General features: G+C 38.5%; 2 protein-coding genes and 1 non-coding gene across 4 annotated transcripts; 2 read left to right on the forward strand and 1 right to left on the reverse strand.

Moving 5' to 3' along the window:
* The first annotated feature begins 16,828 nt into the window (after positions 1-16,828).
* On the forward strand, positions 16,829-155,294 carry MTA3 (metastasis associated 1 family member 3). 2 transcript variants are annotated; one of them, XM_059829796.1, is made up of 19 exons: positions 16,829-16,857; positions 19,108-19,175; positions 21,051-21,144; positions 39,340-39,466; positions 54,187-54,250; positions 55,438-55,555; positions 72,267-72,369; positions 81,928-82,027; positions 86,969-87,157; positions 92,223-92,297; positions 97,488-97,546; positions 100,178-100,302; positions 101,608-101,759; positions 102,255-102,477; positions 111,668-111,754; positions 116,960-117,106; positions 129,021-129,052; positions 136,577-136,731; positions 155,159-155,294. In XM_059829796.1, the coding sequence occupies exons 1-19, from the start codon at positions 16,830-16,832 to the stop codon at positions 155,292-155,294; spliced, it is 2,082 nt and encodes a 693-aa protein (XP_059685779.1). In that variant the 5' UTR covers position 16,829. The 2 variants fall into 2 exon arrangements, with proteins under 2 accessions (XP_059685779.1, XP_059685787.1); XM_059829804.1 differs by lacking the exons at positions 111,668-111,754; positions 116,960-117,106; positions 129,021-129,052; positions 136,577-136,731; positions 155,159-155,294 and having other exon boundaries at positions 102,288-102,495.
* Positions 155,295-223,824: 68,530 nt separating this feature from the next.
* Positions 223,825-256,505, reverse strand: HAAO (3-hydroxyanthranilate 3,4-dioxygenase). Its single transcript, XM_009807285.2, has 10 exons — positions 256,426-256,505; positions 252,193-252,271; positions 245,109-245,192; positions 243,344-243,450; positions 240,355-240,444; positions 239,600-239,643; positions 227,801-227,946; positions 226,558-226,626; positions 225,300-225,382; positions 223,825-223,903 (listed from the first exon to the last, which is right to left on the reverse strand). The coding sequence occupies exons 1-10, from the start codon at positions 256,503-256,505 to the stop codon at positions 223,825-223,827; spliced, it is 861 nt and encodes a 286-aa protein (XP_009805587.1).
* A 6,058-nt stretch (positions 256,506-262,563) lies between these two features.
* TRNAI-UAU (transfer RNA isoleucine (anticodon UAU)) lies at positions 262,564-262,657 on the forward strand. Its single transcript has 2 exons — positions 262,564-262,601; positions 262,622-262,657. It is a non-coding gene; the product is annotated as a tRNA-Ile (tRNA).
* Positions 262,658-288,358: the final 25,701 nt, after the last annotated feature.

The raw sequence follows: 288,358 nt of genomic DNA on the forward strand, positions 1-288,358 counted from the left end.
ACAGTGATTTCCTCCTTCAGAATAACATTGTCAAACATTCCATGTAAGCAAAGCTAACCTGATGACAGCAATGTTTTCTTTTCCTCTGTAGTATGGCATGTTCAAGTTTAGTTATTTTAGTTATAATTACTGACTTTCGATTGAGGAGATTTGTTCTAGCAAGCTGCCGTCAATAGCTGTAAACAACACCTTCTCACACCAGGAGCAGCAATTTACTGGGAACAAACCCTCAGATTTTAGACAGGATTTGTAATTTTCCAGTAAATGTTCTGATTTTTGGCATTTTGAGAGCGGTCACCCCATTGTAGTTGTGAAATAGCTGGTTTATAGTACGTTTGCGGTAATTCAGATCGTTTCATGGGAATTACTCAGAATTTACAAGTGTCAGTTCAGTGGTTGTTGTGGTATATCTGTCTTATTTTCCAGGAAACTTCAGTGAGTGTAACCTTCTTTTTTTTGTTGTTCAATTTCGTGACTGAAAGCCTTAAATTTGAAAAAAGGATGGAGAGCCTGAAAAGAGGCAAAACACTTAAGACTTTGTATGACTGTAAGCAAAACACTAAGTAATATATCAAGAAAGAGACCTTTTTAAAGGCTATTGTGGGAAAAAAGTATGTTTGAAAGTTCCAGCTGTCCTGATTTGAAAGATGGTACCTTTTGAAAGGTACTGATTTGAAAGATGGTAGAAAACAAGTGAGCCAATAAACCCATTTAAATAGATCAACATAGGAATTAGTAAAGACTATTCAACTTATCTGTTAAATGGTAAAGTACGAGGTGTAAAGTGAATCTTTAGAGGACTGAGCTGGCTAATAATCTAAAATATAATAAAGACCTCTTTCAAGTAGTTGAGTTTGGGTGGTTGGAGGGTTTGGTTTGGGTTTTTATGATCTGGAGATACACACTGGGGTGTTGAATCAAAGCAAGTACTCTTTTCCTGGTGTTACAGTTGTTATCATTTGCTGCCCAGGAGGAACTTCACAATTAATAGTCATTATGTAAAAATAGCTTTCTTTGTGTCAACATTTATTTTCATGGCTTGCACTGTGCTATTGCACCCCAGGGGTATTTAATGAAGTTGAAATGTTTTCTACAGTTTCCAGATCTTTCTGGCCTCGTGCTGAGACCATTGCTCTGTGTTTTGAATGTAGCTCTATTAGAAAAGAGATTCTTTACTTCCATTTTGTATGTGGACAAACTGGTGTATTTTGACGACAGGCATTTTTCGTAACTCGGGATGAGATTCTGTTCCTACTGAGGTAGCTACTGAGTGCTGTTGACATCAGTGCAGGCAAAACTGGCTTTTGGTGGGGTGTCTTCTGTCAGGAATCTCCGTTAGTTTTATGACCACAACATGTAGGAACTCCAGCTGTGGAGCAGGTTGCCATGATGATAGACTTGTACACACAGAACAAAAAGATCTTCCTGCCCAGGGAGTATACAGTATGTAACATGTAAAATTGTGGGGAGAAAAGAACTCAATGCTTTTTGGCATTAAACATACTGTGTTTGGCCATGTTCTGTTACAGAACAGCCATATCTATCTTAATTACTTGAAGAGGCAATACATAAAGAATAGAACAAATGCTTCAACGCAGATGGACTATGGTTTGCATTTATCTTTAGTTTAGGTCTTGGGGAAAAACTGTTTCCAATAGATGTTTTTTCTTTAATCAAACTTCTCTGCAACAAAGCCCCTCTCTACTTCAATGTGATTTGTGGGCTATGTAGAAAACCTTTCAGGAGATGAGCCTGTTACCACATATAATTACCAAACAAACAGTCTAATGACAGATGCAGTTTGGATTGTCAGTGGCACCTGACATAAGAGTACAAGTTCCCTTGTCACGGAGGCACTTACAAAAATCTGAATAATTTTGAATATGAATGTTTCTAAAAGTGGATGAATGACATTTAGGAGGGAGTTGGGTATTCACATATATATACATGTGCACAGAATACAATCTGTAGTTGACATTTATAATTAGACTAACTGATTTCATGAAACATGCAAACAATTTGGGAAATTTGGCTGTGAACAATTAAGATTTGATACTGGAGACTTGATGTATTTGTAGGTCAGGCTGCAAGCTTTTCTTAATGTGAGAGACAACTGCCTTCTCTGTTGTCCTTCACCTCTATCTTGAGAAAACCCCAGCAAAACATCTTGTGCCTGATGCTGTGCTAATTACTGAAATCTATTAAATTTCAATGAGCATCGAATCAAACGAAGCCCACTTGGACAGGGATGGGTACTAGGTGGGGTAAACCAGTTTGTTACATCCGAACTCCAGGCAGGCAGATACAAAGCACGGAGAGAAGGACATTGCTTGCCCAAGGAAGGTGATTAGGAGACTTGCTAATGGGGAATTCAAAGGCACAGGAGAGCAGAACACAGGAATGTGTTTTCACACCAGTGAGATGGTTTTCTAAATGCCTACCAAGGGGAAGGGACACTGTCTGCAGAGAAGACTGAGAGAAATGCTGGGATTTGGAGAAGCCATGTGTGTGGGTGAATCCAAAGTATGCGCTCAGACGAGGAGGAAAACTGGGCCAGATAAATGCATATAAACATTATTTTGTCATGATCTTACCTTTTTTTTTTTTTGCATTAGCTAACATAAAGAGTTACTGTTGTACTTCTTTTGTAGGTGTGGGGTTTTTTTTCCTTGCATCCTCAGCAAAGGCTATGAGCTCAGTTCCCTTGCCTAAACATACATGACGTTAGTGCCACTTGAGATGCCCTCCATTTTCCCTGTTCTCCACATGCTGCTCCAGTAGTGCACAAGCCTTCTGCGTCCTGCCCACCGGCCCGCATGGATGTCCTTCCTGGATGCCATACAGGTGACGCTTCATGCCTGTGTTTAGGTAACTGAACTGAGCCATAGGCATCTGTTACGCCTCATTGAAGAACAGGACCAGAAACTTAGAAGTTGTGTTGGTTGGGACTCAGGGCTGTTGCCCTTATGATTCACCCGTGGTCTTTGGGAAGGGAATTCAGACAGCTGGGACTTCGAAATCCCACTGCTGGGAACTTCTGCAGAGCCAGTGAGGGCAGCACATGTAGCCCTGCCTGGTCATTTACAGGAGGTGATAAGCCTGGAGGTCTAATTAAGTGAGACTTAATCACAGTGAGTTAGTGTCCCGCAAGTAGTGTTTTACTGGATTTGTGGAGAAAATATTATAAAGAGAAATTTCTGGAATTATCAGTTAATTTCTTTCATTCCTTAGTGAGAAATAGCATACTTTTCCATTTTATGTATCTAAGCTCTCGGGAAGAAGAGGAGAGTTAGAAGCTGTGTCTTGCTATTGCACTGCTCTAAGCGTCACACTTCAGAGGAAATTAAGGCATTTTTGAAAACCCTTTCACTTGTTTCGTGATGAATAGGGGAAATATTTCCTTCTTAAATATTGCTCTTCTCAAATGCTGCTTTGTTAATTACCGACCACTCGATTGTACTAAACTGCAATAAATGATGCAGAATCAGGTCTTATATAATGCTTAAGCATACAAAATTCAGTCACTTTGACCCCTTACGTACAGATTTTTATTTCTGAAAAGAATTATTCATCTTTTCAGTCTAATCCTGCATGTTCTTCCGGAAGTCCCAGAAACTCTTCCTGTTGACTATACTGGTTTATAAAAATGATTGAGCTTGCTAACTTAAATAAACATTTGCATAACTATTTAAAAATTAAAGATGGTGCTCAGGTTCTTAAACTACTAAATCTGAAGTCAAATACTCATCCAGTTAAAATTAATAAACCAGTAGTGTCTTGTGTTCTGTTCACAAAGAAATCCTTTGATTCTGGGTGAAAATGAGGTCAGACCTCTCTGTAAAAATCCTCTTTTCCTGAGCCTCTCGCAGCACTGGAGAGTGCGGTGTGCTCATATCCTTCCTCAGGACATAGGCAGACCTGGTTCTGCAGTGCAACAAGGTGTTAAAACCTTTGCATTATTGGAGTTTAAGGAACAACTGGAGCATAGCTCCATCACTGTTACACGGAAGCCAACGAAGCTGTTCCAGCCCGAGTTTACCATGTAGGATGTTAAATGGCAGCTTGCCTTTTGTGGCTGTGCACAAATAAGCTAAATATCTCTTCGTACTTTCTGTAACTTATCTGCACTATATTGCAGAGGACTCTGGCTTCTAGCAAAAAGGTTATATTAAACTGGGTTGCATGTAAGCAATTGTATACAGGTCTCCCCAGGTGCCTACATAATTGCTGTCAACATCTAAGCAAATTATATTGATGTTCCCTGAGTCCACTGCTGCCCCACTGGCGCAAGTTGGTATCCGCTTCCAGGAGCGGTAACTTCTCACCCCTTGCATCAAATGATTCCTTCCTAAATCACACAAGAGACTGGATTATGTCCCGGAATTGGGAATTGAAGTGATCACACTATTATCTCCATTACACAGCTAAAAATGTCTCTAATAGCCAGAATGAGTCTGCCTTTCTCTGCCTTCATTTTATGAAGGTATAATATTCCTCATGACGGTATTTTTAAATTATGACTGCACGATGTAATCACTGATGGACTGGATCAGGTACAAATACTTGCAACAAAATCCACCAGAATGATCCAGTAGATTGATCACCTCTTAGCAAAATATCTGAGAATCTGGTTCTTGAGATTAAATAACTATGTGAGAAAATATTTCTTTTTTCACACTGTAAAAATATACATTTGTGTACAGTTTTTATGCTGTGTTGTTCTCCAGTATGTTACTATAGCTTCATTTTGTGCACTTACTGACTTCATGATTTTTTTTAACACTTTTTTTTCCCCCTATTTCAACACACTTTTGTTTCTCTGCTGGCAAGTGCAGATCCTACTTACGTGCAGACTTGCCCCCACATTTTAAGTCAAGTGTCACTAAAGTCACAGTTCCTGAGTCACTTCTTGGAAAGCTGCAATGTGTTCACTAATTGTTCTTTTCCTACTAATTACAGGAGGGGAAGGTGAACTCCCCACACTCCCTTCGGGGAGGGAGGACTGGGATTCAGAGGAGGAGTGGTTTGCCAGTGGTATTCCTCTATAATGTGTGTTAAAGCCATAATGAAATTGTAGTTGAGAAAGGATGTGTTCCTTTGCCACCACGGGGTGTGTTAGAGGGTGCTGCTGGTGGACTTTGCAGAGCTCGGAAACAGTCGCGTCATGCTGAAATGCAAACGGCAAGAGGGCCACCTGCGTTGCTGTAATGGCCACTACTTCTCTGACTCAGCTACTGATGTACCCGCAGGATGTAAAGTTAATCAACTGACGTTAGGAATTTAGACATCCCCTAATTTCCCCGCTTCCCATTGCGATACGCTGTGGAACCAAACTGCTGAGGCTGGAGTGACTGTGGCACAACTTTGCCATCAAGTTAGGACTGACTCTAGCCTGGATATAGCAGAAAACCAAAATGTCACAATCTTCGTGACAAACCAGATCTTTCCTGGAAATTATGGCTAAGAAACAAATTATTAATGCTGTCTGCAGAGTTATGCAAATTTATTCTGATAAAGATCTTTGGTAAATTTTCAGTACGACTGGGTTTTTGCATGTTCAGCTGCCCAGGCAGGTTTATAAATGTGCCTTTTAATGGCAAGGGACAGAATAAAATACATCGCTCATTTCAGATTCTAAATTCAGGTTTTCCTTTGATCCACAGAAGGTGGTTTTTTGTTGTTTTTTTTTTCTTTTTTTAACTATTGCACAAACAAGGCAGGAGACATCAGTAATCTTAAAATTGTAGTCACAAGAAATTTGAACGTGTCTTTTTAGAAAAGTTTAACGAGACACACTGCATTGTGTTGCACTTCAATGAATATGATATTGCCCGGGTTCTCAAGGGTGGGAAATTATAGTAAAAACACAGAAGCGTGTTTCAGAAGGCTCCTACCCTTAGCAGAAAGTCTCTGCCCATGAACTGCGGCATTCTGGTATGCTGCAGAGGCTGGAGGAACTTCTTCCTGTTTGGGGGTTTGGACTTTTTTTTATTATTATTTTTATTTTGTGTTGTGGTCTTATGCTGAAGACTGCAAAACATGACCTTAAGATCATGTTGCTTCCTTAATTTTCTGAAGAGTATTGTTAACGGATCACGAACACATTTTTCCCTCAGCAGGTTTAAATGTGACGCTCTTTCTTCTCTCTTTTTTAGAAATTTCATCTGTTTAAACATTTGTACTGGCAAACAGACTTCAAACTGGGAACAGACATCTCATGTTTGCAGTGCCTTGTTTGTTTGCTTTCCTCCTATAGTTACATCTTTAATTCTGAGATCTGTCTTTAATGCACCAATTTATATCACTGGTTTTCTGTGTCTGCTACCTAACACTTCTTGTAATTCATATATTAAAAATTATTTCTTCTTCAAAAGAGAAGAAGAATGGTGAAAAGAAGCATTAAAAAAAACAAAACCAAAAAAAAAAAAACCCACAACAAACACAAAACCAAAAAAGCCCCAAACCAACCAACCAACCAACCAAACAAAAACCCCTCCAACCCCCAAGTACTGATTAAAACACAGGAGCATCTTGTGTCTCTTTCTAAAAAGAGGATGGTGAGGAGTTCCCCACTCAGCCTGGAGAGTGTTCCAGAGGGCTGTGGTCACCTATTCAAAGATCGTACAGTTGCCATGGACTCGGTCCCAGCAGAAATTGGGGATGTGCCAGAGCCTGGTGCTCTCTCTTATTATTTCTAGAGTTTATTTGGAAAATATTCCTTACAGTCTCCTCGTCTCTTAAGTTCAATGTTTCAGTGACTTCACAGAATGTGAAAAATACTCCGCCACTGCAAAGTACATAATCAGTTTGTCTACTCATACAGCCGATTTTTACAGTCTCTTACATCTCTGCGATCCTTGGAGGAGCAGTCCTTGAAAGCTGAGAGGAAGACAAGCTTGTGGAGCTGTGATTCTTAACCCCATGCTTCTCAGCAGCTGTGTGGGAGGGAGCCTGCTGAGCTGTACCAGTATTCCTCCCCCCAGCACGCCAGGTCTGGCAGACCAGTTACCAATCTGAAGCGTGTGGTTTCTCATCGCACACTGGGAGCGGAGCAGGTAGATGCGCAGTCTTCCTTCATGGCGTTCGGCCTTAAAGATTAAATCTATTGCTGAACTTTGTAATCACGTAACCGAGTTCTCTCGCTTTCCCCAAGACTGCAGTTCCTGTGGATTAACTCAATGGTATCGATAGAGTTATTCTCAATTTATGGTGGTGGGAGTGAGAGTTAATTATGGCCCAGTATTTCCGAGTCTCTGTAGGTAAATAAAATAGTACATTTTCATTGCTAATGATGGTCTGTCTAGTATTCCAGTATTTGCTGTATTTAAGAATTTTAGATAATAAATTCCATTGAAAGGAATCTGCATTGTAGAAATTGTGACCATTTAGGTCAACTGGCTCAAGAGACAGATATTGTGAGTAACAGAAAAATTATTTCTCATAGACAAATTGCTTGGTACAACTGTTTGCAGGCATTAGATTCTTTGCCTGTTTTGTTGACATAAAAGCAATCCTCTTTGTCTCTTACAACAGGAGAAATAATTCTGTAGTAAAAAAGAAAATAGCTCTTGGATTCCTTAAACCTCACAGGACAAATTTCAGCCTAGCATGAACTTTTACTGCCAAGTTATAAATGTTGGAACAGAGGCTGGTAATGGAAATAGTGATGGAGAAAATTTTAGAGTTATGAACGGTGACATGATGGATTCTTTGTGCCTTGAAGTTTTGCACTCGGAGGGGATTGCAAGACTGGTGTGTCTAAATAGCAGCATTACCTTTTACTGTTCAGAACAACAGACTCCAACAAAAAGTGAATACTTCAATTTAATACACAATTCCAGAAAGAAGTGTAGTTACTTTTGTCCTCTCTGGTGGGGAAATAATTTTGATGAAAGTGTAATGGGGTTTCCCAGTGTTTGTAGGGAACAGCTCATCCCTGAACAATGAAGTTCTTGAACTGTGCACTGCATTCAGAAAAGTATTTGAATTTTTAAGAACTAATACAGCAGCAAATATTGTTTCCAGTCCTTGTGATACTTCCATCATAGAAATCTGTAGGTGAGTAAGAAAGCTGCTCAGCAGCACAGTTTGTCCCATAAAAACAGAGAGGCTTAAACTAGAAGTTGATATTTTCATTTTTACATTTTGATGTACAGGGAAAACTGTAAAAGGCCTTTAAAAATGACTGCTTACCTTTTAAGTCACAATTGCAATTAAGCAGAGTACCTCTTCACGTTTTAAAGGTAAAACTAACATAAACTGAACATATTCCATGCTTCATAGAGTGTGTTAAGCTTGCTAAAGAGCTAAGGTAACATGTCAGATCAAGTAGTGGAAACTCCGTGGCATCCAGATTCTACCCTATAGAGGGCAACACTATGCCCCTGCCCAAACACCTTTTCCTCCTGCTTCTCCCGTCACAACAGATCACTATGCTGTATTCAGTCATTTGGTATTTTCTTTTCTAAGCAGAAAAGGTTGATAGGCAAATACACAATGACTCATGTTCAGAAGAAAATACTCATCCGTTGTAGATAACCTTCCTCATCCCAAAATGTTGGGCAACTACCAAAGAGGAACCCAATCAAAACATGAAATCTTCGTAAAATATTCATTTTAAAATGTCATAGTCTGAAAGGCTTGACAGTCACTATGGCTAGAATATTTTTACTGAAATTTCCCCTCCCCTGTCACAGTGTACTATTTTCAACTATTTTCATGGAGAAGTCTGTAGGGAACTGATGTTATGAATAATTATTACAAGAACTTATACAGTACTCTCTGGCACTGCAAAGTTGGAGGGCCTTCTATCTGTATTTTACATGATGTGTCTTCCAGTTGATGTTCGTGAAAGCAGATGGCATTCAGCACATGTTAGAACTGAGGCCTAGTGATGGGTTGGGATGTCGACCACTGCTTATTCACAGACCCAGACAGTCCTCAAAGGGATACGAGTCTTCATTTGGGAAGACGACCAGAAATTCTGGAAGCAGATCTGAGAAACATGCATGAGCAGGCCTCTTCTGTCTCAGAGTATATGTGATTTAGCAGCATGAGCTGTGTTTATTTTGTCTCTGATGTCTTCTCGGCATTTTACGTACACAGATGTTTGTACTTTGACCTGGCTGCTGGTTGTTATTTTGGTGAAATCCAGGAACTAGCTTCAGTGAAAATAGTCCTGAATAACTTGCTGCCTTTTTCAGTTGGGGGGTGTGTGTGTTTTTGCTTTGTTTTTTTCCCCATTGCTGTTGATATGCATTAGTTTAAAAACTTCTACAGGTCCCTAAAGGGAATGCAGCTGTAACAGTATGAAAGGGGTTTATTCCAGTATAGCTTATTCTTCTGTTTAGAAGACTAGGAAAACAAGCATACTGTATGCATGTGAGCGCAAGACTGATTCCTTCTTTCCATGGACCACGAAATATTTTCTGAGTTGTATGGCACAGCCACTGGAGCAAGGAATCCAGGCTATTTCAAAGATTGTATTGTAAAAGAAACTTTTTTGGTCATATTCTTCCTGAAGAGCAAGAATTTGTGTTTTTCTCTAGCAATTCCCTAGTTCAGAATAGTTGGTTGGATAGCACTGAGGAAGACAGGGGAATGGAAACACTCAATTTTGGCTCTGTGTGTTTGTTAGTCTCAGCTATATGCTGTACTCTTGTCTCCCAGTGGAGCTTCATAAGGAGAAGAGGGCTGATGCACCCTGCTTTTTTGTTTATATTGAAATATAAATGATAAGAACAACTTGCTTGTAAGCACATAAAATACTCCTTGGTATTCTACACAATATTGTAGAATATTAAAACTCAGATACTTGTAGACTGTTAATCTCGGGTATCCAAATTTTACAGGTTTCCATCCCTAGCTGTAACCAAGACCCAAGCTGCAAAAGGGTCTAGCTGCAGAGGTTAAAGAATAGTGAGAGGCTCATCTGATAAATGGGGCTGAAGACTGTAGAGCCAAAAATCTTCAGTCTGCCAGGGAGAAGAGTAAAACTTGAGAGACCGAGCATGGACATGACAGACCTCTCAGATAGTAGAATTGGCATCTGCCTTCCCTACAAACAAGAGAGACTTAACTGCAATAGTGGGGAGATTTTTACTGAATATGGGTGTTTCAGAGGCAGGTAATATGTTCAGGTTTTTTTTGGTGCCTGTTTGGTACAAACAGCCAAATTTGGCACAAATTTGCCTATTCTTGTGTCTATTTTGGCACAAACAGCCACTAGTGAAGAACTTGCAGGACACATCAGTTCATATGGCATCCAAAGTGAGGCTCCTTGCTGTAGTCCTGTTTAGGAAATATGTAAAACCTTCTGTTGCCTTGCATACTGGGAGAATACTCAGGGTATTCTGAGTGCACAAGTGTTCTCCATCAGTCCATTGTGTGCTATGGGGAAGAGAGTTTTCAAACTCTTTTATTTCTTCTTGCCAGGCATAACACATAGCTGATTTAAAACAAACAAGCAAAAAAATCCAAACAACAACAAAAAACCATACCAACTTTGCAACTAGGAAGCCTCTCATTCTTACAGTATTTCTTGTGTTATCACCTGTTGCCTGGTGTGGTAACCCTACCTACGTGCAGTAATCTGGCTACCTGAAGGTACGTTACCTGCTCTTTCCACTCATCCTGAGAAAATACTTCATGCACTTCACTGACTTCAGCCAGGTATGTGACTGTCTCTGAGTAAAAGACTCGCTTAAAAGCTACTGCCAATACTTTCCAAAATAATAGTATTACTATCGCTCTGTGGAGTGCTGCTGTTCTTCCTCTCCAGTACCCAGACTGATTTTTGGAAGCAAGTCATCTAGTCAGAAGCCTGTTAACCAGGCAACAAACTGACCTCCTCTGTGATACCACCTATTGTTAGAAATAAAGGTCCCTTGAACACAAAGTTAACTTCACTGTGTGTAAGCAGGCACGATTTCCCTGATTTAAGAGAAAGGTGCATGTGTATCGTGCCACTGATAAATGTGTCCCTGAAATTCACCCAGCCATTTCAGAAGTGAAATTCCTCCTGCTGACAGAATAACAAGCAATTGTCACTGCACTAACCTGGAGACTTGCTACCTGCATAAAGAAATTGTTCTGATTTTCAAAGCTAAAAGTAAAAGTAGTTCTTGAGAATTCCAAGTCAAATGTGTAATGGAAACACAAGGCGGTGTTTAGAGGCACAGTAAGGCACTGAGGGTACATTTGATCAGGAAGTTGCGCTTTGGTGTTGCTTGCCCGTAATCATTCAATTCCCAGAAAAACTGAACTGAACAGATGCCGAGTCCTTGACTTAAATTAATTCTGCTCAGATGAATGTACTGTACTCTACTTAAATATGTGTCATTAAGCACCTTTGGCAGCTTTTTAGCAGGTGTTTAGCACGAAAAATGGATCAGTTGAGAGAAAGGGAGAGATAAAGAGTAAATCCAGTGTGGTGTGTTTTATATCTTATCTAGTATTACTGTGTTCAAGCCCAAAATGGCTTCATTTAGGAGTGCTGCAAATGTATGCAACACTCCAGCGTGCTTCCAACTGCTCTGATTCACAACCTTGCTTATGTCAAAGATAACAAAGGTATATAATTGTCTCACCTTAGCCCTACTGGAGTCAACCACAAAACTCACGTTGACTTCAGCAGAGGCGAGATGTGAACCTCAGTCCTCTCTAAAACTGGCAAACAAAACTGAATCCTAGAGCTGTAAGCTTTCTCTCCATTAGGATGTGAACTGCAAAATAAATTGGTAGCTATAACAAAAGCTCTAGATGGGCAAATTTTATTTTGGGTTTTTTTTTTTTAATCTGATTAGAAAATAAGATCTTTACTCTCTTACTGAGATTATTATCAAAAACGGTGAGCGTTATGCCTGTGGAGTAGAAGAAATGCATTTCTTGCATATCTAGTCTTTTAGTAGTAGATTAATAATAAACCCTACTTTACTATCCCTCCCTCCCTCTCTCCATCAAACCTATAGTATTATTTCCATTGCAATAGAATGGTTTTCATTAAAGCAAATTCAGTCACAGCAAGAAGACAGGTAGATACAAGTCCAGATCTGACTTATTTTGCACAAGGAAGTCCTTAATTCAATTGTATGATTTATGGGAAATGAAATTATGTATGGTGCCAAAGCAGTGCCATATGGTAGGCTATAGCATCTAACTATATAATAGTATGATACTTATTGAAAAACCATTACCAAATATCTCTCTCTCACTACCCACTCAAATAATAACTTGTTGCCAGCCATAAGTATAATTTTTCTCTGCATATTGATTTAAGTGGTACTCTTACAACTTCAAGATTTGGATTGAACATCTAAATCTGCAGACTACTGATAATTCAGCAATTAACTTTAAGCTATTGTTTAAATCATTTAATGAAAAAAGTGACATATTTAGCTAAGAGTCTCTTGAGAGATCTGACTCGGAGTCAATAAAAAAGCCAACGTTATTTCTGATGCCAAGAGAAGATGATTTTCTCTTGTGAGAGGGTTGGGATTTTTTTTTTTTCTGATTTATAAAGAAGTTGATATGGAAGCATCTATTACAGATTGCACCTAGCTTTTCCTTCAGTAGAGGCAGCTAAAATTTTCTATTGCTTATGATAATAAACATTGAATTTCATATTCCTGTAAATTAAATTTAAAAAGTCTTACAGAATGTCTATTACAAAATCGAAGTTATCTAGGGTTTTTATAAATATTATTATATTATTATATGAGTATTGAAAAATGTTTTTCTTTGGTGACTAAGTGACAGCAATATGCATTCTGTTTCTGCTACAAATTCATTAATGAGGTTTTGCAAGCTACGGTGTCTTCCCATTGGTAAAAAAAAAAAGTGCATGTACTTTTAGCTGCCTATAAGCTAGTCTGATCCATGTGCAGCTGTATTAGCTGTTACGTTTTTTCACACTAGACGAAAGTGAATTTGTACTGACTGCATATTATTTCTGAGCTGCAGGACGAGTCTGAGCTACCGAAGTCCTCTGTGGTGGCGAATTACTCTCAGTGTAAGTAGGAGTTTAGGCTGATAAGAAAAGATCATTTGTAAAGTCCTTTGTATTTTTTTAACTCTTTCATGGGTTACATGCATGCAGCCTGTTTATTCGTTGTAGCAAAGTTTTGCTGGAAAGGGAGCCACATTCCCTTGGCAGTAACTCATAAACTTGAACTGCTGAATGTTTCCTGTGCTTCCAGATTACCCATGCCAAAAAGAAACTCTAGGCTCAGCCACTTTGAGTTAGGCAGGTCCTGTAAATAAGTAAGTTCCCAAGGATGGGAAAGTCCAAATACCTTTTCCTTTTTGTTGCATCAGCATGAGGGTGAGTGTTCATGAAAGCTCTACAAGGAGCTGAGCTCCCTTTAAGATTTAAGCTACTCTCTTCTCCAGTGCTTTTGTTGATTTCAATATGGTGTTTCTACCTGTTAGATCCCAAAGTATTCCATTCTTAAATACACTTCCATCAATATATTTTACTTTAGACCTCAGAATTGTCAGTGTAATCCTTAGGCAAGTAATTTTGGGAGAAGATTTGCTTCCAGTACTGGTGTCTTTTGTGAGTAAGTTTTTTGGGGTTTTTTGGGTTTGGTTTTTTTTTGGCAGAACTCTGGCAGAACAGCCACAGTTCTGCCACTGGTTGAGCAAAACTTTTGGTCTCTGAAAAGCTATAGGGAATTAAAAAATGAAAATTCAGGAATAAAATTCTCTGATAGCGCATTCCCATTCCCTTTGTCCAACCAATTCCACAGATGAGAAAGAAGCCTTAAATTGCCTATGGAGAAAAAATGGAACTTTTTGTATTATACCTAATGAAAAATATGTATTTCATAATTGCTTTTTTAAATGCAGTCAGAAAATTGTATAGCTCCAGTCAGCTTAATGGGTATACAATATACATGATTTAGATGCGTCTGATGATGCTAAAGTGTAAAGGCCAGTAAAGATGGTGTGGCCTGGACAAGTCAATAGACACTGTATTGGTAATACCACGAAGGGTCCTCAGGCAGCCCTGCTCTCAGTGCCTCATCTCCATCTCCTTCAGTACTGCTGATATAGCTCACACTGGGGGCAGTCGGTAAGCCTGGACCAGGGAACTGGTCTATGTTTTAAAATGATCCTTTACACTCTATTCTTTTCTTCTTGGCTATTTTTTTGAGGAATTTGAGCAGGAATGATGGGCTGCTTAGGATAGCATAACAAAAAAAGTTGTGAAATTAAGTTCTCAGGTAATCTGTGTCTGTGACAGGGATAACCTATTTTGCAACTTAAATTAAAGTTGCCACAGAAATGTGGTTTCTTTCGAACAACACAAGTAATCTCAGTCTGTAGCTGAATACAGTTCACTTACCAGGTTAAGACAAAGCTCTTATCTGAATTTTTTTTTTTCTCAACAATATTGTGCTTGAAACAAGAGTTTTCCATTATACTTAATCTAGAAAAATGAAGATGTTTACATAACTTTAATTTTTCCCATTCCGTGCACTGAGATAGCACAGAAAATAAACTGTATCCAGGCTTTTGTATACATGACACCAAAGTAAAATGTACTGCCAGTCCTGCAACTTGGTACCCAACCACAGCTAGCTGTGCCGACTACCTCCCTCAGCTTGCAGCGGTGACTTTAAACTATGCAAATACAGCAGCATGACACCATACAATATCAGGTTGTGCTGTCTGTGGCTATACGAACTGTGTTAGTGTGAATAATAAGGCTCAGTGATTCAGTACTAAGGTATATAAATATCATTCCTTATTTATCTGGTCTGTGATGCATGCCTAAGTTGGGCAACTGTAAATAAAGGGATTATTTTATTTTTTTTTTTTACTATTTTCAGGCTGCCAACCTGAAAGGGCAGGCTGGGACTGTAGGCTTTCCTGGGCTGCTCTCTCATGTTTTTGAGAGGCGAATTCTGTACCTTCAGGAGCTGCCTTCTTTTTCTATAGGCCATGCCTTTAGATGATGGAAGCGAGAGTCTGTTTCTATTGAAATCCACTCCTTGCTGGTTGAGGGTACATTGTAAGCTTCAAAGTGGGGGAAATTCCTCTAATGTCGAAGTGCAGACTTAAGCTGAGGAAAAGAGCTTGGAGGCATTTTGTTTAATTGGTAATGACTGCGACAAGCCAACTATTTGAATTAGCTGTTCTCTTGCCTTGAAAGTTTAACCTGTTTCATTTTCCAAGCAGTAAACCAGTAAACCAAATTGTTTGTCCTAGCTATTTGTATTCAGGTCTCTATTCAGGTCTCTGCTAAGGTAGTGGTATTGTGCCTCTAGAAATAACCAGCTGCATAGAGCTACTACTTCCCAAGGAGTTTCTGCAGACTTTCTTTTCAGATCCCACAGATGTTCTTGTTGGGAGACAAAACAGAGGAAGAGTTCAGATTTTTCCTTTCAATGCATGAATGTGTTGCTGCTAATTAAAAAAGACTAAATCACGGTAAGTATCATATACCAGCTTCACATATTTCTTCAGGAATTTGGTACTCGGTTGCCTGTTTGACACAAAGCAGTCACTCAGGAAATTAAAACTGCCCTAAAAGTAGAAGAAATCTTAACCCAATAGTCCCAGATTCACTTAAAAGGGGAAAGGGAAGAGACCGTACGATCATTTGAAACACCAGGGAAGCTCATCCTCCTTCTGATCAACACATTTCCCTGCAACTCAGGACGAACTGGAACGTTAGCACAAAAATCCAGAAATGAAACAAAAAATCATCATCTTCCTTGCAAGAAAATGATGAAAAGCATTTCTCTCCCAAGGAAGCATTCCACAGCAGTATCAGTTTGTTTGTAAAGCGTATAGATCGTTTGCAATGGCGTGAACTTTGTACGAACACGGGGAAATGGCTTCACGTTACATCAATATTGATGTTTTCCAAGCATCCCTCTCATCAGATGATTTGTAAGCATCTCCTTCAACGCTTCCTGACTCCGAGACGAGCTGCTAGATTTATCTTCACCCTGTCGTATATGCTTTCTGCTGCCTGTTGCGAGCAAGCTGGCTTCTCCGAAGGGCGGACAGCTCGGAAAGTCACCCTGCCCGGCGTGCCCCCTTGCCGGAGGCGGGCTGGCGTCGCCGGGGCCGCCCGCTCTGCCCGGCCGCATCCCGCTCCCAGGGCGAACAAAGCAACCGCCAAGTCGGTCACCAACAGGTGCTGCGCACACACAACTGCGAGAAACTTTCCCCGGGTTACTACCAGGAGTTTCCTAGGGGCAGAGAGCCCTCGGCTGCAGGGGACAAAGCGGCGCCGGGGGAGAGGCAACCACCGAAACCAGCCCGAGGGGGCCGGAGAGGCGGTGGAAGAAAGTCACCCACCTCCTCCAGGCAGCGCGGGGCTCCCGAGTTTTGGCACAAAGCGGCGGGAGCCCGCACAACGTGGCGGGCTGCGGGGCAGGGCGCGCAGCCCTCGCTCTGAGGTAAGGCACCTCGCTCTGCCCCCGCCGGGCGCGGGCAGCCGGGCCGGGGGAGCGCCGGGCCCGCACCTCCCACGGGAACGCCCGGCCGCGGCCCCAGCCCCCACTCGGGCCGCCCCACCTGCGGCCGGGCCGCCGCCCCGCGGCGCTGGGCCCCTGCCTCCGACCCGCCCCGGGGCCGGTGCGCGGGGGGGGAGGGGGACGCGGTGGGGGCGGTAGTTTAACCCTTTCCCCGCCGGGCGGCTCCGGAAACGGCCGAGGCGGCGGCGGTCCCGTGAGGCGCGGCGCTCTGTCCTGTGCCCGGGCGGGGAGGGGTGGCGCAGGGTGGGGGCGAGCGCGGGGCGGGGGGGCCGCTCCCTCCTTGCCCGGCCCGGCAGAGGCGGCGGGAGGAGGAGGAGGAGGGCGCAGAGCGCAGACATGGCGGCCAACATGTACCGAGTGGGAGGTATGTGGGGACGGGGCAGCGCCCGCCCGGCGCCGGGGGGCCCTGCGGCCGGCAGAGGGGACGGCGCCTGGCCGGGGGGCCCCGCCGAACCGCGGGCTCTGCGCGCCGCGCCGGGGGCTGTGCGCAGTGCGCCGCGGTGGAGAGGCGCCGCGGTGGAGAGAGGCGCACCGGCCCCCGGCCCCCTTCCCCTGCCGCGGCCAGCGCCATGGCCCCCAGCAGGGCGGCCAGGCCCGGGCGGGAGGCGGCAGCCGGCCCCGGTAGAAGGGCTGCCGGGCCCTCCGCGGGGCGGAGGGGGAGGACACCGGTTCCTCCCCCGCCAGCCCTGTGCGCCGGGTGGGAGGCCGGCCCCCACCGCCGAGGAGGAGAAGGGCAGCGCCGCCCTCCTCGGGGAAGGGGGGAGCGGCGCCGCCGGCTTCCTGCCCCCGATCGTGGCGCGGGCCGGGTACGGCCTCCGCGCCTCGCCTCCTTGCCCGCCGAGCGGCGAAGGGGCCGCCCGGTGGGCCCCCGGCCCCGCCAACGGCCGAGCCAGCCCAGCGCGGCAGGCTGGCCCGCCTGCGAGGCGAGCGAGGGGCGGCTTACCGGGGCCGTGCGCCCCCGGCCCGGGGGCCTGCCTCGGCCCGGCCCAGCCCAGCCGCCGCCGCGGCCTGGCGGGCCCGGGCGGCGTGGCGCGGGTAGTCGGCGCCCGCCCCGGGGGGCGCCCGGCGGCGCTTTCCTCCGTGCCGTTCCCTTGCCCCCGCTCCCTGCCTTTAACGGCGGAGTTTCTCCGCGCCTTCCTTCAGCTCCCGGGGATAAATAATAAATCCGGCTGTGTAAGCCGGGGATTTCTGTCAGCCTTCCTGCTTACCGACGTGACCCCTGAGGAGTGCGCTGATACGTGACTGCTTGGCACTGGGCGAAGGGGGGGGCGATTAGGCGGTAACAAACACGGCAAGCGTTTCTGTTTCAACCCGTCAGCCTGTCGAAATAGACGCTGATAAGTTTCCGCTGCCGACGCCGTGGTTCAGGTGCGCGGCTCAAGCTAGGTTTTCAGTACTTGATGCTCAAAAATTGGCTTGTCTCCTCCTGCTCTCCTCAACAGCCTGAGGTGAGAGGGGAGATGTAAGGAAATGAGGGGTGAGAGTAGTTAGCTTGAATCTCTGCTTCCGTTTTGAAATACGCTGATACATCCACAAATCATCCATCTGCATACTCCTTCATTAGGGCATGTAGATTGTAATCCCTTCAACCTTTACTCATGAAAGTAATCCTTCTCTGAGCAGCGCTATTGAAATCAGGGTAGGGTTTGCTTCTTAAGTCATCAATTCTCATTTTTTTGGTTGTAATCTTAATAAGCAACTGTGAACAATATCCAGAGATCGTATTCTTCCCTTAGAGCTAAATGAGCTACCTGAGGCTCTATTGCACGGCGACGTAGTGTCAAAGCACTGCAGAAGAGTTTTATACATCATCACGGTTCCCCTACCCAATTTTTTTAAATAAAGTTTGCAAGGTGCGTGGTGTAGAAGTCAAATAACAAATGTAAAGTGTGGGTAGCATTTGATGGGTACTTTTTCATTTTATGAAAACAAGTTTTGAGAAAACTATTGAAGGAAATGCGCTGCATATCAATTCTTTATATGTTACATGGGAGCAGCTTTCAGGATATGAGTAAACTTCCATATAATCTATGAAAATATTTTTGTATTAATGATGCTGTAAGAGACTTTGTCCTGCAAGAACCTCACTAACCTCCTGACTATTCCTGCTTAGTATGGGTTGCATGTTACTGAACAGAGATGACAACAAAAGTATCATAAAATGTACATTACTCATTTGGACAACCGTACTACCATAGCACCTGATAATAAATGTGATGTAGCATATCTTACAGAAATATTTATCTCCGTAATGTAGAAACTCACTAAAGCACTCGATTCTTACATCTTCCCTAATCGATTGTGAGAAACCGCTGCTTTTATATCAAGATTTATGAAGTGTGTGGATTACTGAATTGCAATGTAAGCTCCAACACAAGGCATTTAACTTTATTTCAGCATGATTGTTGAAGCATGCGTAGTGCAGTTATAACCAGAATTCAGGAACAATCTATGTTAAATCTCAGTATAGAAGTACTTTACTGTCTTCACATTTACTAAGAAATCTCAGCTTTTTAACAGCTTATAGGTTTAGAAGAAAATTTTGGCACTAATAGTGATATGCTTTTACGTAACATTTTTTGGTGTTCCAATATCTTTCCTATTTTCATTGCAGATTATGTTTATTTTGAAAATTCTTCCAGCAATCCATATCTTATTAGGAGAATTGAAGAACTTAACAAGGTACACAAGTATCTAATATTTTTGCTTAACCTTTGACAACAGTTAGTGCAGTTTTCAAAAACTGAGAATGATTTCGATCCCATAAGATTTCTGTTGTGGTAGAATTTTCTGGTGTGGTTTTTTTTTTTTACTGTTTTGAGATCTACTGTGTATTTTGTGTATGTTTCAGTTACTGAAATCTTGTTATGTGATATCCTGTAATTCTGCCCTGTTATCTAAGGAAACACCCAGTTGATCATTCTTGGTGAATAGGAGTACTCTGCTGTAAAAATTTCCAAACCAATCCTATGAATGCTTGAGGAAATGAATGAATTTCATTCTCTATATGGTGATGACACTGTGAATCCATCTGGAATGATAGTGATCATGTAATGTGTCTGCTTTTGGATATATCTGTGAAGAGCTAGTAGGTATCAGTGAGACATTGCAGTGATCAAATAACAGAATATGTGGCTTCTATGGCTGTTTATTGCTCTGCTTATTGGCAGGTGTGAATGAAGAATGGGCTTTTGAATAGAAATAGAGACTGTATTCTCTGTCTTTATCCTGAGTGTATTTTTATAAAGAACAGAGGCTTTTCAGAGTGTCATTTTGGGGAAAGCATGATTATTTTTCTTCGTTCTCGTACTGCTAAGAATGGTGTGGGATTTTTTTTTTTAAGCGTGGCATATTTTTATTATTTTATCAAGCAGTATTAAAACTTACTGACGCATTATGTCAAAAGTTAATGATCAAAATGCCTATTGCGATGTAAATAATGATAAAGATTTTTTTTTTTCCTGTGGTTAGAAAGTAAATTAAATAAATGGTGACCTGCAAACAGTTTTCTTCTTATTAATGGAACATAACACTACTCCGTAGCAGACATCAACCACATTACCTGTTAGTGCTACCCAACACAACATCCACTGACCTTGTGCATGCCAAATAATTTTGGTCTTTATTGGAGAAGAGTATTTTTTATTTACAGTAATTGAAGTGATTCCAATCATGAATGTAACATTTTTTATCTTTAAACTGCATTGCTATAATTTAATCTTGCTTGTGGACAGTAGAGCAGAGTCATGTATTCTTTTTTTTTTTTGTAATTCTTTTTTTTTAAAGAGAGTTTCGAGGTTATAGTCCAGGTACCTTAATTGTTAATTATGTGCTTTCATGTGTTAAAGGCGTTGAGGAAACATGGAGATGTTATGCAAATATGTAATGACATTCTTTGGTTATCATGCTTTCTTTTTTTGGTAAGAAACGTAATTAAAACATGATACTTTTCAGTGCCACATCTTGAGTTTTAAGTAACTAACTCAAGGTAATGAGCTAATTTTGTATTTTTCGTAACAGGAAAGAGGGTACAGTTCTTCAAATATTAGGAGATTCTTTACATTATCAGGCTAAGGAACATGATCCCTGTAATAAGTATGAAAACAACTGTGAGCTAAATAGCTCTTTTATCTTACAAGCTGCAGTGAACTTTCAAAAAAAACATGTGATATTAAATATGATTCTGAAAAAAATGCCGAAGTACTTTAAAACACACATTTCTGTGTAAAGCTGGGTTGCAAAGAAATGTTCACAAGCTTGTAATATTACTTAAGGATTCTTATGTTAACATTAATACTGGCATTACATTTCTAAACAGCTGAATAATATATAAATTCTTACAACTAAATAATTGTAATCAATACTGTTATCTGATCTCAAATTAGTATTGGCCTGTGTCAGGAAGTTTTTACTTATTTGAGTAATTCTGTTGATTTCAGCCTCACTGATCATGTGAGAACTACTAATATAAGGAAAAATTGCAAGCAGAGGGAGTTTAATTTGTATTACTCAGCTGAGGAAGGATGCATTCTGACTTGATTTCTCTGTCTTTTGTAGACTGCCAATGGAAACGTGGAAGCAAAAGTGGTGTGTTTTTACAGGCGAAGAGATATTTCCAACAGCCTTATAATGCTTGCAGATAAGCATGCTAGTAAGTAGATTGTATAGGACATTTTTTTCTCTCTGCCACAGCCTGTTGAATTTCTGCAGCTACTTAAAATTGCATTTCTTTGGCATGAGGAATATGTATTTATATTAGGCATCAATTAATATCCAGTTACATGCTTAGTATTATCTGATACTGGCCCTGCTCCTAGTAGTTGTTTCGGGGACTTAAGCTGTATTAAAGTGATTGGAAGTCTCTATCTGAAAAAAATTAATATCTTTTCTCATCTGGAAGATAACAGCTATATTTCGTTTTTTTGATATCAAAAGTAAATCTTGAGTGTAAGTTGATTTAAGCTTAAGAGCGTTCGTGAAGATTTGATCTGACATTTTTAGTTAGACATAAACACATGTTGCTTACTGTGAATGAAATGTATTATTGGAGACTGAAGAATCACTGGAGATTGTAAAATAGCTGTTACCTGCATTTATGATAAATGTAGATATTAATCAGTAAGATGGTAGTAAGTATCATGTCATGGGATTTTCAGAAAAGCAACAAGTGGTAATAGTGAAAAAGTCCCATTTTCATAATGAAATTAACCTTTTTCGGTAGCTGCTGTTTGGTCTACAACTGAAATACCATATTTTTCCATAACTCTATAATTAAAAATACAATTCTGAAGACAAAAACAGAACCTAAAAACCTGAGATGTTTGAGAAAGTAGTTATTTGCAAAATATTGCTCTCATGTTTGTAAATCACGGAAGTGTTAAAAATGTCAACATCCGGTAAATTTCTTGCCATACGCTGTTAAATAACATTTTGATTATAAATGATAACTGAGTTTTCAAAATTAGTATGTAAGTAAGTGACGTAGGGGTTATAAGTTTCTGTTCTGTAATTTATCAGGATGGATCTCTTCAAGGACATTACCTAATGCCACATTTTGTGTGCAGATCTATGATGGAGTAATTAAGCGCTTAAAAAAAAACTTCACAATTTGTTTAACGTCAAATTCTGATAATCTTACTTGTACAGGTATCTTTAGTGAAGAGAAGCAGCCAGCTTTTGTTTTATTCTTTAATTGGTCATAGAGAAGTGGAGGTGATTCGAGTACGCAGGGTGAAGCTCTAGCTTGTTTTTTTAAAGAAGAAGATACATCTTGCTTATGTTTTAAGGGGATGATTTGTTTACATGTTTTTCTACTATGGTTAGGTACACTTTAGAATTATTGGTGACCTATTTTATGGTAGTCTGCCCCCATAATCATTATAGTCTTTTGAGTTCTTCCATACGAAATGTATAGAAACATAGAACTTTTAGTGAGCTTCACTAAGCTATCCAGCACATTTTTTTTTTTGTTTCTTTTTCTAATGGAGGAGGGCAGGGAAGGATGAAAAGGATAACAGTTTTACTGGAAATACAATTTTTTTCAATTAATTTTTGAAACATGAATCTTTGTAAAATTTTTTTGGTTGGCTTATTTTTTAGAAAAGGGTGTGTTAGTTCTGTGGGCATCATTTGATCTGAAAAAGTAAATAAGATTTTTCTGTTTCCTTTGTGAGTTTTAGATTGCCATTTTGTCAGCACTTTGATGTAAAGGACTTGTTGACGGTCTGTTGCTCTTCCACTATAGCATACTAGGGGTTTGTTGGTGTCAGTAGAAGTACCCTGGAATCTTCCATCACGTTTTCTCTGTTGAGATTCTCTTGCTGTTTTCTAGTGAGAAAATAGAAATGTAATTTCTAGCTGATTCAAGAAGCATCTTTAGAATGCCTCTGTCTCATAGCTTGTAACTCTTCTAACCCATCGTTCTTACGAATTAGGTTTCTCTGTGGACGTTTTCTCTGTACATAATGTTTTCTTTCTGTCCAATTTGTGGAATCTGTACAGCTGAGTTATCATAAGAGGTATATATTACAGTTACAGGGGATAGCATATAGTGAAGGATTACTCGCCTGGATATTTGTACAGCTCATACAGCAGATGTAGTTAAATGTCAAATCAATTTAAATATTTTGATTCTGGAATACCACAGTGTTCTGTTTCAAAATATGTATGTAAACAAAATGTTTGTATATTTATGAATTGAATGTTTTGGGAATGTTTTATATAGCTAAACATGTTGATGCTTCAACACTTCTACCTGGTTTGTTATAAAATAAATACTAAAAGATACGAGTTTCTTATTGAATGGAAATTCTAGTTCAGTCACTGGTTACTCCAATGTATGCGTCTAGAGAAGTCTTTTAAGTATAAGATCTGCTTGATCTTTTCTGATGACATTTTATATTGCTAGCAATTTATATTTTTTTTCTTGTAGAGAAAACTGTCCTGAGTAATGCACTTTTGAAGATTTTGGCAGGTGGGGATTGGGTTTTTTTGGGTGACACTTCAATTTCTGAAGGTTGCGTTTTGTGATGTAGGTATGGTCCCATTTAATAAGAGAAGAAAATAACTTGGTAAGAAAGTACTTTGGAACTTCAAAACCAAATTTTCCATAACTCAAAAAAGTTTCGAATCAATTTTAAAAAATGTTTGGGAAAAATGGAATGATGTGGATCTGTGACACTATCACTGGTAAAGAGTCAATATACTGGGTTTTAAGGGGTTTTTTTTGTGTTTATTTTTTAAGATGTCTTCAAAAAGGTTTCAGGATATAAGAAGAAATTAAGAGAGAAAAATCAAGTTTTCCTTAGGCCATTCTAAAATACTGAGGAACAGAGAAGTTCCCTTGATTTCAAAGCATCTGACACTAATCTGTGAGGAAATTGCATTTCCTTCATTTTTTCTCTGGTGTTTCTGGTGGAAGTTAATTAATGAGCATTTTTATTTGTCTATCAGCATCATGTATGATGTCAGTCTAGATCTGGGAATAGTTCTATTAGCTAACTGGAGCCACTGAAATCCATGGGTTTTGAATGTTTTATGGGCCTTGTAGACATTACTTTTTTCCCCCTTTGATTTCTGTTACTGTAAAACAGTGTATGATAAGGCCAACTTGAAAGCCAAAATACTGGCCAAGATCAGCTTCTTGATCCTATGCAGCCTCCTAAATTGAGTAGGGGAGTTCTGTTGGAGTGTAACAACTACCAGCTCTTAGGCTGTAGCCATTACCATAGGGTCACTGTGAGAGGGTCATTCTTTTCTTTGTGCAGCAGAGTAAGGCTTACTTCATGGGGAAAAGAAGGAAAAGAGATGAATGTAAGACAGCAGGCAGTACAAGAGCTACTGCAACGGATGACTGATGTACATAAGCAGATGAACTTGGAGAGCTAGGACAAAAAAACAGCTCGTTAAAATGGGTGAAGTAAACATGAAGGGGTGGCATAGAGATAGATGTTTTCTAACCAAATGGTGTGATTGGAAGAGAAACTGCCAACTGTAGCTGGATCTATAAAATTTAGATGAACCTTTGTCTAAAGTGAAGTTGATGTAAATATTTTAGGGCAAGGTTTTAATAGCTGGGGAGGGGGGACTATACTAGCTCTGTACCAGCACTGGGTTTGGGTTACGGTGAAGGGCTCAACTTCTGTATTTCCTTATTTTGTAATAGATTTATGCAGTATTACTTTCTTGAAGCTGAGTAGGGTGGCCTTAGTGCATGATGCCTTTTTTTTTTTTTTTTTTTTACATTTCTTTACATTTTTAATTCTTTATCTGGTCATAAGCTATCACGTAATATCTGAAATTACTCTCTGAAATTACTCTCTTACTGCAACTCCTCAAACAGCTTTTGCCTGGTCATCACCTGGGGAGGATATAAAATAAAAAGTCCTGTTGTCAGAGGCCTTTGTCTTCTGATTTATTAAGAGAGCTTGCTTTGATTTAGATGTGCTGAGCTCCTGACTAAATGCCCAGAATTTTTCCGGGCCTATGATAGACCCCATGAACTATGTATTTTTTCTCATCTCAAAATTGATGCTCTTGGGAATGAGACAGGAGTCAATTTAAAAAAAATCTGAGGCATACTGGTTTCAGTGACCAAGAGATCAAAGGTAAAACTGAGATTTTTCTAGATTACAGAAACTGTAGTCCAAATCTCCTTTTTTCAATCTCAGTTGCTCTTTGTAGAGTTCACTTACTGGCTTTACTTGTCATAGTTGCACTTTTTTTAGGACTTTTCTTAGTCTTAGGCTCTTGAACAGTCATGTTTCATGTCACATTGCTTTGCAAAATGGTGTTTTCTGCTACAGAATTTTTGTACACGATAGATTTCTAGGAAGAAAGGAAGAGTCCTGCTAGTGATCTAGTGGTTCCCGTTGAACAGTTGGAGTCTGTGCTCAGTTCTGACCTTGGTATGACACTAATGTATTGTGATCAGAAACAAATCAAGTGTTCTCTCTGTACTTCAGTTTCTTTACCTGTAAAGTAATGCTTTTATTAGAAGTTCTTATTAAGGTTGGTGAAAAATATTTAATATACAAATACATTTTTATAGCTCCCATTAAAAGATCTCAAAGCGCCTTATAAATAATTGGCCTAAAAACTAAGAGGTTATTTTGTGTATTAATACCAAGAATGTTCTAACAGTCCTGGAAATGGTTTGATCTTACACAGCAGTTTTGCTGTTGTTGAGCTCTCTTACTTTTATGTAAAGATGCTTTGTATTTGTGAAAAAAATAACAATTATTTTGCATATTTTCAATCTATGTTAGTATCATAATAATTGCCAAACATTCCGAATGCATCCAAGAGAATGGAGCTGTTAATATTCCGTCTGATTTTTGGGAAGCTTTTTGTCAGTAGAGCAGCAGGCTAGCAGGTAGCATAGAAGATGGCAAGAACATGAGCCTAATTTGAGAAATATTGTTTAATATATTTAATAGTAATGCAGATTGCTCATTAATACTCCTAAAGATACACAAATCTGAAATGTGAATTCCTTTCATATGTCATCATTGTTTTTTTAATACACGGTTGCTGTTGCGTAGTGGTATTCTTAATACTCAATTCCAAGAAAAACACATGAGAGTTTTTCCTGCCCTCTTCAACAATTGAAGAAATATAACTTAGAAAGTTTCATTTTTCAGTATTTTTCTCAAGTGTACATAGAACTAAAACAGGAATAGGGCAATTCAGATATTCGATCTATAAGAAAAAGATTATGTGTGTGTGGAGACCATGGGGGTTCAGTAAAGAGCTCCGGAGTAAAATGCCTAAAACCCTTTGTGTTGTTCAGTGGTCTTTTCTGTTAGTCACATATTTGACTCAGTATAATTCAGAACACTTATAATCTAGTATTACTGGGTTATTTTTGTCCAATCAGATGATAACAAACAAAACTTGGTGGATTTTTTTTGTAGTTCTTTTTCATCATAGTAGTTCTTGTACATGAAACTGAAAAGCTGTTATTCAGAAAGGATATAATGTTTATTTAATCATAGTCCCTTTTCTAAAAAATCACTTTATGATGACAGACTTCTCCTGTTACTTAATTCAAATCATATAATGTCTTAACATAAAAAGTATCTTTTGACTGGAAACCTTAAATTGGCTTTTTTTTGGTCCCATTAGTTCCCTTGAATACCTGTTGTCTCCACAGCTTATGTTTAGTTAGAAGCACCTTTGGTCAGATGCATGTGAGAGACAAATGCTAACTCTTCCATTGCATATGATCCATTTTATCCACCTTAATAATTTTAAGTGTTGAAATAATTCATACTTTTTTAATCTCGGTGAATGCTTACATTGTTACATCCTCCATATGACTTCCAGGGAATACATGAAGACAGTTTATTTGCTGTACTGGTAATGGTAGTAGAGATTGGCATCTATCCTACAGGAAAGAATGCTCAAGAGGCGGAGAGAGTTCTTAGTTACTCTTTCAAGGGAGTTGAAGTTTAGAGAGCTGCCTGTTTAGCGGGTGGTCCCTTGAATGAAAAGAAGATCATTGCATTGGTCTTGTTACGAATAAAACAGAAACAAAACCTTTTGGGTCTTATTTATGGTCACGTGAGTCTTAAAAAAAAAAAAGAAAACTTTAGAGCTCAAGTGATTTGTCTCTCTAACAGTATTGTGTAAGTGGCTCTTCCATGGCATTTAGTGGCTTTCAGAAGGTTTTCTGTTAGGTTATGGTTTGTGTATTAATTGCACTAGGTGAGAAGGCCTCTTTCTTGCTTGCTGTTAAGAAAACAGCTCTGTTGATACTATCTTGTGATGAAGGATACCATTTTTCTGGATGTTAGATAGGAGGGAAAGGAGCTAAGAAGTGTAAGAGCAGAGTTGGGAATCAAAGACAGGAGAATCTCTTGGAACATTAATAAGGAAGACAAAGGCTTGGCTGCTAGATATGCCTGAGGAGTGGGTGAGCAGGCTTGTGTAACTGGTTCAGTGAGATTCTTAATCTCAAGGCTTCTGTAAATACAAACTAGTGTTTGTTTGCAGCTTAGTGTTGTGTGTGTGTTCGTCCATCCCCCCGTGAGTACCGAAGAATTAAAACAAAATTATTTTTGACCTCACGTATCTACCCTCTTTTCTTTGAAACAAGTCTTTCAGAAGTCTCTGTCTGTGAGCAAGCCATCAGAAGACTCTTGGGTTAGCTTTGAAGATGAGGTGGTGAACAGAGACAAAAACAAATACAGTAAGCCAGGGAAGTTTAGGAGAGTGAGTTCCAATGGCTCTTTTGCTCGAGATGGGATTTTTACATGTTATACTTATTTACAGTCAACTAATAGAGACATCTAAACTAAGCAGTAGCAAATCCAAGTACGTTATGTTGCTTCTGGGTATCCTGAAGTCTGTGATGTGGGTGAGACACACCCTAGGAGGACCATTTAAGGAAGATACAGATAACATTCTTTAATCACTGGCAGAGTAGCTTTTATGCTAAGGTATTTTTATATTAGGGTAACTATCACTTTCACTGAAAATGACCTTGAAGAATAGGGTTTTTTGTGAGGAAGACATGACCTTTTTCGTCTCCTGAAACAAAGGAACATGAAGTTTTCCTTAATTTACCAAAGAGAATGCCTTCACTTATAATTTATTTGGAGGGGTGAAAAAATTCAGAACTTGCTGAAATAGAGCAAGCCTTGTCCAAAACTACACCCTTGTCGCCAAGAAGAAACTTTTCTCAAGGCTCTCAATTATCCTTTTCAAGGGCGCTTTGGGTAGTCTCATAAATTACGTGTTTTGTTCATTTGATTTTTGTGCAAGAACTGCATACTTGTGAATTCAACGCCCCGCCCCCCCCCCCCCCCCCCCCGCAACGGTAAAAGCAATAAAGAAACAGTAATGAGGAGCTTTCTGCTTCTGACAATATCTGAGTCTTCTTTTTGTGAATGACATTTTAGAATTAGTAGTTAACTGTAGTGTATATTGTCTCATTAACAAGTTTACTGTCAGCTTTAAGTATCTTGTGGAATTATTAACTGCTGTGGCCGTTCAGACTCTTCCTTTGGTGCAGAATGTGTTGTTAGATTGTGAATGTTAACGATCTTCTCTTAATGGAGTGAATGGATTTCCAACTAAGTTAATAATTTTAGGAGTTCTTAGCTCTGGTGGAAAACTTGCATAAATACATTTTTTGCACCTGAGTATATGTGATCTGCGTTTGGGTATGTAGGATTTTGCACATATAAAAATATTGTCCACTTTATGCAGTTAGTTTGTATACTGCATCTGATTTTTTTTTTAATTAAAAAAAAATCTTACTTTCTGAACACATAATTTTAAATTCTTGAAAACATTGCTGTCAATCTCTGTGAATGTAAAAACAAACTAAAACTAAAAACTAGATTAACTCCATGAGTTTGCTCTGGAGAGTGGAAAGCTGCAAAATACCAGTTCATATTTGTGCTTAAAACTGTTTAATAGATATCTGAAATTCAGCTTTTGTTTTTGTTACTTAATTACTGAAATTATTTATTTAGTATGTTTCCTCAGTAGGGAGGGACTCAGTGGGGTACAAAAGAAGGTGGCATTTTCTGAGCTCTACTCATAAAATAAATTCTTTTCATTTGAGTTGTTGGAAGGAGACAACATTCACAGAAAACTGCCAAGGCATTGTGCATTCTCTGTTTCCCTGTGTGCCTTAGGATTCATTTTCCCGTGGTCAAGTTTAAATATGTGCATCAGTATTACCATACTTCTTGTTCTGGCTTTCTTTTGATTTGTGGAAAACATGTAACTGTCATTTCTCAGCTGCTGACTTATTCTTACCTCCTTAATGTTTGTTAGTTGTGCAGGCCAATGTTCCTACACTGTTTTCTTGATGACCTCCAAGATACTAGTAACATTTAAATTAATATTATTGATAATTTTTTGTCTCATGAAGATAAATAGGATGTTCACACCTCCTAGATTTCCGTAATCTCAGGTGGTTCTGCTTTTTTTTTTTTTCCCTGGCTCGTAGCTTTAAGTGACTCTTCCCACTTTCTCCCCAGTGCACCCACACTGTACCAAAGCACCTGAGGCATAAATTTTAGTCTAAAAAAACTTTGCTAGGTTATCTCTATCTGTAAAGCTCCAATTAGAGATGTATTTTACATCTTCAAAGAGTTCTCTGATAGTCTAATTGAATCAGTAGTTTATATCATTTACAAATCTGAATGATGTAAGCTCATTGTTAATATAGAAAGACTTTTTTCCCATCATGCAGTGGCAGTTAAATGTATGAATCAGGGACCAGGCCTGATGGTTTAAAGGCTTACCAGCAGTAATTCTTCAATGTCTGTATCATGCAGTGGAGTGAAATCTGCAATAGTTTTCCTCGTGCATGCCTGTAATTTCACATGTGATGATGGAGATGGAGCTTGCTACCTTGGGCAAAGCACTGTGTGAGACTGAATGTAGTGCCTTCTACCTGAGCTGATTCATGCAGTGCTGAGTATATATGGCATGAGGTATTATGGAAATCATAGAAGTAGCAGATAAGATTAATATGTAAAGTACTTGTGTGGTTTGTCTGTAAGCTCTCTTTCTGTTAAATGTAGCCTGCACTAATAACAGGATATGGGCTCAAAGTTACCGTCTATGTTGAGTTTGACATGCCCCGAACTACATGGAGTATTAGAGTGGGTGGCTGGAACGGCTGTGCTACTTGGAGATGTGATTTGTCTGTTTGATCAATACTTTGTTTTCCCCCTCAGCTACTGTTTGTAACCCTATCTGCAGTGTGAACCTGGTTTTGATTCTGATTCTGATGTGCTACACAAGTGCTTCTGCAAGTATCCTTGCAGAGAGATGTTTTGTACTAATGTAGAATACATCACTCCCATGAGCAGAAGAAGTCTGAGTGGTAAAAAGTGCATTTTTTTTCAGTAAAAGCCTGTTCTACATTATCAAATTCCTAAAAGACTTTGGGGAGCAGTTGATTTTGACTGTCACCCACTGTGTGAATCCAGAACTTGTTTGCAGATTTGTCATAGTACATAAGATGTCTTCTCTGCAGATTGCATAGTTGCTGGGCTATGCATAGAGCACTATGTGTGCATGCATCCAGAGGTTATGTAAATACGTGTGCGTTTTCTACTTGTACAACAGGTTAAGCATCTATCAAAACCGGCACAACTAAATTAGCAATTTTCCCATTTTTGATATGCTGGGTGATAGACAAATTTTCATTTATCTGTTCGTGTTTCTGTGAAGGATTGTGACAGTGATCTGCAACGCTGAAGAGAGTCATGTTTCAGTTTCCTGTATTAGAAGTGCAGCCTTGTTTTGGCTTAAACCAGTGCAGAAATTGTTAGTGTTGGCAGGGCCTGTGACCTGTAACCTAGTCCTACAGGGTGCTGTGGCCCTTTGCTATGTGACAGTTCCTTTAGGCCAGATCCTTTGACTGATGCTGCTGTCAGGAGTGAAATCCTGATGCTGCTATTCTCAGTAAGGCCTCAAGGGGCCAAGGACTCAGTTGCTAAGTATCATACAAGAAAGGCTTAGATATATGTACAGCTTTTACATTTGCATTTGCCTTCAAAGAGTGACTGGCTGTATATGCTTTTCCCATTTTATTCTCATGCTGTTTTGTTTGGTTTTTTTCCCCACCAGCATCAGAATTAGTAAATTAAAAGGTTTTAAAAGTTTAAAGTGATACGTATATTCATATCTCTTCATGCTTTTCTTAGTTCATTTGTATAGTTCCCATTAATCTTAAGATCTCTGTACATGCATCAAGGAAATAATATACCCTGGAAGATAAATCTCTAGCATAGCTGAAGATGGAAAAAAAAAAAAAGGATCTTTTAAGTCTTACACAGACCATCAGAGTGATTGAACTCCTCTTCCTGCTTGTCTCGTCAGGTCTATAAACAGAAAAGCTTTCTTACCATGCTGGCATTGAGCAGACATTATCTTGGGTAACGTTCTTCTCATTTTAAAATCCTGCACGTAGAGCTTTAATGTGTCTTGATTAAGTTTACTCAAGAACAGGATATACAAATCCTTTTCTTTCTTTTTTTCGCTACTTCTTCTTTCCTTCCTGCAAAAAATCAAAGAAAATTCAGCCCTTCTGGAAGGAGATACTGTAGAAGATAAATAATCTGTGTTTTATAAGCAGAATCATATGCCATTCTGAGTAGGGGTAGGAAAGTGCTTGTACAATCTGTGCCTTTTTGTCTCTGCCAACAAATTCTGAAAAGCTGTTTACCTGCTATTGAGGATGTGAATTGCATGTCAGAAAAGCAGTTCAGATTTCTGAAGCTCTGTGGTTATCATTGTCACACAGTGAAAGAAAATGCCAATGTAGATCTTAAATGTGGACTCTGGGTTCTTACAGAAAACTTAAGATATTTTTGGTGTTCTTAGTTCTCTATGTGATAGTGGTTTTTTTTTTTTTTTAGGTATTTACACTGCATTTTGTTAAGGAGAGGCAACTATACAACTTGCTAACTAACTAGATCAGGCACACCTGTTGCCTATTCTAAAGAAAAGACCATCTTGTTTTAACAAGATACTATGAGCAGGAGGTCTGTATGGAAATGGTGAAAATCCAAGTGATGGGGAAAGTTGTTAATAGCATCAGTCTCATGAAAATGGAAGATACAGATCTTCCTTTTCTCAATAATCAGGTGTAATAGTTATTCATGGAGGTTACATGGCATTGTTGCAGATAGCCTTTGTATTTCTTGGGCCAGATGATAGATTTAAAAAATTATTTCTTGGGCAGTGTCAGATTCCCCATGTGCACTTTTGCTCTGTGGGTGGTCTGCCAGCCTGGATTTGAGGGCTGAACTAAAACTTACCACTTTCTTTCCCATCACAGCTCTAAATGGATTTACACTTCAGAAAAAATACTAACTGGCTTCTGATTCAGCTGATGAGCTGGATACCAGTAATTGGACATTGAAAATACTCATCATGTTGCAAATAGCTGTGTCTGTGGCACAATTTTGAGTCTGTTGCTTGCTGCTAGTAAGGAGCTCCTTAAAGAAACACTGTGCAGAACTGTTGCTTCACACATCCTGCGACAGGTTGCTACAGTTCATACAGGTGTACACATGACCAAACACGTTTTGAGCCCTGTAGCAGGATATTTTCTTATTTGGAAGAGTTTGTATTTGAATAGGTGAGACAGAAACCAGGTAAGGGAAAGTGGGGGAGAATCTAGTTTAGATTTATGATGCAGAATTACCAGCTTCTTCACCATTGCCTGCATGTCATTGTTCTCAGGCTTCTACGGGACCCTTCTGTTCTGTAGTATTGTCATAAACTAGTTTGCAGTGCTGAATAATAGGGTTAAAAAACTATTGTGTTTACTCTTGCATTTACTCATATTGCATTTCATTTATTAGGATATATTAATGTAGCACATTGTGATTCATACTACTTATGAAGGTAATCCTTCCCTGCCTTCCACCCACGAGCTCCTTGCTCTCAAAAATCTCCAAAACCAGTTATCCAAAAAACCCATCCATCAAGTTTTGGAAGGTGGAGTTTTCTGGTAATTAAAAATGTAATAGTTTTCAGTAAATATTTTTGCTACAGGCCTATGATATACATGAGCGAGTTACCCAGTTGCTTATAACTGACTGTCGTCCTGGGAATTGTTATTATTCTAACAGATTACTTGGAAGTACTCAAAGAAACCTTTTGCATTATTTTAGAAATAATTTTTATTACTGGGGAGTAAGTGTGGCATATTAGTTCTTAATGGTTGTACAGTGTAATTATTTCTTTGTTTTGTGACCTTTAGCAAAACAATGATGAGGTGGTGTGGGAGGATCACCTGGATAATTGTGTAAGAAAACCAGATAACTCCTTAGAGGCCACGTGTATATCTGTGCTATCCAATAGGAATTAAAAGTACACCTGTTTCCTGTAAACACAACCGATCAGTCTTTTTTTTCTACCTGCAGAATTGCTCAGATTCACACTTCAGACAGTAATATGCTGTCTAAATGACTCGTAATCCATGCAGATTGTGCTTTAGATTTCTAATCCTATCTGACAGTAGCAGCAAATATCAAATTGATGTTATATATTCTAACAGCCATTTGAACATTGTACTAACAGACATGGTGTAAGTAAAGCTAATTGATTCAGCTTTGGTAAACACTTTCTCAGTCAAATTGACAGTATAACCATGCATAGTCTAGCTCACAAAGTTGATTAAACTGCTTTAATACAGCACTAGGGGTTTAAATATCACAACTAAGTTAGTACAACACAACATGTGGCAAGAAGCCTCACACAGGTGAGCAGATTGGCCAGCTGCTCACCTAGGAGAGCTCTTCATGCACAGTCTGAATAGAGTTGTTTAGATGGTTAGACCTAATGTTTATCTTTTCTACTCAATTTGGCAGTAAATAGATTACTCCCTCTCCCCCAAAATCTGTATTTGTAATTCTCACTGCTGTAGCATCTAACTGCCAAATGCGCACTTGATGTTTTTGCCACAACCAGCTAAGCTTAAAAGAGACTTCACACAGCCATCTTTCCTTTGATGTGTGTGGTAAACTTGCTGCTGTTCAGTGTTCTCAGCTTTTTATCAGTAGGTTTTAAGATATGTTGGTGATACCTATGATGTATATAGTTTTTGGGCTGAGCACAGAAGAAAAAGGTATACAGGAAAGGAAAACAGTTTAGAAACTGGTCTCAAAGTAAGGCTTAGTGGCATTCTTTGAACTGAAATTTACACTGATCCAATATAATTTTAAAGGTATTTTGACAAACTTAGTGAAACTGCTGTAACTCCACAAATTGTGGTAGTGAGTTAAATCTCTCCATCTAAGCTTGCATAAGCCGGATGCAGCTAAGCTGAGATACGGTTACAAAATTGGAAGCAATTACGTTTAAGAGGTAGGAAGTTAATACATCTCAGTTTTTGGTTACACTGCTGATTTAATTCAGTGTCAGTCCGTGCTGCTGTTGAAAGGAGTGATCTTGGTTTTTCCCATCATGTCTTCCCAGTTTAAGTGTCTTATTCCTGCTTTTTTTTTTTTGTGCCAGCACTAGCATCTTTGGTAGGCCCACTAGGCCAAGGAATTGGAATTGATCTGGATTAAGGGACAACTAGGTGAATAAAAATCTAATTGTGTGGTCTGAGTCAGAGGGTGGTGGTTAAGGGTTCATACTGTGTGTGGAGTCTCGCAGGGATCTATATGGGGACGTGTCTTTATCAGTGACTGGAGCAGGCAGTGTGGTGCATGCTCGTCATCTTCACAGGTGACACCACACTGGGGGGATGACCAGGTGATACGTTTGAGGGAAGGGCTGGTAGTCAGGGATTCCTAGAAAGCAGGAGGAAGGGTTTGTTGAGAACCTGAAGATACTCAGCAGGGACAAATGCTAAGTCTTGCACTGGGAGGGACGAGCCCCTGGCAGGATACAGGCTGAGGACAGAGGGGCCCAGGGAGCAGCTCTGCGGGAATGGCCCTGGTGATGCTGGCAGACAGCAACTGCCTGGCAATGAAGTTGGCCAACAGCATCCTGGACTGTATCACCAGGCACATAGCCAGTAGATTGAGGCAAGTGATTATCCCCCCTGATTATTCAGCACTTGTTGCATCACATCTAGGTACTGCGTCCAGTTTTAGGCCTCTGATACAGGGAAGTTGCTGATAAATTGGAGCAAGTTCAGCAGAGGCTGCCGTGATGGGCACTTGCCCTGCTGGGAGAGGCTGTGGGAATTGCGCCTGTTCAGCTTGGGGAAGAAGTGGACTCCCAGGGCTTACTAGGAGGTTATAGAGAAGATGGAGTTGGACTCTTCACAGTGACTAAATTGAAATGGGAGTGATTCAGATTAGATACAAGGAAAAGCTTTTTCACTGTGATGGGGTTGCTGGAGACGTTATGTGGTCTCTGTCCTTGGAGGTTTTCAAGATGCAACTGAATAAAATGCTGAGTAACCTGATCTGACCTCCCAGCTGAGCCTACTTTGAGGAGAAGTTTGTACTAGAGACCTCCTGAGGCCCCTTCCAGCCTGAGTTACTGTTTTTTCCATGGTTCTGTGATCCAGCCACCCTCTAGCTGAAAATAACGCTGTCAGCAGTTTGGTGGCAATAGAGGGAGAACTTTGTTCTTCCTTTTAAAACTGAAGATTTACTCCTCCTACCTGAAGATAGCCTTCAGTGTGTAAACTAATCTCTCTTACTTTCTGTTGCAGTAGACGAGGGGAGCACATGGTGGGTTATTTTGACTTAGTTAAGGAAGAGTAATATGTTAGAGGAATTTAACTTGTTTGCTAGTTGATGGTTAACTGTGGAGTGGTTTGAGTCACATTTAAATCTTTAAGTGCCTTTCAGGATTTAATTTTTTTTTTTTTCTTAGTTATTTTTAAACCGTTTTCTATTAAATGGGTGTATTGTGTTTCTAGAGACTTGCCCTCAGTTTATTTTGATTTTAGTTGTAAAAACAAGCAGTTCTTCCTAGTGGCAAGCTTGAGTCATCACATTACTTGACTCTAAACAAAGACACTGTATACAAAGTTTAGGTGGCATGGACAGTTGTCTCTTCTCACGCTCATTAACATCACCATTTTCTAACAGTGAATCCCACAAATTAAATGGAAGAGGAAAAAAAAAAAGGTTCATTTATGTTTTTAAAAGCGGTGGTGCATATGTAAAACGAATGCAGATTATGATTTCTTCCCAGTATCCATTGCTTGAATGAGTCAGTTAAGTCTTACTTACATCAGAGGGAAAAAGGAAAGGGTAAGTCTGCTGCACTGCCACTGAAAGTATCACCAGATCACTTTGGTTTTCAGGATCAAAGTATGTATTTACAATTGCTGATTAGAAAGCCCATGTATAATAAATAGACCTAAAGCTTTAAAAGCTCACTGGAGGTGCCTGCTTTTGCTCTCCGGGATTTTTCCTTTAAATAATGAATTATTTCCTGTAAACCAGGAAAAGTACTACAAAACAGCATTATCTTAAACTTCACCCAAGACCTAAATGGGATTGTGTCATTTTCAAAAACTTAATGTGGTCATCTTTGTAGCCATACCTGAGACTTTCAAAATATTTTTAAGATGAACAATTTTAAATTGTATCTAGTCTTCTCTCTAGTCTTGGAACAGTGAGGCCTGTGTATGTCATCACTATATTGCTCCATTAAAATATTTGCTCACTCTGAGCCATTGCTTTATTTCTCTTCCTGAGTGGTGAAAATGTGCTTAGCTTAGTGCTGCTTTATGATTTCCTGTAGTTACCTTCCATTCTTTATGCTGTCCAGTGTTTCTTTCCCTGGTACAGGTTTGTATTACTGCTGGGGCGAACTATTACTTGTTTCACTGAATGGTAATCCTACTGTTAGCGTTGTTTTTATATTGTAACGCTGAAGAAGAAAACTGTAAAATTACCCTGGTGCTAAATTATATTGTCTTAAGAGTGGATCTGTTCTGTGCCTGGCCATAGTTTGCTCTGCTTACTGAACTTGTCAGATCACCATGAGTAAAACATAAGTTTTATTTCTAAAAATACAACAGAAAAAGTTGACATTGTTTTATGTTTAGGTTTGGAGTGTTTTAAGAGACTTATGTAAGAGGCATTTAATTTCAGTTTCAGGCTCTTGGATCAATACTTGGATTATGTAAGATTAGTACAATAAATATATAATTGAAGGTTTGGGATTTTAAAAATTATTTTTTAATTTAAATTTTTACTCTGAGGGATCTATTAAGATACTTGAACATAGGTGTCTAAAGCCATTTTAAACTCTCTCGAATATTATCTGTGGCTCCCTGCAGCCACTTTAAAATGGCACATATTCTCCTGTGCTGTATCTGCAGTCAGATGTTTTGGATACGTCAACCTAAAATGGTCCCAGACACCTGTGTTTGGATGCCTAAATTGCCTTCTAACGGACTGCTTTTTGTCAGCTGTTTTCAGATGATTATAACACATGATTACCTTGCTTTGGTATTTTTTGGGAAGGGGAGAGGAGATAAATAGCCAGCTGAGAACTTTGGACCTGTAGAATACTACAAGCAGTACATTTATTTTAAAGAAACCCCAAAACAATAAAGCAACCACTGGCATGTCTTGGGTATGTTAAGAAGAAATGTTAATAATTGAACTTTGAAACACAAATGTAGCTTGTAATGGTCACTTACTGTACTAAACAGTAGTAGCTATTAATTGCTTGAAACGTCAACCTTTTAACATTAATTTCTGTTTTATCTTTAATTACTTGCTTAATTAAAAAAATGCTTTGCCCTTTGCACAGATTTTTTTTAAGCTCTATTTATTGTTAGTATTATAGATGCCAGAATAATTCTGAACTGATTTGTGGTCTGGCTTGAACCTGTACATGTGTCAGGTGAGGCTGTGGGGTGTCAGATGAGACTGGGGGGGTGTCTTGTTTTCATTTTTGTTTTTCTTATTCTATCGCCCTACAAAACATGCCAAAACAAGGAAGGTGACTGGGGGTCTATGCAAGATAGACTTAAAGTGTATGGAATTGGGTTTGAAGAATTCGGTTATATCAGAGTGTAATGTTTTATCACTTTTGTGGAAAGAACTATTAGAAGTGGAATGACCGACACACAGGCATGATTAAAGAAAAATAAAATAATGAAGTGTTGCATTTGGAGACAACTGAGGTTGCCATGAGGATACAGGCAGGCTTCATTTTGAGATAGTGTCTGTAGGTTGTTTGTAAAAATGGTTGTTGTTGGAAGAGCAGATGAGGTGATCTGTTGTAGGTAGTTACGTGAAATACTACCTAATGCTGAGCTTTCATTGTTTAATTTCTGATACATGTTTTATAAAGTACATTTGGGTTGTGCAGCTGATGGATAATTTAGCAGGTAGAAAATTGCTAAATCTTAGAGAAGTTATTAACGTGTCTGTATTTTTGCATACAATATTCACAGCCACTTTTTGTCCTTGCTGGGAAGCTAGAGGAAGTATAAACTCAAGTTCCGCATGTCCCAAGAATCCACTAGGAAGGCAGATTTCGGCCATGAAGATCCCAGGGTAGCCATTTTGGAGAGCCTGTCGTCTTATGACATGTTAGCAACCACTGTGAACATTGCCCTTTAACACTCTGTATGTGACACTTTTTAGAGTCTGCTTTTATTTCTTCCTTTATGTTCCCAGCCTACAGTTGGTTTAAATCTTTAAAAGGGAATGATTTCCTTGGTTTTATCATATACGAGGTAATACTAGAAAATTTCAGATTAGAGTAACTATGAAAGATAGATTTCAACTGAAAACATCCTTCAAAAAGAACTATATAATTTATGATTTGTTGTTGTAGATGCTGTCTTCTAGATTAAATAGTGCTGTCTTGCTTAAAATAGAAATAATTCTAAATCTTATTTAAATATGAAAATAAACTGTATTTGTTGTCAGTATATAGTAAGTTTAACATAATGGAAGGCAGTAGGCTTTTTCAGTTTTCTTAGACTGCAATTGTGTTTTAGTAAACTTCTGTTCATAGAAAGTATGCTTTTCCCCAGGACTTCTGTAAAAGTTCTAGTAATACCAATATCAGCAACAGAAAATCTAAAGCAGAGCTGGTCAGCAAGCAAGAGGCACTCCCAGAGAAAAAGCAGATGAAAGAAGGTGAAAAAAAGAATGAGTAATGTCAGGATTATACTTACAGCTATGTGAAAGACACAGACATGTAGTACAGTAGGAGAGGAGCATAATTTTTTAAAGAGTATAAGTAGAAGTTACTGAATTCAAACTTAATATCCTGTCAAGTTACATAAACTGTAGTCTTGTTAAACTCATCTTTTCTTTCAAATACTAAGGGAGGTTGCTAAGGGGTGAGGGGGATGTCAAGTGAAATGGCTGCAGTGGTGTTATGCAATAGAGTTAGTTTCAACCTACGCTCTGCTTCTCTGCAGAAGAAGTTGAAGAAGAGTCTGAAACTACAATTGAAGTTGACTTGACTGATAAACAGAAACATCAGTTGAAGCACAGAGAGCTCTTCCTTTCTCGCCAGTATGAGTCCCTTCCGGCAACGCATATCAGGTAAGAACAAGTAAATATCATTTATCTGTCTATTCTGTTGAGGTGGATTGCCTGCCAGTAGCCCACCTGCTTGAACACTTCAGACTTGATCTTGCAAAAGGATGTGATTGATCACAGCTGAGTTGTGCCAGATTGTCCCATGAACTGCTTTAGAACTGCCTCTGTTTTTTCCGTTTGTTACTTCATGTCTGAGCCTTGGAAGGGGCAAGAGTCTCAGAGCTCTGGCTTGACAATTAGAGCATAAGTTGATAATCTGGTATAAAATCAGTCTGTTGTCTGTTGCTATTTTGGAAGAGTTGTTTTATTAATTATTCTGCTCACCAGAGGAACTTTGACCGTTTTGTCTGCCCAGGGAAACCACAGATGGGTTTGGAAAGGAGACAGTGACTCAGTGGTCAGATCTGCGGTTTAGGGCTGCGCGCACCTAAAAATAAAACTACCCCGACTTAATTCAGTAAATGTGAAGAAGTAGTCATGATTGAGTTTGGCTAAATGTTGCAAAAGCATTTCAAGTATTCTTTTAAATTGCCCTAATGCTAATGTAGGAAGAGGCTTGCTAAAGCTCAAAAAGGGTTTGTTGATGACTTTCTGTAAATGATGTAAACGCTCATGTCATCTCCTATTTAGCAGTCAAGCAAATTCTTTTTGGGTGGGTGGGGGGGAATGATGTACCCAGAAATGGAAAAGAAAGAGCACAATGACAGCGGGGAGTGTAGTAAGTGTAAAACAAGGGCTCCTATGTTGTATTCCAAAGGAATTTTCATTTTCTCATTACATTTAGGTCCCCTCAACTGTCTCAGACCATAAATGATTAGAATCACAGAGTCACTAAGGTTGCAAAAGACCTGTAAGATCATCAAGTCCAACCATCAACTAACACCACCATGCCCATTAAACCATGTCCCACAATGCCTCATCCACACGTTCCTTGAACACCTCCAGGGAGGGTGACTCCACCACTTCCCTGGGCAGTTTATTCCAGTGTCTCACCACTCTCTCAGTAAAGAAATTTTTCCTAATACCCAGTCTAAACTTCCCCTGGCACAGCTTGAGGCCATTTCCTCTTTCCAGCTACCAAAAACCCAAGTGTATATGCTCCAATAGGAGAAACACTTTGCATGTGCATATTTTTTCTCTCATTGGCAATTGCATGGCTTACCTTTCTCACTGCCAACATAAAAACTGGAAGTTGGAAATTTTTTTATTAATTTCCTGTGCTTGATTCAGGTAGTTGTTCTCTGACTTTGAGAAAGTCATTTAACTGTCAAATATCTGCTTCTCCAACTATAGCATAGAGATGATAATTCTGTGCAGTTTCTTTTACTTACTTTGGCATTTAGATACTGAAATAAGGTATTCTCTTCATAGAGAGAAGATTACATAGAAGAAGTATTTTAAATGGCTTCTCACCACACAACTCAGGGAGCAAATACAATAGAGGTTCTCCAGTACACACTTCACAAAGAAGCCAGAAAAACACGTGAATTCATAGTACATGCAGCACTGCACAGCAGGCAAATGCAGACTGATGACTTGCATCTACTTTTCAGAACAGATGAATGCTGTAGGGCTGTGCTGTCACGTGTTACTAAGACCTTTACCAGATGATTTCTGGAACAAGCTTTATGTAGTCTAATGATGTTTTAACAATCTTAAGTCTATTTTAAAAAGAAACAAGAAGGAAAATATACTGCAAAATATTCCTTATTTAGCTTTTTAACTTATTAATGTTCAGATTCTGTGATTCTCAGTAGTTTTCATAACTTTTATTAATTAGCTTATCCTGTAAAAGAGGATAGAAATGTTGTGAAGGTGGTACTCCTCCAACTTTCTCCCATCAGTACTCCAGAATATCCAAAGATGGAGATCCCACAGTCTCTCTAGGTGTCTGTTTCAGTGTTTGACCACCGTCATGGTGAATTTTTTTTTCCCATTATCTAACTGGGATTTCCCTTGTTGAAACTTTCTGTCCATTGCCTCTTGTCCTGTCACTGTGCTTCTCTGAAAGGAGTCTGGCTCCGTGTTATTCATGTATCTTTTCATTAAGTAATTGAAAACAGCAGTTGGATTTCTCCCTTCAGTTGTCATACATTAAGAGTGAACAAATCCAGTTTAGTATCATCTGCAGACTTGCTGAAAATGTAATCAGTGAACTTGTTCAGATTATTAATAAAGGTGTTAAACTGTTGGCCTCAGTATCAGCACTTGGGGAGTGCCCCCAGTAACCAGCTACCAGCTGGACTTTATACCACTCACTACAACCTTTTCAGTCTGGTGGTCCAGCTAGTTGTTTTCCAACCTTATTGTCTAGTTACGTAGTCCATATGTTACTGATCTGGTTAAAGGACACTATGGGACACACTGCAGGCCTTGCTAAAGTCAGGGTAGATGACATTCACTGCTGTCATTGGTCTACCAAGCCAGTCACATCCATATAGAAACCTAGCAGATACTCATGCCATAAAAGTCTGAGTAGCTCCATTCTGTGAGCCTTTGCTCTTACCACCTGCAATTTTAGCCCCTAGATAGGAACAATTTGATTTACAGGAGAAAATAAATGGTACAATGGAAGTTCTTTCAAGAGTAAGAATATGAAAGGTCAGTCCCTTTGGAAGGAAGAGGAGAAAGCTAAAAGTGATTTTAAGAGAATGGAGGAGGCTGAACCATCTATAGTTGCTTTTGGCAACAGAGTTATACTGCCAGCCAGACTTAATGAACGCTCTTCTTCATTAATGGTCACACAGTAAATGCACCCAGAATTCATGCAGATGGCTCCTGTAAGCAATGTCAGTCCCACAGAAGGGCTAGTTGAGCTGAAGTGCTGTATACTTTAACTTGGATTTTCGGAGAATTGGGTGTTACGAAATACAGCATTTTGGAAAGGCATGAGAAGGCACAAGGGGGGAAAAAAAGTTGAAAGTTGTCATAAAGGTGGAAAGTTGCCAGTGTGGTAAAATTCACCATAAAACTTAGCATGTGGTGAAATGGGTCCCTTGTATAAAAATCTGCAAATGGTTATCTTACTGTAGAGGTGCACTGGGCTATTTGACTTGGGCTTTAAATTTATTTTTCATTCTTAAGGTCTGAAGAGTTAATAGGTGATAAACACGTTCAGATTCCTGTAAAAGATTGCATTAACTTGTAAGATCATTTGTAATTGCTTTTAAATTTAATACTTCATATGAGTTGTGTAGAAGAATTTATTTATCCATCAGGGTTCATCTTGCCATTTCATTATCTTTGCTTAGTTCTTGTTTGCTAATAACTGTGTTTCAGTCTTGGGGTTGTGTATTTTTGTGTTTTGTTTAATTTTTTTTTCAAGTGTTTGGAAAACATATATAAGCCAAGGATTCTCAGATCTCGTAGTAAAATCAGGTGTGACTCTTTTGGGCTGCTCTATACTGCAATAACATGCCCTCTCCTCCGCCCCTTTAAAATGCTATCATGGTGGTGATTTAGTTGGTTGATACAGTTTTGTGGGTTTCTGTTAGGGTTAAAGAATAAAGTACTACTTTGGCAAAATTCTTTCTTATTTACAGCAGCATAACAAATATTTATCTTGAGTGAATAAAAATGAAATTTGCTAAATTACTTCTGTTCAACAATCTTTCTGGTAAATTAGAGTTTGAATACAAGTTTTTAAGAGTCCTTCCCTCGGACCAAAGAAGAGCGGTGTGGGATTGTCATGACCTCTTTATTTGCTCTTTTACCTGATTCAGGCCACACAATTTTGTGCAGTGACTGTTGACGTGATCGCAACTGTTTGTGCTTGAATTAAATTGCATATTTCAGTGACACATCCATGCTTGATCAAAAGATTTTCAAGTGATGGGTAATTTACCGTATTCTTTGTAGTTTTATCAGTTGCTAATTATGTGTGTTTGTACCACTCTACTTTTTTTAGAAGTGCAGGGATTCTGGTCCCATAGTATTTTTCTTATAATTTTTTTTTTTTTTCTCCTGGAGGCTGTGTTGTCACTGAATACTTTTTGCTTTTCTTGGATACAATGTCAAGATGCTGAAATTCTTGCTGAGTTTGATTTCTGGACTCAACATGGCTGTGTATGATACCTGTGCCTTATGTGCATGTTTGTCATTATGGAGATTATTCAAATAACTGTAATAAATCTACACCCTAATCTTTAATGAGGAGTATTTAATATGTCACTGGATGAACTAAGTGTTTCTTATATTTCTGAGAGGATTATATTTGTTGCTTGGCATAAGCAGCAAATTCAAGCTTTCTATGTAACTATGGCCTTAATTCAGAAAAACTTTCTGAACTCTTGGTTCTGAAACCTTCAGCTCTTTCTAACATACAAATCCTCCTTACACATACCCTTTATTTTAAAGGAAAAAAACCTCACAGTCCCAAAACTATCTTAAGATGCTCTTGGCTTGGTTTATTACTTCTGTTCCCACACAGAAAGGACTTTATGAGCCTTTTGAAGATTGTGATTGCATAAGATCATTTTATTAAAAGCTGATTAATATGATTGGGGAGAAGGTGAGTATTTTTGCAGAATGTCTGTGTTTGTGTGACATTAAAGGGCTTCCAAATAGTCTGATCATGAGAAGAATTCTTTAATTTTATCAAGAAATTTGGAGCCTCTGCATATTTTTACATGTAAGCATACAAAAAATTGTACTTAAACTTCTAAAGTATCAAGCTATAAGAATCTTGGTTTTCCTCTGTTCTGAAATTGTTCCCTGTATTAGTTTAATACATTTTTACTCTCTTTTTTTTCCTGTATCTTTTGATATCATTCTTATCAGTAATGGAGTCCAGAACACGGTGTCTTGTTTTTCAGAGTTTGGTGGTTTTTGGTTTTGTTTGCTTATTTGGGTTTTTTTTTTGTTTTGTTAAATTATCCCCTAGCTCCTGCATAGACTAAAGTAACTTTGGTTGGTACCACTTTGTACACGTACCACAAAAAGTAGCATAAGTAGGTGCAGTTTATAAAAACATGTAGTGTTTACAGACTGCCTATAAGAGTGTGGTGGTTTTTAGATGCATAATAAATGACTCAGTTCTGTCATACAGCTTGCTTTATGCTGTGCTTTCTTCTTCATGATCTCATCATGAGTCATTAATACTGCTACTTCAGACAACTAAGGTGTATAGAAATACTTCTTTCTGAATGTGGGATTCCTTAATTTAAAACACACCAAATGGTCTGAAGCTGAAGACAGATAGGGCAGGTCATTTTATAGAAGAAATGTTGTGACTTCTTAAGGGAAGGCACCTTAGGATTTAGTGGTATTACTTCAGGATTTCTAGTTTTGGCATTTTGGGCAAACTAGAAGATTCTGGCATACAAGGGGGGGGGTATGTGTATGCATTTATATACCTCATGTGTTTGTGTGTATATATATATATGAGATAAAAATTAGCTGAAATTTGTAAAGGCTTACTTTGAGCCTTATAAGCCTGATTTAGTTTCTGGCATAAATCAGCCTGGATAAGCAGTGAATCTACTTTGCGTAGGCATGTACTTACCTGATGATTTGGATTGTTAAGAAAGGAATTCTTCCTTTCTGGATTGAGTTTATTTAGAGCAAAGGGACTTTCATAGCATGTCTGGGTTTTGTTGGGTTTTTTTTTCTTTTTTTCTTTTCCAATAGAATTTGGAGAATTCTTACACGTATTAAGATGAAGATTCAATCTAGGCCAGAATCTTGTTTGCAGATGTGGTCAATAGCCAGTACTAGTAACAGTATAAGAAAAAGTGTATTTATTGGTGCAAGGTTGTCACTTAAATACCTGAAAATCAGTACATATTTCCCTGTAATGATGTAATTACAAAGTAGGTGTCTTTCATATAGTGCAAAACTTGCAAGTTCAGTTGCATGGAGTGATGTGCATTGCTTCTGAGCTGGGCAACTTTGTAATGGCACACTGAAAAATCATTCCTAACCAGCCTCCTGTGTTTTTGTTCAATACATGTGCGTTGCTGCTGCTGTGCTAAAAGGTAACAATTTTTTTACTTTTTAGCATGAATTAATCCCTAGAGGAAAAATATCAATGACTTGAGTTTCCTACAGTAGTTTATAGAAAGTATATACACGGTTATGCTTAGTTTGAGATATCAAAACATGTAGTTTTACTGTGCCCAGGCCAAGAAAACATTTACCTCTCTCCGTGACATGCAGTGCATTGTTCTTTCTGCTCAGTGTTTTCTTGCAGACCCTTCTCAGCTACAGAACACAAGATTTAGTCAATAATGCAGGCTGGAACAGTATTAGTGTAAATGGTTGGACTTGATGATCTTACAGGTCTTTTCCAACCTTAGTGATTCTGTGAAATCCAGTTCTAAGTGATAATGTGTTAAAGCTTGTTTCAAATGTGTGTACACTCATAGATCCATACATTTACCTCTTAACATCTTCTACAATTATTAAGGTAAGATCTTTTGGTAGAGTTGTTGAATGCTTTGGCCCGTCAGCTAACAACGTAGTAGTTTAAACGTATAAACAGTGTAAATTGTTACTGAATGCAAAGTCTCCTTTAATTTTGTCTTTTGTAAATTTGTTTCACATTGGGAATGCTTTGTCCTGTTTAGATTGTGACTACACCACAGTGGTGAGAACTATATAAAAGTTGGAACCTTAAGAATATGCAAAAAAATTTGAACATTAATCTACAAATCACTTTTAAATCCATGTCAGTTGTGCATAATTGCTTCAAGAGGTTGCCTTTAAATCTTACTAATTTGGAGTGCTCAAAATCAGCATTCCAGCTCTAATTAAGATCAAAAGTCTGATTTTTTGTTTTGTTTTGTTTTTTTTTTGTTTGTTTTGTTTTTGACTAAAAGCCACGTGCAGCATAAAAAGCCTGGGCCATCCATATGATCTATGCATATGCTTAGATGCCAGGCATTTATTGGTTCATTTAGATGTACATAAATCAATTTGCTGTGCATTCTGATTTTAATTTTATTTGATCAAGAGTGTGTTAATCAGGTAATACCAAGTTTATTGATCTATCTTTTGGCTGAAGATACACAATCTCGTACTGTTTGAGAGATGGGTATCATTTTGTTGGAGAGACAGATCCCAGTAGTATTCATCTATCAAATGGTTTTTGTTTGTTGTTTTTTCTTCTTGTGTTTGAGAAGGCTCTGTAAATGAGCAGAGCCAAACGCGAGCCAATTAAATGTGAATCAATACAATGCAGATCTCTCTGCTGTCAATTCTAGATACTGATTGAATATTTTAAAAGTCAAACTCTAGTTAGGGGTCTGCTGCAGATTTAAATCACTGAGGTGATGCTTTAATTTTCTTGTTTTTAGTGTTGTGTAATAGCTTGCTCTCCAGTTGTAGATATCTTAGCAATGTGGAGAACTTAAAATTTGCTATAAAGACTTCGGTACGTGTCTGTCACCATCATTCTGGGCCCCTTAAACTGTGCTTAAAAGTCAAATACACAAGTACTCTTAGTATTGGCTTCCTATAACTGGGGAATCATTTTCATGTAATTAGCAGAAACTCTTTGGACTCCACAGTTCCTAGTCTTTGGTTTGTTGATTGTCATTGCAATTTAGACTGCTTGTAAGGGACCAAGACTTGCCTCAAAGTGGTTGTTTGATTGGGACTCTTCAAAACACTTTCCCGTTTAAGACAGTTCAGGAATAACCTTTCTTATTTAAGGTAGCTCACTCCTCCTCTACTCAGTATCTGTACCTTTTTCTCCCCTTTGTATTGGATTTGTGTGGCCAGGTTTTGGTAGCAGAGGGGCTACAGGGGTGGCTTCTGTGAGAAGCTGCTAGAAGCTTCCCCTGTGTCCGATTAAAGCCAATGCCAGCCGGCTCCAAGACGGACCTGCCGCTGGCCAAGGCCGAGCCAGTCGGTGACGGTGGGAGTGCCTCTGTGATAACAGATTTAAGAAGGGGGGGGGGGGGGGGGGACGACGACTGCGCAACTGCAGCCAGAGAGAGGAGTGAGAACATGTGAGAGGAACAACTCTGCAGACACCAAGGTCAGTGAAGAAGGAGGGGGAGCAGGTGCTCCAGGCACCGGAGCAGATTCCCCTGCAGCCCGTGGTGAAGACCATGGTGAGGCAGGCTGTGCCCCTGCAGCCCATGGAGGTTAACCGTGGAGCAGATATTCACCTGCAGCCTGTGGAGGACCCCACACTGGAGCAGGTGGGTGCCCGAAGGAGGCTGTGACCCTGTGGGAAGCCTGTGCTGGAGGAAGCTCTGGCAGGACCTGTGGAGAGAGGAGCCCATGCTGGAACAGGTTTGCTGACAGGACTTGTGACCCCGCGGGGGACCCACGCTGGAGCAGTCTGTTCCTTAAGGACTGCACCCCGTGAAAGGGACCCACGCTGGAGCAGTTCCTGAAGAACGGCAGTCTGTGGGAAGGACTCAATGCTGGAGAAGTTTGTGGAGGACTATCTCCTGTGGGAGGGACCCCATGCTGGAGCAGGGGAAGAGTGGGAGGAGTCCTCCCCATGAGGAGGAAGGAGCAACAGACACAATGTGTGATGAACTGACCGCAACCCCCATTCCCTCTCCCCCTGTGCTGCTCAGGGGGAGAAGGTAGAGAAAATCAGGACTGAAGTTGAGCCCAGGAAGAAAGGAGGGGTGGAGGGAAGGTGTTTTTAGGATTTGGTTTTATTTCTCATTATCCTACTCTGATTTGATTGGTAATAAATTAAATTAAATTTTCCCCCAAGTTGAGTCTGTTTAGTCCATGATGGTAGTTTGTGAATGATCTCTCCCATGACGGCCCATGAGCCTTTTGTTACATTTTTCTCTCCCCTGTCCAGCTGAGGAAGGGGAGTGATAGGGCGGCTTTGATGGGCACCTGGCATCCAGCCGGGGTCAACCCACCACACCCTTCTTTTCCTTTATGCCAAATATGAGAAAGGTTACTCCTGAGTTCTACTCCTGCACAAAACCTTTCTACCCCTCTTTATTATGCACCTTCTTTTTAGTTTAATCTCTGGTTGTCATTGAAGTAACAGCATATGTTAAAATCAAATCAGATTTTCCTCACAAGCATAATATTTCGTAATATTCTCACCTGTTATTTTATTCTCAGACTGTCTAGCTAGTGACTCACATGTCTGTGTTCCAAACCTCTGAGACCAACATTTCTTGATGATCATCAGCAAAAGACAATTGGTATAGCTGTACAGAATTACCCAACATCATTATGTCATATCCAGGCTGGCAATTAATAATTGTTAACAACAGAATTTCAAAGTTTGTGGGGTCATGCCTGCATATATTGTTTTCTTTCTTCAACTTGTATCTGAATGACCAATGCATATCAAGTTTCATTGACTTGATGGGAACCCGGAGCAATGAGTTCTGAGAGTTCTTACACTGCATCAGCCTCACCCAGACTGCATCTGCGTTAGGATAGGAAACTTGCATGGCATGATACCATGCCCATGAGGTTGCCTTTTCCACTCCTGTGGTTTGTCCTGGTTAACAGGGACCAAGTGTTTTGTTTCTTTTCTAATTTCTTTCTGTAATTTTTGTCTGCATACCTCCTGTCCCAAGAAATCCTTATTAAACTAAGATTTGTATCTTGTGGGCTGTCTACTCATCTGGTGAAAACATGAAGAAATAGCCTGCAAGAACAGTAGAACAGGAACTGCAGAGTTTTCCACTGGTTTAAAAGTAGGGGCTCTGCCAAAACAAACAAGGACTTTAATAGATCAAAAAAGCTGCTGTTGATTGCAATTAATTTTGGTAGTTTTACAACAAGACGGCGTTTGCATCGGTTTGTTAAATTTTGGTAAATATTTGTAACTATATTTTTGATTGCTTTAAGTAAAAACTTTTAAAGGACAATTACCCAGACAGTGCAAACAAGAAGTCTGATTTCTGCCCCCCCCCCCCCCCCCCAACTCTGCATTAAGTGTATCTGCTGGAGAATTTGGTGTTTTGCTCCAGGTTGTTTAACCAGGCTATATTGAAATCTTTTCATAACATTGTCTTGTAGAAACAGCCTTGGCACAGCTTTTTTGTACAGCTTAAATTCTTGAGCTGGTTATCATCATCTCATGCCTTCATTGGAACAGGTTAGTAAGGGAAGTCTTGTACTTCTTTGTTCTAAATATTGATCATTGTCATGTTCTTGTTTGAATTATGTTCCCACATGTTTTTCATTCCTCCGTTGCGTCTCACTCAAACGTGGAGCGCTTTTGTCTTCAGTTTTCAAGGCCTATTAGGTCCTACATCTGCTTATTCTCTTTGAAATCTCTCCTTCAGGACTCACACACTGACATCTCGTATAGAATGTTAATTTTCATTAGCTCCTTATTGAATTGTCCCAAGACAGTCTTATCTCTGAGTGTCTCTCAAAGCTGCCATTTATTTTCTAGTTCTTTCTTTTTATTCTCCTTTTCTTTGTTCCACAGTAAAAAAAAACCCAGCAAACCAACAACAAAAACCTGAAACAACCGGAAAAATAGCTCCCCAAAATAGCTTTCTTTGAAATCTCTCCTTCAGGACTCACGTACTAACTGACATCTCATAGAGTGTTAATTTTCTTTAGCTCCTTGTTGAATTGTCCCAAGACAGTCCTATCTCTGAGCGTCTCACAAAGCTGCCATTTGTTTTCTAGTTCTTTCTTTTTATTCTCCTTTTCTTTGCTCCACAGTAAAAACAAAACAGAAAACCTCAAAAAAAAACCACAATGAAAACACAAAACAACCAGAAAAATAGCTCCCCAAAACAGGGAGGGGAAAAAAAAAAATCCTTAAGTTTGTGGCACTGAGACTTCTACCTACTGTGATAACTAGTATGTCTTGCCATTTCCTTGTAATCCTCATTAGTGTCTCTGCTTTGCTGTTTTAGTTGTAGATGGGGTTAGCATTTTGGTTTGTGACTATATGGTCCTGGCTTTCTGCTAGGGCTGTTAAAGAAATCCTTTTCTACAAACTCATTAAGGCATTTTTTCCGAAGTAGTGATTTAGAGCATTTTGTGGAAAGTGTTGGAGTCTCATTTCTATACTGTAACAGAAGGGCTTCACTGACATACAGAAGTAGGTTGTAGGCGTGGAGAAATAGGTTGTTAAGCATCCCTTAGCTGATGGGTGTAAACGATCAGGAATTGTCAACCCACTGGTGGAGTCACCTGAAAGATAAAAAAGAATTTACAAGCAGACAAGAGCTTCTAACAAATGAAAGCTAAGGAAGGTGTAACATCTGAAACCAGCTTTCACATGGTTAATGCTTTAAAGAGAGAAAAAAGTTACGAGTTGTAGCTGTAGTTCCTGGGACGGGGGAGGCCATTGAATCCTGAGTGGTTTGTATGATGGAGGCTGGTAATACCATGAGCATGTATAGGCAAGCTTTGTTGTCTCCTTTTACTGCAAGACCTCTAAATTACTTTTTATTGCTGACTGATTTTATACTATAACAAGTTTTGTCAGCTCAATAGAACTTTTTATTTGTGACCAGTTTAAATGCAAAGTACATATAAGAGCAGAAAGGATTCTGAAGGGACAATTTCATCTCACCAGAATTAAATTGTAACTGAGGACAAAAAAGGTAAATTTTTTGTTTGCAGTTATTTGTACACTGCTGAGGTATCTGAAACTTTCCCTCAACATTCATATAAATTTTGCCTCATTCTGTGGGAAGTAAAAATAATTTTTCAGAATATTTTTAATTTGGGAAAAAGGTCAAAACCAGATACATAATCTTAACATTAATGAGCCCTTCTGATGCTATTTACTAGTAATTCACCCTGTTGATACCAGTTAAGAATGCTGCTTGGTGGAGGCATATAGCTTAAATCAGAGAATCAGAGTCGGGTAAGAGGATGAAGGTTTCGTATGTGAATAAATATTAGACAACTCTTCAATTTTTTGTATTTTAATTTCACGAAAGCTGGGTAATTCTCTGTAATTTTTACCTTAGTTTGGTTAGTTTTTCTGATACATTTCAGGCAGGAGACTCCACCAATAGAACAATGAAACTACGGCATTATACTCTACCAGTCTAAATAATATTCAAAATTTTCAGAAATCCTAGTATCTTTTCAAAGAGAGTATCATTTTATTCTGGTGTGTAACTGATCTTACAATCTGGGAAATGCAGTGTATATCCTCTTTGACTTTACTTGTCTCTGTAGGTAGCTAGGTCCCCCTTTTTTTCCTCTGCCTATGTTAGAATAGTCAGATTTTATCCTGTTATATTCATTCTTTATTTGATACAGCTCCATCTGTCCCAGTTATCTGAAATTGTTTAAAAACATTAATGAACAAAGTTTCAGAACACTGTGAGGGGGAAAATATTACATGTAAATCTGGAGAAGCTCTGGGTTTTTAGATGCATGCCTTAGAGAAAGAACTCCATGGTTTGTCGTAATGTGGTTTAAACCACATTAACTTTCTCTCCATGGCATTTTGATTATTAGTATTGGAAAAAAGGGTGAAGAGTGCAATGGTGGTTGGAGACTATATAGGTACATATCACTGCAAATCTGTATTCACTTAAGTTATTTCCTAGGCATCCATGGTTGAGGGATGCCAGAGACAATATAATGAGCTAGATGCTTGGTTCAACCCAGTAGACCATTTACAGTAGGCTGAGAGGATTTTCCTCTGATGGAGAAAAAGAGGACCTATGTAAATGATAGGCTTTTATGTGTTTGGTAGAGATTCTAAATATTTCAGTATTTCAGGTTTCTAGACTATAGAAACTGGTAACTGTAATACAGATAATTTTTTCTGATTTTTGGCTATATGTAATTTACCTGTTTTCAGATGCCTTTTTTCATTTTAGCATGGTATCTACTACTGTATGTCTAGTATTGTCTTTTTTGACACTCTAGTCCATGCATGTGAGATATCATATATGCATCTAAAATGTTATCTTTGTGTGTGACTCCAGCCATTAGATGGTTAAAATGCTGTACAAAGAAATGTAACATCAAATAGACATTCACTCACTTAAAAGATGTGCTGGGGGGATTAATCTTGTCTCTTAATGAAGTAGAATTAAAATTTTTGAATTACCAGCAATAAGGTATAAGGCCAGTCAATAAAATACTCTTTCAGTAGCAATGACAGTGAAGGAATGCCTTTGCAATAATTGGAGTTAAATAAGGGTAGGCTGTAGTGGAGAGAGAGCATACTAGAGGTATATGGAACAGAAGCAAACTGGAAAGGTGAAGCCCTGTTTAGCCTTTAACACGAAAAAAACCCAAGCTTCATTCAAATAAAGTTGGCAAACCGACTTAATGATACAAAATATAATTAATTTTTAGAAGTGAATGTTCTGCAATTATCAAGGCCAAAAGCTTCAAAAAACATTCAAAGACATTGTCGGGTATAGAGAAGGTTTCCTAGTTCTCTACTCCAGGAGTCTCTTCCTCTGCTGTTTTGTATTGTGCTCAGATTTTTCTAACTTATCTTCCCACCATTTCTTTTTGTTGGTGTGGTTCTCCTGACAAATACAGAGATTAAGGGAAATTCAGGAGGTTTTATACTGCAGGCTTAATGAGTGGTGTAACCCTATTTCCTATGATGTGCAATGGTAATGAATAAGACCTTAGCTGGGTATGTTCATTTAATGATCAGCTGTTAACAATTGGCATCTAACGCTTATAGCTGAGCTCAACAGTCAACATTTACTAAAATAAACAACGCTTTTTACAATAAATTCTTTGGTGTTATCCTAAAATCAAGGAGGTCTCTGCAAACAATTATCTTTCCTGTGTTTTTGTGCTGGTCTGTTCCATGGGAGAATTGGGAGAAGGGTTTTCTGAGCAGAGGTCCTACAGTCATATGTATAAAGCCACTGGAACCTCCTGGTAAATACTGACTAAACTGATAGAAATTGAGTAAAACTTAGGTGCATGAAATACAAGGTGATGTATTTAAGAGATAATAAATAGATACTATTTTAAAATGGTAGTTCAGTTAAAAGTGATAGCATAAAAATGCCAGTTGCTAGCAAGGTGATTCAGCACACTTAATGTTTCTCATCCACATCTATGTGTGGTTTTTTAAAATACTATTTGTTAAACATAATTCTGCAGATTATTTGCAGAGAAGTCAGAGGCAGAGGAATTTGAGGCCAAGGGAATGTTGGGGGAGAAGAGAATGAGAGAGCAGGATGGGGGTAGTGGGGTCAAACTCACATTGCGTTATCTACATGTGTTATACATGGGCAGATTTGTACCACTACTGAGTAACCGGAAGCTTTCTACTGGCAACCTGCACAAAAATGTGGTAGTTAGCATTTTGATGTGGCCATAGAAGAAATTAATAGAATTCCATGATTGATTATTAGAAATAATACCATTCAAAAAAGAAAAGTACTTTCATAGGCCATTGGTAAAACTTTATATTGTTTCTAGTTTAGTTTACGTGTTTTCAAATTAGGCATTGAACTTCCTGAAGATGAGTCACTCAGCGGTGATGTTTCATTCATCCAGGCCGTTATATTATTTGTATGTGTATTTATTGTTTGCCATAGTACCTCTTGCTCCTTTATTGCTTCTCTGTTTCTGAAACTGTTTCCCAGTTCTGCAAAATTCTTACGTATTTGAGTGCTTGGGTCAGTACAGCTATTCATTTTGTTGTGTTGATATTAATTTTGGTATCTTAAAAGTATGGTAAAGTGCATTTTACTATATTTGTAATGTAAAAGTTTAAAGTATGTCTAGATAATTTTCTTGCAAATAACTCTTTGATTTAATAAAATTCGGAACTTCTTACAAAGTAACAGTTCTCCCTTATGTTTGTGTAGGGGAAAATGCAGTGTTGCACTTCTGAATGAGACAGAATCTGTGCTGTCGTATCTGGAGAAAGAGGTAATATGTGACTTCTATTCGGGTAAATATTGGGATGGGTTTGTGGTTTTTTGCAGCTGTATTTTTAATAAATGGGCAAATAATACTTTGAAAATCGTTTCTTGAATGGTAAGTTAGAAAAATTATGCTGTTGAAAACACTGATTTTAAAAGTGTTATTGGATAAAAAGTTAATTGACACTCTTAAATAATGGTTTTATTAGGAATATGGTTGTATGTAGAAAATAATTAATTTGAATTAATTCATATGGTGTCTTAGAAAAGAAAAATACACAGACTTTTTTCTGTAGCGAGTACTTAAGGGGGAATTCACATGGCTTTTTTTTTCCTTATTTTTTCCTTTTTAAATTTTTTTTTCCTAGAGGTGTTTTAGAAAGAAGAATTTTCCATAGTCAATGGACAGAGAGAGCAAGAGAGGCTCCTTGAGAGGGCAACTTAGCATAGCAGTTTAAAGGCTCTGAATTACTGTCTGGAAGTGTCTCCTCACCTTTCATTTCCTGTGGAAGGAACTTAGGGTGCTTAGCCTTACCAGAGGGGAAGAAAATTCCCCAAGAATTTGAAAGATAATTGTATTGCAAAATACTTTTCAAAATAAACATATTTTTCTTTGGAGCATCTTAATATAACATCAGGCAGACAGTGGTTTTTAGCTGAAATTAGCATGTCTTTATTTTTTAATTTCTACACAAAAAACACTGATAATCGATAAAATGTTTCTGAAAACAGGACTTGCCCTATACTTCAGGTGACTGTACCAGATATGCCAATACTATTTTTGTGCAAGCTCTTTTCAGACACTGACAGTGTTTTTTACTTTTTGAGACTAATTTATAATGCAAAGTCAGTATGGTAGAGATACTTAGTAGAGGAAGCATGTTAAATTCAGAAAGCAGTTAATATTAATTCCTTTCAAATCCATTGATATATTTTTGTGTGTGAATCTTTTCATTATTGCTCTGTTCTGAAAATACTCGTAGCAATAAGAGAAGTTTTAATTAGCCATTTAAAAGTACTTATGAGACATCTGCATTATTTAAAATAAGGATTAATGTACCAAACCTGTGCTCTGTAAAAGTGTGCGGGGGGGGAGGGGCTTACTTTAATAATTTCCAAATGGAAGGTGATACAGATTTACAAACCTAATTTTAAAAAATTATTATGCTTTTGCCAATGTGTCTTCTTTTTTAGGATACTTTTTTTTATTCATTGGTGTATGATCCATCACTGAAAACCCTTTTAGCAGACAAGGGGGAAATCAGAGTGGGGCCTAGATATCAAGCAGATGTGCCAGACATGCTTGCAGAAGGTAAATACATGATCTTTGATTAGTCAAGAAAAAATAATCCTCATCTTGCGTTACTACTTACGCTGACTTTCTGAACTAAATTAATCAGCATAGAGGCAGAGAAAGTAAAATAGTAGGTCTTAGAAAATTGACAAATACCAGTAGATATTATGAAGAAAGAAAGAAAGGATACTTGAATAGCTGTTGAAAAGACATTGTCTGTTTCAAGTTTGTGCGTGACACAATTTAGGCATTCATTGTTTGTTTATTTAATTGTATGGTCCAGTTAGTTCTTTGATATAGGCCTCATGGAAGGAAAATGTCAAGGACCAACCCATTTTGTAGAATAATAACACAGTAACAAAATAAGTAAAAAATGTATTATTTCTCTCTCTTTTAAAACAGGCTCTGCATAGATACTGTGTCTTTGTGTCCATCTTATTTTAAAATATTCGCTTCCCTCAAAGAATCTTGTCTGTTTTGTAGCAGGACTGAAACAAAATTTCAAGTCTTGGCTTGAACCACTGTATTTTTTTTTAATTTAATTTTATTTATTTATAATCTAGCACAACTACCTGTGCCTTAGTCTTTTGCTACATAGGAAAGTTATTCTTTTAAACAAAATTTCAAGTACAATATTTCTTTAGTGTTTGGATGTTATTTAACAGGCATGAGCTGCTGTGTCTTGTTATGTTTGCAATTATATTTACTTAGTAAATTTTAAAATGAGCTGGTTTTGTCAGTGAAATATGCACTCTACGTTGAGTACTAACAAAAGAAGTTGTTTCCTGAGAAGTATCTAGACATAGATATTATTTTCAAGACTCTTGGAATTTATTCCTTAATAAGAAAGGATTATGTGACAGGAATATCACTTGCACTAAGTCAAAGGAGTTCTGAATATCCCAAATATGTATATTTGTAACCTTAAATGATGTGTTTTCCATTCATCATGGGCTTTTTTTTCTGCTATACTTTTTATTTCGTACAAAACAAGTATTATTTCTACAAAGCTTACTAAATAAACTGTATAAAACAATAATTATTTGATTTATGGCAACTGGCAGATTATTTTACAATGGATGCTGTTTAGTAGCTCACATCCATTATTATTTTGACTTTTCTTTTAATAACCAGAAACAAACTATAGGAAGTCTTTTCCAGATTTGTTTATACGGCATACAGACGTGTTTCAGAACAAGTTTATGACTAGAATATGATATGCTGCTATGCTTGCTGTAAAATGTGCCTGTCATAGGAAAACAGATAGTTATGTAGACATTCATATGCTCAGGAGGAAAGCTTCCCAGAGGACTAAGAGAAAATGACTGTCTCAATGTGTGTATCAAGTAGCCAGGAAGTATTGATGTGCTTCCAAGGTAGCTGGTTGAATTGTTGGGTTTTCAGGATGAGCTGGGATTGTGTGGCAGGCAGGAAGTCGTTTTCTACTGAATTCTGCTACTTAAATTACTAAAGACAGAGCCTGATTACAGAATAGTGAATACTACATATAAAGTAAATGTTTTTCCCATGGAAGTTATACTTACTTTTTTTTTTTCCCTAAAATTAAATTCTGCATTTATTAAAAGTTGAGTTACTAAGTTTTTCTAGAGCTTAACTTTCTGAGTTAAATCCTTGATTCAGTTAAATCAGTAGAAAATCTTTCTCTTATGTCACGAAGACAGAATTTCACTGTGTTACTGTCTTGTTTTTCTCACTCCCCATTAATACCTAAAATGCGGTAAGTGGTGCAGTCGCCTTGCTGTCCTTAGCAATCAATAATAGTCCATCAGTTACTAAGGTTCAGAAACACCAAGTTGCCCACAAACCAAAGATCTGGTGGGATGCAGAACTACTTTGGCAGTTTAGTTGGATTAATCTGCACTTATTTCCAGTGGCTAGTGGAAAAAAAGAGTTTGGTTTTAGGAGGATAAAAATATCTGAATTACTGTAGTTTTGACGGATTGTTATCTAAATGTTTCCGTAGCCACCTGACCTCCAAGGAAAAGAAAAAGATCATTCAGCTGTTTACTGTGTCTTCATGTAAGCTGGCAGCCTGAAAGTTAATCCATTCACTGTCAAGCCTTTTCATTAATGAAAACAAATCTAAACAATATTTAAAGTTAATAGAATAAAATAGATATGTTTGGAAAATAAGGGATTCTGTGAAGATTTCTGAATCTTGAAATAAGTTTTTCAGCCTGTAATTTTAAAAGTGGCTAATGAGCTGTATGTGCAAATTATTATGCCATAATGTATGACTCTTTAAAACTAAAAGCCTAGAGCAATCACCTTAAATTAAAAGAATTTAGACAACTTTGAGTCAGTCAGGGATCACTTGAGAAAAATTAGGGTTTATGTCATCTAATGATAGTATTATATAATAAACCAGAAAGCATTGCTAGCTTTATTCACGCATAAAATTTGTCATGCCAGTTTTAACGTAAAGGAAGTATACCTTTTTGAAGGTTGTTGGTAGGTGTATTTTATGTTTACAAAAAATCCCCAAAGCCATTTAAAAAAAAAAAAAAAAAAATTAGAAAAATCAGAGTCACACACCGTCAGTTACTGAATTTTAAAAGTTACTGGCATATAAATCCAATTCAAATGACTGAAAACATGCTGGTTCAGATTAGCTTTCAGACAACCAGTCACAAAGTGGCTGAAAAATGGAAAAGTTCTTTGAACTGTGAAAGCCCTTCCACATCTTCTATAAACATTAAATTATTTTGATGTAAACACACTGATGTATTCTAATAGGTTAAAAATTCAAATTGCTTGCATTTTCTCTATGCTGTGATAATTTATGTTCTGTCTGAATGGACTCCTGTCTTTTTTTCCCACTTTAGGATACAGTGAATCATAAATCCTTTCCACAGTTACAGTAAACAAATAAAAGCAAAGATTAAATCTGGTTGAAAATGCCTAAGCCTTGTTTATCTAAGCTGCTTTTGTTTGTAGTGGTTTACCTAAATGACTTAAATTGCACATTTAGTGAAGACTATAACTTTGGAGAAAGACCAGGCCAGATTTCTTTCAGCAGTCTCTTAAGCCTTTTGATATGAGCATCTTTGAAAGTAAAACTATGATCAAAGTTGTCAGATTCGAATGATATTATAGTTGTGTGAAACCCTTCGTTCTCCCCCCGGTGCCAAGTGCTCCAGTCTTCCTAGACTCTAGTTTGAAGATTTTGAGAATCTTTTTATTTGCTCTTATTACACTGGAGAGCAGGAGACTATATTCTATAGCATTGACTTAATTTCTGGCTAGTATGATAATAACGAAGGTCGTTTCTCTGCTTTTAACAACACATTCTCCAGTGGCTTATTCTGTGAATATAGCAGTTGTTTATTTTCAAATTTGTTTCCAGTGTGGGGTAACATTCTGCTCCTCTGTACAAAGCAAGAATAAAAAGGTTTATCTTGGAAAACCAAAGCATGCATTTGGACAAAGAGTATCTTGTTTCAAGCATACCTACTCTACAGTCCAGGAGCAAGGTACCTGGTTGTCTGCATGTGATGGCCAGAAACTGCTGTCTGGGCATCCACCTACTGTATTTGATCAGCAATGTATAAAATATGTGACTAGTAAGTTAAAAAAACAAAACAAAAAGCCCCAAACAACAAAAAAAACTTACACAGTTTTGCTTTGGGCAAGTCATTATTATGAAAATAACCAAATTATTTGGTTAAAAGGGTTTTATAAATTGTTATGAATATGACCAAATTGCTATCACCTTTAAAAGATTTTATTTAGTCCTGTTTTGTGTACAGGGAAATATGAGGAAGGTCAGGGAAATTGCTCCAAGTCACATCATTTTCAATACTTGGTAGACTTATGGAAGATTGATCCTTCCCTATCTCACAACTTGATCTGTTTAAAACCAAATGTTTTTAAATTCTAGCTTTCCAACCAGTATTTCTCAGCAGTGGAACAACTGATGCAGTGGCAAGTTGTGTTACATGGTTGGCTAGAAAGCAGAGAATGAGAGGGAAAATTACCAGCATAGCATTAGGGGTATAGTTCACAAAGTAGGATAATGCTTAAGAATGGGAGTAACTGGGAAAAATTTTTTTTTTGCTCTACAGGATTTCTTTTAATGCATTAAAAAAAATTGTTTCTCTCATATGCCTGCACTAGTCTTTCTGCCTCATGCATACTGTCACACATCTAATTGTAGTTGTCACACAGTAAAATGCACTACAACTTATCTAAACAAATACAGTCAAAGTGTTATTACAGAGAGGGAAGCCAAGTGTTTAAAATTACCTCACTGGCCAAATCAGTAATTTCTTACTCATATATTTCATAAATGTATGAAATTTATTGGGGGAGGAAGGGGCTGAGGGGAGCAGCTCTGGGGGAAAGGCCCTGGGGTGCCGGCAGACAACAAGGGGATGTAAGCCAGCAGCATGCCCTGGGTAGCACAGGAGGCCAACAGCATTCTGGGCTGTGTCACTGGGCACATAGCCAGCAGATCAAGGAAAGTGATCATCCCCCTTTACTGAACACTCATTAAATCACATCTAGATACTGCATCTAGGATTGAAGTAAGTTCAGTGGAGGCCGTCACACTTCTTGGGGCTAGAGCACTTGCCCTGCAAGGGCAGACGGAGGTAATTCAGCTTGTTCAACCTGGAGAAGAGATGGCTTCAAGGGGGGGACCAACAGCAGGCCCCCAGTGACTGGGGGGAGGTTGTTGAGAAGACAGACAGGTTCTTGACAGTGGTGCATAGTGGGAGGATGAGATAAAAGAGACATAACTTGAAATGAGATGTTCAGAATGGTCATAAGCAGAAATTTTTTTCCTGTGAGGATGGTCAGGTGGTGGAGCAAGTACCCAGGGAGGTTGTGTCATCTCTCTCCTTAGAGGTTTTCAAGACCCAAGTGTCTACAGCTCTGGTCTGACTTCACAGCTGAGCCTACTTTGAGGAGGAGGTTGGGCTAGAGACCTCCTGAGATCTCTTCCAGCTTGAACTGATTCTACTATGGTGCTCCAGCTTAACACCCTACTGATGAGATTCAGCCCACAGTCTTCTGCCTTTTATCCTGGGGAAGTGCTTCTTTATCTGTAGAGAATGAGTTGGGACTGGAAGTTTGCCTCTTACTAAACAGGCATATGAGTGGGCAGTTGTTTAATCAAAACAGCTATGTTTCAAAGATGATCATAGGCCACATCTTTTTCTGTGCTTACCTACAGTGATTTTTCATTAAGAGAAGCTGCAAGAGAAACCTTAAACTGCTAATTAGTGACCTTCTTTCCAGTGGTGATGCTAAGTAGTAGATAACTTCTTTGTATGTGTTCAGTCATTGCCATTAGCATGCTTAGTTTCAGCTGACTTTTCCATAAAGGCTTGAGACAATATGTTGAGCTTTTAGCAAATCTCAGTCTAAAAATAAAAGGAACACTCAAAGATAAGGAAGTACAAGCACTAGTGTTAAGCCAACAGCATTAATACCTACCAAAAAGTCTTCAGTATAATTAGTTTATAATACTGCAATATTAAAAAAAAAATTAACAGGCATAGTATGATTCAGTTAACAGAGCAACTACTAACTTCAAAAATTTTGTTTCTCTCTTGTAAAAACATGGGGTAATTTCTGAGATTTAGCACAAACCCGCCAGCTAGAAAGTAGATTGTAGAGGGAGTTAACCTCTGAAATTTCTCTACCTGTCTTAAGTTGTTTGCGTGGTTGAAGGGTGTCTTTAGGCACACAAAGATTCCACACCTATGTTATCCTGGGCAGCATCACAGTGGCAACTGTTTGCAACTATCAGCGTGCACATGCTTATCTGAACAGTGGAAAGTGCCTGATAAGAATGTTTTACTGCTCATTAATTGCCTGTGTATAGCAGCAGCTTCTGTCAGCTCATCCAGCTCTGCTCATAGTGCCTGTTGTAAGGATGCTGAGTGCTGAGCAAGTCATGTGGAGCTAGATACCGCTAGGCAAAACAAAAGCATGTCGGAGTGGGAAATGTGATGATGGATGCATGAAGGGTTAGGGTTGATTGGCAGTTGGTCGGAAATGAGATTTTATCTCTATGCAGAAGTATATGGAAGGAGACAAGCGTCAAGAGGTTGACAGGTGTGGTGGGGAATGATTAGGTTTAGAGGTTTATCAAGAGAACTGGCTGCTAGTACTAAGTACTGCTATTCCTAATTGAGTACTGCCACCAGCAGTGGCAAACAATTTGCAAATCCCTGTTTTAATTAGCCTGGAGGGCTGATCTTTATTAGAGTCACTGTTATGGGGATGTCTGCTACTGCTGCATGGAGTTTTTCTCATGCTAATAGTCCCCTCCCTGCTGCAGTCCTGTTCCTAGCCCAGTGCTGCTTATCCGTTGTATCTAGATTTAAAAGGAGACCACTTTGTTCTGGGGAATTCTTTATCAAGCAGGAATCTGACACAGTTAGGTACTCTCCGGCCATTTAAAGCAGTACAAAGAGCTTGCAGTTGGCAGGGAAGAGGACTACCCTCTTACTAAGACACAGAGAGGAAGAGGAATTAGAGTCTCTGAAATGGAGGAAGAAGTAGCCTGTAGGAAAGACATTGTCTTCCTTTTTTTTTTCTTTTTAATAAATAAAATTATAAACTATATTCAAAGTATCTGTATAGAAACCCAGAGTCCCTTTTGCACATCTGAAAATACCGAGAGAGCGCCTAGAAATAGCACTTGCTGTGCAGTTGCTGCCATTTCTTGAAGGCAAGGCGTTTTAGAATTAACGGAGTTCAAGTAGCTGAGTGCTTAATAGGAAGAAGGGGAGCGGTTGGGGAAATTTAAGCTGTAAATTTTGGGTGACATTCAGAGAACTTGTATCCAAGACTTCTAAAACTTCTTCTCTGTTTTGAAAAAGAACAGAATAATTCCTTTAGAGGTATTTGCGAATGTCTTCTCTGTTTTTTTGCTTGTTACTGCAACTCAGTTGTAAGAGCATGTTGTTTTTAATAGACCTGACATATCAGATAGAAACTATTAAAGTCAGAGTTCAAGCCTTTTAATGTTTGGGAATATTGGAATTCCAGGGTTTTAAGTTTAAAAGATGTTACAACTAAAGAGACAAATAAGAAACTCATCTACAAACTGTTTGAATTTTTAACATTATGAAAGTGCAGAACGCTTAGACTCAGTGTGTTGTATTTTCTGGTTCTTTAAATGCTTCCCACATACACTAAAATTTTGTTTTCATTTAGTAAATGAAAAGTATGTTTTAGAATAGTGGAACCCAGCTGTAATCTCATGAGGAGGGATCTGTTCTGTTACTTCATAGTACATAATACTCCCATTTATTGGAAGAAACACTGCTGAAATTGAAAATCACTCATACTAGCCAGAGACCTGCAGGAGTTGTTTGAATGGTGCAACTGATCTCTTGTCAAAAGTCTGTGTGCTGGATTATCTCTATTAGTGTTGATGTAGTTGCAATGATTTCATTCTGTTGTGAGAAGATAAAATTTATCAGGCAATATGAAATATTTGTAGAATACTCTGTATTCTAATATTTAAGTATTAAAAATTGGAGAGCCATGCAGTTGTTAGACTTTGAAGACAGATGAAGTGTGGCTGTGAGAAATGTTTGACAGGATAAACAAATGTTGTGTCTTAATGTCCTATGAGTTTTCAGAAAATATGGTCTGTAATATGTGCTAAGTGGTCAGTCTCATGACAGTTGCTGGCTGTGAGAACTGGACACATTAATACAATAGGCAGTTCTTAGAAAATAAAATTCAGAAAATACTGCTTCTTTTTTCCTGAGTTTAGTATTTCACAAATAGTGTATGTCTAGCCTTTCATTTTTAACTAGCTTTAAGAAATCTTGAGGGCTGGTGATTCTGAGGCCATGTGATACTGAAGTAGTTAATGTTTCCTTTGTGAGTGAACCAAATTGCAAGTACAAGAATAAATGAGTGGATTTGGTTTAAACCCAGTTGCTTAGGTACAGTTATCAAAGAAAGAATTGCTTTTCCTGTGCACACAGAAGGTGACAACAGCAGCAGCTTTAGGCTTTTCGATGAGCGGTATGTTGGCATGCAAGGAAAAGATTTTTGTGAAAAAAGCTGTCAAATATAAAGTACTTTTTTGGATGGGGTGGAGGAACTCGTTTGTGTAGTAGCTTGCACACCTCTTGTTCTACAAAGAGCAATCTGGGTGTCCATAGTCTGTTGTCTAAAACCAAATTTCTTGTCAATTCAAGATTACCTTACTGGGATCTAGACAGCAGAAAGCAAAGCTTGAATTCTGGTACCAGAACTACATTCAGGAGCAAGTATAAAAGGAAACGTTTATGCCTAACTTGCATTTGCTTCAAGAAGATGCCCAGGAACCTTGCAGAAATCTATTCCACCAAGCACAGTGTGAAATGTATTGAAGCTTCAAAGCTGTCGGAAAATGTAGAAAGTTAGCAGCAAAATAAATGATCATTTCAAAATAACAGTCAGAATACGCCAGAAGCAGAGAGATCTTTGGGGGCAATTGGTTTTTGATGGCTTTCTATTTTAATGAAGTTTTCAGAAGGAATGCATGGAACAAAAGATAAAACAAGCAGATTCAGGAGTTCCTACTTGTGGAAATTGGAATAGAATACGAGACAGAAAAGGTGTGATTGTGCTAACCCAGTAAGACTTCACTTTATGGTCAAAGTAGAAGAATGTTGCCTAGACTTGAGTCACCTCAGCTGAAGATGGATATCTAAAATAGATCAGAGGATGTTTAAGGTTAGATGAGGTGAATCTCAACAAGGGTAATACACCGAATAAAAACTCCTATTTGTGTGTACTCAAATATATTTTGTTCTCAAATGGAGTTTTGTTGGTTGCACTTTTGACTTTGAGTTAACATGAAAAGTTTTTCTATAATACCTTCTAAAAGAAGGAGCTGTTTCTTGAGGGTTAGCAGATTTAAATATGGTAGTCACTTGTCCGATTTGCAGAGTTTTTTTTCTTGTTATTAAGCTCAGTAGAGTAAATTTTTCATAATTAACTGTCAAATGCATCATCATCACAAATAGTAAAATACTCTTTACAATATTGTTCATGTCACATTTTTATAGAATTATAATATCCTTTACATCAGTCTTGCCAATCTCTTGACTAAGGAGCTGAGTTAATGATGTATGTGCTGGGCAATTAAATGCATGTTTATAGACTTTTATCAGTTTTACTGTAAACTAAACAAACAAAGCACATGTAAATGGCCTCTTTGTGCCTGTTTTCAATAAAGACTTCATTTACTTCTGCCTAACGTGACAGATGCAAGGGAAATCTAGTTTAGGGTTACAGCCACATATACTACAGAAGCTCAGTTAGGTATTTGGAAGCTTTGCATTATAAACCATAGTTGTTTATGAAGTCTTTTCAGTAATGTTATTTAAAAATATTTGTTGCCTTTCAGTACGACTTGTTGAGGTATTAAGTGCATGTATAATTTTGATTAAACAAGTAGTTACATGGATTAAGTAGGTTTTCTTCTTTGTATGCTTATGATCTAGTATTCTCGTATAATGTGGTAATGGAAATTCTGAGCTTCAATTCTCAGATCATTCACAACTTCTATGTTAACAGTCAAATGATAAATTAGAAGAGTTGGAAATTGTGCTGTTTAGCAACTACATCATATAAAAACTGTTCAACAGTTGAGGTGTTATTTGGGTTATTCTGCTTGGGGAATGTTGACGTGGTCTTTTTTTTTCTCCTGTCCCTGCCCCAAATTGTAAAGGCAGGTCTACCTTTCTCAAGTTTGCTTCATACTTGAAGAGAAGTCAGTTGGAGTTTTAGTCTTCATAACAAGAGACCCATGACTTCCTGCTGTCTTTTGCTTCTTGAGGAGACTTAGGCATGGTCTGTGCTGCTTTGTTGGTGTAGAAGGTTGTGCATGATTGCTGTTGGAAAGATTTCTTTATCAGTAATAGCTGTAGAGCCTTGCCTGAGATTGTTCAAATACTAAATGAGTTCTGTCAGGTAGTCAGCCTTATGAAGGATACAGTTATTTATTGTTTGCTGTGTATGTGCTTATTATCCCAAGTAATGTATCGCAGTGAGCGCTCAAATCGTCTTTCAAGCAGCAACATCTTAGGGTTTAATTGACTTTGCTGGTTTTTTCTACCTCAGTAACTTTGCCTAAATGGACTTATTGTAAGTTCACATTTTTGTTTCCTTTGCTGTTTTACTGTAAATCTGATTTTCTTTTAAGTTTATTTTGTAGAAGATGAAAAGCAAGTATCAGATGCAGATGAAATGTGGTTTTTACACTTGAATAAGTCAAAATATATTTCATCCTAAAGAAAAAGTTCTTCTCTAAATTATGTTTTGTTTAAATTTATGCAAATAAATAGCACTATTTATCTTTAGAATACTATAGTCAAAGGGATTTTGCATATTCATAACATTAATTTATGTTTAAAAAAATTGCAGGAGTAGAGATTTCATTTTAATTTAGTGGGGTTTTTTTTAAGAATACAATGTCTGTGCATGGTAGTATCCCTTTTTCCGAAACTAGTATTTTCAATATTGTTAATATTCATCTGTAGTATGGTACTGTTCTTTTTTTATACACAGAATCATTTTCACTATGCTCTCCTGAAAACTGTATTACCTCATGTGTTGTTATTTCAGGAATTCAGAAAAACCATTGCAATGTTTCTGTATTCAGATTGGAAGAGGTGCTAGGCCACTGCACAGTGTCTACCAACCAAAAAATAATGTAAAATGGGGGTGAGGGGTATGGAATCTTGGTGCAAGTCACATTGTACAGGTTTATTCACAGGTACCAAAGGAGTAGAAGAAGCCAATTCCAAAATAAAGGTGAATTTCAGGTATCTTTTCATTCGTTGAATGCTTGCGCTTGTCTTTGAACTGAAGGTGACCTTGTAGTTTTACATAATATATTAATTTAGGTCATTGCCTTTAGAATTGCCATAAAAAGCTAAAATGGAAGGACTTTTTATTATTTCATTTCTGTAACAGTGGGGATTCTACTTCAATGTGATTTAATATAGGGACTACAGAGTGAGGAGCGGTATGATTTTAGGACATTATGCCTCCATGTTCTCTGATCTGTGGAAGTTTCTTTTTGCATATTGTTCTGCAGGGTTTTGGGAAAGAGGCAACCTTACTTGTTCCTTTCTTCCAGCACTGGACATTCCCATAAGCCAGCATTCTTGATGCAGCATTATGGAAAAGTTTGTCATTACTGCATGGTAACAGTTTAGTTTATTCTGAGCCCAACTGTAATTCTTTCTGTTTATTTCTAGGAATTTAGAACATGATGCTCTTTTGAGCGCTTTGTGAGGTCTTGTCTTTTCATCATCGGTGGTTGATTTATGAGCACTGCAAGGCCGAGCACTGAGAGAGCTCTAAGGTCGTTGGAGTTGGAGGCAGTTTAATTCGAAAGGGATTTTTCAAGTGAAAAATGGCTGAATTTTTTTTATAGGCTGGAGCTCTACAGGACAGGAGGCAATTGGACTATGCATGTTTTATTGGCTTAGAAAATGCTCAGTAGTTTAAGTTGCTGTAGACAAATAATGGGCTTGTATCGCCTGATACCTTTCATTTGTAGTCTCTATACATGTAGTCTTCATATAGTCTGTTTTTCATTTCTAGTCTTCATACATGCGTTATGTTTATAAATTAAGTTTTACCATAAGATTTGTGTGAATATACAACTCATTATCTGAATGACTAATTGAAATCTTGGATGTACATCTGCTAGGCAAGCTAAGAGGAGGGAATTGTTCTGCAATTGAAAGGTAAACAGATAATTTTCCTTTTGCCTACACTTTTAAAATGATTTAAGCTTCCTCATGTTACTTTAATCAGAGAAGTTATTTGCACATAATTCAGTTTTATTTTTTGCAGAGTTGAGTGGTGAACTTTTTTTCTGGATGATTTTTGATTATCAGTGCTGGTGAGAATCACAAATCATAAAAAGAGAATTGAATAAAAAATGAGTAAAAAGAATTCTATGTCTGCAGAACTTTTATAGTGAGAAGGGTTGTATTCTGTTAAGACCGACAGTCAGCTAGCTGTTTACTGTGAATTCAATTTACACAAAGCTGAACTCATTAAGTGTCAGTAGATAAAGTTTGTACATCCACTTGAAAGATGTCTTTCCTCCTATACCTCATGTAAAACTTATTTTCCCAGTGGCAATTACTTCGACGTCTTGTAACCGGCTTTCTCAGTTAAGCTGTACATGCCCCCCCATCAGTTGTTTCTCAAAAGCTGTGTGATGTTTTGTGATAATTAACCTCTGTGTATGAATGTGTAATTCATTTTATGCAGAATGAATATGCTGAGTGTTTTAGAGGGGAACTAATGAACTTTTCATTGAAGGAGAAAGCTCAGATTTTACTTCAGACAGACAGGCTTAATGTCTGGAATTTTGTTCATAGCTAGACAGTAGAAGAAAATCCAGTGTGATGCTATTTTTCTCATCTGTGAGTTAGAGAAAAAGTTTGCAGACAAGCAGTCTAAATAGCAGCATGAGAAGGTGGTTCATGAATTGAAACCTCATTTTCAGTGATTAGTTGCCTGTTTTTACAGTGTTATATAGCGCATGAAGCTATGTTCAAAAAGACATTTAGGATTACCTGCAGTTAGTATACTGACAAAGAGTTCTGGCAAAAATCTGGTAAATGCTATATCTGCTAAATCTGATCCCATATTCCAGTAACAGAAATTTCATTGTGTTGCATGCTGAACTGGACTAAGGGAGGATAAGAACTGACAAGTGTCTCTCTTTGGCATCCTTGCAATTAGCTAAGAGATAAAACTGAAGCACCAAGATGAAGACACTGAATTTACTTAGATATGTGCCAAGCTTTAAGAATATAAACATCTACAACAGCCTTCATGTTTATGTGCTTAGGTATCCAGTGAGTCTGGGTAATGAATGCATGAGTCAAAACTCCTGGCTGATTTCAGGAGACCGTATGAAGCCCTGAATGAATTTCCATAGTAGGAGTAACTCTGCGGTACAAACTATTGGTCTGGTGTCCAGCTGCTGTCCATGGCTATGTCTGCCTTCTTACTATGACCTAAAAATCACAACTGTCCCATGTAATTAAGGATCCGGCACCTGGTACCTCTGTTTTGCATATCATGGAAGGCAGATTCACTCAGAAGGCTGAGCACTGCAGGTGTTTAGTTTATATGTTTGGATTGACGTGACTGCTAAATTACTTTTTGAAAAGGAAACTTAAAAAGGTATTTTGAAAAATAGTGCAAATTGTGCAAAATACAAAAATAAGACGTTGTACCTGACAGGTGGCGTCTCTAAAAACTGTCTTCTTGACTATTTTTCAGTAAGATACCCCATGTCATTAAAAGTGGAATTGGCATTGTTTCCCTGAAAACCATTTTTAAAAACTCCAACTTTTATAGATTTCCTATTTCAGTTTCTTAAAAGGATACAATATTGCAGCATTGTTATATATCTGTAAAATTAAAAGAATTGCACTCTAAGAAAATGTTCATAGTTCATATTGCAAGCTATTTGCTTTTAGTTGGATATGTTATAGGAAGAACATAGAATCATGCTGAATCTAATGTACTAATTACCTTGGGGGTATTCATCTGCAGGAAGTGAAGTCTAAAAGACTGACTTAGATCTTGTAGTTCATCTTATTTGCATTCAGTTAAAAGTTGCATTTGGTTTACTTTTGTTTTGTAAAATTTTTCTTGCAGTTGTTGGGGAGGAGCATATAATGCTTTCCTTTGTTTAAAATGACTATGTGAAATGCAGAACTTAATTTTTATAATTTTTTTTTAAAGAAAAGAAGATTTTGTGAGAGAGAGAACCATGAGAATTAAAGCATTGAATGATTGATGAGGAGAAAACCAGGCATATTTCTGGCCATCTACTAAAGTTTTCCAGTAAAATTAATCTTCAGAATTAGATTGGCTATAATAAAATTATAAGCAGTGCTCAAAATAAATTGGATACACTGGTATGTCATACCAGCCATTCAAAAAAATAGCCTACCACTTCTCAGAAGCCATGATTGGCATATTGGTGGTGGTGAAGGAAGGTAACACTTGTAAAACAGAACCTGAGAACCTTCTCAAATGCGACACTGAAAATGTTAAAAGTTAAACTCTCCCATTCTGTTTGTGTCCTGGAGTTTGCAGTATAAGGAGTGAATACTATGGCAACTTTGATACCTGTTCAGTTGGAGTGTCTTACAGTTCTGTGTCAAATTCAACAATATAAATGTAGAGTTGTTAACAGAGAAATTGTTTCGCAGTTTTAAAGGGATCAGCCATGTTAAAAATCCTATAGAATAAGGTACAGGCATGATTAACTAAGGACAGACAGCTCAAGGAAAATGGAGATTATTTTTTTTTTATAATTACTATTTTGAAAGAAGAACTGTTTATCTTATGTGATCTTCCTATACCGATTCTTTCAGCACATTCAAAGGAAGTAAACAAAATTTTTATTCCTGAAATCAACTTTTCAAAAATTGCTACAGCACTGCTTGACTGCTTCCATGAAGTCTGTTTAGGCTACTTTTCTTCCTGTTTAAGTGATAATATCCTGTAATTTAAGTGGAAAATAGGGAGTGAAGCATTTTTTTTTAAGTGCAGTTTGGCAGAGACCACATATCTTCTGGAAACCTCTCTGTCTAGCATTGTTGCAGTATTATTTAATATTGCAAATATTACATTATATGTGTTTGGATTTTTTTGGTATAGATATTCCATTGCTTGTATCCTATTTATGTCTACTGCCATTACAAAGTACTGTTTGGCAATAATTCAGATTTTCCTTTGTCAACAGTTAGAACAACACTTCGTAGTAGCAATTGTTTAATTACCTCTAATCGAAGTAAGATGTGTAGTATTGCCATGTTTTTCATCTTTTTGCAAACTTGATTCAGGAGAGTGACATGTTTTGTTTGAATACTTGTGCTGTGCTTGTATGATGTTTTCTCTTTGTGAGACGTATACCCTGCCTGAGTATTGGTTTTTGACATACTTCTACAATTATGATCTCCAGGATTTGATGTCCTGAAACAGTTAACTAACATTAAAGATATGTAAAAACTATATATTAACAGATTGAAATGAAGTGCTCAGAGATTATTTATAAAATGTAGAACATCACCCACAATGTGTCTGTTACAGATGGAAAAAATGAATGTATTGACAAGTGTATGGTCCATTGAATAAGTTTATAGACCTAAAATCCTACCCAGGATTGCCAGAAATTAACAGTTTGTCTCCAGTACTGGATGTGAATTAGCTTAAACAGAAGCATAAGTCCCATTAGGCAGACGATTCTTTATGGCCTGCGTATCAGAAGAAAGTAATTTACTTTATTTTTTTGAGAATGTGACTGTGAAATTTGTTCCTGAAACATTAGCCAGACAGCATGGTACAGTTCTAACTTGTGTATTTGGTAGGGATAAATATATACCACATTTTCATTTCCTTCCAGAATGAATGTGCTAGAGAAACTCGCCATATATGATAAGATTTCAGAAAAGCCAGTGCTTGGTTTGCAGTCTGCTTCCAGACTGTTAAGTGTACAGGTTATTTCATGTCTTGATGATACTATGTGTGTTTAGACTGGCTGTTTTCATTAAGTCATAAGAAATAACGCAGACTAAAGTGATCTTCTGTGTGCTCGGAGAGGTGCCTACACAGCCTAGATTTTGAAAGGAAGTGGAACGGCTGTATTTAAGAACAGGTTTTATTCTTGTAGTAGCTCATAAAAGTACTGGCATCTGACTTAACATTGGAGTTTTTCACATGTTCACTGAAGGAAGAACATATTTGTAGTCTAAAATACCAAGGAAAGACAATGATTCTAACTTTGCTCTTGTCATCTGTGGTGGCCCCAAATGTGTTGGCCACATCCCGTAGGTAGATCTTCTCATACTAGTAGAATACATGTTGCCTGCCTAATCAGCCTCTGTAATATTTCTCATTTTGCAGTTGAAGTTATTGGTGTAGTATTCAAGAGAAGATTTAGGCTTCCATATGAACGTGAATCATTGTAGGGTCTTCACTGTTCTTCCAAGCAGTGCAAATGCCATACACTCTTAATAATGACTACAGGGCAAATGAAATTTCAGAAATCGCCACCGTTGTTTCGACCACGTACATGTACACAAATTGCTCTGTTCAGGCAAATGGAGTTGGGAAGTCATGTTGTAGTATATAGTAACTTTCTTGTGCTGTAGCCTTATATATTATTTTATAAGAGGATATAACTAATCAACATACACAGCAATTTTTTGTTAACAATACAGATAATGTAGTGGCTGAGACCAAGAGGTAAAAAAATAATTAAATGTAGTAGACAGCATTTTTTCATAATTATTTTTGTTTTGGGGGCATAGCATACAAATTGGATAGAATTTAATTGCTAAAGCTGGTTAAGTGTAAAATTAATTTTAATACGGCTTCAATGAAACAGTAACTTTGATATAGTTGAGAAGCAATTTAAAGAAACCACTGTTTACTTAGGTTACGGTTTCAAGTTTATAATCACATTTTATTGAAGTTCTCCTCCTAAGAATGCCTCCTTAAATTGAAATGCTGATGTTCAGGGAAGATGTTTATTTTACTGATGCTGCATTATGGAATTTAAATGGATAACTGCTGATTGTTAAGTACTGTGTGTGTGTTTAAAAATGTACAATGTCTCTTTTAAACATAGTACAAGAAATACACAGAGAAAAACGTTGTGAGTAATAAGTGTTTTGTCCCATCTACCTTTTGACAGGAGAATTAGATGACAGAGAACAGGCAAAGCTGGAAGTAAAAGTGTGGGATCCAGATAGCCCCCTTACTGACCGTCAGATTGACCAGTTTTTAGTTGTAGCACGGTAAGATTAAAATCCTCTAATAAAAAAACCTCCTTTTCCTTTTCCTACTGACTATTCATTCCCCTATATCGTGTTACTCAACTTGTTTGCTGTTTTGTGAGCCCGTCTCTTTCCCACAGTTAGCTAAAAGAGAAAATCAGACCATAATCTTCTGCATATTTATTGAAGCTACCAATACAGAAGAGAGAAAAAGAGAGTGAGTTCTGGAATAATGCTATGCTGCCTGTATTTCAGGTTATAGTAGAATTTGATACTTCATATGTAGACATTGGTCTCTTTTCCCCTCAGAGTAAATGAAACAGGATTTCAGTGCTAATATTGCAGACTTGTACTATAGTACTAGGAATTTTGTAGTGTAATACGAAGTTAAGAGTAAAAATAAAAAAAATGTTAAATGAAATGGATGCAGAACTTGCCCAGTTTGCATATAAGCTGAATAATATGCAGTGCAATTATTGTGGATGAATGTTTAAACAAAAGTTTTGAAGTGATTAATTTCATTAGTGAAAAAAATCTGGCCAGTTCAATTTTATATATTAACATACAATTATGCAGATTTATGAGAGGAACATCAAAGCACTTGGAATTCATGAATACCTTTAAAAATAATTCCTCTGCTTTAAAAAAAAAAACCTTTCAAAACTCTATAGACTTTCTACTGAAGAACAACTCTACACTCACAAGATACAGCATGTTTCACCTGTCCTGTAATTCATACTTACAAATATAATACAAAAGTACTTTTCTAACGATGGCAGAGAACTGTTAATCACAGCAAATGTTAGGGATTTTATTGTGAGTCACTCCATCTCCTGTAATCTGGTTGCAGAGCATAGTCTCAAATCTTCTTAGGCAAATAATCCTTTTACGTTGTTTCCAGTTTCTGTTCTTTATTCTTTCTCCCTTTTGAACAAATCATTTCAGGAAGGAAATAGAAGTTGCTTTGTATTTTCCAGCTTGTGTGTGGTGAAATGGGTTGCCGATTTATTGTTTTACGGTTCAGATGCTGATCCACCTGGGTTTCTTCTTTCTCCTCCACTTTCTAGTGCTGTATGCTAGTAAGAATACAGCATGTAGTAATGTAGTAAGAATTGGCTTCCCCTGTTGAATTTCCAAGCAAGCCACTGGGGTATAGGTGTGAACATGCATCTGTTCAGAAGATCACAGTGCCTGGTAGATGCTCCATAGAACAGAACCCAGAAAACAGAACTACTTCTATCACCAGCAGTATGATACCTGGATATGTATGGGCAGACCGTTATGGGGTGCCTTAAGAGTACCATCTGTTTGAAGATTATGTGTTTTTGAGGAGTTCGTTCATTGCTTTCACATCCCTTCACTCTTCATTTTGCAGCCACTCTGGGGAGCTGAAGTAGTATACTGTGAAGCTGAAAATATTCCCAGAGGAGTGTACCAGTAAGCAGTCTGCTGGGAAGTGACAGAGAATAAATGACAGAGAATAAATGAAATTTTTAGAGAAGAACATTCCTCTCTCTTCATCCCCTTATTTAAGACATCCTGTGCAATGCTGTACCCTGACCAAGACTGCATTTTTTTTAAAGTTGATAAATTTCTGTAAAAAAGGTTTCTATGGTGGTGGGAATGGGTCTTGGTCATAGCTGACTAATTGTAGCTATTCAAGATCTTGTGGTAGGCAAGATGACCATCTGTAACCAGATGATTACTCAGGTACCACTTCATTGATGTTCTTCCACAAAACTCCATTCATCTTTGTAAGCTGCTTTTGAACTGACAGAAACTATTTCCAAGCTCCTATATATTTGTATTCACAGGTTGCAAGATCACATTTCTGTTGCATTAAGTGCTTCTGAGACAGATTTTCACCAATTTCTGGAGAAACAGTTCTCCTATGATGATTGTGGCAGCTTTAAATTCAGTAGGTTGTGTGCTTGCATGTTGTAAAGGCTCTCCTTATACTGGACCATTAAACGATGCTTGAGTAACAGTAGAGTGGGTATTATGATCTGGTAAACTGAGCTTACAGACTCAGAAGATAGCTCTGCTGTGGCCTAACTGCACTTCACTGGGCATTGGCTGTACCTGCTGGGTTTCCAGTGATAATGGTATTTCTCTGATTCCTGGAGGTTATGTTTAGTTTTGCAAATTTGAGATTCTGACAGTAAGAACTTTTTCCCAAATGCATTCCTATATGGGATTTTAGTTAAGTGTTTGCATGCTATTTGTATTTGAAATTTTAAAAGAATTTTCATGTGGTCCTTTTTACATACTGCATCTGAGGCATTGAGATTTCTCATTTTTTTTCGGTTGGCTCTGGTTGAAGGAAGAGTTGCTTTTGTCCTTACAGGCTTCAGCTTTTCCAATCACACAGCACACTTTGTTGGTTCTTTAGGAGGTGTTTAAGTACTCTCTTTTTCTGTTTGTGTTGCCCATTTGCAAGAACGTTTATATTTGGCCTCGGGCATGTAGCTTTCCCAGTCATACAAGGTTTCTTTACTGTCTCAGGAAGGAGAGGCCTTTTTTCTAGGTTTATATGCTTGGTCAGTCTGGGCCTGTCACTAAGCTCTAGTATGTAATAATCTGCTGGATATAAAGGTAGAAAAATACGCCTATCCTGTCCAGAAATCAGAGGTAGCAGTGCCAGAAGAATCAATGGAGATTTTGAAAAATGCATAAGGGTACTTGAGTGGAAAGTTCCTTAACCTTGAGCTCCCTAACTAGTCTTGCTTGACTGTGGATTTACAAATCTTGAAAGTACTTTATTGCTACTACTGAAGCGTAATTTGGGCAAGGGCCTCTTCCTTGAACTAGCAAAAGCATCTGTTAGGAGAAGCTTGAAGCATCAGACTAACGTATTCTGGTTTTGAGTTGGTTTTTGGGTAACACACTGTCATTTATACTCTGTCATTGAGAATTCCGACACCGTTTTCTACTCCACTCAAGTAAGATACAGCTTTGTCAACCAATTTTTGTTCTGTCATATATACTGGCAACAGTTATTCTATGTCTACTAGCTTCAAAGAATAGGACTCTGAGAAGCTGCAACAGCAGTTTAGATCTGTCCACGTTGACAAATAGTACAATGTGGTAGAAGTAGATTGATAGAATTTAAATGTTTGGTGCTGAGGGCTTAGCATCCACACTATGCACATTTTGAGCAGTTTTATTTTTAGGCTAACTTTAATCTGGTCCAGTGGACTAAATATCTATGAGTATGTGGAACTACTGTTTAACTTAACAGAAATCCAGTTTGTATACGACAAGATACCTTTTGATGTTGGTTAAAGTGCAGTAGATAAAGATGCTGGGGACAGTTGCTTTGAAACTCAATTCCTAATTTGAACTAAAACGCTAACATAGATACGCCCTGTTTTCTCCAGTCATCTGTCTTTATTATTCCTAATATACAAGGAATACTTCATTTTGTTGTGAGATCTCATGTTCTCTTTCTAATTCTGTTCAAAGTTGCATAGTATTAGGAAATAGAAACTTTCCTATGCTGTGTATACCATAATAGTCCTGTCTTTTTTTAAATTTGTCAAGGAGTCAAAAATGGTCTTGACCAGACTCAAATGTGTTAGGAGTTGTGGGCTCAAGTCTGGACAGATGCTGAGAGCCAGAGACCTGACCCATTTTTTTTCGTTTTCTTTCTATCTACTAATTTGGTTTATAATTCATTACATGATAAATTTTTGGTACATTATAGTTCTGTTTATGTACTTTATGATGCAGTGAAACAGTTAACAACTTAATTCTTTTATTCTGCTTCATCTAACTAGATTATAAACATAGTCGTCTGGAAGGAATATATCTCTAAATCAAGCTGTTTTCCAGGCATTTGTGGTCCCAGCTTATTTCCATCTAAAACAGAGTTTTGAAGACTAATTAAAATAGCCTTAAAGCATTGCATCTCTACCTTAAAGTTTTGTTCTTTGATTACTTTGAAATTTAAATGGCATTGCATACCTCTGGCTAACATAATATATTTCTCTTTGTTTGAATGCCTGCTTATTTTTTGATGTAAAATCATAGGAGAATGGAAAATGACATGTTAGTAATTTTGAATTAGAGCTTGATCCTTCCTGTGTTGTTTCCACTTTTCTATTTTCTCTGAGAGAGATTATATTAATTTTCTGTTGGTTACTATTGATTTAGTTACAAGTGCTCATGGTATATGGAGGTTTATTTGTTACGTGAATTTTTCTTACGGTGAGGAAGGGAACACAATGCAGCTTCAACTAGTGATGTGTCTTTTATCATATTGAGGAAAAGAATACACTTGTCAACTGAGAGCAACAAGTAAAAACATTTAAAAGTGTGCTCAAATAGTAATACTCTGTTCTTGCAAGATAATTAAGTGTAGTCAGTGGCAGTAGACAAGAGTCCCAAAGCTCATCAATGAAAATAAATACATAAAATTCACTGGTTTGAAAGCTTCAGTATTAGTGTGCTTCTGGATTCTCTTTAGGTGGTGAGAAGTAAGAGGAATTGGAGTTCATTAAAGAAGTAATGAAATTTAATGGCAGAATTGTAACATAAAATTATGCGGTAAAGATGGTGAAAAATCTTGATGCCAATGCTGCGCTCGCAAAACTAGATGTTTGCTAGCAAGGTGAATTACAGCATCTAATGGTAGGCAGATGGTTTGGTAATAAAAAGGGAAAATATGTTCACATCAAGTTTACTAAGAGTATGAAAAATACTGTTTCTGCCTGTCTGTCATGCTTGGCTAATACACATTTATTCCTTTGTGCATTTTCTTTTACTATATTTCTTCTTGACCAAATTACTTTGAAACCAACTAATTCAGACTTGGAGCTGAATTTCTTTTTGCATCTTTTTTAATGAATTTTTATCTATTGCATTATAAAGAAAAAACTTCTGCAGCGGCATTTTCACGGACCTGCTTTTTGGGGGCTGTAAATCTCCTTCTCTGTGACTGTGAAATTGCAGGATGGAGTACAGATGATCGCTTAAATCATATCCCATGAATTAAACCACTTGAATGTATCAGATTCTGTTTCAGTTGAATAATAAAGATTTCACATATGTTCCATTTCTATTCATTTAGTAATGAAACTGAAGGTTAGTTGTGGTGTGTAGGGGACATTATATGTAATGCCACCCCCTACCCTAACTTGGAGAGTCTTTCAGAGAAAGAACAGTGGCAGGTGACTTTTCATGTTTATCGTGACATCTTTTGTTGCACTCTAAATATCTGAAGTGATAATAATGAAGAATAGCACTGTACAGACAGTTGCTTAGAAATGCAAGGAAAATGTGTCTTCTGGAACAGCATCATTTTACTATGAATATGTTCTTCGTGTCAGATTTTGCATTGCTCAGTAGTAAAAATCTCAGGGGTATTTTTCAACTTTAATTAATATTGTGCTGGTGACATATATCTCCACTGAAGAAGTATTTTTTTCTCCTTTCCAAGATTTTAAGCGTCACATTACTGTCTTAAGGAGCAATGGGATAATAAATGGCTGTTTGTAAAATGCTGTTGTTGATAGCAGTCTAAGGGGTCATCTTATAAGACTGTTTCCAACTCACAGGGAAGGGGAAGGAACATTGATGTAATAATAAGGAAAACAGAAAGCCTCCTAATATGTAGGAAGCCTCCAAAGATCCACTTAATTATTTTCCTCAAAAACATTAACTCTGAGGTGAGGCATATGTCTCATTCATTATTTTGCAAATATGTGAGGGAAATTGTGAATTTGCAGATTCATGTATGCACAGAAGTGGTTCACTTTAAACAGATTTGTCCGGGGTATGTCCACTACTCATCTTGTATCACTGAAACAGAGGAACAATGTATAAAAGTGAATAGTTCTGAAATAAACATCCTTGGATTAAAAAGGATCTCTGTCTCAGCTGGATTTTTGAGACTACAAGGTAGAAGAAAATAGTTACTGTCCTGGATCCAGAACTTTCTGGATCTGATTTGATGCCAGACTGCTGTTGGTACCGGGGAGACTAGTGACTATTTATATTCTGATGTATAATCACAGTGGTTCCAGATTTTCTTTGGTAAATAACATCCCTTTTCAGAACTAGGTACTGATGAGCAATTGAATCTTTAGAAATGTGTTATGACAGTCTCTTGTGTTTGCTGCTTCATAATTTTGTTGGCTACCACTAATACTAATCTTATGCAAAAATTTGAACAATTACTTCCTTTAATGTCTTAGACTTCAGTAATAAGAAATTTGGAGCAATGTATTTTCTGTGTTCAATACCTAATCTGAAGTTTTGCCTGAATATAGGGCATGCAAGCACAACAAAATGATGATGAGCTACTGCATCCCCAGACAGTTTACTGTTAGGTTTTTTTGGACATAGTTATTGTTGAGTTTTGCTGAATTTGTGGATTTATTCCATAGTCCTGGATCCTGACAGCGGATTACCTTGATTTGTTTTATGTTTGTGTGGTTGTCAGCTGCCATCTCCGTTATAAGTCCTTGAGAGGACGTTCTTGGTTCTGGTCTTTGAGATAATTAAAACAAGGAAAAACTAATTAAGGCAACAATGGATCATTTGCTCTAGCCCTTAAAGCTCTTATACCTTCTTGCTGATACAGCCTGCGCAGATTCATCTCTCTGCTGATACCACCAATTGTTTATCATTCTTGTCCATCTCTCTGCCACCTGTGTAATTCACTGTCTGTATGCCTTTTGGCTTTAGCTTGTTTTGGGAATCATGGGGAGTGTTGGTTTCCATTTGAAGTCTCAGTACTTTGATTACTCATTGAATAACTAATTTGTGACTAGCTTGCTGAGCACGTTTTTTTGGTTATGTGAGTTTATTATTGTTACTATTGAATTAAATACAGTTTCAATTAAATATTTACAGTTATTACTTGGGATTCAACCAACTTAATGGGACATTTACATGAAAGAGTCTGTTTAAAAGAAAAAGTTAGTAGTTGGGATCTGACTGTTCAGCCTGCATTTACTTACTACTGAGTTTCATTTTGGTAGCACGTAAGTGAAGACAATAGTATGTCTTCTGGAAATGGGCATTGGTTAGTTATTTTTTTCTTATAACATTTTCAAAGTAATTCTTTGGTGGTATTATTAGAAAAAAAATCATGTAAGGAAAAATGACAAAGGAAGTGTTTGACATTTTTATCAATGTGTTCCTCATATCTGTATTTTAAATGCAAAAACATATATATTGAGGTATTTTAATGATTTCTAAAATCAATTTTGGATTTGGATTGCATGGCTAGATTCTACAGAGCACTGTATATCACAGTTAAGTTTTGAAACTGGTTAGTATTTAACTGGAATTCCTACTCTTATTTGGGTCATCTGAAAAATTCACTGCTTTTCAAAAGTTTCCAGGGAAAGGTGAACTGGAAGTTATGTTGATTTCAACATATGATTCCAACATAACTTTCCACAGACACGCCCGCCCCTGCCCCCCCCTCAAAAAGGCACACTGCCTGTGTTTTATGGTCGTTCTTACTTGTTTTGCACTCATGAACTCCATGCTCCCACGCAGCATTCCTCTGATGGTTGCGATCCTCTCCTACTCAGTACAGCACTGGAAGCAATGTCAACTACCACATCAATTCTTACCACTTTATCACTTATTTGAAATAAACCTAGCTTTATATTGTGTCTTAATTTTTACTTTACATACTGGGCAACATAATTCACATATGCGTGGGCTCAGTCAGCCTAAAAAGTTTGATGTGCTAGAGAGTGACTTGTGAGGACATACTCTTTGTAATTTTCATAGCATACTCTGACTTTATTCTAGAAATATGGTCAAAAGAAAATAGTGTTAATTATGCAAAAGGAAGATAAGAAGCTAGTAGGTAGCAGCAGAAGGGAAATACAGTCATGCCACATGCTGCTTTACTGGTTTGAACAGTAGCGACAGAAGGATCACAGGAAAGACTGTTTAGCTACAACCCTTATCAATGCCAACATGTTTAAAGGGGTTGACTGACTATCAGGAAATGTGTTCACAATAGAGCCTTATTCTTGGGACTGTTTTGTGGACAAATACTGTTTTATGTACTGCCAAACTTTTAAAAAAAGAAAATAGAATATTTGTGTGTTCTTGTCACATTTGCCATCTCTGCAAAGAGGAGGGAGTAAAGGTTGTGAATCAACGTTTGAATGTAACTTATTCATTCCACAGCCTTTAAAATTGTAAGCAGTTAATATCTGGAGTGTGTGAATCACTGCTGCTGAATTTTAACTGTCTTACCAGGTTTTGGCAGCAAATACTGAAACATGCATTCAATATTAAATGTTTTGAGATTCAAGATAAAATTGCAATAACAGATGTTATTAGCAGTTTCTCCAGGGTCAATAATATACCTTAGTAAGTTAAACTCTTAATGCACATTATGTTATTTTATTGTTGAATATCAGGTTTATAGTACACAGTAATGTGACACTTCCAGTGTGTTGATCTGTCAGTGACACTCCCCATTGGTACAATTCTGCACTTACAACTTGTGTGGACTGTAATTGCTGAATGAAGTTCCAGTTCTTAGTCCAGCTTTAATACAGCTTAGACTGTATTAAAAATGCTAGGTGAGTAATTGGGCCTTTGAATTTAGAAGGACTTATCATAACTGCAACACACAATTTTTTTCTAATATCATTGTGACACAACGCACCTCAAGAATCATTATGCAACTCAGGGTACTGGAGCAACTTCTGCTCTATTAATTAATAATCTTTCTCATGTGTTGCCGCATCTTTGCTCATTTCCTGTATGATGTGCTGAGCCCAGTCAAATTCATTTACGCATCTTTCCCTTCAGTGTGCATGATATATAGTGTGCTTCAAAGAACAGTTTGCAGTTTAGAACAGTCACTATCACACTAATTCTCCATCTCTATTCCTTACCTTTTGTTGCTCTGGTAAGTATAATAAACGCCATGTACAATTCATCAACAAAAGTGGAAAAAAAGGTAAAGGTTCGGAGAAAAACGTGTCCATTTCAGTAATGCTGGAATGCTTTTATTAAGTAGGCCGAGAGATCCATTTATTTCATTATTACTTAAAACCTGTGACAAAAATACCATTTTGGAGGTACCTTAGACTAAGCTAATACGCTTTCTCTGCCTCACTAATGGAAGTAGTAGACATGCATTACTGAAGTGAATGTTACTAATTTCCTCATGGGAACATGGTGAACCCCCTTTTTTAATTGGATTGTAATTTGTTAAACAGTGTTGTGGCTTTTTAATTTCAAAAATAATAGTTACAGTTGTAAAACCCAAACTGAGTAGGATTTTTTACTTCATAATTAATAAATTGGTACATTAAAAAGTTCGTACATTAGAATTCTCTTGAGTATCTTTTGTTTCCATGCTGTTATTCTTATATGTTGGGTTTTACTTTTGGGGGAGAAGGTCAGAATTTTTTACTGCAGTGTTTGGTGATTTGTCTTCATCAAATTGTTAGCAAAGATCTGAAATCTTAAGAGTAACAGTATGTGACTTCTGTTTTTAAAAGGACACTTTTATAGATATGAGATAGTCTGATAATAAAAAAGAGGTTGTATCTTTCTGTGCATTTACTGTCTACTGTTTCTCTGTTGTAGTGCGGTTGGCACATTTGCTCGAGCGTTGGATTGCAGTAGTTCTGTCAGGCAACCTAGTTTACACATGAGTGCAGCTGCGGCTTCCCGAGACATCACACTGGTAGGTGGCTTCTTAAAAACTCTACAACTTGTTTTATATCTGTGAATTCAACAGTATCTATTAGTACAGAGTCCCTGTCCTCCTGGTACCTGTTTTCCTTTAGATACTTGCATGCAAGGTGTGCAAGTTTACGGTAGATAATCCTGTGTGTTTTCTGTAAGCATATTGGTGCTGCCCTTGTAATCATACTGTAAATAACTTGACTTTAGCTGAAATGTATTCAAATACAATATCTTCATAGGTGATAATTTGCACAACAGAGTGGGTAATACATATTGTATAGGGATTCATTCAGTATAATTGATCAGTAGTGTGATTTAAAGTATGTGGTGATAAAGCTGATTGAAAATTGTTTAGATAATGTTTTGTACTTACTAGATATGTGTGTCAGTAAATTTCATAAAGTATAAGCAATCTGACTTTGTAAGCAACTTTTTGAAGAACATTTTACTTAGGATATCCTTAGGATGTGAAGTATTCACTGTAATGTAAGCACCTGAATCTTTTTGAGAAAGTTAAAAATAAATCAATTACAGACCAAAGTTTTGTCTCTGTATATTCATATTAGCTGAGATGATAAGATACACTACCGTAATAAAAGTGTGCCAGGAACACTATGTGAGAACAAAAAAACTTACTGTTCGTAGAATCAAGTTTGACTTAGATTTCCAAAGACATCAGCAGGAGTTGTTTATTGTTTTAAGTATTTGTGTACAGAATCACGAAGGTGATAGTTAAAGCTAAAGTAGATCTGCTGTTTGTCAGATACTTGAGTTTTTGAACTATAGGACACTCAATGAAACTAACAGATCAGTTTAGTTACGGTACTGCCTTATAAGGTGGCTAGGGAGCCCCTGGAATTCAGTTACACAAAATTTTGTGGGGACAGACAATATCAGCAGGTTAAAAAAAGGGGTTAGAAAAATTATAGACCATGGTTCCATAAATGGGTACTGAGGAGAATAGGGAGAGGTGTACCATCTAGCATTCCTAATTCCCCAGGTTTGTAGATGTTGGTGAATGAAATGGGAATTGACCTCAGGCTGTGGTTAGGCTTAACTGACTATTTTCTCAAAGTAACATCCCTTGGTGCTCCTGTCAGAGACAGAATGCTTGGCTATATGGATGATTTGTCTGATTCAGTAGGGCAGTTCTTACATTCCAGATAAAATATATTCATTAGTATGATGAGAAAAATATTTAATTTCTTACATTTTGCAGAGTATCAAAGGCTATTAAACAGGATATAGTCTGGGCTACGTAGTGTAGTAAAGGCAGTGGCAAAATGTGATGTTTTCAGTAATAGTCAAAATGAGTTTTCTGTTTCACATGTGCTGATATGACCTTACCAACATAATTCTGTTCACATTATGTGCTTCATTTTTTCATCAAAATAGTTCTTTGGTTTAACATTTTTCATTTTATGAAGACTTCATTGGATTAAGAATTTCTACTAAATCACACACATTTTGCACATCCTTCTTACTGTATTCAGTGATTAATAGAATAGATTCATCCCTATAGCAGTTTCTTCTTGTTTGAAAGTACATGTGAAGTGTTTGAGTGCCGTATAAATGTTTCTCCATTGCAAATAATCCATTAAGTTCCATTACACTTAATGAAAGGCGTATCTTACAATGAGGCACCAGAGGAACCACCCCAGGTTTAATTATTGTGTCTGTCTGTTCTCATTTTCCTACCCCCTCAGCTTTTTAAAACCTTTCTCTTTTGCTCTTTGGCAATATACTTCCTTTTAAGTTAAGAGAAGACGTATTTGTCATTGTAGTAGTTACTCTTTCAGACATTGCCATGTTAATTGGGAGCATATTTTGAGCAGTAGTTAAAGTTAGTACAGACATTTGTAGAACTTGTGGTGTATCTCATTTATGCTTTGGAAGGGATGTAGGTGCATAACACTAAGAAAATCATATTATCTGTATTCTTAATGCGAGGCAGATAATCCTTGCACCTGAAGTGCTATTAATGGGATTTCTGTACACCACACCTGTTGATTTCCAGTATTCCAAATTAGTTGTTTCAATTAGAGGTGACTGTAAACAGACTGATACTAAAAAAAAAATAAAAATACAATAAATGCAGAGGTTATAAACATGAGTAAATTCACAGCGGATGTACACATTAGGGAGGTCTTGCAGCTTAACAGCAAGTGAGAGGCTACTTTCAGGCTTCCTTATTTTGAAAATGTGGGGAAGGTAATATGACAAGGCAGGAAACTACCAGTGCTTTTAGAAAACCCTACTGGAAAACATAAAACAATGTGTGTTTACTTTTTTAGATGATAGTAAATGTTATTTTCTTACAGTGATAAAGGCTTGTGAGACAACCAACCAACTGAAACTTGCGTTTCTGGACTTCTCAGAGGCAGTATTTTGTTTTAAAATGAAAATTGATCTCTGAGAAGAGAAAGAAACTGGGAAGACTTTCTGTTTCACATTCCTAAACATTGCATAGTGTATACACTGATAATGAGAACCATTAAAGCAAAGCAGGTTGATGGAATTGCTTGCTCCTTGTGGTGGGCTTGTTCAGAAGAGCCCGTGCTACTTTACTGTAAGGACGTAAATCTGGTTTCGGATGTCTCCTCAAAATGAAAAATGTGAACAGGTTTTTCCTTTGCATTTTGAATGGCGTCTTTTTAATGATTTTTTTTTTTTTTTGACTTCCATAAATGTGGCTCCTAAGATGAACATGCTTAAAAATAGAATCCATACTCTGTTTCCAGTTTGAGTGCTTTGTTGGAGGCAGTTCAGTCTAGTTGGTTTAACTGGCTATTGCAGCTGGTTTGGGAGCTGTGTGTTACAGCTTGTTTGCAGCATGCCCTGTCATTTCCTTTCTTCCCAGCTCCATGCAGCCCTTCCGTAGCTTTTGGTGGCTAGTTTCTTCTTCTGCCTGCTTAAATTTGAAGTTCCCTCTATCTGTGTGGCTAATACCTTTCCTCTGGTGGGACGCCTTGTCTGTGCTGGACAGTATGCTCTGAGCAGGAGTTCTTAGGGGAGAGTGGTTCTTCCTCTGTCCTTCAAGCTCCTATTTGGAAGAGACAACGCCTGGTCTTCCCAGCCTCCTGCTCCTTAGCTGTCAGGTACCCACTAGTTGTTTCTTGTAGTCCTCTCTTCCTTGGGTAACAGAGATAGAAAGGAGATACTCCAGGACTTTTTGTCTTGGGCTCTAGTAATGTTTCCAGGCTGTTCTTGCTTTTGCTAGCACAGTTTACTCACTGCAGTGGGGGAATTTGATTGCAGGTGAGGGCTGACAAATCTGCAGAACGCAAAGAGTTGTTATCGTGGGAACTTGTCAGTGGTCTTCTGTTGCAGAACGGCTCAGTGAAGACAGTACTTATCCACAGAGTTCATTATGAATCTTTTCTTTAGTAAAATCAAAAAGAGCTTTATGGAATCAGATGTTTATTATAAATGGAAAAGTGAACATAAGGCAAGAGCAAGATCCTGATTTATTCACTTTTATTGCCATTTTAAAGAAGGTTGGGATCAGTGAATAGATCTGGATTTAGCAGCTGCTTGGAAAATGCCTGGTATGTACTGCTTTTCCACAGGGGATGCAATTTAAACAAAGATTTAAACCTTCGTAACACATATACTGTAAGAGTTTGATCTTCAGACCTGGTTTACTCATTGCCTGAATGATAAGCAATAAACCAGTGGTTTCATATTTAGTCTCTAATCTGAAGATTATGGATTTTAGACATTATGTTACATATTTCCATATTAGAATACGTCATTTTAACAATGGCTTTTTCTCAAGGCTGTTGAATTCGACTTGAATCGTAAGTAAAAATGACATGTAGGATAATAGTGATACTACCTCTTGCAGACGAAACAGTTTAAGAATCTTGTGCTTGATAGCTTTCAAGGAGGTATACTGAAAGCTGGAGAAAGAGGAGATGACAAAAGATAAGAATTTATTATTGGCAGTACATTTGTATGCAGAAGCTCAACTGGAATTGCTCTGTAAGTGTACTGAGACATAATGCAAGAGAGTTCCTTCCTTGAAAGGTTTCGGGTGCCCCGTCTCATAAGATGAGTTTAGGGCTGTGTGAGAGATTGCATACTACAGGTACAGCTCATCGCTGTGGTGGGATAAATAGGTGAGGGACTGATGTTACACAGTCACGCACATTATTGCGCTTTATACCTCTAATACCTCCTTCAGCACAACACTTGAAGATTGTGGTGATGGGGTCCTTTGGGACGCTGAGTCAGAAAGGCTTCTTTTACGTTGCTCGTTTTCCCTGTGGGTGAATTTGTGATGTAGTTGCTTGCTTTTCGTATTCCCCACCACTTGTTAGTGATGTGAGAATTCAGTGTTACATCTAAAGTGAAATGCTGTAACTTGTTCGTTTTGTATTTTGCCCTTTTATAAAAGAAAGTGAAGCAACTGAAGAAACCTCATTTACCCGTCTCTGACAGCAGAGTTTAGTAAGGAACAAAAATCTCGCTTGTTTTTCCGTATGGTGGCAATGAAAACAAATTACTTCCTTCCCCACCAGTAAGAATATTGAGCACATAGATGTCTCAACAGCTATTTAGCTACTATTTAGAACTTCTGTTAATTGAAAATGGCCCCTCAGTCAATATATGCCACTGTCTCTATTGGGTTACTTGGAACCAATTTCTACCAACTAAAGATTCTCTAGAAATGTTTGCTGGCAATTTGCAGGAACTAATAAACTAATGCCGTTTTTAGTAAACATTTTATCAAGGCATTTCCTTTCCCAAATTAAGTGATAAACAATTTATTTTCCTTATGTTCCACAGCAGAAAACCTATGATATCAAGATAGACTCTAAATTTAGCATTAGTTGAGGCTTCTTGCACAGTTTATATAAAATAATAGATTGAATTTGCGTTAACTGAAATGGACTGTCTATTTAAACACGTTTTATTCTCTCCTTCTCCTTGCTAGTTTCATGCAATGGATACACTGCATAAACACAACTATGATTTGAGCAGTGCCATCAGTGTTCTAGTGCCACTTGGAGGGCCTGTCTTGTGTAGAGATGAAATGGAAGAGTGGTCAGCATCAGAAGCTAGTTTATTTGAAGAGGCATTGGAAAAGTATGGCAAGGACTTCAATGACATTCGACAAGACTTTGTAAGTATGAAATTAGTACACTTTCCTGTTACTGTGTTTTCCATGGGTGAGCATAACTGCTTTCTGTAGGTTTGGAAGATTAGCTAGAGGAGAAATCTGTATGGTTGGTATATGTAATTAACATACGTATACTTTTTATCTGGATGAAAGTCAATATTCTTGTTCAGTGCCATTCTTTGGAAAGATGTTGACAGAAGATGATCTGTCTAATGGTTTAATACCAGGTGGGATGTCTCATATGCTGATGTGTTTTGATAAGGATTTTTACAAGGATTTTACAAGCATCTGAAAAAGTTCCAGCAGCTTTTTAGAACTTTTCCACAATTTCCAGTGAAATTCATTAGCAGCTTTAGCAGCTACATGGCTGACTCCCCTGAGTGTTTTTGGAAAGCTGGGGTTTCCTTCTGTGGTTAGCAGAGAGAAATTTATATTCAGATAGTTTTAAAGTGCGCTGCAGGGAGTTATTTTGACATATTAGGTATTTTGGCACTTCTGAAAAGTAAAGGGAATATTTCCCAGTATGTTCTAACTATACTGTTTTTGATACTGAAGTATCAGACTATAGGACAGCAAAGCTTTAATTTGCTGAATTCTAATGCAGAATCATGAAATGAAATCGATTCTGACATTGCTGGGATTGCTAGGAATTTGTTTGCAAATTTTTTTGCTTGTTTCTTGGAGAGCCTCTTTCTTTCAAGGAAGAAGATTTCCTTTGTTGTACTAAGTTCAAGTTGGGCTTTGTGAAAAAGTTAGGATTTGAGCCAAAGGAATTCCGGTATTTAAGACTGAAGTCTATTTGAAACATTTTCACAACAATCTCATTCTGCTTGACTCTGAGAGCTCAGATTTTTTTCTTTGCAGATGTTACTAATAATCTTTGTGAGGGGAAAATGGTACTGTATGGTAAGTGTAGAAGTCCTTCCAAGACAGAGTGTGGGACAGTGGGAGGAGGCTTGACACTTGTGCAAAACTGTCTTTTCTTCACTTTCACAATTCTGAAATGAAACAGATAATTGAATGAAGGTGGGAAGGGAAGGCTATTGTTTTTCTGAAGAACTGACATTTTAACAGGTGTATTATATCTGCATGCTTAATTTTGAGATTTCTAAGGGAGATGATGTTCACTGCATTCATCACATAAGGTTGAAAATTGCATCATGAATGAAATTGTTCTGTTAAGTTCAAGAAAATGAGTGGAAAATAGTATTTTACAGAGGTTTAGAACTGAAATATTAATGTGAACTACAATTCCTTATTATTTCTTCTACTGATAAATGGTCCTCAGTTGCAATTGTACAATAGTTCAGTAGCTATGTCTTCTAACTAAATGTTTCCTAATACATAGTATTCAGCTTTTCAAAATGCCTAAAGCATGTATTACAGATTTTATTGGCTGTTTACAAGTTGAGTCTTAACACAATTTGTGACCAAGTATATCTAAGCCTTGTCTCTGGTATTTATGTAATATTTTTATTTTCTGTATAATTTCTGTGTTATGTTACATATAATTTTGTTGATAGATTAAAGTGATACAGTGTTGCAGGAATCACTTATGCGTTTGTAATGTTCAAATGCTAGATACTTGGGTGAGTCTACTCACTAAATCTTCCTTCCCAAAACGCAGATATTTTCCCTTGCCCTCCTCCCAAAGTGAGAGAGATAGGGTTGTGTAGCCTACTGAGAGCACATTAAGGATGGGTCAGAGTGCAGCAGAAACAGACATGGGGCACTAATTAATTACAGTCTCACTTAGTTAGGACAGGGATGTTGTCTATCCTTAGTCAGTTATTTTTACCTTTGGAAAAGTGGCATGTCTCTTTTAAAACATCATTAGAAGAACATCTATTTCACATACCAATTTATATGGTATTGGTAACTTAGTGCACACAGTCTTGATCTAATTCTATGTAATTTGGAAGCTTTCATTTACATTAATCATTGTGTAATCTTGGGTTACCTTAATTTCTCTAGAGTAAATTCAATGTTTTCTCACTTGCTATGTAGCATTCTAAAGGTATAGGGATTTAAAAACAAACATTTGGTTTTAAGTAATCATCTAAAGTAGTCCTTCAAGATTTAGATCATGGATATATGAAGAGTTTCTGCAAGGAGAGGTAGGTGCGGATTTGTAGCACTTAAGCAGTGGCTATGCTTGAGAATACATTCACTGTTATCATCACTCTCTTCAGTGGCTGATCAGTGAAAAGTAAGCACTCTTATATGTGGTGCAAAAGCATGGACAAAGAAGCTAATGCACTGGTAGTGTACACACTGACTTGTCTGAGTGTCCTGCTTGAGTTGTCATATGCCAGAGGAGTTGCCTTTTCTGAATTGTCCTGAATTTGCAAGGCATGGCAGCTGCAATTGCAGCCCTTACATGATAGTTCTCTAAAGGGCAGGCTCATTTATTTTTCCAGCCATTAGTAAGAACTGGCACTATTTGACATTCAATGTGCAGCTCAAGCATTAAGCTGTAAACATTAAATATTAGTAAGCAAGACAATTATTTTAAATTAGATGGTGTAAAGGAGTTTACCTTTTTTTAATAGTACCTCATTTGTTACCAAATTACCAGTCTAGCCTTTGAATGATCATTTTCATCAGCTGTGGACTCGTCAACTGTTACAGGAGCTCATTTGTTGAGGTTCTGCTCTCTTTAAGAACCTATGTGAATACTAATCAACCTAAACTTTTTCAGTTAATTGAATTTACTTGATTTAGTTGAATTACTTCATGTCCCAGGGTAGTAGAATAGGAGAAACTGAATATTTTATGTTCTCCAAATATAACTTTTCCTGATGGTGAGAGACAGCTGTTATGCTTGTTAATTCTTAGTTTTTCATTATCACCAGTTCTCACAAATTTATAACTGTTACATCTCAAATATGGCAGGAAAGGCCTTGGGAATCAGACTTGAACCTTTATAGAAAACAGTACCAGCTGTTTTCCAGCTTCAGAAAATTGTGGAAACATGCCTTAAAGTTAACATGTTCATTTTAAGATACTTTATAATCTTAAGTTTCTCCTGCTGATCTGAGTGGTCCATTTTTACCCTGATGAAACTAAAGAAACTGAAAATTCCCTCTCCCTGTTTTTGTACTGCTGACACCTCTTTGCTAATTTTCTCCTACAAAAAAGTCACTCAGATGGTCATTCTTACTTCTTTCAATTAGCGTTTAATAGAACTTGGTAATGAGAGTACATGATTCTATGGCTGTTTATAGCTTCTCCGGCAGTTCAGAGCAACCTCTGGAAAATTCACATGCCTCTACAGTGTTTTGTCATTTAAGTGCATGGGTAAACAGAATACAGGATATTCATACTCAGTCTGTCAAACAGGTTTTCTGAGTTGTGAATCAAAGTGTAAAAGGATTATGGTTATCCAGTCCAAGCACCTTAATCAGCGTTCTGTAATTGTAGATGCCTACTGAGTGAATGAACATACCGGTGTCAAAATCATAGTTAAAAGAGCTGAAAGTATTTTCTAGAGAAGTGGCAAACATAATCTGTGCATGAATGTGTTAATAAGCATTTAGAAAGGAAAATAAATACGGAGAAGCTAAAATGTTCTAGTTAACAATAGCAGGTAGCTGAGATTGACAGTGTTTCGTCTGGATGTCAAGAAGGATCTGGACCTAGAGAAGCAGCTCGTATGTCAACTCACACCAAACACATGTTCCCGTCACTGGTCTTTTCTTGCACAGATTTCTTTTAAGGCATAATTTACCTGAGAAAGTAAAAAGATTTTAGTAAATTGAATTGTGTTGCTATTTATTGCAACATCAGCTTATGCATTTGTTACACTGTTACATGTTAAATGCAAATAGACAAAATTTCTATTGTTTGAAACAGGAATTTATATAATGCTTCAAAAAGATTTCACAGCTGAGTCTGGACCTGAATCCAAGCTCCTGAAAGGCAAGAGGTGGAGCCAGACTCAGTTCTTCTAAGTATCTACAAGCAAGCAGCTTGAAAAACTGGCTGTGAGCTCCTGCATGCTGGGAGAGGCAGCTTGGTATAGTGTTCCTCTGTTGCTTTTAGGAACGTAATTAGAGGTTCAGGAATCTATTCTTTTGGCTTAGGACTTGGAGAAAACCCCGAAATGGAATGAGTAAGGTTGGAAAGATAGTGTTTACACTTGTGTATTTTCTGGGTCTTCCTAAAAATCATACTTACTTCTGGAGAGCAGAGAATATTAGCGTTAATGCATGCCTCTAGAAAAAAACATGCACAAAATAGTAGCATGTTTCCAGGTTATGAAGAAAAATTGCATGAATTCTGTAAGAGAAGTAGTAATCTAAATGATAGAAAGAATTTATGGAGTTAAATAGATGATTCGGTAGTAATTAAAAATGTCTGCTTTATGCTTAACTTTCTCCCCTAAACTTAGGCTAATACATTTTTACTTTACCAGTTAACATGTGCACCCAAAACAATAATAACCATCATCATCGTCAATTGCCCTGAGTTTGCACAGAAATTTATGTGAAGTATTGTCAGTATCACTCTTGTTGCTCAAGGTGGTATTGTCCCTAGCATCCTTTTGTTTCTTTTTTAATGGTCAAGAGTATGCAGAGGTTTATGCAAACCAGTGGTATTGTATGAGCAGCTGAGTTGTTATGGGCCTTGAAAAAATTGTGAACTAAGTACAGTAACCATTGTATTTTTTAGGAGTAAAACTATCATGAGACTCAAACTCAGTCTTGTCAAGATGATTTATTTTAGTTCTCCATCTGATAAACTTTATAATAGAGATATTACCTTCTGTTTCCTCGTGGAAATCTGGATTCTGTTTTGATCATTTTGTTTAACCGTATGGCTTAAACAGATTAAATTATATTTGCATTTGGATGTGTAATATTGTTGTAATTCTGCATCTTTGTTAACTATAAAGAAAACTTGTGTCTTATTAATAGTAATATGTATTTATTCACATATGGATTTTAATGTAGGTATTTAATGCATTCACATTTTAGTATTTGTGTATCAACTATACTTGAGTTTAATAAGATGCAAACATTGCAATTTCTTCAAACTACTTTAATTTTTAACAAATGTTTTTCAGCTCCCTTGGAAGTCGCTGACTAGCATCATTGAGTATTATTACATGTGGAAAACTACTGACAGATATGTGCAGCAGGTAATTTAATAGCTATTTCAGCATGAACCAGTCTGCCACGTTCTTAAAAAATGTGAACTTGTTAAAGCATAAAAATCTGTTTGTGTTCTTCAAAAGAAATATGGTGGGAGGCCTATGGTAATATTTTAGGCTATAGACCAGTGGTTTTGTGCTGTTCACAGGGTGCATTGTGAAATCCTCTGATGGCTACTGTACATCACATAGCTGTGAAGAGCTTTTTAAGCCATTTGTATTGTATGCTGGTTTGTAGCAATGTGATTTCTGGTTCTTACTGCAGTGTAGGATAAGAAGGAAAGGGGCTGCAGAGCAAATGCTTTAGGCTGTGAAGCTGTGCATGGGACTGAAGGAAGAGGAAAGATACATCGTGTTAACATAGCTGCTAATGTTATGTATCTTTTATTGATACTCCATGACAGAACATTACTTCAGCATTACTAGGATTTAAAAACAAAATTGAGAACATTCTGCACACAGTGGATGTGTTCATCCTTCTGATTGAATGTGCAGTAGTTTGGGTTGCTCTGGAGCAGAAACATGGTAAGATTGTATTGGGTACACTGGGATATTTTAAGCAGGTTTAGATGAAGATTCAATGTTACAGTGTTTTATATATTGCACACTTTATATATTTACTCCTTGACTTAGATGTATAAAATACTTTAAAATACTCCATTTTCATTTAAGATATAACATTTAAGTTCGTAGCTCCTTACTTGCTGCATAATTAGTAGCAAAGTTATGTACAGCATGTTGAAAATAAATTTTATGCTATAATGATTACAGCTATAGTGTTAGATGGATCTTTGGAATTGTTCCACATTTTTTTGCAGTGTGTCAGAAGGGTGATTGCTTTAGGTTGTCCTGGTTTATTTGAACGTGTTTCTACATCATCTTGTTAGGGTATGGAAAATAAGGGAAAAGTCTTTTACCACATAGTAGAGTCTTGGACTATCACTAGGACCTTTCTGTTCTATGAATAATACAAATAGAAAATAATATGCTGTGTATTAAAGCATGTTTTTCTGGGTTTGTTTCCATGTATTTCACTTTCAACACTTTTTTTGCACTATTAATCTTTATCCTAGAAAGGCATTGCTAGCAGAGATTTGCTGTGCTGTTAGTCAGCTCTTAAGGATTGGGCAACGGATGATCTTGAAGAATCGGATAAAAAGATTTTATTGATACTGAAAGCCATGGAATAAGGATAAATAGAAGTGCAAACTGACTTTTGTCAACATTCTTAGATTGCTCAGAGACTGATCTTGTTTCCTGTGAAATTTTTCTGAAATACTTGCTCTGGAGTGGTTGGCAAAAGACTGAGACTCCCTTTCTAAATTCTCTAGGGCCTCATTGTGATTCTGTTGCTACAATGATCAAGGTGTGTGATGGTGTTTTGAGTTTGTGTATCCTTTCGCAGGATTAGGTTTTTAGCATCACATACAAGAAAAAGACATAGTCTTTATGGTTATCTACAATTTCAATACTCATAAGTGCCTGTGTTTTACTTGTAACTAAATAAACTTAGAACATCCTAACTCAGAACATGGCAAAAAACCACGGGATTTAATGCCTTAGACATGTTCTTTCAAGGTCATGCATGATCATCAATAACAAAACCAGTGTAGGCCAAATACCTCATTTCTATCCTGGTTAACATTTCCATAATCCTTCCTCATGAGAGATCAGAACTTCTTCCTGCTCTTGTTTTGTTCTGGAATGGTGAAAATAATACAGTTCAGTAAAAACGATATCTGTAGGGATTTTTCCCCACCAGAACAAGCTGTGATCATTGAATGCATTTCAGGGAGAAAATATGTTCAGTAAGAAAGTGGCAATTTCAGAGTTATTCTTCTCTAAATGTCATGCTTGAGGGGTAAGGCACCTTGAGGGAATGGGAAGACAAAAAGGTAGATGTACCTACTTGAATCTTATGCATAAAATACAGCCTCTGAAATCTAGATCAGTGTGATCTAATATGAAAATTTGCTCTTTAATTATCTTTATTCCTTTGTGTAAATTGGCTGCATCGTGTCAGGCATAAGAAAGGTTTCCTTGTCATAATTGCTACTAAATGTTATTCTTGCCTGGTAGCTAAAGGTGGTGATTTAATGGCAGTGGAGACACTGCTGCCACCTTTCCTTCAGAGCATGTTCCCTTCACGTCAAGGTGAAGGGAAATCGATATGTTAAAGTTCTCCATCTGTGCTGAACCTGTCTAGCAAAATTAATTCAGGCCTTGGGTAATCATTCTTGGTGATATGGCACTTTTCATGACCACTAAATTATATAGTGTTTGAGGAAGGCCAGGTGGCTCATTCACTGAATGAAATATGTTCTCATTATTTGTGGTGTTCTTAAAAATCTGATTCAATGCAAAAAGACTTTTACTGAGACTTTGCAACAGAAAAAGGGAGAACATATGTTAGGATAACTAAATTGCTCTACTACAACAATATATTACATTTCCCTCTAACTTACTTATTTCCACTGTTGAAAATAGTTCTAACGTAGGGAAATGGTCATTTCTTGGGATATTTGTCAGTCAATGTTCATAACAGAAGTTCCTAAAAAGATACAACATTCAGTTTTGAGAGTAGTTGATTAAAAGTAGTAGAGCCTAGGTGAAAAGCTGGGTTAGTGTAGCTTGACGTCCCATACAATGCAGTCTGTAAGACTTCTTTGAAATAGTTACTGTTTAAGATCAGATGTAAATTTTATTTTTTTTTTTTTAGGAAAAGCATCAGCTCTCTTTGTTACATTTCTCCAGTGATTTATTACCCTTATTGTTACAAACTGGTGCTTTGTCTAATGTTTTCAATTTCAACTTCCAGCCTTTACAGTTTACCAGTTTTCATCCTCTAAATTTCAACAAGTAGAGGTTTCATCTCAGAAATTGCAACTATTTGTTGATAGTTTTGTTTCTGCATCCTTTCTCCTCTCTCGGTACTGGAAAGTTGATAGGTCAGTGTAAACTCAAGCTGTGACATTTTCTGTTGCTTTTAGAGAGCAATGTTAACCATAGTTTCACTGCATAAAAATAGGGCTTATACTGAAATGGCATTCTGTAAGTATTTTATAGAAGGCAGTATATCATTCACTTTAGTAAACAAAGGAGGAAAGCAATTGCTAAAATTGCATTCCTTACAACCCCCATGCCAGTATTAAAAGTATGCTAAAATTTAATTAATGTGTATAGTCACTTCTACAAATGCCTGTACATTTTGACAGTGCTTCAAGGCTACTTTCCTCATTTCTTTCCCGTTACTGTGGTTTTCTCTTTTGCTCTGATGATCTTGCTAGGTACACAGTGAGATTTATTCATTCTTTTTGTAGAATGGGACCAGTTTGTTATTAACCTCTGTGGAATGCATGATCTGCAGTCTTGCATGCTTTTTCAGTTTGAAAAGAAATTTTGTATTGTTGGGTATAATATGAAAAGGAAAAAGAGACAGTTGTGGAAAGCCCGTGGCCTGAAGCTGTTAAGTGGAAGGAGTTCACCGTGGAGAGCTCTTCTGCTGGGGCTGTGAAATGTTCTCAGATTAAAAACTAACAGTTTATGAGACTTGGAGCACGCTGCTGCTGTTCTTTCTCCTTGCTCTTATAAAAACTGACGTAAGGAGGCAGAGCATACTGTGTTTGCATTTCTGCTATGGGCCTGTTGAAGGTAGGTGCAGTGTTGCCAAGCCTGGTGCTGGGAAAAGACTGCAACTGCACCAGATGTATCAATGGAAGTCACTTCTGTAGCACCAAGCACAGCTAGGCATCTATGAACAGAAAAAAAACTTTAAAAAAAAAAAAATGTCCTATCTTGGAAATAAATGGAAAAGGGCTGTCATATTGCATAGGAATTAATTCGTAGTGGCATGGACTGCTTAGGAGTCTATTTGTCACAGATCGCTCCTCAAAGACGCAGTTTTTGTAAATGAGAGTTACGGTGATGGACGACACAGAGACAACTTTCTGAAATGGAAAAGAGCAGTGGTTTACACAAGGAGGCTTACTCAGGCTACTCGACCAGTAAAGCTGATTAACCCTGTAACTTACCTCACAACTCAGCCAAGAGACTCTCCGAGAAGAGTCTTTTGACGATACTTTTCTCAAGGTGGGAAATAACATCCTGGATTGTGAATCTTGCAAAGACTGGATATCAGAAAATAGGAGTATAGCAGAGAAGAGAATTGGCTGTTGTAGGAGAAATGGAGGACTGAGTTTTAAACACCTGATAAAGAAAGGGGGAATCTTGAGAGGTAGGGAGGTAGTGTTGATTGATTATTGCTGAATATCAGTGTACCCCCTTTTTTTTTCCTCCTCTGTAATAAAATTGACCTTGTTTCAACTCCTTTTCACCTTTCCTCCTCCCCCCCAAGTGAACAGAAGTAATGTCTTGAGTACAGGAAGAGCAGGGAAATAATCTCTTTTCCTTCATCTTTTACATACAGAGAAATGTTTCAGATAACCAGATAACTCTGTGTTTCTTGTGCCATTGCTGAAAAAATTGTCCTAGTTACTTGTATAATATATGGCAATAACTAAAACTTCTCAACATTTTAGAAGTTAGTAATACTATGTTGAGTGCAACATGTTTTGAGTTTGTTGCAAGTATGAAGAAAGTAATAATTTAGTAAATTCACAGGCTATCTTGATAGTGGTGCAGATGTCCTGCTGCTGCTTTGTTCCTGAGCTAGAGTTTTAATGGCACATAACGGCAATAGATGTTTAGTTATTTCTGTTAGTGGACTTCACTGTTCTACTTCCTTATACTGCTTATAAAATACTAGCCTCAGGCTTGACAGAGTACACAAGAAGTATTGAGTTACATGACAGATGAGGAACTCATCGAGTGCAATTTCACTCATTTATTTTCTGCTTATTCTGCAGTGAGGGTTAGCCACAATGTAGTACATGTTTATGTAGATACAATCTACGTACATTGTAATTGTTGTTTTGACAGTTTTGTTGTCATACGCGAGGCCTGTGAGTTTTACTGGGGAAGGCAGTATACTATAATTTCAAACTAATAATAAAAATACAGAACTCATTTTTCATGGCTTTCATCTTGTAGATTTCTACACTTCTTTTTGGAGGCTTCTGTGGAATCACAAAATAGAAATAATTTAAAGATGGATTGTGTGCAGTTTTATGAAATCTCGTACTTGAATATAATATTTTAATGTGTTAATTTTTCAACTAGAAACGTCTGAAAGCGGCTGAAGCAGAAAGTAAATTGAAACAAGTATACATCCCCACCTAGTGAGTATAATAATAAAGTATTTTTTTTAATAACGTACAGGTAAAATTGAAACAGTAACATGCATGATATTTTCTTAGTCATTTTTTTTTAGTAGTAACTTTCTTAGTATTTGTTATATACAAACAGAATATACAGAGATATAATCAGAAAATGCCACAAACTCTTGTTGTAAGTGAAACCTTTGTACTTAACTGAGCCTGTTGTCTTTGACCTGCAAACTGCCTGTTCTGGAACGGTGGGAAATTTTACAAAAGGTCATCAAGTGCTACATGGACTGCTCAAATGCAAAAAAGGCCTTATCATTAAAAAGTAGTTTTTCCAGAATAATTTTTTTCGAATCCCTGTAGCAAAACACTTCATATTTGTGTAAATGCAGTGTTTCAAAATAGAAGCAGTTGTTAATGTAGTTACATAAAATCAAATCAGATACTTCCCCATTACAGTTTTATCTTGTTGATACTGTCTGTTCTTCAGCTAGAGACAAGAGATGTTCTGGCTGTAAATTAAAGGTAGCACATAGCCCACAATCTTCTTTCTTTCAACAAGTCTTATTAATGAAATCTGTTTTCTTCTGAGGTGTTTTTAATCTGTTTTTTTAGATTTAAACCTGATGTTATATCTGCTTTTGTTAACATGTAGTTTACAGAAACAAGATACAATCTGTCTCTTTCATATTCATAATTTCCTCAAGATTATCAGAAGAGAAAGGATTACAGATGACATTCTTTTAAGCTTTCTGTGTGTATATTCAGTTTACATATATGTGAATTTCCCATTGTTATGAATGTTTGTGTAACAGAAGACTAGAATACCAAATGAAATACTTTGAAAACCCACTGTTGTCTTTTTGATGACTTGTATCAATTGCATACAATAGAGCTTCATTTCCATACTTCATACAGACTTTTCTCTCTTAAACAGATTTAATAATACAAACAGCAGACTGTTAAATTTAGTCTTCTAATCTCATCTTTGAAGAAATGTGAGTTTTGAAGCTCAAGTCTCTAATAAAATGACACCTTCTAAAAAAAGCTGAAAACTCTAGTATGAGTGTTCCCTAACCCTCTCAGGGAAGTGGCTGCTTTAGGAAAACTGTAAGATGCTCAGTCTTTACATAATGCTTTTTCAATTTAATTTCCTTGGTCCATGTGGACAATTCAGGACTTTTGCCAATATGTTCACAGTAGGCACTAGTTGTACTGGATGATAAAACCTGTTTTGAAATGTAGGGTTTTTTCCTTTTTTATCTGTCTATATCTTATCTTTTTTATCTGTCTTTTGCCTCTGTGTCAAGACAGAATCCATAATCAACAGTGAGAGGGTAGGACTTCTCAAGTCTTTGGTAACTGTGCAGTCTGGGGCACTCGTGGGCAAATGGATCGCTAACACTGTTTCAAGACTGATTTATTATATTTGAAATCTGAGTAGAATTGATTCTGAGAACTGAATACCTTTTTGAACTTGATCATAAGATATTTCCTGTAAAAGCAAGGTTCTGCCCTCAATAACCAGAGAGTCCCTTTCAATTCATGACTTCTCTGGAAGGTAACTAAGCAACAGATTGTGATGTGGGAGACTTGTTCATCTCTCAGTCCCTGCTTTTGTACCTTGAGCCCAAGGTACTTCTCTTGAAGGTACTTGGTAAAGAGTGTCTGGAAATTGTAAGGGAATCTCTCACTGGATAGTGAAAAAGGAGAAGACAGGAGACAGACTTGCTGGCAGTTGGAGTAGAGACTTGATACAGTGAAGGTTTCTTCAGTCAGTCATTTTAACTAATCTTGGATATATTTTATGCTACCTAAAGTAATGAATAATCATCTTAGGAATCAATGTATACAGCCTTGCATTGTATTGTGAGTATAGTTCGTCAAAGCAGTAACTAACATGCACAAAATTGGAGCTTTGAAAATACAGCACTTAACCTAGTGAGGAGTGTATTAAAGTGAGGAGTATATTAATTCTCTCTGAATTAACTGACCTTAAAGTCAGTGAAGTATTAGTAGGTAAAATAATCATCTTAATAATATAATAATATAACAAAACAAATAATCCGAGAACATTTCTTCAGCCTTCTCAGAGTGTGAAAGGAGTTTAGGACCCAACCCAGACACAACAGCCTGATGTATGGGTGAGCTTTGCCAGGGTTATAGGACATGCGCATTTACTGCAGTTGTTGGGGAAGTATGTAGTTCTGCTTGAGATACGAGGCAGCAGGCCCTCTTCTAGGGTGGACAACACTACTCTTACTTGTTGTACTTCACCCAAAGCCCAGCCTCACCTTGTAAAGCTTCATCTGTTGACTGGAGTCCCTTTCTTAATTTCTGTGCTGTGTCAGGCTTATGTTAATGCATGAACCTGAGACTTGGTCTTCTACTAGCTTGCCAAGTAGCTTAGACCATGTGAGGGCATTTTACAAAGATCTGTAAATTTGAGTATCAAAGCAGCTGTTTACATAGCAAGTCTCTTACAGTGCTGAAAATACTAGAGGAGTATAAAAATTAGTCTTGTTGTTTAGAGCAGTTTTTACAGATGTTGTCACCACACATCAGAGTTCCAGAATTATATTGGGTTTTTTCATGTTGACTAACTGGTTTGTAAAATTTTTTTTTTTTTTTTAATTTCATTTTAAGCAATAAACCAAATCCCAATCAAATATCCAGCAACAATGGGAAACCTGCTGCAGTCAATGGAGCAATGGGAGCCTCTTACCAGGCACAGGCCTCACTAATAGGTCGGGCTTGTGAAAGTTGCTATAGTAAGTAAATTTTTTTAAATAAATAATAATAATTTTCATAAAAATAATAATATTTTTAACCTTAATATGCACCTTTAAAAAACCAAATATATGTACTTTTGTTTGCGTGCTATAAATAGAGGATAATTTTCAATGAATTGTGTGGCAGAAATAACTTAAGTTAGAGCTGGCTTCAACATGTTGATCAAATGTCAATATTCGAATCTCCTTTATGAATTTTTTTTTAACAACTCGGAAAGTACAGAAAGATAGTGTAGTGTAATATGATGGCACTGATATGTTTTTTCCTTTACCTTAAGAATACTAGATTCAAATTTATTTTTGGTTCTCCTGTAAGGTTGCTGGGTGTTTTGAGTTGTTTGGGGTTTCCCTCCCCCTTCTATTGTTGTGGTTCGGGGGGAGGTGTTGGTTTTTCCCTAGTATTTTGTGTGGTTCTGGTGGTCCCTGGTGGACTTCTTGAAATAGCAGCTTTTGACATAGGTTATATGAGAGAAGATGTAATAAAATCCAAAACTGGAAAGAACAGAAAAGGCCTACCATATAAGAGTTCCTTACTTATCATTGCTATGACTCCCTGTGTCTTAAACACCAATTAAATTAAAATCATATTCTGTATATAGAAAGTTCCCGTTATATATTTCATTGTTTTTCAAGTAATTTTTTAAAGAACAGTTTTCTTGTGAAAGATTACGAAAAGAAAAGAAAAAAGGTTAACTTAGTGTTTCCTGCTAAGTCTCCACATGCACAAGATAAAGGTACACGTGCATCTCCAAGGTCAGTGGGAGAAGTGCTTGTTCTTTTCTTATATTGATCTTGACTTATAAGTACTCACTTTGCATGACTTGGGGAAAAAAACCATATCTTTAGTATTAGTAATTCTAGTAAGTAGCAAGCAACTTAATAAACCTGTCTTCAAGGTAAGATTAGAAATAGTGGAGGGTTTTATAGGGTTTTGCTTGTTGTTTGTTTTTTTCTGTTGGGGGGGGGATTTTTTTTTTGTTTTGGTTGGTTGGGTTTTGGGGTTTTTTTTTGTAGTCCCCTGGAAGAAAATCTCTCCTTGGGAATACAAAGTCCCTCATTTGAAATTGATTAGGGAAGTATTTTGAAATTTCCATTTGGAGTTGACTTTAGGGGTGCTTTTTTAAAAAATAAACTAAAAATCCAAGTTCTTATTTTCCCCATGTGAAATGTATTAAATATTTTTCTGTATGATGCTCTTAAGGAATGCCATCTATTACAGCATTTGGATTTATTATATTGAATGTAGCATGCACCAGATTACATGTGCTGTTTTTTCCTCCTTAGCTCCTCAGTCTCACCAGTGGTATTCTTGGGGTCCTCCTAATATGCAATGTAGATTGTGTGCATCTTGCTGGATTTATTGGAAGAAATACGGTGGCCTGAAAATGCCCACACAGACAGATGAAGATAAACTGTCTTCCAGCCAACCTACAGAGGTAGGATTGTGTAGATAAAGTTTCCTAAAATGAAGTGTGATGCTTTCACAAGACTGCTGTAATTTGAGTATTTAATGAATGTATTTTTATGTATGTGTTCAACTTTAGTGTTACAAAACTTACTAATCCTTTTCCTGTCTTAAGTTGAACTGAGCAGTGTGCAGGTCATGCCATGTCTTTATATGGCCAAGTCTTAGATAAACGAACATCCACTTCATGCATTTTTGGTGGACAAATGTCATCTTGTCGGTCAAATAGTGTGTTAGCTATAATATGACTATACTGTATCTCATACAGAATGGCATTATATATCCGCTCACAATAGAGCTGTCTACTGTGTTATGCAGCTTCTTGCATAAGCCCCAGTTTTTTTGTGTAGTGCTTATATATATTATTTGATTAACCATGTGATTTTATTCAAATGGTGAATTTTTTTTAATGCTGTAATTCAGATGTACATGTTACGATTTTTTTTGTTTTGTTTTATGTTTGTAGGAATCCCATGTTAGAACTCATATGTCCCGGCAGGCCACACAGGGAACTCCAGTTCGTAACACTGGAAGTCCAAAGTCAGCAGTGAAAACTCGTCAAGCTTTCTTTCTTCACACAACGTGTTGGACAAAACTGGCTCGTCAGGTCTGCAAAAATACCCTCCGGCTGCGGCAGGCAGCAAGACGTCCCTTTGTCCCTATTAACTGTGCTGCCATTAAGGCAGAATGTAAGACGTTTTTTTAATTCTTAGTTCTGTGTGCTGTGCCTCCCACCCATTTTTGTCTTTTAATTTTATTTTCTTTTTCAATAAACATTTCTTGTCTATACGCTTTTGCTTTTCTTTTTTTCATTTGTCCAGCATATCACCAACACATTGGATAAAGTCTGGCTGCCTTGAACAGATTTCAGTCTGGGGGAACATTTCAGTGAATTAAAAGGGGAGAGCTATTACCTCATTCACTTAGGAAAAAATGGTCATTAAAAAAAAATCAGGAGCAGGGAGGCAAAATCAATGCCGTGACAAAAAATATGCTTCCTACTAGGCAGTGTGAAAGAAGTTCGCTTTTATATTGTTCATGTATTCTTTTGCTGAACAGAAAGTATAGATCTGTACATGTTTTACTTTTTCTCAGTGGCGTTGGTCAAGGAATAAGGAGCTGAGGATTTGTAAGACTTTAAATCTGGCGTATAATACAGACCTCTATTACTGTGGTGATCAGATGGTGCTCGTTGCATCATTTTTTTGGTCTGTTCCAGTTTAGTTTTCAATAAAATTCTACATTATGCTTGTTCTTTTTATAGCCAAAATATAAAGAACGGATAAATTCACTAGTAGTACGACAAAGGGATCTGGACAGGCTGGTTTCATGGGCCGAGGCCAATTGTATGAGGTTCAACAAGGCCAAGTGACAGGTCACGCACTTGGGTCACAACAACCCCATGCAACGCTACAGGCTTGGGGACGAGTGGCTGGTAAGCTCCCCTGCAGAAAAAGACCTGTTGGTCGACAGCCGGCTGAATATGAGCTGGCAGCGTGCCCAGGTGGCCAAGAAGGCCAACGGCATCCTGGCCTGTATCAGAAACAGTGTGGCCAGCAGGAGCAGGGAGGTGATCGTGCCCCTGTACTCGGTGCTGGTGAGGCTGCACCTCGAATCCTGTGTTCAGTTTTGGGCCCCTCACTACAAGAAAGACATTGAGGTGCTGGAGCGTGTCCAGAGAAGGGCGACGAAGCTGGTGAGGGGTCTGGAACACAAGTCTGATGAGGAGCGGCTGAGGGAACTGGGGTTGTTCAGTCTGGAGAAGAGGAGGCTGAGGGGAGACCTCATCGCTCTCTACAATTACCTGAGAGGGGGTTGCAGAGAGGTGGGTGTTGGTCTCTTCTCCCAAGTGACTAGTGACAGGACTAGAGGAAATGGCCTCAAGTTGCGCCAGGGGAGGTTCAGGCTGGATATTAGGAAAAATTTCTTTGCACTGGAACGGGCTGCCCAGGGAGGTGGTGGAGTCACCCTCCCTGGAGGTGTTCAAGGAACATGTGGACGAGGCATTGTGGGACATGGTTTAGTGGGCATGGTGGTGTTGGATTGATGGTTGGACTTGATGATCTTACAGGTCTTTTCCAACCTTAGTGATTCTGTGATTCCGAGTTGTTGTAGAGAGCAACAGTAAGACACTGCGCATACGTGTCTGTAAGTTCTACTGCAAAGTCATTGAATAGTTCAGCAGGTTTTAGATCTGCGCTGAGCCTGTTGTTTTCTTGCTCACGCTGTTTGGTTATGTTTCCTAGTCTTCCATAGAGGCAGTTCTCAAGGCAGATGGTTGGTATTCCAAGATGAGCCATGCTGGCTCATCGTACTGTCAATTGTATTAGAATTGAAGAAACCTTTTTACAGTATTAGATGTTGGGTTTATAACCATGTTTACTAGATTAATGTTAAATGTTTTCCCAGCATATTTAACTGGGATGCTGATGATGTCAGTGTTAATTGTAAGAAATTTACTCCATAGAGGCTTAAAATCTGGTTTTGAGTAATTATTTTCCCCTTATGTACTTCAGTACCAGCCATTCTTCACATGCAAAGTCTGCACCTACTTCTGCAGTCATCCAGAACTTGGTGAATATTTCTGTTCATTGTCCTTGTCTTATTTGGCCATTTTCTTTCTTCTTTTAAAGCTAAGCAAGTCGGGAGCAACTTTCAGATTTAAGGAAAACGTATGTCCACTGTGTGGATAAAATGGATTGTACTTTCATGGAAGAAGTGTGTCTAAGGCTGGACTAGGATTGTATTTTTAATCCTTAATACGAAATAACAGTTATTTTCCGAGAGGAAAGCATGTACTTTTTAATTTATGTAATTGGCACTGATTTGTGCTGAATCATGGAGAAAAATTAATTGTAGAAGTTCACTTGAATCCTTTTATCCATATCCGTATTTCTTTTCACTCACTGCAGTAAGTCAGTTCGAAAGAAGATGAAGCTTTTGTTTAAGGAAGAAAAAAAAAAAAGAAAAAATGTTTCATCCAGCTGTCAATCATCATACTAGAACAAGTGTTATATACACAGTTCATCTTTAAAACAAAGGAATGAAAAGCTGAGCTTTTCAGCAGGAAATAGTCATTCCTGTATCAAACTGGCAGTGCCATGAGTGCTTCCTCTTTGTTCCTTTGAATGAAAAAATGCCATATCAGATTAACATCAAGAGCAGAAAGATTTTTTTTTTTCCTATAGTGTCTGTCTTTCATTATTCTTTTTACTTAAAGCAAATTTTGGACCTTGCAATTTTGTTTTTTTAAATGCTGATGCTTCCCTAACATAGATGGGGGAAAAAAAAAAGTCACAGTTGTCAGTGCTTTTTGAACACGACATTCAAATTATTTTATAATAATGGAAACCAGTTTATACCTCATTTAATTAATTTAACTCATGTTTCTCTGTATGTACACACACATATATACATACACATGCACATACTCTGTTTCTGGCAGCATCTCTCTGTGTGGAATAGTACAATGCTCTTACCTGCATTGTCATTGTCATATTCTTACTCTAGTAAAGCCTAGTAAGTAAGTAAATAAAAAAATTGTTTTCTACTTTTGTTCCTGTACTTATATCTGGTGACCTGTGTTCGGTGCACTCTGTAGATTTTGATGTTGTAACTAAATAGGCTCTCTCTTCCTGAATGACTTGAATCCTTTTCTAAGGATAGCTTGATGGAAGTAATTTTTTTTTTTTTTAATTTTTAAATGAGATATTTCATTAACAGTAATGATTTCATATGTTGAATACCACTGAGTAATTACAATATTGAATGCACGTCCATGTTGGCGTTACAAAAGTTACAGTCATGCTTAGATAATAACCTGGCCAGGGTAACAGGTCAGCCATGGTGTGATACGGCACGAGATGGTTACGACGTCCAAGAACTGATTTGGAATTTGTTTTCCATGTTGGTGTGCCGAGACTTGAATCTAATGACTGTTCAGATGCTTTGTCAGACTCACCTGATTCTGTGTGTGTGCTAAATCAGTGCTTGAAAATGTTAACTGCGATTCACAACTATATTGCAGTAGGCACCATACCAACACTCAGAAACCATAATGTCTACAGACAGAAGTATGGTAGGGCACTTACACCAGCAGCGTACCAGGTTTTATGCCTTCTTAGTCACATGCAATTTGTTGAATTTGTTGTAAATGAAACTAACTCCCAGTTCTGAGAAAGAAAGTCTGAAAAAGCCAGTCAGAGCTTGCTTATAAAATAAATTGATTTTTGCAGTCCACCTGAACTCATCTGCAGATACTTCCTTTGTCTTCAAGGGGCATGGAAGCCTCTGAGGATGCTAATCTCAGGCCCAACCATCTTTTACGTGAAACCGGTTTTCAGACAGTGCATTTTTTTTTTTATTACTTTAATTCCACCCACATCATCTCCTTTGGCCCATAACTTCCACTGACAGAAAACAAGGTCCTATTCTATGTTTATCATTCCTTTAATTAGTGCAGAGAATTAGATTTTTCTCATTAGTGAACCATATAGCATGACCCTTGCTCAGATGCCAGCAGGAGGTAGTGGAGACGATGCATTTACATCCCAGTTCAACCTAGGGATGGTCACCAGAAGGTTGAGAAGGCATGGCATCTCCTGCTAGGAGCACAACCCATCATGGAAATCTCAAACTGTGTTCTGCCTGAAGAGAATAGACTTGCTGTAGTTGTTGACAATAAACTTGTCTGATGGATTTTCAGCAATAATGAGAACTGGCAAACTGTTGCATTAAGAGGAAATGTCCATACTCTAAATCAGGAAAAATACCTTCTTTTTAGTTTGAATATATTAGATAGGGTTTTTAGAAAGTTAAGCAAAACTATCCTGTCTGTGGAAGGTCTCTTAATTAGAGGAAACCAAACTGGGCATTCATCTCCAGACAGTCACTGACAAGATTGGATCTGTCTCCAGCTTACAAGCATGTTGATAATACGCATGGCAGTGAGCCATGCACCTGTGAACCTAATTACTTCAGCACAGGAAGATTTTGATGGATTTTTTTTTTCCCTGCTCAGATATAGTTTTATCAATATAACTATATGCATTAATTACAGGAATTTAAATTTGGGTAACTACACTCTGTCTATCTAGACATGATTGTCAAAATGGTTTCAGTGGATGGTAATGTATTATCTATGTAACATATAATTATCTGGAAATGGGTATACTGTTCATGATCAAAACTTAACATATCTTTAAATCTGCGGATTCAATAACAATTTTGGTACACAGTACTCACTTGTTACGATCTGGTTTGATAAAGACAAGCGAAAACTAAGTAGAATATGGAAAATGTTATTGATTTGTCTTTGTAAGCATACAGCCTATGTTTTACTGACATAAAACTACCCATTTGTCTGAAGTGAGTAACATTTATGGATATTGGTTCACAAACAATGTGTTTACATCCTTGATTTTAATAGCTACGGAAGATCTTTGTTACCTTTGAATGCAATTTGTGCCAGATTTTAGTAGCCAGTAAAATAATTAAAAGAACATACTATTTTTTTCCCAAGAGTTTCCAAGAAGAATACAATTCTTCTTAGAGCACAGTACATTCATTAGATAATCTGAATCTTAATAGAGGTATGATGGAATGTCAAAGAGAAATGGCTCCCCAATGAGACTCTCTCTAAGCTTAAGAGACCTACAAATCTAGTTTAGAAAAAGCAAATCATTAAAAACCCCTTTGAAATCTAAAAGAATAAGCCTCATTCGCTATCATCTTCTCCACAGCATTCCTGATTTCGTTGACCTCTGTAATACCCACAATAGTGATCACTTTTACAGGTTAAGAACTTGGTCTGTTTAAAACCTCATAAAGAATCCATTTCACGCTGTGGTTCGTAATGTTGTTCCCTGGAGTTTTTCTAATTGTACTGTATCCTCTTTAGGGTTATGGTGCCCTAAATTGCATGCACTTCAAGATAGACGTTTCCCATCAGTTTGGAGAGAGTCACATGTTTTCTATTTTCCTATCATCATAATTTCTAATATTCTGACTTCAATTTCTTTTTAAGTGACCACTCTTCAGGATTGTCTAGATATTTTTAGAACACTGTTGACTCTGACTCCATGAATTCTCTTCTGCATGGTGGCGGTGTAGGTCCCATCATTACATCTGTATGTTAGTCATTTTATCCCCTAAGAATTAATTTACATTTATTGCTTGATGCTGCTGATACCCTTTGCAATCAGTTTTAGCTTTGATTATGCTCAGTAATTTCTTACCAGGAAACTTTAACTCTCTGATGGCCTCTTTTCCTGATCTTTTATATGTTGGAACAGCACAGATCCTTCAGGGATTACATAGACAATTAATTGTAATCAGGTGCTAATCCCTGAAAAAAACTTCACTTTTACCCGGTAACAGCTGGACAGCTACAGCCTTTGGTGACCCAGTTTGTTAAAAGCTAAGTGAAATGCCAGGTTGGATGCCAGATCAGCTGCATGTGTACATGTCACGATTCCTTCAGAGGATCCTGGCAGACCTGTGACACTTGCAATCACTCGTTTACAGGACGTGTGGGTAGGGGGGCACCTCTGGAGGTCTCTAATCCCACCGCTGCACAAAGTTCAAGGGATCAGGGCCTTCTGTCCAGATGACATTTGTGCATCTGCAAGGATGGAGACTCCACGGCTTCTCTAGGCACCTGTTCCAGTGTTTGATCAACCCCACAGGAAATAATCTTTTCCTTACATCTAACAAGAATTTCCCATCTCCCAGCTTGTGTCTGTTGCCACAGACAGCAAGAGTATGTTGTCCTATCCCTTCATACCTCTGGCTTGGTCTTCTCTGTGCTCTGCCACTAGGTAGTTACAAGTGGCAATCGGGTCTCTCCTTGGCCTTTTCATCTCAAGGCTGAGCAGACCCAGTTCCCTCAGACTCCCCGTGTACATCCTATACTCAGACCCCAAACCAGACTCTCCAATAGCTGGACTTCCTCCAGTATGTTCCTATTTCATTTATAGTGGGGAACCCAGGACTCGACACAACATCTGGACGTGGTTTCTCGAGGGCTGAGGGGAAGGGTTACCTCCCTCGCCCTGCGGGCTGCCCTTGGACCAGTAAGGCCCAGTATGCGGTCGTCCTTGTTGCAAGGACACACCACCGAACAATGTGAACACATTAAATGTGTTTTCCCTTTACAAGGTCTTTGTTGGCTCCCTTGATGTTTCTGTATTTAACTGTGTGTCTCTATTAATAGTTCAACCCTTTTGCCGGTCTGCAGACCTGCTTACTGAAGAATGTTATCACATTTGCTATGGTTTTGAACCAAGACCAGTTTAAGCATTAGTTAACACCGGTGGTGTACGTGCTCAGTAGTTTCTGTTTGGATGAATCCCACCTGGTCCTGGTAACTTGTTTTTATTCATTAACCAGTTTGTTTTGAAATGTTTCCTATGGACACTTTGATGTGACACAGTTGTCACACTTTTCTCATAAAAGGGTTTTGGAAGTGAGCTTGTTTAAGTTCTTCTGCAGTGAAAATTGCTGCAAAGAATTCATTCAGCTTTTCTGCTATGCCTTTATCTTTCTTCTACTTTTTCCTCACACTCTGATCATGTTCTATTGCTACAGGCACTAGCACACTTTCTGCTTTTGATATGTTTAAAAATATATACTATCAAACGTAATACTCCAATTCTTTTTTTTTTTTAATACATTTTTATTTCTCATAGCTTCCACTATTTCACTGATCTTACTAATATTTTTAGTGTTCCTGTGGAAGCCCGTATTTGATTTTAGGACCTTTTTTTAATTTTGTTTTTGACAACTTCCTACCTAAATTTTATTCTGTGGTGTTACACTTGAGAGTGATGCACAGTCTAACTGTGTTTTTCTGTATGTAGTGCATAAAGATTATGAACTTTATTACACTTTTTATGGGAGTACCATATTGTGGATTAAAGTTTGCTGCTGTTAAACATAGTTAACTGTTTCAATAGATAGATGTGCTTTGGAATACTCCTTCAAGCATGGAAATTGTGCTCTCTTTGCAGTCTGTATTCTCAGTCAGCATATTAATATCTCACCATGATTCAATGACTTTTTTTACAGTGAAGATATGTAGATGGAAAATTTTCTTGCTAATTACTTCTTAGGTGATGCTTCGCTGTTCCCAAAGTAACTGTAAAATACTTACTGTGTAGTCTGTGCTTATTTTACGAAGGGACACAGTGCAGACACATCATTCTGCTCTGTCATTTAAAATATTTCAAGTGTTGTGGAATATTAAAAATACTCCAGGCACCAGGTTCAGTGCAATTTTTTTCACCAAGAACAGCGTATTTTGTTACTAAGATAAAATAATAAAGTACTTTGTGTACTCAGCATTAGGGCTGTGGAACCTTCGGGCTGTCCAGATACCAGCTAGTGTTTCCAGAATTTCAAGTAGATTCCTTAATATATTGAAATAAGTTGTGCATTGTCTGCTGCATTGAAAACATCTATGAACATACTGAAATACTTATTTCAGTCATTGCTGTGCTTTCGTGACCTACATGGTTTTTGCACAGCGCTAGATAGAATATATAAAGAGATTGTAAGTTGTGTACATATCCATATATGTACACATAAATTGTGTATATAGTGTCTTATCCTCTTCGTGTGACTATGTGCTCCATCTCGTGTGCTGGAATGAAGCTAATAGGAACATTGTGGTAAAACACAGGGTGGAGACAAAGTGGAATTACCATTATTATAATCTATTTATAATATTTAGGTCCTGTAAAGGTTGTTAGAAAATGCATATCTGCATGTGCATATGTGAAACCTATGCAAAGAAAGGTGTACATGTAGGTGTGTATACGTGGGCAGTAATTCCATGCAAGAGAATTCTAGATGTATACAATCAACATATGAATGCAGTTTTGTACAAAACAGAATACCTGTGTTCTAGGGATACTGGAAGCCCTGTATGGGGATTACTTATGCGCTTTTGGAAGACAGATAACCCAGTCATTCTGATTAATTAAAAAAAAAAAAAGATAGTATAGTTCCGGTAACCTTGAAACTATTTACTGAAGCCTAGTGCCTTGTGAATTTTTGCCTTAGGTTGATCGACTCCACTGTCTAAGCGTGAACCTCTTCATAGTAACACTTCTCTGTTTGGGGCATTTAGACAGATTCTCTGCTTGTGTATTCACAGTGCCTTTAAAGGTGTGAGTTCATAGTTGTAGCATCAAATTTAAGTTACTGAACTGGTTATTTTCATTTACTTTGCATGAAGTTACGATCTTTGAGACCTTTGAGCTCTGTCGTACTTGGTTACAACTGACCACTTTGTTAAAAAGTTTATAGTAAAGGGGTTTTTTTGCTTGTTTTTCTTTTTAAGCTTCATCTTGCCATGATAGCCCCCATGTTCTGTTTTACTTATTAAGAATTATGTGAATCACCGTACCATGTGAGTAAGACATGACATAAATCAGTAGTCCCAACTTTAAATCCTTCTTACCTCTGTTTTACCCGATTTAGAGCCAGACAAGCTTGTAGAAAACAATGAAGAATTCAATGTAAATTATTTTTAATCGCCAGAGCTGCTTTTATTTTAGTACTCATGTTTTCATCTGTGTTTCATTTCCTAGCTGACCGTCTCCAAAAAGACTTTGTAAGCAAAAAATGCAATCATATTTGTGTTAGAACTTACATTAACTTTAAAAAAAAAAAACATAACATCACTTGTATGAATGAGGACATGGCCTGCCTTTAGATATCCATCATTATTATTGTTCATGAAAAAAAGAAGAACACGTGCTAAAAGGAAAAAAGAAATTTGTGGTAAAAATGCAAGTCAGAAACTGGTTGATGTGTCCTTATTATATTTGTAATGGTAAAATATTTAAACTGAGTTTTATTCTTTAAAATTCTCAGATGCAGATCGACATTGTGAACTTGCTGGAAATCCTCTGAAGATAAAAAGCACCAGAAAACCACTGTCGTGTATCATTGGGTATTTAGGTGCGTATCTGCCTCCAGAGAGTAATGAACCAAATGAACATTCAGTGCATACTGATATGTAAAAATCCTGTACGCATAGAATGAGAGGTTTATGCTTTTAGTAACAAGAAAACTATTAAGTTAATAAATTAATAAAAATGCTGGTCTGCTATCAGTTGCAGAACTGCATGATTGAACTTGCAGGATGTAGGCAGAAGGCCTTCTGATACTGGTTTAAAATGGCAGAGTGAAACCTGATGTAATTTAGAATGTGAAAAATAGTCTGGTAGTGTAAATAAAAAAGCACTCAAAGGGGAGATACTCAGTATGCTTAGTGCTGCCCTACTGTGCCCCTTGAATCCACTTGTAATACTCTTCTGTGCTTAAAAGGAGGAGACCTCAGACACACTAAGACACTGATCTTTTAATTTGATGACATAATTTTAAAAAATGCCATGAAATCTGTACTGAGATCACAGCCAAGAGGACGATGAACTCGCACGTAAGATAATGGGGAGAGGAGAAACTGTAGTAATTGTGATTCCTTATTAAATAAATTAAAATCGTCCTCTTTGCAAGGAACCACGACTGACTATTACATATTTACACAGTCATGTAAGAGTTGAGATAGGACAGAGGCTTTCTGTTAATCCTCAAATGAGTATAGAAATCAATCCATTGATCAGAGAAGCAGTGAATAATTCTGCAGTGTATTAATCGTATTCTACAGAAGTGAAGCTGAGGGTAGAGCTCAGGCTCAACAGGAGTTTTTTTGTACTAGAACAAAGTAAACAACAACAGTATCTTGACTTACTGAAATGGAAATCAGCTATTGATGTAGTTATAACTGTTCTTCTGGAACATCAATTTTAACAAAATCCAAACTTCAGAAAACTGGATAATGAAGAATTAATGCCCACTTTCAGTGAATTTTGATTCCTTCTGTCCTGGAGTTTAAGAAAAAAAGCCAGTGATAATTTCCTACAGGCATCCCAGCTGTGTGCGTTACATATGTTGTCATTAGAATGGATGAAGAAAAGACTGCTTTGATTGACTCGGTGGAGCTGTGGTTTTAAGGGGGGACAATCAGACAGGAGATGGTTCATCTGGCTGACCCGTTTGTGCTGTCAAAAGAAGAAATGGCAGCGTGTGTAATCTTAGAAGATATTGCGTGTTTTTAGTGCCATGTTATTTAGTCAGTGAGGGGTCGTCTCGATACCTCTGGGAGCGTAAGTCTGTAGGTTTAATGGGAGTGAATGGATGAACAGTGTTGGACAGCATTATGTGTACTTCACTTAGGTGAAGGTTTTGTGGAAGATTAACAGTGCTAAAGTATACCAGGTATCTGTAGAGTCCGCTGAGCACTTGACTATGGGGGAAGTGAAGGTATCTCTCTACAGTTGAAGGCAAATAATATGTGTTACAGTGATACGAAGTGTACCCAGTGTAGTTAAATACATGCATCTGAATTCGCTGTATAAAGTTGGCTAGAAAATGGCTTTTTGTTTGCCATTTAGCTTGGTGAGGGTTTTTTTTAGTTTAGTTTGTTCGTGATTTTTTTTTGTTTGTTTATTTGGGATTTTTGCATGTTCCAGTGAATAAGTAATGCTTGCATTATTTTTCTCATAAAATCTAGTATTAAGTATCATGTCATACCTGGCATGCTATCATGTCATGCTAGCATAGCTAGCATAGCACAGGAGGCATTTGTTTTCTTTTTAAATCTCCTTCCATGACATTCCCACAGACATTTATTGGCATATAGTTAACTGTGTGTCTCAGGGCACTACTTTTTTCAGCCCTACTGTAAGGCAGAGAGGATGTCAGTGCCCTGCGCATCCTGGGTCATCGCTTCCCTTTATCCCTGTTCTCCTTGGCTGCCAATTCCACAGGTGAGGTAGGTTAAGCATTAAAAGTAGGCCCTGTCCTCTAGAGAGCTGGGGCTAATCCCCTGTAATCTCTTCACTCTCCACTGTGCTTACTGAAAAAACCCCTAAGGTGAACCCCTGGCTAATTAAATGTCCTATATTACCTCCTAGTTGTGAGGAAACCAGGCTAATGTTTCCAGCTGGGATGCATGTTGAGGAGATGAGTTGAGAGGGAGGTGCAGCCGCTTAAGCACCTCTGGAATCCAGGATGCTTATTTAAGAGACTCAGTAGGAGACTTCAACTTTGCTTTGTTTGCTATTTTTTATTTTTTTACCCTAGTGACATTAGTGGAAATGGGAGACGCTTTTAGAGTTGTTACTGCTGTTTACTTGTTTGAGGCTGCAACCTGGTCTTACAAAAAGGGGTTCCTAATACATCATTCAACTATTGTTTCTTACTCCTGTTTTATTTTTATTTCAGAAATGATCGTACAATCTAAATCTGGCCAACTGCTGTGGTCATCTGTTGTGTGGCTAAAGGGATAATTTGGATTATCTGGAAGTTATAGTTAGCTCTCTAACTTTTAGAGTTAGCAGAAGGTGCCGGTGGCTAGGAGATTTTCAGTGAAGTATTAGGCAATAGAACAAGGGTAATAGCAGCAGGAATTAAAAGTTCCCTAATTACTATTGTTCCATAATATAGTACTATGATGGGATAATATAATTCAGGCAAAAACCCTGAAATGCCTCATTACTGTTTTCAGGTGTGATGAAGCAGCTACTTAGAAAGTGCTGATCTAAGGCATGCAAATATTTGAAGCAAGTCTATAGGTAGAGGATGAGAGTGTATGGTGTAAAAACCCCGCAGGAAGGACTCAGTCCATTGAGAAGTGGTCCTGGCTGTTAAAGTAAGTTCCTCTCTAGAACTTAAAAGGAGAGCTTGGTCTTGCTACCTTCCTCCACTGCAGAAGGAGAAAGGACAGCCTTTGTGGTAAACTAATGGAGGATTAGTGGCCTCCAGACTGAAGAGAAAATTCGAAGGCAGGAAATGCTTCCTTCTTCAACTCTTCACTCATCCTGAAAATATAAAATTACATCTCCTATACGCTGTAGACAGCAGGAGTTTACGAGTTCTGGTATGTTGATCCAGCTGCTGGGATTATTGTGGATACTGCTAGAGCTCTTTGGCAAATAAGATAATATTTTAGTGGTATTAGACCTGAAAATTAATCATTTCCTTCATGAAATTGGCAAAGACTGCCAAATGAGCATTTTGGAATCCAAATTCCAATCATCTTCAGCAAACAACAGCACAAACCTTTCTATTTCAGTTTAAAGTTTTGCTTTAGCGATCAGTAGTGTTCATGACATTAAGCATGCCTCTGTTCCCGTTTTAGTAGAAAAGCAAAACAGACATTTGTTCTTTACAGCATGAAAAGTGGGACACGCCATGCATGAAACCTGCTGGGAGCTTGGTGTTCCTAAACTCTTCTGCGTGAAAAGCAGATGAGTGCTGCAGCGAATGGCAGTAAAAAGCTCTCATCTAAGTGGTGAGAACATCGGCAACATCAAACTAGCTGTGACATGCACACGTGAATCTACAGGACTGCCCTGAAGCACTTTACCTGTACCCTAGCTCTGTGCTATTCTAACACCTGACCGGTGCGTTACCCTACACTACTCTTTCTAATCTGACCCTCTTGAAGCATCTTGGATGAGGGTGTTCATGCTTTAAGAGTATGGTTGCAAGCTCTGACCAAACCAGTGGTTAACAATTAAGCAAAGTCTTTTCAAAGGTGAAAAGTGTTGGCTTTGTCTCCTCCTGGCATGCTCTTCCCAGTACAGCCTGGCCAAGTCACTGTGGCTGTCCTTCTTTCCACCTGTTTGGGTACTGATGAAACTGTTTGGCTGTCCCGCTTTTCTATTTTGGCCTTTTAAAGGTTATCGCGACTGTTATCGCGGCACCCCCAGCTTCTCCTGCAGCCACGGCCGGTTCCTCGTTGGGGTGGGTGGGTTTGGTACCTGCAGGCTGCATGTGAAGGCTTGCCGTGGGAGCGAGGGTGTGAGGCAGGGCAGGCGAGCGCTTGGATATTGGACTTCCTTGGCATTTCTGAAAGAGGAAAAATCTGCTATCGCAGTGGACTTTGACTTTGGGCAATGGTTTCTGTTTCTCCTGTGTGATAGCCGTGAATAGCAGAGGCTGGAGGGCCTCCTCCGTGGATACCTGGCCTCATTTTAGAGTTTGCATATTCCCAGCTTCTACGCTTTGTTTTATAAACAAAAAAGCAGAAAGAGGCACTCTTCAGGAGGTGCAAACCTGGGCTGCAAATGAGAAAGTACTTCATTTTTGTCTTCTGATCTTACTCCCCTTTGGACAGCTGACTCTCCGGATCCGTCTCCCAGCCCCTCTGCCCTCATGTTCTCAGCCCAGAGGTCCCTTCTGCTCCACGGGGAGATCAGGTGGCATTTTGAACCCAAACGTGTGATGGGAATAAGTTAATTGGTTCAGCAAGTTCCTGGTGAAGGACAGGCAGACTCTGCTGAGGCTTCCTTTTGCCAGCTTTATCTGGTGGATAACTGAGAAATTCCCATACAACTGTATCAACTTTTGGCAAACACACCAGCTGCCACCCTGAAGCGTGCTGGCCAGATGTGTTCCACTGCCTCTTACTCACCTTTCTTCCTCCTCCAAAACCCTACTCCGTGAGCCATATTAGATACTCGGGGTTATTTGAAACTCCCCGATAATGATTCTGTATGGGACTCTGGCAGTACCTGGGGAACCCAGTGCAGTCTTAATGATTTTTGTGTTCCTGCTGCAGTTTTGGGGTAGTTTTAGCTTCAGAGCCCTGCTGTGGCTGGCTCCCTGACTCTTGCACCTGGTGACTTGTGTTTGGGAAGATCCCTTAAAGCTTGTTATTGTGACAGAAAATGTTGACTAGCTTGAGGTACTGAGGTGATGTCATTATAGTAAAATGCTTTTATTTGCTTGCTAAAAAATCTGTAGTTGTGTAGCTCCAATACAAACCTCCAAAGGGTAGGAAAATGTAAAATAGGCCTGTTTCAGATCGGTTTGTATTAGCTCTTCAATCTCTGAAATCCTTACATCTGCACCATAGTATTGAACCTGGGCAATCTAAAGTGAAGTAGATTTTTTTTCTTACTTGGAGGAACTGTAGGTATGAAGACCTTGCATATGAATTGTTATTCAAGGTCCTGTAAACCTACTTATGCTGAAGGAACCTACTTTCCTTTCACTGGAAATGTTAATGTAAATTTAGTATGTTAAATAGACTATTTTTATTTATTTATTTTTTAAAACCAAGTATGTACAATCTCTCTCTTTTGTCTCAAACAGAGATTCATCCTGCGGTGAAACCCAGTGTAATCAGGTCAACACCAAGCCTTCAAAGTCCAAGTGCAAAACGACTGCTTGCACCTTCCAGTCACTCTTCACTAAGTATTCTGGGAAAAAGAAACTACAGCCATCATAATGGTCTTGATGGTATGTGAAGAGATATAAAAGGAATATTCTTTCGGTCTCTGAATTGCAAAACTTCCTGTGGACCTGAGATGACATTAAATAAGGGGGTACAGACTGACAGAAATGTAAGATACGGATAGCGTATTTGTAGCATTGATTCTTAATGCAATGAATGGTGGTGCTTATTCATTGAATATGGATATATTAATGCAATCGCTTGAAAAAACTGCTTTTACCATGTTTCTTACTAGTCTTGATATAAAAGAACAAGAAAGAATAAAACAAATTTGGTGAAGGCCGAGATGCAACAAATGCTTTATTTTGGCTTATTGCATTGCGTTTTTATTTGAAGAAGTATTTTGCAGAGATATGCAAGACCTTGTGAATTACTCTGTGTGAAATTATTTGATACATAACTAAATTGCTAAATAGCGCACCTGCTAGTATACAGCCAATCTCTTTGCTAGGATGTGAATTCTAAACATGGCTTAGTCTGGCTTCTCAACACTGTGACTGGTAATGGAGGGAAAATACCTTTTGGCATCTTGCATCCCAAGACTGGTGTCACAGAGTCAGTTAAAACAAGAAGTAGTCCTGGCAATAAGGACTGGTGGAAGGTAGGAGCTCCTTAGAAAGCGAATGTCCCTGCATTTATATCACCTGCAGAGGAGGAAGGAAAAGGGGTGTCACAGAGGTACAGGAGGGGCTTTTCTTTCCGCTGTGCAGCAGCAGAGGTGATGTTTAAGCCTGGTGTATCCAGCCCCTTCATTACAGTATGGTGCAAATGGAGAGCAGATACGAAGCTCTGAAAAAAAAATTATGGAAATAGGTGGGTAAGGCTGACTTTTCTCAAATACTCTTTTTATTCTGAACAGTGACTGTATATTACTGATTTTTTTTATTTTAATTATTACAAAAAAGATAGATTTCCAACTGAACTGTGAACAGTTTTACCTCATCTCCAAATAGAGTAGAATCCAGCAGGATATTGTTTGCACTGAAAAGAAATGCATGCGTTCCTGAACTCTCTTTTTGTGAGCTGTAACTTCTGTAAGCCATTAGCTTATTTGTTCTGTAGTTGAATAAGAGATTAGAAATGAGGTTGTTGAAATTAGAAATCTGAAAGAAGTTAGGCTCTGAAACAGACTGTTCAGGACATGATCCGCACAAAAGAGGTGACTGTTTTCAAGCTTCGCAGAATAGGTCGAGGTAGAAATGAGAAGGACTCTCCTTCTAGACAAGCTAATAGAAATAGTATTCCAAATACAGGAAGAAAAACTTGATCCATTATCCATCATCTTCCCATACTGATCGTGGTTTTCTGTCATTGCCAATGCTATTTGTATCTTGCAGTGAAAGTATCTACTGTACATTTAATAATACCTAGATAGAAATCACTACATACTTTGACAAAAAGTGGATATTTAGTATAGACAGAAGAGAGGATAGCCTGGACCTCTGCGCAGCGTGCAAACAGCCATTACACAGTAGGCAAATAACATGCGTGCAGCACAAGCTATTCGGGGGACCAAGATGACAACCATGTGACTTTTACTTGGATAAAAAGATGATGCCATTACTTGGCATAGCCATAAATGCTGAATTTCCACTGCGACTTTTGAGTGTGAAGTTCTGCAAGGATGGTCTGGTAGTTACTGCATGGGAACGTGAACGAAGGCCGCTTCCCTGCCCCTCCAATGCTGGCCATTAGACTGGACTCTCTGCATGAGTTTTGAGTGATGAATGACTTTCACCTGGAAATAAAGATGATGTTACATTTCTACTGCAGAGAAGGCTGTAGCAATAAGTTCAAGGTAAATATGATGATGATGATGTCCCTGTAAGGAGGCATACTTGGAAGTCTTTAAAATCTTTCTTCTGCTTAGTACAGATGTTCTCTTCAAAATAAAGAGTTTATAAAACCCGTCATTAGCCACACTGATTAGTTTGTATCAAACAGTCAGCTAACTGTGTTAAGGCAATTTGCACAAAATAACATCTAATTCTAAAAATTAATATTGAGAACTGTAACTCATTGCTTTAGGAGATAATTATTTCTGCTTATCTGTTTTCTGTGAAAACAACGTACTGGAAAGCATATATCCTAAATAACTGAAATCTGTTTTAGTATTTTAAAATAGCTATTATAGTATTTAAAAATGGCTATTTCAGTTCTTATCCTAGCCCCTCTCTTTAATTAAAAGCCTGCAAAGTGTAAAGAAAATGCAAAGAAAAAGCAACAAACCAGTAGTGATGATACTCAGCAGCACAGGTCCTCTGTTCCTTTTGACATAAAAATGATTACCTTTTATATTTACCATTTAACCCCTTCTCTGGTTATTGGTGAATATAAAATAAATTTTTTGGGCTGTAATTTATCTAGCTTCTTTTCAGTACACAGCAAAAACTCAGTGACCAGATCAACTTGGGAAATGGTGGTTTCTGTGTAACTGCACTGACCACAGTGTACTGTTTGTGCAATGAAAGGTTTTGCCAACCTCCAGAGTTTTTGTGTTACTATAAATGTACCAAAAAGCTTCTTTGGTTCCAAAATACTATTGCTTGTTGCAGGGTTTATTGCATTGTATCAATTAACAGTATCCAGAAAGCTAACTGTGGAGATGATGATCTGCTCTGTCTTTCAATGCATGCTTTGATGAAATAAACAAACAGAAAGGAGCACAGAGGGCTTATATTAAGTCTTATCTCTTACTGTTTTCATAATCTTAATGTTATTGACATAAAGACATATTGACAATATGTTATATGTTATTGTCAATATGTTATGGACAATATGGACATATTGTTATATGTTTTGTCTGCATGTTCAGGTTTGCTTTTTTCCAACAGTATTAGAAATCTGTTGTAAAGAAGCCATATAAATATGTTTACATAAGATATACAATAATTTACAGCATTCAAGTAAAAGTGTCTTAGGCTTGTGGAAATATATATTTAGATTGGCATATTTAAAGTCAGTCTTACTGCCTAGGTGAGTTGAGTGCCATATTTTGACAGAATTTGTTATTAACAAAATAATAATTATTGACTCGGAAATAAAGCAATGTAATATGGAAATGTCACTTCTTTATGCCTGTATGGGGGAATGGGGGAAGATTATGAGAAACATCATTAATATTTGGTTTAATGCTTTTAAGAGTAATAAACAACAATGTGATTAGTATTTCGTAGGGAGGTCTTATGTTGGCTTGAGTCTTGATTTTGGCCAATACAACACAAGTTTCCCTTTCATTTTCCCACAGATGAACCTCCAGCAAGAGTCTGGTGCAAATGATAGGGGTGAGGGAGTCTGTAATTTCTGACTACTATTGCTCGATCTTTATTGAGAATGATGAGGGAGCTCATTTATCTCTTCATAAATGGTGGGGTTTGTGCCCTGATATCTTACTATTAACTGATCTGAGTGTCAGTCACTGTTAGCTGAGAGATGTAGTTGTAGTTGTGTGCATGAACCCATGTGTAAGGCATAGACATAGATAAAATTGCACTGCTTAAGCATTGTGTATTGTAACTAGATAGATAGAAGATCTTGTAGTTGTTTGTGTCCTTTATTGTAGGAGGAAGACTTTTTCTGGATGGTCTTAGAAAAGTGCTTTGCCTTTTCATTTTCAAACAACAGCAAATCTCCCATTCTGTAGGATGGAATGAAAAAAGCCAGAAAGGTTTTTAATTTTTGAAGTTTTTTTCCATTCTGGAGAAAAATCACAGTACTTTGGGGAGTTTTTGTGTAAGGTGCATGCTGGTGCTTTAAACTCTTCTTAGATGCATATTTTCCATTCCTGCTGCAAAGAAAGTCAGCACAAGATATTTCAGTGGTTCTCTGCAGTGAAGACGGTCTCTTTTTTGAAAGAGGAGACTCTGTCTTCAGAAAAATCACGACGTTGCAGAATATTACATGTATCCAGTTTTATGACTGGAGTTGATGATGGGAAGATTTAGGTGTGACTGTAAATGACTTTGTAGATGTTTTGAATCTGATCTTTAAATTACAGTGTCTGAAGTCATTCCAAGCAATTACTTTCACCCACAAGCTGCTTAACTGTGAGCAACAGTACATCCAAGTAGTCAAGTTTCACGTCAGGCTATTGTTTTGGCAGGGTGAGTAATGATAATTTTCCATATAATATTTGGGAAGATCAAATAAAGGTATTTTACGTGACTATAATCTCTGTCAACTGGCAGGCATTTCTTTACTTTTGCATGCATCAGAACCAGAATATCCACAGGATGCCCAAGATATTAACGTCACTAATGAGGTACAGAAATCGGTCTGTTCCTGCTGATACCATTTTCATGACTTGTGGGCAGAAATAAGAGACCCGGTGGTTCATAGCTGAAGCGACTTTAATCAACAGCCCCAATCCTCCTTCTCTCTAGCCTTCCCAGATCTTTAATGCTGTCTTTCAGGCTGAGATGTCCTGACGCCTTCAAGAGGATTCTTTCAACAGTCAGATTTCTGTTCCTGAATATACTGAAGTACGCAGCTATATCTAAGAATGAGACAGCAGTTTTTGGGTCCATTTTCCTAGGAACCTGCACATCTCTGGCACAGCAAGATGAGAAAGTGACATGAGCAATTGGCCAAGGGAGAAAGACCTCAAAACAACATACCTTCTCTCTTAGATGCTATTTTGGGCAATCCTTCTCTCTCTGCTTATGACTAATAGTATTGGCTATTGAGGAGATAAGCAAGGAAGAAAGGCTTGTATTTCACTCCTATTTTTCTGTGGGGAATTTGAGACTCTCCTTTGACAAACACATGAAAATATAAGCAGTCTAACTGACAAGCAGGGAAGGCTGGAGCCTTTCGTGCCCCAAATTTTCTTGAAACAGAGAAAATGATTCTAATATGTGCTTCGTCATAATTAACTTAAAGTAACCCTATGTGAAAGTACATTAGAGGGAAGGAGTTTTCACTGTAGGATGAAATTTCTCAGCAGAGGGAGTTGTTTTTTCTCAAAGGTGCCTGATTGTTGTTATCACAATACTTTTTTTTGGTAGAGATGGAGATGTTCTACTGTGGTGGCAGGCTAGCAGCATGAAATGCATACCAAAAAACATCTGGCACTCCATTACTTTAAAAAATAAACCTTTAAATTTTGTTTTACATTATTAATAAACTATAAACCTACCTAAATTGTTATAAACCTCATTTTATATACCAATGACTTCCAACTGAAAGAGAAGAAATTAGGTGTGATAAACAAGCTACTATGTGAATCTACTTTGGCCATTTCTTCCATGCTGAAACACAAATTATGATTAATGTTGAATTGTGTATAGCCACTCTTCCCAAAAGTGAGAAACAAAGGTTATATATTGTTCCACAGTCAGTTTTTCCTCTGAAATGTACTTTGGGCATGTTCATTCTGGCTTGGGTCCTTGGTATAGCCAGCAGATGTTTTGAAATATTTGGCTACAAATCTCTTACTGAAATGTGTGCACTGATATGGATGGAAATGTGAGCATGGAAAGTAGATCTCTCTGGAAAAATTGATGTTGTGTTACTGTCATTTACTGGAGAAGCAGAGGACTACGAAAAGGGTGTTTATGACTCTTGGCTATTTCCCAACCTATATTACTCAAAGCTTATATTTATGTCATGATATGAAATGCTTTATGGTAAGAGCCTCGTCGTGTCTTTCTATACAAAGTCATTAAAGCCATCTCAGACCCTTGAGAGATTAACCTAACAACCTTTTTACCTTTGGTTTTTGCACTTGCAGAAGAGTAGCCAATTTCTGTCTATTTTAAGTGTCCAATTGGAAGTAATAATTTTAAATATTTAGTAGAAAAATAAGGTGCTCTAAAGCTTGCATTTCTGTGGTCAGTATATTCACTTGTTTTTGCAGGGGTACAAATGATGATACTGGAGATGACGAACTAATGACAACTTCCAGAGCCCAGATTATGTACCTGGAAAATTATGCAGTCCTTAATTACCCAGGGTGTTATTGCTGACATTGTCAATCATTTGAAGAAATAAGCTACTACATGTCATGTTTGCACATCTTAAGCCATTTTTTTTTCTGTTTAAATTTTTGAATTATAAAATAATGTTTTTCCTTCAGTTCATTTATAATGAGGTGAGGATTCCCCCATCCCCACTTTGGTCTTCATTCCTCCAGCCCCAGTGGTGCAAATGACATTGTGACTTAACATGAAAAATAATCAGCAAGGAGGAAAATATTTAAATCTGTGTCATTTTTGTCCAAAAAATAGAAGAGAAATATCTTTTCTTCCAGAATTTCTCAAAGTTGAGAAATTTATTTATTATCTTGCAACGATACATGTGCGGTCATCATTTGCCTACATTGAATTCACGTTACAATTATCCCCCAAGTATTTGAGGGTCTTTGATTACAAATAAAAGAACAGTCTTCCATTTTGTGTCTGAAGACTGCTCCAACTGCAGAGTATTTTTTCAGTGGGTAAAGGTAAGCAGTGTGACTTTTCTATGATGGATTTGGTTACACGAAGACTTGCGAGTAGCAAACCCATTTCTGCAAACCCATGTTTCCTTGAATTTCCTCTGAGAAGGAACTGTTCCTAAGCTCTAGCATAGCAATGACTGTGTTGTTTTTTTTTTAAACGTAGGCAGTGATTGCTTTTGTTTTGCAAAAGTCAAAATACAACATCCATTCAGCTGTAGTTCTCAGGCCTATTGTATCTTCTGTAATGTGAATTATTTCCAAGGGTGGAAGTACACTAGAAATTGAATAGGGGATTTTTACTTTTTTTTTTTTTCTTTTATTTCCTTTCTTTCAAAAACGCATCTTTGGACTTAGAAGGCTGCTTTGCCTACGTTTGGTTCAGAAAACCCACAAAACTAGAATCACAATCATGCTTTGATGCACCACTTCGAGTGTGCCAGACATAATTTACATTTTGTTGTATTAAGGAAATGAATACTTACGAAAAGATTATGGCATTGTACCTCTGTACTCACCAGTGTAACGTGCTTCTGATAACCCTAATAACAGCAGGGGTTAGAAAGAGCAAGCTATGTGGGATTGCAGATGGAAGAAAGAGCACTTCATGGTGAACTGCCCCATTTTTGCTGCTGAATCAGTGTTTCTTTTTTTATATACAGGTAATGCGTAGGCATGAAATTGCAGTAACACTGGCTTTTCTAATTGGCAGAATAAATCAGCTCTTAAAACAGAAAACAATAGGAACAACACTATAATTAAGTTAGCATTTATAACACAGTGCAGATAACCAGAACGTAGTTCCTGGAATCACTACTTTCCCCTAGTATTATTTTAAATAATTAAAGTTGCAGAAAGAGAATCGTGTCTGTTGGATAACAGGATTAGCAGCATATTGCCTCATGAGTTACATGTTCTGGATTCGAGATCTGGAGTTCATACTTAAAGTGCTTCTATGTATGATTACTGTCAAGTGCATTGATTATTTTTTTGTAAGCTGTGATTGCAGAGCAATAGTTCTTAGCAATTTTAGTACATAATGCAATAGGGAAGGCACCTTCAGAAAGTGCTTAGGCGCTGTAACTGGAAAGATACTGCGCCTGGGGAAAATGCTTTGTGGTAATTTTGTACTTTTTTGTGGTTTTTGCTTTTCTCATCTGTATATTGTTTCTCCAGTGGTTCAAATTTCTGTCTTGGGAGACTAAGGGTCTTCCTCAAATTAGGTCAAACTCATTCTTAGTATGATTATAAGAGACATATATATATTACTATTTTTTTAATAATACTTTTGAAGTAACACTTAATGTTGCTTGTTCCATTGCTACAAACTGGTAGAAAAAAACCAATTACATTTGGTTACTTAAAATATTCACAACCCAAGTGGGGAAGAAATAATGAAACAGTCTTCCTTTCTCAGATTGTATCATAAGGTGGTCCCTCCTGGGTGAAAAGGTTCTTTGTAGTCTTATGCACCATGATAACCTGAGAGTGTTACTGGGATTAAACACCTCTGCTATTGCCTGTCTGCCTTTATTTTCCAGACATCTAAATGAAATTATCTTGAAGCATATTTATTCTGGAAGGTTTAGAAGAGGGCACCTTTCACCCACTAATACTGCTGATGACCCCATTAATATAAAAGAGAAAGATGAATATCAGATAACTAGTTTCCAATCAGCAGGCTGACTAAAGAATAGCATGTATAAACATAACACATGAAGAGCTGGAAAAGGACTGGAGTGTTATTAAGGATGTGGTTTCTGTCCTGGCTTGAAGAACTGTTAAGGGGAAAAAAAAAAAAAATGTTGCTGGGGAATAGCATGTAAACTTGAAATAATTTTGTAGCTGGGACCATCCCTTAGCAGTGGACTTTTTCTGATTTAGCCTCAAATGGTTTTACAGTGGGAAATTTTATAGTCTCTTAGTGCCCATAAACGGGGAGAAACACTTGATTGGTCAGTATGGTTGGTAAAGCAACTTCTAACGTGACAAAATTTCTTTTTACAACTTAACTAATTTCTTTTTGAGTTCAAAGAAATATGTTGGAGAAAGCGCATACGAGCATCTTTGGCAGTTTCTGCCATTGGTGCATCAGTTTCTCCACGATAATAAACTTCTAAACATCTTGTCAGTACTGAAGTTGCATTTACTGTAAATTACTTGCATCACATCACCAAAACCCTTTATTAGTGATGTTGTCTGACCATTTCTGTTGAAAGTGGAGTATTCCACTTCACTAGCATTTCATCAGCCATAAGGGGAGGATCATTCTGCATCCTGGAGTTTCCCTTCTACTGAAGAAGTGCAAGTACAGATTTGCCTTGCACAAAATCATTTCCTATAAGAAATTAATTTATAAACTAAGTGTCCACTGGTGCCAGTTTCACTGAAATTTGAGCCTGATTATTTAAATTCTCTTAAGGCATTCTAAAACTCGGCCAATAAAACTGAAAATCCTCAGTTTTGTCTTCTGTTCTGTTGAACACCAAGACATTTGTGGTTTTTAAATAAGCTCTGTTGCCCTCAAGCTGCATTGGAGGTTGCATGGGTGTGCAGACCTTTTGTAAAACATGCCTTTTTGAATGCTGCGTGACTGCCTTTTTAATTGGAAGCAAGGGCTTTCTTCCTTAGTTGCCCTAATTTAAAAGCAAAGTTTTTCACAGAATTGGCTGGTGTGTGTTCATGCATAAACGTTGGTCAGAATCCTGCCAAATCAGGGTGTAAGTATTTTCTGGAACAAATCAGTGTCTCCTCAGTTCTAAAATCTGAATATTTGGGTATCAGAGTATGGAAGAGTATAAATTGTGTAACAACGGCACCTTAATGAGTAGTCTTTGCTAGTTCCTAGAATCTTTTGACTGGGTCTACTTATTAAACATTTCTTTCCCTAGCTTTGTATATATGGATATACTCAGGTCTTTCTAAAAGATGTTTGGCAACTTAGATGGTATTTCAGTATCTACTGCAACAAAAATTAAGAAAAAGATATGCAAAAAATGAGGAATGTTTTTATTGTATGGCATAACACAGGGATATTACTCTACAAATATAACAGATCTTTCTTCACTTCTTGGCTCGGTTTTATTAATAGGTTATCAATATGGTAATATCCTGGAGTTAACAGCTGTTGGCATTGCATTGAGTGTCTGTAAAGTATTCTTCAAAAATACGCTGTTTAACAGCCTCCAGGTACATTGTCTGTTCCTCAGTTCCCTTTAGGGAGATATTCTCTCTTTCACTCAGTTGTCTGTGGAACTGAGAGGGTGACTGAGTATTTTGGGACAGTCATGGCTAAGCATAGCTTTTGTAGGTTTGACATGTAAAGCTCTGCCAAAAGCATAGCACCTCTGAGTAAGAGTGAAGATTTTATTACTGTAGTATCTGAGTATAAAAAGTGTGGATTTTTGTTTGTTTGCTTTGATCTTTTTGGGGGTGACTGGAAGTGCCATGTAAAGTATCTTCTCTATATTTCAAGAGAGAAGCAGCCCCATCCTTTTTGTTTAACCTGATAATTCCGCTTAAGTTGAGGATTCCTCAGGAAATGCAGTTGTGCTCTTGGAGATAGGTTGGTTTTGGTTTTTCTGGGTAGTTGGGCTTATAAATGGAATGAGTCCTTGTCTCAAGAGTTATTCAGGTGGTTATATCTCCATGAATGTAATCTCTGCATTTTCTCAGGTACGTTCAGGTCCTGAAATGTTACTTCACTGGGAGGCCAAAAAATAAACAAACTTGTAATAACAAAAATAACTTCACTCTGAAGATAAAAATTGAACAGATTATAGAGTTCTTCACGCTAATGGGATCTTCTCTTACTTTATAACAGTGCCAAATATATTCAGGTATCAGGAAACAGTAGGCTGTCACAGTATTTAATTTTTATACTACTAGTTTAAAACTTGCCTGGAGGACTGGTGACGTAAATGTATTTTTATATATAATTTTTGTGTGAAAAAAGAGAGGAAAAGGGGGATGGGAGAGGAGCTCACAACTAAAATGGTAGGTTTTCACATTATAGAACTTTTATCAATGAGAAGTTATTGATAGCTGTATTGATTTTTTTTTTTTTAATTGGATTTGATTACGAGTGAAGACTTGTACAAATGTAATTGTAAACTAGATACAGGAATTACTGCTGAATATCAGATTGAAGTTTCTAAATAGTTTGAGATGTTTAAAATGGCTTGTCTTTGTTTCTATCAGTGATTGAACTATACCTTCAGACTGGTTAAGATGACTTCTCAAAATGAAAGAGAAACACCAGTTTGAGAGTGTAATTACCATTTTTTCAGAAAGAGATGTGCAGCTGTTCTTTCTCCTGTCCTTCTAATCTCTTTAATGCTATTTTTAACAATAACAAAACCTCTGGAGAATTCTTTGTGTAAGTGATGCCGGTTGGGACCCCCATAAGAATCGCAATTTGGAACTGGGCAAGAGTAACTAACCCATTGTAATTATTGTATATTTATCTCACTTGCAGAGTTGAGACTCTGCTGATTCAATTCATGCAGAATTGTGTACATTTTACCCAGAACTGCATGTAGTGTTGCTAAATGTCTCTTCCTTAAGAACTCTGTGTACTATAGCCACTATGATGTCTTACCCAAATTTTTGAGCAAGTCTATGAGATTGCTAGTAGCATCATCTTGCATCTTATTAGGTCAGCAGCGAATTTTCTTGCAGTTTTTTTAACTGGTTAGGAGGATGTTTAGTTACTGAAGTTATACTGCTTCGAAAAAGAACACGGCTGTAATGTGACAACTGTAGCGTTTTAAAGACAAAGAAGGTGAGCTTTCTGTCCTTGAGGGGAGGGGGGAAAAGCAAACATAATTTAATTTAAACAGCAGGGTGAAGTCTATGTTAGCTATTGGCCTAGTCGTGATTCCTCAGCAATTTTATGTAAATATAACCATGAGTTCAGTTGACTGACTCCTGATTTATCATATAGGAGAAAATAATTAAGATTTCTGGATGTTACACTTCTCAATATACTTTGTCAATTTCAAACTGAGAATCCATCTCAAAATTCTCAGAAAAAGGATTGTCTAGTTTTATAAAGCTTTTTTAAATGGGAATAGTAATGGAATTACGCTGATACTATTTGTATTTTTTTCTGCAGAGCTAATCCTCCATGTTAAATGATGCCATATGTTAAAAGCAAAATGAAAAAACCCCACTTCTTGAAACATGAATTATGAATTAGTTCCATTTTTATATTTTCTTGTGGAAGAGGATAATTAAGCAAAGAGAATGAGTGGAGTTAACAGCATACTATAGTGTATGTATACTATACTATAGTATATTTTCAGGACCAGTGATGATTCTCATGTTTGTTTCACAAGAAATCTTTCCAATCTCTGCATTTCTGATATGTTTGTTGTTGTAGCTGAACAGTAGCATCGTAGCCTTTAGGGTGAGCATCAGAAAATAGGGCTTGTATGGAAAAAGACAATACTCTAATACACTGTGGTTCTTTTGTTTTCCAGAATCATCCAGCCATACAACAAGAACAATAGTGGTAAGTATAGAGGAGATTATAGGTATTGATCTATCTATAGATATGTTTTTTCCTTTGAAAACAAAGTGGATATAGTAGTATCCTAAGCCGTTGGCATGGTTTTGTATAAAGTCCAGTATCACTGTAGAGATAAAATGAGTCTGTCTGCCACTGTCTTTCATGGGAAATCTTGGAAAAAATGTGAGGTTGAATAGCTTAAGAAGTAGCAGTGCTGTCAGTTTGAATAGGTGAAAAATCCAGTTACAATTCTGTGTGTTATGTGTTTAAGTGATTTTTGATTATGTCAAATTAATGTTGATAAATCTCTTGCATTCTATGTGTATCACATTTGCCAGACCACATTTAAAGTTCAAAACGTACGCTGAGTAATTTCTTGCATCACATTCCTGTGAGGCTGGTTTTTGACTTTACCTTGAGTTTGATAGTTTGGGTTGCAGAAACAGAGGAATGTTTAAACAGACAGATACATCTTAAAAAATGAGATTAAAAAGTTTTATGCATAAAAATGTTACGGATTTAGTGTCTATCTTGAGTTTTTATAGGGTGAGAAATTTTATCAGTGTCTTTCTGTTTCAAGCTCCTAATGAAAGTCAGATAAGGACTGAACAAAAATTCACATAAAGAAAACCTTTATCTGACTGGGAATGATTCATGCCTATCCTGTAGATATTTGGGGGGAGGGCTATTCACTTTCTGAAAAAGACCAATTTTTGAGGCAAGTTTTGAAATTTTAGAATAAAACCCAACAAAACATGATGTCAGCTTGTTTGTTTTCATTCCTACTGTTTTCAGGGTGTCCCTTCAAGTTTATTACCTCTTCGGTATGTACAGCATTTGTAGGACATGTAAATTCCCACACTGATACTTGATTCAACAGGGGACAAAGGGTAAATATAGTTCATTGCCTTTGTCGTCAATAGTAATTAATAATCCAGTGCAAATGGATAACAAATAGGTAAGAACTACAGATCACTAAATTTCAAACCAGTAGAGATATGTCTGGGAAAAGTGATGTTTCTGTTTTCTAGTGAATGTGATGGAATCCTTGTTTGTCATGAAATTGGTTTGATAGAGCCATTTCAAAATAAGATGCTTAGGTATTCAGGTGTATTCCTCTGCTATAAAAATTTGGAAGGGATTGAAAAATTTTTCAATATTTTTCCAATTCTGCATTTGTGTCAGGAAAAGAGCTAGAGGTTAATGCTGAAGCTGGTGAAAACTTCACACTTGATTTCCCTTTTTTTTTTTTCCCCTGTTAATTTTATTCTGAAGAGAACGCATTTTGTCAGTCTCTCTGTTCCATTAATGTATCAAAACAGCTCTAAAAACTGACCCAAAGAAATGGGGGGTTTGCCCATTTTTGACCAAAACATGGCCAAGCTTTAAAGAGAGAAGAGAAAGGTTTTTAAATAACTTGAGCTTTTGTGTTGTGAACCTCTCCAGACCTCTCTGCTGACAAGTCAGACCGCTCAGACTAATGTTCTGCAGTCAGTGTGTAGTAATTGTCCATTGCACTTAAATAAATAAAAGTACAATTAAAAATAAGTATTCTGTTTAGTGTGAAAAGGTTATAAGAGTATATCCACTCTTCTCTGCAATTAAAGCATAACTGAATCGGTAATGGAAAATTTTACTCTCCAATGAGTAGGTAGAATACGTCAGTAAAACCAGAAAATATACTATTCCTTGCGTTAGAAACAGTATGAGATTATTCAGTACAGACATAGTAAAGCAATACTGCTGAGATCCAATTTTGAATGACTACTGCAGTAAATAATTACTCTGAAATAAAGTCTGCTTTTTCTCACTGATTATGGCTAATACTGTAACAGAGAAAAAATAAAAGCATGATCTTTAGTCAATCAGAATGAGAGGTATAGCAGCAAATCTGTATACTGTATCAGATGCTTTGATGTAAAACGGCTTTTGTCTTACCAAGGTGAAGTATTTGAACTCTTTTTAAGTTGCATTTATAGGTGGTAGAATAACATAAGTAAGTCATTAAATCTGATCTTGTCTCTGAAGATTCAGATTTGTGTTAAAATCAAAGCCAATGAGGAACAGAGTGTACTTTGCTAAGGAAAAAGAAGTACAGTTTTTCTGAGAACATTATAAGAATTCTTCTTCTGTATTTAAATACAACAATGTCTTCCTATTTTTTGTTTCAGATTCTTGTTTGTAAAAATACAAAACTAGAAAACTTTTAATGGTCTGGAGAGGGGGGATGGGGATCTTCTATGTTTTAACTATAAAACAAGTTTCCTCTTGTTCTGTGGATAGACACCTAGGTTAGTCTTTCATCACTGATTTACTGATTTCTATAAATAAATATTTACTTTAAAATGCTGCTTTTAAAGACATGGTTTATTCAGCTTTTGTGTAACTTCCATGAAATACAGAGGCTATAAACATTGTAGTATTTTAGCCCAGATGCTTTGGAAAGTCAACTGTTGTCTTTTTTTTTTTTCTTTTTTTTTTCTTTCCCCATTGCACAGAAAAGTCATTGACTTGGATTTTCAGCATTATATCTATTCTAGGTGTTTTGTGAAAGATTTGATAGCAAACCAGGAGGTTCAAAAGTAATACTTGTGTTGACTCTTTGGTTAATTTCTTGTATATGATCTGTTGTTTGAAAATCTTTCTTTTTAATAGCCTTCGGGTTTTTTTACATGAAATTCTATACCCAAAATGAATGTGTGCCTGCACGCTAGTATTGATGTTTGTGACTCCATGCTGTGTGGAGACTGTGTTTTGTAATTTTTGTAATTAAATCTCAAATATCCCTGAATAAGTGTGGATGAGGTGCTTAGGGACGTGGTTTAGTGGTGGAGTTGGCAGTGTTAGGTTTACGGTTGGACTCGATGATCTTAAAGGTCTTTCCCAACCTAAATGGTTCTATGATTCTATAAGTCAACTAAACCAGCCCCTAACCTTGATGCTTATTAGAGGTATAATGCTAATGCCTTTGCAAATAAGAATACTTCAGGTGCCGCAAAACAGAATCAATACCTGTTTCAAACTTAACGTAATTGTACACTTGTTTTACACTGTATCCTGTACAATTAGGTCAAATATATTGAACCAATTAATATAGATTATTACCAATCATCTGAGCTTGCCTGATTTCTTCTAGTGAATTTTTTTTCCTCCATGTAGTGAGCTTCTTTTGCTCTGTTTGATTTGATTTGATTTTTTGTTTAAAGAGGCAACAAGAATTTTTAAAATGCTGATTTAAGGCAGTGGGAATTTTTTCATTTTGGAAAGGATGGGGGAAAATTTAAGAGATCATAAATTCAAGTCCACTTAGGAATTTATGATAATCCAGTTAAACATTCTTTTAGTCACAGCATAAACATTCACCGTTAGTTTTTACACTTACAATGCCTGTTGGTGTTATGTATTTCTTTCAAAGCTGGATGTCTTTTCAGAATCTTCAGTGGCTCTCAATGGATAAATGCTCAGCCATTTATATCCCAGTACAAGTTGAGAAACTTACAGATAGGAACCTCAACTGTGATTTGGGATGTGAGTCCCATTTCTGAATTTGTACAGGATTCCTCTCTGACTTTCCAACATGCATCTTAATATCCTTGTGCTTGAAATTCCTCTGGGAGCCAGTGAGGATAGGAAGTTTACCCTTCATAATAGAGATGCTGTCTTAAGTTACCATTTTAATACAAAGTGTTCAGAGTATCCTTGTAGGTGTTTTCGGAATAGTAGCCAAACTTTGTTGGACTGGTAGCTGCCCCTACAGCACACATCACATGTATAGTGATGCTATACAGATAATACCTCTTTTTCTTGGACATAGCAAAGCCTTATGCCTAGTGCACCTTGCATTGAAAGACCTGGATTTACAGTTAAGCAACTGATTGAATTAGTAACTGATTGAATGAGTACTGCTGCTTCCAGAAGATTTAGCAGAGAGAAACACATTCTTATGTAGTTTCTTCATGAAAGGGACTATTGCATTCATTGACCATTGGAGGTGTCTGGCTTGCTCACTGGGAAATGAACATTTGTGTATGCAAGTGGGAAATCCATGCCCTTGCCAGGTGAGTTTTGATTAGCAGCACCTGCAAGCAGCTCTCAAAAATCAAGCCTGTGAGAGGAGTACCCGAGAATGGTGCCCACAGAGAAATGTTTTAGTAGGGGACAGGTGAAGCTGTGAAGACATTATAACAAATGGTCTTCCCATAAACTCCTCCTTGTTGAAGACCTTGAAAAGATTGCCTTTGGTCTCAGAAGTCTCTGAGGATGTGTTCAGTCTGCAGCATGGAGACCTCCTGTTCGGGAGGTGAAACTCTTCCGAGATAACTCTGTGCTGACTTAAATATTTGGTTCTTTATTGGACGTAACATTGCCTGAACCAGAGCTCCCTTAGCCTTGCGAGGTTTTTCTTTCAAGTGCACTCCAAGATAGGTTTTCTCATGATGTCTTTTGGGCATGGAACAATTTATTCTAGAGGTAGAAGAGATCTCAATGAACGTACCCAGATTGAGATGAGGAAGAACCTGGGAGAAAGGAGTCACTCAGCACGGAGGAGGATTTGTCCAACATGCAGTTAGCAAACTCTGGGTAAAGCTCCTGCTGCTCAGGTACTGCTCTATGATCTGCCACTGGTACGTGGACTCTTAACACCGGTGGTTTTGTTGCAAAATGACAGCGCAGCTTATTAGTGATGTACACAGTCAAAATCAAAATGCCAGCTGCTAATTGCACACGGCAGTGTTACGATTAAATTACTGGAGCTTTCTGCATGCAGGGTTTTTTGATTGAGTAATGCTTCTCTGGTGGTACAGGTAATACTGCTGAGGCTTTCATAACCTTCCTAGTGTAACTGTATGTTAGAGGGGTGAAATTTAAAAAAAAAAAAAAAAAATTTAACAAGTACTTTTATGAAAGTTTGTTTTGCTCTTGGTGTTGATATTAGTATGGCAGTGGCATTGAATGCTCATTTTTATACACAGTGGTAAATACGTTTTTTGAGAGGAACTAATTAATTGATTTTCTACTCCTAAATTGTTTGAGAACTTCAATTGTTTTGATTAACTAGAAATTAAAGATAATGTGGTCCCTAACACAGACTGGAGAAAAATGATCTTATTTTCTCTTGTCCTTAAGTAAAATATAATTAATTTCTTCAAATAGCTTGAAAGGACTAGGGGAGAAATGAAATAAAAGAGAAAATTCTAACCAATACGATGCAACAGAAGTGAGATTATGTTGTAACCCTTGTGCTATTTTCTGTAATGTTATGTCTTGCCTGGAATAAGAGTTAGGGTCTAATAAAAGTAAACAAAGCAGAAGTTCAGAACTAGTAACGACATCTGTCTCTACCAGGATAAAAGTATTATGAAAAAACACATACTTTTTCCTTGAAGCTTAACTGTTCTTCAGAGTTTATGCCATAGGAAAGGCACTTTTTGTACCTTGTATGTTTCCTGAACATTTTTTGCCTGTCCATGTTGTTTTGAGTAAAGGAAATATTCAGTGGTGTATTAGAAAGGAGCCTGTGAAAAGTTATAAACCCTTATATATTTGATAACTTAAACCCATTTCTGACTGGGGAAGCACAGCAAAAAATTGCCCTTTGAGCCCTTGAATGTTCCTCTGTAATGTGTGGCAATGCCCACTGCCAGATAATTAGTTTGGATGTACTGTGAAATTTGATGTATGGCAGCGTTTTTCATGCATGAACTCACTTTTTGAGCACTGCCCACTGTGTACAGTAAGACATCATCAGTTAAGTACTTTCATGAATTTCTAATTTAATCCAAACTATGTATTTTATCCTGAATTTATTCTAAAATAACAGCTGAATTATTTCTCGTAGCATGTCCTTTACTTCTTCCTCCCCAGCAAACCCAAGACAAAAATATGTGAAAACCAAACTGCAGTCTAGACACTGAATAAAAAAATGGAAAAGCTTAGGCAAATATTTAGAGGGACTACAAAGATAGCTTTACAGCCCTGACTATGTGCAACAGTAACTAAATTCACCATAAGCCTTATTTCTTTCTAAGACAAAGGAAAATAGTTTAGCTCTAAGAAAGAGTTATCTGTGACTCACTCAAATTTGATTTCTTGTTTGGTTTTGTTACATCAGATCTAAGGAGTCATAGAGGATGTTATTCAGTTGTTTGCACTAAAATAATGAATGCTGGAATTCTTTGTCGAATGCATAAAATTTGTTCTACTAGAGGGAGCAAATGGTATGGATCAAGGGGTGTTAAAAGTTGTGGCATAATGTGAATATAATACATTGAATACGAATGTAAGAATTGTGCAGAAGAAATGAGGCCCTTGTTTATTATTTTTGGCTGTTGTATTTTTATGACATGATTTAAGAGATCAGTTTTGTGTTCTGTTCTGCTACTCTTTGTGGATGTTACCAGCCCCTTCCCTACTCAGTGTCTGTGGAATTGGCCCCCTAATTAGAGGTTACTCCCATGAATGTGCAGAATTGTGCGCATTTTAGGAATATTACAAAAATGCTATCAGTAATGAGGAATACTTGTATTATTTCACCAAGAAATGGTACTTCTTCCTATGAAAGCATGATGCTGAATCCATGTGAGATTAAGCAAAACTTTAATCTTTGTATAATGTCTTCTAACATGTCTGTTTTAATCAAATAGTGTTATTATTTAGTCCTGCTGATAATCGATCATGTGGCAAACAAGACTGTTATTTCCAAAATCAATGTATTTGTCATGGGATATTCTTCCAAAATGTTACCTATCGACCATATAGAAAATACTATTCTTACTCTCTCTTTTTCATGTATAAGACCACAGCTTCTCTCATTTGATCTGAGTACTTGCTCTCTTGTCGCACAATTATTCCAGGTAAAGGTTTAGTGGAAGAGGAATGCATCATTTTATGTTTAATGTTATCTCTATTAAAATGAAGGCAGACATGTTGCAGTCAGCTTTAATATATAGTGATTGGTGAGTGAACCTAAGAACCGTGGCACCAGCAAGGTGATACAAACCTTTGTTATCCTGCTTCCAGTTAAGTTAGCAGTAGGTTAGCAGCACTTGTCCTATACAGTGATGTTTATTTAAAAAGACAGACAGACAGAGTAAGGGCCTATGAAGTGAGAAGTACGAATTTTTTAAAAATTAGATTAATGCCATACTAGGAGAAAAAAACCAAGTCTCATATCTCATTGGTTGAGATATGAGATATTTTTCTCAGAAAACGTTAATTCTCTCCTAAAGTCAACAGGTTTCTGTTGTGGAGCTGCTTAGTTCATGGCATTGATTCATGCCTCAATTTCTCTTTGTATAAAATGACCTTAGCAATAGTTAATTCAGTTTTTAAAGAGCTTTCAGAGCTGTGTATAAAACATGTCAATGTGCCCAGGGTGTTATCTGACCCCCCCAGGTACTTGTTGAAGAAGACTAGCTGGTTTTTGAGAACGGTGATGTGTGTAGGCTGCCCTTTAGAGGAGAATTAGTTAACAGAATTATGCTTATTCTCAGGCAAATCTCTTTCCCATTTTTGTTATGATTTCAGCATGCTGCTCCCCATGTTCATATGACTAATGGTAAGGCCTTGCAAGCCAGTGCAAGTGCCATTAAGACAAGCACCATTCCAGTGATCAAGAGACAGAGGCAAAATTGGCTTGATGCTTCAGATGATGGTTTCTTTACAGCTACAGAAGAGACCAGGTAAGTGAAATGAAATCTAAGCAGGGAATGAGGCCGCACTGCATACGTGTTATTGATCCGCTATTTGAATAAGTTTTTGTCATTATTATTTGAGGTTGTGTTACAGTGAAGAGCAATGTCACATCAAAACATACACCCAATTTTGCATCTTTTGCATACTAGTATTATCAGTATTTCACTAATAAGACTTACTCAGTCAGGCTAGTTCTCTGTGGCAAAGATTAGAACTTTTTGATTGTTATTAATTGTAGTTCATATACAATGAAGTTTAAAGCACCTCTGATCATTCAGGAAAATGTAAATGCATCCACAATGTAGGTTATACTCTAAAATTTTCAGAACTTGAAAAACATATAGCACACAATAGAGGAATATACACCAGATAGCATCTTTTCCAGGCTAGAAATTGATTTCCCTTAAAAGCAACTGAGATGATAATCTTTTTCAGTCTTCCATTTACAGATTAATTGGTAAAATTTAATGAGCTTTTGCTTTTCCCAATAGAGCTTGATATCACAGAAGAGGCACTAGTTTTCTAGAGGTTCCTCTGTTCTTTCTTTCTCCTTCTAAGATCTGTCCATCCCCTGATTTAATTCAGACTAAGACAAGAAGTTACAGTCTATTTTTGTAAGCTGTGGTTGCTGGGTCTGATATTTAAAAACCTTTAAAATCTTGCTTAAGCAAGGGGATTATTACAGCAAGTAACATCAGACTGCTCGTCACTTCTGTGATTATTTCACAAGCCTAGAAAAGCTGGTAATTGAACAAAAATGTGAACAATAAAATGAGGGAAGAGAAAGAACATATGTAAATATAGAGCTAACCAAAGAAAAATTGCATAATTAGTCCCGTTTATGGTAGATTCAGCTAGGGAAGTCAAAATACTAGTACGTGACAATTTGGTGGTTATTTCAAGATCAATTAAATATTGCACTTCGTTTTTCTTTTGTGTGAGGAATGCAACAATTCAGAGAGAGTGATAGGAGGATGATGAGCTCTTAGGCTTCTGATACCTCGCCCAGATTGATAGCATTCACCATTTTGAGAATTGTTTGATGCAAAGAGCTTAGTAGTATCAGACTAATTCCTAGTGATTATACCCTCAAAGTGAGACTGGTAACCTAAAATGCTATTTTAGAAGTGTTAGAATTTTCAAATTTTTTTTCAATTTTTACGAGAAGTGCCTGTCAAAGGATGAGATGAGTCCTACACTGACAGTGCTTGTCTCTTTCCACTGACCTCAGAGGTAGCCCAGGCAACTGGCCCACACTAGGTGTTTAAATTCTAGGTGATCGAACTATGGTGAGATGAATCCCGCCTTTGCAAAACACTCATCCGTGATAGCCCTGCCTGTTCCCATTCTAGGAAATCCCCCTCCCCACTCCCATGGCTGCGGACACCATACCCAGGCCAGGCAGCAAGGCAGAACTTGCACTGTCTCCCCCTCCGCATCCACGGTGGTGGTAAGAAAGGGGCTTAGTTCTCAGGACTCTGCGTCTGCTGCTCTTCTCCAAATCATTAGAAGTTTAATGAGTAACGTTTGAAATCTCCTGGTATGGGGAACATAGCGCAGTTAGACTTCATTGATACTCCCTCAAACAAGGAAGAGCCTGAAAATGCCGTGCTGCGTCACTCTGGCCGGTGCTGAAGAAGCACAGCAGGGAATGCTCGAGGACTGGCATGGGTTGAGCACCCCCCAATACAGCCATTCCCAGTCTGACCAGAGCTAACGCTGTAGGTTCCGTGCCAGTACATATGCATGCACCTTCCTTCTGTGCTAGCAACACACAAGGAGTAATAGTGCCTCACTCACATTAATCTTCGAAACTATAACTAATAAGAGACAGCAACTTTTTATCCTTTGAAACTCCATTTCACATGAGAACTGTTCTTTCTCTCTCACAGGGCTTTCCTTCCCCCCCCCCCCCCCCTTTTTTTTTTCCTGTCCCATCCCATACCCATTGATTCCTTCCCTACCTCAGGTGTGCTTTCTGCTTTCTAACTTTTTCCTTTGATCCTTTGATTCCCTCCACCTTTACTCCAAGATTATATAGAAGAGACCGTGTAGCTTGTTCTCCTCGGCTCTCACTTGCCTCCAGCCTTTACAGCTCGAAGTGGAAAGCACTGATTCTGCTGCTAGGAATGCACTGATGCCCAAGATGACAATTAAATGCTCTGCTCTTTGGGGGAAGAAGGGAGAGGAGGGAATGGACACTAGTCCCTGACAGCCAGCCTGTCCTGTGATAGGAGTTCACATAGCTGAGCATGGCTGTGACACAGTTGAATGCAATATAATTGCAATGGGAAGAGGTAGCTAGGGAGGAGACGTTTGTGAAAAAGCAGCGAACAATTTACCCAGTCCTACCATAAAATGAAAAAAAAAAAAAAAAAAAATTAGTTGCCAGTTTGCAGCCATTAGGTATTTAAATGTGTTCTGAACACACAGGTCAGAAATAATCATCCCATTTGAGTCAAGGTAACAACTCATTCTTTAGGGCATTTTTTTCATGCTGCATCAGGATCTGGTCTGTTTTATCATGTGTATTTGTTCATTAAAAATACATGTAAGACAGACACGTAGAATCGTAGAATCATAGAATAGTTTGGGTTGGAAGAGACTTCCAAAGATCATCTAGCTTATTGCAGGGGGATTGGACTAGATCAACTAGATCAGGTTGCTCAGGGCCCCGTCCAGCCTGACCTTGAATGTTTCCAAGGATGGGGTATCTACCACCTCTCTAGGCAACCTGTTCCAGTGTTTCACCACCCTCATCATAAAAAATCTCTTCCTTATATCTAGTTGAAATCTACCCTCTTTTAGTTTAAAACCACTACCCCTTGTCCTATCGTAACAGGCCCTACTAAAAAGTTTGTCCCCATCTTTCTTATATAGACCCCCTTTAAGTACTGAAAGGCCACCATAAGGTCTCCCCGGAGACTTCTCTTCTCCGGGCTGAACAACCCCAACTCTCTCAGCCTTTCTTCATAGGAGAGGTGTTCCATCCCTCTGATCATTTTTGTGGCCCTTCACTGGACCTGCTCCAACAGGCCCATGTCTTTTCTATGCTGAGGGCTCCAGAGCTGGATGCAGTACTCCAGGTGGGATCTCACCAGAGCAGAGCAGAAGGGCAGAATCACCTCCCTTGACCTGCTGGCCACGCTGCTTTTGATGCAGCCCAGGATACGGTTGGCTTTCTGGGCTGCAAGCGCTCATTGCCAGCTCGTGTCCAGCTTTTCATCCACCAGTACCCTCAAGTCCTTCTCCTCAGGGCTGCTCTCCATCTCTTCATCCCCCAGCCTGTATTGATACCGGGGGTTGCCCTGACACATGCTAATTACAGCAAAAGGAAAGATACTTTTCAGTATAATTACAGCCTGTAAAAGGGAAAGTATTTTTCACTATAATGTTTTGTTTGCAACAGTCCATAACAATTTTCATTTCTCCGTCCTGAAACATTTTTGTTTGTGCAGTGAATTAAGGTTTAAGATGCATATTTCTATAAAACATCAAGTAGGGAGTCTAGAAGGTAAGTTCTCTCAGACTTTTAGCTAAAAAAAATTATACTACAATAGTTCTTTGAGGAAAAAAAATGTAATGTTGCTGCTAAACTAAATAAGGTGCCAGTGTATTTCGTGCTAACCAAGCCAAAGATGCGAAACATGAGCATTCTAAATTTTATTAATAGGTAAGATGAATATATGTATTTATGCCTATAGCTCCATTTTAGAAGATATTTTAAAAGAAATTATCATCCTTCCCCTCTGAATTTAAGCACCAATCGTATTTCTGTAAATATTGTGTATCTAGTTGCTTACAGATTCAAGATATTTGTAGTGATGAATGAGTACAGAGTTTAAGATTCAGAGCAGTGAAAATATTGTATATCATCTAAGCTTTTCCAAGATAACCCTTGGAGTTACCCTAGAGTTTTAGGGTAGTGCCCTTCACTCTTCACTCAGGCCACAGTGCCTGCAGGTATGCTGTAAAATTTAGTGTGAGCATAGGTATCATTGAAACAAAAAGACTGGAGTTTACATCTAAAGTTCAACATATTTTAGGTGCTGATCTGCTCTTCAGAGTAGAATAGGAAGGTACTTTATATCAGTTGTAATGTGCATCTTCATACATTTCAGCTTTTTTTTTTTTAAGCTGTAGCTATTGGAAAGCAGTTTCCTCCCCTCTTGTGTATCAGTATCTGCACATATGGGGGGAAATGCCAGCATAATTCCATTTGTATTCCCCTCTCTCCAAGCCCAGAGGCCTCTGCAAAGCTGGGCTGCACATTAGCATGGTGCTGAGCCCCAGTCGTTACAGCCCCTGGCCAGTCTGGGGAAGGGACAGAGTGAGTTTGAATCTGCCTACATATTAGTGCCATCCATGAATCACCCATATGAATTTCTTGATTGATCTATAGCTATATAAAGAGATCGCCTTCCTGAATACCTATCAGCATGCTCAGTGAATTTTGCCAATAAATATAGAGGTCCTCAGTTTTGCTATTTCATCTATGGTGACATGCTGCACTTTCCATTCAAAAACCTTCCTGATACCTGTGTGAGTCCAGCTCACTTGGGATTTCCATACTTGTGTTCAGTCACAGGCTCAAAGCAGGAATTTAATCTAGGCAGAAAACTAGGTGACAGTTCAAGAACGTTTACCTTCACATTACATCATAATTTTATGTTGACCTTTGCTGGATTTAACATTTTTGTATTTTCCTTTATTCTTACCCTTTTTGAATGAAAAAGGAATTCTCATTGCCTGCTGTGAAATAACTTGCCCAAGATTTTATTCTAAAGTGCAAATCTGTTTACACAATTTGTTGAAAAATCACTCTTTAAAGAGCCTTACATTTATCACTACTCACCAAGGGAGACTCCTTATTTCTTTTTAATATACTTAGATATTAGCAGCTAGGATTCTCCTAGCACTAGCTGCATGCTTTAGGATCAACCAAAAGTCTCATAACTATAAAAGAATTTTATTCAGAACATTCTACTAAATCACCTTCGCTATAAGGAAGCTTTTTTGGTTTTATTCTCCTTTTGTTGACTAGCTGTAATGTGGATTCTTTTGTAGGCCCTGTTAGAGGTTAATGCAGAAAATGACTATATTGTGTGAAATTAAATTCTTTATACTGAATCACCATTCTGGGAGTTAAATAACGATTGAAAAAATGGAAAAATTCACATTATGGTCTCCAGAAATTTAATAAAAATATAATATATCAGCTTAATATCTGTTGAGTTATATAAGACATAATCATAATCTCTGAATAAAATTAATAATATAGCTGTTGGATGTCAAGGGAAATGTATCCGTTGATTAAAACTTTTCTTACCAATTCTAGGTATGCAGTGTGCATACAGTTCCTATACACATGCTCTGTCCATAACAGAGCGCACATGCATGCTAATGATCATACTTGTATAGGGACAGCTAAAACACTGTGTGGCAAATGAAATCTTTTTTTCAGCGTTTGCATTGTAAGAAATGTGTGGAAATGTTTGGCTGAATGGGTTATAGCAGCAGATTCCATATGCTTTCCCTTCATGGGCCAAAAAGCATATTCGCATATAGAACTGCAGTTGAATGACTCGATGCTTGTTTCCTTTCAGTGCTGAAGCAGTTAGAAACCTTCTCACGGTAAGTGCAACTCCATTGGGAATGAGTTAACTTCAACTGCTAAAATTAGAACATGATCTTTAGCTGTTACCAGCAGACATTGCTTCCTTTTTGCTGATAAAATGATTTGAGAGGCATCCCTGTGGCAGCATTATATAGGCAATTTTCATACTCTTCACTTCATCTTCTGTCTCCAAAAAGAAAAGCATCCCTTGATTTGTGGAGGTACTACGTAAGGATATCACAATTGCTGTGATAATTACCTGATACGACTCATTTTTATTTATGCATGTCTCATAGCACACACAAAAAGCTTAAAAACCAAAGTTGCATGTTGATAAAGAAGAGAATGTGAGGCTGACAACCAGCTTCAGCAAAATGTTGAGTCTTGCCTTGCCATCAGTGGTCTGGTTCTCTTGCAGAAGTGGGGAGAGTCATGCTAGTGCTTACAGCCGTTCATGCTCCTGCATATACCGCTAGCACTCTCTGCAATGTAGCTTTATCAGTATAAACCCTAACCTGTACCTTTAAAAGCAAACTGAAAACTCAGGTGAACCAAACCCTTCTAAGTGTTACCAATATTAAGAGTTGTGAATGACCTGCCCTTGATGCTTCTCCCTCCCACATATGTTTTAATCGATGCTTAGACAAGGTCAGGCACAGTGTTTGTGTTACCACTTGTAGCACATTGCTGGGAGAAAAGGGAGGAGTGGAGGCGTAAGTCTCCAGTGCCCGGGGTCCATATTACAGTGCATGGGTGCAGGTCTAGATCAAAGTCAGCGTTCCAGTGCTAACTGCTCTACTTCTTCTTCCTCTTCACATGTGCAAACCGTATCACAGAAATGTTCACAGGTTCTTTTTTCAGTTGTGCAAAAAAACTTCTGCACCCAAAAAAGTATTTTTAATATACACTCAGGGATGACCTCTGCTTTTCATAAAGGGGAGGCAATTTGATTTTAATTGGGATCCTGGTTTTGAACTTCACCATACTTGGATCCAGAGCACAGTGCATTTTCATTTCTTACCTGCATGGCACTGTGGCCATAAGACCCTGACCCTGTAACCGACTGCATGAAGACACCTGGCTGCACCCTTGGAGCATCAGCTGCAAGCCTGAGAATGTGATGCACCAGCTACTACCCTCTAACCAAAAAATCAGCCTCTAGGGATGTAATTTTCTGGTTCCTTTACTTCTGCTGTATTATATAGTTGGCATACATCTTGAAAAGCAAGGATTACAGAATATATCCCTTAGAATTATATCTAATCCTCCTTGATAGGATTGCAAATATCTTACTGATTGGCTGCAGCTGAGTACAGGTGAGCTGACAACCATTTCCAGTCACTGTGGCAATACTGCACATTGGGAATCTGGGGAGGAACTGTCCTTGCTACAATTCAGGAGCAGTCCTACTTGGCTGGCTACTGCTCAGAGTTGTTATATACGAGTGAAAAATCCATAGTCTATTAGTTTCTATGAGCTATTATTTTCACCTTATTTAGTGTGGATTATTCATGAATGCCACGCACTGTTCACACCTTATAAATCGTACTTCTCTGAGCTCTAGCTGATGTGCTGTGATACAGAATCACAACCAGTGGTATAGAAACTAGATCATAATCTCTTGCCATTTGTTTCTCATTGAGCAGTTTTCATGGACCTACAGATACTTTCTTTCACTATTTATCTACATGAGTTTTTCCTCTGGCTCATTTTATGATACCTAAAGTCATGGTAACACTACTATGGTAATGCAAAAGTTTGTTTTTAAAAGCAGGATCATTCCATGAAGCTAAAATCAACTCATTTGAAGAATGTGTTTTTTTTTTTTTTTAACTTATAAATGGAGTAACAGATACATACATAGAAAACATGTACGTAACAAACCCCAAAGTTCAGTGTAAGTTGTGCCATTAGTTAGAGTGGGTAGGTTTGAAGAGCATATGATATTAAGAGTTTTGCTTTGTCAGTCTTCAGAACAAATGAAATAAAACCATTCCAGTTTGGAGCTATGTATTAATCTTCTCACAGTTTCAAGTTGAAGTTTCAGTGACATTGTAGTAAGCTACTCGCCCTGTTTAAAGCTACATGGGAAGGGGAAGATATTGCAGTGGTTGGAGTGCTTACCTAGGACTTGGGAGAATGTGATTCGGTTCCCTGCTGCCTCACAGACTTCCCTTGAGACCTCCAGCAGGTCTTTTAAGTCCGTATCTCCAAGCATTTACATGCCTAACTCCTCATATCAAAATTAACAAGGTGCCTAAATACTTTCTTTGTTGAAGATTTGGAGGCAATTGTCGATGTACCCGCTTTTCTTTGTGTGAAGAATCAGATGAAGAGTACTTTATTCTTTCACAGGGCTGTTGTACACGGAGCAGGTCAGAAGTCTTACAGGGGATCTTCTTTCAGAGAAAACATTTTACTTTTATTGGTAGTAAAATCTCATGGAAATGCCACCCACAGAAGTCCAGAATCTGCTGACTGAAATGGGGTGATTTGTTAGTTTCAGAGGTGTCTCCACTGATTAGCAGGTGAAAATTAATTAGTGCACAGCTTGGGTGATGACCACAGGGAGACTGAGGCTAAGAACAGATGGTTGTAAATGACCTAGTTACTGCTGCCTGAAAAGTCACACCGTTGGATCTTGTAAAATGATCTTGTCTGATCCTACCTGGTTGTGAGCAGAAATTCAAATATGCTGCCTCTCTGCGGTGGCTTAGATACCAAAGTATATTTTGCAATTGTGTCTTAGGTAGGAGCTTGACTGTGGTTAATTCACATGACTCGGCTAAAGAGCAGTGACACATTTAGAGGTGTTACTCAACCACTTGCAATCTTCTCCGCTCCCCTTGACAAAAGTAATTTCACATTCAGAGAGTAGTTGCAGAAGTAGCCAGAGCATTTCATATTTGGGAAGGGAAATATAATTTCTGAAATGAGATTTTTTGCAAAATTTGGTTGTCTTGGGAAACTTGGGGAAAAAAACCCAAACAAATGAAACACGGGGATGATAATAAATGCATTAAGGATTGTCTTAAACACAGATTTTGGTGGAGAAGCTCCTGTATAAATACTTAACTTTTCCATAAACCTCATTCACTTTGTTAGACCTTCCAGACCCAATTCAGCAAAGCTTTTAAATGCATGCCTGACTCCAACTGACTGGTCGGTCAGCTAGGGTACATCTAGTGAGTAATACACCTTATATGCCAGATGTTAAATTGGGATGTCATGCAATTGTTTTAACCTGTTTTCTTGCAGCTCTTGACAAATTTTGAATTTCCTGCAGTATGGTTGGCCATTTCAAAAGTCTTTCCTTCAGAAGCTGTCTTTTGTGTTTGTGCAGAGGATTTGATGTAGCTGAACCCAAGCCTCTTTACAGGATGTTTTAACTGAAGGTCTTAGGGCTTAGCTTTTTGTTAGCTTGCTGCTCAGCTTTTTCCTAAATCCACATTCCCAGTGGGAATGTGTTGTCTTGTAATATTTGGTTGCCTTCTACTGTGGGAGTTAAAACCAATTTGGTTTTGAACAAGAAGAAATTTTTCTATAAAGAAGCATCTTTATATAGGAAGCCAATTTCTCTTTTGAAGTCTTGGGAAACATGTAAAATAACAATAAAAATGCTAACTTATCAGACCAGCATAGTCTTCTGCATAAAGACAAGATTAATTATACAATTGTTACCTATAGCATGGCTAGAGTAACACTAGTTTAGGACTAAAATTAGTCTACTCTCACCATTCCTATGCCTAAACCACGGAGGTTTATCACGTTAAATCTTAGGTATTGATGATTGTAATTCTCAAACACTGCACAATATCAGTCTTAAGAGATCTTTTTCCCTTTTTAAAATTTCTGTGCCATGTGAGCAATAGTAATTAGTAGAAACTGGACACAGGGTTAAGAATTATTTCTTCTGAAGGCAGAGAAATACACAGCAATTATGTGCATGTAGATATAGAAAGTAGGTAAGTTATGTGGTGAACACACTGTTGCTAAAGTTAAATAGCAAAGATGATGATAAAACTGTACTCTGGTGAATTTGTTCAAAAATATAATGTCAGTGATCCTTACAGTCTTAAAATTCACACAGACTGCCCACTAACTTTCATTTATAAGTTGTCCTGTATTGGATTCTTAATTTAAATTACAGATAGAGGACTTAATTCTGAGCTAGTCTATATTTCAGTGTATGTATTTAATAATTTATTTTTATTATTTTCCTCTGATAGTTTTTTTTTTTAATTCATTAAGATCTTTTAAATGCGTGACCCTCTGGCATTAATGTAAGTAAGGCTGTGGAAAAACAAATGTTAGTTGGTCTCTTTTTGTGAAAAAGCTTGGCTAAGTAACTACATAGGCATTTTAAATGTAAAAAACTGAAGAGAACATAATGACTGTGAAAGCCAATCACAGAGATAACTATCAGTTCTTGTCAAACATCTAAGGAGATGTGGCTGATTGTTTTCCTTACTTGTGCTACAGATAGAGGCTAAAATATTTACTTGACAAAATAAAACAGAAGTGGTGTTCTAGTGGAAGAAGCACAGATCCGCACTTTAAAATTCCTACGTTGCCTTTGTTGCTTGATGTGAGACACCAGACAAGTCATTTAACCTCTGAGTAGTTCCACGTTTTTGTCTGTAAACTTGAATAATACTGATGTATACCTAGTCTTAAGGATGCTGTGCAGTTTTTAATTAAGCAATCCAGCAAGCACTATGAGATACTGACAGGAAAAGTGCTGGCCATAAAAGTGGAGAGCAGGATGAGTGGCAGAAATGAACTTGGTAACACGAATATGAAAAAAAAGGTGAAAATCCAGTCTTTGAAATGAAGCCGACCTTAGAAATTAGCATCAAATCATTCTGTGGCAAAGCTTTCCTCTGTTGATGCCACAGTACAGATTTCTAATCCATAGTCTGCACTGGAGGTTTTGTGTGAAGAGTAAGTGCAGATTATGCAAGAGATTGATGGTGTGGAGCAGAGCCCCAGGGGACGGTTTTGGGAGGGAACTTTTGCTCTCCAACTGCTTCTGGTAAGAATGATTAATTTTGATTTTCAGCCCTTGCTTAATTGCAAGTAGCCAGAATGCCAAGAAGCTTATCCTGATATACTCTGTTGATACATATATTATTCCAGGAAAAGTATATGCATAATTGATAAGGAGAAAAATATTGTCAATTTTTTGAGCCTCGGGTAATATTATAAGCTGTAATACTGTAAAAACAGTGTCCAGGCCAAAAATCTCAGATGAAATCTACCCTGAAGTAATCAAACAAGATAAGGAAAGAAAGAAAGAAAGAAAGAAAAATACTAATAAAAAGCCATACAAAATGTTTTGTGTTGAAACAGTTCTCCTAATAAATAAAATACTACAGTAGTTAAGATGAGGTGTTTGAAGTGTGTCAAAGTTGGAAACAGCAACAAAAGTAAATGATCTTTTTTTTTTTTCCCCCTATGGAGCATATAATGGAAAGTTTTCTGTTATCTTGGACTTAGATAAGCATATTTAGTTAACACAATATTTTTGAAAATTTTCAACACGGTATTTAATGTTGCTGAGGAAATGGCACTTAATGTTTGTGGCCCAAGGCGAGAAACAGAAGTTGTATATTCTGAACATTTTTGTCATCTTAAAGTCTGGAATAACACTGGAATTGTGAATTAATATGCAAGATGTTTGAGGAGTAGTTGAAAGCAATATTGCATTCCACTCTTAGCCAGCTCTGATGCATCTTCTCTCCAATTTCTTGCCTGTCTCATGAAAAAATATATGCTGCCATGTGGGTAATATTTTCATCTAACAGCGGGTGATGTTTAATCAATATACAGAGTGGCCATCCTTCTGCAGACTAACTAGATGGTAATGAAAATTCCTGTTGGTAGAGTATAAAGTTATGTAGTGTAGGAATTCACCCACACCCTGCTCATATAGTTAGGAATAATGAAGGAGTTGCTTTGAGATCTTCTGGCGTTTGTGCCTGTGAGCTGTAGAAGGCTTTTTCTGGCTCCTTGGATTCCCAGGGTGCCTACGTATTGACAAATTTGCCGTGATCTTGTGTGTGCATTCATGGGGAGGAGAGATTAAGCAACTCTTTCTTTAATACAGCAGGCTTCATGCCTTAAAATGTTTGAAGTCGATGGTAACTACAGAGAGGCTAATGAATTTCAGATAAGGTGCAGAGCAGCTGTCCCATCGCTCAGGTTACAAGTCTGTTGAAGCCTGAGCCATTGTTTTATTTTAAGAAGTATGAATAATTTACTTCTTACCCATTCTGTCGAGCTACCTTTGCTAGGTCTAATCCCCTCTATGAAGCTGGACACTGTAGTGAAACGCCATGAATCCAAAGACAGGCCTTTCTCCCTTCTTCGAGGGAAAAACGTGCCTGAGGAACATGGCTCTGAGCATGCCTCCACCATAGTCACTGCTGTGTGGTGTGTAAAGTGAGATAATGTCACTGCTGAGTTAATAAAGCTCCACTCAAGATTCAGGGCAAGTCCTGAGCTACTTAATCCATGTTGAGCTCTGTGGCATCCATCACTCCTACCAACTAGATCAAGGGGTTTTTTTTTCAACTGGCTACCACAGAGCAGTCTGGGAGGGCCCCCGTGCTGCTGGCTTCGGCGAGAAGTCAGTGTTGCACCGAAACAGATGTGTAATCGTTTTTGTCCTAGCCATCTGCAGTAGGTAACTTTAGTCTCTTGGTGGTAAGTACCAAGCTCACAGATGAACTGGGAGGATAATTTCATTGCTGATGGTTAAGATTTAGATTTAGTCATCATGTGATGACTGCTGTATGACAGCATCTACTTACAATGTTTCTTAGGGATTAAAAGTTTTTCTCAGTTCCAGCATTCAACTGAAAAATTAATAGTAATGCTGAGAATAAGACTTTGCATTTCTTTAATCCCTTCTCTCCTAGCATCCTAAGCCACTTGACAATATTAATCAAATATGCCATTTTCAGGGGAAATGAAAGCATGGAAAAATCTGTCAAACGAGGTGATTTTTCCAAAAGCCATGCCAGTTTTTTGCAGTGAAACTGGATATAAATCATTTCAATAATGGGTAAGGTTCCTGTTGTTCTAGGCACTCTAAAAATGTGCACAATGAGACAGTTTCTGCTCTGAGGAGATTTTGATCTGAGTAGATTTTAAATCAGCAGCAGGTAGAAAGAGACATAGAGGTGGCTTATGCCATGCAACAGGTCAGGCATGACACAGTCCTAGAAGTCTGTGCTTTGAACACTTGACCTGGATTTTTCCGCCCAGTAAAGAAAACGCTCAAAAAACATTTATTGCTTTATATATATATACACACACATAATAGCTATAAGCTGTTGCTCTGAAACACAAAACATCAGTGAAGCTCTCAAGGTGGTGTGATAGTTGAAAATACTGTATTAAGCTGCTTAGAAAGATCTGACACCATCATTTGTAACTGGTGTGTCTGTAAATTATTGTTCATAGAGAACAATTCTACTCTGTAAATATTGATACCAGATTGGAAGATAAGCACCAGCAAAGGAAAACATTTCCTCGCTAGGAGGAAAAAAATAAGACTAGCTCTTAAAACATTTAAATGATGTTGGCATGTCTACAGCAGCACCTCTTTAATCTTATAAAGGTTGTACCACTCTATCTGCCATCTGTATGAGTTTTATAATGCAACTAAGTGGCTCATGGCAACTGCTTTCCAGTAGCCCAATGCTTATTAAAACACTTTTGTTTTATAAATGAACATTTCACAATGTTATTTTTAAAAGGCATATCGGTGTCAACACACTTCTGCCTTCCAGATATATTTCTCCTAGTTTCTGTCATTTTGAGGTTAGATTAAAATGGCAATGGAATATGGGTAAGCTTAACCTCAAAGTGCTAAAGGTTAAAAAAAATAGGATGTCTAAACCAGCAAGCCAAATAGACAGTTAAATAAAATACTTCTCCTTTCCACACAGGTAAAAATGTAGGAAGCGCTGTGAGTCTTTCAGTCTCTCTATAACCTGTCAGGTTTCTAAGGATCTGTGACTACAGCTTCATCCCAGTTAAATTCTCTTTGAGCAGACTCAGCATTTTGCACACATTTTGGCCTTTCACTTTGTCTAAACGCCTGTTGAAATTAATAGAAAGCCTATCAGCCTCCTAAGATAGTGCCCCCTCTTGTAATTTAATCCACTGAATAGTTACAGTGTACCTCTGGATACAAGAAGCCCTCAGGGAAATGAGTGATAATTAGGTCTAATAACCCCCAAGGAATGACGGTTATTTTTTTAATAGTTGTTTTTGCTAATGGCCTTGAGCTTGCACTGAAAATTTACATTGCATAAAATTTACATTGCCCTGAAGCAGCAGCAATTTCAGAAAAACCTTTGTCTAGAAGACTTCTTTAGTTTAGTATTTCTCTCTGAATATCTCGATGGTTAGGCTGATTGCAAGTTTCACATAAAACTTGTGCCAGAATGCAAAATCCTGCCTTGCTGTAGTTAATGTCTAAAACTCCACCTTCTTCCAGGCTTGGCAGTGTTTCGTGCACCTGGCGCATTTAAGTTGCTGTTTACAATTGGCAAGTCATACCAGAATACTTCACCACAATCTAGAGATTAGGTGGAATTTCAGCTGTGATTGTCCAGGGGATCAGTTCTCTTATGCCTGCTGCCGACCTGTGCATATTCCTTGTGCTACCAGCAACAACTGGGTAGCAGTACATTTCCACAGCACTAGGTCTTTGTATACAAGGATGTTGCTCAAATGGCATCAGTCTAAGAAAGACTCGGGCAAAAATATCAAATTAATTTAGGTAGAGCATGAAACATAATACTATGCCCTTCAGCTTAAAACTCTGTAGCCAGGTTTGTATTAGGTCCTTAATATATTTTTAGTGGAAACAGGGCATCAAAAGCACTTCTGGACCTTGGTATTCAAGAAGAATTAGGACATCTCAAAAGTGTGTGTGTGTGTGTGTTGGGGGTGATTTCCCTTCATAGGAAAATGTTTGTTTCCTTCCATTTGCTTTCAGAAGAAGGTTTGTCATCTGCTAAAATTTCAGCAGGCCTTTACATGCGATTAATTTCTCTCACAGTAAAAACTTCTGCCATAACTTGAATTTATTTAGTATTACTTCTTAAGTACTGTTAGTGTAGCTGAATAGACCAAAGTCACTCTAGTCATCACAACTCTGAGTCTAATGCAGAGGAGGCAAGACTGATGCACAGCAGTTTATATATAGAAGCAGTAACAGACACATATGTCCGATATCAACAGAGCTAAAGCAAGTAATGCCTTTAACTCCTATTAGAAAAGGCTTGCAAAACACATTCTTGACTAACATCAACTGAAGGTCACCTTTCTTTATTTTATTCAATTTTTAAATTGCTGCTGTCTTAATGCATGGCATAATTAGAGCAGAGAGATTTGACTCAGCTTTTACAAATGAGAAATTTGTATCGCATTCCTGAGAAATCTGCACATAACAGATTATATAGGATTGTGCTTAACTTCACCAGATGGTTACTTACATGGAATTCACTTAGATCATGAGAAAGGGTTGGTTCATTGAAATTGTTTGCCTGATTAAATTTAAGCATGGCATAAATGCCTTATACAGCCTAACTACTATTTCTACCCAGTAGGTTCCAGTCTGCGTATGAAACTTGCAAAGAGAAGATATGTCTTAATAGTGTGTGGTACTTACGTACATTTCCGTATTTCCCTGAATAGGTGCCAGGGGTCTTACGTACCTTTATCTGTAGTTACTAATTAAAGTATCATGCAGACATAAAGAATTTGTTTTATTCCTACATTAGCAGCAGTGCATCACATTTGACATAAAAATGAGCACAGTGGGCTTCATATACCAATCACATATTAAAAGTTTGATTCATTCTCATACCTTTGATCTCAGGAGGACTAGAAATACAATGCAAAGGCTTTAAAGTACTTTTTAATTCGCATTTCAAATGAAGTCTGTAACATATCATACTTCAACCACTACTGCAAAAGTCAAAGGAAAAAGCAGGGGAAAATGGCAATTACTCTTTCATAACAAGTGTTATCAATGCTACAGATGTTAAAGCCATTTACTTGCCATCACCGAATAAAAGCTTTATGTAATTAAAACATATGTCTAGTATTAACTGAAAAAGGGACAGGAAATTGAACATTAAAGGTGACTCTGCCCTTAATTCACTGTATTGTTGGGGGAGGGAGGAGAGTGTGTTGAAGTGCTCAGAGGGAAAGGGCAACTGACAACCTTATCTTTGAATTTCCCGTCTTTCATCAGCTACTATTACAACCTGCTGTTTAAGTCTTAAAGAAAACTCTGCAGCATTATAAAACCTGATCAGTGCCTCTCAAAAAGCTTGGCTGTATTTAGATGCTAAATTCTTCAGCGTAAAGAATCAGTTCCCTCCACCCTCTATATTTTTTGCAGTAAAAAGAACAGTTTTGGCTTTTAGTGAAATGATTGTTTAAATATTACATTTAATGAAGTCAGTGGAAATTTCCATTCTTCCAATTTTGTTTCTGAAAGGCTATATCCCAGAAAGCTAATTTCTGGAAGCATTTTCACAATCCTGTTTAAATAGAAGTACTGGATTTTCTTTTTAGAGTGCATACTAGATTAGTTCTTCTGACAGCCGATATAGAGCTACTTCAATTTATACTAAGTGAAGAGTTGACTCATTTTGTGGTTTGCTTGATGTAATGCTGATGACTCCTCCTATTTTATTCTTTTTTTCATGCTAGTTTTGAACCAGTATTTAATGAGAATAACTACATCTTTTGACTTTACTGTCCTTACACAATAATCACAAATTGTAATCACAAATACTTTACTGTCCTCCTATGTAGTGTCAGCTGCAAATTGCTTTCGTTAGTAGGAACTTCTTTGCAGTTTATGGAGTTTCCATATTAAAAATTCAGAAGGGCAAACTATTATCTAACATTTTTGTAAACCATGGGCTTCTCAAATGATTAATGACCACATTCGTTCTGTACCTAAATACAAAGTTTTGCAAACAAATATATCAAAAGTGATCCAGTTCTGTAAGCTTTTGGTGGAACGATCCCCATTAATAATCAGTCTGGGTAACAGCTATTGTCTATTCACGTGAATTTACAAAGCCTAGCTGTCATACTATTTTAGAAATATGTGTTTCTACCAGTCTCAGATTACATTTTTACGATTTTACCATTCTGGAAGGTATCTTGTCAATCAGTTGAGTATCTTTTTAGGCCTGATTTAAAATGACCATGTAAAGTAAGTACTCAAACCATAAGTTTGTGTCTCTGTGGGATTGTGTGAAAAACCTGAACTTAACTTTCTGGTGGTTCCTTTCCTTTTCTGCTGTTGTGCTTATTACTGAATGATGCTAAATCCTAATTTGGTATTCCAGGCCATGAGATGTTGATGACAGCCTGTTTTCAGGCAGCTAAAATGAATACTTCTCTCCACCTTTTAAATATATTAACCAAAATAGATGTGTTTTTCAGGCTCCCTTTAACCTCTAAGAGCACAGCATAGTCTCCTGATTTTTGGCTTTTTGTTTTGTCTTCAATTATGTTCTCTTCTGTGGCCTAGTTATTCAACTGGAAGCTTTCATTCCTGGGGAATACTCAACCAGTAACTAAATACGTGTTTGAAATTTAATATGCAAAGTATTATTTTGGTATTCAATAGAATTTATTTTAAACTGATCCTATATTTTCAATGTCGCGTGCCACCATTTTTCAGTTTCAGAGTTAACAGCCAATTAAGATGAAAGGGACAAATCACTTCTTGAGTTACCATCTCAAAGCCTTGATACAGGTAGACACATCATCAACCTGTAGTTTGTAGTCAGGTCACATTTTCAGCTTGGAACGTTTGAATTAGAAAGTCAGGTCTCATTTAGTGTTAGAGGCGCCAGTTTGGTTTAATTCATTTCCATAAGCTCAAAATCTCTGTAATTTATAAAACTACCTAAACGAAAGCTGGGATTCTCTACTTGAGTGAATTCAGAATATAGGTAATTTTCCAGTAACATCTAATATTCAGGAGTGTGCTAATGAAGATGGTTCTTGACATACTCTATGTGTGTAATAATTTCTGTGTTTTCTGATACTTTACCCTGGATACACTCAGCATTGTGGTTATTGATTTATAATAGTAGAGAGACAGAGCAGTTGGAAGATTACAAAGTTTTTTGTTTCAGAATTAACTATCCTTGGATGTATAAGATTACAATACAAACAACATGGCTGCCTGTAGTTAATATGTTTGATTTATCACCTAAAAGTCTAAAATTAAAGTGAATTTACTGCACCTGAAAAGCACTAGTACAAAAAGCCCAGAGATTCGTTTCATGCGTTATCTGCAGAATCGATACAGCACGAATAACAACAATTGCTCCCAGTCCATCACTTTTAAAGAGGTAACACATTCACTTGAGTGCTAATGAGGTTCGGTCTTCTGTGGTCTTTCATTTCTGTATTGATATCACATGTGAGGAGTCACCATTTGAGCGTTGTGGCCCAAGATTTCATATAATTAAATGTTATTGTCCAAATATTGTCTAACACCAACTCTTCACTGAGCAATTATCAGTTACTACTTGGAGACAACTGTGAATCATCAGTTGATGGACAGGGCTCACTCTTGTTGACTGCAAGTCTCTTTTCCATGAACTAGCACTCCTGCTCTGGTAAGAGTATTTGTTATGTTTGGTACTGGCTCTTGAACAGTCTTCTGTTAAAGACTGAGATTTATCTCTTCTGTTGTCTCTCTCTTCTTTCCCTCCTTTCCTCCTTCCTCCTTACAGAAAAATCCGTAAGAAGTTCACCAGATCACAGCTGAAAAGAGCTTCCAGAACACCTTGTTCTCCGATCATTGCAAAGACGAAGTCTCTCATGAACAATAGGCAGGCACAAACAGAGCCAGGAACCATCATGCACTGAAGATATAACAGCATCAGCACCATAATCATGTCAGAATCATGTTCAATTGTGAATGCAGATGCAACAGGACCTTCCACATCTTCGAGACAGATTGTGACTGGTTTCTGTGTTCTGGGCAGGATCCAACAGCAGCCCTTGTTTTCCCTCATCTCTTCAAGGGCTACTTCTGGTTCATTGTGCAGGCCTATCCTGGATTGCCCTGCTATTCCCTCCATTCCCAGTCATCAGCGTTGGCTGGTCAGGGAGGGAATGTTTCCACTGACCACACTGAAGGAGTATGGATGCAGAGTCCACCCGCCACATTTGTCTATGCCTTATAGTGGCTTGATACATAAATATGCAGCTTTCAAAACCATTGCAGTGTCTTTAAAGCAGGATTTAGCCTTGAGGGGCTTGCATTTTCAAAAACAGCTGCAAACTTTGTTCGTATTTTTCAGTATTGGCTTGAGTCACTTTGGATTTGATTTTCTGAACGGCTGAGCATCCAGACCCTGAAATGAGGATAATGGGTTGTTTAGCAGTTCTGAAACTTAGACCTAATTAGGAAGTGCCCATAATTAGTGGCCAATTTTCAAAATGCTGGCAATACTAGCTTTGGTTAAAATCCTGGAAAGCTTTATGTGTGGCAGTGAACATCCAGCTGGACTAGTTGCATGTGTAGGAACTGGTCCCATTGTCTATATATTTGCAAGCATCCACCTATTTCTTTGGGTATTTTTTGCATTTCTTGAAGCCTATTCTGAATAGTGAAAACCAGCAGAATGCCATTCCCAGGAAAACATGAAGAAATAGAGTATTTCCTACTAGAAATGTCTCTCCACAAAATAATTTCTACATTTTGATATGTCTGGATAAAAAGATGTCTTGCAGAATGCTGTGAAATTCATAATTTTAAGGCCTACAGGTGGATACTTACCATGGAGAGATGATGTGCCTTTTGAAACTACTTGTAGGAAACTGTCAGTCCCCCTGAAAGTGGGAATGGCAACAGAGGCAGGTCTTTTTTCTACTCAGGTACTTACAGGTGAACAGTCTCTGCCCTACTTCAAAATCAGGAGGCAACCAGCGTGTAGCACTGCTGTGTAAACCTAGTTGGATATGTTGATTATCTGAGGCAAGTTGTGTTCTTCAATAGGGTTGGTCTCCGTATGGCTTTTTAAGAGGTGGTCAGACATCTGAACACATCATGGTAAGCTGAGGTGAGCTTCAAGACTTTTTTCTCTATCTCTTTACTAGGTGGCTCTAACAGTATAGTATAGATGTGAGGCTTTCATCCAGTTCTGAATGTGCACTTAGCTCTGTGATTAGAAAGACAAAGATGTAAGTGGTGTCTTATACTTCTGGGTGATCCCCCCAAAATTATCCACCCTGCCATACGATTTACGGTTTCAGCCTGAAAGAACATCTGTGATCTCAGCCTATAACTAGTCATACTATCTGTGTAGGATTTTGAGCTCTTGAGACAGTGACCCAGATGCTTCTTCAAAAAAGAAGGCACCTTGACCTCCTGAAGGGACTTGCTGGAGTCATGGATCCAGGTCTTGTCCACTGTCCTTCACCAGCAAGAAAAGGATGAATATGAAGGAGAGATTATGACATGAAGTGCTTCTAGTGCCCTGAGCACCCTAGTGAATATCACTGATTTGGACTCAATTGGAGAAGACCTGGGACTCAGCTGCTTACAGTTCTTTCGAGTAGCCACTGAAGTGTGCAGCCCTAGGAGTCTCTTCCAGCCACAGAATATGCTTTTTCCTCACAACAGGAGGGCTTTTCATCAGCTAACTGAGCAGAGACAACCTATTCTTATTAGTAAGAATTGCCTTTACTAACTACGACATATGGAAACACCTTCTGTATAACAGCTTCCTCACCCATTAAAATAAAGGAAACATGATTATTCAGCAATCTGTTTGACTGAAAGTATGAAAAACATGAACAGAAAGAGCTTTGTCTCCCTCAGGCATCAGTGAAATCACACACAGCAGACTCATTTTCAAAGTGTTAGCTGTAAGGTGGTGGATTTTTTACCCTGCCTTATTAAGCTTGTGCTCAAGTTATTTCTTTTAGTCAGTGTGCTACAGTGTCTAACCGGTGTTTTGTAAAATCTCTGTGTGTTTCTGGTTTTGACAAAAGTATTAGTATCTGTAGTAGTCTGATGTGAAGTCGTATTTTCTTCTTTCCCTCTGAGGAGAGAGAGTTTGGTAACACGACTCCCTGTTACACAGCCAGCTGCCTGACACCGTTATCTTTTGCATCAAATAGCCAAGGTAAGGAAGAATCCTTCTTTGCAGCTTCAAGCTGATGTGCTTCATCTGGATACACTGGAAATAATGCTGTGCCCCTTCCTGGCAGAGTCATTTCACAGGTTGCAATAGCTGATCCTTGCGGCGGGTAAGGCACGGAGGAGACTGATTGCTGGAATAACTTCTGGTCTGTCCTTTAAACTGTTTTGCATGCAGCTGCACAGAGACTTTCCCTCCCCTAAAATGTGCACAGCACACAGAGAAACTGCACGCCATGTATTGCACCTTTGTCTTTACCTGCTCTCTCTCCATCTTACTTTTTCTGCAAGATGTTCTCCAGAGATGGATACAGGATTTGCCTGTGAATTCCAACCAAAAGCGTTGATGGAAGATTAGCTGAAGACATGTTCCTGCTGCGTGTGGCCATTATGATTTAAATTTTTGTAGAAATTGTGACATTCCTTACCACAATGTCATGCAATTCCATGCTTTCTGTTGAGTTAAAGATTTTTCCACTGGCTGTGAGCAAAGATGACACATTCCTGTGTAAACTATAACAGTATATTAACAGCAAATCAGAGCTCAGTACTGTTTTTATCAAGCTTCCCAAGATAGTTATTTTAAAACTAGCTAACATATATCAATCATCAACAATGACATTGAGTATAAACATAAACCTCAGAAGCAAGGACATGAAGTTTGGTACTTGCCATGGATGTGAGCAAGAGAATCTAGGCAGCATCAGCACTGCATTTGCAATATGATTTATTTTCCTATCAGCTAAGTAAGAAGTCTATCTGAAAATCTGCCTCTCCTCATACAATATGGGGCTAGAAAACCATGCAAAATGCACGATCTTTTTGTGTCCAGAGGTCTCATATAAAAAGTAGGAAGATTGTTTAAAATGTCTGTGTTGCTGATTTCAACTATATAGCTATTCTGCTCTCTTGAAATATTTTTTATGTTGCTTTCAGATTATTTTTAAAGGCCACTATTTAGCAATGGAAGTTTTGGTTCTGTAGGATGGAAAAATGAGGTTTTGAAAGACTTGAGACTGCTTGAAATGTGTTGGTGATATGAAAACAACATCTTTTAAATGAGTGTTTTGATTAAGGGCAAATATAGCCTTCATTTCTGCAGTCCAAACCTTGCAGCATGTTATGAAAAACTGGGTATTAAAACTAAAATGAAGAACAGTAGAAATGTTGGAATGGAATCTACACTTACAGAATGTGCACTTTTTATTAATCTAAAGTAAGATATATTTTTTTTAATAAATATAATTTCAACACAGGTACTTTCCTAATTATGAAGGCTTAAATAAAATGGAATGGCTGCATAGTAGTTTCTGATATAGTCACAGCATGACATGCTACAGCCTTGCACAGATTACAATTATAGTCCTTCAGAAATATTATATTGCAAAGAACAATATAGTGGACACGGTGTCTTTATATATGTGTACTGCTATGGTAATGGAAGTGTTGGAATCCTCTGGAAATTTCAGCAAAATAATATTCATTTTTCATTTTCTCTTGAAGGTCCTTTATATAAACCTGTGTCTTCATAAGCCAGAGTGGGTGTCAAGAGATCTGAGTTTATATAACTGCACAGTGGAATTTTTTGGAGTAAGTCAGGACTTTTTTATTCAAATGTTGCATGTTGAGGGAGGAAACCTAATTTTGGAATACATGGGTTTTGGCTAAGAGTTTTGAGGTTGTACTATATAGTGATCAACAAATTTGCAGATTATGCTCCTGTTGCTTATAAAGATTTAACAGTTGGTATTGAAATACAGTATTGATTAAATAAAACATAGAAGCATTAAAGAGCTGTCTTTTTTAAATTCTGTTGTTTAGACTAAAAGTGAATTTCTCAAGGGAATGGTAAAACTGGGAAGCTCAATGTTGAGTGTTTGAGGATGTGAAGCACCTTAGAATGAAACATAGTACTATTTGATTTGCATTAAAGTGTCTTTGTGTACAAACTTGGTGACTCTTGACCCTTTTTGCAGGAAACCAAATTTCTGCATTGACTCTGTCATCCTATTTTACAGTAGGCTACTGAATAATCAAGAGACTGAAAATTGATGAGCTGTTTAAACTGCACTAGAGTTAAAGACAGAAGTAGTTGAAATGGGGCATGAGGAAAGCAGACTCAAAAGTCAGGCAGAGTGAGACATGAGGTATTGGTCATTGCATTGGAACACTAGAAAATGTCTTAGGATTGAACTGAAATCTAGGCAAAAGGACTTATTATCCACAAAAAATACTGGAAGTTACAGTGCATTGCAGTTTCCAGTGCATTGGCCCATCTAAACTTTGCAGGTCGGCATTAGTGTCAGAAACTTTGCATGTTGTTAATTTGGCAGCATCTAGAACTGGTGGCTTGCATGTGGATGTGGGACATAATCTGAATCCTTTTCCTTACTAACATCTGAAGTAATTTCCCCAAATAAATTGGATGGGTTTTGCAGAGAAGGAGAATCATACAAAGGGCTTCTGAACAGAAGTAATGGCTGCTACCTCACAGGTTTGTTCAAGGCAACTCTTTCCATCTCCTAATTTCCCCGTCTGTCTTGGGGAAGGCAGGATTTTCGTGGATCCATGCTGCTTGGCCCACACGCTAACTTTTGTTTCAAGCGCGTGCATTAGAATTGATTATCTTTTTCTTTTTTTACCCCCTCTCCTAAATAGTCCTGTCCAGATTCCAAGTAGTAAAACTCAAGTTCTTCTGTGGTGTTTGGATTTATTTGGCAAGATGAGTTACATTTACTAGTCCTTCTGGGTGAGTTGCATTGGTATCAAGGAGGGGATAATCTCTGGAAGCAGTCCTTTGCTGGGAGAACTGAGCATCTCTTTAACTGGGCTTACAAGGAATCTCAGTCAAAAAGGAGGAGGTCCAAGATACCCATCACTTCCAAAGTACGACTGTAAAGCCTTTCTCTTGTCTAGTTGAAATATGTACTTGAGGGACCACTTTAGTCTCTTTAATTCTTTAGTTCACTGTAAAGGTATTGATCACACATAAAAAGCCTCGGCAATGAAAGGACATATACTTAAAGTGTTTTTCTTTCCCTTACACAGAAAAAAAGAAAAAGATTAAAAAAAAAAAAAGGCTGTGCTGTCTGCTTCAAAGCAGAAATGATTGGAGAGGGCATTTTACTAGGAGCTGAGTTCTGTTTTGGTCCTTGGTATATGCAGAACTTTCATAAAACACTGTAAATGCAGAATACATTTTCTGTGAGACTGGTTTGACACCATGACGTTTTTCCATGAAGTCAGAGGCACTATGGCTGTTTTATACAGTAGGAAACTAGCAGATGAGTGACTGTTACCATCTCAACTTAATGTAAAAGCCCTACGTGGGCTTTAGGACACTGTTATATTACAGCCACTTGTTACCACTGTGGCAAGACCAAAGGTTCTTCAAATATACATTATTTGTGTATACATTAAATGGGTGTTCCTTATGAGCTAAGCAGAGGAATCTTTATGGAAATTAAAACTCTTTAGTTCTCATTGAAATGATGATAAAACCTAGATGGAGGCCAAAGCACTGTCTGTGGCCAATAATTTTTGAGATACACACTAAAATCAAAGTCCACTTTATGCAGCTGGGATGTTCCTTAAACACTAGAATTGGCACTGATATTATGTGATGACGACATTTGTTTTTAAGTGGCTTAATAGAGTCTTGTAATGAACAAAATCTCCTGCAGGAAATAAATCTTGGTGTGTACTGCTTTGGATAATAGAATGGGAGGAAAAGGATTAGAGCCAGATTTTGGTGCTGATTCTTTTCCTACCAAGTTAGCAATTCATGGCTGCAGAATTTCCTCCCAAAAGCTAAGCCTTAGGGAGCCTGAAGGAGTATGATGGCTCCCTAATTTGTTTGTAGGGTTTTTTTTCCCCTACTTGCTAGCTATGTTACTGCTCTGGAGATTTGCCTCTCAGTAATCTGAATCAATAATTTCATTAATGTGGAGGAAGCAGTTCATATTACCTTTGCGCTAAAAGTGGCTCTTTCTCTAGTTTCTTCTGCTCAGGCACATAAAAGAACATTCTGTATAATAATAGCAAAAAAGGAACTTCACAAGGATTTCTGTGAAGCTAAGAAGTCAGTAAAGAGTGTACAACCTTAAACTAGAATGACATAGCAGAACAGGACACTGAACATGATTTTCTTTTGTTACATGGGTACAACTGTCCATGACTGAAGGATCATTCTTTCAAGCAGTCCTTTCTGTTCCAGTTCTCTGGACATTGTACTTGCTTTTCCTGTATTCATCAAACTCCTCCATTTGTGCCATTTGCTCTGCCCAGTAGTCACATGTTGGAAAAAGGAAGTACTTATACTTTTAACTTTTCAATACTATAAGTTATTGGGGGAGATGCAATGGAAATGTAGAGACTATAATATTGATGAATGGTTCCATATTTGTTTTCTTTCCTTCATTTAGATGGGCATTTGAAATCTATATAATTTATTTCTCAAAGTCTTAATTTTTCTGCAATGAATAAAAAACTAGAAACAAAGTAGACTATTTCCCAAAAAAGGTTTCCAGAGTTGGGAGCACTGCTCTGTGCAGGGAAATGAATTGATTTGGTGGGAGTACAATCTAGATTTCCATTAGGATTTTAATCTCTTTTTAGACAGTTAATCTAAGAAGAGTTACACTGAATGCCTTTGATCCTTAGGATGTGCATTTAATCCATAAAGTAGTTGTGTTGCATGGTCTGCTTGCAGGAGCCTGACTCTACCCTAGCTGTTTGCTAATCCTGCCCTCTTGTTTGTTTTCCCTGTTAGTAACAGTAAGTGTAGTATTGATTGGCCTTTGCAAACGGACTAGACTCCATCTTGCAGTTTGTACATGTACCGTTAAGGCATGGTTAAATATTTTTTATGGTCTCTGCTTGCTCTCCTGCTTCTTGTACAAGTTCAGAAGAAAGGAGAGCTCGATGCTGCTCCCCTTCCCAGTGTGTGTGGGTTTCGCTTAGTTGCTGTTGAATGCCTGGGAGAAGGAAAGGTTGGTTCACTGTTGACTGTCCCTTTGTGCAGATTGTGTACTGGGCACTACATACCACTCTGATACTTCTTATTCTAAAATTGTAAGCATGGGGGCAGCCTATGGCTGGTGCTACTGTCACCTCTAGCACAATAATGTCTTGTTCTGTGGCTAAAGCAGGCTCCATGGCACTGCTGCAGTCTGGAGAATAATAAATAGTTCAGAGCGGCTGAGCCCTCTGGAGATGCTCCCATTCTGCTGTTGCATAACTGGAATATGCTGCCAGCCCTCTCACTTAATGATTTATTTAGATTGTAATGGCATATTTGGATCTACTCCCCTTCTAAGTTGCTTAATCAATGCTCAGGCACCCTAATCCTGCTATGTTATGTTTACTTTGCTTCCTTGAACTCTATCATCTCTATGAATTTTAACTCACTTTTCAGAATTGTGTCAAGGAAGATTATAATTAAGATGCTGTAAGCATCTAGAAGTTTTTGCTCCCTCACCCCTGCTTCATTTTCCAGTTTAAGGCCATTTTTATTCCATTACTCTCTCCTTTTCACCTTCCTTTCCCTTGGTCTTTTCTTTACTGATAAAGATTCATCTAATACACTCAGATCTTACTTGAAATATGACATAGTCTTCAAATTCACAAATTTATACCAATCAGGGTGAGGGCAGCATTTGACGTGGGCTTTTAGCTCAGTAAGCCTAGACAGCATTTTGTCCAAATCGTCAGAATTCAAGTCCAGATTAATATTTTAAACCTGCCCAGTTTATCAGGTATTTGGAGTCAGTGGTTTTGCACTGTCCCTTGCAAAGACCGGGGCTTGCTGCAGACTTGCAATCTCAACGTTTGGCTTTTTTACCCTTCCTTAGGGCTTAGAGGAGTTCTGCTCTAGGGTTTGGCTCAATTGTACCTATTGTACATGCCTTGCCAGCCTATAATTAGACCTGCTACTTGAATGCTGAATAGCTTTCTTCTGTTTACTGCTTGTGTGGATTAAATTTGAAAGATTTCAGTAGAAGAAGATAAATGAAGTGACTGCCTAGCTCTAGATTTTCTCCATCTTCCCTTGATGCACTAACGAGAATCAATTGCAGTTGCTTATTATTTTTAAATAGCAGTTAATTTGAGAAAATCTGATTCACTAGCTCTTTTCATTTTGCTGATCTGATTTCAGCCTTCTGCCCATCTGGCCAACCTACGTATACTGTTCTAAAACCAGTGTGTAGACTCACTGGTGAACATCACCAAAGTCAAAGACACTCAGCCTGACAACCCAGCAAAGTGCTGTCTGCAACAGTGTACTCCGACCCTCTCTTTTCTTATGGCTAAAATCCTTAGTGAGAGAGGGGGCTTTACTCTGCAATTAATTCTCTCTTGTGCCTGGTAGAGAATCAAACTAACTATCCAAAAACCTCCCATTTAGCCATCAGTTCTCTGGATGTTCCAATCTGGTGACAGTATATAAGACTGTGGAGTTGCATAGACAGAGAAATTATTTCCTGAGCAGATCAGTTTATGCTGTCTGGGGAGAATCCCTGCCTGAAAGAATCCCATACTCACCATAAGACCTGTAGAATTAATCTCTGTAAAGTTGCACGACACTTCTAGAAACAGCCTTCTGGTCAAACTCCTGCATCTGTGCAAATCCTCTTGAAGCCAACAAAGAATCCCGAAGTAGGATTGTAGGCTAAGCTGTAAGCTCTTTAGGTTAGGGCTAATATCCTCCTGTAATTATTAAAAAATGTTTTTTAGATTTATAGCTTTGTGGCAATGTCTGTGATATTAAAAAAAAGAGAGAGCTGGTAGTAGATACAGGGTCTTAGTGATGGATGCAGAGGAGGATGTCACTAGTTTCTACAGAAGAGGTGTGCTGTTATCTGATGTGAGGAAGAAAAAGATGTATTCTTCTCTGAATCAAGGGGTGAGTGAGTGTTACTAGCTCTCAGTGGTCTCCTCACAATTAAATCCATGGTGATATCTGTTCACAGCTTTTTAAATGCTTTTCACGTCATAGCAAAGAAAGATAGGATAATACACTGAAAGGTACAGGATGGTTGTATGTGATGAAACACTGCTTTTTTTCATTATACACACACAGGGAAGTTGAAATGTTATTTATAGAGGATAAAGGTGAACTTTGCTCATGATTTTATGAACTTCTTTATTGCACAGTTCTCTTTGTGCAAACAGCACTTGACACTCTCTTGCCTTTTGTTATTTCCAGCAGATTGGAGTCATTTGTTTTTCAGTACTGAACTGTGAAAAAGCAGCAGGTGTTGGCTAAAAAGAATCAAAATCACTTTCAGGTTTTGTGCAGATATTTAGGGGGAATTGTGAAGTACTGTAAAATTCAATTAGATTTGCTTCCTACCGCCCTTTCTCTGGACCACTGATTTGCAACTCTAGCAGAATTTGTCATAATTTTTCCAAAACTGGAGCTGGTAGCTGGACTGGGCTAAGGCTGTGGAGTTGGTGTTCACTTTGCAAACAGCCATGCTGACTGAAGATGTCATCCTGGAACAGCTACTTGCTGCTAATCATCTGCTGGGGGTTTCTGCCCTCTGTCAGCAGAGGGAATAGCATGGACTCTGCTGTTTTCTGCTTCAAAGTTAGCCTGAAAGCTAGGCTTCACTACATGGTATTTTCTGAAATGAAAGAAAGAGGATTCATGTGAATCCGCTAACAAGGAGGGAGGGTAGTAGGGAGGAACCTCTGGTGGCCATGGAAGACAAATAGCTCAGGTCAGTAGCATCTTCAGCTGCACATTTAGATCTGGAAGAGGACATCTGTCTGCGGCCCAAGTTAGCCTCTGGGTTTACCTAAGGAAATATTAACCTTGCAGAAATAAATACCTTTCCATGAGGAGTTATTAAAGTATTGAAAAAGTACAAAAGATCTCAAATTAATCAATGCAATGTCATCAGCCAGATTCAAGCATCTATGTATTTTTGACTAATTCAATGTCTGCATGTATCTCTGTCTGTGACCAATCCAGCATTGCTGTCATTGTCTGCTCCTCGCCAATTTTGTGTTCTCATGTGTGTCTGATTGTGACCACTTGTGTTCAATCACTGCCAATTCAGGAGGGTCTATCAGTCTTCAGCCAGGACTGGACACCTATTAAACAGTATCAGACTCTGAATTGCTTAGTTCTTTTTCTCTGTCCTGCTTGACAAGAGCCTGATTTGCTCAAAACTCAGACTGCAGCTAAGACAAAGGTCAGTGACATACTTGGTACAGTTTATCTGTTTGAAATGTCAAATAACATGATAACTTTTCCATAAACTAATAGGTTAATCTAATATGATCACTGAGAAAGAAATAATTCTATTTTCCAATGTTTCCACAAGCCAGTACTGTCATGAACACAGATATCCAATTTATGATGGCTGGTGAAATATATTTCCGTGTTGTTTGTAGCTGTGTACTTACATTCACGTAATTCATTCAGCTCTCAATAATCTAGGATGTTCTAAGTGACTGCAAAAAATTCATAAATGTGCAACTTAAAATCAGTAGTGATTATAAACAAAGCCAGTAAAACACAATTTTAGTAAAATGCGTGATGATCAGCAGTCAGGAAGATACTCGGATAAATTAGGCAGTTTTTCCTGATTTCTTGTTATAAGTACTGCAAAGGAAGAACATGTATTTTGCTAATCTCATGAAAAGTTCATCGAAGTTGCTACTCATTTTTTAACTTGAGCACCATCTAGTGTGTGTGATAAAAATAATTTAAAAAATAACTAGAAGGCCAGTTCATTATAGCACTTAGCAGTGGAAGTGCTGGCATATTTTTAATGTCAAAAGGAAACAAGCACATCAGAGCTTAAGTCTTACTAACTTTCAGTAAAACAAGCTTCAAGTGACATACATTCTTATAAGCCCCCTCCCCCTTTTAATTTGTGCCTCACTTAAACACTTGCTTGCACTGAAAATAAATGCAAGAAATGAAATGCACAAAACCTAAATGTATCTATTTATGAGCAGGTTAAAAATACAAAAATCAAGAGTCAACAGCTGGTTTTTTACCAAATGCAAATATATATTTGTATATTCATGCAAATATAAATGCGGAACCCTGCACATTGCTGGAAATTGATACTGTCTGCTCCACCAAACCCCTAGCTTTCAGCTAAATGTATCTTGGCAGATGTTCTCTAGATCTTGCCCAGACTTGGAATACAGGCAGAGATGAATTTCTTTCCTGTGTGCCTGGATCAGAGTGGAGTGCATTTATGAGAAGTTCAGTGTGCTGTTACTTTTCCTATTAGCATTGCTTCGTGCAGCATGTGCTCCATGGCATGCTATTGGAGAGGCCCATCCATTATTACCATTGCTAATGAACTTCATACTGCTGTTTGCAATACATTTTGTTTGCACCTGTTTTGCAAAGTCCCTCTGGCAGTAACTTCTGTCCTCTTTCTAGTCACCTCGCATTCCTCAGTATAAAAAGATTTAGAGCTGCTGCTGGGGAGTGTTACTCGTTTTAATGCATCCATCACCAGTCATGGTTCTGCCTCTTGCTACAAGAGTTCCTGTGATGAGGGAAAGATCTCCTGCTCCTTCTGGCTTCTGAGCAGTTTTAAAATCAGAGGAGATCAAAACCTACCATTTAATTTTTTTAAAAAAGCTTATGATTTGTTCATTAAATAAATGATTCTTCTGGGAAGTGGAAGGCAAAGGAAGGGGACATTACCAAGATTTTTTTTTAAACTTTGGGCTTGAGAGCCTATTGATTTTTTGCTGCCATTATTTTATGAAACAGAGGCTGCCTATGCAGACAAGACAGTATTATTTGAAGCCCTGAAATGAAAGCCAGAGCTGGTAAAACTACACCCAGAGAATCAATTTTTTATAGGACTAAGGAAAGAAAAAAGCTTATTTGGGGCATTTCTCTTTCTCAGTTCAAGCAAGGTAGGAAGGTTCTGGGAATGGACATCACTGGTCTCAACAGGCCCATGTGCGCTGGCAAACCTAAGAGCTCCTTGCTCTGATACTGTGTTTCTGTGTGATCTAGCTCTAATCTGAAATAATTCAGATCAATAACTGCAATTTGTAATGCTTAGTAGCTGTATTTGGATAAAGCTTTTGGACCTGACCTATCATTTGCTGACTCACTACCCAGACATCTAGTCTACAGTGCAGCACAAACTGCAAACTTTTCACCAAAACCACCCATCAAATGAATTTTCAGAATATGTTGTCTAGATAATAAGTGATAAAAACTACATTACGGTGAGTGACCCCATCGCCCAGTGGGGTTTGAAAACTATTCATCACTTCGCATGTGTGAGGGTTGTATGCCGTATGATCTAGGGGACAGATTTAGTAAACGGTTGTTTCAGGGGGATCCTCTGGTGGGAATTACCTTCTCCATCCAAAACACTTTTCTCTTTGGGCTACACTAAGTAAAGACTATGCAGTGTGAGGTCACCTCTTTAGGCAGAAGTTATCCCTTTCTAGCCATTTGATACAGTCTAGGAGTGAGATACCAAATGGAAAATATACTGTGCTAGAAAGAAAGGGATGGCTCAGTGTAAATTCAGGTGAGATGGCAGAAAAATTGAGAATGCCAAACATTCATGAAAATAATTTTAAAAAATTGTTAAAGTTAGATCCCCTACTCTTATTAGTGTTGTGTTTACTGTCGGGTAGTTTTATGACATTTATTTCAGCTCAGATTGTAATATCAATACTGTTGAATGATTCATAATAGACTAATTCTGGGGTTTTTTTGGAAAGGAAAATCTTGCTGCAAACCAGCTGTTGTGTCTGATCTGAACTTTCAGGGGTAAATTGATTACAAAAGCATACACAAATGTGTACTTTGTCAGAGGCTTGAAAGCAGACAGGAACTGCTGATTTTCACTTAAGTGGGAATATGTTGAAAAGAGCAACAATGAAGTGATTTATAAGGACTGTAAAATTACCAGTCTTCAACCTTACTCCCCCCACCACACACACATATCAAAAGACTTGCAGTCTCCTACATCACTCAGGTATGATTTCCATTCCAATCTTACGAAAGTTCAGGCAGAGTTGTTGCTTTCTGATATGCAGCATAGACAATGCCACCAACCCAAGGGTTAAGCATGTTGCTTCTAGTGCTGCTGGAATTATTTTGCTTACCTGAAGCACAGAGCAAAGAGAATTTGGTGGTGCAGTCTCTTCGAAATCTCTGCTTCAGTGGTTCTCCATTTCTTTGTGTAATTTCTAAAAAGTTCAGCATTTAATTCCTAGGTGTTTTAATACTCCTTGCACAGTCAACTATTAAAGTTATCTGCATGGAAAATAACCACTTCCCATTAGTGCTTTACTGGCAATACAGGATTTCAGTATCTCACAGAGGTTTTGGCTTTATCATTTGGAATATCATTTGAGAGCTTTGCCATCCTGCCTTTTCTTCCTGGCATAAGAAAAGTTGTAATTTTTCATGGGATTGTTAAATGGAATTTCTATTTTGCAAGCAGAGACATGTATTCTTTTCTTTCAAGGGCATGGTTTTAAAAGCACTTTGATTTGGCCTAACTCCTTTCTTCTTCAACAGTAGTTTTGTAATACTTGAGGACTGTTAAATCTACTGCAAACATTCATTGTTCCTCACCCCCTGCAAGACTTTCTTTAAAAGACAAAATCTAATGGATGGGTGAAGCAGCTTCGGCCCCCATATCACATGTGATGAGGAGGGGACATCTGACATCCCAGCATGAATTGAGGTCTGAAGCCAGGCAGAGTCAACACCACAGAGCTCACAGTCTACGTAGCCACTTTCAGTGCTGGGGCAAGGGTCTGTGCTTGAGTGCTTGTGACAGTGCCATACAAAATGTTAAAATGGGAACAATTAAATTCTTAAAGGCAGTGAATGAAGAGGACAGCTGCCTGTGTGACGCCAGTGAATAGGAAGTCGGAACACCAGCACTCCAAGCTTCCTACCAAAACAACTGAAATGGCTTTGAGAGGGGTATCCTGAGAGGCACAGTATACTTCTGTCAAAATTTTGTCATTTTTGTGTCATTTCATTCTGTGGAAAAAGTGGCAGCCAGTCCTAGTCCCTGACCTAGTCATCTGTCTATGTGCTGCTGGTTATACCACCTGTGAAGGTAAGGAATAGGCTGAGCTCATTGAATTCCTGTCTTACTAGATGTTCGTTATTTGTTGATATCTCATGAAAGAAGAGAGAATGCCTGACTGAATAAATGGGTTATCTGCATTTCTAGTTTTCAGATATATGTATATTTTTGAAGTCCAGGGACATCAAATCTTCAGCTGTTTTGTTTTTTTTTTATCATAAATGAATACTTCTTTGTGCCAGAGTCTGAAGGCCATATGCCTGCATGTTCCCATTTCCTCACATATAATTAACTCCTGAGAGGAGCTCCCAAGAATACTTAAAATCTTGTTGATCTTATAAAAATGAAACAGCCAGCCTTAGGAGAACTGGTTAGTTTAACAGGCAGGGTTTATATAATGACTCTAAACAGGGAAATGAAGACCAAATGACCACTTCTCAGCTACCAGAGAAAGATATGTAAGGACAGCCCAAACAGACGTCTGCTTTTGTCTGCTTGTATTTGGAGTCTGAATGGTCATTGAATGCATGTGTAAGAGTCTCCCCCAAACTGTCCCAGACTAACACAGCTTATATGAAGGGTGTAGGCCTTGATCAAGGCAAAACTCCCAGTGATTACAGTGGGGATCAGGGACCTGTGCTTCCTTGTATCCATAAGGAACTTGTCAGTGACAAGGTAGACTAACAGGACTCACTCTGTGATATCACCTGGGAATGGAGCTTTTGTAGCACCCACAGTAATGTATCCATAGTCAAGGTATTCTACTAAGAATACTTCCCCTTAAAAGACTCCTGTTTACAAACCAAAAAACTGGTTAAGAAAAGGCAGGAATACATTACAACCATGTTTCAATAGACAATGCCCCAGTCCAATTTTAAATGATCCAAGCCCTAGATCCTTTGTCAGAGACTAGGTAGAATCAATCTGGATTTTGCTGCTTAAAATAACTTCTGTCTCTCTAGTTTTATCAGCACAGAGCTCTGACTCCATTTTATACCATCAGACTTGTCTATCATGTCAGATGCACAGCTGACTCTTAGCAGCTGTAAATCAATGCAGCTTTTTTATTTCAATGTTAATATGTTTTCTATTCACCAGCTGAAGATCAGACCAAGAATTTGCTGACTTTCTTTCTGACCTGGGTTGTATTCTGTATTTCCAGTTAGATACTTAAAGCAACTGTAGTTTTTCTTCTGATTTTAACTTTTGCTCTGGGATTATTTGCTAGATTAAAGCTGTACTTTAATGCATTACTCCTATTCTAGCAAGTTACCTTGAAGCAGCTTACTGAATCAGAAAGCAGAGTAGTATTTTTTTAATGATAAAAAGAAAATGTGGAATCTCCATCATAAAATGTCCTGTCTTCAGAATTATTGCCCATAAGTAATTGTACATTTCTGGGCTGTCCTTTACTCCAAACTTTATTTTGATTTTTTTCATCCAGTATTTCCAGACTGTAGCAGACAGTGATACAAGACTGGTGCATGAGGCTGTGTAACTTTGCCTTTGGTTTCTATTCACAGGTGTAGCTAAAAATCTGGAACATGTCCTAATATTTCCATAAAAGCAAACAATTACAATGTATTAACTTCAAGCTCTCCGGTTACCACTTCCTGTAGAGAAAATCTGCAGCCAGGTGTCTTTTCTCTGGGATCTTATGTTCCTACTAAAGTTTTTTAAAAATCTAAAGATTATGATTCAAATACATTTTTTTTCTTGTATTTGAATCATACTCAAATTTGTATTTTCTGGTATTTTGTATTACAAAAGCAGTATCTCCATAAGTGTCTGCATATGCAGCTACCATTATAAGTGTGTTACTAAGGGTGAATGTTCTCTTTGTTCTCTTACTTTTTAGCAGTTGTGCATATAGAAGAGACAGCTCTTCTGAAGAAGCTTACCTCATTTTTCACCTCATCCAGAAATTAGAGTGTCTCAAATGGCTTTCTTCTGTTCAGAAGTTTCAGAGGGAGGCATGCCAGCTAGAATGGGCTTTGTCTTCCCCTCCCAAGTGCTTCCTCAAGATACGCTCTTGCCACTAAGAAATGGCAAGTGCCACTTAAAATAATTAGCGTAGCTGCAGGTAGCAATCTCTGCTCCCTTCAAAACTGGATTACAGGTACTCCTACACCCAGTTAGGAATGTTCTGGTAGAGGGTAAGAAATGTTTTTGAGAAAGAGAGGTCCCTTTCATCGTGAATAGTTGTAATGCTGTGCAAACATGGTCAAGAAGGGAACATTAGGGCATCAGGACAAGAGGAAATGGCCTCAAGTTGCGCAAGGGGAGGTTCAGGCTGGATATTAGGAAAAATTTCTTTACTGAGAGAGTGGTGAAACACTGGAATAAGCTGCCCCGGGAAGTGGTGGAGTCACCATCCCTGGAGGTCTTCAAGGAACCTGTGGACGAGGCATTGTGGGACATGGTTTAATGGGCATGGTGGTGTTAGTTGATGGTTGGACTTGATGATCTTACAGGTCTTTTCCAACCTTAGTGATTCTGTGATTTGGATGTCTCTGTATCCCTTTTATTGTTTTGTCTTTAGGACAAATTCCTTCCCAAAAGCATAACAGGAAAGTCTCACTTGCTAGCAGTAAACTGTAAACTTCTGAAGGAGGCAGGTGGCCACTGGCAGTATCTGAGTCACAATGCAATGCTCACTGTGCAATGTGATGTGCAGTGTCACGGGTTGACTCCATGCTCATGGAAGAGGAAATAAGAGAACTCTGTTTTCAGTGACCAGGAAGGGGACTGAACCTCCAGCTCCTTGAAAGTAATTCTTTTTAGCAATCAATTTCAATTTAAAATGAAATAAGTTGATTTACTGTTGTGAAAATCATGCTTCCTGAAATTATGTATCTCCTTGGATGAGCAGAAAGAAACCGGGCATTTGCAATGCCAGTCATCTTGAAGAATGCACAAGCATGTTGGTTAAAAATGTCATCATCACAGCATAGACTGCATGGCAGAAACATACTCAAGGACTAAAAAATAGCTGGATATGACAGCCCATTGTAACGTGATCTCATGACAAGTTGTGGACAATTTGCAATGGATGGAATAGAACCTCATTCTCAATAGGCTCTTGCTAAGTTTCAAAATCAGAATTTTGGTGAAGTTCAAATATGAATGATATTTTCATCTCCATGAAACCAGCAACCTTCCTGGATAAGGTGGGGAATAAATGGCAATGACTGGTTACATCTGGCATGAAAATATAGCTTTGGGCAGTATGTCTGTATTTGTAGGAATGGGGTGACTGCTGCTTATAAAGGCTTCTCTTTAGATCTAAGTGTGCTTATTAACGACTTAATTTTTATCTCTTTCCAACAGCATGAGAGGTAATAGGAATGCCTGTTGCAGTTGATTCTGTTTTACCCCTTTTTGATGCTTGGATATGGCACAGGAGAGTGGTGAGGGAATTAATGAACTCTTAGAGCTGGGAAGTGCTTCCAGGTCCATTGTTAACATGGATTGGCTGTGGCTGGAGTTTCTAGCCAGAGAGCAGATGGGGTGCTCTGGTCTAATTCCAAGGGACGGCTTGGGTGAACTGCTCCTTTCCCTAGAGGGGACGGTTCAGGATTCTCTCTATTAGGGAAGAGAGGGCAATATCTCTACTGTACTGAAGACAGAACTGAACTGACATAAAGCTGTAGTATCCCAATCAGTAAAATAGCTACGGTTTGTATTAACACTTTATAGTAGTATTTTATATTAGCATTTATCACAGGGTCACAGAAGGGTTGAGGTTGGAAGGGACCTCTGGAGGTCATCTCTGCTCAAGCAGGGCCACCTAGAGCCAGTTGCCCAGGACCATGGCCAGACATTTTTTTAATATCTCCAAGGAGGGAGACTCCACAACCTCTCTGGGCAACCTGTGCCAGTGCTCCGTCACCCTTACAGTAAAAAAGTGTTTCCTAATGTTCATAGGGAACATCCTGTGTTTCAGTTTGTGCCCATTGCCTCTTGTCCTGTAACTGGGCACCACTGAAAAGAGCCTGGCTCCATCTTCTTTACACCCTCTCTTCAAGTATATATACATTGATAAGATCTACCCTGAGCCTTCTCTTCTCTAGGCTAAACAGTCCCAGTGCAGCTGTTTATTCTGCCTCACCCTTTAGGAACCTTATTAGCTTTTAGACAGTTTCTAGATGCTCAGTTAGTAGCTGTGATCAAGAAGAATGAAAAGTCTTTTTCCAGGTCTTGGCTTTGCTGTAATTGCAGCATTTGCTCTAAAGGTGTAATGTCATCATGATAATGATGGCATTCCATTTTTGGGTTCTGATTTCTGCAACACGCTCCTCTTTGCTTTGCAGGGCACTATGTAAAAAAACCGTATCATGATTACATCAAATACTAAATTTTGGCCATTGGCTTCCTTGCTGTGGGATGTGCCACAGTACTTTGCTCTTCTGTAACCTGCACTGGCTGCCCATGCTAGCTGACTGATGTTTGTATCTGTGGACACAGTACACACAGTCCCTTGATGAGTTCTAGAAGAGGTCCATAGTTGATGGTTGTTGATACGGCAAATTTGAATTGACAGGGCAGGTAGGGTATGAGGCAAGCTCTTGTGACATTTCTTAGCAAATGGAAAGCAGTCGCCTGAAATGACTTTTGTGTGTAATGACAAAAATGATTAGAGATTTTACCAAGACAAAGAGAGACTGAGAACAGATCATGCTGTTTCCCCTGCTCTATTAGGAACAGTGTAATGGAGACATGCTGTGGAGAGGCAAACTTGATGTGGTAATCACCAAAGATTGATTATAGAATATCATATTTTAGTACTTCAGTATGTGGGAAAGTTAAATACATTTCTCTTTTTTTACAGAGGTCTTCTTATTTTTCAGGACCAGTAGGGTTGGAGTTGGAGTAGTGATGTGTTTTGTGTGTTTAACCTGTGTTGCTTGTTAGGTCAGAATAATCAGTTCCTAACAGCTGGGGTCCCTATGCTTCCTTGGACCTTCACAGGACTAGAAAAGAGAGGAGCCGCACTCCTACCAATGCCAGTATATGTTCTAGAGAGCAACTCTTCTGCCTCAGCTGTCAGAGGGAAGTCCTGTCAGGAAATTTCATACTGCCCGTTCATGGCGAATGGAGCAGCTGCTCATCCCATAGCCCATCTGCTGGTGACACATCTGTGCAGTCCCAGAGAGCTGCCTCTGGGAAAGAGCTGCTGTGCCTTCCAGCTAAAGCTGACTTTGGCAGCCGCTCATGAATTCTGACTGTGCCTTTACACCAGAATATTCTGAATTCCAGTGGAGTTGTGCTGGTATCGTGTAACGGAGAACAGCATCGGCTTCCCGATTGCTTTCAAATGTGTTTTTAAATGAAGATATTGGGTTGTGTATATTGCAGACTATTTCATGCAGGTATAACAATCCTGATGTGTAAGTACCATTACATACAATGAATTAGAGTGGAAGACTTTCATGAACTTCTTTCAGTATTTTCCAAATACTAACTTTTAGGTCACATGGATCCCAAACTAATTAAGAAATTGTGTAGTAAAAGCCATTGGACAAATTGATATCTAGTTTTTTCAGTGTATTCTTACTCTACTGTTGTTTAAAACTTAAGAATATAAATGAAATAAAATTACAGAACAGTAATTAATCCATTATACAATACACTAAATGAAATGTCTAAAGGGACATTTTTCAATGACATCTCAGTACCAAAAATCCCATTAGGGTAAATACGCAAAGTTGGATAACTTTACTCAAGACTGCATGCTACGTTTGTCACTGCCATTGAGTTTGCTGCAAGTCATTTGGATTGCTATTTTTTAATTAAATTTGGAGTTTGTTTCATTTTTTAGAAAATACTACAACAAAAGTCCAAGAAGAAAGCACTAAAGATGCACATAGTGTTTCATTTTTTAGAAAATACTACAACAAAAGTCCAAGAAGAAAGCACTAAAGATGCACATAGGCTGTTTACAACCCACATTGGGGAAAAAAAAAATCTTTCCTTGTCATCGTCTGAGATAGTACAGAAAGGAATTAATTAATAGGTACTCTGGAAATCACGTTCAGCAAGAGACTGTCCTTTGTTCATAAATGTGCAAGGGAAACAGTGTAACTACAAGGGTGCGACACACAGTGATTGCCAAGCTGCTTGGCATCTCCTTCTGCACTTCGTACACTTTGCATGGAAAAATTGGAGAGAAGGAGTAGGGATCAGGCTAAGTGCTCCTATAGGTATTCAGCCACTTTCCTAGCTATGTGAAGCCAACCCCATTTATTTCTTGATTTCAGAAGACTTCTGTATCACAAATATGTAAGAATGGGCTTCCAAAACCAAACCAAACTCTAGAGAAAAAAAAAAAAAAAGTAATTTAATTTAGGGGTTGTCTGAAACTTAGCAAAATGGTAAATATCTTGTTTTGGAATTCAAAGAAAAAAATGCTTTTATTATGAGTAACTTGCACCCAGCATTAAGATTCTGTTGGTAGTATTAAATTCATAAGAAGAACAAATCCACACATTAGGTTGCAGAATTTTTATTAAGTAATGATTACTCTGCGTGAATATCTTTGTATTAGTGTAATGAACTCCTTATTTCCTTTATTATTGGCTACATTAAAATGGTTAAGCATTTTTAAGAAACAGTTTAAATCTCTGAAAATCAATACTCAAGAAATACTTTGGAGGTAAATATCTGAAGCCAAACTGATAATGCTTATTATTGGTAAGTACTAACAAATGTTTCTGTTTCAACCACAGGGAACAGTCTTCTACCAGAAAGGTAAAAGCATGAATAACTGCTTTTAGTCTAAGGCAAAGACTATTTCTTTTCTGTGCTGGAGATCTTCTCTCCCAAAACACACGTTAGTATTGTGTCCAAATCAATTATTTCACATAATGACAGTAAAGGTGTGGTAATGGTTCTGTCACAGTAGGAGTATTTCCCCCTTTGAAAATTAATGTCTTGTCTTTGCAGTGTTTGTTGACAATGTGAGAGAGACCGTTTATTATGGAATAACACGGGATTATCTCTTCACTAAATTACAGGAGCCTTATTTAAAGACAGCTTTTGTTTAGCAGAGTTTGTTTGGCAAGCAAGGAATGGCTTGTCCTAGCAAAGTGCTGAGTTGCACATGCAGGCTACGCTCCCAACTTTTTTTTTTGCAAGCTTCTATATACCTGTCTCCTATCTTATTGCAAGAAAACAAGAATTTTAAAGGCATGGACTAGGAAAAATAAAGCTTTTCTTTTAATATTCATTGCAGCTGCAAACAAAAATTCAAATCCTCAAGCAGTTCCTTATATTTTTGTTTGAGGCGCCTTCCAACCTGAATTATGCCATGATAACTTTTAATTTTATTTTTAAAGTATTTAAAGTCACTTTTAATTAAAAGTAGAATAAAGTATCAAGTGCCCCCTTCCACTCAAAGCTTACTTTATTTTGAGAAATAGTTATAGCTGCCTTATTGCTGAAATGCTGGTGATTTTCAAAAGTATATGCTGTATTTGCAGGCTCCTATGCAGATAGACTCCCATATCCTGAAATAACCAGACAATAGTTACACTTACAGGTACGTAATCTAAAGGTATTGATCATGGAAAAATTGAAAGTACTCTGTTGCTGTAAGAAATACAGGCTCGGTGAGAGCTGCGTGTAGCTGGACTCTTCATCTGATGAGGCATCTAGGAGCACTCAGAGCTGATTGCGTGGATGCAGGCTGCCGCGCCACGTGGCACGCATTGTGGGGCACGTCTGCACATCGAAATGGAAAGGGAAGGCAACAGGAAACGTGACCTCTCACCACGCTGTCAGCCCATGGCTTCCAGCTGGGAACAGCTCTGAGGTCAGGGAGCCCTGAAATGGCCGCCTCAGAATGGCCACCCTGAAATGGCTGCCCTCCAGGCGAGCTGCTGTGGAGGCCAGTGGCTGGGCGTGCCTCAGGTGGGTCACTCGGGACAGCTGGTCTGGGCCTTGTCGGCCACTGTTTATAGTACTGTGCTCAGGGAGAAGCACGCGGATCAGCACTGTGGTAAAATATCCAGAGCTGGTGACAGACATTTTCTGGGTGTGCCACAGGTATACATGATTTATAATGGGGTTTTCAGTAACACTGGTAGCCCTTCCTGCACTGGCCCCCTGCTTTAGGAGAAAGCTTTTAAAAATCTGATGCACTTTCAGTCACTTCAAGAGTTTTGGCCCGGCTGTTCCTGCAGCAAGGTATTTCTCGTAGGCCCCATGGGCTGCTAATGGAAGCAGGCAGCACTTTATGCCTGCCGTGTGTCCTGGCCCGTAACGAATCACTCTCCAAAGTCCATTACAAACTAGTCAAGAAGGGGCTGTTGCTTCAGCAAAATGTCCTGTAATGCAGACGATTTCATTCCTCTGTCTGGAATGGAAAAAGTGGCCTTTCCAGTGCGTAACACCACGAGAGCTGGGCTTTTTACCACATTACAGACCCACCCTGTAGCATATTAAATAGCTGGCTTCTTTTGCATGAAGAACAGCTAATCAAACTCCCATAAGAAAAAAATTGTCAGAATGGACTTACACGTCTAAAAAGCCCTCCAGGCTCAGTAAAAATCGTTACTTTTCTTCAAAAAGCATTCAGCTCTCTGAAACACAGAGGAAATGCGTGAGGCATATTCTCAAGCCTCTCCACTCTCTCCATTCACTTCAAAAAGTTTGTTAAATTTTTCATATAATCCCTGAACTCTGGGAACTTGGGAATCAAAAATTTACTCACTATAGTAATCAAGATATGAGAATTGACAGTCTGCTGATGGTTTTCTTCCTGCATTTTGTGGTTTTGTACTTTTGGATCAACTATGGAAAATATAGTTAAGAGAAAAGAGGTGGATAAGGAAGGTAAAAGAAACACTGAAAAGCCTTCTTTCTAGTTACCTTTTTTTTTTTTCACTAAGCCTCTGCAAAATGCATAATAATGGAATGTGCTATTTTCTGCGGCCGACTTATGACAAAGCTTTGAATTGATAATTTGGTAATCCATTATAAGAACCATTTTAGAACTAGTAAAAACAATGTCGTTCAAACACATTTCAAATGCAGTAAACATTCAGAAGAAACAATAATAATCATGGTAGATGGCAAGCAGAGACATAACTGGCTTTAAATGCAAAACTGTAGTTTAGGCAGCCATTTTGTTTGCTCAGAGGTTGTCTGTCAGAGGTTCTTGCAACACAGATGCATGCAATTAATCTCACAGAAATCAATGAAATTGTATGTGGGAGTGTGAGAGAAAAAGATCCTTTTTAAGTGGGTAACTATTCTGTTTAATAAAGTACCCTGCTTATGTTTATCTTGCATCTTCATTTCAAAGGCTTCTAAATAATATTTACTTAAATGGTTGGTCTGTGTCACTCACTCTGCACGCACAATGTGAGAAGCAGCTGTGGTATAGCTTCTTTCTCTGCCACTGTACTGCTGGGGCAATATACTGCCAGGGCAATATACTGCCGTGAAATCCAGTCTTGCCAACAGAAATAGAAATACTGTAGCACCCCAAATGCAAAGTTAATAGGTAAGTCATTTCCCTCACCAATGTAGCTATTTGTATTTACATCCATTTGCTCTAAATAATCGGGCTAATTGTATTTTTTTTTATAGCCAATATTGCTATTTTATAGAAAAAGTGGGTTTTGACAAAACAAATATTTTCACAAGTATCTGACTTGGGTCTATTATTTTCCTTCAAAAATACAAGTGGTTGAATATGCCAATATTTGGCTGATAATAAGACATTTCATTCAAAAATTCTGCTACAGTGCATCATGGGAATCATTGTTGTCTTTTCTTAGATTATAAGACTGGGCTCTCAAGCTCCATTAAACTGTTCGTGATATGCTCTGACCACAGACTTCCATGATATACCTGGCTTCTCTTATGATGCAAAAGATTATGTTGCATCATTGAAAATGTAGTGCAACCTAGAAGATAAATCTGTGAGGGAGATTAGTAGTATGAAATATTAGAACTATGGTTCCTCTGGATCTCCCAGCTGGCAGTGTTTCTGAAGTGAAATACTTCGTTTTCTTCTGAAATAATTTTTGCTGTTAGGTTTCCTTTTGCGGGGGTCGGTATGGTGGTGATGAACAGAAATAGTTCCTTATAAAAATGCTGATAGCGGTTTTTCATTGTTTTTCATTTTTGTTAGCATTTTTCTGGGAAAAGTCTTTTTTTTTCTACCAGCTCATTTAGTCAGGTACTTAGTATTCATGATTAATAGTGAAGCTGCGTGACATGTTATATTATGAATGTACATTGCTGGTTTAGTTCTTTGATTCAACAAACGAAAATTTAAAAGTGCCTTACACTTGAAACAAAAAATTTAATCTCCTTATGTATCTCAGCCATGGACCCAGAATTCATTTCTGTGAATATTCCTACAAACAAAATGTCAAACATATGGATGTTTTAAAAAGGAAACAAAAAAGGGTGGTAAAAACATTAAAACACATTTCTAATTAGAAGCCAATTGAATGCCTTTGGTGATGTTAATGCTACTCACACAGTTGCACTGGCAACACTTGGCAAATATGTATTTTTAAAATGGTGACTAGTCTGTGGTTGTTGCAGGGAACTGACTTGGAAGTTGTATTTAATGTTGGTAAAAAGGATACAACTCTGTCTAAATTGGAGTTGTGAACATGAACTCCAGGTTCAGATGCACAGACTGGACTTTTGCCTTGGTGGTTTCTTCCATGTGGGAAGGAAACCTGGTAATGACAGATGGAAAGGAGCTGTGGTTCAGGCCATCAAGCTGAATGTTCCATGAAAATACTTGGGTTTTGCTGAGTAAGATGTAAATTAGATAACATGGCAACTGCATAGCGGTAATAAGCATAGATGGTGAATAGCTAGTAAAATGATACGGCAAGTATTTCTCAGAGAATCTGTGGTCTGATTTATAGTCCTAGAAATAATTTTTTTAATGTCTAAAAAAAGCAACAAATTACTAATTAATAGAAAATCTGAACATGGATCATTTGCAAGAAGGGAAGTGCTTCAATGAATGTAATGTCTTGCTGATATTTGATGAGGAAGGCCAGCACAGTCAGATGAAAGGTAGTCTACTGAACTGAAATCTATAAGTACTGGTTTCTTATCTCAGCAGGTTTCCCAGCTCTGAATTGGTAGTCTCTTTAGGTCATGCTGTTTTTATCCTGGCTAGTCTTTGGGGAAAGGGCTTTTTATTACTCTCTGGTATCATGTGAGCTGTAGATAATAACAAATGTGTGAACTGTACACTCTGTGTAGCTCATCTGGCTCTACCCACAGAAAGGAAATTTCACAATGGCACCTGGAAGGAGAAAGCTGGAAATATGTACCGGTGGAAAAGAAAAAACCCCCAAACCTAAAGCCAAGCAATAAAGACTGTCTGTAGAATAGAAATAGCATGATTTACTAGCACATGCAACAGCCATCATTTCCAGATTAAAGAGGAAAATTTATTTGTTGGGTGTCAGGATGATCAATGGATTGTTTTTACATTACATCAACACAGCTTTTTTTCAATATGTTGCAGCATTGAATCAACATGTTACAGTTCCTGAATGCAACCCTACAGAGAAAAAGTGTTGTTAGGCCAGTAGGAAGAACCAATATTTTTCTTATCTATGACACCTTCAATTATTACAATGAATAGGTGCCCTGGAAACATATTCTGCAAAAGCTGGCTTCTACCCTGTACTTTGAGAGAGATGTTGAAAAGCTCTCCTGATGCCTCTTCCAGCTGAGGATTTGTCTGTCTTCTTGGTACTTGCAAATTGCCTCAGGGTTGCCTTAGGGTTTTCTTATTGAAAGGATGTAAGTGGTAAGATCAACAGCAAACAGCTCGCGTTGAAGGGAGATCATGTCAGAGGATCGTAGAAAAACAGTTTGGAAAGGACCTTATAGATCGGAAAGGACCACTGGAGGGCATCTGGTCCAATCCCCACTCAAAGCAGGGCTAAATTAGAAAAGCTTTCTCAGGGCATTGTCCGGTCAGGTTGACGTAGGAACTTGCTTTTGGAACAGGTGGATTGTCTACTGTTTGATTGTTCGCACAGGCACTCTGAGTAGAGTCTGCATGTCTAAGGTGTATCTAGATGAAGAAGTAAGCTCTGTCCAGAGCATGTTGCAGAAACATCTTTGTTCAGATTTTTTGGTTTGCTTCTCTGAATGATTCCTCCATGAGGAGGTGGGACTGTCAGAGGAAAGATGAAGAGGAGTAAGGGGCCAGGTTGGTTGTCGCTGTACCTTCATGACCATGCTTTGATCCACAGTTGAGTATAATGAGTAATAGCTGACAAGAAAATGCAAACAAGAACTGAGTGTATTGAGCCTTGGCACGGGCCATAGATCAACGTGTTATACAAGCGCATTATTGGAAACTGCTGGAAAGATCGACAGTGATATCACTGGCTACTGATTTGATTGGCAGCCTGTGACAAATCCTGGCCTATAAAACCCTCCAATAATTGAGATCAAGGGAAACATTGCTAGAAGAAGGAGGACCCAAAGCGAAACTGTTACTTGTTGGTGCTGAGCTGCTGAACAGAGCCTGACACTGGTTCTGGTTGCAGTGGGTGTTGTGTTTCCTTCAGGCAAGACTAAGCCAACCTGCTCGAGTGGTAACTGGGGTTGGTTTTGGTTTGTGTGTGTGTGTGAGTGTAAAGCTTTTCCAGCCAAAGCTTATCCCTCGCTTGGTCCACTTAATAAGTTGAGCTTAGCAGTGTCACATTGCCTGGTGTTCCTTTTCCCTGTGACACTGGTATATATCTGAACATCAGGGTGACAAGGAGTCCAGATGTCGCTGGCTCACATGCAGTCAGGCTCAGGAGCTGGAAAGTGCTATTTGGCCCTAAATCCAGCATCTCAGATGCTGAGACTGTTTCTCTATGGAGGCTTGCTTTGCTGCAACTAGTGGTTCTGTTCTCCATCCTTACTCTGTGGATCAGGAGCTCCCAGTGCAGCTTTTTGGCTGCTGTAAAACATGGCTAGGCTGGCGCAGGGTGATCACAAATGAGCAGATGTGGATTAGCTGAAAACTACTTTTGTGTGCAACACAAGCACACATCTGCACCCCCTGGTCATAGAAGCAGACTGCCTGCAAAGATGTAGTTTTAACAGCAGTTGAACTTGCATCCCAGAAATCTTTCTTCCTGTCTCAGTTAAGTAAAAAGCTTATAATTAATTCAAAACTCTGAGGATTGTGTTGCAGATAAAAGTCTTTATTCTTGCTGGCTTTTGAGTCTTGTATTCATAGCATTAGGTCAAAAAAAGGCAAAGTATGTGTAAGACACTTCCAAAAGAGATTGCTAGCTAGACAGAAATATTTTCCATTATTGTTTTAGATTAATAAATGTTGCAAAAAAACGGGTACGCAAATTTCCTCATTTCTTGACCAGGACCAATGAATGTAGCTGGTTCATCCCTTTGCAGGCAAAAATGCAGAAAGTGTAGGCATGTCCTTAAGTATAACTGAAGCACCTGTCACTGAGTGTTGTGACAGTCTGATTCAGAATGTATGGTAGTAAACTGTAGGCACAGGAAAACTACTTTGTGCCAAATAGGTTGAGTGAGTTTTAATTTTGCACAGTTATGCCCAACTACAGAGAAGAACCATTCTTGGCACACTAAGAATAATAAAGCATTCAGTGAGGAAAACATATTTGGATAGGTGTTTGCCGGAGAACTCTCATAGTGTACAAGAGTTGCGATAAACCCTATCAGTGGTTACCAAGTTTTTGGAACAATGCCCACTGCATCTTACTCTGTCCCAGCCGACAGCCAAAAATACAGGGATGGCATACTGGAGGAGTTCTTAACAGTTTAAAATATTTCTTGAAATTTGTATCAGAAGATTCCATACCATCAGTTGCACTTTGGTTAACTTCATGCTGCTGCATAGCGTACAAGATAACAGCAAATGAAAACAGTGCTTGGTTCTCTCTGCTCAGTGTCTGGCTACCAAAAATATCATGAGATGAGATTAAATATTACGGCGCTATTGCTTTAGTCCAAAAGGAAGGGGCTAATTCTCCACACAAATGAAGGGCTTAAGGAACTCAGCTGTGGCTCTGAACATGTGCAGGGTATGAAATTAAACATAAAAACCCAATGTGCTTTAATCAGGATTTTTAAACAGCTTCTCCCTTTAAAGCATTGGGCCTGACTCTAATCTCATGATATCAGCATAAGGTAGATTCCATTTAGTTGGAAGAAGATCAGATCAGCCTTTTGTAACAATATGGCATAGCCTTTCCTTCTGGAATTTTTAAATGAAAATTGAAGCTGGATGGTAATTCTGAATATATCCACAATAAGCCTCTCTGATAAGAATTGCTGGTGATCTGCTACCACTGTCCATCTAGCAGCCTCTCAAGGAACTAATTTTAGAAGAATGCCTTAAGGCAGCAATGCTCATTTTAAAAAAAAAAAAAAGGCAAGAAAAATAGCAGAGTTAAAATTTTTTTTCCATGACCGTTTGAAGAACACCTAGAAGTTTGAAATTCTTCTTACCATCCCTAGCCATTAAGTTCACTTATTTAGATCTGGAATAAGCAGGTGAAGTTAACCATATTTCTCCTACTGCTGGTGTTTTTTGTGGTAAAGCTTTCAGCCACACAACTATTGCCTGCTCTACGAGAGCTTAGAAATTTTAAATTAACTTTGATTTTTGGCCAGCTTCATAACTGGTATTAATTTGACATTGCTCCACTGACTTTGCAATGTTGACTATCACTAAAGGAGGATATGACACGTGATTTCTACTGTTTATGAAGGCAAGAAGTGTTCAGACATATAAAAAATTTAAACACTGTGATCTTTAAATGAAGCATATGAGAATTCTGATTTAATACCAGGTTAATACCAGGTTAATCAATGCTAACAGAACTGAACTGCTGCTTTAGGAAAATACTGTGAAACCATAGCTGGATCATCTAGTGATACCAATAAAAATATACTCCCGCATTATTTTCTGCATGATTCAAAGAAGATAACTCATAACATGATATATGCCTCCTAAGAGAACCTGGTCTTGCTATTTTAGCTGTTTTCTAGAGATTAGGTAATAATGTAAACAATGGATTTGGACCTGACTTCTCTCAATCTGCTATTCATTACGTTGTTTGTGCATTGTTCATTCTGCACTGGATACAAAGACAAGGAAATTTGGATTAAGAAATTTGGCTTGATTCTAGATTGTGGTAATCAAGTCATGGAAAATTGATTTTATTTTATTTTCTGGTAACCAAGGCAGAATTTTCACTATGGGAAGCCAGTTTCTGATCTTATTATTTGAGTGTCAGTCTGCAGTGATCCCATGACTTCAAATCCCTGCTGCTCTTTTTTCTGCCAGTGCTCCATCTGTTCACCTCTGCTCTCACTGTATTATTCCGTCTTCTGCTTCATACCTCAGTGCCTCTTTTGATACATGTCCTGTGCTTGGACCAGCCTTCCATTTTGTATGTCAAGCATGTAAACCACGTTATTAAAAGTGCTTCTCAAAACCTGTTTCTTATACCTTGATTTTCATCTCATACTTCTATTTCATACATGAAATTCTGACTTCATTGAAGATAATTGCAAAACTCCCATTGGCTTCCTGAGAGACAGGTGCAATTTTCTGCATCTGGATTTGTCAAAGAAAGATTGAAAAGTATTTTGGGCAGAGACAATTGGATAGATTTCCTGTTCCTATGGTGGTACACTGGCCAGATTTTAAATTTTTTAGAGTGCTTAAGTCCTCTAAAAAGATTTTTCCACTCCTGTTAAATGAAAGCGGAGTCCCTCTGAGATTGGGACTTCAGAGGTAATAATATTTACAGTCTTATTCACCCTACCTACTATCAGCAATTTAGCTAAGGTCTCTGTATCAAGAATTGAGTCATGCTAGATTTCCTCTGTAATCAGTGGGTGGAGAGAAGCAGTCTAAGGAGACAGGTCTACTTCTCTATAACATGTATCACCCTTTGGATGTGCTGCTGCCTCTCTCTGGTGACTACAGTGGTGTTTGTACTGCTTAGACTCCAAGTCTGAGCAACTCAGATTTCATCTGAAACCTTAATGTCCCAGAAAATCAAAGAAAGCATTAGCTGAATACATACAAAATTAAGTGAAGCCAATTCAAAACTGCGAGGCCACTTGACTTGCCCAAAGTTTTACCTGCTGGAAAAAGACTATAAATGCTAACCAAGGATTCCTTCATGCTCCTCTTTCTTGAAATGCTGGACCATGATGCTTTATTGTATCCAAATCACACATATATCCATGATGCCGTATTGTATCCAAAAGCCAAAAGCACCCTTTTAATTTAGTAAATAAAAATCAGGAGTAACAGAGGGATGGAAGCACAATTCTGAAGTAGTTCTACTGTCATAACATCAATGCTTTAAGAGACTGCAGTCTTTGTTCTACATTTCTTACTGAACTCTCATTTTCATTTGTTACAGGAGTCTCTCTAAATAGGTGTAGCTTTTTTTTCTTTTTTTGCATCTGTTTATGAACCCTGGACTTTAAAAGCAATACATACCTGTTCAGGCATATTGTTTAGGTATGTAAAGGCAATTGAAGCATGGAATAAGGTGACTACAATACCAACAGGTTTTGTAATGCATTCCACAGTGCCCATCAGAACAAACAGAAGAGCAGGAAAGAAGCAGGCGGTGTATATATAACAATGAACAAAGAACAATGCCTATTAGCACTTTATAGCTCTTTGGACTGTGTTCCTTTCAGCCAACTGCTTCAGTTTGAAAATAATGCAGAAAATACTGAAGAAAATACCTAAAAAGCAGAAAAGAAATCAAGAACAGATTGCAGTTTTATGTCATACAACTGCTGCTTGTATCTTATTGGTCAGGTATATACTTTTAACAAGATTTGTCATAATGAAAAGCTTTCATGGCAACGACATAGAGGTTCAGCAGCACAGCAGTAATCCAGACCGTACCTGTTATTTTTATAGCACAAAGTATTGATATTTTATTAACTGGTGGTGCAGATGAACCACTTTAAATAACTAATCTAATGTGATGACAGCGAGAAATACTCCCTGTCCTGTTCAGTGTCAACATGAATAGAGAAGTTCCTTGGAAAACCAATATTCTCTTTTCAGGTAGTACTGCGTATGAAATGACAGACTAATCATCAGTAAGAAATCAGCAACAATTATGCTGAATAGATATATGGTGCTTCGTCTCCAGCTATTCCTATAAAAGCTCAAAAGATGCTCAAAACAATTCCACTGTCAAGCACAGGGTCAAAAATTATCAAAACCATATAACGTCCACTTGTCATTTTAATCATTGCTGCAGTTCTGGAGCTTTTCCTGGCTTCATCATCATCGTTGTTGTTGTTGTTTCTCAAAGCCTACTACCCACAGTCAGTTGGTAAATTTAGCTGTTTTCTAGCCAAGAGTCTGTGAAGTGAGCTGCAGAGGAAGTACAGTGAAGTTTCAAGATGTGGTATATTTATAAGCAAATTATGAATCATCGTGAGTATGATGGACTCTTTCAAACTGTTGAGAGAGGTGACTAGTGAAATATTTGCTCAGACAAAGCATTGCCATAGCATGCAAAACCTGGCTGTACTGGGTTTAGGTCTCCAGCAAAACCACGTGTGGACTAAAACCATTAATTTTGTTTTTGCTTTCGTTCAGTCTCATTCAGTGATAACTGGTCCAACACCAACAAGTGGCTTCCTTTGTTGGGGATACTAAATCTGTAGGTCAGTGTCCATTACTCAACAAGTACAGCATAATCATCAGGGTCACATTTGTCAAAGCGTTTAGGCATCTGACTTCCTTTTGAAGGACATTAATGTCCGTTAGTCTTTGTATGCGTTTGTTCAGCACTTTCTTTCTACAAGTGCTTTCAACAGCTGTATCACAAGGAAGGAACTCTGTAGCTAAGAAGCCAGGTAAGAGAGAAAGACTCCTTGCGCTCCTTCCTCGGATGTACTAGACTGTTGCCTGAAACAAAATGTTTAATGCTGTAACATCTTTTTACATTTTAAATTATCACTAATTAAACCTTTTTTTTTTTTCCTTTTGTCCATTAAAATACTGGATTCCCAGGGAATCTTTCTAAGCCATTCACTTTTTTCACGGTAGCAGACACTGTTTGCCTGGATATGGTCTTATCTCCAAACGTTTCAATTTAAGCATGAACTGGGGCATGGACTTAAGGTTTATAGGAAGTGTAGACATAGCGGAAGCTATCTAGTAGAAATGAGTTTTACAGGCATGTCTGTACCTTATAAAATAATGTGTTCTTATGCATTAATTTCAGGTATGTTGTTTTCTGGAATATCCCATTGGGCTTGAGTTGTCAGAGGAAATAAAAGGATTATTTATTTTCAAAGCATTTATCACAGTACTTATTCATTTCATCAGTGATGTGAACAATTATGGTTTTTATGATTATATCACAGCTGTCAGAAAACCAGAAGAAATTCTTAAATAGAAACAAATCATTTTAAAATAGAAAAAGAATCTGACATTGATTTTTGTCATAAAATGTGAATTAAGACCTCTGTTTTGAAGAAGAGAATAAGAAAATGATGATTTCACCTTTACAAAACATTTCTACAGTCCTCTAGGATGTTCGGAACCCCCAAAATCTGTTAGTTTGGTAGCTTAACAGCTGTGAAAAGGTGGGGACAGAGGTTCTTAGGCTTCTTCATCACAGTGAGTACCCCACGCTTTACCTTCCCTGGTGCCCATTCTGGGAGTCCAGAGGGCCTGTATTAGCAAAGACCCATGAAGCTGCGCATGAGATGAGCAAGCAACATTCAGGCTATTGACCAGATGTAAACAGCATTACACCCACATCACTTGGCTCTTGACCTCCAGACCACCCTTCATGTGGGAAAGCATCATTTAGAAGACAACAATTTGCCTGCCCTGTCTTCCTAGAGCTACATTTTTATTTGTGCTCTGGTCCATTTCATTTTGCATCTTTTACTAGTCAACTAATTAAGGATCGTGACACGGTTTTGTGAGGATCCTTCATTGGAACTTTTATAAATTACAGTCTTTTTCCAGTGTCTTGCCTATGATGCTTTGAAGGTGGGAATTTGCTCTCTGCTATCTTTGTTATGCAGTATTATGTGTGCAGGGTCCATGCTGTGCCCCTAAGGTAGTTGGAGCTCAGTGCTTCTGTACGGATTTAATTCTTGAGACATTTTTGAGATTCAGCAAAAGGAAATTGCTCAGTAAATTTGAGCTAACAGTAGTGTATTTGACATAACAGCAACAGAAAGATTAGATTGAATGGTTTCTTAGCATACCCCATGCCTAAAATGTACAGCAGCATTTGTCTTTCATGGCACATTTCAGAACTGTTACAGAAGTTGTTTGCTAATAGAAAAGTTTGCATCACCCTGCAAAGGTTTATTTCACCTGCAGCGGTTCTGACTTTATTTGACCTGTTGTTGTCTCATTATATTTTAGATATAAAGGGCTATGGTAATTCTTGCTGCAGCTTCCACACATGCAAGAAAGTTCCACTCACACAAGATTTCTCAAACATGTGAAAAAAATTTTTTTTTCCATTTACTCACAGCTATCTTTGGATAACATCAGGCCAAATGAAGCATGTTTACAATTCAGCTGAAAATTGCAATTGGCAAACCAAGATCCTGGATGTAAAAATGCAACAATAACTTCAGAACTAGGCTCAGCATATATTTATATTTACTGCTCAACCATTCAAAATTAATCTTGGGAAAAGTTTAGATGCAAAATGCCATTCTTACCGGTTTTGGTCACTCTGTTTTTTGAGTTAAAGGAGCTAGTGAATAGGGGCAGAAGCCATAGTGAGAAGTAAAAATAATACTAATGTCTTGCACTTTTATGGCATGGCTGATTTTCTGCCATGTTTTCTGCTGAATACTTTATTTTGGGCAACACAGAAACTGAGCAATGCTGTTCCCAGTTGTGCGAGCTTTATGATTTGATACACTCTTTTAATGACAAGATTGCTTTTTTCCCCTTCAACCTTACCAACATAAGCCTGTGTAAACTTAACTCCAAACCACATTGAGGACTGTGAATACAAAGAACATTGTCTCTGTTTTGTTTTATTTTTGCATTTTATTTGCTTCTCCACCTTGAATTAGTGTGTTTAGATGATGAATGGGAAAGAGAAAGGCATCTTTTTTTTAGACAACTATGCTTTGCAACCAACAGCTAATATTTATGTTTTTGAAAAAAAAAATTATGGATAGCTTGAAATCTTCACAGATTTTACTTCTAGAAACCTCTTGCAGTGTTCTGATCACCTTCTACTGCTGGACCATGCAATATGACAGATGTCTGACAGGTCCACTTGGTTAGCTGGGTTGTGTCTGGTACATTCCTCCTCTGTGCTAATGCCCAGAGCAAAGTTGGGTTAGGTTTCAATTCAATTGTTTGCATGTGTTTTGTGAAGAGAGGGAAAAGAGTTTATGTTTTCCTTGGAGCTTTATGGAGTGACGGTTTTTTTCATACCGAGTTCTTTAGTCTTGTGACATAGTTTCCTCTTTAACGTTTATGCCTCCCCTGTCCTATTTCAGAGCTCTATCTGAAAGAGACCACAAAAGAAGAGGTCATTGCAGGAAGCTCTGTCTCAGCTGAATATCTCTAGAGAAAGAGAGAAAATCAGGAATGTGAATGAATGTAGAGAGGCAATGCCTGCCTCTCCTGTTTAGGGCCTGCCAGAAGAGGTTGGGCCCTTGCTGCAGTCTGAGACATCTGTACCTACCAGCTGCCAAAATGCACTCAATACTTGTGGCAGCTAGATATTGTGAGTGCATAGGACACACGACTGTGTTCAACTGCACTTCAACCACAATTGTCAAAGAGTGAAAGGTGGCTTTTTGTTCATATGTGTGGTTTTGGACTGTGGGTTTGGAGCCCGTGCTCTCCAAATGTAGCACGTGCACGTCCTGTCTCACTTTGCTACACATGGAGCCCTTCCTGCCCAAGCAGACGCTCTGAGTACCTTGTTGTTTTTATTAGGCTTTTGCTTGAGAAAGGAAACAGGATTATTGGACTGTGGCTTGGCTGTACATAACCACTATTTAGTTTTTGTTCCATTATTACAACTGTTTACATTAATTGAATTTTTAATAAAAGCCCAAGCAATTCACACAGCAAGTGTTCTCTGAGGCTAGTCACAGTCTGAGGTCATCATGGTTTTCACAGGCAATTTTGCATCTTTCTTGTTTGTTCCCTGCTGTTTTGTTTTGCTTTGTTTTCTATAGGTGCCCAAGAGAGAAATAATTGTGTGTTTTCTTCCTAATTTACTTTGTGTTGGGATTGTACACCCTTCTGATCATTCCAGTACTTTCTCAGTGAGTCTCTCCTCAGATCATTGTGGTGAAAGTAGTATAATATGCTTTTCTAACTGCTGGCTTGCTGATTGCTTGTTGTAGTCTATTTTCTGTTTTCTGCTATTCAATCCACCCATAATTCTATTGATTTTTCTAGCTCCCCTTTCTAAATTAGACTTTGGCTAATGCAGACTTCTCAAACCTCTTTTCTTCTGCCCTGTGAGACTCTGAGCACTAATCAGTGTAAGAGACTTGACAGGTTCTTATTTCTTTTAAGTGCGCCTTCCTACCAGAGCATCACACAAAAGCCGTTAGACAAAATGTCATTATTACCTTTTTTCCCCTTTTTTGGGCAGCAAGAAACAAAAGTGAGGCATGAGCAGGCATCTGGAATTTCCAGAATGCAAAGTGGTCCATCCCTAGGGCACAAGCCAGTGTTTGGCTCTGTGGGTTTGCACCCTACCGAGCCCTGTGCACATCTCAGGGCTGCACAGAAACTCCCAGAAGAGTTCTGGAAGCGCACCTTGATTTTTCCAAGGCCTTCAGCTGGTCTGGATCTGTCTGTGAGCTTACTGGCCCTGTATATTACAGCAAACTATAGGGTGCCCCTGAATTTGCTTTCCCATTATTTATTAGATAGTTAGTTTTTAGTTGCCCCTGCCTCAGTTTCAGAAAGCTCAGTGTTACTACTTCAGTTTCCCTGAATATTTATATATTTAGCTGTGCTATGTTGTATCTCTAGACACCCGCAGACTCCAAATCATGTGCTTCAGCATTTACGCTGCCAAATACTGATAGATGGTAGGCAGGAAGACATTAAAGCACAATCTTCTAACTCCTTCTGATACTGCAGTATATAACCATTTACTGAAAATCGTTATCTTCCTGTAATAGTATCTTCACATATCAGTGAGACCCGAAGATGGCTCTCTCAAAGATGACTGTGACTTTTAGGACCAAGATCTTCATGCAGATGCATTTACTTCAATTTATTTTTAAAAAAGAATGTTAAATAGCCACTGATGAGACTTCATAAGTAAGTACCATATACTGAAGGTTTGTCCTGCACACAGTTTTTCTTCTGGCACAGAAGTTTTTTCTGGGTATGACTTTTTTTAATCTTCTCTTCCAACTCAGTTATTCCTGGTGAAGCATTATTTGAATAGAATTGCACTTGTATAATTTAATTTGCTTCTTATATTGTTATTAGCCTACAATAGTGCTGTGATTGCATCAATACTAACGGATGTGAATAAAGCAATTTTTCTATGCATAGGCAAGCCCTAAAATATATATTTCCCCTAACATTTAATATCATTGAATGTCCTGCTAGTGTTTGGAGAAAATTAAAGGAAGCTAGATTAACCACTTTATCTTAAAAATATTCCTCCTGTCTTTCCTTGTGTGCCATGAAAAAAGCCACCTGATGTTAATAAAATCCTTCTATCTCAGCTTTCAAAATTACTATTTTTTCACTTTAGGTCCTGAATATGTGAAAAACTTTTAGCCCTCCAAAACCAAATTCCTGTTAATTCCACTGGAGCTGAGCTTCTTCAGTACTATAAAATAAAAAAGAATATTATAGGGGTGGAAGTGAGTGAAATAATCTGAATTTTACAAATATACTCCAAACTCCCTATTTTCTGAATAAATAATATTTTTTTTTAGTTATGTCTTTATTTAGTGGGCTGTATGCAGATGGAAGAGCTCATTAAAAATACATTTTCTGCATATCAAGGTTATGCCTGAACTACCTTTTGCACATTCAGGGAGAATTTAAAAGCTGAGATTGCCTGAATTCTGTAATACTTTGACAACAGCAGTTTTTTAACAGAACTGATCATGGACTTCATTTATTCTTTTTTAAAGAATAATTGAGACCTTTGGCTCTTGACTCTTTTTGAACAAGTTTATTTGCATTCCTATCTCTTCTCCCAGGATTTGTGCCTTACAGAGCTCTTGCTTAATAGATACGTGACGCCCATCTACAAGAAGGGTTGGAAGGAGGATCCGGGGAACTACAGGCCTGTCAGCCTGACCTCGGTGCCGGGGAGTGCTATGGAGAGGCTCATCTTGAGGGCGCTCACGGGACACATGCAGGATAACCAAGGGATCAGGCCCAGCCAGCACGGGTTCATGAAAGGCAGGTCCTGCTTGACCAACCTGATCTCCTTCTATGACCAGGTGACCCGCCTAGTGGATGAGGGGAAGGCTGTTGATGTTGTCTACCTGGACTTCAGCAAAGCCTTTGAACTGTTCCCGACAGTATTCTCCTGGAGAAGCTGGCGGCCCGTGGTTTAGACAGGTACAGTCTTCGCTGGGTAAAAAACTGGCTGGACGGCCGAGCCCAGTGAGTTGTGGTGAATGGAGTCAAATCCAGCTGGCGGCCGGTCACAAGCGGAGTCCCCCAGGGCTCAGTTTTGGGACCGGTCTTGTTTAATGTCTTTATTGATGATCTGGATGAGGGGATAGAGTGCACCCTCAGCAAGTTTGCAGATGACACCAAGTTGGGAGGGAGTGTTGATCTGCTTGAGGGTAGGAAGGCTTTACAGAGGGATCTGGACAGGCTGGATCGATGGGCCGAGTCCAACCGGATGAATTTCAATAAGGCCAAGTGCCGGGTTCTACACTTTGGCCACAACAACCCCAGGCAACGCTACAGGCTTGGGGACGAGTGGCTGGAAAGCTGCCCCGCAGAAAAGGACCTGGGGGTGTTGATTGACAGCCGGCTGAATATGAGCCAGCAGTGTGCCCAGGTGGCCAAGAAGGCCAACGGCATCCTGGCTTGTATCAGAAATGGTGTGGCCAGCAGGAGTAGGGAGGTGATCGTGCCTCTGTACTCGGCTCTGGTGAGGCCGCACCTCGAATACTGTGTTCAGTTTTGGGCCCCTCACTACAAGGAAGACATGGAGGTGCTGGAGCGTGTCCAGAGAAGGGCGACGAAGCTGGTGAGGGGTCTGGAACACAAGTCTTATGAGGAGCGGCTGAGGGAGCTGGGGTTGTTTAGCCTGGAGAAGAGGAGGCTGAGGGGAGACCTTATCGCTCTCTACAACTACCTGAAAGGAGGTTGCAGAGAGGTGGGTGTTGGTCTCTTCTCCCAAGTGACTAGTGACAGGACTAGAGGAAATGGCCTCAAGTTGCGCCAGGGGAGGTTCAGGCTAGATATTAGGAAAAAGTTCTTTACTGAGAGAGTAGTGAAACATTGGAATAGGCTGCCCAGGGAGGTGGTAGAGTCACCCTCCCTGGAGGTATTCAAGGAGCATGTGGATGTGGCATTGTGGGATGTGGCTTGATGGGCATGGTGCTGTGTGGTGTTGGGTGGGTTGGTTTTTGGTGTGTTGTGGTTTGTTTTTTGTGTTGTTGTGTGGTTTTTTGGGTTTGTTGTTTTTTTTTTTTTTTTTTTAAGGTTGGACTTGATGATCTTACAGGTCTTTTCCAACCTTAGTGATTCTGTGATTCTGTGATTCTGTGATACCTGTGGTGGGTTGACCCTGGCTAGATGCCAGGTGCCCACCAAAGCCACTCTATCAATCCCCTTCCTCAGCTGGACAGGGGAGAGAAAATACAACAAAAGGCTCATGGGCCGAGATAAGGACAGGGAGATCACTTGCCATTACCATCACAGGCAAAATAGACTTGACTTGGGGAAATTAGTTTAATTTATTACCGGACAAAGTCAGAGTAGGATAATGAGAAATAAAACCAAATCTTAAAAACACCTTCCCCCACCCCTTCCTTCTTCCTGGGCTCAACTTCGCTCCCAATTTTTTGCTCTACCTCCTCCCCCCAAGTGGCAGAGGGGGACAGGGAATGGGGGTTGCGGTCAGTTCATCACACGCTGTTTCTGCCGCTCCTTCCTCCTCACGCTCTTGCCCTGCTCCAGCGTGGGGTCCTTCCCATGAGAGATAGTCCTCCACAAGCTTCTCCAATGTGGGTCCTTCCCACGGGCTACAGTTCTTCAGGAACTGCTCCAACGTGGGTGCAGTCCTTCAGGAACAGACTGCTCCAGCATGGGTCCCCCGCGGGGTCACAAGTCCTGTCAGCAAACCTGCTCCAGCATGGGCTCCTCTCTCCACAGGTCCTGCTAGGAGTTTGCTCCAGTGTGGGCTTCCCATGGGGTCACAGCCTCCTTCGGGCATCCACCTGCTCCAGTGTGGGGTCCTCCATGATCTGCAGGTGAATATCTGCTCCACAGTTAACCTCCATGGGCTGCAGGGGCACAGCCTGCCTCACCACAGTCTTCACCACGGGCTGCAGGGGAATCTCTGCTCCGGTGCCTGGAGCACCTGCTCCCCCTCCTTCACTGACCTTGGTGTCTGCAGAGTTGTTCCTCTCACATATTCTTACTCCTCTCTTCTCTGGCTGCTGTTGCCCACTTGCTTTTCCCCCTTTCTTAAATCTGTTATCACAGAGGCGATACCACCATCGCTGATTGGCTTGGCCTTGGCCAGCGGCAGGTCCGTCTTGGAGCCGGCTGGCATTGGCTTTGTTGTACATAGGGGAAGCTTCTAGCAGCTTCTCACAGAAGCCACCCCTGGAGCACCCCCCACCCCACCCCCCCCCGCTACCAAAACCTTGCCAGACAAACCCAATACCATACGCAATATTGTCTTGACAGTGTAAGTGTGAGAGTGGTACCCTTTGGCAGCTGACAAGACTGGGTAATGTTTAGCTGGTCACAAGATGTCTGTACTGAAGACAGGAGAGGAAGCAGGCTCTTCTGATCTCTCCAAACATCATATTCTTGCTCATAAGAACCTTCTTTCCAAGGGACACTGGCATCTGTGATATGGTTTAGCATGTATGGATGTTCAATACAATACTAGACAGTTGAATATTAGTATTACATACAACCATCCTGATAGCAAATCTGTGCAGAGTTCTGAAATAAAAGAAATCTATTCTAATATACCACAGAGTAAGCAACTAGGTAAGTCTGGTGGAAGGTCCTCATAGTTTCATGCAGATTCTTCCAAATGTTTCCTTATGATGATTTATAATGATATGGGGCCTGTATTTTCTTTGCTTTTAATGTGTGATTGATAGCAGTACAGTTTCAGCTGCTGCTCGTGGCAGCATATAGATCTGTAGGTCTTACAACCCTAGCTGCAGCTTTGTTTTCCATTTCTGTTGAATCAACCACTTTAAGGGGCCCGTGGTTCAGAAAAACAGCGCGCAGCCAAAAAAGACCTATAGCGTAGGCTGGTCTTTTTTTGTTTAATTACTTTGTTTTTTCTTTTTCAAATTTGGCTTTCAGTCATGTGCCTAATCTGTGTCCTCATGTTGCACCTTGTGAGCTGATAATTCACCCCTGTACCCTTTCCCCTCCCACACACCTTTGCACTCCAGTTCCTCCATTGCTCCACCTGACAATATTCCCTGTAATAAAAATTTATAACTGTCTAACACAAATGAGACCTGGACTTCAGTAAAGCCTTTGACACTGCCTCCCATAGTATTCTCCTGGAGAAACTGGCGGCTCATGGCATAGACAGGTGCGCTCTTCGCTGGGTAAAAAAATGGCTGGACGGCCGAGCCCAGAGAGTCGTGGTGAATGGAGTCAAATCCAGCTGGTGGCCGGTCACAAGGAAAGTCCCAAAGGGCTCAGTTTTGGGGCCAGTCTTGTTTAATATCTTTATCGATGATCTGGATGAGGGAATTGAGTGCTCCCTCAGCAGGTTTGCAGATGACACCAAGTTGGGCGGGAGTGTTGATCTGCTCGAGGGTAGGAAGGCTTTACAGAGGGATCTGGACAGGCTGGATCGATGGGTCGAGGCCAACTGTATGAGGTTCAACAAGGCCAAGTGCCGGGTCCCGCACTTGGGTCACAGCAACCCCAGGCAACGCTACAGGCTTGGGGACGAGTGGCTGGAAAGCTGCCCAGTGGAAAAGGACCTGGGGGTGTTGATTGACAGCCGGCTGAATATGAGCCAGCAGTGTGCCCAGGTGGCCAAGAAGGCCAACGGCATCCTGGCTTGTATCAGAAACGGTGTGGCCAGCAGGAGTAGGGAGGTGATCATGCCCCTGTACTCGGCGCTGGTGAGGCTGCACCTCGAATACTGTGTTCAGTTTTGGGCCTCTTACTACAAGAAGGACGTTGAGGTGCTGGAGCATGTCCAGAGAAGGGCGATGAAGCTGGTGAGGGGTCTGGAGCACAAGTCTCATGAGGAGCGGCTGAGGGAACTGGGGTTGTTCAGTCTGGAGAAGAGGAGGCTGAGGGGAGACCTTATCACTCTCTACAACTACCTGAAAGGGGGTTGCAGAGAGGTGGGTGTTGGTCTCTTCTCCCAAGTGACAAGTGATAGGACAAAGAGGAAATGGCCTCAAGTTGCACCAGGGGAGGTTCAGGCTGGATATTAGGAAAAATTTCTTTCCTGAGAGAGTGGTGAAGCATTGGAACAGGCTGCCCAGGGAGGTGGTGGAGTCACCCTCCCTGGAGGTGTTCAAGGAACGTGTGGACGTGGCATTGTGGGACATGGTTTAGTGGGCATGGTGGTGTTGGGTTGATGGTTGGACTTGATGATCTTACAGGTCTTTTCCAACCTTAGTGATTCTGTGATTCTGAGAACGGAAAAATAGATTTCAGTGGAGATGGGCTATTGTATGTGTAATGGTGTCATGAACTTTCAGCCTCTGATGTTGATTTTTGTGCCATATGGATAAGCAGCATAGCAACATAACTGCTACTCCTAATTATATATTATAAATGTCAAGCTTGTTCAAAATTCAAGGATTACACACTGCCAGAAGAAACTCTCTCTTCTTTAGAATGAAGCTTTTTGGCAACAGGGTCTGAAGGAAGAAGCACTTACTGTCTTGTGATTTCATCAGCCTATTTCTTAAACAGTAGGGAGATGGACAGAAAAAGGCATTTTACAATGCCTCTGCCAAGGGACAAGATAATCTCTTGGTTTCAGCTCTGAAAAACTTCCAAGATACAAAAAAATTTCAAGTATACACAAATCTTCATATTAAGATCAGAAAAGTTAACAAATATTGACTAGATGTTTAAGCATTAACAATGTTATAAAGTACATTCATGGAAAAGTCACAGATGGGTATAACCAGCTGACTTTTTGGTTGCAGCAATGTAAAAAACTACTTAGAAATTATTAGCTGAGCATTTAGCAAATTATTATAAATTATTGCTGAGAAGATCTAATAGGTATTATTTTTATAATTTTACTATAATTCCTACTGGAAGTAATAAGAAATACTATGCAATGCCTATAGGAAAAGGCTATCAATATTCAAGGATCTTATAAGCTTAAAAGCACACAAAACTGTGTTAGAAAGGAAATAGTCTTATCTCTATGGCACAGCACAGAACTGAAAGTGAGGTTTATGCCAATGTTATAAGGAAAATTTTTTGCAAAGCTGATCACGTTAAGTGAGGTTTTGGAGAACTTCAGAACTGCTTTTTGTAGAATTGATCATACATGAAAAGCCAGGTAGGTGTTTGCTTTGATTCATATTGATTCTGAACAGCTTTTAAGTTACTCAAAAGCAACTTAATAGCTTCCAAACTGACTGTTTCATAAATAGTGAGAAATCATCTGGATGTGTTAAAAGAAACCTGTTTTTTTTTTAATGAAACTGCAGTTCAAAGCCGTATAAGATATTTTTAAAGGCTATTTCATACAGTAATGCATAATAAAATTACCTGCAAAAACATCTTACAGAAAAAAGTGACTTAAATTACATTTTTTCTTTATATAGAAATGGTTAAGGAAATTCCTACAGGACCTTTTTATTTGTTACCTAATATGGCTTGATTTAAAGCCAGAAAAGCGTATAAGTCAAATTTCTGATTTGACCAAATGGCAGAGAACACATATATGATATATTTAGAATTGGCAAAGGCTCATCTTGGTGAAGAGTGCTGTAAATTACTTTTGATTAAAAAAATCAGCAGAGGAAGTGAAAAATCATTACTACCAGAACAAGAACAATAAAACGTTAATACTCTGTGTAAAGATTGATGGGTAGTTGAGAAGTTGATTTGTAAAAGTCACCAGTACCACAGGGCATGAGTTTATTAAGAGTATGAAAGAGGTAGAGTAAAAAATGAGCTCATACGTTAATCAACAGAAATGGAAAATAAACAGCTCAGTATTTGTAGGCTTCTTTCAATGGAATTTTAGTTTGAGGGTAGTTGCCTACACAAAAACTCACGAAGACTTTGACCACTTGAAAACCAATCTCCCCCAATCCTAATTTGTCTAAGAAGCTAAAGACAGATAATGATGGGTGGAGAGGCAGATGGGGATGGTTGACACTTCATGTTCTTTCTGATAATTAAAATATATAAGGAAATGCATGGAAAATCTGTGCTTTTTCTTCTTCCCCTTCTCTTCCTATGTGAGTTGGCATTTTCATATCCTTATGTGTATTATATGTAGTACCTTACACAAATAAATAAATCACTGACTCCAGAGTGGGATGAGCTATGAATCATGCAAACACAGAGAGGAGAATTAGGGCCCTAGATTTGGAAGCTGTTGGTGGCTGGGATCATGCCTACGTATCTTTTTCTGCACAGGCACCCTATAAATTGTGCTGCCTTACTGGGGGTCCTGACCACTCCTGTGTTATGCAAACTGATGATAGCTTTCTCTGCTCAGAAAAGAAGTAAAAAGCCCAACAACTTCAGTGAAAATGATTGGCTAAAAGTTAGCCATCAGTTGACCAGAACTTCATGGTCTCAGAAACAGCCATCATATGTTTGACAGTAATTGTATTTGGCGTCCTAGCTGAAAATTCAGAGCAGAAAGTCCGAGGATCTCACAGGCATAAAATATCTTCTATTTTGAGAGATGAGTCACACAGATAAGAAAGTACCGAGATGCTGGTGACTACATGTATTTCTGTGTACTGTTTCCACTGTTGATCTAGAATAGGAAAGTTTCTTGATAAAAGTCCATGAACAAAATTACACTCTTGGAAGCTGCCAAAGTAACAGTCTTCATACCACTGGCAGAGGTAACATGTGTTTCTTATTCTATCTAGCCAGTATGCCTATATTTAACTCTGATCTAAAAGCACTGAAATACAGTGTAAGGAAGATATTTTATCCTCTTGCTCATTCATGGTTTACTGCAAGATGCTGAGCTTTTCTGGAAGCTGGTGGGAGCCTTAACTCCCACTAGTTTTGCTGAAAATTTGGTGTAAATATTTCACAAGAATGCCTGCCATTTTGTGGAGACAAACTTTGAGTCCTTCACCTCTCCTCTGAGGTTTTATGAAACACTTACAGCAAGATGATCAAATACATTGATATAACTATCAAACAGAGGCTTCCAGGTATCTAATTGTTTAGTTAACTTCCTTGACAGTAAGCTTATTTCTGTGCCTTTGTGTTTGTGTGATTGGATTTCAGCTAGAAGTAGGGCTAAATCTAAAAAAGACTTTCACTGCCTGATAGGGGAAAAAAAAAAAATCACTTAGCCTTGGAAAAGCCTCAAATGCAGAAGCCAGTTCCCTCTTTGGCCTGAGAACAAGTAGAAATGATCACTCTTTTCTAAGAATGCATGACATGACTGTCTCTGCCTGTCATATATGCAGTAATTATATATGACTACTTCAGTTCATACTTCAATACCATTTACAGTTCTTATTAGTTGAGTTTTATGTGTTTATATTGAGAGGTATTCATTATTGTAATTTCTCTCCTAAGAGTCTTTATATTCAGTCTACATCAAGCTTTTACAGCTTGTGGATTATATGCTTCTCTTTCTAAAAAGCTAAGTATTTTAAAAATCTAAATGTTTGGTAAATGTCTCAACTCGAAGAGTAATGTAATAATCAAGTTCATTACACAGTAAACCAAATAAAATGAGATGGGGAGAAGAGGTACAGTGTTTTCCTAGATTAGGGGTGCTCTTATGGGCTCTAGACAGTGGAAATATAAGGAACAAATTAGTGGTAGCAAGCAACAAATTAGTGGTGTTAGCTGTCCAGAAATTAGCTATCTCTGTGTGTAGTAAATGAAACTTTGGTATCATGGAGAAAACAACTACCACATGAGTGTAAGGTTTTCAAACCCTTTACACAGCAGAGAAAATGTATAAGGAGTTAATCTGGGTAAATACAGTGTTCTTGTGTAATAAAAATATTAATAAGCAACACTTTTTTCTTGCTTATAACAGTAGTTGTAAGATAGAGATAGTTGCATTGCTGTTGTAAACATGATGGTCTGAAGATGCAGGATATATGAAGCTTATAGGGAAGGTGAAATCTCTTCTTGGACCTGTACACCAGGTGGACAGGCAAGAAAACTACACAAGGACACAGACTGTTCTGGTTATACACTGGTATATTGCCAGATTAAATAAAACAATGTGAATTGCATATGGGATTAGTAATTTCTTCTTCACAGCCTGGTTTACCAGCTTTACAGTTGCAACACAATGGGGACCCGTAACTTGCTTGATGGTTCCTCATTCCTCAGCTCCCACCATGCTTGGGTCCAGCCACAATTTTTACTGGGATTTTGCTTCCAATTTACAGTATTAATAACATTCAACTGACAGATTTCAAATGTTCTTCTCATGGAAGGAGCTAAGTCAAACTGGGTTTTGTCTACTTCTAACTTTTTTCCTAAGAAGTTGCACAGCTGTAATGCCTCACTCTTGCTTTGCTGCAGTGTCACTTGTGCCTTTGTATTCCATCTATAGCAATCAGAAATCTGGCTAAATTTTTATGTTTATTTTATTGATGTAGGAGGAGTAGGTAAGAAAGAAGAAGAGAGAATGTGTTACGTTGTCTGTTCTTTTAAACAAATGGTGTTACCTTGGTGTTACCAACAGCTGTAAGTTGCTGTTTCCTTACCGGACCATTGAATATCATTGCAAAAAGAGATTACAAAGTGTGTATCTATGCTGTCATATAACACAGCTTCCTGACTTGGTTCCTGGTTCCCTGATTATACACGCTTGTGGATATGTTAGTTCACTCCCAAGCTCTTTTCTGGAGGCAGCTAATTAGTTCCCTTGGGCTCTGCCTACATTTGTAAGTCAGCACACAAGAGTGGAACAGCAGATCAAAACGGGTGGTGCTGAGGATTCTCAGCTCTCTTATATTTGTGTACTGCCAGCGTTGTGAAGGATGTCATGGGCTGCTGCCCTCCTGTGGTCAACTAGCTGGGATTCCTGCTGACATGAAAGTTTGCCTATCTCTCATCTTGCATGGGGTTATGTTATGGTGTGCTCTGTCTCTGATGTGCCATTAGAAGCAATAGCATGCCAGCACAGCCTCCACTGTTGCCCCAATAAAATGATGTTCTAGGGTCACAGGCATATGACATGGGCCCCAGGCAAGAGGTGTGCCTGGCATACCTGGTAGTTTATGAACGTGACTAGTCAGATATAGAGGGAGAGAAATGTGGACAGAAGGAACTGAGAGAAGGACCCTACATTTAGTCTGAGGACACTACCTTGAGTGTGAGACTTTGAAGAGTAAGCAGAGTTATTCCGTGTTGCTCTAATAAAAGATAGGCTCTCTTCCTATAAACTTCACTTCTCATCAAAAGGAAGGACATCTTTTATGGGATACTATAAAACTGTATTGTAGGTAAGTCTGAAGATTTATTTTTGAAGTCCTATTCTCAAGGTCCCTGGGTTTTTCTGAAATCTGGCTGTTTAAGCAGTCAGTCTTTTGCAAGTTTGCCAGTCTTATCTGTGGTGTACTCTTATCTTCTCTCAGCTGGTTTTTCTCACTGAGGAGGGAACTCTCTGCCCACGCAGGAAGTACAGAGTGTCTTTACAGGACAGTATAGGAAATCCACTGCAGCATGTTGTATGGCAAGTTAGAGTCCATTGGTAGTAATTCTTGCTGAAGGAACAGCTACTGTGTGCTTGAAATCCAGAACAGTAACTTCCAACACCTACAAAATACACCCCACACGCTGAGACAATTTATAGTCTATGATTCTGTAGGGGGGAGGAGTGTGCTGGTAAAATTATTAATATTTAAGTTTGACAGATCTGGCTAAGAAGCAACTCTTACTTAAAGAACGTTCCTTTCAACTAAAAGCTAACAGTCTGTGATTGTTCCCAACTCACTGATTCTGAGCTAAGCTAATACTGGATGTACCACTCCTATAGGCTCCACCAAGAGACATCTCTCCATATTGTCATGTTATTTACTGTCTGATTCCTTAGAAACGTGGCAGTTAGCAAGTGACTTAAGGAGTTCATCCCTCCCAGGGATGGATACCTGGCTTTGTTAACATTTAAATGATTGTTTTTCCTCACTTCTTTCATTTTTTTCTGAAACAGTATATAGGTTGGGTCTCTGCAAACACTTTGCAGAGAAACGGGGAGCAGAGAGAGAGATGCTGTCCCAGCATTCATAGTTAATAAAGCTTCTGTCTGACCTGTCCTAAATTGTACCTGCGTTATTACGCACTTGGAGTCCCCAGATTCTCCAACAGGAGTTAACTGTCACCTTCTAGGATGGCAAAATTTGAGTCAAGTAAGTTGACTAAGATACACAGTAGGGATTATACAAACACACACATTTATGCAAGCACACTCTAATGAGTGCTGCAAACATACAGTGCTTTCAGGAAGAAGCATTTTCAGAAATGATGTGGCCAGATATCCAGAACATTAATTTATTTTCAGGCATCAGCAGGAAGAAAAAGGCTGGAATGATCTCAGGAAAGGAACTCGTAGAGCAGACAGGGATTCTTTCAGGAGCATGCTATTTTTCAAGGAGCCACTTGGACACTACAGAAGTCCTGGCATACCCGCTATTCCCTAGACATTAGCAATAATGAATGTCTTGCTATGAAAGCCAAAGAAAGTGAAGTCAGGTAGGACAATAGTACAAAATGTGAAGCCATGTGTCTGTATGACTAATGGAATGAGCCCCTTTCAGAAAACAAACGGTGTTAAGGAGACCTTTCCAGAGCTTGTGGAACATGCCTGGTTTAGCATTACACAGAAGTGCAGAAAGGCTAAGGATTCATGTAGCTGTTGATGTTACCTGGGAAATATCAATAGAAAGTGCTGGGTAATTGAACAGGAGATCTGATCCATGCACTTTTTCATGAATAGAACTAAAAGCCAAAGGATCCACTAAGTCCAGCCTTGTCAAATTCTTTGTAGAGGAATGGGAGGGAAAAAAATTAGTGGTAAACTATGTGATAAAATTTTCTGTATAAAGTATGAATCACTCAGTTTCCAGTTAACAGATTCAATTACACAGAGTAAAAAAAAAAACCTTGTCTGGTCATCCATGAGGAAGCAGATGAGTAATTTTGCAAATGGTCCATGTCTCAAATGATATTCATAAATTAATTGTACTCTGAAGCCAGAGACCCTGCCCCACAAACCTGCCATGACTGTTCAACAACAGCTTACCCTAGAAACTGTTCCCACTTACAAATACGGGAAAGTTCTTGATCTGTTTTAATCTGATCTTTTTTCAATGATACCAAGACACTTTCCCCAAAGACCTCCATGGGAATGAAGTACCTAACTTTTTTTGGCCCTTTCAAAAACTGTTTTGTTTTGTTATGATGATAGAGACCACCACCAAGATGAAATCAGTGAGTTGTGTCCAATGACAATATTGATAGACCTTGTATCTGAAGATCTCCTTCAGCATGTAGCGCAAATACTCTGGGGGCAAAGCATACCCACCTCAGTCTCCTCCAGGCTGAACTGCAAGTTCTCTTGCATTACCATTCCTTGCTGAACACAAAACACGTTATCAAACCAAAGTCCTTCATCACTCAAATCCTAAGCCACAGGTGAAATGCTGGATTTATTAGCATGTTTCTCTGGCACATGGTGTTGAACAACTGTTTCTATGGCTTTAAGGAGACTCTTTAGTCTTAGACTATTTTAAAATAGCAGATATATCTGGCTGCATTTTGGTATCATGTTGTCATCTCAGTTTCTGAAACTTCTGTAGAACACTGTAGAGGAAATGTGTTCTCTATGATGCTGTTAATTTGGGTACATGCTGAATATGGCTTCCAAAATAGCACTGTCGCTTACCTGCTAGGATGCCACTAGGGTATCCCATGCTAGTGTCTAGGGCTTGGAAACTTACATCTCTCTTAAATATTTAGCTGCACTTTTCAAGTTACTGGAAAGGGAACATCTATTCATAGTTATGGCAGTATGATATTCTTCCAAATTTACCAGTAATAATTGCTCTCTTCAGCATTACGCTTCTCAGCTCTGCAGGAACCAGTAGAAAAGCCTCTTCTGAGAGCCACTGTTATGGAGATATAATTATTTTCAGTGGGGGTTTTTGTCCCTCCTCCTTCATCACTGTTACCTTTTTTTATTCCCTTCTTCACACATTATCTTCAGTCTGTGCTTGTTATTTTTCTTCTGTTCAACCTTGATTATTATGAACTATTCCCACTGAAAATGTTTCTGGTTACCTTTCACAAGCATGAACACAGGACTGTTGGCTATACTTCAGTGTCTTCAGTAATCCCATGAAAGGCAAGACCTGTCTCACACTGACCTCAGTGATCTCTTCTACTCTTCTGCTTGAGACTGAAGAGTGTTTGTGTGACTTGAAGAAGCAGGTCTGTTGAGAGAAGGTGGATTTATTGTATTTAATTGGGGGGGGGGGGAGGGTGGCAGGAAGATTTTTGCCTTTAACCTAATCTTAGAGTTGTTTTCAATTTCTTGCCTGGGTACGAATTTCGTATTTTCTTCCTTAGAGACTGCAGCCTTTTCCTGCCTGAAAAGAAAAGCTAATTTGTGAGACAGCAGTAAAATTAGAAAGCGTAACTCATTAGTGACAGCAAAAATGCTTTAAGATCTGGACAGTAGTGCTGGATATCTGTTGTTTCTGTGATGGTTCATCACGACAGTACCGGAATTTTGGTCCAGCTTTGAAGGATGCATAGTCACTATTATGCTGTCTTTTATCAATAGAGACTGTGGTAACAAAAATACTCCATGGTTATGAATTTTTTTTGAATGAGAGAGGAAAAAAATGTCCCTCTAGAAATCCTGTGGAAGGCCTATGTCATTTTGATGTCTTAAGCTTTGGTTTGGAAACTTCTGGCTCTCTACACAGTAATTACTTCCATTGAGGTAGTGCACACATTCTGCTACTCACCCTAATTACTGATAAGGAAAAAGCAAGAGCGCTCAACAATGAAACATGTTCCATGCATTTGTCTTTCTTTTACTAAGCCAAGTTCTGCAAAGCTGGCAGCAGTTACAAAGAGTGCCTTCTGTAATCATCCCCCCTCACTGCAATTTGAAAATTCCTTCTCCTCTTTCCATCAAAAATAACAAGGTAGTGGCTCATGTCTTGTCAAAATGGGCTTTATATGCTACGTGTACTGAGTGGCAGGCAGGTAGTTAGGCAAGAGACCATGCAGATGAGTAAAAAAAGGGAAAATTTCCTCATTCTTTCAGCTTTGCTATTCAGTAGGAAGATTGTGGGAGCAGATGCTGTTACAAATACGAGGAAAGGGAAGGAGAAACAGCTTGACTGGATTACGGTCTTGGACCTTAGACACCCAGTTTGTCATTTAAATTCTGATACCCAGGATTGCCAGATCTTCTTCAGTCATATAACATTTGGCAGCAAGAGAGGGAGGGACAAATTCCAGCATATTTCCTGCTTCCTAGATGTCTCTAGCTCTTGAGATTGTGCTGTAAAGTTTGTAAATGAGATGGGTTAAACCTTAAAGTAGATGGGTAAAAATGGAAATCTTAAATACTTTTCTACTTTTACAAAATATTATTTTAAAATCAGTTTTGTGATGAGGATTTTTAGTATCTGAAAGTAGCAATATTGACTCTGAAATTTTTGCAGAAGGTAGCTGTTTCCATCTGAGATAATAGACATTGTACCAGATACAACAAAACCTTTGTAAATGTGTCCTTTGTTTAGGAAATGTATTCTGATACAACTTCCTGCTATTGAAATCAGTACTAATCCCCCTAACTCTACCTGGTATTACTTTAGATTTACTTTAATAAAAAGTTGGGCCAAATAGTGAGGCCAAAATTAGATAATTTATGTCTTGCTGTATGTCAAATCAACATGCCTAAAAAATATTTAAAAATCTAAGCACTCTTAATATTTGCAGAGCACTGGTCAAATGTGAAGAGTCTTGTCTGGAGTTTACAAGGTTTTAGAATTCCTTTAAAAAGAAGGCTAAACTGCCCTTTGGGGAAAGAAACAGTAATTTATGTCCGCTTGACCTGCAGTGCCAGAAGTAGAAAACTTTTACTGAGATTTTATTATAATTCAGCATTAACACTGGCTGTCCTTTGGCCACTTTGAGGTCATTTTCATTTAAGATTCTTGACTTTTGCTTGGTAACGTTGGGTAGAAACAGCTCTCTTCTTGTCTGTTATTACTCCCTTGGTATCTGTATCAGGACATTAATAGGTCAAGTCTTTCTAATTTGAAGTGTCCATTTGAAGAATGACAGAAAGGATAAGCACCTGATACAGAGACATTGCTTTACTAATCTCAGCCTTTCAGATTTTATCAGCCGTACTTAAAATCAACATTCATGTGGAGAATTTGCCTGTTTAATGAATTTTTTTTCCCCAAAACTGATATAGACAAGTTTTTATAATTTAAAAATAAAATGTTGGGTTTAAAAAAACCACAAAATATTGTGGGAATCTTTGGAAGCTGATTTGCTTTGAGAAGTCTAACACATAAACTTTATATGAAGACTCATGAACAAGTATCTCTTCATCTTAGTGGAGAAAGTATTCAGATGTTGCATATTAATCAAAAAACCTAGACTGACTTCTCTGCAGGGTGGTTGTTTGCGGGGAGGCAGGCCTCAAGTTGCGCCAGGGGAGGTTCAGGCTAGATATTAGGAAAAAGTTCTTTACTGAGAGAGTAGTGAAACATTGGAATAGGCTGCCCAGGGAGGTGGTAGAGTCACCCTCCCTGGAGATATTCAAGGAGCGTGTGGATGTGGCATTGTGGGATGTAGCTTGATGGACATGGTGCTGTGTGGTGTTGGGTGGGTTGTGGCTTGTTGTTGTTGTGTGGTGGGTTTTTGTTTTTGGTGGGTTTTTTTTTGTGGTGGGTTTTTTTTTTTTTTGTGGTTTTTTTTTTTTTCCCCCCAGGTTGGACTTGATGATCTTACAGGTCTTTTCCAACCGTAGTGATTCTGTGATTCTGTGATTCTGTAACTATGTATTGCCTACCTCCCTCCTGTGATGTGGTACTCACAACTGGAAGCAAGACTTTACCTGCAGCCTTGTGAGTCTCCCATAGACTGGAAGGAATTCCTTCAGGATTTTGTTTGTGCATCTCAGTACAGGTACAGTCTGTTCTTTCCTTTCTAAAGCCTTGCTGATGATCCATTTTCATCTTGTGATCCACAGTATCCTCCAAATGTTTCCTAGTAGAACATTTACATAGGAAGTTGTTGCCCATGTTTTTATGCAGTTGATTTGTTTGTGCTTACGTGTGTTCATTGTTCAGTTTCCCCCACTGAATTTCACTTGGTTATTTTTAGAACTTTCTACAAATGTATCAAGAAAGTTTTGAATTCTAAGCCTGACCTCTAGGATACTGGAATTCTACCTGGTTTGGGATTGTATGTGTTTTAAATTCATATGCTTTCTATTGCATCATCCAGATTACTGTCATTTATACAGCTTTGAATGGAAGACCATTTTGCCAGTCAATGGCTAACAATTCTCTGCAGCATTTTATTCAATTAGTTTTAAGTATAGTTTGAAGTTCAACTGAGAGTATTTTCACCTAGACAATACTTTCTTGATTTGCTTCACTCCTGTGTGAACCAGTGTCTAGGCCTTAGTGGGGTCAAAATATGATAGTTACTATTTCTCCTTTATTTGCGTTGTTTCTAGAAGGAAATTAGACTGGCTTGACCCAATGTTAGTTGTTAACGCATTCAAGCAGTTGTAGACTTATACACTCTACGTATTTTTTGTAGAAAAATTACTGGTTTGGTACACTGTTCTGTGCTGGGTAATGAGAAGACTAGTAAGATATGAAAAAATTCTTTAAGAAAAACAGAGATTTCCATATACCATACATAGCATCAGTGAGACCCAAAGATCAAACAGGGTGGACTGTTCCTGGTCAAAATAGAGGGAAGTCAAAGATATTTATTAAAAATATAAACCAGATGGATCATTTGCTTCTATTGAAATATTCTCTAGAATAGTTAATGAGATCTAACAAGAACTGGAAAGAAGATACTTTCAGGAAGCTCAGTGGCAGTTTTTCAAAATCTGGAAGTTGCAAATTTAAATTGTGGTGAAACAATCCCGTATTTATTTAAGAGGATTCAGTAGCCAAGATTGGACTATAGAAGTGTTTTGATATAGTGTGATGTGAGAAGGGGAGAGTTCTAGATGCATATGTTCTGATTCTTATGCTTATATTGTTTATTAATTCTAGGAAAAAATAATATAAAGTACAACTGAAGAAATGCACAGAAAAAAAGTGGGACAGTAAGGGCAAGACAATAAGGTAAAATGATGTGATAATGCAACTGCAGTACTTTACCGTAGAAAAACTTAAATATCAACAGGTTTTCAAAAAGCCTTTATAGTATAGCCATTTCTGTCAGATCTCAAACTGAATTCCAGCAGAAATGAACTGCTTAAAGAAATCAAAGCTTTTATTAAAAGGAGGGGGAAGTACTCTAGCCCTTGTCATTGTTGAGGAAAATGAAATGTAACCTTACTTCAGAGTAAGGCCTGAGAACTCAGGATAATAAAATGAAACTCTAAGAAACTGGCATAAAAATCAAGATGATGCTTGACCTACTAGTCTTTGAGTGTATAGGGAGTTATAATACTGAAATGTACTGCTAAACCTAAACATACCGTGTTAGGTTAGCAGTGCAAAGAAAGACCAGACCACAGAGAGCCATATAGCAAACAGATGATATGTACAGAATGATTAAGGAGAAGGTAGTGTGGTATTGATCACTAAAAAGGTTGTCCAATAAATCTAACTCCATCTCTCTTAAAGTAAAGGCATAAATATTAAGGGGAATAAAAATCTAGTGTATAAGGGTAACAGACCAAGAAGCAATAAGCAGCATGAGCTGATGATGGAGGAAAAATCATGTCAGATAAACTTGATTAATATTTTGGAGATTGAATTACATATGGCTGCAATGGAACAGATGTAATTTGTATGGCTGTCAGATCCTGTTCCTATTTATACAGATGAAAATCCCGACTGAGTCTGTTGACATCCATTGAGTTTTTGCTGATTGAACTCAGAGAACAGGGAACACATCCCTAGCAGTCACTGAAACATCATTTTCATTGGAAATATTCATTCAAACGTGGCTATGTATATTAGCATAATCAGGTAAATTTATACGTCATAGAAGGAAGATAAATGTATCGATCTGTGGTTCTGGGGGAAGTAGGAAATAAGCTGTGGATAATAATAATGCAAGCTTGTTCTGACTTGAAAACAAGATGGTCTAAATGAGAAGTTCCTAAAAGATAGTGTGTTTTCTGAGAGGACATGGTGCACTTGAGGAGCTTGTGCCACATGTTTTATGGTCTGGGACGCGGTATGAGGGTGTGCCAGGAGTGATGGAGAATGCAAACCATGGTGGGGTAATGCCAGAGGATTGCAAAGGCTGGAGGGAGACAAACCTGTAACCTCATTCATCCTGCAGGGAGTGGTCCTTAGGAGTGCTCTTCCTTCAAAGTACTCCCTAATTTTGAAGGGCACTAGCTGGCACACCCCAGAACAGAGCTGTGGGATGAGATGGAACACTTCCAGCACTTTCCTGTTCAGCAGCAGAGATGCATCCTGAATCACAGGGTAATCCAAGACAATTTACTGAATGAACTTGTGCTGTGCTCACCCTTCCAAAATGTGAGTAGTTTCCTTTTTGCAATGGGAATTAAGATCCCCTAGACAATGTCTAAACTGCTGATAAAATGTGTACCAAGATTATGAAGGATATTAAGGTGTGAGGTAGTGACAGGACAGTAATATTGCAGAAACTGATCTGATTAAAGTAGAAATATGGGGTAAAAAAAGAAAATTACTGTACATAAAAGCTTTTTTTTAATGCTAAGAAATATTAGGAATATTTTGAAACTGGTTTGGATAATGCTGGATTTAAAATTCCCTGTAGCAGATTCCAGTGCAATGTGTGAGAGAGTCATCAGTGTATAAACACAGGTCTTGAAGTAACATTTGGCTCACTGACTCCCATGTTACTGCTGCCAGCCATGGCATACAGTTCTCTCTATAAAATGGAAACTCAAGTGCTGATAAGCTTCAAAGTTATGAAGTTAGTACAAAGGGATAGAATAATTGGAATTTAATAGTGTCAACAGCATAGGGATATTTTCAAGTATACTCAATGTGCAGTGTGCCAAATACTGAAGAAAAGACAGTAGGACAGGAGAGCACATAGTTGTTATATAGCTGGAAGGAATTATTTGATTGCTATATTACTGCTCACCCTGAGAATATTGCTAATTTGATGTTTACACATCAAGAGGTAATATCTTGGTACAAAAGCAATTAAAGTAGCAGGAATCTTTTTCTTAGTCATCTCTGTTTTACTCTAGATGTCTTTTTCTCAGTCCGGCGCCTGAATTTTCACAACATAGAGTGATTAGAGAAGCAAAGTTTTAACATAATAACTCTTTAACTCAGAGGACTATGCAGTCTTTGTTTCTCACTGCTGGATACTTAGGATAAGTACTGAGCATACAGACCTTCGGAAATGCCAGCTCTAAGAAGAAACAAACATATGCTGTAGGTGAAGGAAATGAAGGGCTAATGAGGCATTTGTCAGATGCCTTTCTCTGCTTGTGTGTAGCTCCCTTTCTCTAGCTTGCTATTTAGCCTACATGCCTCAGGGAAACAGATTGTCTCAATCTAAGTTTTTACAGTCCCTTGCTGAGCATGGAAGCCTTACATCATAGAGTATTTTCTTTATTGATCACTCAAATATAGCGGGATTTGCCTTCTGTGCAGCTTTTCCTTCCTGGTCTCCAGCAATAGCACAAGCCTAAGCAGAGAGAGGGTTAGCTTTCTTCCAGAGGACAGCATATCCAAAAAAATAAAAAAACAAACCTCCTCTGAGCATGCAGGAATAGCCACACAGGACCACACTTTGTCTTATCCACATGCTTTGTAGCTGTATGGGGTAGTGAATGCAGTAAAAAACTGATGCATAGCATGTTCAGAAACTCAGTATTTTCATCCCTGGTGAAGAAAAGCACTTAATGAGCTCAGTGGGAACAAATAAAGACAAGGAGGATATGACATTCTCCAGTGCCCTGGTTGACAGGCAGTGACATTAGCTGTGGGGGGCAGCAAGAATAAATATGCCCTTCCCACTTAGCTCTGGCAGAGTTGTTTCTGTGTCCAGTCCCTGCTTTCAGGACACTAGCTGATGACCAGGTATAGGAATTTGTGCATTAACTCTGCCTTTGTTCTTCTCTAGCTCAGCTCATCCTTTCCTTTGTCCCATCTGAAGGGCACCCATAGCAAAGGCTCTGCTGCCTATCACTGCAATCCCGGGACAAGTCCCTTTAAACCTTGCTGTCTTCCTTTTTCCCAAGAGAGTAGAAGTTAAAGTATTTTTCAGTGCTAAAAATAGGCAGAGTAGAATTGTTCAAGGAGTTCATGTGCAGTCTGAATGTATGTGGCTTCCTCCAGCTGATGTGGCTGCTGACAGTCTGACTCATTGCTCTTCTTTGATACGTTTCTCCATCACTATTATATCTTTCATGAATGAGTCCTTAAGTGTCCTTTAAAATGAACAATACCGTTTTGTCATTGTTTGACCAGTCAGAGGATAAGAAGATGAGATGGTATATCACAGAGAACATTTATTTCCAGGCACTTTTACTGTAAAAAACTGTCTCTGTGAGCATAGCTCTGAATAATAACCCTTCTAGGAAAAAAAGGACATCTGTTCAGGCCTTCCGTGAAGTGACAGTAATATCAACTTAATGGAGAAAACTTCCAACAGGAGACTATTAACCTTTCCTGAATAAATTAATGTTATGCAGTTTTAATGTAGGTCTGAAATAGATGTGAGAATTAAAGAGAATATAAAAACTAGGTATTCTGTGGAGCTTTACTTGAGTTGATATAAAATTCTCTCTTTCAGATGATTGCATAAAAGTAAACTGTATTTTTTCAAGCTGGCTTTAATGATCTATATCAACTGCACTACACTGCAGAAAGAGAGCTTTTAAAGTATGACTTTAGCTGTTGTGTAAAGGTATCAGCCATTGGCTCTGTGAGGTTAACACATTCAGCTGGATCAAGCAATAACCATGAAGACCAGGGCCGAGAAAAGTTAGTTGGAGACAAGTGGTTTTAGGACTTGTTCGCTATCAGCCCCATCCCATTATAAATTAACCTTGGATTGCATCTATGCTGGGTGGTTGTGATTGCTAAAGAGTCTGCAGGTTGCGATTGGGAGTGTGCTTAATTCCTGCCCCTAACTCATGCCTAGTAAAATCAAGACCACACCTGGAGGAAGGGAAACAGTTATAAAGGATCTGGCTGCTCCAGTTTTGTGGTTGCTAAGGCAGGTATCAGATTGTTTTTTCCTCTTCTTCACTCTGGAGCAATGCTTATTGGTTTAGGTTCCCCTTTTTACTGCTACATCATGCTAGAACTTAAATTTATTGTAGCAACTTCAATATCTGGTGAGTACTTATTTTTTAAATATTTTAATAACTGTTGAGCACTTGTTATCTCTTTAGAATCTCTTTGCAGGTGGATTTCAATAGGCTTGGAAATTTTCCACAAAATCTGGTTTTGTGCCTCTTTGAGTTGACCCTGGTATAATCTTCTTCATGTAGACTTCCTATAGGCTACCTGATGTATGCTAGGTAATTTCAGGAACTCATTATTTCAGCTTACGTGTATATGTAAATGCATCATTGTTTCTTGTAAAAAAATTTGACAGAAAACATCAGGGTTTTTTAACTTAGTGAATGATTATGAAGTTGGTTCCCACAGAGGAAAAGGAAAGTTAGTTTGCTTGGCCCTGAAAAAAAGATCTCTGTTTAGGTGGTTTACGTGGTATTATTATTGTAGCTAATCATGTCCCTGGGCTCTCAATTTAAAAAATGAATACTTATGTCACTTTAAGAAGTTGCTATGGAAATCCTCACAGCGTGAACCTCTTCAGTGAAGAACTTATGGCAGATAACTTAAATTATGTCTATTACTTCCCTAAACACATCAGACACTAGAGTGAAACAGGTTTTGCGTGCCTTTAAAACACATGCACAAGAACTACTACTTGTTTGTTCTAGCATACGTTCCTAACCTTACTTCTTCAAATCAGATAAATGAATGTCAGATTCTAATAGTGTGCATTTATTTGAGAAAGCAATACAATGAATTGAAGAAATCTCTCTTAGCTCCTAGTCCCCTAAAATATTTTCAGATTAACCTCTTTCTTTTTTTAAAAGACTTCTGTATGCTGAGCTTTTAGGAATAGAAATATGGGACACATTACTGGTATATGAATGCTTTCCATTGCTCTGCTGTAGAGTCCACTCTAAGCAGGTATAATCCTTGCTAAGGCAGGGTCAAATCTGAAAAATATGAATGATCTTTCAGTTTCAATTTGTAACTCTTTTTTGTTTAGCTAGTTAACAAGTTAATTTTAGAGATTGCTTTGGACTACACTTAATTTTTAGTTGAATTTCAAAATAATGAGAAAGAAATTAGTTAACTAATTACTGCTTTTTTTGAGATGTTCTGATTGCTCTCTAGTGCTGCCTTCTCCATGTATCTAGATATTAACATCAACATCTGGAAGCTGTTCCTTTTCAACAGAATGCAGCCAACAATGTCTGTTTTTCTAGGATTTCTGTAAAGACTAACTCAGCTGTAATAAGGGTGCACAGTACACTATTAGGGTGATGTTATAACCTGCAGATTAGAAATGTCATATTGGAGTGTACCTCGTGTTAAGCAGCCTTCATGTGCTGATGCAGTTCCATCATTGTGTAGGCTTTAGCTATAATGCCTATGTAGACAGAGCACCAAATTGTCCTCTGTTGCAGTGCTGTGAGATCGGGGCACTTCCATTAGCTACATATTTACACAAACACAGCTGAAAATAGCATTTGTCCCAATGTAGACTCATGAGGAAATTAATAAAATGGGTTCAATGTAAAATGTTAAGAAATAATTGTGGAAAATAACAGTTTAATGACAAAATACACAGGCTGTATAAAATAATCAGTAACACAGGTTTTCAAAACATTTTGTACTGTTTCTATGCATCTTGTTTTTAAGCAAGACAAATATTAGTACCTTTCACAAAGAGTATTTTTATTAGTCCTGCAGGGCAAGGAACTTGAAGATGACTGTTCATGTGATCATACAAACCATATCTATCTCTGTCTAGCTCCCACTGCACTGATGTTGATGTCATGGAAACAGCATCTGTGACTAACTTGGTGCCAGCTGCAGCAAAGGCCAGTCTCAGATACAAGTGGAGATGGCACTAATGGTGGGTTAAAGCACACAGATGAGCAAGAATAGAAAAGAAGTTTGCTTTGTCACTTAACGGCTCTCCCCATAGTAGATAAAACGAGTACTTCATTCTCCTGAGCTTTCAGTCTGTTTCTTCATTCACTATACTCCCTTTTAAAATTGAGTCTGTTTAGCTTCCCCTGCCAGACACTCTGGCACAGTTCCTCAGGCACTTAAATATCATTGCGGATTTGGGCTTCCGAGCCTACAGCTTATTTCCCTCTGAGGGGGAGGAAGCTTTGCAAGTAGAGTTAATTTTGCTATAGAGGAAATAAATGCCACAAAACCTTCCTATTAGATTAAAACTGATAATAAAAAAATCAACCTTTGACCCTCTGTGAGGAATGTCTGTGAGCTGCACAGCCCCACTGCCTGGGATGCTGAGAAAAGGCTGGGTTAGGTGGAGCGTTTAGTGTAGTTGGCTTCCAATGAAGCCCAGGATAGTTCTTCCCTCTTGTACGATCTGCTTTTTCTGTCCTCCAGCAGTATGTATGGAGTGGATCCAACCCACAGAGAGCACAGATGTAGCTGCTCCATAAAAGCTTCTGAAACATCCTGTGTCTGACATAAATAAAAATGACCTTTAGTATCAATCTCTATCTCTCTGACTGCCAATAACGGGCTAGTCATGTTACAAAACGCCAAGCACACATGGTATGTTTGGCACAAATTTCACCAGTATGGGCAAGATAGAACTAATTACTGCATAAAAATACTCAGAAGGCATGTATAGGTGTGTTTGTGTATATGTGTGTGTATATGTATAACATAAATAAACTCTATGCAACTATGCAATGGTATTTTGGAGGATGTAGAACACAGCAAAGCAACATTTGCATTATTGTAGTGTAGCAGCCTGATTCTGTTAACATACTGGCATAAATCAGGGCAGCTGCATCTAAAATGGCAAAGATGTAAGTAGTGGCAAATTGTTTTAGTGAAGAATTGGGTATAAATTGCCTAGCTTACATCCAAAAGATGGAAGAAATAGCTTTAGACAACTGAATATTGTTATCCATATTAGAAATAGAAGCCAGAGTTGGTTAATTTTCATTTTAAACTTTAAGTCTGATGGGATAAGAAAATCTGATTCCTGATTTCAGTGCTGGCATACAGTTTCTGATCTTGGTTTAAAAGTAAAGCTAATCTAGTACTTCTTGGTGCATAAAGAAATGAAATTAATTCTTGTCATTCTGTGAAGCTTTTACTCAGTTTTGTTCAGTGCTTACCATTCTCCTCCTGAAGAGAATAACAAGATATTGTCTGATGAGGGGACCTGTGCATTGAATGTTTATTTGCCACTCAGTAATAAAGCGTATAGCGTTTGAGCTATGTGGGTTGTTAGTCACAAATATCAGGAAGCAATCAGTAACTCCTAGCATTTTTCTCAGGTCGTCATAAACAAAGCTGATCTATTTGTGGTTTGACAATCTGCTGATGATTTTTTCCCAAATCAAAATGTGTTGTTCACCTTCGTTTTGTAATGTATGCCAAGACGCTATAGACAGCTCAGATACCAAATGTGTTCAGGCAAGTAACTGCCACTGAATCAGGCAAGTAACTGCAACGGAAACAATGGCTTTGTCATGATATGTGCTTTCTGTCAGTACTTGCTTTTATTTTATAGAGTAATGTTTTCTGCAACTCCACTTGGGGAGCAGGAATTATCTTATAGCTCAGTAGCAACAGCGTGGTGCTTCCTGCATGGCTCAGTTGATCTTGCCACAATACTGTGGAGCTGTACCAAGAGGGGGTGGAAATGCCCCTAACAGCAGAGCCTGTGACTGGGATGTTCCTGCAGGACAGCAAAGATCTGATTTTGACTTCCTTCTCCTGTGCAGAGATGGGAGCTATTCCTGGGGCTTCTGCTTCTTGGGAGACTGCTCTTTTCCTGGGACCATTGGGTAAAATGAGGTTATAGAACTCTGTCTGTGATTTGCAAGAAGAGAATGAGCTTTGCTCGGCTCTTGGAAGAAGTAAAGTACAGGGCCCTGTGACTCTTCAGTGGAGGTGGCTCTCTGCGGCACCCTGAGAGCAGAGCATGGCAGGGTGGCATTTAAATGACCCTCCAGGCAGTTCCTTGTGGTTCAGCCGTGGACAGCTGTGTGTTGTGTGTGCAGTTCTCTGCTCAGCACAGCGGTTATTGTGGCCCCTATTTGGAGGTACCCAAATCTGCCTTCTGCATGGAGTCCAGACGCTGCCCTGGGGTTTTCAGAGGAAGGGAGAGATATCAAAAAGATATGTAAGATACAATGACTGTATTTCAGGATCAAGCCCCAGTAGTGTTTGGAAATTTTATGCTGAAGCTTTTAAGCTTCAGTTCTACACATTGGTACATGTTTAGTTGCTTTACTCAATTGGATTGTCAAATTTATTTTCAAACCATAAAGCATACAGTTTGAGCTTATGGGCAACTTAGCAGACTTAAACTCTTCTATATGCTATGAGTGAAGTACAAGCTCCATCACCTACATGCTTTAGTATTGCCTTCTAAGCAAGCTAGTTTCCTTTAAGGGGCAAAACATCTTTAAATAATATTTTTTGCTATAGCTGTATAGCAGTGCCGAAGTCCGATTTTTCTCTGACATAATAAAGATGTACCCAGATTCCTCACTGAAGCTCCAAATGTGCTTAAGCTTAGTTTACTTTGTCATAGCCATGACATCTTTCTCAGTGGCTTATAAGATTACATATGTAGTGTTTTTAGAACCCAAATAATTTTGCCCCAACTTCAGCATAATTTATCTCCTAAACCAGGGACATAATTTTCTATTTAGCTGTGTAAATGGCCATGTACGTGCACCTATTTAGCAACTCTAAAAATACAAAGCAGTGTTCAAATCTTCCAGCATGTGGTTCTGATGCAACTTAATGAATTACTGGGCCAAAGATCTTGGAGATGTATTTAACTTAGAGCTACAGCAATTTAGAAAGAATTGCTCTACGATTTGCAGACCCCAAACCAGAGAGATGTCTGCGAAAGGGGATCAGATGTGTGCATTGGGATTGATTTGCCTAATGACTTCGCCATTTCAGGGCTTGTTTCTGGAAAGGTGCTGAAGACAAACTGTCTGACTTCATGTGTATATATATTACCCTAGCTTTCAACCTTCAGTCGGAATTCCGGTAACATAAAAGTGAGAGTTTTCATGCACTTCCACACCTTATCAACAATCACTGAAAATATTGCTGACTAGATCCACCATAAGATCTTTCTGTACCAGATAATGCTAGGACCTGTAGGTCTGGTATTTACTCTGAGCTGCAGGACAGATATTAACTTTGCCTTCTTCATTATCACTTTAAAATCAACAGTTTTACTTTGGGTCCAACCAGCTATTATTCCGCATACTTCAATGTTGGAAGAGTAGCTCAACAAGTATAGAATGTGTAGTTATGAGGGCAGGGTATGGGGACAGCGCTGAACATGATTGGAGCAGATATTCACCTGCAGCTCATGGAGGACCCCATGCTAGAGCAGGTGGATGCCCGAAGGAGGCTGTGACCCTGTGGGAAGCCCACACTGGAGCAAACTCCTGGCAGGACCTGTGGAGAGAGGAGCCCATGCTGGAGCAGGTTTGCTGGCAGGACTTGTGACCCCGCGGGGGACCCATGCTGGAGCAGTCTGTTCCTGAAGGACTGCACCCATGCTGGAGCAGTTCCTGAAGAACTGTAGCCCATGGGAAGGACCCACATTGGAGAAGCTTGTGGAGGACTATCTCCCATGGGAAGGACCCCACGCTGGAGCAGGGCAAGAGCGTGAGGAGGAAGGAGCGGCAGAAACAGCATGTGATGAACTGACCGCAACCCCCATTCCCTGTCCCCCTCTGCCACTTGGGGGGAGGAGGTAGAGCAAAAAATTGGGAGCGAAGTTGAGCCCAGGAAGAAGGAAGGGGTGGGGGAAGGTGTTTTTAAGATTTGGTTTTAATTCTCATTATCCTACTCTGATTTGATTTAAACTAATTTCCCCAAGTCAAGTCTATTTTGCCTGTGATGGTAATGGCAAGTGATCTCCCTGTCCTTATCTCGGCCCATGAGCCTTTTGTTGTATTTTCTCTCCCCTGTCCAGCTGAGGAAGGGGATTGATAGAGTGGCTTTGGTGGGCACCTGGCATCTAGCCAGGGTCAACCCACCACAGCAGAATGAGTGCCATATATGAGTGTGTGGAACACACGAATGCAGAATGTGTATTCAATCAGAAACAGACCAGGAGGTGATGACCTTCATCAGCCGGAAGCATTCATTCAAGTGCACTTTGGATTATTAACTGAAAATAAAATAAATAAAAAGAAACCCAGAAGCCCTGAAATGTCTGCATTATGAACACAAGCTGGTTTTGTAGGAAATTATTAAATAGCTTAAGTAATTTTTCTTCTTTACTTATATGCAATGATGGTGGGAGGGTTGCTTTCTGTGCATCTCTTCTATAAAATAGATGTGGCTGGAGAGCTGAAATGAGTACAATGAATGTTGTTAACAGAATGAAAGCATTTATTAGCCTCATGCAATGAGATAAGATGAGTTTACAGGTGTGAGTAAGTGCTGTGTGAGTTTGAGGAAAGAGTTTACTACAACATACCTGATTTTACCAGTTTACTGGTCTACCTAGTCTAGTTTTCTGCCTCTGGTAGGGTTTGTTACTTCAAAGGAACAAGCAAGATCTGAAAGTAAAGCAAACATGGAGGCAAAAGAGTTCCTCTCTTGACTTTTACAAGCTGACAATTTATGTATTGTAAGATGAAATGCAGTTAGCATTACATCATTATCATTACAACATCTTAACTGTTCTGTGTTATTCAAAAAAATAATAATTGGACAATATGGAGCTCTGCTGTTGATGTGTGATATGTTTACTACATGATCTGTGAGGGTCATTGTTTTCCTCTTGTAGTTCTCAGAACCACAAACATACATGTTTTGCATAAAGTTGCTTTTTATAGGTATTATTTCAATACTATAGAAACAGCTGGTGAAGACATAAGCTTTATTTACTGTACCTTATTTCTTTAAGTAGTATGATTACTTCAAGCAATCCTAGTTGTTTTGAACTGGTGCTGATGTATAATGTAACCTTCCTAATCAACATACTTTTGTTATTGTCTCATATTTCAACACTTAATAAGGAGGAATATAGTGAGACACTATCAGTTTATTTCCATAATTCATGTAAGTCAGCATAGCTCAAAATAAGAACGCAAGTGCCCTATCAGGTCAGACTTGTCTTGCCTAGTGGCAATAGGAGACACTAATTACTTTAAATATTTTTGATCTATATTGCTAATTTACATTAACTGAAAGACTGACTGTTAGATGTAAGTTACTTGCTCAACTTGAAGTACTATAATAATGCTTATATCACTCATTATACTATTTAAATGCTATAATAATAGAAATCAAAATATATCAATAGCTTAAAAAGGAGGTTTTTATCTTTCTCTTCACAAAACTTAACAGTTTTCTCATTGGGATTTAACATTTTAAAGGCACTGCACAACCACAGCCTCTCTTGATACTTTACTCAACAACTGGTGGGATTGGGCCACATCACTTTTTCCCATTTGAAGTGAAGGGGAAAGCTCCTGCTGACTTAAGGGATAAGTGAGAGTCAGGCTTGGAATAACTCTTTGTGGATGCTTGTAGGTCATTCAGGCTTGGAATAACTCTCTGTGGATGCCTGTAGGTAGACCCAAACTCTTTTGTGTGTGTTTCTAAGCTTTCAAGTCAGCTCCAACTTGTGATTCCAGACAATCCTGCATGTGTTTAAGGTAATAATTCATTTATGAAACATGGTGCAGGTATGGCTTCTGGTCTGTGTAGGCTTTATTGTAATACTTTTTAGAATATATATTTGTACAAAAGCTTTGCTTTTGAGTCTTGGAGAAACAGTGAGCTACAGATGGACTGCCTATGCAAGAAACTATTAATGAATTTAGCACAATCTTGCCAAAATGTAGTAAGTTTATTAAGTATGAGGTGACATTATCTGTACAATTCAGATGCAAAACAGGTGCCCAAATCAACGTACCATTGTTGGGACAGTTCACAATATATATAATACAGAGGAAGAATAAAGCACCTGAAAAAGATTCACTGACTGATCAGGAGCCCCCTGGAACTATTTGAAAACTTGGAAAAAGAGAAGTTGCAGGTTTCTAAATCACAGTGGTTAAGCACCTTGGAAAGGAGTAAATGATGAGTTCTCTGTGCTCTCACTTGTGCTCTGGCTACCAAATAATTATTGAATTGGGGGGGCAGAAAGGGAGAAGGAGAAACAAAACAACTGAATTAATTCTCGAAAGAGACACTAGAACACAGAATTCCCTTCTCCCAGCCTTTTTAAAAATCTTCTCATGTTGTTTTGATCCTGATTCTTAGGTGTACTTATGGGACTGGACACCTCTTACCTGGTTTTTGAATGACAGCAGCTCCTCAAAAGAAGTTAACTGATGACCTGCTTAGTCCTGGTTTCTGAGCACAGACAGTGGCAGAACTGTGGGTGATGGAGCTCTGGCTTAATGCTCCTGGTCTGGTTCTTGCTCTGCTTTGAGGCACCTACCATGGGACTCGGGTAGAATTCAGGTGTTCAAGCACAAGTTGTCATAAAAGGTCTTCATAACAAATATAGTTTGAGTGGAGCCTTAATTTTAAATCCTGTGAGGTATTTAATCCAGAGGCACCTTAATTTTTATTCTGAAGTTTCCACAGTACTCAGTGCCTCTGGATGGCTGAAGAGCTGTTGATAGTTCTGGATATTGTTCTACATGTTGCTGTGTTTTATTCACTTATCATTCAGTATTAAATACAGAAATATTTCTGTGGTTACCCTCTAACTGGTGGGCTAAAAATATAACACTTTTGGTACCCTAGATCTATCAACCATAGGTGTTCATTCAAGGAGTAGGCAATTCTGCAGACACACAGATACACCAATACCAATGGTAATCAGATAAATTACTCTCTTGTTCAAAGGGAATGTTATAGCTCCTTTTCATGTGTGATAGCTCACACCCATAATAGCCTTAAGGACTAGGTTCAATTTCTCAAATTAGGTGCCCTGTTATTAGGAGGATGTAGCAAAATTCTGCTGTATGCTTTACTAGAAAAGCTAGTGAACTTATATTTAAGTTATAGATTAAAGCCAACCCATCTGAGTCTTTCTCATCAGAAGAATGAACACTTGAATAAAACATATATGGCATCTCAGTTTAATGAGCTCTGTAGGTGATAGATATATTAAAGAAATATTTTCTGAACTTAATTAGAATTACAAAAAATGGTAACTTTTTGCTTTCTCAGACATGTAATTGATAATACCTGCAGACACTTAAGCAACCTGTTTTATGATGTTAATAATGTGAAGGACAATTAAAAAAAAAAGTCCAAAACAAACAAAACACCTTCTGGAAAGTTCCTGGAATAAAAGCAGGAAAAGATAATTTGACACTTGTTATTTCTGCAAGAAATCTCATTGTTCAAAAAGAAGCAGAACTTAGTAGAAACTGATTATAAGAATTTTTCTGCTCCGTTGTCCCCCAACACACTTCTTAGGCTACTTTGAGTTGAAATTTCTGCTGCACAGGAACACCCATGACCCAGATGGTCCTGTGTTAGTCCTATTGCAGTGCTATGTTCTTGATGGTGTAGTGTATAGACAACATCCAGCATGGTATGTGTGGCATGTTACTAATAACTGTGACTGATACTGCATTGCTGGATTTGGTAAACTGGTAATAAGTTAACTGAAGCAAGTACAGTGGTGATCTAAGTAACGCTTGTTGTTGTTGCAGGTACTGCTTCCCCCTTTACTAAAGCACCTTCCTCTCTTTCACAAAGTGTTGAGATCCTCAAGTAGTGCAGCAGATAGTTTGTTTTGTTTTTTAAAGAGCCTTTTAGCCAAAGATCTCAGAAGATCTATGAGCTACTGCCAATTAAAGATCCCCTACTGTGGGCTGGGTAACTAACGTTATACCCAATTTATTACAAATGACAAAACTGAGACAAAGAAATGAAGACCGTTACCTAAGTAGGCATAACAGTATCTGTCCTATCTCCTTTTCTACATCTTGTGGCAGAAACTTGCATTTGAAAAGACTTTAACTTAGTCTAGATAGTACCATGTATATTATTATATAAGTAATCCTCTACTTGGCTCTATTTTCATTTCCTTTCAGATAAGAACTATTGTTCTGTTTTTTAAAAAAAAATACTGATTGTAGATTTTGCTGAAACTTTAACTACGTGGAGAAAAAAGTTTTAACTGGGAACAGCACTTGACTCCACTTAATTCAGTGTAATAATTGTATTAGACTATTTAAATTTCCAGGCATTCTAACTAAAAGATCATTAAGATAAGGCAAGTAGGTTAAAACTTAATTATCATCAAAGTCAACTGGCACAGGATCTAGGTATAAGGCTGCTTGCGTTTTGGATCCTGAGCAATGCAGAGAGCAACACATTCTTCTGTTCTCTTCCAGTAGTACCTGGAAAAATAGAAAGATGATCCGATGTGTATGGGGGGGGAACCACACACTCAAACCAACAACTAAAACATTGATGCTACTGAAAATCAGGGGAAGACACACAGGTCCTCTTCTGATTACACTTGTTCTCTTTCCATATCTTGTGATATTTCATGGAATTACTCTTCACCATCACTAATGCAAGCCAAACATCACGACATGGTGGGGAAGAAGGTATATCTACTTATGGATGAACCAAGGGGGAAGGCATCTATTCTGATCTCAGTGACATGAGGATTGGAACAGAATCACCTCAGTACAGGTATTATTTTAATGAAATAAGTATCTATGAATTCTATAGTATTTTTGTTGTGATCATCACTTTTGTATTAGCTGTTTCTGTACCAGTTGCAGAGATGGCCAGAGATCAATCAGTGTGCAACAGTGATACACACAATAAAAGGTGTCTGCTGTACAGATCTGATAAACATCTTAATCCAGTATGAATTGTGCTGGCAGATCTCTGCACGTGCATCATGCCATGAATTTGAAAACACATGCTCATTGATTGGACTGCAGGACTGGGAATTAATTTAAGACAAGTGATTTCACAGAAGTGGTGGAAGTAATAGTGAAGGGAGGAGGTCACTATGTATTGGAATCACAGGTGCAGAGAACAGTTCTGTGCATAGCTGGATGGTTTCAGCTCTTTCAGCAAATGTTTTCAGTGCTGTACAAAAGGTACAAATATCAGCCCTACCACTTACTAGATTTTTCCTGTAGGAAAGAAAGCCATTTTTATCATCTGCCTATACTCTGCTGCATTGCATTACCAGTGAGTATACATCATCCTTCATCTTCACAGTGGGCACTTCAGCAGCTTATGGCACTCTTCACAAGAGTTGGCAAGTACTTTCCCTTTCCATTCTCTCTGGAAACTATTTTCACTGTTTTTTCCTTTACATATATCATGTGTGTCACGATTATGAAACAGCCATATGCATCCTACTCCAGGAAGAAAGCTGTGTTCTTAGACTGAACCCCAAATCTTGCTGCATTGATGTTGATTAAGCCTGGTCTGAAGCTTAGAGGATCTGTTGTGATTGCCGATTGGTGTATTCATGCCATCTACCTTTATGCATGGTCTTTTGCATGCTGCTTTTTCTTTCTGGTAGTGCTTATCTTTTTTATTTTCCCCACCTTTAATTGTGAGAGGTGAACTAGAATGAATGTCTGGCTTTGTTTCCTCCTGAAGACACTTCTGCCCTGAGGAATGGAGGCTATTGCAAATCCTTCATTCACAGACTCTGTGTTTCTGCACCAGCTGATGCTCAGCCTGGTGTGGACCAAATACACAGATTTTATCTTGTCAAAAGCTGGGAAATCATGCATTGAACCACTGTTCATCTCTACTTACATAGACTGGGCACACACAAGCAGGCTGTCACCAGCAGATAGAGTCAGGGTTTTACCATCCATAGTAACAGTAGATGTGCCCTCCTGAATGGAAAGAACAGATAAACAGCTTTTAATTTTCCATGTCCTGTCACTAGCAAAAAGAAAATGCTGCAGGTAAGTATGGAAATCTTTCCCACTGAAAGAGCACTTCAAGCCTGCTGTTTCATGAGGCCTAGCAAATATGCAGCTGATCTTCCTTGTCTGACACTATTAGCATCAATAAAAACTTGCTTCATTGCTCCCCATTGTAAAGCAGCAACCTGTTGCCTGACTCTTGGGGGTACGCTGCTACCAAGCTAACCTAGCAGCCTGCAAGTTGGTACAGCTTTGGAAATTGCAAAGATAACCTCCTGGAGTACTTCAAGCTCCTCTTATACTTTTCTGATTCCTAGTATCTTTTTAAGCCTTGAAAAGCAGTTCACAAGTCAGCAGGGAGCTGACAGAAATTGCTAATAGGAGTCCATCCACACTGGAATGGACTCGTCATTATCTTGTCAAGCAGAGGAGCCAGGTTCTTGCCAGCAACAAGGGCTTGATTGCATAGGCTGTTGTAAGCTGCAGCATAAACAAATGTCTTTCAAGATTATTATGTCTTTAATTAGTATTTGATAGTCCCTGTGATTTGCAACAGAACAGGAACTGATAGAAATATTTGCCTCCCAAGCTAGGTGACTTGTGTAAATGAAAACTAGCTTTTCTGTTTTTTTTTTTTTCCCTTGGGCTGCAAGTGTTTCCTGGAAGCCAGTTGAATGAAGGGCATCTGGATCACCTACCACTGTGTTTTAGCATAAACATGTTCTCAGTTAGATTTTTTTATTAGCTTAGTCTACATGATTCCAGTTTGACTTCAGTATGAGGACAAATGCTTCAAGGCAGAAGTAATAGGTGATGCTTTTTTATCACTCAGAGGCATTCTGATGTATTTACAGGCTATACCCTAGGTAGGGTGTATTAAAATCCCCACCAAGACTTGATGAAGGATGCCAGTATGTCTGTCCTCAACAGACAAGATAAGACTATTTTAGCGTGGCGGTAGTTTACAGTTATTTTTTATCATAGTTTAAAGCTGAAGGGTGGTGACTGTTCATGATCTTTTCTATGAGAAGGAAGGTAGTAATTTAATTTCTGTTGCTGGTGCTAGAAGGCTTTACTACTGTTCAGTCTGCTCTGAACTGAAACATGAACTCATCGGTTAACAAGTGTGAATTGTCACATACCAGCTGCCATATCCAGATATCTGAATACTTTTTAGTCTTCTCAGTTGTTCCTGGACCGTAAGCTATAACCTTAAAAAAAAAAAAAAGGGAAGAAAAGTAATGGATTCATTCCAGTGACCGAAGTGTACATACTCATCTTCCTACAGCATTTAAAACATTCTATTTTTACAGAAAAATGTTCATAGAAGATGACGTTATTTTTACAGACATTAAAATTCACATTATGTTGGTATTCTCATATTGATTCCTACTGATAAAAAGGGAACTGATCACACCTGCCATTCCTTATGCTCCTCTGCATCCTCACTTATCTATTCCTTCTGCCTCCTCCCACTCTCAGCTTTGCATCTATATCCTTCCTGCTTCTGTTCTTGGAACAGGCACTTCCTCCTCATGAACTCTGGGCCCTGTCAAAAGCCTGTTGAAGTAGAAAAGATTCTTCTACTAACATCTAAAAAGCTGTAGACCAGACCTTATTTTTCTCATTATCTGCCCTTTCTATGTTCTTCCTGACAGTCCCACACTCTCTGTCACTTTGCTGTCAAATGTATTGGATTCTTCAGAGTGTGACTCCAAGTAACCCAGGGAAAGAGTATGTTTTGTAAGCTATTGTGCATACAGCACAGATATCAAATGGTGACAGCTTCATATACACCCAAACTAGACTGTGTTTGACTAAACTGAGAAGTGCAATGCTTTAGCACAGCCCAGGCTCTCTGGTGCCGCCCAGTTTTCCTTGTTTCCACTTTATGTAGATTGAAGGGGAGGAAAAAAAGTGTATTTACACATCCAGATTAGACTTGGCACCAAGAATGCTGTTCAAACATATAGGGAAGCTGAACAGGCTTGTGAATAGTATTTGCATCATGCTGGTGTTTCTGATTTGGGAAATATGGGGGGGGGGGGGGGGGGGGGGGTGTGTGTGTGGTGTGGAGAGGGGTGGAGAGAGGGAGCTGTTTTAATCCCAAAGGAAATTAATGGAAATAAGGTTCAGGTTGATTCCATCACTGGAAGCATTTGAGCTAGGAAGACCCTGCCCTAAGCTCGTCAAATTAATGGACAAAGACAGGCACTTCCGAAGGGCAGGGCAGGCTAAGACTGAGTTGTTCTGTAGGGGTGTGTAACTTTCTCTGCTGACTATATATTGTTTCCAGGCCTGGATTCACTTAGTCTGAACAGTAGGCACCTATTATCTGTACCTTTAAAAATATCCCTCTCTTTCAGAGAAATTAGACCTCCCTACCTCTGTTTCAAAGTTATCTCCAAACATACTCAAGGATTTCTTCTCTTTTATTTCGCCACGATGATCATTTAACCAGCCTTGGAAGGAAAATGGCTCCATAACAGAAGTGGAATTTAGTGGGAAAGGTGTTTCTTTCAGGAGTTCATCTGTAAGCAAGGCAGAGGGCTATCAGTGACACTTGCTTCCCTTGATCTTTGCAAACATTTTACTGGTTACAGCTTGAAGGGTTCAATTTACACAAACTATCTAGTCAAAAGTCAATTGTAAAAGCAAACAGTGCTATTATGGTCATTATCAGGACTTCTTACTTCATGTTGTAAGATGCATGTATTATTTGTGTATCTTTATGGAGCTGCTTCTTGGAAGCTGTTTACAGAACTGCTGTGTGTCTACGCTTGTTAAAAATGCGTTCAAACAGTAAGCAATAGACTACCTAGTTCTTGCTGGTTCCCTTTCAGACCAGCTTTTGCACTGGTAAAATCTAATGTATCATCCCTGAGCCTTTGCTGAGTCACCCCTTACATATGCCTATATAAGTGGAATTAGGCCCATAGAACTAGCTTACTCTACATCTTTCACGTAGTTAGTACTGGCTTTTATGTTTCTTCTCCTTTATGCGTTTTTAAATACACTGACCACAGTGGAGCAAACCAGTTGTCACAACCCTAAATTTAATAAAATGCCTTTTTTGCGGTGTTCCTGGAGTTGTAGCTGGATTTAATTTCCAGTAATTCTCCTTCATAACTGATTTGATTTAAAATAGCTGGAGAACTGAATGCAGTTTCAGTGTAGCTGGTGAAATTCAAGATTTGTGCTGTGTATTGCTGGTATATGAAATTAGCTTTAGTTATGTACCAGCTCACAGTGAAATGCAGAGACAGTGCAATTGCCTTGATCCTAAGTAGTTTGTTCTGAGATGCCATGGGGGAACACCCGTAGAGTAATTTCAAGTAATAATGCCAACTAGAGGCAGGAAAAACTCACTAGATGGCTGTCTCCCAAATGCATTGAGGTAATAAACTTGCAGCCAAATCTTAGTCTTGGTACTAGTAATAGAGTAGGTCTTTTTAGAGTATTCATTATGCAATGTTCTTGGTTCTTTACTAAAGGTGTATTTCACTGCTCTGCAGTGTTTTGTATGTATCATTTCAGTTTTTCATGGAAGGCCATTTTGTATGCAGTCTTTGAATAATATGTGAGAAGGTCAGTGCATCCAAGGGATAGCAGTGTACTAAATAAGCTACTGCTGTTTAATGGATCATAATAAGCATCGAGTATCTACATCCATCTCCAGACAATCTGGATGGGATGCTAACCCTTTTATTGTAGAAACAGGTTTTGCCATTCAAATTTCTTCTCTGTTATATTAAATTAAATGGAAGAAGTCAATGTGTTTCTGCAAATTATTTTTCTCAACAATGTCTCCTTCAGGAAATACTGAAAGCAATCTGAAGAAATCTGCAGCAAATACTGAAAGCAATCTGAAGAAATCTGCAGCAAAAGAAGGAATTTTCTGTTTGAAAGCTTTTTGCCTTCAAGCTTTTTGAAAAAAAAGCATCCTACTTTTACATTATTTAACTCAAATACTTAACATACTTTTATTGAAAAGCAAACTCCTCCAGAGAAATTAAGAAGCACCAGAAGGAAAATCTTTACAGTAGATCTATTCTAATGTGGGCCTGGAAACATCAACAAGATCTAGTCTGAATATTCTGTATTTTATTGTTTGATAACACTAAAAATAGTGTTAAGGTCATTGGTGATATATTTTCACACTGCAATATCTCTGATTTTTTTTTTTTTCCCCCCCTTAATTTTTGCAGGTTCATGAAACTTGCTTTGGAGGTAATTAGGAATACTTAATACCTTAATTTATGAATATGCTCAACTATACCTGTATTGGAAAGTTGTTTTTTGGCTAGGGCAAGATACAAAAGAAAGATCTAAAATATTATGACATATATATTCTCACACAGCAGAGGAGAGGAAAGACAATTTACCAGAAGGTACTCCATGCAATTAGTATTCCAATAGATTTTTTAAATATTTTTATTCATTAATAGTAGCAATCTTTACCTTCTAAAGTAATATGAAGATGATAGGTTTTTTCCTGTTATCAGAATAAAAAAGGTCACTCTTGTATTTAGAAAAGCCTTTTGGAATACAAGAAATTTACCCATTGGTAGGGCTTTCTACTAAAATGCATGTCCTAGTTGAAATAGTTTTAAAAAAACAACAAACAAACAACAAAACAAACAAACACCATCCCACCACTCTCCCCCAAAAAAAGGGTATATAGCACCCGGTAGGGTAAGAGACACATACCGAGAAGTCATGGGTATCCTGCTCAGCTCAAGGGGATACATCTCCACAGGTTAAAAATTCCAGCATCAAGCTAACAAGTAAGTTCGGACTTCATATGCTGGAGAATGGATAGCAAAAAGCTGAGTCTCTAGGGCGGCCACTGTGATGTTTTAAGCAAGCAGATGCTCCCCATGAGTTGCAAGGAATTCAGGGTACAAAAAAGCCAAAGTACTTGTTTGTGTTCTGACCAAGAAGCAACACAACTCTGACAATGAAAAGTAACTATAAACTTCTAAGTTTGTAGCTTAACTTCTGTCACCTATTCCCTGTAAATATAGTTTTGCTAGTTTTCCTCTTTCTAGTGATCTCTTACTCTAGCTGTCCTGATCAACAGGGACAACATGCACAGGACAACAGTAAACAGTGACCTATGCATTCTTAGGGCCAATGTAAAGTGTAATACATCCTACACTTACTACGGAGCACTGTCCATTCTTGCTTGTGATATACAGGCACTTTCTAACAGTTTCATTTACTTTCAAGTAAAGGTGAACCTTTTTTATTTAGACTTTAAGTTCTTCAGGACAAGAGCTGTCTTTTGACACTTGTCTTGTCAGTGGACCCTGGTGTGTGATGGGGTTTTAGCTTATTACTAATTTTGATGTTAATGACGCTTGCCCAAGTGATAGCGTAATGGCCTTTGAAAACTGAGTCTGCATGAAATGAACCTTTAGTGTGATCCAGTACGATGATTTGATTACCTGTTACTGCAGAACAAATAAGAGAGCACTGTGATGACGAAGTACATGATATATGTCTGACATTATTAACAGGCTGCTTGACTGAGTCCTCATTTAACCCTGATACTTATCCCTTGTATGATGCTGAAAGCTAGAGGTGCCCTACAACTTGAGCTAATGAGCTACAATGAGGAGGATCCAATATTTTGTGAACCCACACATATCAGAGTTGAAGCCTGGTGCTTCCAAAGGAACTGAGTGTTTCTTATCAGGCTAATGGTTTATATTTAGATATTGTTGCATATATTTCTGCTTAGACTGTACATTAGCTTTCAACCATGTCTCAGGAAGTGTGAGTTGGTGTGTTTCTGGAGTTCTTATGTTCTAGTAATACTATGAGACAAGGAGACAACCTGTTTAATGATGGTGAAGGTAAAAATATGCCAGCAAAATGGAAGATGATGTCAATTCTAAGCTAGTCAGCTAAGTCTTGTGTATGTATCTCCAGGTAATACATCAATAAATGGAACATCAAATCTATAATTTTCTTACATGTTAAGGAGATCCATTTAAATAGTTCAATAGTAAAGTCCATTTTTATAGATCATTACTATTAAATCTTCATATCACAGCAATGTGTGTATCACAGCTATGGGTCTTATAGCTCTTTTCAGCTTTACATTAGAATGTGATGATATCATGTTAAGCTGAAAAATACATCATGTTTACCGAATGAGTTTGTAAATATTTAAAAAAGGAAATTACAGATTTTAGAGGAAATTGATTTCAGTTGAACAATAGAGACCGTACTGAGATTGAGAATATGAAGCTGCGCAAAAATGGAGAGAACAGCTTGCAAGAAAACAGCCAGTGAATGTACAGGTAGTTACAGCCTCAACAGAGACCATCTAAGGAAGAGTTTGAACTTGCTGGGAGTACTGTACTTCTTATCACAATAAAGAGGAGAGGTAAAAGAGGGCTGCCGCTGGCCTACCAGGTATATGTGGGTTTATTTGCTTACCCCAAACTTGTATGTTACATGGAAGTTCCCCTTTCCCTACACCAGTGACATGCCTAAGCTTTCTTGTCAAGAAATCAGATCATCTCATTCTCCCTGAGTGTTTCTTGAGCCCTACTGTCCCCAAGCTCTTCCCATAGCTCTCTTGTAAATCTTGTTTCTTCAATTTGTTGCAAAGGAAAAGAGCAATAAAGCACATGAAATACAATCTATCGAAATAGTGTCAACTATCAAACTGATTACATGTTCACTTTATGAAAAACTCTATTTTTTAGTGACATGCTATTCTTCACTTCTAGGCAGCACATTCTAGATGGAACAATCTTCAAATCTTTAAATCACCTTATATGTTCTTAGTAATTATGAAAGAACCTCCATCCTAAGTCACTGTGCTGCCTCAGAAACAGTCTGTCCCTGCATGCTGTGGCCTCATCTCCACACAAGGATGTGAGAAAGTCCCTTACCAATGGTGTGTCTCTCTGTAAAAGCAAAAGACATCCTTATCCAAAATGGAGCAGTTAGATCCTCTTTGTTTTGTTATCCTTTAACTGAACGTAAACTGGTCCAGACTAGGGATAAGGAGCTCATAAGTTATTTTAGAATTATGTATTCATTCATTTCTGACAACTTTCTAATCATCCTTTCCATCTCTTAAATACTATATGATAATGAATAGTTCTGATGTGACTGTTTTGCAGCATTTCATGTTTAATTGCCAATGCCAGCAATCGTATATAGCCTGTGATGTTTTTCCCATATGTGCCTACCTAGTTCCTATGAAAGGTCTGCTTTATTCTCAATGTTAACAGAAATGTCAATGAGACTAGTAGGAGTTTAATACTTCTGCAAATAAAACCTGTGGACTGAGGGATGTAATTTCAGGCATCTGAGTTTGAAAAAAACAAGTAGTTAGCTCATTCCATATAAAAATCCAGAGTGAAAGCACTAACAGTGACCGATTACTTTGGGGTAGTTGGTTCATGTCACTGTTGTTGACTATAGATGCAGAAACATTTAGCTGAAAATTCAGCACTCACTTGGTGTAATCATACATTTCCCTGTCTAACTGTATTTGGTTTTGTAGCATGCCCTGAGAATTGGCATGACTGCTAATTTATGACTTGTCCCTGTAATTATTTCTAGGCCCATTTTAATTTGTGTTGTTAAATCTGTGCTGGAAACTAAGCAACAATTCTTTTTTTTCCTAATTGAAACAAAGAAGTTTGAGGAAAGGTTTGAAAAATATTTTTGTAATAAAGAAATATAACCTCTTCAAAAGGAGGTATCACCAGCCAGAAGGAAGGGAATAAATTAAAACAACAAAATTGCAAGATCTAGGCCATAATTCTATTTAAAAACTCTTCATGATATAGCTAGGTCATTGTAATTAAGAATGATAAATTGTATTGAGAAATACTGACCACTGTTCCAATCCTAAAATCAGGAATCTTAACTTTTGTTTCTGAATCTGCCTTTTCTATGACTGTGGGCATTTCATTAATTGTCTTTATGCGTAACTTCTGCTTCCATAGAAGAGGAATGGGATATTTCATTATAACAAGTGCTGAGACCTCACTACATTTGTGAGACAAAGATTTGTACGGCTTATGTGAGCTATTACTACTAAATAGCTTTAGAAACACTAGTGAAAATGTCAGACTGACTCCATTAGTGAGTTTTCTGTTTCAGATGTTGCTGTCTGGGGAGCATTTAAGAGCGTAAGAAAGAAAGAAGCTACCTTATTAGAGAAGACATACCTGCTGTGAAACTGCTCTGAGCTTTACAGCTCTTAAAATTATTAGATTTTTTTTTTCACTAAAGTCTGAAAAGAAACGAAAACAACTTTATAGGGCATTTCTTCCAATTTCCCTGATAGGTTTATTATATACATTATGTACTAAAGTTCAGTAGTGACTTGGTTCCCATGGTGAAGCATTAGGAGAGCTCCTGGAGATTACAGTTTGTTCTGCCTCTCTTTGAGGAGACTCAGCTGAGAATATTGTGGGAGAGCAGACTTCTTCCAGGAGACTTTTCTTGTTTTTTGTTTGGTGACTGTTGTCATCAGCAGTTCTGGGCTCTGGGAACCTAATGAACTACTTGGAGCATTCCTGGCTCCAGAGAATGTGCAGCTGTCAGTCCTGGGTTTTGGATGATATGTTGTAGTTTGGGATTAAAAAGTTTAGTAGAAGTTTTCATATGGCAAATTATTGCAGCCATACTCCAGACTCTGTAATTCTACTTTATTTGTGTATTAAATGTTGCTGACTTAGATCGGTTTGTCTGACCTCTTCATCTCCAGTACTGGCTATATACTCACTGGGGACTGGTGTGGTGTGGAAAGTTGTTAAATATGAAGGGAGGGGAGATGGATGAAGCCAGTGAGAGGTTGCATGGTTATACAGGATTGGAGGTGTATATTAGATTATTCCCTTCTTCCACCTATGTACCCTTTGCAGTTCAGGTGAGCTTCAGGAGAGATATGAACATGACTTAGAAGTTACTTAAAGGATTTAGGTATGATGGGATAAAGATGAACAGTGTATTTATGTGGTCATCTTTGCCAGAATAGAGACAATGAGGATGATATGAAAAAGGAGTAGATTCAAGTTGTTGATAAAAGTTATAGAGACAGTGTCTCAGAGAATTGTACAACTATGGTGGGTCTAGACGGTTTAAAATGATTGACTCTCTGTATCGGTTTGAATACTGTCCTGTCCTGGAGACCTCCTGGTGGCTGTTCGCAAAATAAATTCCCTAGAGGAACCCTCGTTAATATCTAAATGCTCATATGCTGTTTATTTTAATACAAGAACTCAAAGCAGAAAGAAGTAACATGTTATAGAAGAGAAGGACCAATCTGTCTAGATATGCTGGAAGTCCTTAAAAGATGAGAGAAAAAAGTATCAAACATTCAGTTGTCTAAACAGCTTCATAGCAAATAAAACTTATTTCCAAAATCATCATTAAAAAACCCACAGTGACAGTACCCTCAGAATTGTTTTAATGTACCTACAACAGAAAGGCACAAATACTTATACAGTTATTTTAAGTTCAAAAGAATGGCCCTATGGCTCCAGTGTAAATGAAGACAGAATTTCTTCCTCCCCTTGTTTTTATTTTTCTAAGGTAGTTTTAATTGAATTAATATTGCCCACTAGCCAGTTATCTTTGTTCTTTACATTTTTCTTATTTTCAGTTATTAACACTCTTCTCTTTTGATCTGCTTGTTTTTATACACCAGTGAAACAAGACTGAACAGCAAATACTGTCTACAGAGGTTGCCCTGGATTAGCTACAGAGGATGACAGTACAGGAGCTGATTTTTATAGCTCTGAGCTCACCCTTATAACTTGTTTAATAGCACTACTGAAACCAGAAAACATTTGTTTATAGACCATGCCCTAGGCTGTATGGTATTCCTACTCCAACTGTCTGAAGAAAATGCTGAATTTTTCATACTCATTCAAGTCCTTAGGTTTTGTCTGCTCTGAATCACAAGCATAGAACTGTGCTGTATTCTAACAATACTAACCAGATTTTAAGTCCAGACTGTAAATTACCCTAGATACACCTAGAATCAATGAAAGTTTTGCTAGTGAAGTCACTACAGGAGTGGTTTTTTATTATGTATCTGTATGTCCACTGACAATAAAGCTTTTATGGGAATTAAAACTTCACTGATAATTAGAAGTAGATTAAAAAATTTGGATAAACAAAAACCTGACATTCTACCTATGCCATTAATCTTAAAGATCATTTTTAAACAAGCCTAACTTGGGAAAAGTCTTTTATTGCACTTTTTCCTATCAAATCTCTCATAAAAGAAGCTTGGATTATTTCAGTGAGTATGGCAGGATAAACTTTTGAACTTCTGGATACTTTTGTGAACAATATTCAGCCATCACTGTTTATTAGAACTGGGGTTTGTCTGTCTGCACTGTCTCTTGTCCTCTTGACTATAAAATTGGGATGAAATAGAACCCTTGAGAGACTCTTGCTTCCAGTCTGATTCAGCTGAAAGTTGCAAGAATTGTTTTGATAACTGTGATTCCTCATGTCAAAAATTGTGTAAAGTAAACCAAACCAACCTATTTTGAGTGTTCCATGTTTAGACTATATCCTGAATATATTCACCCTTATTGATAAAAGGAGGGGAGAGTTTTCTCAGGCTTTATCTCTACATGTGGTAACAAAAGAGGTTAGTAATTCAGTATAAAACAGTTCCAGGGAAGATGCCTCAAGTAAGGATTGCATGCAGCATGTTTCTGATTGTATTTCACCTGATGGTACTTGAGTCCCTCTTATAAAAATGTATCCTTTTAATAGCTACTGCTGTCTTTTCATATATTCTGAGTACCCTGCTTTCAGAGGGACTTGCCCTACTGTTGGCTGAGCCAGAAACCATAAATAAATCAAGAACAATTCTGGACTTAGGGTTTTTTTGTGTGTGGTGGGTTTTTTAAAGCAATTGGAGCTTGATTGATTCCATTTATAGCTTTCCTCTATGAGTGAGCTGCAATCAAGGGTTTCTTTCAAGATGTTTTTCTTCAATTTTATTCCATTTCTCTCTAAAAAGGGAAGGCACCAGTTCAGGCTTATGCAGAGATGAACCTGAGAGCGCTTCAGCTGGCACTTTTAAACTAAGAGGATTCTGGATTTTCAGAAGAGAAACTGAAAGAAGAGGCTGAAACCCAGTCCTCTGCATAGGCCAGCTCAAATCTTGTTAAAATGTCTTCAGTGAAATGTCATGAGAACCTGGTGGTAGCTTGTTATATGTGACAAGTGTCATGCTGGTTGTTGAATTTTTTAAGGGGGAAAAAAAAAAAAAAGAGCTGCTGAGGGAATAAATCCAGAGCATTATTTCTCTATCAGTTGGGTATGGCTCCAGAAGGAACATATTACCAGCTTACTCATCTCAGTCAAACTTTGTTTGATTCTTTTTTTTTTTTTTAACACAAGTCTTGCTGACAGTTACAGGAACTGCTAGCTAAAACTTCTGTAGCTAAACATCTGGGGTATTTTCCTCATGTATAAGACATCACTGAGACTTTGAACTTCTTATTGTCCATGAGAACTGAAAATTGGAAAAATGGAGCTGTTCCCCAGGCTGAAAGCCTGCCATTGTACCTTGTTGACTGCTTTTTGCTTATAGCAAGAGTTAAGCCAAGAGCATGTCAAGTATTTGTTGTCTTGACTTAGTGGCTAATCCAGGAGGAGAATACATTCAGGGGGAAAAATATGTATTGAGCTCTGAGCAAAATAACCACGTTTACTTGATATTTTTTTTGTCTTGAAAAAAACCTTTTTTCAGCTTTAATGGAAGTCTCTCATGCCTTTTGGCCTTTTTACAGCTTTTGAATAAATTACAAGGAAAGAGCTTCTGTACTAGATTTATCAATAACAATTTCTCAGTGTTCTGTGTTTAAAAGAAAAAAGTATCATAGCTTCTGATTGATTGTCAGGTTTGTTCTTTAGCTCTAATCTTCTGCAAAAATATTAACAATATAAATATTTAATGTTCTTTTTTTCTGCACTGATATAACTAATTTGCTCTTAGCTCAGACTGGTGAGGGATGCTTATTGGAAATCACTGTATTGAACAAGGATAGTATGTGTGAGATGGTATTGTTTTTATTACAGCAGCATCTAGAGGCTTCATCTGAAATTATATTTCCTCTGCTCAACACTGTATGAACACACAGTGAGAGACAGTACCTGCACTACCTAGCCCCCCTCTCCCCCCACCCCCGCAAAAAAACCCCAAAAGCAACAAAAAACAAACCAACAACACCCAAATATGTCACACAAGTGACATTCTCAAATTCAAATAAACACATTTTGATGGTGCATATAAAGAAAAGTAAGATCTTGGAGATGACAACATTTTGTTTGTAAGAAACACAGAGCCTTTTTCTGAGAAGTACATTTCCTAGTCAGTCAAAGAGCCAATTCCAAAAGCTGATTCAGCTGCCAAGTCTTTCAGGCAGTGTTTCTGACTGGCTTACCATTTCCTAATTGCAAGGGCTTGTAAGGTTGCTATCCCATACATAGGACTCTTCTATGAACTCTTCATTTTGGGGACAATGATTTAGTCAACTATTTTCAAGAAAAGTGATGTTCATGACAAAAAAAAATCTTTCCCTGCTTTTAGGATGTGAGTAACAACTTTGTTCCATTATGGATTGAGACAGCAGGCACTGACATTTTTATGGTGATTATCAAGCTGAGAAATGGGATAGATGTAGAAATAATGTTTCGCTAGAACTTTTGTCTCTAATAGAGTAATTCATAAAAATCAATATGGAGATTAAGGACAACTGGTTCCAAAAACTTCTTAGAAAGGGGAACTAAAATTTATCTTTAACTTGTGGCAAGAAATATGGAATTTAAGTTATGGGTGTGACTGAAAGATGACATTAAAGTTTGTCATGTAGTTGTAAGAGTAGCATAGCTGGGATGTTATGGGTGTGCACATGCAGTGCACCTGAGCCATAAATTTTCTGCTTTGTGCAGCACGTCCCCCAGTCATTCACCTGCACAGATGAGACAATAGACTGCTTTGAAACAATAAACCTAGTTGAGCAATGGGATTGACTGAACGGGTGGCCTTCACAACAGCATTTGGCTAACTGGTGCAGGAACTCCAGGTGGGAGTCTCAGGCTGTCCTGGAGGTCCCACAGGCAGCTACTGCTGTGCTTATGCTGATTTGTACTTTTTTGTGTGTCAATTAAGAACCTGGCAATGTCATGGAGACTCTCCAGGTACTTCCTGCAGCAAAACTGACCAGGTTGCACCTAACGAAAACACTTGCAAATGGTCCATAGAAACTGTTCCTGCAGGTGCAGAAATGATCACATAATGTAGTCTTTTCTACATAGTTAAGACAGGTGGGTGGTATTTTGTGCATAGTTTATGTTAACCAATAGCAATGGATGAGGTACATGCTGTATGTTCATGTAGAGCTGTGGGTCAACAGGATTGTGAGATTTTAGCAAAATGTGTTTCCCACTGAAGGTGCCATTGCAAGTATCCTTGCAATAGAGACTTCAGTTGCCATACAGAAAGCATCCATCACGTTTGAGAGATCTGATTCCTAAAGATACTAATAAATTAGTTTTCTTTAACAGTTACTCTCTCTGTGTCCTATGTCTCTGTCCAACAGACTCAAGAGTGGAGTTCAGAGTGAAGTATCTGCTCCAGTGTGGACACTGCAAACACTATCCACAAACAGAGGCAAAATAAAAAATAGGGCAAGAAAGCATGGAAATAAAATGTTTAATGGATCAGACCCTACGTGAACTAAAAGTACCTGTCTTTCTCTAGGTGTTCTTATTTCCCAAGGATAGATCACAGTGTATAGTTATAGGTAAAGGAGTACAAGTAGGTATAGAGTGCGTAGACTGAACTCATAAAAATCTCATTCTGAACAGTCAGAAATTAAATTTTGTTATATAAGACTTGAATGGCATGCAAGGGTAGAGATATTGAGATTTCACACTGTACAGTTACCTGATAGGTCGTTATGATGGCATCACATGAACACCCAAGATGCTGTTGGCAATCATGTATATGGATTTTATTTGTGGTTGGGAAATAATTCCTTTCATTACTCCAAAGTAACTTTAATTTACATAATCAGAAAGAAAAACAGAAACTTAGTCATTTTATGTGGAGAGAATCATTGCTGTTCAATCAGGTACAATAATTGTTGTAATTCTGAAATTAATTTGCATTACCTGGATTTGGTTTTCCAGTTTGATATTGTCTTGAATTGAAAAACCTGGAATAATAAACATTTAAACACCAGTAAAAAGTCACGTTCATGTTCTGTAGGTTAACGAAGACTAGGCAGTAATAGTAGCCATTAAGCTTTGTGCTGAGAATGGATATGCCAGATCCTCAGCTACTATCACATGTATTCAGCAGGGCTATAATTATTTTATTGACAGAGGGTTTGTCTGAAAGTCCTCCAAAATTCATGTCACTAAACAATTTTCTTGTTCACCTTTAGCAACCGTTTAACAAATTGATTAGTTAATTGATGACATTTACACATTTCTTAGAAAGCAGCTCTCTACCAAATTTGCCAGTCCTGATTTTTCATGAATAATATCGATTAAAAGTACTTAGATTAAAGCAAGAGTGAAAGAAGCCCTAAGGCAATTTAGTGTTTTACCTAGTTAACCTAGCATTAATTCAGTGTTAATTTTTAATTCAATTCTTTTTGCACGTAACAGCAGTGTCCTTTTACTTGTTCAAAAAGTGTGTTCCAGATAGGTGTGGGGAACACTTGTTTTTGATAATTTTTTAAATCTGATTTAATGAGTTTTTGGGGTATACAAGTTATGATTAAAAATTTGTAAAACACCAATTACCAAGTCTATGTAAAATGCAGCATAAATAGAAAATTAACTATGTAAATCACAGACTGATGAAGATCTATTAGGTCGTTTTAACCATTCTTTTAAAATTTACACAGAAAAAAGCTTACTCTTGAATTATTGGTATAAGTTGAGTGCCGAGATCTTCACAGTGAAACCATTTTTCAAAGAGGACATTAGTTGATTCTCCAACATAGTATCTGACAAAGTAAAAACATTAGTCAATCCTTTTATTACCTAACAGATCAGGCAGTTTCAGTCTTTTCAAGAAAACAGCTACTTGATGTTGTGTAAGAGTGTGTTATTCTCAAGCCTGGTGTACTTTATTCTAAAGAATGATTTTTTTTTTTTTTAGGAAAGCTTTCTGTTTCCCTGGTTAGCTGACTTGGTGGGTGGGGTGCTCAAACTTCTATGGAGGGCCTTGCAGGTCTGCTGATCAACCACAGAGAAGTCACCAAATTCTTTTAGCAAACTTTCCATATTTATTCCTGGAAATGATTGGAGCCATAGTCCCTTGGGACCAATAACTCTCACTTTGGATGTAGTTACTGCAAAAATAACTGGCCCCAAATACCATTTCCAGTAACTGCTTCCATGCAGCTATGAGATAAATGCTCATATTTAAGAGAGTCATCTTGCTTATTGCCCATGCATGGACTGATAAGAAAACAAGGTGGCTTATGGACTTGTTTGCAAAAAATAAATGGTTGTCAGCTGTGTAAATTTGGGAAGTGTTGTTTAGCTCACCCCTCTGAAAAGGAACTTAGTGCTTTACTTGCATTACTTTATGTGTTAACAAATAAATTAATTGTGCTGAGATCAACAGGTCAAGGCTGCTGTAATCTATGGAATGGCAAATAAAGAATGTACCTACAGATTTAAAAAAGACTGCATGGGCTGGCAAGGGAGTGATGCTCCAGTACAGTCACTCATATTGCGACTGATTGTAAATAGGTCCTATGTGTCCTTTGGGTTAAAGTCACTGGAATGTGTGTTTGAAGAGGGAAACAAGGCTTATATAATCATACTGTACATATTTGTGTATTCATGTCTGTCTTATGTATCTATATACATATTGCCCAGAAACTTACTAAGAGCTCCCTGGCTCCTCAACTTTTGCAAAAACAAGACCGTAATGTTATTAATGCCTCTAACATGCAAAAAGCTGTGCTACAAGCACAATTTTTGAACACAGATAATCTACAGAGAAGAGAGATGTTAAAATGTCTCAGGTGGGAAAAGGCTTTGCAGCTGGGAAGGACTTTGCACCTTACTGGGTGTTAAAGAATCCAACCACACAACTAATATAAAACTTAGTTGTTTCTGTACTTGTTTGTCATAGGATTAAGATTAGCTAGTGCATTTTTCTTATAGTACAAAGCATATAATCATTACTTAGGCTGACACACTGGGGCAGACTACTTAATCTTCACTTGTACAATAATCAGCATGCTGGGGGCTCTGATTTATGACTGTGGCTTGTAGGCATGATAAATAATGGAACAGTAACGTAATATTAGACATTGAGTCAGCATACTTGAAAGTTTTATTATGACTTCCTCTTTGTACAGTCTTTGCTGCAGGTGGCTGGGAGTGCGAAAAGTTTGAGAAGATTAGAGGTTCTGGTTGTAAATCCCCATGTCTCCCAGGAGCACACAGAGAGACAATGTAGGTTCAAAAGTATGACATGATTGTTCATTTCCAAAACTTCAGGTGTCTTTGTTCATAATGTCAGTGTGAAAACAAGGACACTAAAAACCCCTAAGTGATTTATTTTCAGGCACTTGATTAGATATTTTCAATTAAGAGTGTGCTTTGTTAATCTAATTATTTTTTCCACCTGCAAACCATATGGTAGCTTTTAATTTAATTTCTCCACAAGAGCATGACTATATTGGAGTGCAGATCTCTAGATCTACCTGGGATCCCTAAAAAGGCATTCGGCATCTCTCTAACTCATACCATTCACAGACTTCATGTACAAGGTAGAGATTTTATCTAAAGTTACCTAAAGATATTTATGTTCCTTTATTACAAATAAACATTTGTATCTGAATCACTGGCCAATTGTTTCTAGCTCAAAATATCTTTTTAATAATGTTAGTGCTCACGATCCACAGACCTGCAATGAAAGGAAAAAAAGGGACAAGTGCATAGATGAATGATGTTTTAAATGAACTGGATTTGTCTTTAGATTGGAATCCAATCAGGTGGGTTTTTTGAATGGTCCCTTTCTTAGTTTCTTACTTCTTTAGCCTTTTTTGTTTGAATGAAAAACTGTATCTTTCTAGCTCCACATATTAGCAGTCTTCCTGCTGTGACACCACCCATGCAACAATCAAAACTGTAGGCAAAAAGACAGAAACAGTACATTACAGATATTAGGACAGTTTTAAATCTTTATAAATTACATGAATAGCTATAAACTCTCTTTGTTCAGTTGTATCTGGTTAATATCAAAACAGCTTTTCTAACTCGGCCAATGTTACTGCTGTGTCTTGCTGCCTTATACTTATGAATTCTGTATGACCACAGGACAAGGCTTAGTCCTGCTCCCACTAGAATACAAAGTAAAGCTTTCATTTCTTTGAAGATGTTGTTCTCACAAGGCAATAAAAGCTAGGCAGAGGTGTGTACAATGTAGAGGGGCTAGTGTTAAGAAAATGGACTTTTGTCTCCAGCTTCCCACACACTTGCCAAAAAAGCTCTTCTTCATCTTTTTGCTTTCAGTGCTTACAAAGGAATTAATGTTCTGCTTGCCACAATTGATAAAAAAAATCTTTTTTGATTTGTGTTGTTACAGAGCTGAGAATTTTTTAAAACTTAACGTGATAGTAGTAGGCAACACATAAGTAGATAGCTGTAACCACAACATGCATTTAAGACATTTCAACATGTTCCTTGTTTAACTAAATCAAATGCTAAATGAGATCTCTGTTTATGTGTCTATAGATAAATAGATGTGTGGATAAAATTAGTACAAAATTGCCAGGGTGAATCTGATAAATTATCAGGAAAGTAAAATACAGTATTAAGTTGACATGAGAAATCAGTTTATATTACGAATCCTAAGAGATTAGCCAACAGTTTATACTTCACCTGAGACCATCAATTTCTGTCTTTAATCTTTCCCTCTCAATCACAAGACCCACAGTGTCTGCGTATCTCTGAGGAGAATGAGGTATCCTAGCAGGTAGGAGGAACATCTGTTCAAAAAAATGGGAAAGCATCAGTGTCAGGAAGTCTTTCTTCTTTGTGTTGTCCTTTCCCTGACCCCCAACCTGCAAAATCCTCTGTTCCTTGCCCCACTTTTCCCCTACTCTTTTTTGATCCTGTGTTGCTCATTTGCAGCTGCAGCTGCTTTGGTACCAACAGCCCAGCAGATACTGTTTCTTGCTTTCTCAGTGAATGATGACAATTGACTCTGCAATCAGCACTGCCTTTATGGCAGTCAGGTGCTCTTCTCCCGGTTTTGATCATCATTGCTAGACACAATTGAAATGAAAATCTGACCAGTTACTCATCAGGAATTTATAAATTTACTGCAATTTCTGAGTAGCAGAAATGGAAATAAAAAGCAAGTTTGTCAGCTCAAGAAAATGTCTAAACTGATCAACCACATGTATCCCTCCAACACAGTGAGCACCTGTGATTGCATGATGAGGTTATTCTCTCCAGAAATAATTAACAAATATAAGGGGCTGCTTACTCATGCAAGTGACAAAGTGAATAGGCCACACTTGTTTGGGAGGAGTCTATTACAGAAGTTTGAGAATAAAGCTTTTTCTAGAAGCTATCCGACTATGTAGGAAGGTGGTAAGCCTGTACTGTTCTTCAGCGCTACAGATCTCTTAGCGAAGGTTGGGCAAGCCACACCAATTTCTCTGTCTGCAAAGCAGAGCTAATGATAGTGCCTCACCAGGACTAGTGTCAGTCTTTCCACTAAGTATATTGTGTGCTCCTTTTCATTAATGCTTCTGGTACATGCCAAGATTTCAGCTGGATGTACTTCTCCAGTGTAAAGTGTATTACCAGAATCTTACCGTCTATAGGTTTGAAAACATAGATCTGTTTCTTCATTGAAAATGTCGTAATACTTTTAATGACATCAAGCTATTGGGTCTAATATGTGTCTTCCATTTTAAAGGCTGGCCCCGCTAGATCTAATAATCCTTTCAAAGACTGAGTGCAGTTCAAGCTTGTGACAATAATAATGAGTGGCAGTTGTAGCACATCTAATAACTTGTAGTAATACCAAGTAAAATATCTAGTCACGCTCTCATTAAGAGCACTGCAATCTATGCTTTAGCAAGCCCGCTACTATAAGGAAAAACACTGAGTGCAGCTGGATACATTTTATCCATAAATTGCTCTTTTAAAACTGTTCTCATATTGTGATGGTTGCAAAGGCTAGCTGTGAGGACTAAAGAAGGCTGAAAATAGCTGAATCTCTTAACTTCCTAAGTTCTAGGCAGTTCACTTAATGGTCTGTTTTGGTGGGTAGGCAGTATGTACTTGACAATGTGTAAATAAGACTGATCCACTTGAATTCACATGGCAGACTCCATGCCATGCAGGGGAATAAGAAGTCCTCTCAGTGTATTCCTGGCTATCTGAATGGGTATCCCAAATGCCCAGAGATATTTTTATCTGTTATTGAAATCATGAAATATTAAACACAGTATATTGTAGTTTGCTGTTAATTACATGGAATTTGCTATTCTGCATTCAAGATATTTTTTTCCTTTTTTTATCCTGATGCCATCTTTTGCACAGCAGGGATAAACTGATTTTTAAATACTTCATAAAACATTTGTTTAACATACCTATGCACAACAATAACAGAAAAACAACCCTGTTTTACCTCCCCTTCTCGGATCACAATGTCTTTTTGTTTCCCGCTTTCAATTATCTTCAAACACATATCTCCTTTAACCTGGTAAAAAAGCTGAAGGAATAGGAAAATAACATTAAGGCAACTACTCCAAAACATTCTGTACTTCATATTCTGTATATAAAGGATACATGTACAAATACATGCAATGTGTAATTGCAAATATTTACAGATTTTTCCTAACAATAAATAACAGACTTCCAACCTTTGTTGCTTTTGAAAATGTTACTAAATATGTATTACTTTCATTACCTAACACACATTTGACGAGCCATCTAAGAGGTCTGTAACTACTTAGAGAGCTATTCTGTGAACCCAATGGAATTCCATTGCACTCTTTACTCCCGGGAATTACTCTTTGTAGGGCTGGGATGTTATGGTTAAGACATCCGTTAATTACACTGTATATAAAGCTTCATTTCAGATGTAGCAAGGTCTTCACTATTACATTCAGTCAAATTAAATATCACTTTTCCAAATAAGATCCAAATACGCAGGCACAGTTTTGTGTGTGTGTGTTTTCATTTTTTTTAATGGAGATTTCTCATATGGGAATAATTGCCCATTTGGAAGCTGTTCTGCTTTATTTCTGTGGATATCCTCAAAGCCCAGCAACAGCTGCTCCTCTTCCTACCATGTATGTAAAAGGATTATATTCAAAGCATGTATAAGGACAGAACCACTGAACCCATAATTCCATCTTCAGTGACCTTTCCACAGCTCTGTTTTCAGAGAAGCTTTGGGGGGGGCTCTGAGGTGCTCAGAGCTAGCCTCATGTTTCATGGCAGAACTGTGCTATGATCTGTAAGCAGGTCTCTCTTTTGACCTGGAATAATGGGCACGTTTTTTCCTAGCTTTATATAATAGAGGACAACAGTACTTCAAAAAGTCAACTTCAACTTTCTGCCACTCTCTGCCAAGCTTCTATATGCTTTTGAGGTTCTGTTTGCCGTATCTAGAAACCAAACAGATTAATTCATAGAATTGCTAGTGTAGCTGGAATTGTCTGAAACCTGATTAAAAGTTAGAACTATAATGAATATAATTGTATTTATAGTAATTCACTGCAATTTTAGCAAAATGGAAAATAAACAGAGGAAAGAAGAAACCACCAAAGTATATTAAAACCCTGAACTAAACCTTTTCTGACATTAGAAAACTTAATCAATTTTTTGAATCAGGATTACTTCCAAAACAGTTCTGAAATATTAATACATGCCCCTGAGAATTCAAGAACGTAAGAAAGAACAAATGTGCTGCCAAGGGACTGAAACAGTAGAGAGAACTGAAGATGAACTGGAAAAGAGCTCATGCTGAGAGCTCTTAACATGAGTGAAAAGTTCACCTTGTGCCAGAGACATCACCATGGATAAATTATAACTCTTGCCTAGATGGCCACAGTGCCAGGCTACTTATACTGCTTGCACTCCATTTCCCCATGCTCTTTTCCTGTCATTTTCTTTGGTGTTACTGAATGACCGTATAAAATGCTATAGTAGCCCTCATTACAGAGCACATCAGGCAAGGGTAACTGCTCATTGTACAACATAAAGTGACTTGAGTGGGGAAGTGATCTCTCCTTTTTTTCAAAAAAGACCCATCTAAGACCTTAAGATCCTGATGGATTATCACACAGGCCATTGGTAATATGGCACTGGTAATGCTGAAATTGAAATATCCTTTTTGAAACATTGAGCTTTGGAGTGTTATCATACCTATAACTACTGAGGGAGCTATTACTGAACACATGTACAGGACATGTAGAAGAGGGAAAGGACAACAGAGGCAGAGGCTTATTCTGCTTGTGACCATGAATCACGTGGCTAAGCAACCTTCTGGTAATGAGAGACTGGGGAGGGGAAAGGGGACATGCAGTTTGATAGATGAGCATCACAGTCATGAGGAAAGATTCTGAACACTAAATTTGAATTAAAAGAATTGTTTTGCTGTGGGAAAGGTGAAATGAAGTAGGCTGCACACTGTCAATAAAAGTGTTTTTCTGACTGAATTTAAATAGTACCTTTCACTATAAATTATGGCCTATTTTTCAAAACTCTTTTTTGAAAAATGTCTGGGTGCTTCAGTCATCCATAAATCATCTGATGTAACTGTGATTAATACAAGTGGCAGTAATTATTGATTCTACTGCTGTGCTTATATTATACCCTGAACTTTTATCCAGAAAACTGTCAACTGTTTTCTCACTGAGTTACGGGCCATGCCCATTTCACAGGACAGTTTGGCAATACAGTATTGTACAGTCTTTTTGCTGGAATGTTGTTTTTCCTAAATGCTGAGTGAGCTTTGCATTCTGGGCAAATCTGATCTCTTCCTAAGTGTCTCCTGGAAAAATCAAGGCCTGAGTAAGGAAGTACTGGGGTGTGTATGGGTGTGCACACACGCATATATATATGTATGTATATATGCAAATACGTATGCATATCTAAATAGAGAGTAAGTCAGTAAAGTTCATGCCACCTGAAAATACAAGCTTTCCTAGTTGGTCTGTTTTTGCTGGGATAATCTGGTATCCATTCTCCACAGCAGTACTGAAAACTGAGGAAATGTGTAACATTTTCACTCTATTAGCAACTTATTAATTACAAGGCCTCTTGTTACATGTAAAATAGATACATATTCTTGAAAAAAAGCCTAGATTTGTATCTTGCTACTGCATAATGGGTCAAAATTGGACATGAATTTGTCTTTCTGAGTGAAGAATGTGGCTCAAGGAAGAAACAAAGGTTGTTCACAATTCTTTTTATCCCTTGTATTACTAAATGTGCTTATTTGGGGCTTTTTATTTTATTGTTTTTATACCTCCTTCTTTTCTTCTTTTCATTTTTCCAGATTTTTGCCTTTCATTTAGCTTTCCTGCTTACTATGTGATATCTTCTCATTACAGTTACACTAAAAACACCTCCTCTTATTAATTCTCACCTTACCTCTAGAAGTTGAGCTACCTAGAGGTCATTCTTTACCCTAAGCATAACTCCTTTTTCATAACATTGTTCAATATGATCATTAAAAACTGCAGGTATACCTTTGACAACTAAACTGAAAGCCCCTTAAGATTGAGAGTTTATTTTTTTACTCATTTAATTTTCCTTAAATTCTCTTTATTGTAGGAGAATTACAACCTCCTTCCTTAGTCGGTTTTACCTTTTTTGATCGTGCTTCAAACCTGATAGTATTGTCTTAAGCTGCAGTGAAAGGCAGCATGACCAGTGCTGAATCATTGTCAAGTCTATAAAGAGGTATTTTGCTCAATTATGCAGACTCATAAAATAAATGATGCAGGCATTTCTGGAGAATGCAGTGAATAAAATCCAAAATTGGTTTTACTATAGCTAAGCTTTGTTATGATCATGGTTTTTATTTATCATTAACTCCTCCAAAACATATAGTCCCCTTTATTTTTCACTTAGCTATTTCTTGAAAGTTATATGGTGAATTTATAAGATAAGACTAGAGGTTCTTCCTCCCCACCACCTCAGGCATTGCAATGCCAAAACTCACAAATGCTACTGTATGATGGAAAGTTCAAGAGACAAAGGTACGTCCAGGACTGTTCCCTGGTACCTGGAATGCACCTGCTACCCTGTAGCCATGAGGGATTAGGCATCATGTCAGGGCCACCACAGAAGCTTTCAGTGGTCTCATCAAGTTGACTACACAAGAATTGTAGTCACTAGTCCATGTAATCCAAAGCTCTCTTGACAACTGAGGTACATTGGAATTCCTATGAAAACTCACAAAACTAGCTATATAGCACAAACACTTTCTTTGTTGCGCGTGTTAAGGAAGTTTTGTCTATATAGCTATATAGGTGCATTGTCACAGCCTGATTTGGCTCCTTGGAAAACCTGTCCAATGGAAAACAATGTCTCAGGTATGAGGCAGTACTTCTGTGCGGAAGGATGGCAAATAAGTAGTGTGCAGAAAATTAAGAAGGAAGTGAAGCAGTACAGAGAAAACTGAGAAGGAAGAAAATGTTGAGTTACTTATTTAGGAAACACCTCCTTGCTGAGAAGAGGAAAAAAGTTGTGTGAGACTAGCTGCCGTTCTAGTCTAAACAAATGTTCAGGAGACAATCCTAAAACGCTTTGAAGAGAGTCCAAATCAAGCCTCCAGTTTTTCTCATAATTAGCCAGTCAGAACTGATCTTCCCGATACACCTGCACACTAACAGCGCCAGCAGAGAACAGCTCTGCAGCAGGAGGATGCTCCTAAATCCTCATCTCTGCATGTGAACCCCTTGCTGCTGTGAACCACAGGCTGACAAGTGCAAGTTGTGCCACAGGACACACTATAAGCTGTGTGATAACAGGCATAAAATAATGAGTGAACAGATATAAACAATCCTAAATTTAACTTTCTTTCTAAAACAACACTTCTTTGCTATCAGAATAATACTAGTAGCATAGCATCAGCTAAATTTGCATAAAGGATTTGTGGATTTCTGCGTTCATGATTTGGCCTGTTAACAGTTTGCCTATATAGTTTGTCTTTTAAATTATCACTCAGAACTATAAATGACCTTTTACCTGCCAAAATAATAAGCTGAACATGGTTTAGAATGTTTTTTAATCCCAAATCTAATTTAGGAATATGCCCTTTTACTAGGATATTCTCTGCTTCACAATTCGTCTCTAATGAAAAACAGGGATTTAAAGGCTTAATTAGATCACACAAAGGTACAAGTGTGTTTGATAAAAAGCTATGGTAAAATGCAACATATGACTATACTGTACCTCCATAAAAGCGGACAAAATTGGCCCATACATTAAACTGATATGCAACTGATAATGCTTCTTATGTGTATATTGCCAATTTTCCTATCTGATTGGAACTTTGTTTCCGTTTTTAGTTGCTGAGTAATTGTGGCAAATTTGCTATTTAAATGAGGATGTATTGATACCTAAAAAATCTTGTATCCAGTTGAATTAGCAATAATTTACTATATTGTTGCATACTGATATAGATTATGCCTTCATAGATATGGCTAACTTTTTACACTGTTGGAGAGTCATATAATGGGTTTAGGCTTATTAAAGTTAGGCCAAATTCTTTTCAAACACAGGAACATCTTGCAAAATAATAAATAAAAGGTAAATCATATTAATCTAACTTTCATTTTAAGGGAAGGGGAGGAGAAGATAAATTTAAAACAAATTAAACAGCGCAGGAATTGGTTGAGGACCAGGGATAATCCAGTATGAACTGGGAGATGCAGGGAGAGACAAGATCATAAAGAAAAGGAAAAAAAACCCCAAAACTTAATATTGTCGTGCAGGCTATTGTACCAGTTAAATTTCAGCTTGGTTTTGCGTGTTCCTCTCTTAGTGTATAGCTCTAATGTATTCCCCAGAGCAAGAAAATAAATTAATTGTATAAAACCAAAAAAGTTAAGTTACAGAAAAAAACATTTGGAATTGTTAACTTCCATATGTACCTTCACATACCTTCATTATATGCTTTGCCAAACCTTGATGCTGTTGACCTTAATAACATAATTCACTCACTCTTTTTACATCTAATATGCCATAACAGCAGTGTACAGACTAGATATTCTTCTCAGTGCTTTCTGAGCAGTCATACTACAGATGTGATTGCTCCTTTCCCAGGGACATAATCATGTTGACGAAACCACATTTTGTTTTCCCCAGCTAAGTATCTCTGGAATTTCCTTGTAAATATATGATGAATGTTAAATTCTTCTGGTTAGCAACAATCACTTCACATGCGCTGCCCTGAGACCTGGCTTGCCTCCTTCCCAGCCCAAGCAACCTGCCGGCATGGTCCTGGGTGTTGCCAGAGCTCCCCCTGTGCAGCTGATGACAAGGGACATAATTGAGCATGTTGGGTAAGCTGGTACATGACCGGAGATGCCTGTGCCCACAGCTGCGGGTGGGCTATGAGACCATGGTGGCAATCCAAAGCAGGCAGGAGTCAGACTCTGATAAGGTAGCAACCGCTCTTTCAGAGCGGTATGGTTATAATGACTACAAACACCTGCACAGCATAATTGTAACAGAAAATTAATGAAGGCTGGTTTTGTGAGAAATGATTCGGTGATACGTAAACACAAATTTTTGTTTCTTTTAAAAAGGATTTATTGAACTTGACTCACTTCTGCCTTGAACTATGTATATACTCAGGCTTGGGTTTCCAAAGGTACTTAAAATTAGGTGGCCAAATTTTATTGGAATTACTTAAAATAAATTACTCTGCGGGAAACAAGGCAAATTGCCTCCCATCCTGAAATTGTTACTGCCAGACCTCTAGTGTCCCCTTTCCCTTAGGGTTCCTTCAGAGTCACTTGTGATACCTCTGACTCAGAGAAGTCCTCAGGCCAAGCAGACAATTCCATGAAAAAGGCAGTAAACAAAGTAGATGTAAATTGTAACAATTCTGATAGGTTTCTACTCTTTCTTCCCATATTCTGCATTTGGCACAATGGCTACTCACAACTCAAAGCAGTGGGATGGCTTTCTTTTGATACAGAAGATGTGCAGCGAAGCGGACTGATTTGAAAAATATTTAGAGACTCTATTCTTTAACCTTCCAAACGTGAATGAAAGCTGAAAATGCTGATATTTTCCACAAAGTCCAAAAAAAAATAATTTCAAGCCAATCAAAATATTTAGGTTTTTTTAATTTTAAAAATCTTTTGAATTATAGACTGATTGTATATTTGAATTATAGATTGATCTTCTGCAACAAAATAGCACTTTAAAAATATTGTTACCTTTCCAAAGGTTTGTTCCAAAATGTTGAAATGACATGTTTTGTGTCAGAACACTTTCTCTAGTTTCCTGTTAGAAATGAATTACAGCAAAATAGATCTGATCTCATGTGTTTGTTTTAAAGGAAATGCACAGATGGTGTACTTCTCTGGTGAATGATTCTGTTTAAGTCTTTGAATAGACCTAATAAATACAACATCACTGAGCCTGGCATTGCTAATCTGTAGCTGTAGCTTCAAAAGAAGCTGCATTTTAATCATTATAGATCAATTAAAAGCGCAAAATATAAACAGCCTATAGGTTACCTCTTCTCCTTCTTCAATATGATAATCCTTCCTTTCATTTGGCCCTCCAACAAACATCACATTTAATTGACAGCGATGCCTAGAAAGGAAAGTGACATTTTAAAGCTACCTCCACTTGTGATGTTCTTTATTTCACATAAGTTTTTTTTTTAATTTTTTGAAGACAGTGAGTCAATGAAACAATGCTGAGTGAGAAGCAATATCCGGAATAAGAACTCAAGAGACCTTGGATGCATCTGTCTGCTTTGCCACTGTCCTGCCCGGTGACCTGAGGCCAGCTACCTTCCTCCTGGTGTTTCAGTGCCTCCAGCTATGAAAAGGGGACAGCAATAGTTAGCAACTGTGGAAAGAGCTTTGAACTGTAAAGATAAAGAATGCTACATAAGAGACAGGAAAATGTCTTTTCAACCCGAGCTGATTAGATCAGTATTCTGTAAAGGTAAGACACTTTTAAAGGTTAATAAAGGTAAAAACATTCCCATTGGTAGAATTACCAGAGATAGTGACGGTAGGAATTATCAGCTAATTTCTCTTCTATTTATACTGGTTTTGCTAAGGCGGAACAACATTACAATGGTTTCATTGTGGTTGTGGTTGATTCAGAAAAGGAGATTCAGGCCCTTTATCTTAACTCTGCCCCTTTTAAGAGCCCCAGTGAGCACCTCTCTAAGCTGTCACAAAGAATAGATATCATCACTACTATCTATCGGCCTACTTACACTAATAAAGAGGTAAGGTAGCATGTTTTCATTTGCTAAAAAAAACCTGTAAAACAGGCCTGTTAGCTGTGATTCAAAATTTGTCCTTAAGCTCTTTTTGATATGTGAACTGGGGAGTGTTGACCTCTACTTTTCAGTGAGGAGATTCTGGGCAATACTTAGGCTAACAGGAGATCCTAGTAACACAGAACCAGCAGAGCCACACTCCCCTGCAACACAGGGAAGAATGACGTGCTTCTGTGTCAGCACCTTGTAAGCCTTAATTGAGAGAAGCTATTCTGAACTGCTGAATATATACATTTCATCTGCTACTGTTATCATGTTTACTTTGAAAAGTATTTAAATTTTAACGAACAACACAGTAGAGATTAACAAAGCAGAAATAACAACTAACAGTGACAAAACTCCTTGGTCAAATGAACGTCTAAAGAATTAAATTAGATTACAATTCTTAAATTGACTGTTTTCACCATAGGAAGCTGTACACATTACAGCACTTGGCTTCATGCCCATATCCTAAAATAAGGAACCAAAATCAGAACTGCTTGTACCTTGCTGATTTAATATTAATTTTCAAGAATGCACTATAATACTTCTGCATTAATGAACCCTTCTACTAAAGAAGGGCAGGAAGACCAAAACAGTAACAACATGGCTAATAATTAATGAAATAAATTAAAATCAACCCTGGAGAATAAAATAAGAGAAAGACAATCTATGGGTATCTTGTAGCCTACTTTTAAGATAGAGAAACCCATACAGTTTTGTTATTAGTTCAATAACTAAAAGTGAAAATATTGCTCTAAAAATCATTGTTAATTTTTTGTTTGGCAAATCTACCACTAATTCTGTTACCCTATGGATTTATCTGGGGTTTACATAATAAACAGGCAACCATGGGATAATCATTCCTATCATTAACAATTATTCAATGACACCATCAAAAAAATTCCAGCTATCAAATACAAACAGGAACTCTAATAGGTTTGCTTGTCCATATTGCTAAATAAAGTTTTCTGTTTAATATAGTTGCATTAAGTTAAGAAGAAAAATCATAAGGAAGGAAAGCAGTTTCAGTTAAGACTGCCAAAATGCAGTTAGAGTCTCATAAATGTTTCAGGGGTGTGAAAATGACTTGATTGCACTATTTTTAGAATGAGGTGCTAATCAATAGCCTATTAAGTTTTACATACTCTTATATTTCTCTTCTTAATCACATAAAGAAAATGGTACCAGCAGGCAACCTTTTAAAAAGTCTAAAGACCATGAAGAATCACATAGTCCATGACCACAGTTAGGTCTCCTTATGGTAAGTATCATATTCTGAACTCAAAGAAGAGCTTTAAAATTGCCATAGCTACCCTGTAAAAATCAGCTATGTCAAGGGTCCTGATTTTGCACTAATTGCTCATTGTTGAGGTTAAAAAGCACTTAATCTTGTAAGAGTGTGTCATTAAAATACAACTAATTGAATTGCAGCTCTTACATTGTGTCCTTTTCTTGACTCTGGTAAAACTCAGGTGGTGATTCAGGAATTGGGGTTTTGTTTTGAAATCCCAAATAGGTACTTAAAACTTTTGATCCTCTTAAGGGTATGGAACACAGCTGAATAAAAGCTTGAAAGCCATAATAAATTTAGACATTAAAAGTCCTACTGATCTGCTGTAAGACCTAATTTTTAACCGTTAATTCTCTCTTGAAACACAGGATCATAAGTTACTTAAATGTTTTGAGGTGGTTGCCTTCCAGTGTTGGAGAAGGCATTGAGAAGATTGCCTTACACATCTCTACTCAGCACATAAAGGATCAAAGCCTTTGGAAATATGTTGGAAATCTATTAGTCATTTCTTGGAAAATCACCTAAAACCTTTTTGGAAAATCCTGAAAGCATTTAGATAGCAGCAGGAGCATATAGTAGATGGCTTTCCTCTCCTCCTTCACAGGCTGAAGCTACGTTGGAAAAATGGGTTTGTTTGTTTTTTTTTTAATCTATGCAGTTTTTATCCCAAAAGATGTTCCTTGTTTCACTGTGGCTTCTTGCAATGTTTATGGGGAAGACTTGTCAACACTGAGTATTTACGGATCTATGTGACTGTCTGACCTCTGATAGATCTTATGTTCCACTTAACTTCAGGATTACAAAGAGCTGCTGGTATGGAGTGCAGAACAGTGCAGTAATGACAAAAAGGTTCATCTTACTGATGAAAGAAAACTATGAATATTCCACATACTGTAAATGGCTATGCTTTACAAAATGCTTCCTAAATCCATTTTGAAAGTGCAAGAAATGAAAACACTCATAAGGAGAAGACACTTTCCTCATTATCTCCCACTGTGAACTATTGTAGTAATTCAAGTTTCATAATTTCTCAGTTAAACATACAACTGTAGTTTCAACACAGCCATCTCAGTAAGGCTGTGCCCTTTACTTTATTCTTGTCTTGCAACCATTACTTTGAAAAGTAACCCTTGAACCTGCGAATGGAAATTATTATCACTGCTACCATACTGCCCATTCAGCTTTTGATTAGAGGTAGCACTTCAGGGTAGGGCAAGAGGAACGTTCTTTGGTGCTTTTTTTAACGATTAAAGTTGCAAAGCAAGACTTTATAAAAAAAAAAATAAAAGCAAGAAAAATACTTTTTGTTTTCTTTATAAAACCTGGGTTTATATCACTCTTTACAGAGAATCTTTTTTTATGGAAGTCTTCTGTATATGGAGCTTTGGAGTCCTCAACTTCACTGACAAAAGAAATCCTTGTTAACGTTGTGACTAGAAGGTGCCACCCATTGGACCATTTACACTGGAATTTGTTGATGAGCTTTGACATTGAGAATATGCATACTGTACAACTGCATAATGGCCACACTTTTTTCTTACATTAGCTGTCTCATTCAGAATATGGTTTGTAGCTCTAAGGTGCCAGTCAGTGCTCTGAAACACTGCATCTTCAGCCTCCCGCTAAACAGAGGGTCCTACCCTGCCTTGACAGCTCTGGAATGCCCTGGAAACCTGCTCCTCCAGTGCCCTTGCCCTTTGTTTCTCCTTATCTTTCAGTGATATGTCCCGTCAGTTTTGATTGCTCCTGAAGATTTGGCTCCTCTGCAATGTTGGAATGACTCTCAGCAGCTCTAGCAGCTGTTTCAGGTTGTAATTTGGTAGCAGTAGTCTGTTAGCTAAATCTTACCATTTGTGATGCCTTCTCCTCAGATTTCTATGAGTTTATTGCCACAGGGCCTGACACGAAGTCCCTTAACTCGGTCTAACTGCCTACAAGAGACTTTGAGTTGAGGCAAATATCTTATATTCAAGTTGGTCTTTTCAGCTTCTGCAAAACAGATTTCAGTCACTTTCTGTTATGCAAAACAGCACTCTGACTGCAGTCTGAGAGGAACACAGTTCCTTACTAATCTTTACCATGTATGCATTTTAGCAGCTTCCTCTTATAGCTAAGAATATTTATACATCTAAGAACTGGGTAAAAAAAAAAAAAAAAAAATCTTTATTTACTTACATAAGCTTATTGCACACAGGTGGCAAAAAGGCAGCTTTGTTTTCTTCTATCCATTTTCTTATATTTACAAGAAGCTCCATGGTCTGCCAGCTATGAAACTTTGGACGGAGATGTTAGCATTTGCGAGGTCTCTTTCCGTGACCAAACTGCATGTGACTCCATCCCCAGAGCTCAGGGGATTGGTTGGTGGAAGAGGTGTCTTCGGGCTTGAGTGTCAAAGGGGACAGGTCCATCAGCCAAAGGTTACTTTGTAAAGAGTCCTAATGCTCCAGCGGCTTAGCTAATAATTGACTACTGTTCTTAAAACATATATTTTCATCAGAGACTTATTCTGCCCACAGGAGGTTTCTTAATTCTCTTTACTGCATCAGCTGGAGCGTGTATGTTACCCCTCTACAAAAACTGCCTTGTTACATAGACAAACTGATAGTTAGGAAAACAGGCAAGACTTGGGCATGCACACCCTTCGAGTCTAATATAGAAACAGGTTTCAAAGCTAAATGCAAGTTGAAAGCAGTTGGTCAAAGTTTAGTTACATATAATATATATAAGAAGTATTTTTATACATGCACAACTATACATAGGTGGTTCAGGCTTGATAAGAGCCCTGTTTCCTTTTCCCACCTCCCATCAACCTTGTTAGGCTGAATGTTTGGGGGTGTGTGTTTGAAAATATTGGGATCTTCTTCTGTCAGATAACAAAAATAAAGATATCTCTTGCATTTGTAAGACCAAAAGCAGCTGTCAGTAAATGCTCATTTTAATTTGATCCACTCTTTGCCAATGTTCCCTTTGGGAAAGTGCAGCATATTGTCATCAAATTATCAGGCAAACAAGAAACTGAGAACCACCAGGCATTCCTGATCTGTATTGGTCTTTATTGCCTCACTAGTTTCTGTTCAATGTCTACATAGTTCCTACGGGACTGCTCACTCTGTTCCCTGCCACCCCTATTTTTTAGTAAGTAAATGTATAAACATTTATTTTCAGACTTGAAATACATGAAATGGGTGGTAAACAAAAAACACCAAGACATTACAAAATTTTAGCACTTTTCAGTTGCTCTTGACATAGCTTAGTCTACTGGTCATATCTACGCTGTGCTTAGTGGGTGAATGTGGATGAGTATAAGGTTATAACATGATTTGTTCAAATTGAGTGGTACATTCTCCATGGCTTGCACGTTTGAGCAGTGCAGCTGCTGGACTGAAGAGTCAGTATGCTGGAACAGTACAAATTTGGGAGTTCTTTACCTTATACCATTATACTTTTCCAATGGAAGAAAGCAATGGAGTGTGAGTTTGAACTAATACCATGCTCTTATTCCAGTATGTGTAAGGGTGACTCTGTTTTACCTTCATCTCTATCACTTCTTTGCAGTTTAGTTTAAACTAATTACATAATTGATAAAAAAAATCCATTTATTTTGGGATAAAAAGATCCACATGTGGATTACAGTTCCACTATATTAGTACAATCACAATGGGACTGGGAATAATTTCCTCTGAAATAAGCCCAAAGTAATTATTATTTCACTCGATTATAAAAAGAACCCCACATTATTTATTTAGCACATTAAATTTCTACCATCAGAATGGCTGTTGTGAGATACCAGTGCATGGCAAAGTCATGAGGCCTGGTTTTGGACCTACGGACAGGGCCATTTCAGTGCTTTTTATACTGTAGGCTGCTGGCATGCTATTCAGCTGTGAAGGAAAGAGATCTTCTATTTAAAATGCACTTTCACTTAGGGGATTGTGACCCAGCCTGGTGGGACCAGGAGATCTGCAGACACTCTATTTTAACGACCATGGGTTTGTAAAGCTCTATCTCATCATTACTAACATGTATTGCAAAGCAGGACTCCGTTTGTCGGGTATGAAAACCAAGAGATTGTACAAAGCCACAGCGGGGAAAAATACAGATCCTGGAATTGATAGAGCCAAGCCTTGTTCACCACAATATTAATGTGCCAGTTGTAACTGCAAGGCTATTGTCTGCAACCCCTACTCTAATCTCTAGTCTCCACTTTTTTCCACTAGGCAGAGTACAAGGTACTATAACCTGCAGAGAAAACTATCTCAGTCGCAGGCTGATAAATCCATTTTGTGGCTAGAGTGAGGTATGAAAACCCAATAGCTAGACCTACTCAGGGAGGAAACAAATGAAGTTCACTTATCATATTCACTGTTGGTATGAAGCTGAGGTTATTATCACAGGGTAGCATTTTCTGCAACATTCTGAAATCAACAGGTTTTGAAAAATGCAGTTAATGGCCTCTCCATGTGTATAACAGGTATAAGGGAACATTGCTTTTTTTTTTTTTGAGGAGGGCTAAGAAATGGTCTGCAGGGCCTGGAAGTGTACTGGGCCATGAAAGCCTGTTTCTGGGAAGTGTATTGGAGAGGCAAAGTAAAGAGCCAGCGTTGCAGTCTCTGTAAGACCCAAGTAAATACATACATCTTGTGACCTGATTAGGGTCTGGATTTTTCTTTCTAGCCTACTTTGCAATGACTTTTCACATCCATCAAAGCCTGTTCCAGCAGCAGGGTTTCTGCTTTCACTTTCAGCTCAGATCCTTCCCTTTCTGCAAAGGTAAGGACTCAATTTGTCAGCTTTTGCTGCCAGAGAAGCGCAAGAGTACTGAAGCACAAAACTGCTACGCAAAAATAATCCATCTTTTGCATTAAGGGTGCAGGAAAAAAGCGGTAGTGGAAAAAACTGAGTTTAGGACAGCAGCTACTCTATTTTTCTGCTTTCCTCAAGCACCAGACCTATCAGAGACTTAAATTTACTAGCTGGTGTCCAGCAAGCAGCACATGCTAACAGAAAGCACACAAGCTAAATATTGCGTTTCTAGTTAGAAGAGGTATTCAGGTTCGTTCACCAGGATTTTTGTCTGCACTAAAGTGGTATTTGGTCATTTTTCCGTTACTCCCTATATTCATTGTTTTTCACCTAAAGAACTGATGATAAAGACCTAGAATGGTTTAGAGCCCCTGGGAAGGGGTCAGGGAAATAGACCATAAAGCCAGCAAGCACGGATGCTGCCCGCTCCGCTCTGCCCATTCTACCCTTGAAAGCAAAGAGGAATTGGCTCTTAAGCCTTGTTTTTTTCACACTTAGTGCTAAGAAGTATTCTGAAAAAATCTTCACCAGGGGAGGTTTGCATTCATCAGCAATTTGAGTGCAAAATCCTTTTAGTATTATTTCAATGTTGTCTTTCTGTCCTTATGCAATACAGAGACTGATTTATCTACATTGGTGTTAAATTATGGAGTTACACTGAAGTGATAATCTGGAGATTCTGCAAGCAGCAGGAGGCAAGTAACTTTCTGCGGCATTGGGACAGCTTTAACTTCTGCTTTTTATCTTTTTTTTTTTAATATTGTGAAGAAATGGAAAAAGGAAGACATAGATATGACTAAATAATCTATTTCACTCAGTTGAACACGCTTCCTATTTTTGGCCTATTCTGTGCTTTTTCTGTTTGTTCTTTGAGAACAAATACAAATGAAGTACTCTTTAAAAAAATGAAAAATTATTTATATTAAAAGCCCCTATATAGTTGCTGAAAACAAAAATTCAAGTCAGTAACAAACATACTGCTTGAACCCAAATACAGTTATGTTCCCACAAACTAATTCACGTGGCCAAATTTCACTGTTGTATTGCTAAACATACTATTAAGGGCCTCAGTCTCTGTGGGGACAAACTTAAGAAGCAAGTGAACCATGTAGCACAATGGAAGAGTTAAAGATCCCACAAAAACTACTCGAATCTGCACCATTATCACTGTTACTTCTATGCGAAGGCTAATTAAAATACAACAAGCAGTGACTATCATCTGTATAAATACCAAAATTAGACTCACTGAGTCCTTGCTCTTTCCTGAGCCTAAGGTTAAATCTGCAATAAAGAGCTTGACTGTATGTTCACAGCTTCAGCTTTGATTCTTCCCAACATTCTTGTATTTTCCAAAAAAAGCACTTGTTTGGATGAAATTATGTTCACAGCAATCTTTGCGTGATACAGAATATTTTATTTCCTAGTGTAATGATGCACTGCTAAGGGTAATGAAGGCAGTTGTCATTTACTGGTATGCCAACTAAACCTATGTGATGATGGAAAATTTCTGTAAGAAATGAACTGTCAGTTTTCTCTTTTTCCCCATGCCAGCCACCTTCATCAATGGTCAGATACAGCACTTGCACGTTACTTCACCTGTCAATGGTGTATACCACCGAAACATATTTTAAGTAATGCCCACAATAATAGTACCAACAACAGAACAACTTCCTTGACAAGTGAGAAGCACCTTGTCTCCATTCAAATCAATCTCAAAAGGTTTCAGCTCATTTATGGATCAGAGGTGGGGGGAGGAGGTAATGAAGTCACACATAACTGCCACTCAGTCTGTCAAGAGTTGGAAGATCAGTGCTATTTACTTAAAACTGGCTGAGTGCCTGTCACCTGTGGCTAGACCACCAATAGTTCATTTTTAGAGGCCATGGAAGTCCAAGCACTGTGTAGCACTCTTTACAACCACGCACTATAATGAAAGGCCCAGAGCTTGTTGCTTTGCACACAGTAAAGTAGCTGTAGAAAGGAAAATGCTCTCTAGTACTTATGTCAGTAACCCAACAGAGCCGTCTAGGAAAGTAAATATGGTGACAATGCCTAACTGTGGGTGGAAAAAAAGAAAGACAGTGTTGGAGCATTGCTTGGGTTTAAATACTGCTGATGCCAATTAAGTTTACCATCTTCCTGCCACATAAAGATAAGACAGATCTGACTGCAGAATAAATCCATGTTAGTGGTATACTTTACCAATAAACGTGCATTAAGCTGCACGTTTTCTTCTAGTAACTGTTTCTAAGCATGTCATACAGCATATATACACTGTGTTGTTTCTATGTGTAAGTAATGTTAGCCTTTTAGATCTAGTCAGCATTTTCGTATCAGAGCACCTGATTCCACCCTTGAATTTTATAAAAGAGGAAGACAAAACCTTCAGGTATTGAAACGAGCAGTTTAGACCCTGTATGTGTGACATCTATATTACGGATGCTCTGTACTTACTAAAATACAGTGAAGTAAGGTGAAGTCAGTACAGAGGTAAAGTGAGCCCTCAGTGAATTATCCATACGGGATAACCCCTCATATTTTTGGTTATTTCTATTAAGCATAATTCAAAAATACTTTTATATGATTCCTTTCAACTTGTACTACTTATTTTGAAAGTGCAAGAGCACCCCTCGCGTTGCACGCAACAACGGTGGAGCAGCAAGCAGACTGCAAAGCCCTTGAGTGTGCAGCTAGTCACACGACAGGGATAATGATTTAATTTACTGGCAGTACTTAGTTGCTTTTCTCTCTGGCTTAGACCCGAGCACGACAGACGGGTGCATTACTTCCCCGCTGATGCGCATTACTGTGAGGATGAACTTCGTTGACCCAGAGGCCAATGCCTCTCACCAAAGGCCGTCAGGAGGTTTGGTCCCGCACGACCCGGGGCCGGGGCCTGTCTGCCTCGTTTCCCGAGTACGGAACTGCGGTGACCGCTTCAGCCGCCAGCAATGCCTGCGGGTGGGAAGGGGGGGGGGGGGGGGGGGGGGGGGGGGGGGCAGGCCGCTCCCAGTATCCGCCGGTCACCTGCAGCTGCCCCGGCCGAGCGACCGCCCCGGCCAGAAGTGGCCGGAAGCTGCGCAGGGGGCGGCGCGGCGCCGAGACGGCCGCGGGCCGCGCTCCCTGCCCCGCCCCGCGCGGCAGGCTCCGCCCGCACGGCGGAGGGGGTCGGGCTCTCCCCGCCGCCGCGCCGGCGGCCATCCCCACGGCCGCCCGCCCGGCGGGGCGGCCGGGGGCGGGAGGGCTTTGTCCCGAGCACCGCAGCCGCAGTCTTTCTTCCCGTGCTTGGCGGCGGCGCCCTCCCCGAGGGGCGCAGCGTCCACCAACTCCCTTTTCCCCTCCCCGTGCCGCTGTTAACGGCTGTTAACGACGAGAGCGCGGCCCAGGCAGAGAACCGGGGCCGCCCAGGGCAGCTGCCCAGCGCGGGGCGCAGGCGGGCGTTCCGCTGTCCTTCCCCCGCCAGGGCCGGGCGAGCCCTTGATAAACTGTTCGGGAGGAGTTAGTGTCAGGGCTCCAGTGGCGCAATCGGTTAGCGCGCGGTACTTATACAGCAGTACAAAGCCGAGCAATGCCGAGGTTGTGAGTTCGAGCCTCACCTGGAGCACACAGCTTTTTGGGAGGGAAAACGGGCTTTTTTGGGACTTGGCTGTGCTCCGATGGAAGAAAGAAAAAAAGTTCACAGAAAAATTATGCAGCCGTGGCGGCAGCGTGGGCCCGCACCAGCGCGCCGTGTTGCGCCCTCAGGCCTCTGCTGTGGGTTTTGGTGTGCGGGAGCAGTGGGGCCCACCGTGCTGTGAAAAGTGGGTAGTGGCCGTCAGGGCAGTGCAGGAGGGGAGTGCTGGCGTGGGGCTTCTTACTGTTGAAGTTTGCGTGTTTATGTTTGGTTACAGCGATACGTGCTCACGTATCAACACCAGTTCGGTGTGTTCAGAGCAGCTTGTCAGCGTGGAATAACGAATGCTTTCCTGGTAGGAGCTGCTTGTGTGAAACTGCAGGAAATAACCTTTATTTTATACTGTGGTGTTTAATACAGAGTGCAAGTAAATATTGTCTTGTGCGCTCACTACAACTAAGCAGTAACAAAATCACCCCCCTTGCCTTGCCTCCTGCGGCAGTGACAGTCTTTGTAACTCCTCATTACCTTGGTAATGCTTTACAAATGTGTAGGCCGTAGCAGGAAGGAAAATAATGAAAATAATTTCAGATTCCTTTTCACAACTTGAGAGGCAGCAGGGCCACGGGAAAAGGGCAGCTTCCTGAGAGAGAAAGCTGGGGGACACTGCCTGAACGTTTAGGCCCAGACCTTGTGAATCCACCTCTGTGTTAACATCTAGTCTACTACTTTCACAGTGCAATTTACATCAAAAAGTTCAGTGAGACCCTCAAGATCCTGCAGCCAGAGGCACCTTTACTGCCCAGATCAGCCCACTAGCGTCTGTACTGCAGGCGTTAACTCCCTGAAGTGCCACTTCGAGGTTTTTAATTACCACTCCTTCCCTATTCTAGTTACCGCGTTGTCCCCTCTGAATTTTGCATGAACTTCGCCACTGATTTCAGTGATGGCGTGGTCACGACCGAAGTGTGCGCCATATCAGTATAAAGAAGTCTAAATCAACAAGAGAGATCTGTAATATATCAAAGGGTAAACAAAATTCATCCTTTGCTTGCAGCGAGTCTTGCGTTCTCTCCTTCACACAGGAGTGCCATGACCCAGTGCTGAGGAGTGCGGGCAGTAGAGAGGAGTGTTTGCAGATGTATGGGAAATACTAAAAAATTAAAATGCTGCTTTTGTGTAACTGCAAAAAAACCCCAAAAAACTAGCAGAGGGAGGAGGACTCCTTTCCCTGGACAGAGACCACTTTTTTCAGAAATTGAGTGGGGACGGTGCTCCCTCTTCCCTCTCCCCCCTCCCTGCACCCCTGTGTGCCTCCAGGCACAGGCAGTGGCTCCTGAGCTCCCTCACCAAGGAGGACCCGCTGGTTTGCATTTGGGGTCTTGCTTGGGTGTGCTGGTGGGGGCTGATGGTGGAATTTTTGGCAAATATGTGGTACACAAAGCAGATGCTATTCGTTGCACTCACAGCTTCTTTGCGACTTGCCTCTGCAGTGCCAGAGAGCAGCCGGGACAAGCAGTGAGAGCTGTGTGGTGTGTGGCCTTCTCCACAAGACCTCCTTCATCCCCTCGGTCCTACCTTGGGTTTTACTCTCGCTCCAAGATCATTTTTGTCTTGCCTCTGGAAAAAAAAAAAGAAACAAAAGATCAAAATCACCATGTGAGGCAACACTTGTTTGCATTCGTGCCACAGAGGCCTTACCTCCCGATTGACTGCTATGCCTGGCACCGGAGGGAAACGTGTTCTGCAAGGGGGATTTCACACTGACAATCGTGCTAAATCAGAACAGTTTATGGGGATTTACCAGAAATCCCTGTATAATGAAGGAATGTTATTTATCTAAAGGGTATTTACAAAATAAAGTGAACCGCTGCTAAAGCATGAGAGCTTCCTGACAGAGGCAGGGCTGTGAAATAAGACGGAATAAGCCTCTGCGGAGCAGTGCAGCTCGCTGCGGCCTGGCATGGGCGCCATGTTGGAGCTGAGGTTTGTGAGTCTTTTATTTACTTCCCCGGGGAGCTGCTGCAGGGAGGACGTGAGCCCGGGTGCCCCTGGGGGAGCAGCTGTGCCCGAGGAAGGGGGATGAGGTTTTGGCCTCGGAGCAGTTTCTCGAGGGTGCACGAGGAGCCTGTCCTCACGTGGTGCTGCGCTGGGGCAGCTGTGCTGCTGCCGCCATGGCCTTGCCAGCTCAGATGGGGTGAAGTGGGGAGTGCCTGGTCTGTCACTTGTGTTTACAACTTTGGCCTGAAAAATAGGTGTCTTGCAGGCATGTGAAAAGAAAGTGTATGTTTTTGTTTACACTAAGGGGTTTTGGTTTTGGGTGTTTTTTGGTCCCGAGTTGTTGGTTAATGCTTTAATGCTAGTTGGCAGTGGCTTATATAGATCTAAGTGTGTATTTATATACGTATGTATATGAATAGGATACCTTTACACCATTACGGGAGAACTCCCAATGTCTGTACGTGAGTTTTAGATACTTTCTAAATCTTTAATGTACACAGATGATGTATTTAGAAAACACCTGTGTGTGAGTGACGCGAAGTGCCAGCTGTACTAATGTGATCTGGAGAGAGGTAATCCCTCCTTTCCCCTCCTGTCTCTTCCCCAAATAATCATGTGGTTCACCTGTGCCTTGTTTTCCTTTTGAGAAACAACTGCCAGACCTTATTCTCCCCGCTGTGAGCCACTGCCTGGTGTTCATCCCTGTCCTCGCAGGGGGTGGCTGGGGAGCCCTGGCCTCAGTCTGGGGGCTGCTGTCAGCTGAGAAGGACTTGGACAGGCCATAGATGCTCCTGGAAGTGCCCTTGGGAGGAGAGGTTCCCCATGGTGAGTGTTCCACGCTGCCTGGTTTACCTATGGGCTTGCCTCTTCTAGCCTATGCCATGTTGTTTATTTCTCTGTTAATTTGCCTGGTGTAAATGGCATGTCTGCAGGCCTGTATCTCCCCAGCTCCTCCGAAATCCTTCCCAGGTCCCTTTTAAAAAGGTCCCTCCTCTTAAGATTTGTGTTACTCTTCATTTAATGTTGCGTATGGACTATGTGTTCTCTATAGGCTTATTCTGGCTGCTTTGAGTTCCCATTGACTGTGGAAAGAAAAAGGGCTCGCTTACAGAGGCAGATAGACTTTACATGCCTGTTGCTTATAGTTGGAGGGAGAATATACAAAGATATAGCTATTGCCTGATTATGGAGAATTAGTAGTAATCAGGTTAGGCAGCAGGCTTTGCATTTATCCCTATACGATCTTGCTCAGATGGGAGTCCCACTGGAATGGGAGATGGAGGATCTAGGAGAAAGAAAGACAGGCTCACAAAGAATAGCCCTTCCTGACGTTTGTTTATAAAACTGGCAACTTTTGTTTCTGGTATGTTAGTACAGTTTTGGTGTTTGTGAGGCTCTTAAGTGTTTGCTTAACTTAAGTTTCTTTGAATGTATCAGTCAGGAACTTTCCATAATCTTGGGGCTTGCAAGTCCTAACAAATGCCTGTAAAAGCCTATGATAAAGACTCGGCCCACCTAATTGTTTTGAAACCGAAGTAGTAAATATTGTTAGTCTTTACAGATAGTAAATAGCCAGTGAGAGTCTGCTCTTCATATCTCTTCCAATAGATGGCACTGTGGTCCCACAAAGTGAAAAAGAAAAACCGAAGCAAAGCATTCCCAGACATCCTAAAAATAGAAATCACTTGCCAAATGCTCCCCTGTGCACAGCAGAGAACAATAGGCAAAAATTCCAAGGGTTGCTTAGAAAACAAAGTCCACTGGAGGTATAGATGCGTTTGGGTTTTGTTTTGGCTTCCCCCCCCCCCCCCGCCTTGTATGTAACATCTTGAGAACCTTTCTGAAATGAAAATCTATTGCTTAGTGGTGGTTGGAGTAACGGAGGTGGCTGGGGTATATCATGTTTTTTAAGTCTGTATGAATTCAGTACTCTGTCAGAGTGCCAGCATAGCAGGCCTGGCTTAGATTCTCTTGAACAAATTTTTCAAAGAATAGCTGGTGTTAGAGGCTTTCGTACAGTGCTGCCTAAAGGCCAGGCGGCTGCTTCCCACTGAGGGTGCCCGTGCTATGGAGGTATTAGGCTTGGAAGCAGCAGATGGGAGGAGAGGAACAAAACGTAGGTGGTTGCAAACCATGGGGAAGGACTCTTTTTTAAAACAAATAGAAATATGCTGCTTTTGTGAGGGGAAAGATAATGTAAGGGGTGGGAGGGAGAGTCAGATGGTCACATGGAAGCCTTCCTTGGTGAAGAGAAGGGCTGAAAGATTAAGTGGATAGTTGGGCTCATACAGGTTGACAGAAGGAGAAGTGAGAAGAACTTGTAAGATTAGCAGAAAAGCAAGCTCAGAAAGAGAAGGAATTCATGCATTGCTCTCTGAAACCAGGAAAGTGGATGTTACAAGGACAGAACAAGAGCAAAAGGGAGAGGGGAGGGAGACAAAGAAAGAAAAGGAGGAGGGAACAGAGGGAGCAGGTAGAAGAACATAGAATCATAGAATGGTTGGGTTGGAAGGGACCTTAAAGATCATCTAGTTCCAGCCCCCCTGCCATGGGCAGGGACACCTTCCACTAGACCAGGTTGCTCAAAGCCCTGTCCAACCTGGCCTTGAACACTTCCAGGGATGGGGCATCCACAGCTTCTCTGCGCAACCTGTTCCAGTGCCTCACCACCCTCATGGTGAAGAATTTCTTCCTTATATCTAACCTCAATCTACCCTCTTTCAGTTTAAAGCCATTACCCCTTGTCCTACCGCTACATGCCCTTGTAAAAAGTCCCTCTCCAGCTAGGTAAGGAAGCTTTAAAAAAAAAAAAAAAAAAGGTTGTCTGGCTCTAGCTATATGAATGTGCTGCCTAGGGCAGTGAAAAACAAATGAGTAAGTGTTAGCCAGTCAAGCCAACCTAAGATGGAGTTGCTGTAGAAAGCAAATTGGCCTGTACAATTTTGCTTGAGCAAAGAGTGGTCTCGAGGCAGGTTTTTCTTCGCTGTGTGTTTTGGGTGGTTACTTTACTGTGGCAATATAAGAGACCCCTTGGTCTCTCTAGGGATTGAAGCTGGTGTTGGGAGGGCTAGAGAGCTCAGCTTTCTGGTTTGGAAAAGGAAGGAAATGGACAATCAGTACTGGATTTTGTGCCCATTTAATTTTCTTGCTTATGCTGAGTTTGCTGTGTTAGGCTCTGCTTTTAAGGTGGAAAAAGACTCTTGGTTTCTTCAAATAGTTTTGGTGCAGCCTAAATATTTGAAACCGTGGAAAAGTCTCAAAATACAGCAAAACAAACTAAACCAGACCCAGAGAAAGAACAAGCTGGGGAAGTGGCTGAAATGGCAGGGGATAGTCAGACTCTGTAATTAAAAAATTTTGGAGGAGGGATGCTCCCTTCAAGGAGGCAATTGAGCCTGTACTGCGTGCTTTAGTTGAGAGCTTTATACATGGGATAGCAGATTTGTGGTAGTGCGAAGAAATACTCCTAGAAATTTTACTATGGAGTTATACATATGAAGATTGTGGGGGAGGATAAAGCAACAATTTTTAAACATTTGTCTTCTGGAAAGACTGTATAAAATTCTTAAGAGGCAATTGTGCTGCAGGTCATGTGGCTATATGGTGTAACTTAGACGGTTTTCTGGTTTTGTGAAGAGAGGCTGTCAAATTAATCATAAACGTGACCATCCAAAATTATTTGCAAGGTCTCAGAGTCAGTTGACTTCACTGCTTGCATTTATTTTCCATGTATCCTACTCATTGAAATGGGGATGAGAGCTGGTTAACTATGCAACTTAGTTTTAAGCACTATTTACATGCTGTTTAAAGGAAGAGTTTAAAGAAGGATCTACATCTATCTTTAAGGACAGTCACATCAGACTTGTGCCAGCATGTATGAAGGCCATTTAATGTTAAAAAGCTGTTAATAATGCAAATTTATGTAGCTTTGTCAGTGAGCTGCATCCAGGAAAATGGCTCTGTCACTTTTGCAAAAACTCATACATTGTTGCAGCAAGCTGAAAATATCTTAGAAGTGAAAGAAAATATGCCCGCCTCACTTAGTGTTTAGGGGAGTTTTGTAGCAAACTGATGCTGGATTTGAGGGTGCTTTCAGCCACGGTGAGTGGGGGGTGTCTGTAGTAAGTGCCCGGATGCAGGGCTGGGGAGTTACTCTTTCGCATGCTCTGAGCTGCTCTGCCTCTCTCTCCACTGACATTGGTTCTGACCCACCTTCCCCCTCATGGAGGGGCTCAGTCTCAATAGACAGGGTATTGCCTTGAAGCTGGCGCTGTTTTAGGGAAGGCAGGAAGCACCCATTCAGATGCTTCTCTCCCCGCCTGCATTTCCCAATGCTTCCAACTGCTTCCTGAGAGGCTCAGTTTGTCTGCCGCTTTGGTCAAGCGCTCTAAGGGTTTCACACTGCAATGTGAGGTCTGTGCCAGTCACCCTGTCTCAATGCAGCTGCTAACATCTTCCTGTAAATCCCTGTGGAGTAGCAGGAGGTGCTGCACTTCCCAGGGTGGCTCAGGAGGGGCTGTGTGGACATGGATGACTGTAGGGTGGTAGCGGCTTGGGCCAGCTCAGTTGCCAAGTCCTTTGTTGGATCCAGCCCTAACGCCTCAGGAGTACTTGTTCCTTCTTGAGAGTTGCAAAGTCAATTAAGCTTGGTGGCTGTGTCCTGTTGAAATTAATGCCAGTAAAAAATGCCTACGTTACATCTGTTGAGATTTATAGGTGCTTGCATATGTATCTAAGACCCTAATAGCTTTGAAAACTTGAGCGCTAATACTGAACTGTTTGCAAGGCCTATAGTAGCCTACATCTGTTTAAAATACCACTGTGTCTGATGGATGTATCTGATTGTGTCTGTCATTCTCATTTAGCTATTCTGTGCCTGCAGTGTAACCTACCCAAAATAAAACTTACCGCTATTTATTATGATAAAGGAAATGTTTGATGTGGCTGTGTCATTATTTCTTAAGTTCTTAACATACAGTATCTTTGAAAATCCAATTTTTTTCTGGAGTTGGAGACTTGTGTTTCATTTGGGGTACTAGGAGTGCTATGGTGTGTCTTTGTGTTTGAAGGCAAATTTGTTAATAGAGAATTAGGGTACTTGCCTCATTGGTTTTAGGTTCCTAATAACTGTAGCCCTTTGACAGGATTTTTACAACACTTGGACAAATTTTCAGAGCTTTTTAGGGATGTCTGTCTGATGTTGATGTTTGCCTGCCTGCTTCTAAGCATCTGGATGTTGTAAAGGATATCTAGCAAACAGACCTCTTATTGCAAATGTAATGTATTTGAAGTATTCTTGCAGGAGCAGCCTCTGTCATCTAAATACCTCTGAAAGTAAAAACCAAACTGTCAAGGAATCAAGATTGAGGTGACTATTTTTGAAATGTAGTATTAATATATAATACAAATGGATGCATTTTCACTGATGTCAGTGAATGTGCTTCATGTTGCACAAGAGGATAAAGATTGGCCCAAAATAATGGGAAGCTTATGTTTGGCTGCAAGGAAACTAGGAAATTCATGGGGCTTTAAAGTATGACCCACTGCAATATTCAGTATGTGTGATTTTTGGCATGATTCAGCAGTAAATACTAGTTGAAAACAGAAGCACAAATTATAGGGTAAATAATTCAGGCCAAAGAGAGGCCTCCTACTTATGCATACATAGTAAAGGAAATGGAAGTAGAACCACAAAATACAATTGCTGGGAAGAACAGCAGCAGTTTGGAACATTCACTGCTAAAACTGTGGAAACGATCCTCCTGGATGATACCTGAGATCAGAAGGGCATAATCATCTCCTTTGTATGTATTTCTGTGCATTGACCATTAAATCATGTGAAGACTGCTGCACTTGGCAGGCATCATTTTGGAGGGGACTTTCTGTTCTGCGGCCGCTGGGTTGGAGGATATAATCAGCATAATGCTCCTTTAGTAGCTGATCTAATAAACGTCTGTGACTTGACTTTTAAACCCCCCTTTTTTTTTTCGTTTCTTTTTTTTGGGGGGGGGGGGGTCATTGGGCTAGATGCATCATGCACTGCAAGAAGAGAATTTTTTTTATACTAAATTGTTTTTCCCGTCTTCACATTTTATTTAGTATTTAAATAGATAGCTTTGGCTGCTGACATAAGGCAGTGCTTGTCTCCTACTCTACATATCGAGAGCCACCTAAGCAATGTTATTACATGTCTATTGATGTGATAACATTTTTAGCTTCTGTCAAAAAACAGAGCCAAGGTAGTCCCAACAGATGTATCTGGCTAGCACTGTAGCTGAGTGATCTGGCTTCCATTTGCTTCATTTAGAATGAGGAGGACCTTCAGAAATCAACATGTCCCTTCCACAAGTGAGGTGCAAATTAAGGCAAATAGCAGAATGAACCGTTAGCACAGTAGATTCTCTAGCTTGGGCATCTTTTAGTTACTCTTGGAGCATACATTGCCTTGGCTTAATATATACCAGGCTTTTCACAACGAGGAGTGGTATTACTGGTGTGTGACCTCTGTAGTGCTGGGAGTTGAGGAGGATGGCTAGCAGCGTTGATCAGTTGTGACCCATGGTGAGCTGTTACTTCAAGATTGTTTCCTTGTGCAGTGTGATAATTGGAAAACTACAATTCCTTGATGTCTCCAGTGAATGCTGGTTTGAAATACAAATTGGACTGTATGTAATTTTTATATGGAATATTTCTATTATTAAGTTACTTGTTTTCTCTGGAAGCTAATCCGTGGAATAATGGGGTGAAAATTCCTGTGGCTTACTCCATTAAATGACTGCTGGACAATATAAGAAAGTGGGGTTTAAGGGTCAATTTGGAAAGTAACTTAGACCAGAAGTTTCTAATAACAATTGTGGTTTGGATACAGTTGAAATAAGAACAACACATCTAAATTCAATTGTACTTGCATTGGCTAAGTAATAATCTTAGAGTAGATGTGAACAATACGCGTTGGAGACTAACAAGCCATATCCTGAAAGAAAAATTATAACTGATACAGACAAACTGGGGGAAAAAAAAACTGGTGGTGATTACAAGCTATGAAAGTGCTGGTCTTAGCTGTCCCACTCAATAAACAATCCCGAAGGGGTAGTAGCAGCATTTAGCCATCTGGCTTTGGCTTCTGTGGGAGGGTAAAACAAACAAACAAAAAAACAGTAACAACAAACACACACCCCCCACCCCCCAGTGTTAGTGGAACTGCATCTCATTGAAATTGTAGCAGAACTTGGCCCTGCCTTTCAGTGTTTCAGTTCCTTGTGTGCTGCACATCCTGCTCTTGGATCTCATGCGATCATTTGATTTGGTAGGGCAGATGTTTTCTTGATGTTCATGGACCACCAATGGTCCATGGTTCAATGGTTCATGGACCACCAATGGTCCATGAAGTCCTAGTTAGTAGTCAGTTTAAGTTACTGTTTGTCAGTCTAACCATGCTGGTGGTCTGCAAGAAACCTTGAGGTGACATCAGACCTATTAATGTTTGTCCTGTAGCATTGGTGGCTTCAACTTGAAGCTTGTGTTGCCCATTACACTGTGGACAAAAAAAGCTGTTTCTGTCTCTTGTGTAATCAAATCTACTGTCTTTACTGTTTCCTTGGCTTGGAATTGTAAACATGAGTGTTGATCTGGCAAAAATGCTTCTTGCCCGTTCTTTACTGAGTGGGTATTTATGAGCTACTCCGAGTAAATGAGTCTTTCCGTAGCTTAGTGTTGCTGTGACTGCATTTCCCACGCATTCTGTTTGTGTCTTGTTTTACTGATAAACTCTTATCATCTTGTATCTGTGTTAAACAACGTATGGTTCACAAATTAACAACTTCAGTGTAAAATGTCGGCTTACTACATCTAATTTTTTTGACTGACGTTTAATTTTTTTTCCTAAAATTTGGCTTTCTTCATCCTATAAGAAAATGAAGCTGAGGATGAATGTTTTAGTATCTGAGCAAAGGTTTTTTTGCTTTTGTGCTACTGCTAGAACTAAAACTGCCTTGAAATACATAGTTGATACTATTTCTTGGTATGTGATTCATACCATACTCAAACTGACAGACATCAATGGAGCACTTAAGAGTTTATGCTTGGAATTAAGTCCAGTAAAATGCTTCTGGAATCTCCTGGTAATTTCCTTTTATCAGTGTAAGTGATGCAGCATGAATCCATCGTAATTACTATGGAGCTGCACCAAATTAGATGATATGATTGAGGCTGATTTTTTTTCCAATGGATTTTTTTGAAGAAATGGGAGATGGTAACAAAGAGGCAGGCTGTGTAACATTCATAATTTGAGTTTGTTTGTCCTCCTGTATATAGAAGAGAACTATTTCTTGTGTTCCTCATTAGATTGCTTACAATCTGTTCAAAGTGATTATCAATTACTATTCTAATACAGTAGTGGTATATTATAATTCTGTTCTTGTTTACTTCGGTGCAAGGCATAGACAAATCAGGCTTGTACTGTTAAGCATCTGTACCTGGTAAAGCCATGCATGACTAAACTTGGTGCAGTGGCTCACATCCTTGATTTGTTTACACTGACAGAAACTGAGGTCCATGTTCACTCACTAAGCTGAGTTATTTCAGATTTATACTGGTGAAATGGGAACGCAAGTATCTGGCATGTGCTTTAGGTGTTGTACTAGGATAAACTCTTTAGTCTTATTTATCTGAGAAGTGCCAATCAAACAGTAGAGGACAGGGCATGAATGTCAGACTGCCTCATGGGTAACGGTTGTGCAAGACAGACTATAGTATGTGAGAGCTCTGTATGTGTGCCTAAATTTAGCTACCACAGCTAATCTAGGTCACAGTGAAAATGATGTTGTGGTACTTTCACATGAGTTCCTTTTTTTTTTTCTTTAGTGACTTTTGCTAGGCAAACAACTTTGGTTTGGCCCACAGATGAAAAATGTTGTCTCTTGGCAAATTGGATATGAATTTTGGCAATTACAGCAGGCCATATCCATCACTTAAAAGAGAGGACAACTCAGTATTCCATGACTAGATGTGGGGAATTATAAATTAATTAAAAATATGGACTCCTAAGTTTTCCAGTCTGCCACCCTTGGGTGCAGCCCTGGTAACTGGAACACCAGCCCGAGCTGCTGGAGGGAATAGCATCCACCCTGATGTGCAGCTTTCCTTTGTGCATAGCCAGAGGAACCTGCAGGCTTGGACATTCTATTCTGGAGTTGTCACTATGCATGAAACTTCACTTTCGGGGCCTGCTGCTGACAGAGGAAACCTTCTGCAAGGCTGTGGTGCTGCATTGTACGCAACGCATGGAAACGAGGGTTATTCCCAAGTGTTGGGTGGCCGTCCCATTAGAGGGAAGTAGAGCTACTGTACTTGACTACAGTTGACCTTGTATTTGTATGCACAAATGCTTGATCCAGAAATATTTGTTATTCTTCCTCAAATTGATCAGATTAAATAGGTCTAAATAGCTTTGAATGTTCAAAAGCCTGTAACTTAACCTTTGGAAACAGTAATTAGACCATTAAGACAACCAGTTTTCGGCAGATGGCAGCATTGCACTCCGTAACTTCATTTTTCCGGCAGAGGTTTTGCAACTCTTCGCTACTTCGGCTGGTAGGAGGCTGCCAGCTGAGAAGTAATCCAAAGCCACTTCTAAAATGTTTTGAAATACAGGTCTTAATAGATTATGATAATTGGGTATTGTTTCAGACTCGGGACTTTCATGGGGAAAATACCACTGTGCTGCATGAGAAAATATTATACTAAAAAGCAACGGGAGTACACCTAAATCTTTTATGTTAACTCTTTAAGTAATTGCTGAGGAAGGCTGTTTGATTGAAGTATTCTTGTTTGTAAAAATATTAGCAAATCACTTAAAGATGCAAGAGTTCAAACTGGAACCACGTGTGTAGAGCTGGAAGTGACTTCCTGCATATTATATCTTTAAGATTACAACATTCCCCCATTCCTTCTTTAGAAAAAAACACGTGGACTTTCCTAGTCCTTTTTGTACTATATCTTTTAAACAACATGCAGCCTGATCATCAGAGTCCATAACTAGGCAGTTGTACAAGTGGACATACCCTCGTTAAAAGCAATCAACTGTTTGATGGTGTTCAAAGGTTCAGATACAATAGTTAACTTTTGTCTGTGAGAACTCAATATTACATTGCAAGCAAAGCATGTGCTTGATTGTACATTCAGTCTGGTCAATTTATAGCAATTATGGCAAAACTGGAGAGGTTCTCCCTCCTGCCCCGCCTCCCCAGTTGATTCATGGGAGTTCTAGTAAGACAGTTGAAGGTTATGAAAGCTGTTCCTGCTACTAAAGGAAAAGGCTGACTTCAGAGACCTCTTCAGAAAAAAACCTTCTAGTTCCAGATAGGCATCTGTCTCTGATGTACTGCTATATATATAATCCTAAACTGCCTAAGAGATTTCATTTTTCGTGTGTTCTTTTAGGGAGAACATAAGGCTATTCTAAGGTTTGGCACAAGATGCACTTTAAGAGTACTGCATTACAACCAGCTAGCACTGATGTAAATGGCAACACAAAACACAAGGCAATAATAAATGGAAACTAGGTCAACCATTGCAGCCATTCAAAAAGACGTTAATAAACATACTTGTCCTGCAGATTATGCCCCTGCAACTGTCGGGCAGAAGCAAGTATATTGATATCAATTAAATTGGTGGTCTCTTTAGGAAGTTTTAGGCACCTACTTCAGAGTTTGGCTTCAGAGTGAATGAAGAAACCTTCATCCTTTCCCTTTCCTTCCTGTTTTTCTACTGCAGGACAAAATAATAGTCAAAGTTCAGGCTGAATCATTTGGGTTACACTCTGGTACAATTCTGCCTTTTGTCATGCAAGTGAACCACAATGAAAATTTTCAATTATTCTGGGTTTTGCAGTCAAAGTAGAATACTGTAGGTGCCAGACTGTTTTGCAGAGATGAATGAGTAGTTCTTCAGCTGTACACTGTCAGGATGTGACCATCTCAGTATTCTGGAACAAATTAAGCATATGCAAATTCCACTTGAATGGGAGAATTTCAGGAATATCAGCAGCATAGGAATTGGTATTTTGAATTGAGAGGGCTCCTCATACTAGTCACATCTTTAGAACACGGTCTGGTGGTCAGAGCAGTCTAATGCACGGTTTTTCCCCCCCGCAAACTGCATAAAGGCATTAGTGAACAAAAGTTGCATATTACGTAGTAGAAATCTGTGGCAAGGTACTTCTTGGCCTACCTGGACTTCTGTTGCAACTTGAGCAGAGTATTAAGAATTGGAATTAATTTCCTGTCTTCATCAATGGTTCAATGGAGCTTGTATAAGCCTGTTAAAAACAGAAAGCAAAGGCAAAACAAAAAAAAGCTTGGTTAATGTTGCAGGAGGATGTACTTTGAAAAGATTAGCAAACTTAATATTTTATCCTTTAAAGGTGCATTGAGAGACTGTGATTCACTGCCCTATGTGCATATACTGTGAAAGGGTATTATTCATTATCTTTCATCTTGGTCACATTTTAAACCTTTGGCATGAAGATTTTGGATACTTTGAGTAGAGTTATCCTGTATTTTCTGCTCTCTACAGTTAAAGACACAGTATCGTTGTATTCTTATGCAACAGAGCACTGTGTGCTTTGTAAAAAGCAGTCAGTATTTTTTTTCTCTGGTGTAGTAGCATCCCCCTCCCCCAAAGTGTGTGGGGGAGGGAAGCTCTTAACTATATCTGCCCTTCTAAAGATCATGCAGAAAGCCAAATAAATGTCAGGAAGTTTTTTGGTCTTGGAATTAAATCAGAGAATCCATCTCCCATGTCTCTTTGAGTATTAAGTTTGTGAGATTAAGTCAGTCTTTCCACAACAGCATTCACAGATCATTTCAGAGTGTTGCACAAAATATTTTTTTTAAAAATAAGACACACTCATTAAAAAACAAAAAAAAACCCAAACAAAAGACCCCACCAAAACCCCCCAAACAATAAGAAACAAACTAACCAACCAAAAAAACCCCAACCAACCAACTGCAGAAGTCAAGTCTTGCTTTGAGAGACTTGTCCTTCCAGCTCTGTGGACTCTCTTCCATTGCTGTGTTGGAATGAGCAGTTCTGGGGAGGGCAGCTACTTTGGGTGGTCTCTGCTGCCGGAGTTTTGTCTGGAACAATGTCTTCCACTGTATATTGCTCTGGTTTTGCAACAGCATTTTATATCAAGAAAAGCTGCAGCACAGTAACAATAGGCTTAGTGGTGCATTAATTCTTGGTGTCACTTCAGTAACACTAATCTTCCTCATCTGTAATATGCACTTATCTGTGCTTTTTCAGGACTGAATGACACACTTGCTTCTGGTCTGCTTGAATGACCATGTTTTTATATTTTAATGAAATACTGGATTTTGTGATTTTTTTTTTTTTTTTTTTTTTTTGGTCTTCCAGAGGAGATTATAAAAGATTATAAAGTGCTAAATAATCTGGTTTATCTTTGAGATACTGAGCAACACTTACTGTGAAAATGATTGGAATGTGTGGATATCTATGAGTTCCCCTAGTCCCCGCTGCAGTTGACATGGTTGATGTAGTAAATAAGGACTGATCCAGATGACTTTAGATGATATCACACTGTGGAGGGAGTTCTGGGTGTGTAACTGAATATAGAACACGGGTAGCTCAGCATTTAGGGGTCATGTACTCTCCTTATGACAGGAGATGCTATCAGTTTCCTCGTTAATATTCCTAATGAATTAATTTGTAGGGTTTTTTTCATAGCAAATAAACCTGCAATTTTGAAGGCAAGGAGTTTGATCTTTGTTTGCTAAATATCTTCTAAGTCGATTATATGTCATTGTTGCGTACATTTCCTGAATACAAAGTAAGTGTTCTTCATTTACATGTTCAAGAAAACAGAATAAAAGATGTTTTTTTCATGTGTTACAGCTCTGTAATAGTTATTTGCATGTTGTATACACTTTAGAAGGAATCTATTCAAATAGCTATGTAAACCATTCAGAAAGACTCCTTTGGGCTCTGTTGTTCACTTTTATAGGGCGGATAATTTAAGAATTGTTTCTTCTTAAAAGATTAACAGCTTTAAGAAAGTGCTTTCTAAAGAGTTGCTTTTGTTTTCAAAGTGGGACAAAGTCGGCTGGCAGACGGGCTTTCAAAGCATCTCAGTCCTGGTGTACTTTGGAACTTGCCTAAAGAAATGATTGCCTGACCTGTATAGCCAACGTTTCTTCTTCAGAATAAGACTTTTAAAAGCCTAATAGGAAGACTCTCTCCAGCGTTTGGAAAAAGGAAAGATCCTTACAGCTGCTAAAACCGTGAACTGGACTGGTAATTTTACGTATGTTTAACATGTTGAAATTAGACAAATATATTCAGAAAACTCAAGATCTGTTTTATCTTTCCAGAGAGAGTAAATCATAGCGTTCTGGGAGTTTTTGTTGTTGTGTGGTGTGCTGTGTATTTGGCAAAAACTGTTTACGGACACAAGGAGGACAGACAGGATTTCTAGGCAGAGGTTATGTCTCAGTAGTTGGATAGGTACAGCTGGTAAAAGTAGCCAAGCTTTCAGGTACTCAAGGCCCGGTACCTGCGTATGTGTGGGAAGTGTTAGGCTTCAAAGCTAAATAAAAGGGGGAACGTGACTGATTAGATCATCTCTGTAAGGGGGCCATCTTGTACCTCTGGAGCAGAGATGACACTTGAGATAGAGGGGTGGTAATGAGGAGGTAGCTGTTTCGGTGTCGGAAAGGGTTCTGATGCATGAAAGGGTGTACAATTTCTGTTTGGGAATGGGGGAGAAGCGGTATGCAGAAAAGCTGAGGAGACATGTCACACCTTTATCGGGTGGGATGTGTAGTATCCAGTACAGCTGTGACTTTCACTTTCCAGGATTACTGTTCAGTGTAAAAGCATGAAGTCATGATGTAATATAATACATGAATCAATGCGTTTTATATATATATTATAGAATGAGGAAATGTAAAGGATTTTTAAAACATTTATATTCCACTCCTAAGTTTGGTGGAATCAAGGAAATTACTTACCCTGTTTCATCTGCCGCAAGAAAACTATAATCATCATCACAGATGGAAGGGTCTGGTTGGGACTGCAGCGCTGTGTATAGAAATGGTCTCTGTTTCACTCTCCATGAGAGATGAAGTATAGGAGTGTTACATTTTTCAAATGGGAAAAGGGATAACCACATGGAGAGAGATCAACTTTCAAGTGTTAGCTTTCAGCTAAAGCAGCAGGTCAGGCTTGTTTCTGTGGTCCTCTCGTCTTATCTGCAGACATTTTCTATGTGTTAGCTCACTGCTGTAACATCTCACAAGTATTTAACAGATTTATCTTATAGCATCCCTTCAAAATAAAGACATAATATTCCCTTCTTGTTGATGTGGGGGGCGGAGGAAGCAAAGGGATCTTTGTCTCTTTGGAGTCAGATATTTAGCATATTAAACTTTTCTGGGAAAGAACAGAACAAGCATTATAAAATATGGTATTTGCTTCAATGCAGGGTATTTTTCTTATTACAATTTTAAAATCTTTTGGTTTTGTTATGCTGCAGCCTGCAGTTGTCCATAAAAGTTGCAGTGGGAATAAGAATAACAAAAGTAATTTTTATTACTCTAGAAACATAGGTTTTTAAAGTTGTACATGGATGACTGCTTGTATCTTCTGAAACATCCCAGTTACCAGCAGGAAAGCATCTTTATGGCAAAGACTCAGCTTCTGAATGAGAAAATGGAGCACTCTGTTATGTCAGTTGTGTAGCATGAAAGCAGGGAGTATGCATTTAAAGTGACTTGCTCTGGAATTTGTTTAGCCCTGTATTTTAATGTGGTGTTTTTAATATCTAGACTATTTGTTTTAAAGTCTTACTAAAGCCACGTGTCTCATATCTAAATTCAGGCAATCTGAACTCTTATTAGGACTCTAGAAATATGAGGCTATGCCTATACTGTCATCATTGAAGTATATGGGATCTTAAAAGCTTATCTTAACAGTGAAATTGTAAATTGGGATGGTGAATTTCTAATATTTTCTTTTTTTTTTTTTTCCCCTCTATATCCTGGAGTTGCATCAAAGTAAATTGTTGTGTAGAGAACCTTGTTTCAACCCTCATTGCAATTCATATCTGTATTCCTTTTTCAGGTACATGAAATTTTAAGCCATTGCCATCTGATAGCTGCTTGGGATAGCGCTCATTTCACCCTTCCCTTTAATTTAAAACAACAACAACAAAACCCCTCCATAAACCTTAAGGTTATATGTTCCCTGACAAACAAAAGAGCATTATGCCACCCCTGTGGCAGTTTTGATGTTTAGTTCTGACACTTAATTCCAAAATGGACAAGGGGAAGTGCTACTATGGAAAGATACACAGACCTGAAGCCCCAATAAATCTTGTGGCTGCACACATCTGTAGAGCCAAGGGTTTCTCAGAAATAGGAGTAGGGACTCTCTTCCGCTTAGTGAAGAAGGCAGATCCAGCTGGCCTTTGGAGAAGCTGTGGAGTTTTTCTGTTCCGAGTTTCACTCTTCTCTCCCTGCAGTTAGGAATCAAAGTGGATGCAACAGCAATTGCTGTGTAATTCCTGAATTTGCCACAGGCTTTAAGAGGAAAATTAGATCTTCTTATTTGTCTGGCATTACTGTTACACTTTTTTCTCAAAGCAACTTCCCAAGGTCCAGTCATTCTCTTGTTTCCAAGCCATATTTTTCCCTTATTCTGGTAGAGAATCTTAAACAACACACAGCCCTCTTCATACTCTCAATGCATGCTACTGGATTTGTTGATGCATGTGCTCTGCAACCTGGTGTATGGTGGTCTTAAGCTATGGCTTTTCTGTGTGTTTTTTTTGTGGTTCTTTTTGTCAGCCAGTTCAGGTATACTGACATACAGTTTGAAAATTCAGAAAAGGAATCAGACCTGATGATTCAAATTCTATCATACTGCTTAATTTTAGTCTAAATCAGTGGGGATCAGTGGGGGTGCAATATATATTTGAATCCATATAGATTTTTGTGTGTGCGCCAGTCATCTTACCTTAGCAAATAGAAGAATCCATCTGAAAAGTGGAACCCACTATAAAAAGTTTATTATTCTAGGTAATCCATAATACAGCTTTGATAAATCTAATGCTCGCTCATCTATTCCATGGACAGTGGTACTCATTGCAAGACTTATTACTCTAAAACCTTTAGTTTTATGTTGGGATTTCATCAATGTAAAAAGCTCTTAAAAAGCTAATAAATCATGATTTGAGGTAATGGTCCGTCCAAAAGATTAGAAATGAAATTTGTAGATTTCCAGTCTCTCCGAGAACTGATAATCATTTACTTGACACTATCTTGTATGCACTAGAAGAAAATCTTTAAAAGGTCAATTATCCTCTGGCAGAGGAGTTGGTAAGATACTAAAATAGGCTAACATAAGCCAGAGCTGGCAGTCATTTAGACTTGTGGTAGGTAATATTTATGAGAGTTCACAAATCTCTAAGCAGCCCTGCCAACTTCTTACTTACCCTTTCAGTCCTTAGAAAATTAAAGTTGTTTCTTCAATATTCTGGCATTTATGGCCTATACAGAAATCTTAATTTCTGTTTATTTTTACAGAAAGCAATTTCTCCAGCTTGTATGAGAGAATGATCATGATGGGATTAGAGTTTCTTTTCTGAATTGTTTTCTTTCAAAAATCCTCCAGTTACAATTACAAAATGTTCTGGGTTTTAGTCTTTTGAGTTTTTTCCCCTTCCCCCTTCCCTCATATGACTCCAAGCAAAACTTATTTTTGCATTTCTGTTTTATGGTAATACCAATGCTGTACAGTCTTTCTGGCTTGTATCTTTTCAGTAATGACCCTAGTGATGTCTAAAACCCAAATTCATGGAAAATTCTGCTGGAAAGCCTGAGAAAGGTCATGTTTCTGGTTTCTGCATCCACTGGAGGTATTCTGTGGAAAGCTTAGCAGAGCACCTAACCAACTGCTTTACTGAGATGAAATAGAGGTAATAGGACTTTAGCCTCGCTAATAACACTGTTTTCTTTATTTCCGAAAGCTATTAATTTGGATTTATTTTATAAACTCTGCAAGGTAGTTAATGGTCCTGTTTTGAAGGCCTAAGGGTTGGCAAGGAACTGCCACATGCCATATTCACACTGGCTTTGGGCCTCAATCCCTGGTCTTCCTACAGAACTGGTTTTCTTAGTATAGCCTCTCTCAACAGCAGAGTAAGCATAATACACTGATGCTGTGCTGGTGGGTCAGTGAGCTACCAGTCAGATATCCTTAAGAGAGAGACCCAGCAGCACAGGTGAATGTATATGGCTGATGTTCCCAGCATCAGCTGGCCGCAAATGCTGCTCCTTCAGTCTGTGTTCTCTCCAGGTGCCCATGTGTATGCCACAGTCAGAGAGTAGTGGCAGTGGTGCAAGTCACCTCCACAGACATAAGATGGTAGTTCTTGTAATTGCAAGTGAATGCACGTCTTGAATACAAGATCTGCGAAATATCAAAGTTTGTAAAAGTTGAGGGTGCTCTGAGCAGTCAACAGCATCAACATTTAAAGTTTTTTAGTGCCAGTTGGAATCTCTGGCACTTGTATAGTAGTTGTCAATACTCATCTGCTCTAAGGTTTCTGGATATAGATAGGCAGGTGGCTTAAGAAAGAAAACATAAATGAAGAAGAAATGTCAAACTGTCTTTTGGAGAATGGTCTGATACTGTGTTTTCATGCAATAAAGTAGTGAGTAACACCTCTGTATTTATGAAGTGTGTGTGTATGTATAAAAATAAAGCCTGTAATGATATGGGCAAGAAAGAGCTTTCTGACCTGAAGTGTTTCTAGTCATGTCAGCTGTGCATTGGGTTGAGTTTCCAGTACTTTACTGTACTGTATCTTTTTAGGGCTGGGAAGAAATGAAAGTGATGCTCTTTACAGACAGCTTGGTCTAACCAAAGCAGAACAGGCTGGTTTAGATTCAGATTTTACTTCCTTGACTTCCTTCAGAGCATCGTGTTCTGAAATACTCTTGTGGAAAACTGGTGCGTCTCTTTCTCTGGCACAACCCCATTGACCGTAACGCAGTTATCCCAGAGAAATTATGGACAATGCAGACTCTTTAACTCGCTTAGACTTGCTGCTAATCTTGATGGAAAACGGAGGGACAGACAATAAACCTTTTCTTAGCTTGTAATATTAATTATCTTATGCATTTCAACATAAAAAAGCTCTTTGTTGGAGTGATTGGCTTTGCTATGAGACAGACAGTTGCAGTTATAGCTCTGTTTTACTTTGAAAAGTGAAGTGTTGAAAATACAGCTTTGCATTAATTTAGGCCACAAGCACTATGCTAGTTATTTTTGTAATATTTCTCTATATTGCATGCAGACTGCAAAAGAGGAAGCAAAATGAGGACCAAATATTTTATCAGCTTAGACGTAGGATTGCTTCAAGGAGGAGACTGGTTTAAGGTAACTGGGGGAATTAAAAGAAATAGTGATGTCTAGTCAAAACTTGATGCTTAGATAAACGCCAGTGTCTGTTCTAATGAAGCCTAAGGGAAATGAAGTTATACAGGTATTTTTCAATATCTTAGGCAAAGGGAGAAAAACCAGAATATGTTATGGGTTTCTTCATTTTTTTTTTTTGTGTACACGCTTAAATGTCATCTTAAATTTATTTCTATTATGCAGGAGAGTCATGAGCGGCACTTGGAACTGGATAGGAAACAATTTTCCCATTTCATGAAATTTTGAATCTGTAAACATTTAAATGTCTTGGTCTACTTCACTTATTCCCACGTCCTTCCGTTTCGGTTAGTGATTTTTATTCTTATCACCTACTACAATGTTTAAACTTAGAAGTCGTGTAAATAAGGATTTGTTTGAACATGATGAACCAATTGTCATAACTTTTTTCCCAGTTTGATAAGTCAGACTTTTCACATGCAGACTCTCTTGATGAAAATGATTTTATCCTGGTTTGCAGTAAATCAGCAGTTTGGGGAAGCTGAGAAAGAACCTTAAACTATTAAATCTAGTTTGGATAGCAGAGAACAGTATTTAACAGATCTATGAATTACAGGTTTAATTCGGTTCCTTTCTTTCTTCCTTCTTGGCTGTAAAGTCATAATGACAAACAGTGTTATTTCCCTTCTCGGCATATGCCACATGCTGCTGGAAAATATGTAACATAACATTTCCCTGACACTTCTAAAATTAAACAAAACCTTCAGGGGAAGGAAGCTGCATGTTAATTTATGTATTCCTCAGCTTCCGGGCTAGGGAGTGAGGGTGGACACCACCCATAGCAACTGCTTAAGCTGAAGTTATTTCTAGTTTAATACAAGTATAGAGTCAAACCTGATGAGCAGGAGGCTAGAATGGTGATTTTTAAAACGTCGTAAATATGCATTTGTCTCCATGTATTGACTATGTTCTCCAGTATTCGGTACTTCTAATATAATGAGCCTCTCAAATTAGCGTTTTAAACACTGGTAGTCTATGGATTATGAAACATAAATCTCATTTGTATTTCTTAATAGGAATAACTGCCAGTGACTCTCTGGATATTCCTCGGATAGCTAGGCAACTCAAAGCCTGTAATTTTGCTTATTTGATTGGGGTGACTGGTTTGTATTTCCTCAGCCTGGGAGGGTGCACTTTCAGGTTTGCTGGCTGTAGAGCAAGACATATAGTGGGTCACCTTGAAAGGGAGGTTGTCAGGAGAAAGTCTCAGAGCAGGTTGATTGGTGGTGGGTTTTCTTTTTTCTTCTTTTTTTTTTTTTTTGTGTGTGGGGGTGTGTGTCCATTTTACTAGTTTTCATGTCTGTTGGAGTAGGTCTGTTCAGAAAGTGATCTGTAATTCATCTTGTACTTAGATCTTATTACGTGTCTGGACCAAAGACACCACAGAGCTGAAGCTCCATTTAGATAGGTGGAAAAAGTAGTCATTCTACATAATAAACTCATGATTTGGTTAATATGGTAAACCCTGGTCTATCATGTTTCACTTCAAGAAATGTGTTGCTGTCTTACTCCTGTGTACCAACCTCTACCGGCATGCATTCATTTCATATGAAACTTTGTTTTAGCGTATCTTTTACATTTGCTGAAGACAGACCCCTGCATGCATGAAAGGTACCCGGCTGTGTCAGAAAGCTGTCAATGAAGGTTTCTGTGTGATCTCTACAGTTGTGGCCCACCCCTTCTTGTGTGTAGCAAGAAACTAGGCTGTGTTGAGGGTGGAGGGAGTATTCCCTGGAAATACATGGCAGTCACCATGGCAGAGTAAGGGAAGTTACAGCCTTTGAGCAGCCTAGTTATTTGAAGTACATCCAGACTTCACTCCTGTGAAGTCTCCTTTTTAACCTAAATGTTCTGTATAAGGAAGAAACTCCAAGCTGTGTACATTTTGTTGTGAGCTTGGCACAAAATTTCTTTTTGTGGGTTTTACCACTACATAGAGTAACGTGACATCTGTGCTCTTTGACTTCTAATCCCCTTTCCCATGATTTTTCTCCTTTTGTTTTTTGTTGGAGTAGTCTTTAAATGTACACTGCATGAAGGTAAGATCTGAAATATTTTATCTTGCTCCTCCTGGCCAAACACATTTATAAGGGAGTCGTTGAACTTCAAGTTTGTTGAAGTCTGCAGAGACATACAAGGTACTTTCTGTCACAGCTACTAGTCACATTTCATCTTTTCCTCCAGAATAAATTTGGTTTAGGCTGCATGTGTGTCTAGTGTACTTTCCTTTAGGTATTGATTTCTTTGAAGGTATAATCACAAGGTTTTGGATAGTGAGCCTACTCTTTGTGCAGAGATCATACTTTGTTGATTAGACATTGAAATCTTAGCTGTTCTTCATGGTGCGTGAAGGGAAGCTTTTGCTTGCAAAGTGTGCAACCTCATGGTATATTTTGTGTCCTTCCTTAATTTCAGATTTTCTGGGAAGACTCTTTCATGACTTAATGAACAAGCTATGAAATAGCCAAGAATCATAAATTACCTCAAAGGAATTGTACATGGTACATCAAACAAATTTTCAGTCAACTCTCTCTTTGTATAAGCAATAGTGGGCATTTCCTCTCCAGCATACCTTTGTTCTAAATTTAGGGATATATTCTCTCATTGGTATATGTGGAATTTTTTCATATAATTTATGTTAACATTAATGGATGTCAGGTGGGGTCCAGTAATTCCATGGCACAGCTAAGAAAGAATAGGTCCCTTTAGTTTCTTTACTTGGATGTTGGATTTTAGCAACAGTCATTGCACACTGTGTCAACCAATTTCAGTGCTGATGCCAAAGGTTTTCAACCACAGAGGTAGCCTTGAAGATGATTTTCCTGAAGTTCAAAGCTCCTGAAATGTTAAAAATAACTTTCCAAGCAAACTATACAGTAATGGCAGCATTCCACTATCTCTCTTGCGTCATTCGCTAAGTAACCCAAATGAGAGAGGAAGAGGGTGGTATGGAGACAACCACAGTCCTACAGCAGCACACAGTGTGTCTACCCATAGCTTTCCCATTCAGAGTGGTATTGGCACTCCTGAATTTGCAATGTGCTAACAGTATGCACTTCTGGTCTGGCATGCTTCGTGAAGGGATGTGGCAGACTACCTCAGGGCTGCTAGAAGTACTTGTGCCTTATGGGCTGCTAGAGAAGCGACTTGTGAAAGCAAGCCTCTTGCGAATTGGTGGTTAGTCACATAATGGCAGAATGCTCATGTGCTTTGTGATTCAGGTGTTTCAGGCAGACATGGCGAATGTCTGCCTTGCTTGCTGAAGTATGTTAGTGATATGTGACAGTCCAGGTACAGAGGTGCTCACATCTGGGAAGATTGGGGTTTGTGCTGAAATAAATTTTTGATATATTTAGGCAATTACCTAACATAATTGTGCTGCTTTAAGCTGATCCATATCTCAGAAAGAGTGGTAGTGTCTGTGAATTTGCTTTGTATTCAGACCAGCGGTGCTGCTAAGGCTGTAAGAGCTCACCAAGTACCATCACACCAAAAACACCAGAACTGAACATAGCCATGGAGTGAGACTTCCCTTTATTCTATCTGTGAAAGTCAGGACCCTGTCCTCCCTGTTCTGCACAAATGTGAACCTTTGGAGACAAGAATTAGGAAATTTAATTCTAAAGAAGATCAGGGAGACAGTAGTCAATGACTGATTTAACGTGTGCCTCAGGGCTACAAGAGGTAGCGTATGGAAAATCTACCCATGAACTTTGTAAGAGCAAGTATAATTATAAGGAAAGTGTTTGGTACGTTGCCCAAGCTTAAGATAAAATTTTGGAAGAGGTTGCTAGTGAATAGACTTAACTATTCTATCCATTCTATAGGTAGCAATTACTTTTTAGCATACAATTCTGAAACTTACAATGTGGATGTTCAGTGTATTCAACTAAAAGCAGAAGACGGTTAGTAGAAACAAGTGAAGGATAAGGGCTGTGAAACAACTTCTGCAAAACATTCAAATAGGTTAAAAAATGAAGCACACAATCATGTTGAAACATCTCGAGAATGTAGCCAACATATTTTTAAGTCCTTTGGCACGCATACAAGATTTGTAACTGTAAATCTGCATAAAACTGTATCATTCATTAAGTGTTTACAGGCTGTCTGTGGCTCTAATTATTAACCTCAGTGTGAAATTAGTTTGTTTTTAATGCTATAATGGTCTAGACTGTGTCTCATTTATCAGCACACTGCAAATACTGTGGAGATCTTAATAAAATGAACCATCAAAGCTACTCAGATATTATAATATGCATTTATGTCTACAAACGAAAACTGAATTTGGGTTGTGCAAGATTTGCTGAAGGCTTGCATGTTGGCACTCACTCAGTACATTAACATAAATACGTTAGCTGCAGTATTTTCAGTTTAAGATCACGGTTGCACTAATTATTTACAGGCTTCTTCATGTCTATTGAAGGGGGCTGGCGGGGGAGCCAGCAGTTGGCATTTTCAGTATTCTTGCTCACTAGGCTTCATGTCATCAAGAGTATGATTTAATATAGCTTCCGCTGTAGCAATGTAGAATAATATTAGACCCACACAAAACATGCTCAAAATCGTTATTTTCACTTGAAAAGGTATTTTCCATGAGCATGATCATACTTGTATGCAAAGTAATGACGAGGCTTCTGTTTTGTGTCTGTGAACAATGCTGGGACTTCAGGAACTGCTTTGAATTTTAAAATGAGTTAAAATCGAAAATAAATATAGACAATGAAGGGAAGAATGACCTTTTTTAATGTAACTTCACTGACTTTAGGTCAACCTTTTTTAAGTCTCCTATTCATGCTGAAGTCATTAGAATTTTGTTGGATCAATTTTTGTTTCATATAAACCTGTTAATAAGTCCCCTTGCTCACTCCACCTCCTGAAAACAAAACACAACTAAAACCGTAAGGCACACAATGAGCACCTGAAGATTTCTTTTATAGTTGAATCCAGCTGTGCTTTTCAGACCCCTTTTTTTACCAGTGTGCATGTGAGATTAGGACTTGACCAAAAAGTCATTCTACAGTAGGAGACTTTCAATGAGAGTGTTTGATTGCTGAAAGCTGTGATTTATTTATAGGTGTTGGAGAATAGGGAGGTGAGAAAAACCCTGAAAAAGTGTTATGCCACTGCAAGAAAAAAAAATCAGTGTGATAGAGAAATCCTAGAGGCGGTCTT

Source organism: Gavia stellata, chromosome 2 (assembly GCF_030936135.1).
Source record: "Gavia stellata isolate bGavSte3 chromosome 2, bGavSte3.hap2, whole genome shotgun sequence".
Lineage (NCBI taxonomy): Eukaryota > Metazoa > Chordata > Aves > Gaviiformes > Gaviidae > Gavia > Gavia stellata.

Excerpts from the sequence above, each read along its gene's own strand:
- MTA3 (XM_059829796.1), top strand. The coding sequence starts at position 16,830 with ATGGCGGCCAACATGTACCGAGTGGGAG. Across the intron at positions 102,478-111,667 it reads TGCTGCCATTAAGGCAGAAT|ATGCAGATCGACATTGTGAA; the intron begins GTAAGACGTTTT and ends TAAAATTCTCAG. Across the intron at positions 111,755-116,959 it reads GTGTATCATTGGGTATTTAG|AGATTCATCCTGCGGTGAAA; the intron begins GTGCGTATCTGC and ends TGTCTCAAACAG.
- HAAO (XM_009807285.2), bottom strand. The coding sequence starts at position 256,505 with ATGGAGCTTCTTGTAAATATAAGAAAATGGATAGAAGAAAACAAAGCT. Across the intron at positions 226,627-227,800 it reads GAGATAACTTTGAAACAGAG|GTTATAGCTTACGGTCCAGG; the intron begins GTAGGGAGGTCT and ends TTTTTTTTTAAG. Across the intron at positions 225,383-226,557 it reads ATATCTGGATATGGCAGCTG|GAGGGCACATCTACTGTTAC; the intron begins GTATGTGACAAT and ends CTTTCCATTCAG.